We start from the raw sequence: 246,306 nt of genomic DNA, 5'->3' as shown, positions 1-246,306 counted from the left end.
ACTTTGCTGAAAGTGTTTAGCAAAATAGTTGCAAATAGTTTTCTGAAAAATTAGATAACACTTAAAATATGGCAAAAAAAATCTGTGGAAATATATTCTGATAGGCCTCAAGATATTGAAACATACGTGCAGATTCTCTACAAAGTAAAGAAAAAGAACGCAATCATATTATGATAGCTAACCATACCAATAATGGCATGTCACGTGATTTAATACAAACTTGTTACAAAGTAAAGAAATTTGTGGTTTGTCGATTATTTCTTTGCTGTGATAATACTTCTTGGCAATAATTCTATTTAGTTTTCCTTAAATGTTGCCACATTTGTAAGAAAAATGCATTTGGGCAGCACCCATTAAAAATTTGCCAAACAGATGTCTGCCATTGACTCTTGTTTGGTATCGTTTATTGGATTGGATGATTGAAGTCTGAAGAAACGAGACAAACCCACCATTTAACAATTTATTCATCTAACAAACAGAGCCCTCTGCAGCATGTTGAGGAACCATGCAGAGCCACAACAGCCTGGCATCACCTCCTCATGCTGGTCACACAGTCCTGTGGGATGGTGTCTTATTTTTCAACCGGCTTTTGTCACAAGTCAGCCAGTGTGGTTGTGTTGGTCACTCTGACACGAACAGCACGCCTATGCTGATCAAACAAGTGTTCAGTGGCCACTTCATTTTCAACTCCCAAATTCTGGTCGTGGTCTCTTATAAACCCCGCTTTGTGTGATGTGCATTATAATCTTGGAGGATAGAGTTCTCTAGAAATGTGGTATTGTCCACTGGTTGCAGAATCTTGTCATCACCATCATACAGTACTTGGCCTTCCATTTGGAAATGGTACCAGGGCTCACCTGCTGCAACTTAGCTTTGCAGATGACGCAAGCCCTAACCAGATCTGTCAAACATGGCCTGTTTGGAGCAGACAACAACTGACCGCTCTACCAGGGTCCAAGCTCGCATGTGCAAGAGTCAAAAGGAGAATAAGCTGTATGCCACTGACAAAGTGGCAAATTTTACATCAACTCCGCTGTTCAACCCACAAATGCATTTTCCTTATAAATTGGAAGCATTTAAGGAGAAATAAACAGGCTTTCCAGGGGTATCAGGATTTTTTGCCAAGATTGTTACAACAAAAGAATAATCGTGTGTATTGTTTTATATTATCAAACATGTAATGTCAGATGACTTGATGTGACATATTGATGAAAAAGCTCTTGTTTGTGCCTGATTTATCCACATATTAGTAACCTCATGTTTGTCTAAACAGCACGGAGATGACTGGCATATACAACCATACGATGTAGGATGTAATTAATTCCCAGGAATGGTGATTGGCTGTTTGCAGGAGCTTAAGTGTGCTAATCACATCTATGTACCACAGGGGCACTTTTTAAGCAGTGGGCTCTTAGCTTCATTGATCTCCACCAGCAGATACAGTAGCCCACATCAGTAATGGGAGGGAGTTCAAAGCCTTCTTGCTATAGAAGGCTCTGTCATATAGAGTCTGGAGGGGAGATATCTGCTGAATAGTCAGCTTCTTTAGAAAAAAAAAACAAAAAACGATGCTGTTTTACCCACTAAATGGATCAGACTGATCATATTGAACCAAACTACAGATTTAATATAATAACCCTGATGCCATGTTTAGCTTTTTATTCAGCTCTGGTCAGTCAGACCATCTGATCACAGCTATAGCAGGAACAGCTGGATGCTGTGCCTGAGCGCAAGGTCACCTGACAGAAATCCAAGACAGCACAAAAGCCTGTGGAAACAAGCTCCTCTTATCCACCTGCCTGAACTGTTTGCTCATACTCAGCCAAAAAATGTCAATCTTGCAAAAACATCTGGACAACTCAGACTGCAAGGAGTTATAGTTTGTATTTAGCATGCACTTTCTAAAATAATAATAATAAAATAAAGAAAAGGTACTTTCTATCACCTGATCTCACCGGTTAATCCTTACCAAATGATGATTATCAAACGCCTGCTGTTGACTGACTATTCTCCACCAACAGCCAGCAGGTTTGAACTAATGACACGCACCTCCCTGATTAAAGGAGCAATCACAGAGCAATCACAGAGGGCTTGTCATTTTTTAAGGCTTAGATCTATCTTTAGGTTTTATGGAGAGCAACGAAGTAAGTTGTAGGCTATTAAAAAAAAAGAAAAAAGGGAGAAAGACTGCAGCGGTGGAAGCTGTAGTTTCAGCTATGCACCGGTGTAACCTACTTACAATATCAGTGTCATTACCGCAGCCCGATCCTCCGTAAGACGGTGCAGCGGGACTCCCTTCTCCATCTCACCCATCCTCGAACCGAGATCCCCTCCTCCTTCACCACCTCCTCCAACACCAAGAGACTTTCCCCCCTCTGTATGTACTGTTATGAAGGCTTCTGCGGCAAAAGATACTCACCTCTAGCAGACATGCCCGGTAGGTAGAGTCTCTTCTTTCTTTGCCGAAATGAACGGGAGAAGATGGCCCGGTGCAGCTGTGCAGAAGGTTGACAGTGTGATATTTCTGATGCTTTAAGTTTGAGCCTGTCATTTATTGGGATTGAGCGCAGGGACACACATACAGCCTGCGATTTGGTGGACTAGACTAGAACGAGCGGTGAAGAGGCACTTTCCAGCGACAGGGCGTGTCCTGGATCAGGCAGCATCCCTTTTCCCCCCCTCTCTTATTTTCCAACAAGTTTGTGCCCATATTTGAACCTAATATCACGGAATTATTAAGGAATAAATTAAATCATGCTTGAAATTCCTTGCCTGCAGCTGCTGTCGGCTCACCTAAACGTTAAACCGGGTATAGCCTACTTTCTGCCGGGGATGACTGTGCTGTTCTGGACGTGAGTTGGTCTAAATCATAAAGTTGACAGGCACTCAGGAGATGTGACTGTTGTTTCCCCCCCTGTTTTCCCATTAATATGACTACTTCTCCGAGATATCTGGCAAACTCCTCCCTCACGTGACCTCCTAAACTTTACTCTTAAAGTGACACTTTAAGCAAGCATATAAACTCTGTCCTGCAGCGGAAAAAACGCCTAATTTCAGATGGGAAATCAGTGCATTATCAGGGAGAGTATTTATAGTTATTAATTAACACTTCACTTGAGCTTATCAGTGGCTAAACCTGTGCCACTGAATATATTAAGCGAACATGTTTAACTGAATGTTGATCTCGGTTTGTTATTGAATTTATTGGTTTATAACTCAATTAGTATGCCTTGATAGTTGTCAACCATCAGAAGGGCTTGTTTAGTGCTCTCACGCCCCCTGGTGGTTGTCTCCATAACAAGCGTTTGGCGAAGGAAGTGCCACCGTGTCCAAAGTGAGCCTACGTTAACTCTCTGTAGACGTCTTGTTTACAGTACCTGTGCCAGGCCTGTAAAGTCCTGTTGTCGACAACGTGCTACGTGTTTTATTGCTTACATTTTTTTCTTTCGTTACAAGGGTCATTGTATGAAACCTCCAATCTGGATCGAGGTAGTAGCAATAGGAAGAAGAAGATAGAGGAATTCTCTAGGTCTTCTCGAGAGAAACTAGTCCAGTCGAAGAACAAAATGTTCTCCAAATTTACGTCCATTCTCCAGCACGCTGTAGAAGCGGTAAGTTTTTAACCGATGTTGATTTTATTTGTTGCCTGGCTTTTGTGTTACGTCTTTCTTTTGTTTTCCAGACACCATATATCACTACGCCAAACAAGGCTATCGTAGCTAATTGTTAAGCTAACCAATTAGCTTCGGCTAACGTTAGCGCTCTGTGTTTTTGTTGTCAGTTTGCTCATTCTGGTTACCTATGAATGTGCCTGAGTATGTGCCATGACAAAGTACTAAGTAGCCTTTTTTGTAATTGCAGCATGTCATCTGTCTGCATATAGCTTGGTAAACTGAGCTTGATAGATGCCGAGTTAGCTTATAATACCATCGAGATGCTAAGCTAACATTGTAGCTAGCTATCCCGTTTCAAACAGCAGGCTCTCGTCTTCAGGAGTGGTGTCAGAATAATTGGGTAACCGTGTTTGATATTGCGCAAACGCCTTAACGTTAATACCAAAGGGAACATGTGTGAGTTGTCCTCCTCAGCAGTATTTAAGAACTCAGTATTAGCATGCTATCACGCCAGGCAGACAACTAGCTAGAAACCAGTAATAACGTGTCTCAGCTCTGTTTTCCAGCTGTTTGAAACCACGCACAATACAGGCAACTCAAAGTGAATAACTCTGACTTCAAATGTGGTCAGACTATCAATCCACTTCTAAATAGCACTTACTGAGTAAACGTCCAAAATCAACTTACAACTCTGGGACATACTGTTATATTTGTTTATGTATTTTAAGTAGATTTCAAATAGTAAAACTCTCATGTTACCTGACAACGAAATCGTTTACGCCATTATAAATGTTTTTGCAAACTGCTGGGCTTGAAATGCGATCACATCACAATCAAGGTGTCTTGTAGCTGCACATGAGAACCATTTAGCACGAGAATATGTTAATGTCTCTGTTTGAAAGTGAGTGATATATGTAGAAATGTAATTATAATCATTAGTCTCTAGATTATCATAAGCTCATCTTTTCAAAATTTCTTTTTCAGCTTGCCCCTTCGCTGCCATTACAGGAAGACTTTGTCTATCACTGGAAGGCCATTACACATTATTACATTGAGACTTCTGGTAAGGACTGTCTGAAACAATAAGTTAGAATCTATATCTTGACATCCACACAGATTCATGTAGTGATTTTTTTTGGGGGGGGGGGTAATCTTGTCACAAGTAGCTTTGTTTGGTTTTGCCTGATGTTCTTATGTTTGATGCTGTCATTTACTGCACCAATCTAATATCGGTGCGCATGTTAGAAGCTCCCCACTCTGTGAAAAGAAGATTAAATGGAAAAACTTTACTGTGCAGTCAAATGTAATATTGGCTGCCATCAAAATGAACTAATACTGTCCACACCCACTGTCCACAATTGATGATCAAACTTTCCTAATTATGTAGCGTGTCAGAAAGATGACTGACATATTTTATAAATGTAACTACAAATGTGTTATGTTGTTACTAGCTGTGCTTCTGTATGTGAACAAAAAATGTGAAAAACAAATGAAGCTGTTGCATGGACTGCTAAAGATTGGTAAGGCATTTTCCCCTCGTGTTTTTAATATTTTTCATATCTTTCTATGAATTTGCTTGTTAGATGACAAAGCGCCAGTTACAGACACCAACATCCCATCCCACCTGGAACAGATGCTGGACATCCTGACCCAGGAGGAAGCCGAAAGGGAGTCTGGAGAGACAGGACCCTGCATGGAGTATCTCTTACACCATAAGATCCTGGAGACTCTCTACACCTTGGGCAAGGCAGATGTAAGGCACTCATGCTTTTGCTGACTACATACAGGAAAGTAAACATACCATAAGGTTTTAGCTGTATCTAATAAGCCCCTTTTACACACACGCTCCTTTAATCTGATCTAAATGTGTCAGCTTTTTTATATTAATCATCGCCATTTGTCTTTTCGTTTCTCAGCATGACACAAGTCTGAGTCCATGCTGTCGTGTAAACAAATAGACACACAGAAGATTATGACTGTGTGTATGTCTCTCAAGTTACTCTGCTCACTGAAAGAGATTGTTGTGGAGAATGCTGTTAGCATTAACATGGGGTGGAGTGGGGGGGGGTTGGTATGAGAAAGCCGATGTAGCCTCCATCTCATTGTATTATGGCTGATTTACACTACCGCACTCAATCTTTGTGGAACCTACTACATACACAAGTGGCTCATGTCATAATGATGGCGCATTATGTATTAGTTACTTTGTATCCCATGTTTTATATGCAGTTGCTGTCGATAGAAACAAATACAATTCTCAGGCTTTTTTTCCTCTTCTAGGTTTAGGTCAGGGTTCTCTTGTTCTTTCCATAGATTTGTCCCTGAAGTTGTTCTGCTTGTTTGTAGAGTCCCTCACATCCATTTCAATAGTTTCAGAAATCTCCCTTCAGTAATTTGCTGACATTTGTGAGTCCTTATATTGACACTATAATTATTTTTGTTATAATGAGTTGATGATTGTAATTCTCTCACTGATAAATTAAAAAACTTCAGCGAGAAAGTAGCAGGAAATGTACAGGTGGAGTTGAAAGTACAGGCCAGTTAAAATAGTTGATGGCTGCGTTAGCACAGCATTTGGCTACATTTCTAGTGAGGTGGAGGTCGGGTTATGATGAAGGGTTTCAAAGGTGTTTGCTGTTACGAAATAGCTGTGGTAAAGATATGCTGCTAAACTATAAATATCCAGTTATTTTGGTTGTTCAATAGTCTGTTTGATTATTGTTCCTAAATATATGATAAGCAGTTTTTTTTCTCTTCACTTAAAAAAAAAAAAAATCTAAGCTTAAGGATTTTTTCACTTTCCAGCTCTAACGATTAGTCCATAAACATTGAAGAGTGCAAAGGACAATTTGAAAGGCTTTAGTTGCTGGAGGTGAACATAAAACTCCCGAAAATTGCAGAGCAAGTTTCATGTCCTTCATTCAGACTGACATGTTGTTGTTGTAAAATACAAATTTACAGTAAATCCTTACTGCCGTGAAGACAGTGTCAGTGACTGGTCAGATTAACAAGAAACAACTGTCACAATATAGACGCCCATTTAAGTAACCTGACTGTCAAAACTAGTGTGCAGCACATAAATAGGCCTGTTCTGTCAGTGTTGTGTCAACGTCTGAATGAAGCTGTGGGAAACAGTCAAGGTTAAAGCTTTCTGTGTCTGGATGTCATTATGCTGTCACTGTCACAGACTGATGGAGCCAGAATTGGTCTGTTTTCTGTGTGTGTAAATAGCAGTATTGTTGAATAACAAGGTTGTGATTTAAATTGCGAGCACTGGGTCTATGGAGGTTGGTGTAGGCTGACACTTTCTGTCACGAGTAGTAACAGTAAATACAAAAACTGTCACTGGCATCATAAAGTTCAATAAATGGTGTTTTCCCACCAGTGTCCTCCTGGAATGAAGCAGCAGGTGCTCACCTTCTACACAAAGCTGCTGGCACATATTCGACAGCCCCTCCTGCCACACATCAACGTCCACAGACCTGTACAGGTGAGAAGTGCTGCAGTCTGGATTTCCTAAAAATATTCTGCTAACTGACACATTATGTAACTTGCTTGGATCTTGTTTTGTGACTGTGACGTGACCCTGTCAGAAACTGATCCGTCTGTGCGGTGAGGTGCTTGCTGCTCCTACAGAAAATGAAGAGATCCAGTTCCTTTGTATAGTCTGTGCCAAACTGAAGCAGGACCCTTATCTCGTCAACTTCTTCTTAGAGGTAGGCTGCTAGGGCACCAGAGATCTGCACAATTGGGGAAATATTTCACAAGCAAATATTTTTATTTTTTAAGCACATCATTCAGAGAGTATGTCTTATCCTTGACGTTGTTTGTTAGAATAAGTCAAAGAGACCTGAGATAAAGAGCCCTGTGGCAACAGAAGGGGGGAAGGAAAACGCCTTGTCTCCAGACACTGGTCAGTCTCTGGCACAGGAACAAGCTGACCACCAAGATGAACCACAGGCTGCAGCTGCTGTCTCCACATCCAGTCCAACAAGTAACAATAACAGCAACAACTACAATCTGGTCACCTCCCTGCTCAACCTCACAAAGAGTCCTGTAAGTGTTCCCTGTATGAAGATGATTTATTTATGTATGTAAAGTCTTTCTCTTTTGAAGCTCTCAGTTTGAAATCATGAGCTGTGTCATATATTTTTCCTGTCCACAGGATGGCAGGATTGTGGTGAAGGCTTGTGAGGGCCTGATGCTGCTGGTCAGTTTACCAGAGCCTGCTGCTGCCAAGTGTTTGACTGAAAACACCGAGCTCTGTGAGCTTCTCACCGACAGGCTGGTCTCCTTTTATAAAGCCCTGCCACAGTCCATGGACCCCTTGGACATTGAGACTGTAGAGTCGGTCAACTGGGGGTAAATTTCTCAGTAAAACTTCATACTAAATAAAGTGACTCATAAATACTTATCTGCAGATCTGATTATTCCTGAAATAGTGTGCTCTGCTGAATGCTATTTTTAGTGGTTTTATTATTTGATTTATTTGAATCAGTCCTTTAATACCTGTATTTTTTCTTCTCCCTCCTTTAGTCTAGATGTATATAACCTGAAGGAGGATGCTGCTGTCTTCACAGGGAAGAGGGCTCTCATCTCCTTCTTGTCCTGGCTTGATTACTGTGATCAGCTCATCAAGGAAGCACAGAAGGTTCTTACCCAGTGCTGACTCACTGTATTTTGATGACTCATATCATGAACAGACAGAATAAAAGAGTCTTTCCAAGGAAGTTTTTTTTTTTTTTTTTTTTAATAAATTAAATACACAAAAGGCTGAACAACATTTTTTTGTCTTGTCTTCACTGTCTTGCAGTCAGCAGCTGCAGTGATGGCAAAAGCAGTGAGAGAAAGATTCTTTGTTTCTGTGATGGAACCACAGCTTATGCAGACGTGAGGCCCTCTTTGAAACATCAATCATCATGTTTGTGGTCCTGTCAGTGTGCTACAGGCGTTGTCATGACTGCTGCTGTGGGTTTGTGCATTCATGTAGGTCTGAGGTTGGCATCCTGACCTCGACAGCTCTGCTGAACAGAATCATAAGGCAGGTGACATCGGAGGCTCTGCTGCAGGAGATGGTTTACTTCCTGCTGGGAGAGGAGAGAGAACCCGAGACTTCAGCTACAATCGCTCAGAATCCACTTAGACACAGACTCATCGAGCACTGTGATCACCTGTCAGATGAGGTTATTATACTGCATGCATCTTTACCACTATTTATTTCTGCAAACCCAACTCATTCAGGCCTTAATATTACACTTTTTTTATACTGAATTGTAGCTAATATCTTTAAAAAGCATAAATGGCCATCTGCCTTTCAAGGACTCTGAGTTCCAGTGAAACATATGATTAACCCAAAGCCCATGAATTTTAATTAGTATTTGTAAGAGCCATTGTAGTCTTTTTCATCAAACAAAAGGCAGCTGAATCATCTGTTTGATTCTTCAGCAGTCGCTGCCTACTTTTCTGTTAGTGAGAAAACACTTAACTTTAGTTAACTTAACTAAACTAGCTTAACTGCTTTTGCACTCTTTGCACTTATTGAATGAGAAGAGCCTTACTCCTTTCTTTGTCCCACCTCAGATCAGCATCATGACCCTGCGGCTATTTGAGCAGTTAATCCAGAAGCCCAACCAGCACATCCTCCACAACTTGGTGCTGCGCAGCCTGGAGGAGAGGAATTACCTGGAGAATAAACCACAGGAAGAGCGGGAGCCGCTCGAAAATGGCCAGCCTCATGATGCTGTGTAAGGACCCCCCTATTGACCTTTAACCTCCCCTGAGCTGCTGGAAGTTGAAGATCCTCTGCACAAATGCAAAAATTTCGAAATAAAACCAATGCATGAAGTAGCTGTGTTTTCGAGATATCTTATTACTTCTCATGCATAATTAGTGTGTGTTTTAATTGGTCAAATTCCTCTGAGCCTTGATTATGTAGGCTCACAAAAATGCAACTCAGCTAATTATTTGCATAAATCAAGGTTGTGCGAGACTGAAACATAATGAGAAATAATTTGCATGTTTCTTCTTGTGCACAGTAATGAAAATCTCAATTAAGACGAACTCTCATGAGAGCTTCTTTCACTTGGTAATTGATTGTTTTTCATTCAGTAGCATTCAGTTGCTTGATGCATTAGTGTTATAATATATTTTCTCAAATAATCAATTTGAAGCCTTGAAGGACTTCAGTCTCACTGACAAATTATACAAAGCTCCAAGCTGCCACAGACACACAAAGGGCCATAAAATACTGTGATGCAAATGCACAGGGATCTGAGGCAAATCACTTTATGAATAAATGTTTTCTCGACAGAGATCTTGAGGAGGATCCACTGTTTGGTGATGACCTTTCTCCAGAGAGGAAGCTGTCTGGGTCTGACTGGCTCAGCACTTCTCCACCACAAAGTCCTGACCATTCAAAGTCTGAGGGGAAAACAGAAGTCCACAAGATCGTGAACAGGTGCGCAGTTTGTTCATGGTGATGCACCGTGCATCGCTCAGCTCAGCTCAGTTCTCACTGTTAAACTCTGTCACCTGCAGTTTCCTGTGTCTGGTCCCCGATGAGGCCAAGTCATCATATCACGTTGAAGGCACAGGATACGACACCTACCTCAGAGATGCACACAGACAGGTGAGAGTGCTGTAGGTTACTGTAAAGCTTGTGACACACTGGACAACAAATAGAGAAAAATCTGTCACAGTTCTCTCTGGGACTGTTTTGATCCCCTGACAGTGCTGCAGCAGCTCATTCTGTATTGCTGCTCATTATTTTTCTTCATTGTTATTCTCAGTTCAGGGACTATTGTGGCATCTGCCAGCGGTGGGATTGGAGGGGAAATCCAAAGCCTTTTGAGAAGTGTAACTTGGACATCCCGTTCTTTGAGGGCCACTTCCTTAAAGTTCTCTTCGACAGGATGGGTCGCATCCTAGATCAAGTGAGTGTAATCTGTACTGCAGTATTTTCATAATTCAGATCAAGTGCTTGCTGTAGTGTTGATATATGCATTAATTCCTTCTTACTCCTCCGTTCCAGTAAAGCAAGAGAAGGTTAAAAAAAAAAAAAAAGTTCAACTTTAGTTCTAATTAAATAAGTAGTGTAAAGCTGTCGAGTGAGATTCACACAAATTAAAATGAAACTAGTAGATTATTTAAACTGATTTAATGTTCCCACACTTCCAACAGTTATTAGATTTGCTGCAGTCAGAAAAAAATGAAACACTGCTGCTTGCAGTTTACTGTGAGTGATGCCTCTCATGTTGGGCTTACAGAGATTACAGAGATTTTCTATTTTGTTTGCTTAATAATGACCACTGAAAGCCAGAACTTTACGGTCATTGGCTACGTTCACACTGCAGGTCTTAATGCTCAATTCCGATTTTTTGATCAAATCCAATTTTTTTGTCTGCGTGTTCACACTACAAATAAAATGCGACAGCAAACGCGCTCTAGTGTGAACGCTCAAAGCGACCCGCATGCGCAAAAGAAGACTTCACACACAACGCGCTCTGTTTAGACCCAGAGCAAACAGTATTGTTTGACTGATGGCCCTTAATATAAAGACTTCGGACTTTACGTTTCCCAATTTTTGCTTTAAGTTATTTTGTTATTTACATAATAATGTAAATAACCTACCGTATTTCCCGGACTACAAAGCGCACCTGAATATTAGCCGCACAAGCTAAAATCAGGGGAAAATCCTGTTTTGTACATACATTAGCCGCACCTGACTAAAAGCCACAGGTGTTTCAATGTTGACTTATCATATGTAAGAGAATATGCACAAAGGGAATTGTCAGGAAAGAGATGGCTGTTTGGAGACACACCCCTTTTATTAATATTTTGAAAAACAAGTTATCGGTACATATTTGCATAACTTTTTAGGTATATGTACAAGTAGCGGTAATTACAAGTACGAAACATGTACTGTCCTTCATAAATGAGTAACAAATGTAGTACATAACAATAACCTACAGCACACCAGAAAAATAGATTCGGACTACCTTTTAGGCTCAAGAAAAGTCAGTCATTCACCACCATCTTTCTCTTCTTCCTGCGCACTAAAACCACCAAAGTCCTCTTCTCCAGTGTCGGATACAAACAGGCTCAGGGTGGCTTCGTCATCCACTCTCAGCTTCTCTCCTTCGTTGTCACTTTCAAAACCAAACAAATCCTCGTTGTCAGTGTCAGAGTCGAACACCCTCAGAAGGGCCGTGGTGTCCTCCTCTCCATCATGCAGCAGTCCAGCCCTTCGAAATCCGTTGGTGATCGTGGATGTTTTCACACTTTTCCACGCTGTCAGATTCCACCGGTGGAGTTGAGCATGACTTGCTTTTCGCAAGTTTATTGCCGCTCGTCATCCACGCCTCCGGCTGAACGTGTAGCGCTACTTTGAAGTTTGTTTTTCGCGCTACTTGTACGGCACTATGTTGCCTGGCGGATGGACATGTGACCAACATACCACTCTTGAACCCCGATACTGTGTGTCTGATCACATGCCCTTCCGCCAGGCAACGTAGTGCCGTACAACAGCGGAACAAACAAAACAAATCGTCTTACGATATCACAAAAATCATGGACAATCCATAGAAAAGCCGCACCTGACTAAAAGCCGCAGGGTTCAAAGCTTGTGCAAAAAGTAGCGGCTTATAGCCCGACAATTACGGTAATAATGATCCTTATTGCTGTTTTAGAGAGGAGCGGTGCTTCAAAGGATAGTTGCAGATTTCTGTCAGAATCTGCAGATTATGCAGTACAAATAAAATGTTCACGTTTCTCCAGCGTTGTCTTCCCAACAGTTTCACTGACATCTACACGGGATGGCCAGGAAGCGTTCGCGATGTCTTATCGGGCGCTTCTCCGGCGCTGATAATTGGCGTCTGTCTTGTGTCGGTGACGTAAAAGACGGATTTAATGCGACATGACCGTTCAAACAGCAGTCGCTTTCTAAAACATTGGATATGTATCGGATTCAGTACCACATACGAAAGTGACCCAGATCGGATTTGAAAATATCGGATTTGCGCCGTTCACACTGTCACACCATGATCGGATATGGGTCGCATAGGGTCAGAAAAATCGGATTTGATGCGCTTTCGCCTGCAGTGTGAACGTAGCCATTGTGAAGATGACTAATAAAGATTCAAAGGAAATATTCACTCTTTGGAACATGGGTTTGTTTCAAATCAACACGGCCCTTCTGCTCACCAGTGTCCAATTTACATAAAACTTTTAATAATATGAAATTGTAGCTTCACTTTAAATACTTTTCATGATATGTATTTTTGTTTATTTTCAAAAATGGTCTGTCGACCCACTTTGAGAAAAAATATTAAAGATAAAATCATGACAATTTCCTTGCCCTTTCTTACCATCAGAATTAATCAGAATCTGTAATCTGGCACAGATACATTAAAAAGATGTCAGATAATTGACTAGTAAAAATATGAAACAAAATCTTATATTTGAGTACACACCGATAAAAAAACTTCACAGTGCAAAAGACAACTAGTGAAAAATTCTCTGTGATATATAGTTGAATTTCACACTGTAAAATAAAGCGTGCACTTGACTTTCAACAGCAAATTCTGAGTTATAAAAATGAATAAAACGTGATTTTCATGCTGGGTTGAGCGAATATAACAAGCTGTACCACAGAAACAACAATAAAATAAATTCACATATCAAATACTTTTCAAGATTTAAAAGTTTACAGCATGTCGTATATATGTTCGGACCTAAAACTGTGACATTGTTGTTGCGAATCGGAGATGCTCAAGCAGAACATGAATGAACAGAATGACCCAAGTAGAGTTTAGATCGTATTTAGGAAATCAAAACTAAAAGCTGTCAGTCAGTCGGTTACGTAAATAAACTCACTTTGTGTTGTTTTCATGTTGTTACTTATTGTGAAGGAAAATTTTCAAAACTCTTGATCAGATCATTTTTATTTATTTCAATCTTCTTGCCTCTCTGTCCTCCAGCCCTATGATGTCAACCTGCAGGTGACTGCTGTGCTGTCCAAACTGTCTTTGTTGCCACACCCTCACTTGAATGAATACCTGCTGGACCCCTATATCAACCTGGCCCCTGGATGCAGGTCTCTGTTCTCTGTCATCGTCAGGGTAAGGTGCCCATCTTGATTGTGCTACAGCTGCAACTTGCAATCTTGTTGCCTTTTAAAATAGTTGACCAGGATGTGACTGCTCGAGTCATTTGTTGTCTTCAAAGGAATTTTGATGCACAAGACGGCGATTAGATGGACTCGGTCTGCTGTCACTTTGGGAATTAATGGGATTGAGTCGGGAATTACATGCAATCTGTTTGTGAAAATACGATGATTAACTGTGATTAATCTGTGAAAATATTTCTCAAATATTGACATAGTTGCTGCAAAATCACAAAGATGTTTGGCAAAATTGCTTTTATAAACATAACCAGTTGGAAACCAGTTCAGTCGAGTCCCCTATTGCAAGGATACATGTCTCAGATGAGAGGATTGTTGGCAACATGTTGTCAGTCTGTCTGGGAGTGACTGGACTCAGCTCGAGTCAGATTGTTTGGAGTCAGTTTGCCTCCCAGTAGTTGCCCTGTACAAAAAAAGTGGTCACTGCAGCTGCTTGGAGTTGGACCCCAAATGCAAAACGATTTCAGTGCAACCCCTGGGCAACTAGCAATGTTTCTGGTTGCAAGGAGGTAGCTGTCCTCTTTTCATTCTAGTGTGACTGATCCATTAGAGTGTAATTATCTTATCCATCATTGATAAGAGACACTTCGTTGCCCAGAGCTCAAAGCCCAACTTTAATTTGTGTGCTGGGAGATTTATTACTTTTCTTGATTGATTAGTGCTGCTGCGTGCCATTTTGAATCTGGCTTCATGGTAATCTTGCTCACCGTGCTTCTTACCGGCTACAACACCAACTCGTTTTATTGTGGGAATCAGTTCAAATCCATGAAATCTGAAGTGGAACACAATGTAAAAGTAGTTTTAGATAGTAGTAGATGTGATTCACTGCTGTTGCTCAAATTAGCTGCTGTGTTTTTGTAATTGCTCTGCATTCGTGTGTGTGTGTGTGTGTGTGTGTGTTAGGTGGTTGGAGATCTCATGTTGAGGATTCACCGTATCCCAGACTTCACACCCAAACTTTTGCTTGTGAGGAAGAGATTATTAGGCATGGAGCCAGAGGGCATCACGTATGTACTTCCACATGATTCTGGGTCGTATGTTCTGAGGTGACTTTCAGGGGATATTCTCACCTTTCTGTTTGCCCTCCCTTTAGTATCGACCACATGACCTTGCTGGAGGGGGTGATTGTGCTGGAGGAGTTCTGCAAAGAGTTGGCAGCCATCGCCTTCGTCAAATACCACGCAGCTGCCTCGTCCTCGCCGTAATCGTCCTGCTGTTCGTCCATCTGCCTCGACCGGGCAGACAGGTCAGGATGGAACTGGGCTATTGGAGGTGCCGTTGTACCGGTGGCACAGGGTCGGCAAAATATTACCACTAACTGTTCATCTCTGTCAGACTGTTAAAGCCCACACCGACGGGTGTCATCACTCCCCTTCCTCTGACCTCTCGGGCTTCACTATAAAATTGTCTCAGTCTTGTTTTTGAGCACAGACAGACACTGTCCAGCCAGCAGAGGAATAAGAGGAGGAGAGAGGTTGGGGTGCAGAGAAATGTTCACTGGACTCTTTTGAGCCTCTGCAATTTTTCTCACAGCCCCATCCTTCCATCTTTGTTTTTCACCAGCCAAAAGATGACAGCCCTGTAATTTACTACATCAAGGACGAAAGATGTTTGTGTATTTATTTTCTGTCCCATTACCACCCATCTGTAAATGTCATTGCCTTAGTGTGGACTCACACCTTTCAGTTAAAGAAAACTGTTTCCTTTTGAAACATTTTTTTTAATCTTTACCCCTCACATCGTTGTCTGTTTGAAGACAAGCAGAATCATCATGTGCGTATATGTACCTGTAGTTACATCTAAAGAGCTGTAGTGTTTGAAGATGCTGCGCTCGTGTTTTAAATGCCAAGTCATCATATTTATTTGTCTGCTTTCAGGTTGCCTTTTTTTAACTAATGTAAACAGTCTGTGTAATGACTGACTGAGAGGATCCTCTTTAGTGTTCATTTTCTTTCCTGTTTGTAAGTGCTTCGCTCTGAAAGCTCATCTGTAATCACCGTCATCCAAAGATATCACCATCCGTCGCTTTTTGTTAAATGAAAATGGTGAATTTGCAAATTCTGCCAATTTGCACATGGACCTTCATTGCACTTGTTACATTATAAGTTCATTGGTTTGTCGAGACGTCTTTGTGCAGACTGCGTATCCAGTGTTGGAATTTTCATACACCAGTGTTTGATATATTTTAAGACATGCTTGTTTTATTTGTGTTTGCACGCTTTCTCTATAATTATCGATTAATTTATTTGATCCATTCAAGGGAAAACGTGGCGAAACCAACCCTATTGATTTTATTTATCAGTCGTAAATAGGACTTGGGGCATGCAACACAATGTTTTTCTTCCTTTTGTTGGCTTATTACATTTAAAACTTTATTTTGGGTTGTTTGCATCTACAAGTTGTAAACAGTTGAACCACATTTGGATTTCAACTTTTCCTTTTTTTTGTCCAATGATTCCCAAGAACCACGGTAAATTAGATTGGAGGAAACCCTTTAAAAGGAGTCCAGTTTTCAGTTAGGAAACTGTTGGAGTAGTTGTAGGAGCTCTGAGCTCCTTCAAAGGTTATCATGACTTCCTACAATGTGTTGCGTTTACTTGCAGTGTTACTTTTATATCCAAATCTTGAATGGCAAGGAAATGTACTCGGTGCTGTGTATTGTTGGGGCGGATTATGTGCTCGTATGTTGTGCGGATCTCTCGGGACGTGAAATTAAGCGTCTCGGCTCACAGATCAATTATGAATTACAAAAAGGATTTGAATTAGTCTGTATCAATATGCTACTTAATGTAACTTTTGTTGCTTGTGTGTTCCCAGTGTGAATGTTTCCGTTCTATGGGATGGTCTTTGAGCACTGAGTTTGATTTAGTTGCGTAACTTTGCTGTGGAGAATCATTCATTGAAGCCATGACTCGCTGGTCTTGTTTTTGCACCCATTTCCTCCTGGCCCCACCTTGAAACCATCACTTAAGCTACATTATGCAATTGCTTGCAATGAATCAAATTTGCACATCGTCTTCATCAATGTTTTTAATATATATTTACACATCAAAAAGCTTTTTTTCTCTTTCTTTTAAATATTTTGTTGCGTGAACCAAAAAAAGAAAAGTCGAGGATGTCAGGAGAGTAACATTTCTATTTTAATTTTAAACTTTTGTTTTTGAACCTGTCAATTGTTCACACTTTTTTTTAAATCAACCATGTTTCCAACCTTTTTTGTATAGTTGTATATTGTAAGTGTACAATAGCAATAGATATACTAGCTGGTGTAAATGCATGCTTCTACATTATTTTTTAAAGGCAGTCCAGCCATCTGTGACGATTTCTCTGCTGTCAGCACTTTGGTCTTTGGAAATAAGACGCCTTACTTCACACTGTGGATTTCTGAGGGCTCCTGGAATCAGTGTGGAAGGGGGTTTCTGCTTCTTTGCAGTCTGTTGTAATCTTACTATGCTTCTCTTATGTTATGTGGGCTTGTTTTGGTTTGTGAAGATATACAGGACTCTGTGTAGTCAAAACTCTGATGCCAGTTAATTTCATGTCTTGTCATCTTAGACCAATCACTGTATCATGTTGATCACTGCTCATCTCTTAAATAGGAAGAGTGTTCTACTTCCGTCTCATTGGGGTTTCATTCTGTGATTGTGCGATGGCTAATTTAAACAGGAAAAGGTGCACGCTCGCGCCTCCCAATGCTTCAGAATACCGAGAAGCAATCACTGCAGTATTGTCAGAGGCATCGGTTCATTTATTCCTCATCAGCTGTCTTCATCACCGCTCTTATACACACAAAAGGTTTCATTCAGGACAATATGGTTTTGACATTCTCCGTCCCAATTAAAAAAAAAAAACTAAGTTCCTCAGCAGGAGATGTGGTCATTCTTTGAACAGTTCGTTGTGTTTCATCTTGTTTTATTACAAAAGTTCTGTACAATGAAACAAAAACACACAAAATAACCATTTTCTTTCAAACCACAAATTCTATCCCTTTCAAAGTAAGATTTCCAATGTGAGAACTGAATGCCCGCAACATGTAATTTTCCTATGCAAACAGCCCTGTAGGACGACATGAATAGAGCAGAGAAACCATCGGGTGTGAAAATGACCTCGCTTGCCAGCGAATAGCTGAACAGAAGTGGGCATGGGAACTTTAGCCTCTGTCAAATTCTCTTTGGCTTCAAGCCTGCCATGCTCAGTCGTCCGACTAATTCTGCAGAAATGAGTGAAAAATCTCACTCTCGGGGCACAGCAATGGATTGTATGACAGGTCCAAAGTCATGTGAGGTTGGAAATAAGTAAAGCTCCCTTTTTGCTGTGCATTGACTTTTTTTTTTTTTTTTTTTTTAAATCAGCCATGGAAGAGGAGAGGCACTATGGTGCAGAAAGAAGGCTCTCAGTCTAATGACTCTCATTCTTAATGATTGTTGAGGTACATACTGAGATTGCAGTCAAACAGGGTCTTACACTTCTAGCTGAAGGGAGTATAACATAAAGCACCTGAAGTCACTTTGCCAAATTAAGAGATCCTCATTCTTAGAAAAATAATTCTAGTCATCACTTGAGCAACAGTGCTGTGATTGTGTGCTGAAGAGCAATGCAACGTCTGTACAGTGAGATTACCTGCTCTTGTTAAAACCAGACTTTGGTGCCCGGTGCCTTGATGCAGCTTTATTAGCATCATTACAGTTAACAGATGCTAACCGGCACTCTGCTTTGACGAGTCAGTCTTTCAAATATGGTGGCATTACAAAAATAAGTGAACAATCTCTATCTAATGTCACTTAAATATTCCTTTATGTCTCTAGGCGTGAACACAAAATGTAAAAATAATTAAAAAAAATACAGATTTGTGACAAAGGAAACTTGTTTCCACTGGATTGTCATAGTTTAAATAACTTCTGCACTGGAAGTGCCAGGTTCGGCTTCATTTGGAAACCTCACATGTGAAACTGATGTAATACCAAATGGAAAATTTCCCAGCCCCACCCTCCCTCAAAAAAAAAAAGGATGTGGAGAGTAAATGAAAATGATGATGTACTTTGTGACCCAGCTACCCGGAGTCTGAAGGACAGTCCTACAAATATCACAAAAGGAAAAAAAAAAAAAAACGTCCAAAAAACATCCAGCTTTCTTTCTCCATCTTGTAGTGAAAACTCCCAACAGCGTGACAGTATATACCAGCAAATGATGGTACATTAAATTAATTTACACTGACATGTAAATAATTCTTTTTCTTTATCCAAATCAATTTCATGTACATACAAAAACCACTACGTTAAAAAAACAAAACAAAAAACAAAACAACTACATGCCGCTGCACAAAATTAACCAGGATAAAAATACAAATCATCAATTAAAAAAAAAAAAAAAAAAAAAAATATGTACATTTCCAAATCGATTTTATTTTTTAAGTCGATAAGCATCTCCCCGCCCATTTACAAACCTCAGATATGTGCGCACACACTGACACATGCTTGTGCACAAACTGCTCACACTGGAACATTCAGACAAACAAATGTCTCTTTGGCTGGTGTGAAGCTGTGGCACTTTGCTCTGTGTGTGTGTGTGTGTGTGTGTGTGTGTGTGTGTGTGTGTGTGTGTGTGTGTGTGTGTACACATGTAATTACATAATGTCAAAATAAAGAAAAAACCACACACACACGCGCAAAAATAACACCATCAAACGGCATAGAAAATAGGTTCCGATGATGGATTTAGCGCTATATCTCCTATGCATCATATATATATATATATATATTATATATATTCCAAAACATACTGTGTAAGGGCCTGCCACACATAGGCCCTTGATTGTGTGTGTGTGTGTGTGTGTGTGTGTGTGTGTGTGTGTGTGTGTGTGTGTGTGTGTGTGTGTGTGTGTGTATATATATATATATATATATATGTGTGTGTGTATGTATTATAAAGTCACATTCAGAAGTATGATGTGAACCCACAAAGGAAGGCATCAATAAATAGAGATGTCAGTCAGTGTGTGTGTCTCTGTGTGTGTGTCCCTGGGTCTGCAGTGTTAAACAGCTCCAGCCGTCTGTCAGTCACTCTTTGAGTTCTGTGCTGTTCACCACCTGGAGCTCCGTCAGGTTACTGCTGCTGCCGCTCGACTGCTGGCCAATCACCATCTGGAAGGCAACAGAGCGATGTCAGGAGACACTACATCAGACAGCCAGTCGCACGTCATCACATCACACAGCGCGCAGCGCAGATGGAGATCCCGCTAAAGTGCATGCCATTTATCACAGAGTGATGCTGCAACAGATGCTGATGTTTTCTCTGTTATGTGTGTAGGCTGCGGTCTTATCTATTAGGAGACGTTAGATCCAATTAAAGGACTATTTCACCTATTCCAGTTCAGTGGGGGGATTTTCCCATCTGCATATAGTATAAAATACAGATTAATTTGATATAAAATGACATCAATAAACTCCTAAATATTCAAGTTCTGGTTTCCATGCACTGACAAGGTGGTTTTGAGTCTATAGCATGTGTAGAAAACAAGTAAGACACTATGCCAGCTTTCATTCAAAAAACAAGGGCCACAAGGCTCTATCGAGCCTGTGGCCTCCTGAGTGCCAGTGCTCTGTTAGGATGCATTAGTGCGGTCACATGGCATGCTGGTTGCGTAGGGAATTTGAGAGTTTCACTTGTAAAATGCAGATCTTGCCGTACTGGGTGTAGCTGCACTGCTGAGACAGGGATCTGCACCGTGCCTGGAGGTGCTGTGAGGAACACCTGAGGGACACCACCTATGTGAAGAAAGAAAGAAAAAAAAAAAAAAAGGAAAAGACACATTGATTAGAATTTATTGATTACACTTTTTTAATTACAATGCAATCCACATGAGCCACTCAGGAAGCTGTGTGTGCTCGGAGCCTCACCTGTGTCTTGGGCTTGTGCGTGGGACACCTGCATTGCCGAGGTCCCCTGGGAGAAGGCGTTGAGCACAGCCAACCCGCCGTCTGCCAGCGTGGGCGTGGAGGCGTACATCACTGTGTGCGGGCTGGGGTACATCATGTGACCTGCCACAGACGTTGGCACTGATGAAGTGACAATGGTTGCTGGGAGACTTACTGTGGCTGCAAGAAGAGCCAGAAAGGGAGGGAAGCGTCATTCAATGGGTTAAGTGGTGTTTACGCACACTGGCCAGCAGATGGCACTTCATATCTATCCAAATTCAACTGCTAACTCCTACTCATGCAATGTAGAGTGGCAATATTACTCCGTCCTCTGGGAATCAACTCATCCAAACAAGAGGAGAGCAAAAACAAACAGTGCACACAGTAAGAACACAACATATTATGACCTTAAAGGATTTTCTTACTAAAAATTAACAATCAAAAACTCACAAAGGGATCCCATTTCCACTCGCCATCATGATGGGAATAATTATGTACACTGTAGTTTTAATGTTGTGGGACCAGTGTGCAGTTTTTGTTAAACTTTGGTTCACTAAGAAAATCTACAAACCCTGTTTGGAACACGTAAATCTGCCTGAAAGACACAAGTGTCTGTGTGGTTGGCCTACCAGTGGAGTTTGTAGAGGTGTGGGAGATCTCAGGGCTGCTGTCACTGTTGGAGGTGGGCTGGGTGTTAGGATGGACCTGGATAGCTTGGAGCTGCTGGGGTACCCCTGGGCCTGGAGAGACACAGCGGGCAAAAAGCTACTACGGTAAGTCATCAAACACCTCGCCCAGGCCCAGAAGGGCTGCAGTAGTGTGTTAGGGATGAGGGGTGCAGCAGTGAGGACAGCGAATGGTAGACGAGGTAGAAGTCATGCAAGCAGCATCTGCAAGCATTAGGTGCATGATTATAGAGCAGAAAAGGGAGTGTTAGCAGTGCTAGCAGCAGAAGGTTTATGAAGACATGATTAGCACAGGACACGCACAGTCGTGGCAGCATGCAGAGCATGTCACCTGTGAGGGAGACAGCAGCAGGGAAGCGGAAGACAGCCTGCTGTCCCTGCTGTGGCTGTGGGGTGACGGCCAGGGCCTGACCATGCTGCCCCTGGAGGGCCAAGGAGTGCTGTTGCAACTGACTCAGAGGAATGGTGGGGGTACCAGGAGGGAGAGGAGTGCCTGCTGCAGGGGTGCGCACACACACACACACACACACACACACACACACACACTCTAAGGTTAAGTCTAAATATGAAAGGATAATGCAGTTTGAGAAAGAGCTAATACGTTCATTTCGCATGGAGTTCACTGTCACTGTTAGTTGTTTACAACCTTCAGTTGCTCAACGTTTTGGCAGCACTTTAGGCTGGAAACACACTTTCTCTTTTTTTAACATTTACCAGGGCTTTAATCGATATGTTTTTTCAACGTTTAGAACACCGGCCTGATAACGTGACGGCAACCAAACAAACAGAATGAATGATTTTCTGTGAGTGAGTCTCATTTGCAAAGCGTGTTTTGTGAGTCTTTTAAACTGGATTTTTTAAATGTAGTTATTTCCTTGGACAATGCTTGATGCTCTTATGTTGGCGTGATAGCCTGACACCGATGGCATGGTGTGAATTGTGCCACCAGCGTGCACATAAGTGCACAAAACTTCTACACATTCCTACAAGGTCAAAATTCCACAGTGTGCTTTGGGTTAGCAAGTGACGCTTTTATAAAAGGTCACCGACTGAAAATAACGCAGAAGTTGAAATTTCAAAGATAGCCACGTGAGTAAACGACAAATCAGAGGTCACCTAGTTGTGTGGCGTTTACTTTCAGCACTCAAAGGTGTGTGTTCAAAAAGCTGTAAAACCTGAATCTGCAGGCGTGTGATAGGTCATGTGACGTAAACACTAACTAGGTGAAACTGTCCTTTTGTAAATCCTAAATCATCCACCTGCTGCACAACTTGTTCTCATCTTCCTCCATCCAAGTGAACTAATGGCAGCCATTTCATTTCTAGAACGTGACTCTGGAGCTACACCCTCACGTTTGGTCATATGCTCCACAGACAGTTGCTGGAGTAGGGTGGGGGCAGGCCCCTTCAAGCTGTCAGCTGAGGAGGCTTTAGTGTGGGAGGGTGTGTTGTTCCACCTGGCGCTGCTGCTATGTGCCAGACAGGTGGTGAGGAGGAGAGAGGGCGCGAGTGAGCGAGCGAGAGAGAAAGCAACAGAGGGTGCGGTGTGGGGGGGAGAGAGCGAGAGAGAGGGAGAGAGCGAGAGAGAGCGTAAAGGTTGCAGAGTAAGATGGTGAAAGAAGAAAAAAAAAACACATTTTTTTAAAAAGGCGGGAGGACAGAGGCACTGCCTGGCTGTCCTTCACACGTCAGTCAAGATAACAAATAGTCCCCATTAGGCCATCGTGTGTCTGCGCCGTCAGACGCTGTGGCGGAGCACAGACAGCAAAATCTCGTGAGTGACATTACTGTCAGTGCTAAGATAATACAACTCTGACGAGCGCTGGGCATGTTTGGCTTCACAGCTGTAGCGACACTACTGTGACAGAAGACAACATGGCAAAGACTGCCCCCACTGTCTAACAATCCTCAGAACTGTGAACAGAGCAAATAAATATTCCAAAGCATCCTATACAGAAGGAATCATTTTAAATATATTTTATTTAATTTTTAATATTTGTAATGCCTTGAGGGGCAACTGTGATCCTCTTGGAAGTGCCCCTATAGACCCGTATCTGAAAAGGGGAAGCGTAAGGAACAATTAAGGGAGAAATCATTTAGACACTCTGGAGGGGACCTCAGATCGGAGCCTGCAGCCCTAAAGTCCTCACCGACTTCCCTTGGGTTTTAAAGCGTCTGCCCTAAATGAAGGGTCACGTCTCGGTCGAGACCACTCTGTCTCCACAAAGTCTGCCTCACATCCTCATATATAATGTCAGCGCAAGCCACCGATCCTTCATTGAATATTCATGACTAATTATGGCCCTTGTTCATCAGCCCTCGCTGCCAGGTCTATTGTGTCCCTCTCACCTAATTATTCCTGTCCCCAAGTGACAATCAAAGGCAGGGCCACTCGCCAACAGACGTGGCTCCCCTGAATACTGGGGGCTTTGTAAAAACCCGAGTGTTGGCTATGAAGAGCTGTTGTGTGATGTAAACAGCCCAGAGAGAGAGAGAAGGGGGGGCACGAGCACTCTGAGATGACAGCTGAGGTCACGCCGCAGTGCCATTTTCATTCTAATCAGCTAATAAGCTAGACAGCACGATGACATTAACAAAACATGAAGGCCAGCAGGAGTGTCTCTTCCAAAGGATGAGGTCAAAACAAACAAATCATTAGGAGTATAAAAACTGAGCTGTGGATGATGAGGACGAGAAGCCCGGGTGGGTGTTTGCTCTCCAACGTACCGGGCATGAACGTGAAGCCACCGGGCAGCTGCATGACCCCCGTGGAGGCGCTGGCAGTCTTGAGGACGGTCCCGTTGGCACTGATGTTGCTGTTGGCCGAGACGGGGGCCAGGTAGTTGGTGATGGGAAACGAAGATCCGCTGCTCACCTGCATGGTGGTGGAGGTGGTGGGTACTGTGGACTGGGCGCTGCTGGCCGAGCCTGGCAGGGTCGCTACTGTGAACGTCGGCTTCAGGGTGTCCTGTGGGAAGAAACCAAAGGGTTTAGTTCGGCGTTCCCCGGCTCGTGTCAAAATTCTGAAAACATGTTCCGAACTGGAAATTTAGGACTTAATAAAGCCTCGAATTAAAAACTTCAGCTTAAATGAGTAACTGTTCAAGGTGGCGTTTTTGAGGCTAGCATTTCCAGCTCCAGAAACGCCAACAACTGCACACCTAAAACAACACAATTAATGGGGCTTTTCCTCCACGGGCAGCTGAGCACGAGGACGCTTGAAGGGAGAAGCCTTTAATTCTCGGAGCATTTCAGGGACCAATGGATGGCTGACATAAACCAAAGCAGGTTTTAACAATCACAGGGCAAATGGCATAAACAAGCTAAAGAAACAGCCTGGGACTCTTCTAATTGCATCCATATGTAAAACAGTAAGCAGCACAGGGAAGCATTTCTCTGCACGACGACACCGAGCCTTGCAAAGAGCAGCGAGATGGATTCTCAAGTCAGCTCCGAACGCAGGGATTTTATTATGGATGGCAACTTCAGACTAATTGGAAAAACATTTGAAACCCCATTAAAATGCAACTCCATAACCCCCGAGAGAGGAAAAAAAAAACAAAAACCTATTAAAATCATAACAGTGAGAGCGAGGAACATGACTGTGCATCCTCTTTTGTGCAACACCTGACTACTCGGCATCAGCCATTTATCATCTGCAGCCGTTTCTCCTGCAATTAACATCCAGCCCTACCTGATCTGCCTCCGCTTTTTAATTTTGTTGAGTTTCTATGACAACTAACTGACCGCGTAACACGACGGCTTTGCAAAAATAAAATAATACCTTTTTGAAAAAGGCACAGAAATAAGGCAGATGAGGCAAACTTGAGATGAAAGGAGGTGAGATGTAGCATCGCACCAAAGAGCTAATGCGAACATCCATTGAACCGCCGAGCAGGATGTGTTGGCGAGTGGGCTGCATGATAAGAGCAGAGTAGGCGTTAGGCCGAGACTATAAAGTACATCGAAACCCACCGTGCCCGTTTCTACACACTCGCACAAGCTCTTATTCACATGATACTAATGATCTCTAATAGCACAATGGGAGTAAGCCTACACATTAGAAGGCATTTAATAGTTGGCACGTCTATGTGGGTTCAGTGTTCTTTGAGGGCTTGAGTCCAGGTGATTGGATTCAATCAAAGAGAGCTGCATCCACATCCAACAGGGATCCTCGGACTCTTAACATTTCCACAGAGGATTTAAAAATAAAAATAAAAAAGGATTTTTAATTTCAAAAGCTAACCCTGATGTGGCCAACATCAGCTCCCTTTAGTCTGGTTAGAAGCAGTCATCATATATCACCCCGTCTGCTTTTTTCAGCTGCATACACAATGAAATATTACATGGATATAATACAATTACCATTAACTTGCTGCACTATTTGTCAGCTGCCTATGAACTCTGGAACTTGCCCCCTTCCCCCCCCCAATGTCATTTATACTGTCAGCAGTTTGAGGCCAGCCAACTTCCTGGTGATAAACGATTAAAATATTTGATGTTACAAGCTGGAAAAAAAAAAAAAAAAAATAATTCCACCTCACGTTAGAGCATATTTAGGTGATCGGTTATGTGGCTGGATCCTTCAAAGATGCAGAGTGAGTGAATAATAAATGTATAATGTCTGGAAAACACATCTGCCTGCAACATCACACCGGCTTACTATGAGGAAGCAAGTGAAGCAAGCGTACTGCATCTTATAGGGTTGAAATTCCAAAAAAAGAGTAAGTGTGCACCTGCTATTGATAAGAGGAAAATCATATAGAAGTAGGCGAAGCCTTCTTCTCTCAGTCCTATTGGCTTTTATATGTAACTGATAACGTGGGTGAGAGGTGGAGAAACCAGCATGCTACTGATAAGCCCTTCCAACCACACACTAGCCATGCAAACACATAAATGGAGCTACTGTAAGGACAAGCTTGCTGTCTTACGCCACACTGCAGTCTAATCAAATAGTAATATTTACAACAGTCTTTTAGCATGGCTCCGACTAATCATTAAACAAAGGCTTTTTTTTTTTTTAAAGCCTATAAACTCCTCTAAGTGTCGCAGTTAACGCAGAGTCTTCCAGACTTCACTCTCTTTAACTGTGGGGTTACAGATAGACAAGTCTGAGAAAAGCTGCTCCACTTACAAGAATCTACAAGTGCAAAACTTTGCACTGCTCTTAGTTAGCTGGTCCACTCAACTCCAGGCTCTGCTGAGGGGCTGTGACAGTTCAAGGTCCTTTACCTCTTTAGTTAAACAGCAGCTGGAAAGTCAGAGGGGGGAGGGCCTCGCAGCGCTGTTCTGCCCTTTCAACCAAAAAGGAAAACGAAATAAAGTCACACAACAACAGCCCGTCGCCCATTTGCTATACTATAACTGTCATTCATCAGCGAGTGATTGCTGACAGAGTGAGGCACAGCTGTCACCGCACCTTCCTTCTCCCAGCAGGCTTTACAATGAAACTAAACTAAACTAGACAAAGGGGGGTAACCGGGTCTGCACTGGTGCACGGGCCACAGGTATCACTGATGGCACAGAGGGAAAAAAGCAATGAGACCACAAGTAAAAATGGAGATATAAAGTATTTCATGAAAGAGCTTGAAGTGTAACTGTAGGGTTTTAGCTACAGTAGCAGTAGAAAGTGTGTGTGTGTGTGTGTGGGGGGGGGCAGACTGAGCAGAGTCAGACCTGTGTGTGAGGTTTGGGACAGGACAGGGGCAGAGTACAAACAGCTGAGGGCACAGACAGCTGGCGGGAAACCTGAGCACCTCTGAGGGGGAATTAACCCTTTCCGGCCCGCAGAGGCAGCAGGAGGCCACGTGTAAAGACGGCTGCCATCTGACACCAAGCAGCTCTCACCGTTCAGGTCGCAAAACACGACTCTGAAGCAGACAGATATGCCGCTCTGAAGAACGGCTCAGTTTTTCTTTTTTTTTTTAAACGTGTGTCTTCTGCTTCCTGTCCCTCCTGAGATCCAATAGGGAGCAGGGGTTTGGCATTCAGAGGGTCAAATAGAGCAATTAGCCTTTGTGCTAGTCAAACAGTCCAGCTGTAACCCCACTATCTCTGTGACCTACATAGCCAAGTTTGCTCTGACCTACTGGTTTGTTTGACCATCTCCGTGTGTCTCCTGTTCAACTGGCCCGTCTATAAACGGTGCTGGCTTTCATTTCACAGTCACGGCGGTGCATAGTAAACATAGGCCACGGTGGTGTAATGCATTCTTTCAGAACAGAAGCGAGAGCAGAGGATCATTCTTGTGATGTAGCCAACGCTTCAGCTCTGTCATTTCCTGCTTAAGCCTCGTTCATCTCCTCCTATCTCAGTACACGGTTACAAAATGATACAGCATATTAATAAGCATGAACTCCACCCCTTTTTACCATAACACACCAACAGTCTGTTTAGCAGATAACACTTAATATTGGCTCCGAATTAACTAGTCAGTAAGTTATTGTTATACTTTTATATTGTGTTGACTGCAGACGATATTAAGCGGCCGCCTTGGTTCAGATTACTGAGTGGATGGAAATCTCAGCAGGTACTTTTTCCTGCCCACTTACATCCTACCACATATACACAATTACCGAAATCTTAAATCATTACAATCGCTGTATGCGAGTTGAGAAAACACTCACAGTCATGGCTGCAACATCTGCATGAGTTCAAAGGGTAACGGTGAAAATAAAAAGGTACCAAGACTGTACCTTCAACTATTTGTTCTTATCCAACAAAATTCTCACTGGTGGTCAATCCCGACTGTGACTTTCATAGGGAGAGAAAGCTACATCAAGGTATGATCTGTTAGTTTTGGAAGAAATACCACAAGGAAAAAAAAAAAAAAAAAAAAAAAAAAAAAGTGCTTTTACAACTGTGACTTGCCCAAAACGGTGACTGATAGCTAATTAATGTTTACATTTACAATGAATATTACTTCAAATGGTAAGTGTTTAAGGCTTTATGTTTTAAGTCTCAGCATAACTATGGGTAAATTTTAATAGAAAGGGCACTAATAGAGGTCTCAAACTGCTCATTCATTAACAAGCACATCCATACTCTTCACTCTATGCTAAACTATCTTTCCCAACACACCCCACAAGGACTCTTTGACATGCAGACTGGAGGAGTCGGGGACGAACCTTGGTGTATTTAGGAGGTGGCCAGCCGCAGCCTCAAACCACTAACATCCATCAGTAGCAGCAGCCACACCAACCTGGATGTAAACTGCTCATCTAAATAAAAGTTGACTACAGTCGACCCTTTTATTTGTGGTTTTCAAATCAGCCTCACTATGGCTCAGAACACTAAAAACTAAACTAAACCTAACCAAAGCACGACCTTGTAAAACATCCAGCTTAGTATAATGAGGTACCCCAACGCAGCACATGAAGGCAAAATTTATAGTTGTGCAGTGGAGGGCTGAGCCCTCTCCAGTAAGAAATGAATCTTTGGGAGTCAGACTGCGCAGCCCTTAGTTTGCTATGCAATCTATTTTACAAGACAGGAACATCTTTTTCCCCAGCGATGGGGGGATCTCAAGTATTACACATCCTGGCCCTCCTCTATGCACGGTGAACATATGAGATGAGATAATAAAAAAAAAAGAAGAAGAACAGATCACACAAAATATGAGAGAGAAAAAAAAAAAAAAACGTTCGCACATCAAGAATATGTTCTTGTAGCTCTTTCATTTCTCTTAAATTTTCTGCATCCTCAAGGTTTGTGTACATGAGGAAAAAAAATTAAAATAAAAGCTTCCCAAAATTCGCAGGGCACCAAACAAGGAGCCGTTTTAAAGGCGGAGGAAATGAGAGAGTAATTAAAAAGGGAAGGACACAAATGATTCTCTATTCATGTGGGATTAATCATTCCAAATTGAAGGTGACAACTGGCAGGCTAGTCCAGTGTTGGTTGGAGAGCCCATTGTGCAGTTTAATGGTGGCTGGCCCTCGTCTAATCTCCCATTTGCTGGCTCCCATCTCCCAGTCTGTCACCCTGCCAGCAACATGGAATTTGCAGCTCCATTTGGGACTGCTAAAAAAGGCAAGGCAGCCCAAGTGGAGGAGGTGCAGCCAATGGCGGCTGACCTGTCCAGTTGCTTGCTGCAAACTTAAGGGGGAGGTGGAGGACGGGATTGCGAGGCGGGGGGTGGATGACATGGCTTTTGTTGCAACGTTGCTTTCCACCACCTCCAGCGCGATCGACGTGCTTCATACATGTTTACAGATGTGCGATTATAAGCTGTCAGATCTGTTCTTCTCCAGAGCTCGGGGCTGCCGGGGAAAACAAACACGCCGCCGCTCAGTCAGGACAAGTGAGCTCACTCTGGACGTTTTCTGGTCAGTGTTGCGTGGCAAAGTGAACTGTGATAATGAGCGCAGCAACAAATAAACTTCACAAGGAGCACAACAGCAGTGACACCAGCAACCAAAACCAAAGAGGAGGGAGGGGGGAGTGAGGGATGAAGTACGGGAGAAAAGGAGAAGGAAACAGTGCGGGTGGGAGGAGGGGGAAAACCAGAGCCGACTCTGATACTGAGAATTCGATGCCAAGATAGATCATCTAAGTAAGCATAAGTTGTGGGATTTGCTATCCCCTTCCAAAAATAACCCAAAAAGCATAAGAAACAAACATCTGCACTGTAGGGACGTAGTATTACTCATAAACTATCTCCAAAAAAAAATGCAAGAAATGCGCAAAAAGCAACAAATCTGCCCTCTGATGTGGTTTCATTTCTTATGTATTCCACCTTTTCCTCTTAACATGCCTCACTCAGACTCTACGTCACACATCACTCTCCCACAATTCCTTTCAAAAGTCCTGAGAGGACCGTCTTGAAGTTACTGCTGCTTTTATGTGTGCTGACAGAGCAATAACAACAAAAAAGCGAGGATTTTCCACAGTGAGTCGCACACTAATCTTAATGTCTTATCGTCTCAGGACTCCTTTCGGCTCGAATAAAAGCACTCTTAGGGGGAATGAACTGATCCTGCACTGGAAGACTGCTGAACGTAGAGCCAAAGCGACGCTTCAGGAAAGAAGTCTGTGCCGACTAATTTCGACCAATATCTAGGGGAAAAATGTGAGAACATTTCCACAGCAGCTGCTGTGTTTTACCACAAAGAAGAAATCAGAGGCAAAGACACATGACAGCCCAGCTAGTGACGGATCGGTCCAGTCAGATGGAAAGAAGACACTGCGCTGCGAGGCAGAAAGGAGCTGTCCATCATTTCATAAACAACTATTTGAAATGAAGAACTCCCCCCCCATCATGCCAATTTACTCGTGATGTTTTATGTTTAACAGTGACGTGTGGCTTTTTCAGGTTATAGCTTAATAACAATCTATCAGTGCACAGCTTGGTGAATAGACTCATTTGCTTTCTTGCATAGGAAATCAAATGGATAAGATCCCACTACCACAGTCTTTATATTTTACCCAGCATCGCAACGTTACCAGAACTGGTTTTACTTTGTGAAATGTGCAACATGCTTACATCTACATAGCAATTGATGGATGGACCTCCCTGAGCCTGGTTCTGCTGGAGGTTTCTTCCTGTTAAAAGCTAGTTCTTCCTTCTCACCCTCCCAAAGTGCGGCATCTTTGATCATTGGTGTTTTCTCTGTGTCGTTGTAAGGCCTTTACCTTACAATGTAAAGCGCACTGAGATGTCTGCTGTTGCGATTTGGTGTTATATAAATAAAGACAATTGAATTGAACTTTTCCTGCTGACCACTCAAAGTGTTTTAAGCTACAAGTCACACTTAATCTTTATTCTGTGTATCTGCCTCACATCCACGGTCAATTTAGAGCCACCAATTACACCCAGTATGCATGTCTTTGGACTCTGGGATGAGGTGAACACAGATACAGGAAGAACATGCAGACTCCAAAGCTGGGGTTCAAACCGAGAACCTGCTTACCTGCTTGTGACCCATCAGTGTTAAATGCTCCACTACCATGCCACTCAAATGTACTACAGACCAAATCATTTCTCCTTTAACTTCCTAGGACCTGGTGTCCACATATGTGGACGTCACATTTTGGGTTGTCTAACCCAAAATACAAAGTTTTGTTCTACAAGGGCCTTATATCCACTTACACGGACGTTATACTGCCACTGTTTTTCAAAATTTAAAGCGAATGTCCTCATATGTGGATTTCATTTTTCTCAAACAAAAATCAGGTAAAAAAATAAAAAAAAAAAAAAAAAATCAGGTAATTCTTTGTTTTTACATTCATCAGGTCCCAATCAGCCCAAACAGCAAAGAGAAATCAAAAATGCATGCCATGAAAGAGTTCACACGTACAAATAAATCAGAAATAAAGGCTTGTACTCTAAAAGACGATACTTGCTCCAAAACTAGGGAGACTTGAGCTTTTCCAATCCAAGGAATACTTTCAGGCATAAAATCTTCCTTTTCTCCAGTAGAGACAGAGCTACGCTAGCCATTTCCTTTGTTTTCCAGGCTTTTCGCTAATCTAAACTAAGCCGCTGTGTGCTTGCCTCGAGAGTGGTATTGAAAGACAATCAGTGAACTAGCTATTACACTGTTTCTTTTAAGCCCTATCAGTTTATTTTGTCATTTGATTTTATGAGCGATGCTAAAGGCACCAAATTACATCTACTTCAATCATCTAAGCTTTTCCTTTTTGCTTCTTCAAAAGGTTATCCGCTCCCCCACCAATCTTTGCAAAACCCGGATTGTTTAGACTACAGTGGAGTGTATTCATGACATACTATTCCTGATGAACAGCGTCCAGACTCGGCAGAAGTTCACGCTGCAAGCACACACATAAAACGATCCCTCGCATTCGAGGGATCAGATCCACCTGCTTGTCCTGTCCTAACCGCCTGACGAAATCTCGCCCACTGACGATTTCTGCTGCGTCCCACTGTACACAGGGGTTCACGAGGTCTCACGCTAGCCTCCCACACTCAAAACTGCAGTTGGGGGTGGTGGGTGGGGGTGGACGCTCAGAGGTCACAGTATCACAGCCAGTCACCCAAATAGCTGTCACATGAAATGGGACGAAAAATGTTTCCAATACACCCGCTCATATCTACTTCCAGAACCCACCCCCTACCCCCCCACTCCCTGCCCTCCATATCACTAAAATGAGAGGAGGTGGTGGTGCTGGTGGTGGAGGAGGGTGTGTGTGTGTGTGTGTGTGTGTGTGTTGGGGGGGGTGAATCACAGGACTCCAAAGACAGCTGCAGCTTATAAGGAATGTGAGGGGCCTCAGCCAAGAGTGCAGGCAGGGAAACCATACCATATATGGCAACAGAGGCAGAACTAATTTTTATCAATGAGCAGAGCGGGCATGAGAGTGGCTTAACATGCAAAGGTTGATCTCCCATCCCTGACGATGTATGGCATGTGTTAGTTAGCGCCTTGTGAAAACAGCATGCGGGCAAACAGTATGGAAGTGTGCGTCTTCAAAGGGGAATACTTAAGCTGGGTAAACAGTGGAGGGAATCCAGCACGTGATTGCACAAAGCTGACAACAGCCACCGATCAATTCAACGCTTCAAACCCTTAGATGTTTTAAAGTTCAATGACACAGAAAACAAACTTTTTCATTCAAACTTAAAATAATAATTGGGAGAAATTAAGTGAAAGGTTACCTGTTGTATTATTATTTATCATTTCTACAATGACGCAAGTTGTGAAAATGCGCAACATCCAAATATTTTAAGACTCACACGTTCTGTTAAACAACTCAAAGTGAATATCAGACGTCTCTGTCCCAAAAATCAAACGTAAACAGCAAAAGCCTCCATATAGCAGACCGCGTGTTTCTCGTCCAAACACAGCCCAGGCCTGCAGTGATTTATCTTCACGAGTGTTACGAGGTTTTCCTGGATGAGGGGTCAAAAAGGTAAAAGTGAAGACTGCTCTCTTTTTGGTGGAGCGGGGATAAATTCTGCACGTCTTATCCGGCTTTCCCTTCTGCACGAATGCTTTGAAGGACTACTGAAGACTTCTTGGTTTCACTGAAAAAACGATTTGGTGCCCAGAACCAAACCGCGAGCCCAAACCAGAAGCCTCACATGTTAACGGGCAAAAGTTCAAAACTGTGTTTACAATAGGACAAAGATTATTTTCCACAGCTGCTTGTGGGTTTGATTTATTTGTTCTCCTTGTGCGCTGGCCTTTTCTGGAGAGATTTCCCATTATATCCATTAGCGACTCTACTGTGCTTTTTGAGGGGTTTTGGGGTTTTTCTTTAATTTGCACTGAAATCCATGTCTCTATTAGAGAACAGACAGTGAGTCACAATGACTTTAGTACCTGAACGCAGGAGAGATGAGCTGTGGATACAGATACAGGAGTGAGCGCAAATTATTAATAGTTGACCTTTGCTCTTTTGAAACGAGACAGCGAGTCTTATTATTTATTAAATGTTTGTATTTTTTGTCTTGGCCAGCTGGAGGACCGGCCTGCAACCGCTTTCACTTTATGATACTCACCTTTGTGTCGCCCATGCTCTCCGACTCCGACACCTGGTAGGTGAGGTCAGTCTCCTCAAACCCGGTGGCGCTCATGCGCTGATCTGTGGACGGGTCGGAGCGCGGCGGAGAGTCTGGCGAGTTGAGGCATGTCTGGATCAAGGCTTTGCCCGTTTCACTGGTGATCATGGGCTGGAGTTTGCGAGTAGCAAAAGTGTACACGTGACCCGTTTCGCTGGCCACAAGTAGCAGAACCTGGGTTCCCGTCAGGGTGGAGAGTTCATAGGCCTGAGAAAGTGAGAAGAAGATGTGATTAACCGACCGAGAGAACGGGCCAAGAGTCGAGCTAGAAATCCAAACATCAAAAAAAAAAAAAAAAAAAAGAGCTAGTTCGCCAAATTAGGGCTTGGATTACCTTCACATCATGTGCAAATTAACCCTAAAAATGGAGGAGGGAATGAATCTGTGGGAAAACAGCCAAGAGAACACTAGAATCTATAAATACTTCTTTGGTGGACTCTGATGTATAGCACAAATGAAACTAAAATAACACAAGATAAGGCTTCCCAGAATAGAGAGTGTGATATAGTCGAGAGACTGATTGCAGGAAAGCGCAAGCTTGATAGACAGGGGGAATAGTAGTAACTGAGTCTTGACAGGAGGAATATTTTAAACACTCAGAGGTGGCTGCCTGCAAAACACGAGGTCTCCGTCGCACTCCGCCGGCTCGTCATTCATCGCACAGCTTGCAGACACTCGCATTAAAGCTCCCCAGAGCGAAGGGAGAAGCACACCGAGATTCAGCTCCATCCAACGCACACACACGACCGAGTGCACCCTGATGCTGCACTCGGTGTGAACTCCTGAGAAAGCCTTTATCTACATGAGTCATCAGTTATCTGGAGGATGCTCCTGGTGCTGCGAAGGCACAGTGCCGTTACCATCGCCTTGGCAAGCACAGCGTACCCAGAGCCGAGCTGACAGATGTGCCGTTGCAAGGTGGAGCGGAACACACTGTCAGACGCAGCAAAAAGGGGGAGGGGGAGGACATGAATCACATTCAAATTAAAGCGTTTTATTGAGCAGTTATAAAACCCATGTCGCTGTCCGAGTCTACTCCACCATAGTGTGCTCATTATGGACCGTATCTGTCCTGTCTTCACTATCTGACCACATAATCGGCTTTGTGCAGTAACATGACGACAGAGAACATAAAGGCTAATGATGACCAGCTGCAACTGCAGCGGCTCGCCGGCACGCTGCACTTCTTTAACCTGAACGATTCGACTCCGACTTAGTGCTGCCTGCAGAGGAGGGGTCCCTAACAACAGAGCTCGATGTTTGGCCAACATCCATGACAGAAAAGGAATAATTTATCAAGTTGAGAGTGCTATGTGGCAACACAAGCTACATAGTGCTTTAATAAGTTTCCTTGCTCTGCTGATTTTCACATAAATATTTATGACTGCAGGGCGTGTGTGTGGTGGTGCTGCTGGTGGCGGTGGTGTTCCTCTGACTGTAATTGGTTCTTATGCCACAAAATATGCCAGCCAGGTCTATTTATCAAATAACTGAGGGGAAAAAAAAAAAGAAAAGAAAAGACCCATCCACAAACAACTGAAAGTAAATGTAGTTTTAACCCACTCCCACCCAAAAAAGGGTTTTCAGGGTATGTCTTCTTAATGCAAGTCCCAAACTTAGTCTTAGGAGAAGTCAGCTGTGGGTTTAAATCCCTTGAAAGTCTTGGTTGGCCTTCCCTTCTCATGCAAAGGCGCATTCAGCAATTTTACAAAGATGGGCACAGTAAGGATCAATCGCTTAACTCAGCGGTCCCCAACCGTTTTTGCGCCACGGACCGGTTTATGTCCGACAATATTTTCACGGACCGGCCTTTAAGGTGTCGCGGACAAATACAACAAAATAAAACCAGTACCGGTACCAAAAAACAGAAGATTTATTCATAACACAAGGGGAAAGACCCAGGGAAACAGAGTTAACGATAAAAACGCTAAAGAGAAAAATTAAGATATAAACCGACAAAACCCCTGAAAACCATATATTTCACACCCAAGCCTCCACTCCTGCGGCCCGGTACCAAAAGACTCACGGACCGGCCCGGGGGTTGGGGACGCTGGCTTAACTTACATATACTAGTCAGGTACAACTTGCAAATACTAGGTTGAACCCTTCTGCCTTCAGAACCATCTTTGTGGAACTGTCCCATGATGTCAATCTCCCATTCCCCCACATCCCAAAGTGCTCTATTGGACTGAGATCTAGTGACTGTGGAGACCGTTTGAGTACAGTGAACTTATCGTGTTCAAGAAATCAGTAAGATGATCTGAGCTTTGTGACATGATGCATCATCCTGCTGGAAGCAGCCTAGAGAAGATGGTTACACAGCAGTCATAAGGAGATGGACATGGTCAAGTAGACTATGCTGTTTAATTGATGTTTAACAGTTGGTACTTGATCGCCCACACTATGGTGTTTGCACCATATTCCGATCTATTTGCATGTTGCAGAAGAACTCAAGACTCATCAGACCAAGCGAAATTTGTCTGATTTTAGTGAAGGCTCGGTTTCATGTTCTTAGCAGATAAGGTGGCACCAGTTGGGTCTTCTGCATCTGCTGCCATGTGATTGGCCGATTAGACATCTGGGTTTTAAGAGTAATTGAATAAGTGTACCTAATACAGTGGGCAGTCAGTTTATGTACAACAGCTATCTCAAGTGCTGAAAATAATATTTGTTCTAACTTTTCAGAGATATTCTGAGAAGGATTTGATGATTGTGTTACTAAATGTTTTATTTTATTTTCAGACCAAATATGCTACTTGAAGATAAGAAGCAGTGCTCTGTGAAATTGGCAGCCATCCTTTAATCCTCTAAACTTTAGTAGACTAAATTATTCATCGTGTAGCTGAAAAATCTAGGACTGACCCATACTGAAGTTCCAATTTGGCCAAAGCCAATGCCTCTCCTTTTTTGTATTTCACGCTACCATTAAAAAAAACCCCAAAACACTAAAATATTTAACACAACAGATGAATATCAGCCATTCAGCCAAGACTAAATGCAATCGTATGTCAATGTATTCCTGAGGAAAAATGAATAACTGCTAGATACACAGTAGTTTGCAGTCCTTCACCTTCTATGTCAAGAAATAAATAAAATACTAATAGAAAGTTCCTGAAACCTAACACTGTGCCTTAAAAGTCTCATAAAATCACCAAAGTTATAAGAAAAAGAAGCAGAAAAATGTATTCTTTACTCAATTTTATTTATATAGCACCAAATTGCAACAACAGTATTTTAAGGTAGAGACCCATTAATAACAGAAAACAAAAAAATCCCAAAAATCATATGAATCCCCTATGAGCAAGCGCTTTGGCGACAGTGGGAAGGAAAAACTCCCTTTTAACAGGAAGAAACCTCCAGTAAAACCAGGCTGAGGGAGGGGCGGCCATCTGCCACAACCAGCTGTGGGTGAGTGAATGAAAACGGGAAAAACACATGCTGTAGAAGAGAGCCGGAGATTAATAACAAATAATTAAATGCAGAGAGGTATTTAAAGACACAGTGAGTGAAAAAGGTGCTGGAAATCCCCCAGCAGCCTAGAACTATCACAGTGTAACTACTAAGGGAGGATTCAGGGTCACCTGATCCAACCCTAACTATATGCTTTATCAAAAAGGTATCAAAGTTTAAAGCCTAATCTTAAAACTAGAGACAGTGTCTGTCTCCTGAATCCAAACTGGAAGCTGGTTACACAGAAGAGGGGGCTGAAAGCTGAAGGCTCTGCCTCCCAGTCTAAGAACCACAAGAATCTAAGAACCACAAGTAAACCTGCAGTCTGAGAGGAAAGTGCTCCAATGGGGTGATACGGTACTATAATGTAGCTTGCCATCGCCAGTGTGTGAATGTGCGTGTGAATGGGTGAATGACTGAATGTAGTGTGAAGCGCTTTGGGGTCCTTAGGGACTAGAAAAGCGCTATACAAATGCAGGCCATTTACCATTTATAAGGTCACCGAGATAAGATGGGGCCTGATTATTCAAGAGCTTGTATGTGAGGAGAAAGATTTGAATTCAATTCTGGATTTAACAGGGACCCAATGAAGAGAAACCAATATAGGAGAAATAGGCTCTCTTTCTAGTTCCTATCAGTACTCTCACTGCAGCATTTTGGATCAACTGAAGGCTTTTGAGGGGCGGTAATGCCATCCAGAGAAAGCATCTGGGTAGAAACTGTGTTACTAAGATTTTTAGGGCAGAGTACAATAACCTCAGTTTTATCTGAATTTAGAAGCATAAAAAATTAGAGTCTTTAAAAGATTTCTGCAGTTTAACTAATTGGTGTGTGTTATCTGGCTTCATGGGTAGATAAAGCTGGGTGTCATCTGCATAGCAGTGAAAATGTATGCTACACCTTCTAATGATAGTGCCTAAGGGAAGCGTGTATAACGTAAACAGAATTGGTCCTAGCACGGACCCCTGTGGAACTCCATAATTAAACTTACTATGTGAAGAGGACTCTCCATTTACATGAACAAACTGGAGTCTATTAGATAGAAATTATTCAAACCACTGCAGCGCAGTACCTTTAATACCTACAGCGTGCTCTAATCGCTGTAATAAAATGTTATGATCAACAGCATCAAACTCTGTACTGAGGTCCTGGAGGACAAGCACAGAGATGAGTCCACTGCCAGAGGCCATAAGAAGATCATTCGTAACCTTCACTAAAGTGGTTTCTGTACTGTGATGAGCTCTGAAACCTGACTGAAACTTTTTAAATAAACCACTTCTCTGCAGATAAAAGGAAGTTTGGAGATTGGCTTGCAATTTGCTAAGGACGCCGAGTCAAGTGGTGGCTTTCTAAGTAACGGTTTAACTACCTGACGGCCTGTGGTACATAGCTGATAAATAAATAGGTTTATCCTTCCTTGAGCAGTCTTGCAGGAATTCTGTCTAGAAGACGTTGATGGTTTGGAGCAAATAATGTGTGTGACGCTGACAAGTTATGATTTCTCTAATGGTTACAATTTTATTTGTGAAGAAATTCATGAAGTCATTACTCAAAGGCACAAAAGCATTTTTTAAAAAATGTAATATTTCAATTAAATGACAAATCATTCTTTCATTAAACTCATCAAAGCAGGAAAAACTTTAGGTGTAAGTAATAGCATAATGAATATATGGACGCACTCCATTTAGCCGAGGCCATTCCACAGCACTGCACCTGAGCTGAGTCACACATAATGTTCTTCATACCACTTGTGCTGCTTTTCCCCACTATAGAAAGTCATATCATATATGCCACATATTAGTACTAATTGAGTAACCCTGAACCTCAAACTGACGTAATTATTTAACAGTGTGTGTTTACAAGGCTGCAAGCTGAGGCACACATAAGAAGAGAACAAACAGGCCTGTGCTACACTAACTGCATCCTTCAAAATGAAAGTGGGCTCATCCTAGACCAATCTATGAATCTTCCCACTCCACCCACCTGTCATTTTCTGTGATGGCTGGCATAGTGTGGGCAACCTTTTCAAAAAATAAGAAAAAAGAAAAAGAAAAAAAAGAAAAGAAAACCATCCCCACACTGTGTCAAATAGTGTTCATGTTGCCAAGAGCCTACATAAAGACACCTCAGTTTCCACGACAACAGTCTGGGATACATAAAAAGAGAGAAACACAGCAGAGCGCATGGTGCAGCCGAAGAAACACAGGGACAAGTTAAAGGAAAGAGGGGGGAAAAAAAAACTCCTGGACTCCAATAAAGCACCTCTTACAAGTGTTTATTTAAAGTCATGATGAAAAGTGGTCGAGTCCACATCACAATAACTGCTGGTGTTGTGGTCAACAGCTGACCCCAGCTCAAGTAATCCACTCTCCGTGACTCTATACCAAACGGTGGTGTTTTATTGTGGCATCAAATCATGTGGGTGAGCTGTGAATTTCCTCAGAAATGTTGCTTTAAGGAGACAGTAATGAGAGCAGTTATGACTGAGAAGCAAGGTTTGTCATCTTTAATGTCGCCTGCTTATGAGCAAGAGTCAACTGACAAAACTGGAAACCAGGACAAGTCATCAGTGAGACTTAGACGTCTGTGTAATGTACAGCACCATAATGCATGCACAGACAGACAGCACCCCACCACCACACAACCCAGGCTTCTCGCTTCTGTCTCAGTGTTCTTTGACCGTTCTTTGGTCTGTTTCCCTGGGGTTTAGTTAGCTGTTGGCACATACAGGCCGACTGCTGCTTACTGCCACATGGCTGCCGCCTGTAAGCAGTGACGGAGTGAACAGGCTGTGACTTGTGATGAGAACTACATCTAATAGTTGCAAGGATGTTTGTGAAGGTGTGTGCGGGTATGCATGCATGAATCAGTTTATACGTTTCTGTGTGTGATAGTTGGGATTGGGGGTGTCATAAATAGACCTGTCATTTGCTCTATTCTATTTAAAGCCCAGTGGCTGTCATGAATGTTCTGACTTCCTCACATCCACTGAGTCACTTCTGGACCACAATGGCTTTGTCTTTCATAAGAAATACACTGACACAAGACTGACATCAGGTCAGCAGCATGTAGGCTCACATGAAAAAAAAGAAAAACCCCAACCCAAAGTCTTTCTTGTGGTTATTGTAATAACAGATGCACACTGTCCCAGGGTGTTGTGATTTTTTTTTAAAAAGGTTATTAACAAGTGCACTTCCATGAATGACTGCAAAGCACCCTACAGTGTGACACCGCTGTACTTCCAGGCCAATCAACAGCTAAAAGAGACTCTCAAATCAAACGCTGGCGCAGCTGGATGGGATCCAGACGCATCACCTGACTCACCTTCTTCATTATGCCCGTCTTCCTCTTACTGAAAGTGGTGTACCGTCTCAGCTTGTTGTCAATAAATTCCATCTTTATCTTTACGCGTCCACGTGTCTTCTTGCCCGGCTTTGCCCCGGCGACCCCTCCGGGCACCATGCTGTAACCTCCGGGAGATACTCCTACCTCCTGCCCCGACACCGCAGCCTCCATCTCCCCTCTCTCCCGCTTCACCCCTCTCCTGCTGTCCCCAAGCGAACCCACGGGTTCGTCATCATCTCCGGAGTCCGAGTCGTTATCTGAGCCGCTGCACAGAGGCGCACTCTCCCGGTCCGGATCGAAGCGGGTTCCGTGAGGCAACATTACTCCTGGACTTAAGCCCACCATGCTGCTTTGAACGGAAGTCTGAAGAGGGTTTACACCGGTCCCGTTCCCCGGCCTCGCACCTCTCGGACCCCCTGGACCATTAGCTCCCAGCATCCCAATGGTATCTCTGTCCCCCTGTCGCCCTGCAGCACCGGTACTCTCGCTGACCCCGGGTAGAGCTTGCCCTGATCTGACAAGAACGGGACGAATCCCGCTGCCGACCAACCCCGAGCCGTGTCCTGTGGTACCCCTGCCTGAACCCGAGCCGTTTCCAGGTGGTGCCGATCCAACCTGGCTCGGTAACATTATATATTTACTGGAGCGAGTTTTTTAAACACCAGCCAAGAAAGCTGGATTCGGTTGCCTCGTAAATGACTGATAAAACGCATACACGTCCGGGCCAGGATATGTAAACAAACCCGACCAAATGATGGTTCAGAGACTCCAGGAAATTACCGAGACAAACTTTCGAAAGTGATGCTGCCCCCAAGACCCTTCAACCCCGGCTCAGTTTGCTTCACCCTCCTCCTCTATTTCCAAAACTCTGAGCACTTTCTCAAAAAGGAAAGCGCGAAGAGCGACCTCCATATTGCTGCGCCACGTCACCTAGTCCGCCATGTGAACCGAAAATAACTCTAGTGTCGATTTGCTCGCACACAAGTCGAAGTTTCTCTCAGATAATGTTACAGTATTTCTCTTTCCGCGTGTCACAAACGAACATAAACCTCAAAATTTAAGAAAGCAAAAGCGACAGCGGAGTAATACCTCAGCCGAGGAACTACTTCCCTCCTTATAAAGAGATACAATGTTTCCTTATTTGGTGCTGTCTCTCCTTATTTGGTGAGTCACAGCGTCGTGTACGGATTGGCTGAGGATTATCTGAGGAGTGCTGTCATTGGTCAGCGAAGCACACTAATTAGAATAAATACCAAAATGGTTGCGCTAACCGACAACGTCACCGTGGAGAAGTAAAAAGGCACCAACATAACAAAACATCCAACTTTTATTTTATTTATTTATTTTAATTACCCACAGGTTGTGGCGCCTATACCACACAGCAAACTCCCATTTTCCCGGAAGTTGAACTATATCATCTCCTTTTATCTGAAGCGCATGTGTGCGGCACTGTTACTGTAGATAATTCAGCAATATGAGATAATTTAAGGTGCCAGATTATCTCACATCGATTTGAACAGGTAATGTAACTGTAATAGGCAAGTTCCTTTGAGTATGAAGCCTGCTGCTTCCTACCAACTTTTTAATAACGCCACTGTAAAGCAAGGTGCAGTCACTGTCTGTTTACTTCATCTTGCTCACCTTTGCAACAGTTCCTGCCCACTTAGTAAAATGTGTTACCAGTGTCGTCATTGATGGCTTCCTCCTCTACAAGTGGACCTGACAGCAAAGAAAAAACACCTTAAACTGATGTCATTCATGATTAGGTTTTCTTTGAAACGTGTAATCCGTATTCATTTAAAAGAAAAAAAAAGGTATCAGAGGGAAATCAGTCAGAGGCACTTAGGTGCGCTGTTTGAAACGATGGAACAACCTCCACCCACCTGGTCTTACGGGCAAGTTAAAACAAACGCCAGAGTTTTGAGGCATTTGAAAATCACTGGCAGGATGCTCAGGGGATTTTTATTGCAAGTGAACTACAAAATCGAAAGTTCGGTGAAACGCAGATTTACTCGGAAAATTGTTATAACACCACCGCAGTGGAAAGACATTTATTGCGTTAACAGACTCATTTCTATTCAGTGTTGCTTCTCGGCATGTCACGCGCACCGAACGAGGCCCAAAAGTGACATGCGCACGGTGCTGTGTGCAGATCCATCACAGCCCCCCCCCCAATACACACACACACACACGCACGCACACGCACGCACACACAAATTGCACAGTGCTCAAAGTTAGGAGGAGACCCATAATGACTGAGGAAGTGCTAAAACTCACTATGCACATAGACCCATTGAGGAAACTTCTTTAAAAGCTAGTTATCACATTAAACTAAACAAATTATAATAGGGAAAAAATGTTTGGCAAGCCTTAAGGGTCAGCTTTAATCCTTACCTAACCGCACAGCGCCTTCTAGTGGCTACAACAGAGACTTTTTATTTGGATAAAGAAAAAAAACAGTACTGGATGTACTTTTACAAGGTCATAAGAGTGGTTTAACAAACTACAGCCCAACACTATAAAGTACAAATCCTTTTAGTCCTACTTCTAGCCCCCACCACCACCACACACACTTTAATTATGTGTGTGTAACTTGTAGAGACTTGCAAGAGATAAACAATCCACCTCATTTAAGATTTCATCACTTATTCTTAACCTCATATTTTGTTGTAACGCGGCTGCAAGAAGAGCGTGTCACACAACACTCTGGTATCAGTGAAGAAGCCACCAGCTCCATGATTTACAACATATTTTCACTTCAATACAAAAAACAAGGCATTTATTTCTCACCACTCCAACACCTTATTTGGGGGTGAACTTGTATACAGCTAAATTACCACATTTTCTTTTCAAATATTTGTTACAACCTCAGCATAAACACTGAGCTGAAAATATTAAGAAGTTAAAGTAACTGTCACAACAAACTGGGTAAAAACACTGTGAACCTTTATTGACAGCAGCATGTATGCTTTTGTATACATCTGTGATTACTGTGAACATGTGCTGAAGCAGATTTTAAAAAAAGAAAGAGGTCTAGTTGTGAGTGCCTAGCATTCATAAAAACAAAATATTACACTAAAACCAACGTATAAAAACAGGTTCATAAACAAAGGCCATCGCATATGATTAGATGATGTAAAAACAACAACAAACAAAAAGGGAAACGGTTAAGATAATCCTTCATTTACTAGGCACTTAAACGAGCACTGGTGACCTGCAGTCACTCTTTTGACCTCCTTTGTACTTTGTGTTAGCATACCCAGCCGGTTACCAGACTGAACGCACACCGAGATGGACCGTGAGAATGAATACATAGCATAAACTACCTCACAGAAGTACCTTTCTATTACAGTTAAAAAAAACAAAAAACAGGACCTTCATCATAAATAACCAGGCACCTGCATGTCCTTCTACACAACATGATATATATATTTATATATATATATATATATATATATATATATAAAAAAGGGATAATCTTTTAAGTGAAGTTAGTGCAAGGCTTCTAACATTATGTACACACTGCCTGGTGTGATGGTCCGCTTCGCAGCATTGCACAAAACAGGTGGACCAGGAGAGAAACTGTGATTGGACCTCTGGAGAGAATAAAGCAGGTCAAACGTGGCGGCGGGTTCAATTCCTGCAGCTGAGAGGACACGATGGTGTTCGTGTGGTAAAAATGAGTACTCCTACCCATCAGCAGTGACCTGTAAGCACCTCAAAGTTAACAGACAGAGCACACTTATAAAAATGTATAAAGCCCACACTGGCACGATCTCATCCGTTCAACATGTTCCTTGGCTATAAAACATGCTTCTTTGTTGTCATTGTTCCTGAAGTGTTACCGTAACACGGATTACTTGTTTTCCACAAACCTTCATGCAAAACCCCATTCCTTATCTGTCTGTAGGGACAACAGTTCAGTGCATGTACACACACACACTCACTCAAACACACAAAAGCAAACAATTTGGGGGATTGTACCCGGTGGAGAGAGAGCAGACACCTGAGGGGTCAGGGTGGCGGACTCGGGATGCAGCTCGATGTAATTGCGAGGGGAACAGACCAGTTTAAACGACCTCACTTGACACACTAGTAAAGTGGCTGATTATCTACAGAGGCTTCATCGCTCCACTGCAGTCCCACTGTGCCCCACCACAAGGAGTTAAGTGGTGACGTGACATTTCAGGCAAATCCTTTGCACTAATCAGAGCCAGCGAATGCACCATCATTCCTACAAACTTAGAGAGTGTGTGTGAGTGTGTGTGAAGGGGCAGAGGCACTGAGGTTGTGAGGCTCCGTGAAACGAAAACGGCCGCAGACGGGCGGGGTCACAGTGGAACCACAGGCGGAGGCTGGAGGTGGGGGAGGATCGTCCATACTGCGGTGAAGGCAAACTCCTGGCACTGCTCGCACGAAGCCATTCATACAAAGGTGAGTGCAGTTCCACTCATATAGCAAACAAGTCTAATCCACACTCAAAAAATTGTTGAAATGCATAAAAAATTAAAGTTTTTTTTTTTTTCTTTTTTCTTCCCCCTCAACCCTCTTCCCTGAAATGTGTGAGACTAAATAATCCAGCATTCCTGTCTGTATTTTAGGGGAAGGGGGGCGGGGCAGAGTTGGTAACAGTTCCTTTCTGCTGTGAGATGATTGGTCACTTCAGACTTTGCTGTCAGAGGGCAGCTCTCCCAGGGCGTGGACGATGTCGGTGAACGAGGGGCGCTCTTTGAGGCTCAGCGCCCAGCAGCGGACCATCAGCTTGTAGATTTTAGAGGGGCATCCGTCCGGAAGGGGTAGCTTCAGCTTTCCTGCCTGGAGACCTGCAGAAAAATGGGATGAGATGCCTTTTAAAGAGCGATTCCCTCTTCCTGGGGTAAAGACAGTAATGTGTTGCAGCGTCAAACTCACCTTCTAACACTTCGTCGTCGCTCAGTTTGGTGTATGGCATTTCCCCATGACTGAATACTTCCCACATCAACACTCCGAAGGCCCACACGTCCGACTTGGTGGAGAAGTCATCTTCAAACACAGACTCTGTTGGGAGCCAGCGCAGCGGGATCCACGCCTGCCTGTAGTGGTAGTACTCACTACACATGTGAACACCAGAGAAATAACAAAGGGATGGAAATATTAACCAGATGATTCTACTCAGAGGAGACTTTATTGTATGTTTTTGAACAGACCTGTTGTAAACGTCCTTGCTGAGGCTGAGTGACGACACTTTGACACGCCTCTGACTGCTGATCAGGCAGTTTCGGGCGGCGAGGTCTTTGTGAACGAAGCGGTGATTGGAAAGATGCTCCATGCCCTGAGCCACCTGAGTGCAGATGGAAACCTGGAGGGGGAAAAGGTAGAGAGACTTTGATAAGAACATAGAAGTTCAAAGTGAGCAAAGTTCAACAATTCCTCAATGGTTACTGTAACTTAACAGTGATGAGTTCAGAAGGTTAAAGGTCAAGCTACAATGGCCTGTTTCAGACAGGATGACCTACACGATACTGCAGCAGAGCCCAAAGACAAAAATACAGAGCTCTGTATAACAGTTTATTTCCGTTTCCGTTTATTTCAATGGCTTCTGGTGTGCAGAAGGCTGTTATACGTCACTCATGCTGCACAGATCACTGCTTACTTTGGTCTTGGTGCTGATAGGCTGACTCTTGACTTTGTCATCTTTGCTTTTGGAAATTCTCAGGAACTGCTTTAGATCTCCCTGGCATGAGAAAAGCAGACATAGAGAGCAGTGCGTCAGGTACAAAACAACATTTCTGCACTTCTTGTGCGTTTGTGCCTGTATGTGTGTTAGTGTGAGATTACCAGGTCATAGTACTCTAGGATCATGTAGTGAGGATCCGCCTCCCTGCAGAGGCCCAGCAGGCGGACGACGTTGGGGTGGCTTAGCTTGGCGAACATTTCTGCTTCCCGGCGGAAGTCGAGTTGGAGCTGCTCATCTCTGGTCTGCAGGCTCTTCACAAGAACCACCGTCTCCTCCTCGCCCTCTTCGATTCCCTTAGCTTTGGATAGCAGCACCTCCCCAAACTCCCCTTTTCCTGAGCAAACATTCACGTGACACACAGCAAAATGTGAGTGCAGAAGCGTAATACACTTTTTTCACAGAAAACAGAGATGCATAGACTACTCTACCTAAAGTCGTGATGGTCTGTAGGTTTGTCCGGGGAAAGTGGAGCTTATCGTTGTTGACGTGGCTGTGGCGTTTCTCTGTGGTTGCGATGGTACCCATGTTGGTGAGCGCCACCTCTTCCTGGATCTCAGCAGTGGTGTGGCCGTTCTGTTGGACTGCTCCGCCTGATGAACACAACAAATATTCTACTGGGTCAAAGGTCACAGACGTAGTACAAATATGAATAAATCTGATCGATTTAGAACATGTTTTATATAATATGTTAAAATGCATTGTATATACAGAATATAGAACGGAGGAAACAAACTGATACTTGTTGCTCTGCTCAAAACTTTTTTTTGCCTTTTTACATGTTAAGTGTAATCAATAAAATGAACACAGGGTGGCAGCAAAGATCTTGAAATAGCATACAGGATTATTGTGTAACTGTAACCACAACTTTATCAGCAATCATACCATTAAGGCACTCCATCTCGGGCTCCTCTCCATCCTGGCCCTTCTGCATTCTTTGGGCGTTGCGTCTCTTCTTGCAGTAGAACATGAGTCCCAGGACCACAATGATGTAGGCCACAGCCGCTCCCACCGACAGACCGATTGTTTGGATCATCTTGTAAGGAGCCTTTTCATCCTCTTCACTCGGGAAATGCACCGGTTTGTCTGTTTGGCACAGGTGAAAATTGGGGCTGACTAAAACGTGGCTAAGAAGTACACTGTGCATGGATTTAAGTCTCACACACAACAGACTGTGTTACCAGAATGCTAAATCTTTCACCACAGTGAAAGATGCAACACAGTTGATGGTAAAAGCATCAACTTTAGTGTAAACACGAACGTAAACGTTTCATAGAACAGGATTTTAAAAATAAGATTGGAACAAGCGGATGATAGAAAAGGTATTTGTGGTGAATTTTAACACAGTTAAAACCACAAACCGACTTACAAACGTACATACGGTCCTTCCATTTATCTGAGCTGCCCTGTTACAGTCAATTACTTGTCTTTTACAAGGCGCGACAAACATCTAAATTTAATTGTCTCCAAAACAAAAAGGCAAAGCTGTAATACCATCCTGCTACTTTGGGAGAAAATGAGGTGATGTGGGACACGAGTGCTAGTGTGTGACTGTAATTTTCAGCTTTAGTCGGCACACAAGGAGCCACAGAGTGCGAAGCTTTATTAGATCCAGCGTCTGCCCGATCCCATCACCTCGGTGACAGCCGTGGCGTCAGAGACGCGCCTGTGGTTATTAACCTGTCCGCACGGATGACAGACAGAGGCTGAAGGTTTAATTAAAGCCTTCACCCTACACTTGTGATTCTGTGCCCATTTGCTCCTGATAAAGCAAAGCCTGTGTATGCAAGTATGTACGAGTGTGCCAAACTCACCCACTACATACAGCTGAGCCACGCGGTCTTTGATGCTGCAGCTGTTTCCGGCCACACAGGTATATTTGCCGGTGTCATCCGTAGTCACGTCCCTGATCACTAGGGAGCCATTGGGCATCGTTTGGAACCTGGAAGAAGGAGCGAGACAGAAAAAACACAGAGGTCTCAGTGTCCAATCTGAATCTGATTTTATATCTGCATCATTAAAAATCATCTGATTTAAAGATAATGGCTATAATTTGTGCAATTCAGGGTCAAGAAATGCAGTGCTTTCAGAATACATTAATATATTTAGCTAACATTACCAAATTAGACCATCAGGGCTATGATTGGCCCAGCACAGGAAAGTGGGGAAAGCGTGTTTAAATAATAGCTTTATTTGCTCTGGCACGTTCTGACGGAGCAAATGAAACGTGAACTCTCATACTCGTTTGTTTCCAAGGTTATAATTCTATGTTAGCACAAGCTAAATCCACAACGAATGTGTGGAGATGGAGCTTTAATCAGTCGTGTCAACTGTGTAATCCTAATCCACGAAGGCTGAGCTGTGGAGAAGACAAATGTGTTTCGTTTACCTTCTGTTATTACTGATGTCCAGCGGCTTGTCTTTACCCACCCAGTGGATGTGAGGCTTGGGATCGCCCGTGGCCTGACAGTGCAGGATCGCAGTGTGACCCTGGTACACCGTCGTGTTGTCTGGTTCCACCTTGAAGCGAACGTGCACTGTTTGTGCACAAAAAGCACACACACAAACACGCACAGAAACAAACAAATCATATTAATACAACAGTTTAACCACATCTGGGGCGACAGCACCTCTTTTACAGCTTGTGCTGATTGTGGTCACTGTCCTCCCAGATAATCTACAACCCAAACGCAATTCATTAACCAGACTGTAAAAAGGCCACCAACTACACAATAAAATGCTGCTGTGTTTGAAACTTAATGGCAATGATCAGTGACCGCCTTGCTATAAAACCACCCTCACATGCACCAAGACCACAAGTCCTCCTGATGTGGGGCTGATGACTAATACAGTAGCGTGGACCCTTTCTTTCACTACTCCCTGCTTCCATGACGATGAGACAGTGGTTTACCGGCTACGGTGAGGGTCACAAAGGCCCGGATCTCCCCCTGGAGGCTGTTGGAGGCGATGCAGGTGTAGTTGCCAGCGTCGCTTCGAGTGACTTTGGTGAAACGGAGCTGGCCGTTTTTCTGCTTGACGTGAGGCGGCAGCTCTCCTCCATCTGCAGGGGGAGCCAGAGAGACACACGGGGACAAGAGCTGGTCTGGTTATCCATGTGGGATTTAAGTGGTTAATTAGACTATTATGGCTACTGCAGATGGAGGAGGGAAGTGATCTGTGGTGATAAATCGCCCTCACGTTGTGTTTATTCTACACAAGTTGCTACATATTCTTGCGGAAATGACATTTGTCATCATAAGCATTGAAGAATTAATGCCTGCTAAAGGGTTCTGGGTGAAATATTGCTCAACAGCCATTCCTCATCAGATCTGAAGCTAGATCTGAATCAGTGGCAGCAGACCTGTTTTGGACCAGCGGATGGTGGGGGGTTCTCTTCCTTTAGCCGAGCACTGGATGGGGATCTCTTTGTCCAATTCCAAGCACTGGGAAGGCTGCGGGGTTGGGGTGAACTTTAGTTTCTCTGAAACACAAGTAAAAGCACAGCACACATCACACACGGATGACACTAAGCTGACGCAAATCATGTTCAGACATATTTGGGAAAATGTGTCAACAGGCACGACGAGCACACAGATCTGATGAGCGTAAAAGCTGAGATCTATCAGAGGTTGAGATCATATAAAACTGTGGCATGTCACACCTTTTATGAGATCAGATAGGAATTGATCATGGAGATACCACGTTACAAATGGAGGCTAAGCTAAAGCTGCTGTGTGTGAGTCATATTTTACATCTCTGTGGGTGTCCTGCAGGGTCCACAGATCCACAACACAGTTATAGAAAACCACGCACACAAGCCCACAGCCATGACCACATCGCATTTATTTTTCATCTCAGCGCCGTATTGCTCATCATTCCCTCGCTCATTACACATCATCTTTATCTCCGGGAAATATCTTCAAATAGATTCGGAGCAAACAAAGGATAATCCACCGTACATACTGATCAGCTAAGTGATTCCCACGCATCTTACCGAGCACAGCGACCTTAGCATATCCCATCAGCTGTCCACCCAGAGTTTTGGTTTGACAGCTGTACACATGCGCATCATAGACCTCCACATTGTTGATCCTGAGGGTCCCGTTAGGGAATATCTTAAACCGGATGTCCTGGTGAGACAAAAAAAAAGACAAAAAGTTTTAGTAAAACTGTGAGGGCACAAACAGACCAGCTTTCTTCTGTATGTCGTTAAAAGAAAAAGACAGTGAGGAAAGTGAAAACCTACCTCGGGCTGAATGATGTTGCTGCTGCGGAACCAGGTGACCTCAGGTTGGAGGTTGGCTTGAGCGTGACAGTGGAGGTAACCGGGTTTACCTTCTTCTAAATGGCTGTCCTTAGGCATGTCCACCCACACTGGGGGAGCTGTGGACAAAGAGACAACTCTTCAGCTACATATCGCTGCCCTGAAGGAATATCCAATGTGTCAATCACCTAGGCTCACTGAACAGACAAAATACACATTAGCTTCTGTTAGAGGACCCAATGCTCCCAGCATTAATAAACCTACTGTAGGATACATCTGGGATTCTGGATGTATCCTACTAACATTAGCAAGCTTGTGCTCTGCCCTCTCACTTCATGCTCTACGCATCATGCTTCTTAGCTCTCAAGATCCCATCTTCCTTTTAAATGCCTGCAACACCACAGTTACAATCTAAACTTTGATCATCTCCGTGTATACATACAAACGACAAACAACCACTTTAAAAGTACTTTCTGTACTTAGTTAAAGTGAATTTAGGGTGCATTTAAAGTGGTCTTTGTAGGACTTACTGGCCACAGTGAAGGTGACCTCCTGTATCCTGCGTCCAGCCTTATTCTCGGCCACGCAGGTGTAGGTGCCCGAATCTCCCTTCTCCGTGGGACTGAAGACCAGATATTTCCCATCTTGGTGTACTCGGCCCTCTGTGGGCACCCGCTGACCTTCTCTCTCCCACCACACCACTGGCGGAGGTTTGCCACGTGGGGCGTTGCATTCTACCTGCTGCAGGGTGTTCACTGTGAAAACCTTCGACGCCCGGGGCACCATGTCTTCTATTTCTGTAGCGGGAACCAGAGAGAGCGAGCAAATGTTACGAACTGACTTAGCAATTCAAATGCTGACGCTGATTTATTAGAGGACCGCTAATAATCATCAACCTGTGCTTTAACCTTCTACGAGCCTAAGATCTAAATCAATTAATGAGAAGAAAACACATTTCTCAGCAGATGAAAGAGAAGCAGAGCTGCGAGAAGAGGGAGGGCACTGAAATGAATGAGGCGGAGCCACGATGGGACCGACTGTTTCAACTTGTCCCTAAACACTGAATTCTACTGTGACACAATCCCCTATAATGCCTGCAGGGATTAGCATCAGATTAAGTGAATTAAGGTATTTAAATGGAGCTGTGGTTCACTGGGTTAAAACTGCAGATACAGTTGTACCTTGTTAATCCAAAACCCTTGGGGGGAGAAAAGGGGCTGCTGGAGAGGGGAAGGAAAAAAAAAAGTGCCCGGGACATTGAAATGCAAAGAAATTTTAGCCCTGAGCTTATTCAAAATATTTGACGTGCGTGCACTTGCATTTCAAAAAGCTGGCTGATTAGTAAGATGAGAAGATACTACAGTCATCTTGTTGTAGTTTCAACCTCAATGAGCTGTTTTAAAGTTGTTTCAAGAGGTTATCTGGGAAGACGCGGCGCAAGGAAAGAGCCGGCTTTGTTAGTGCATGCACAATATTAAAACAGCTTCACTGTGTTTGGACTTGTATATAATTTGGTTCCCCTTCCTTTTAACTACTTCTTCTTTTGCACCACCAAAGACTTTTATTTGTTGTAGTCTTAAAATGTCATTTTCACATTACACTGATTTATAACACTTTAGAAACAGTCATCTCATGCAAGGAAAGCTGCAGCGTGTTTTAATGACGTTCGGCATTTCACAACCTCCTAATTACACTGCTCATTACCCTGGTTGAGTCACACTGATGAGTTATCTAATGTAACATCTACTGCTTGAGTAAAGCGAGTGCCAGGTGCTGTTCACTTTGGAGGAAATTTGATGGGTTAAAAAAGCTTGGAAAACAGCTGGACGCTAAGGGGAAACAATATGAAGGGGAAGCAGCAAAATGCTTCTGTACGGCGCGTGGTAGTGGATGCAGCTGGGCCGGATGTCAATACAGGAATGTGATTATCATCGGAGAGATCTGGGCACTAAGTGAAAGCGGCAGAAGAAGGAGGAGAGAGGGAGGGAGGGAGGGAGGGGGGATTAGAGCAGGAGAGATGGAGGGCAGTGTTCATATGTAGCCCGTTCCACTCAGATTATAGGATAACAGGGGTTTCTAATTGTTTACGCTCGAGTTTTGTATGTGTGTACGTGTTTGACGTACCAGCTATGAGGAGGGAGGCCTCCAGCGTAACCTGTGATCCTCTGAGGCCGCGACCGACACATCTGTAGGTCCCCGTGTTCCTGGGCTTGACCTGGGTGATCAGCAGCGTCCCGTTGGATAGAAGGAAGACTCTGTAGAAGAAGAGAAAGAAACAATCTCTCTCAATCACTGATCCACAAACAACATTTCGCACATTCTTCGCAGAGAAAAGCACAGCAGAGAGAAGATTTCTGCACAAATACAGCCAACGAACCTCAAATCTTTCTCAGTCTGCATCTGCAAACCTTTCTTAGAGGTTTCGCTTTGACCTGCAAGTCAACTGCCCGAAAATTTGGACTTTCCATTCTAATTTGGCCCAATTCAGTAAACCCAAGCCATCTGCTGCTCTAAATCTGTAGAGGTAAATGCTAAGAATCTGTCCACGGAAAACAAAGAAACAAATGTGTCCTACATTTTGAGTTAATTAAAAAGAAAAAAAATCTCGTGCTTCAGGAGGCCTGTCCTGACAGCTGGCCCCTGGAGTCTGTCAGGCCGATGGGAGTATCAGTGTCAGTGATGGACAGAATGAGGAGTAATTAAAGGCAGACCTTAAGCCAGCTTCGGGGATGACAGAAAAGGAGCTGAGCATCCGGCACAGCAAAAACAGAAGATCCCAAGTCACTGCAGAGCTCATGGGAAAAACAAATACTCGGAGAGGAAAAAGGAAAGCCACTGCAGAATGATCTGCATTCCCTCAGAAGAGTTTTCCAAAAGCGGGGATTCATATAAGAATATCTAGTTCCACAGTGGATTCCCTCAGGAAAAGTGAGATTTCTGTGTCATCCCTTCTTCTTTGTTTAGGAGAAAGAGGGAAATGAGCTTTGGGAGCTGGTGTACATTTCCACCTGAGAGACGGAGAACTAGTCTGTGGAAACAGGCCAAAATAACTAGAAAACAAAATGAGCAAAGAGCGATTTTTAAAGGCAATCACGAGTATGGTTTCACACGTTTGACCCGTGGGGCAGAAACTGGCTGCAAAAAAATAGCCTTAAGCTCCAGATGGTGTGTGTGTGTGTGTTTTTTTTCTTGGTTTCACACATTTGGAAAAACAGTCTACACTAGTTATTCATTCATTCGCTAGGGGAGGTTATCTAAACAGCCTAAGTGCAGACACAGATGATATCACTGCAGAGAGCTGCGTAACTTAGGGACTATAATCAGCCCAGATCAATAAACTAAATCACACAAAACACCAGGCTGCTGTGGAATAACCTAGCCACAAAGAGGTTAGGCTTCCATGCTTATTACTGAGTCCTCATCACTTCCTAGGTGACCAAACCTGCCTCTGACAGGCTCATTACACAAATGACTAACTATTGATATTGGAGTCATTCACCCTGCCTAGCTCAACGAGCACAGTAATCACTTCAAAATAGAAAAGCAGGATTGTACTCTACGTGCGGAACGGGCTCATGTATAAGCATGAGGCGCTATGAAAGCTGGCATGATATATAGAAATTTATTATGAAGTCCTATTTATAAAGACGGGGGATATGCTGGTAATCTGAGTGTAGCTCGAGGGTCTTTTCCTCTCAGAGCGTGGACACTGGAGACCTGCAGACTTCTCTGATAGGTTACAGAGAATGGGTTTGTTCCAGTGATGTGCAGACTGAAGGAAAAAAACTTTACCGTGCTTTTTTCCCAGTAATAACATTCCTCAATGTGCAATTTATCTTGAGCTTTGTGTTGAAACAGCACATAGAGAGGCAAGAGCCCGATGCTGGGGTTCCACCTCATCGGGCTCATAGGAATACCAATGGCTGCACACTCAGATACACAGGAATCATGCTTATATGATGGTAAGGAGAAGGAAGAGGGGTGAAAAGGGGGTGGATGCAAGATGGAAGAGGAGGAATCGTAGTTAGGACGTACAGCGCTGAGCAAAAGTCTTGAGCCACATCTAATTTCTTTATATTTTACTAGAAAAGATATATAATAAGTAGAGTGGTTTAGTTAAACATACATAAGCATAAATGGAAATAAGGTATATAAGGCAAAAACAGTCCAATTTATCAAATTATCAGTCACTGTTTGGTGTGACCACCTTTATTCTTCAACAGGTCTGGGCTCTCGGGAGGCCAATCCATGACTGATAGTGTTCCAGTGCGTGTTCTTCTATCCAGGTGTGCTTTTACTGCATTGGCAGTGTGTTGGGAATCATGCTGCAAAGCCTGTACTCTCTTGTTCAGGCTTTCTTTCACCACATTTTACAGATGGCTGTAGGCACTCACGACAGCCACACTTCCACTGAGGCCATTTCTGATGAGGCGTCAGTAAACAGTAGATGGATCAACAGAAGGGCCAGATGCATTTCTCAAGTCCTGCACATGCCTGTCACTTCTTTCCTCCTTCTGTCCAGTTTCCTCAAATTTGTAAGAACACACATCAAACTGTGCTGAGATATGATTCACTTTGTTGGTGTGGAAACACTATTTTATCCCTGATACTGTCATCATTTTTTTTCTTTGCTCGGTTATCTCATATATAAACACTACACTGGTTCATCCCTGGAATTAGGTGTATTTTGTGTGCTTGAATGATTCATATGAGAGTGTTAAGTGGCTTAAGAAACAAACCTTCCTTTGAAAATGGCCATGGACAAGGGGAAAAAAGTCAAATAGGAGCCAATGTCGAAAGAAAAATTAAAGTCTGGAGAACTATTGCTCAAGATCACTTTAATAAATTATACCAAGGTCTTGCTCCTTGAAGGAAAAATAATAAAGAAATGAAAAGTGACTCACTACTTTTACACAATATTGTATGATGAGAAACAACAAAGTGACACAGAGGGAAAGATTTAGCACTCAACATACCTGGACTTGTTTGCCAGCAGCTCGTTTTCGTGGTACCACTCCAACGTGGGCGCCGGCTCTGCAGTGAACTGGCAGTGGAACACAGCCTCCCCGTTCCTCACTACCACCTGGTCCTCAGGAGTGACCACCGGCCGCGGGAAGCTCTTATCTGTTAGAGAGGTAGAACATCTGTATGATTACAGGCAACGGACCATCAAGTTCCATCTGCGTGGACGCTCGTGCATCACACCAAACTACTCCGGCTTTATTAAAAGCTGCCAACAGCAGCAGGAGGCTGGTGAGCCAGCAGTGTTCAGGTGGCAGTGTGTCAACACCACAGGAGCCCCTAGGACAGACTTAATGAGGTCAGAAAACAGAACCGGCAGCTTCCCTGCCTTTTCTCTCTCTCTCTCTTTTTTTTTTTTTTGCTCTTACAGATCGTAGAATCACACATAAGAGATAATCCTTTTCTTTTCTGCAATTCTCCATAAACTAGTTATTCCTGGAAAACAGGGTTAGAAACAGCTCCACAGGAAAGAAGAAAAACTCAGTGATTGATTTAATATTAGGGGTGCAACGATACACAAAATTCACGGTTCGGTTCGGTTCGATACTTTGATGTCACGGTTCGATATTTTTTCGATACAAAAAAAATGTCCATGCCTTTTTAATTTGTCATTTATTAAAATTATAAATATATATTTTAACTCAAAAGTACAGTTTTTAAATTTAATGTTGCTGAAACAAAAGTAATTTAAAAAAATAAATATATCTCAGGGCTCTCAAAATTTCAAAATCCCTGGTAGCCCTTCGGGCAGGGACTCTTCAGTTTTTGGTAGCCCAAAATAAATGTAAGTAGCCCGAATAAAAAAAGAGAGCAATTTTTTGATTGATGTTTTGTTTCCTGTTTAGTTTCCTTTACAATATTATACATTAAAGTATAATATTGTAAAGGAAACAGAACATTAATCAAAAAATTGTTGAAAAACAAATTACAACATTGTATAAAAATTACAATCATCAACTCAAATACTTGGTTCTAATTGAACAGAAATTTCTATGAACTTGTAAGAACTGTGTAGGACATGAATCAGTCTGTGTCAGATCCTGAATTTGAAATTTCCACTGAAGTCACGGGTAAGAGACAAGTGGAACCAAGATCTAGGCCATTTGCTTTTTGAAGTTTGCAAAGACTGCTAAATTTTGCCAGTGCTAGTTCACTCTTTGCAACATAGTACGCTGTTCTAAACAGATTTTTCAGGTTTATTTTTAGTATGTTATTTGCAATTGGTGTTTGTTCTGGGAAAGATATTGCAGATGAGCAATAATGCATTTCTTGCATTTCTCATGGCTTCTAATGGGGGCCTTTCTTAAAATGACTGGTCCCAGTAACAAAGGCGCTTGTCGACTCAGAAATCGAGAGAAAACCAACAACACACCCGGCAGAACATCATGTTATTTACGCGGGTGCACATAAGTGGTCCGCATGTGCGCATTCGCTGTCAAAATAAAAGACGCGCACCAGATAAGAAGTTGCAACGCGCGTTTGCGTCCATATAAAAAGCACTGTTTTTGTCCGCTAGAGTGGGATTTTCACGGCACATCCCGCACCACATCTCTGTGCGTTCATCATTTGTTTGAAGCCAGCTCACCTCCTGCAACCACTTTTCCGAGAATACGCGCTTCTTTTGTGGTTCGGACTCCTTCTCACATTTCTTTGGAGGTAGAGGAACACCAAAGTAATTGCTTAAAGGAGCTTCTTCGACATCTTTAAGAGTTTTAAACAAATGTCTGTCTGTCACTGTCTGTCTGTCCTCCAGAAAATCTTATGTACGCAAACACGCGTTGCAACTTCATATCTTGTGCGCGTGTTTTTTATTTTGACAGCAATGCACACCTGCGGACCACTTATGTGCAGCCCCGGTTATATAGCTCGTCATATTGCAGCCACAGAAATTCTTTTGTCCATGAAACCATAAAGCTGCACTTTCTTTTTGCCTTATAGTCTGATTTGTCATAACTTTTCCGTTTTGTGGTAAGCTTTTCTTTGGCTGTCACTTCTTCACCCTGACCCGTCTTATTTGGCTCAGCAGAACTAAAATATATATCCTGCTGCTTTACACACACACACACACACACACACACACACACACACACACACACACACACACACACACACACACACACACTAACGCTCAGCGATTCTCTGCGCGATCAACCTCTCATATGTTTAAGCTGCTGCGGGAGATTTCACTTGTCATGTTTGCATAGTAAGCTAACGATTGATAAGACGATGTCAGAGGAATTGGTGCGCAAATTATCATCACTCACCAATCAGTGCTGTCGCTCTCTAGCGATTTTGCAAGCCCTGTATCTGATTGAGGAATCACTCATCTTTGGAAAAGAGAGTTTATTACAGAGAAAAGGCTCTTTCCAAAATAAAAGCTATACTATAAGCTTCTTCTGGGCTATATTCTCAGCAGCATATTGTAGCGGGTCAGGGCTGTTCGGGGTTCTGTTTGTACAGTTATGTTTTGTTTATGTTGCCATAGTGACGGGTGACGCCCTCTCGCTGCGACGGTGTGTCCTTCCGGGGTCAGAGGGCGCCCTGTGTGTTGTTGTTGTTGCTGTGCGGTTGCCGCGCTGAGCAGTTAGCTAGCGGCAGTGTTCTTCTGCAGATGTCAATAAACGGCTGTGCTCCCTGGCTAGCTCACGGGAAGCAAGACCAAACGACACATCCGTCTCCTCGTTGTCTGAGCTCGCCACATTGGTGTCAGAAGTGGGATGATGGTGGCACCCCATGTTCTGACCCGAGTGACTTTTCCCCCGCCGGTCGTGACCGACCGGTGCGCCAAAAGAAGGTACCTGGACATTTGCAAAGTGGAAGCAAAAAACAAGCGCAAATTCAAACGCGATTTCAATATGTCGCATATTGACAGTGGCTCACCGATGCCAATGACATAATTACCCAGCTACATTTCCGAAAGAATGCAAAAGCATTGACATATATTTTTCCTTCCTACAATACCCGACGGGCAGGGCAGAGATAGATTTTGGTAGTACGACTGGAAAAATCGCTAGCCCCGGGACGTCGGGCTAGCGATTTTGCAAGCCCTGTGTTACATGCATGGCCCTTTAAGGATGAAGCCTGATGGGAAATGTATTCGGGATGTGTGTAGCGGGACTGCCTGGTGTGTGTGTGAAGAGAGAGAGCGGAGAAGGGGAAAAAGTAACGGTTAGCTACAGAAGAGACGAAAAGAAAATAAATAAAAGGAATATAATAACTCCCTCGACAGCCAGAGTTGTGTCGGCGATGCTCGCTGTGAGTAAACTGTTTCAGCCCACTGTACGCGGTGTTCGTGCCTTAGAGAAGAAATAAAGTTCGGTGAAGCAGTTTCCTACGCCTCCTTCGATCTTTTTGCTAGCGGAGTTGACCTGTATAGTAAGCTGTTGCCGGCTACGAGTCAGTTACGGAACCTTCAAGTAACTGCCAGAGGTTTCCTTACTACGGTTCGGGGCCGCGGATCTGGCGCGGTAACACCTGTATCTGATTGAGGAATCACTCATCTTTGGAAAAGAGAGTTTATTACAGAGAAATGGCTCTTTCCAAAATAAAAGCTATACTATACGCTTCTTCTGGGTTATATTCTCAGCAGCATATTGTAGCGGGTCAGGGCTGTTCGGGGTTCTGTTTGTACAGTTATGTTTTGTTTATGTTGCCATAGTGACGGGTGACGCCCTCTCGCTGCGACGGTGTGTCCTTCCGGGGTCAGAGGGCGCCTTGTGTGTTGTTGTTGTTGTTGCTGTGCGGTTGCCGCGCTGAGCAGTTAGCTAGCGGCAGTGTTCTTCTGCAGATGTCAATAAACGGCTGTGCTCCCTGGCTAGCTCACGGGAAGCAAGACCAAACGACACCTCCGTCTCCTCGTTGTCTGAGCTCGCCACATTGGTGTCAGAAGTGGGATGATGGTGGCACCCCATGTTCTGACCCGAGTGACCCCGGCCGGTGCGCCAAAAGAAGGCACCTGGACATTTGCAGGACTTTGTGTGGGGTAATGGGGTCGTCGGGGACGACTGACCCCTTAGGTGGGGGCTATGTAGCGGGTCAGGACTGTTCGGGGTTCTGTTTGTACAGTTATGTTTTGTTTATGTTGCCATAGTGACGGGTGACGCCTTCTCGCTGAGACGGTGTGTCCTTCCGGGGTCAGAGGGCGCTCTGTGTGTTGTTGTTGCTGTGCGGTTGATGCGCTGAGCAGTTAGCTAGCGGCAGTGTTCTTCTGCAGATGTCAATAAACGGCTGTGCTCCCTGGCTAGCTCACGGGAAGCAAGACCAAATGATACCTCCGTCTCCTCCTTGTCTGAGCTCGCCACAATATTAAACATATCAGGTCCCCATAAGGAGAATCATGTGCTAACGGCTGTCTAAATGACTCGGGTAAAGTTTGTAGCATGCATGCTTGTTGTTTTTGTCTGCTTCCACTTGTCTTTGTACTAGGATGATGTCGGCGTAAATGTGCAGTCATATTCCTTGTGTTCCCACTAGTGCTGTCAGCGTTAATCTCGTTGAAATGACGTTAACGCCACAACACGGCAAATCTCCATTAACGAGCTACCCCTGCGTGGGGCTAGACGGCCAACACATTAACGAGCTAACTGCGCTAACACACTAGTTCCCACCCATGTAATTGAGCATTGCGTGGCACATCCGACATACTGTTTTACTTTAGTCCATGACGCGCTTACCTTCAGGGTCATACGTCACATGAAAACCAAAATAATTCCAAACGCCAGATGTGAATGAGGGTGGGGGAGGTTCAATTTGCCATGTTGCAAGGGGAGCTTAACTTCTGTCTCGCTAGCTTGCCCTGCGCTCTTCCTTCTGACGATGCTGTCTGTGTTGAACGCTCAGTGGATCTGCGCTCGACAGTGCAGCCTAGGCGGAGTAGTCGAACGCAGATTCACTGAGCGCTCAACACAGACAGCATCGTCAGAAGGAAAGTTGATAAAATAAATTACAAATTTTGTATTGTTCGATACATATGCGTACCGAACCGAAAGCACTGTATCGAACGGTTCAATATCGATACGAGTATCGTTGCACCCCTATTTAATATGTAATGTAAAACTGGGGTTTGCAGATTTTGCACTGAGTTTTAAATGACCTGAAAAATGCTTCAGCTGCTGCATTTTTCCTTATGTTCACTTTCATTTGGCCCTTTCTACCAGCCACAAGCAGACCTCTCAGTGTTAGCCAACACTGCTCAGACCTGCCAAAACTTCAGATTAAGTCTAGTACAACCTAAAGGAGGAGTAATAGCTACACAGATTTTACTAAATTGTTACACTCCGGATGCAAAGCAGAAGGACGTCGAGTTAACGCACACGCACTAGGAAGAGATCGGGAAAACACGTGAGTATCAGCAGAGCTGCTGAAGGAATGGTGCCAGTAGCAGTTATAGGACATTACGAGTGGTTTGAGTGAAGATAAAGAAAGGCGTGCATTCAGAGCACACCTGGCCCACCCAGGACGTCAACGGGAAGCCTCAGCCTACGATCTGAGAGCGTGCACTGAAAACCAGTTTAAATCTGTCAGCCTTTTCCTTAAGGTTAAGCCCTATAGAAGAGCAGAGGGTGGTGACACCGTAACCTGAAACTGAACAATTATCCTTTCTTTCTCAACCCAGGTGCTAATCCGATGTCTCTGTGTTGCAGGTGGCTATGTGAAGCGGAACAGGGCGTCAGGTTTCTAATGCTGATTGGGTGCTGTGCTGCAAACCTTATACACGGGGGAGAAACAGAGCAAACAACACGACGAGAGCTTGTAGGAAAGAACCTACCTGTAGAATAAACTGTAGCAGAGGTAGTTGTTGTTAGACACATGGAGGAGACCCTGATGCTGAGGGAGCTGCTGTTATTGTTCTTTTAAGGCACGTTACAATATTGTTCTGTATGTGTGGGTGGTGTGGGAGGAAGTCGCTAACAGACTTAAAGGTAATCACATTACACGCACTGTAACTTTTTTCTGCTTCCTGCTTTCTCTCACCACTAATGCTCTTTAACCACACACACCTGGTCGTCTCCATTTCCAGGTGCGGAAATGTGGGAAACTCACTACATCCTGAAAACCTTTGATTAGTGACCTACAATCAATTAGTGGATCGAGTAGCACACCTGACAGCAAAGTAAAATCAATATGGTATCATCTTACAGCCCTAATGTTTCTCTATAATATATCATATGTCAGTTTTATATTCTTGCAGATCTGATATTTGTTGCACAAGGTCACACACACACACCTATAATGTTAAGAGTGTAGTTGGTGTTACTGCAGACGTGCCCAGCTGCATTTTTGGCGCAGCAGTAGTACAGGCCATTATCATCCGGACTGGCATTCTTGAAGGTGAGCGTCCTCTCTTTATTGTTGATCTGATGAGTTTTCTCCGTCAGCTTCACACCGTCCTTGAACCACTGGCATGTCGGCCTGAGAAGCAGCAGGATGAGGAAGAGAAAGAGGAAGAGAAATCGTTCTGAATACCGTCTCATAAACCTGAATTTTGATCTTGAAGTGGGAGGAGACTCACCGGGGATGTCCATCAATATCACAGCGCAACGTGACCAGCGAAGAGTTCTCCATCTCCCTGTCAGAGACGGGTTCCTTCAAAATCACACCTCCGCTCTCCAACCCTGCAGTGATAGAAGAGGCAGAAAAATCCCGTAAGTGATGGAAGGGAGCACAAGAGGACAGGGGGAACAGCTGAGGAGAGGGACAGGAGGAAAAATTGAGTTAAGTGGTCGTCCTGTCCTCATGCGACACATGACGACGCTAATGAGTGCAGCAGGGACGAGGGGAACATCGCTGCGACAGCACTATGACTCCACATCTACCACATTAGTGGGTCAGCTTACATCAGCATACCACAGTCCTGGACTCACCACAGTAATTCAAGTCCTTGAGGCGCTTTTCAAATGAAAAGTTCATTAACTGCTAATAGCGACACTCTGCTGTCAGAGCGGCCCATGAAATAAGGCAGCAGTGAACATGTTGTGACAAAGCACCTGCTAGTTATAATTTTAGAAATCCTTCAATTGTGCGCCCATCAAAAAAAAAAAACAGTTCTTCAAAACTAATTATGTGTGTTTACATTATTGCATCAAGGGAGAAATGAATGCCACAACAACGCGATGAAAGACAAGAAGGCTGATCGCTTGCGTCTCGGTGATAGATGAACAAAAGAACAAAGGAAGAAAAACAGATTGTGGGAAAGTGATCCGCATTAGTCCCATACATGGAAGCAAGCTTTTGCAGGCAGAAACAAAGAGCACATTAAGGATTTCGCCCAGTACACATGTGCAGATAGTGTGTCAAACCTGACATCAACAAAGCTTTCCTTCATCCTGCTCAAGTCCAAGATTCTTCAACATGTTCAGGTTGCCGAGACAGATAAAAAGTTGTTACATAGAAAGACAAAAGCTAGCTAGTGACAGCTTAGATTTAGCTGCAGTACCATCTTAGCACACCTTGCTGGAATTCCCCTTCTCCCACTGTTGACTACACAAACACTTGGTGTTTACACTGAATGAGAACAAGGGCTAATTGTTATTTACGTGACAGTATAAAGGCTGAGGTATGATGTGCAGAGACTGTGTAAACACTGCGGTTAGTGGGTGAACTCACTGAGAGAGCATGTTTGTTTCGGTTGCCCCCGATTTCTACACGAGTCCGTGGGGGTTTTGTGTATGTGTGCTGTGCGTGTATTAGTGTAAGACAACCCACTAACGCTGCGCCATTCCTATGGCCCTTGGCTGAACAGTGCTGCTGCAGTGTGGATCATGTATGAAATATGCATGGTATGAGCCCACCTGAGAGAGCGATGGAGAGGGAGGGAGGGAGGACGCAGCACCCCTGTGAGGTCACAAGGGGCGCTAGAGGGAAAACTGTCACAATGAATTACTCAGGAACTGGCAGTGCTGTGCAGCCTGAGGGGATCATGGGAAACCATCTCTACAGCAACAGGGCTTCCATTCTCCTTCCTTATATCCCATCTGAGCCGTGCACTGCTCATTACCTCCCTCCTACCACAGACGGCCAACAACAGTGTGTGTGTGTGGAAGCATAGCTCAGCAGTGGAGCAAGTATGTGCGTGTGTTTATACATCTGTTTGTACATGCAATGGTGTATGCGAAACACAGCTGACGATGCTCTGCCTGCGAGCCTGAGTGCATGTGTGCAAGTGTCCTCAAATATCTGACAGTTCAGCAGATGCAAATTAGTTGTGTGTCTCATTCAAGGCCATTCCAGGCAATAGCTCCACTAACTCGAGGAGGAGGAGGCAATGAAGGGCAACTGCGCTATCGAGGCCTAAGGCCCGACGCTCAGACCTGTTATTAGCGAACTGAAAGCAAAAAGCGACCCACAAAACCAGACGGGGAGACGATGAATCACTGAAGACGAGGGCGTAAGAAAAAGTTTGACGGAATAACAAGTCTTATTAGCGAGGGTGAGTACGAGTGGCAGTCAGATTAAACGTCATCTGCAAACGAAGCATTGTATCGACTCGGCCGGAGGAACAGGAGAGTGGGTTCAGTATCAGGGAGGGTGTCATCTGAATTCATGTATCAGATGCTCATTTGCATGTTCAGGAATAAAACAGCGAGCAGCACGAGAAATACCAGACGCGCTGTTTGGCTAATCAGAGCCTTCAACAGAGATTTGCAAACAACAGCAGACAACACACTCTGCCTTGTGTATCTAAAGTTTCTACCAGTCCTGACCTATTTTCTTCTGTGGCACGTTAAAACCGATTCTGGCTATCCACTTAATTTTCAGTTTGACCTGGATTTTCTTTCTTTCTTTTTAAACCAGCCTCACGTTCTTACCACTCACAGCTCCATTCACAGCTCAGGTTTCTCCAGCTGTCCGCTCGACAAACAGAAGGCACTCTTTCATAACCTATTAGTGGCAAATGCTTCCCCATAATCCCTCTCAGAATGCATGACTAAGTGTTGGAGCGGGCCTGGAAGCTAACGGCATAATTAGGAGCCTATAATTATTATGTTGGAGGCAGAACAGGAAGCGCTATCAACACGGGGATGATAACGGATGAACGTGAGGATATCATCAAGACAGATGATCGGACAGCTCGTTCAGTCATCGCTCTGAAAAGCAGCTGAATGCGTGTCCGTCTCTTTCACTCAGTGAGCTGATTCGTTGCCATAGAGAAGGGTTTCTGCAAAACGGCTGGGGATTTCATTTGATTGACAAAACCATATGGGGATGAAGATAACCAAAACATATGGCATAGTGTCCTCGTATTGTAAACATCGCTATAAAACCAAAAAACCCCAAAAAACAGTGGTGTGGCAGATTCCAGGGGAAAATTGTTAACTGAGCCAGCTCGGTGTTAGACGAGGTGTCAGATTTTATCAGCTGTGGCTGACAGGGGTCAGCAGGCCAGGCTGCAAACTGCAGGGGAGAGATGCTGCTGCAGCGACAAGACAGAGACAGGAGGAAGGAGGAGGAAAAATGAGACGCTGACACAGGAGCAAAGTCACTCTACAGGAGAGAAGCTGACGGATGGAGCCCGGGTCATTAAACATGAAGAGCTGCGTTTTGTCAGCTCACAAAAGACAGCAAGAAAAAAAAAAAAAAAAAAAAACATCCTTCTGTAGGAACTGTGAGAAACGAAATGGGGAAAACTAGAGCTGTACTCATGGTCTGTACAGACTCTTTAAAAATGTGTCTGCTGAACAAATGTGGGTTAAGGACACATGCTGTGTGACTAAGCCAAGACGGCGTGCGCATGCCTACTCATGCGCGAGTGACTGAATAGGGAGGAAAATGTGTTTCTACTCAATCTTCTCCTCATTGCTGCGTGCTGCTGTATGACACTGACATCCAAAAACACCGTCTGTGTGTGTCTTCTGAAAGCCGTGCCTCCAGGAGCAACAAGCATGCTGACGAAAGCGACGCCTGAGCCCGGTCTCGCCATGGAGACCCAGTGACCGGGCGGGACAAAAGGGTGAAGGGGGCGCGGGGGGGGGGCTAAAACCTCTATTGGTGAAAACAAGAGGGGGGATAATTACTCTGAATAATTCTCAGCTGGCAGGACTTGCCCACCCACCATTGAAAGGAAAAATAAATTAACCCTCTCTCGTCAGTGGGGGAGGGGCGGACGAATGAACTCCAGAAATGTCCCTGATACAGTACATATGGAAAACCCCACCACCACCACCCCCTACAGTCCACATTCACTACCAAGCACGCAAAGTAGCGTACACATGAGTGAGTGCACGGTCAAGATTAATGCCAGAAGACGTCTACTCTAAAGCTGCACGAGCTTGACCGCTTGTTAAAACTATATATGAGTGGAAATATGACAACAGCCACCATAGCGTGGTCTGATCCACTTAAAGTGAGCCGGACAGCCAAACCGCAGATAATGATGCAGAGGTAAACGTGTTGATACGCACACACAGACGTAGCATCCGAAAGTGGTTAGGGATGATTTACTATTGCAGTTTGAGCATCTGGTTGAGAAAAGTGTGCACTAAGCTCTTAAATAACATTGTTTCTTGTTTGTAGATGTTTGTTATCTGAAGCTATGCCTGAGGAATCCACTTATGTGATTTCTTATCAAGCTGACTCAGGCTATTACCATTTTTACAGGAATGGTAATGTGCGGTGCATTAATAACTTCATAACCAGCATCTCAGCTGTGTGCCGGTTTCTTAGGTTGTCTGTAAAAAGTGCCTAATATGATGCTCCAACATAAACCACTGAGAGTCCATTCATTCATTGTCATCCATGCATCAAATAGAGTGAACGGGGACACCATGGACAGGTCGCCTATCTGTCACAGGGCCAACACACAGAGATAATCACGCACACGCTCTCATTCACACCTACGGTCAATTTAAAAATCACCAAATAACTTAGCCAAATGCATGTGTTTGGACTCTAGGAGGAAGCCAGAGTGCCCGCAGAGAAACCACACAGACGCGGGTGAACATGCAAACCCGACACAGAAAAGGCCCAGACTGGATTCAAACCCAAGACCTCCTTGCTGTGAGGCAACAGTGCCGCAGACACCGCTGTGTCTCTAGTTTTTATTGACTTGTGCAAGCTCGTGGGGCGATCGTGGCTCAAGAGTTGGGAGTTCGCCTTGTAATCGGAAGGTTGCTGGTTTGAGCCCCGGCTTGGACAGTCTCGGTCGTTGTGTCCTTGGGCGAGACACTTCACCCATTGCCTACTGGTGGTGGTCAGAGGGCCTGGTGGCGCCAGTGTCCGGCAGCCTCGCCTCTGTCAGTGCGCCCCAGGGTGGCTGTGGCTACAATGTAGCTTGCCATCACCAGTGTGTGAATGTGTGTGTAAATGGGTGGATGACTGGATATGTAAAGCGCTTTGGGGTCCTTAGGGACTAGTAAAGCGCTATACAAATACAGGCCATTTACCATTTACCATTGACTGAACAGCGCCCCCAGTGGCAGTCAACAACAGAAAGTCTCTTATAATGACTCCTGTAACATTCTTAACTTTACATCAAAATCACATGTTTACAGACTGGTACCAACAAAGTCTGTGCCCCAATTTTTGTGAGCTAAATTCAGGTCTTTAATTGGTCCGTTGCTCAGCACTCTATGGCAGTTTAGATGTAGCTTGCTAACTTAGCTTGGTGGCATTAGCAGACAACTTAGCAGCCAGTTCTCGCATCCAAACGTACGCACAGACTTCTAGAAAAATCTATTTACAAAAGCAAACTGATGTTTATTACGATCGATGTGTGTCATGAACCGGGACCAGACTGTGCAGCGTCAGCGCTCACGTCAAAGAACGGGCACATTTGTGTGAGCCCGACTGCTACCTACACCGATCAAAAAGGTACGACCACTCTTATATAAACATTTCCACGGTTAAATGAGTTCAGCCTATTTATATTGCATGCCCTTCCTTTCAAGAAAACTATGCCTTGCTTTTCCAGTGCGTGGGAATGTTAATGGCTTGGCAGATAATGCAGTTTATTCTGCTCTGGAGAACTGGTGCTTCATGTCTAACTTGTTTCTTTTCTATTAAGTCTGTGGGAGTAAGTCGGTTGAGCTTCATTCACACACTAGATCATGTTCAATTGCAACACATGTGAGCGGTTCCCGTCAGATCGGACAGGGTTTGGGAAAAACCGATGGGCCTCTTTGGTCTTTTGGCTACAACTGCAAGCACTCAGAGAGAGACGGTGCTCGACATCACACGCCTCAAATATCCACTTGTGGAGACACATCATAGAGAGGGAGTTAAACCGCTGCTCTCTCCCTCCATCCGTCTCTCAGTTTACAACTAGGAGGTCTGGACACTCATCTGTTCTTGTAATCACCCTTTGAACAAGCACCATCACAGCAAAGACAAACCTCCAGGCTGAATGTAGCAAGAGAGGGGAACATATTCCAGATGGAATCATTTTTCGCCCGCTTTGCCTGCTTTTTTTTTTCCTTTCCCTCCTTCTACCATCACTGAAAACTCTGTTTGTATGACACAAAGGCTTTACAGTAACAACTGGTACCTGAGGGCCTCTGACGAGACCCAAACAAGGTTGTTATTTATCCCAAACAGAGCTGTGCAGAATTTCCCGGCTTCCTCTGCTCTGAAACTTAAGCGGGTCACTGAGGTTTGGTTATGAAGCTAAATAACAAAATTAAGACACTAGCGTGCTTCCCCTTAATTTGACAACGCATTTAGAAGGTGAAGATGTGAAAAGCATGACACAAATAAAAAAAACTGGAGCAGACAGACCTGTGCTAATCTAAACCGAAATAATTATACTGCTTTAAGGTGAACTAGACTGTTCAGTAATTTCCTGACAAAAAGCCCTTTGAGAGTATATGGGAAAGAGAGTGTTACACAACGGAGAGGAAAGACAAGCAACAAAAAAACACATGCTTGGTGGCGCACATATCCAGTTTCCTATAGAGAGAAGAAGCCACGAAGAATAAGGCAACAAGGTGGAAACATTCCTTCAGCTTACACTACCCCGTCATCTTATACTGCAACTTTTGTTTGGCTTTTTTGATCCAGAAACTGGATGCACACCCTTGTTGCCATTATGAAACCCTGTCAGTTGGTAATTTTCACTTAAGAGGGTTGTTTTATTTCCTCGGTCAAAGGAAGGGAAAATGGCCTGAAACTCAACACTCACACTTGATATTGAAGGAGGCGTTGTTGGAGTGGAGCGCTTCTCCTGTGGCCGTGTTTTCCGCAACGCACTCAAAGTTTCCTGCGTCCAGCCGCCGATCCACGGCGCTGAATTTGAGGTTGCTGCCCTCCTGGAAGCGCCTCTCGCTGTTCTCCAGGGGCTGGCCGTTGTGAAGCCAGCTGTATCTGATGTCGGTCGGATCGCTGACCTCGCAGCGCAGCATGGCGCTGCGGCCGTGCAAGGCATCCTGGGATTTGGGCTCCTTGGTGAACTGAATGGCAGCGGCCTGGATGGACAGAACTGGAAAGGAGGAGAAAAGGGAGAAAGAGGGGAAAGTCAGATTAGAATGGGGCTGCTGTTAACGTTTTACTGCTTTTTCCGTTCATTAAGTGTATGCCATAGCAACCACTTAGCCCTGTGGAGGAATGTGATGTTTAGACAATAATGGCTAGCTGTGAATTATTTTCTCGTAAAATCATCAGCCTCTGCGCCGGGGGAAAATACCTTCCCTGTTAGATAGACTGATGTGAGTGGGTGCTCTGACACTCAAACATCACACGCCCACGGTCACATGCTGTCATCGGCTCAGGAAGACGTGTCTCTTAAATTAGACGTGACGTGCTTCGCACACAAAGACACAGCCTCACGTACACTTGAATCTTTTATTGTCCCTCGTGGTGCCGCGGACAAGATTTGTGTGTGAGACATGTTTTATGCTCTACTAATCCACGTCTCAGAAGATTATCGGTCCGTTCAGTTTTGTTTCGTGCTCTCAGTTAAACGTGAAAGTACCGTTGTAGCACAAATCACAAAAGTCTCTGCCAAACAGACGGAGGAAACAGAAGACAAAGCCGACCCACTGTTTGTATACTGTTGTGAAGCATATGTGAAATTTGGATTCATCACTTCATAAGACCTGTTTGCCTCTGATTTTTAGTCCATTTTTTTGTAATTCATCATACAACAGGCTATTCAGTGGTTTCTTCACAGCCACCCTCCCACTGACGCCATTCCTGATGTGGCTGCAGTCAACAGTAGATGGACCAACACTAAAGGGCCAGACTGATGTCTCATGTCCTGAAACAACATTACTTCCAGATGCTGTTCATCTGCTGCAGATATCTGTAGGTCACCCACTTTCCTGAAATTATTTCTTCAAATTAAGTGTTTTTGTAACATCCAGTTAGTAACAAAATGCCTAAAGATACAAACATTTGTTTAGATCTGCTACAGCTTCTTGTGTCCTCTGCTTGTCCAGCTTCCTCAAATTTTTTTTAAGGACATACTGCACACCGTTGTTGACATATGCAGACTTTTCAGCCAATAGTTGACCAGCATTTGTCACAGATTAAACCCAAAAAAGAAAGATTAAGTGTTTTTGTAACTGCTGCTAGTAACAAAGTGCCTAAAAATGTTTTTTGCTAAGTTGATTGTTATGTATTATGTGTAGACAAAAGACTTTTTGACAGTACAGTTGGTCAAGTTAAAACGAACACACTGATAATACATAATATTTTATGACTTTATACAGATTCAGATCACGAAACTTGTGTCCCACCGCTGGTAGTTTCTACCCTCATTTAAATACAGTCATGCATATCCTTACCAGACTATTGTGTCTACCTCAGAGTACCAACATCATGGGAAGTATTTTTTTCCTCTCATTCAATTCAGTTTTGTTTATACTGTAAATCTCGGTTCACTAATATGTTTTTTATGACAAACTACACTCTTTATTGTTGGCAAGTGTAAACATACAGATGACATTATCAGAGTGCACCTGATTTAAACTCAGCAGCTGCCTACTAGTTTGAACAACCACCATAATGAAACACTTATCAATAGCCATCTGCAAAGGTTGTCGAGGCAGGCCCTCATGAGCCCCGTATAACACAATGTTATCCTGCCTGCCTGGGGTTTGTTATGATAAGTAACGGTCCACCACCAGAGTCGATTAACCATACCTACACCTGTGTGACGGCGTGTGTGTCTGCCTGTGTCTGGCAAGAAAAAAAAAAGGGAGATCTTTCAATAAAGTTAAATCAAGGAAGATGTTGATAATGAGCCAATGAAATGCTCCCATCTTTGACCCTCTAACATGCCACCGCTCCTGTCCTGCAGGTGGTTAGCGCTGACAGGCGGGAAAAGACACAGCGAGTTAGAAAGGATGGTCAAACAAGACTTCCATTCTGGTGAGCCCGCAGTAAGGTTCAGGTTCAGTGTAAATCAGATTGCCTTATATCACCACAAATATTACTTACTACAGGCAGCATTTCAAAGAAAACAGTGTGTCAGCTTAAGTCATGGACTTTTATTTGCATCAGCAAGACCGAAATCAGAAAATTCCATTTAAATGTTACATGAAAGGTGGGCAAATAGCCTTCAATTGCTAGGAAGGTTGTGCAAAGCACGCTGGAAAATAAACTTGTCTCTCCAAGGCTCAAGCGTGCCGACTCTGACAAGGTCACGGCACTGCAGAAGATCAGAGAAAAGATTACTCGTAGAAATGCTAAGCAACAGCTCTCAACACTGACATCAAATAAATTGAAGCAGTACTTCTTTAAAATCCAGAGAAAAACAACTGAATATTTGAGACCATCGTATAAACCTTTTCGGTCGCCAGTAAAACCTCGGCTCTGGCTACACCTTTATCAGCTGGTTGAAATAGCTAAGAATGGAGGGCTCAATGACTGTATGCTTTCATTTTGTCATTTTTCATTTGAATAGACTCTTGTTTTTTTATTCTTCTTTGGGGAATCTATTTTTATATAGACGACTTCATCGGTTCTAGCAAAGACACCAATGGCCCGATGACTGGCTTTTACTTTATCTCGAATCAAACCTCGAATCATTCCTCCATGACCAGCTTCTGCATAATTTTCACTCAGTTTTTGATATATGATCACATCTACTTTTCAGTTTTTTCCTCGTGACTTCGTGCCAGACATAATAATCAAAAGAAGTCACGCTCTTATACTATTATTCAGGCAAAAAAATATTATTGAGCAAAAATACTTTTATTGTATTTCTTTCAGCTTCTGAAATGTATGATTTCTTCTTTTTCACTGATTAACAATTAATAATATTTTGACATAGTTAATAAATCATTTCCCACAGCCTCTGAAACGAGCTCTACCATGAAGGTTCCCCATGATTTATTGCACAAAGGGTTGTAACAACTCCTCGTCTGTATAAGCAAATGGTCTCCAGCAATTCTCCTGTGGGACTGAGAATTTGTTCCATCTGTGCAAAACTGGGATAAAAGGTAGCAGATGGGCTGGAAACACCAGCGAAGTCATCCTCGCCATCCACCTCAGACAATCTATGCTCGCAGACAGCCTTCCGCCTCCGTGCCAAGCCTACAGCTGGGGTGCGAGGTAGCATGCCAGCTTCCATCACACCGAACCTCCTCTGCGCAGCAATGTTACGAGCTTTGGCGGAGGCACGCGGTTGATGGTTTCATTTGAGATGCTCGCTGACAAACAGCGCGAGTTTGTGAGTTTAGAACCACGCAGACGCAAAGGGAACGACTTCCGGAAAAAGTCCCGGCAGATGCGGCGCAGACAGATAAGGCGTTTTCACATTCCACGGAGTGACAGACGTGAGTGTGAGGTGGGTAGAGTGAGGCGCGCGAGTCTGCCAAGTTTACTGTACTGAACAAACAGAAGGTGCCGTGACCTACATCTATCAAGCGCGCTCCAATCCTGCTTCTCTAAACTGGCGCAGAAGAGCAGACTTCAAGGGCACACGTGCACAAACAGTATAAACACAGTCATGCACACAAAGCATCACAACTGCCATCCCTGTTCTTGTCTTTTACCTTCACTTTACTCACTCAGGAACCCAAATTTCACTGAAGTTGTATCAGTCTGGCCAGATCGACACAGATAATTTAGGTCACGCTTTTCAGCGAGTCACAAGAGGGCTGCAGAAAAGAGGAATGCTTGGATATTCGCTGTGTGGCATTTGGGATAGATAAGCAGGGTAAATGCTATCCAAACTCAGACTGAGGGCCCTTCAAAGACAGAGCAGTTGAAAGGGAGAGTTGCAGATAAAAGGCAAAGAGAGTGAGACTGAGGAACACAGGACGGGACTGTTCTTATGACAAAAAACATTCAACACAAAGAATGCTGCGACTAGCAATGTGCCATCAGAAGGAGTGAGAAGGAACGTCACACGGTGGCAAACCTGCAAGTAAACAACGCACCACTGTCTTTTGGTCAAGATGCAATTAGCAAAGTTTTAACAAACCAATATATCCATTAATGACGCATTAGTGTGTTATTTTGGTTTAGACCGCTCGTTTGAACAAAAAACTACATTTTATACTCAAGTTTTCATTTTAAAACTTGCTCATCAATAAAAGTTCTTTTCACTCACGAACTCTGTTGAATTTCTGAAAAATAGTTTGGGATATGTTTCCCAAAATTTGTGCAATTTCTGCACAAACAAGCCGGGATGTTTTCAACGAAATTCTTTCTCATATGAATCACACAGAAGGAAACGGTCCGCTTCACACATGTTCGCCTTACTGGAAACGCTCTGTGTGCTTCAGCTGAAGGAGCTGCCTGATCAGCAGCACACGTGACATTCACTCACAAACACTGGATGAATATTTGGTGCTCTGTCATCACATCGAGATCACACGTGTCACGCATTTGCGTTGCCATATGACTGGAAAACCTCGGAGTTCAGGAGCTGCAGTGTATGAGTGAAACAAATTCTGCGTGTCCTGACATATGAGAAGCGTAAACAGTGTTGAAAAACTGATACCTAAAGTTTCTACTATTCAAATACTTTTTTTTAAGCTAGAAAGCCATTAAAACAGTGAAATGTCTTTCAGCCCGCATCCACAAAAAAACGCCTCGGCTTCGATACCGATCAGCAGCCCAAAAAACTTGCAGCGCTGTTAATATTTCACGTCAATCACAGCACATGGGTGTTTTTGACACATTTCAAAACAATTCCTCAGAATTCAACTGACGTATCTGGAAATAAGTCGGACGAGACAGAAACTGGGTTAAAGATATAGCAGGAAACTGCTGAGAGGGTGAAATATCTGCACACGGGGATTCGCCTCTTCAGCTCACTGCACTGCCGACCCCATTAAGCCTGGCACGGCTGTCATGGCTGTCAGGTGGGAGTCGCCTTTAAGTCAGCCTGACAGCCAGAACCCACCATAATAGGTTCATCTGAAACTCACCGCCTCCTTTCTTTCTGTCTCTCCCAACTTTGTTTGCTGGCACTCACAGGCAGGGCTGGCCGAGCCGATTCAGTTTTCAAGAACAGATGCAAGATGCAGACGGAGGATGTGTGGGCAAAATCAGTGTTCTAATAACACAATCTAATGAATACAAACAAGATTTCACATTTCTGCATTTAAAAAGAAAAATGAATTCTTTGAGAAAAGCAGCATCAGAGATGTTATCAGTGAAAAAACCTGCGATGAGCACTGTGTGTTTCCACCAGGCCATCACACACACCACAATGTTATCTCTGAAAGTTTCCCCAAACATGCCTCTGCAGGGTGACGACATCCAAGGATGACACACGAGCCCGAGGCTCCATGAGGTTAAAGAGAGACACACAGAGGAGCCACAAATACGTGGCACCAGACACACACCCACTGTGGGAGCTCGAATAGCCCCATATGTGTGCGGTTTAGCAGCTTCTCAGTGGACCGTGTCAAAGCGAGACAGCTGCGCTGAAATGTTTGCAAATGACAGGACAGCAGAACAAGGAGCCTTGGAGTCGCAGAAATGAGTGCTGCTGACGGAGCGTGAGACAGTGATTGGAGCGTTTGACATTAGACATTAATCTCAATCCTTAAAGTGACACGCATATCGCAGAGTCTCAAACATTCAACTGCAGCTGATACGCTGTATCCAAGCAAAACACTGATAAATATTTAAGACGTTAAAGGTTCTGTAATTCAGCCTGTTTGCTATTAAAATATACAGTGAGGTGAATATGTCCTCAGAAATGTCAAAAAATTAAAAAGGTAAACAAAGGTGATCAGCAGGTGATGAATTATTTAGTATTTAAAGTATTTTAATTATGCTTTTCTTTCCAAACCTTATTTATGTGCACTCATTTCTTTTAAACACAGCGTGGGAGTCCCAGATGTTTCTGACTCTCCTCTGCTCTTTCTTTCACCACGTTTGAAATGAAATAAATGGTGCCATGTTTGTGTCTGTTTGTGCATTTGGCTACGCAGAGCGAAGGAGTGTGGGCACGCATGTGTGCAGTCTTCAAATAAATAAATCAAATGTGTGCGCAGCCTGACGGTGACACTGAATGTTTAAGAACTGGCCTGAACAGGCAAAGGAGTGACAGCAGAGTTCAGCATGAAAAAACCTCAAAAGATAAAAAAAAAGGCACTCAAGAAAAGCACAGTCAAAGGCTGCCGCTGACAGTTTACAAAGCTTTTAAGACTCAGATTCACTTTACTTTATAGAATTTAGTACATATAGTATGACTTCTTCTGGAGGCTAAAAGCTGTGCATGAGCTCTGCTATGGTAGTCTCTTAGGTTTCAAGCAGGGGACTGAGGCAGAGAAGGGCTGTGTACATAAATAAACTTTATTTGTAATCACATGTATAATAATAATAGGTTTTTTTGTAGGTTGACAGAGGCTTTGGTCAAATAATAAAACTGGACACACACAAATGCATTAGAGCTTCAAAGTTGGGTTGCCATGGCAATAATTGTGGTCTAAATATTGAAAAGAAAAAAACCTCCTGTGATTATAATTTTTTGCAATATTTGAGCATCCTTTGCAGAGAGCAGAGCACCAGGTGTGCCCAATGCTCGCACTTTTTTACACTACAAGTAACTAATTTAAAGCGCCACTTGGTAACAAAGAGTCCATAACCCATGAAAACGGCACTATCTAACGTGATCACTCCATTTTCATTACTCCATCCTCTCCCAAATCGCAATATCTACATAACCCAATTACGGATAAGACCTGCAAGACTGCTGATAACATCAGCCCTCCCAGCTCAAGCAGCACACGCCGACAACAAACAGTGAAACTTCAAAAGAGTACACCAAAAAAAAGGGGGGGGAAAATAAAAATAAGACTCCGTCTGATTAATAATTCATGACTCCAAAAGTTCACATAAGATCTGAAAGTAGGTTTAACATCTTATTCAGTCAATGTCAGTCAGGAGGTAAGACAAGCAGCACTGCAACAAGCACAGACTGGAAAAAGATGTCATCAATTTTTCAGGATGCAAAAGATGGCACGCTGATGCAACTACTCCCTCTTTAAAAGCATCCACTTTAGTAGGTTCAGTCCCCGCAGCCCTGCCATGGCTGCACGAGTAAATATGGCGATGCTCCACACGGGGTGTCGGGCCTGTGGTCATTTTTACAGGACAAAAAAAAGCAGAATCAAAATCAGAGGTGGATGACTGTCCTCATCTTCAAGCTGGGGTTATGAATACAAACCTACAGCAATCCATTAAACCAGCCAGACATGCATGCCAGCAGTGGGGAGAGGACCATACCTTATTTGCTCTGAAATTTAGCAGCTGCTGCAGATTCCTACTGCTTCACTGGAGTGATAAACTAACAAGATTAGCTTTCCTATTAGGCTGTATGTCAAACAGAGCAAAGGAAGAAGATGTTCCTCACTGTTATGAGAAGAAAGACAGATGCAGAGTGTGGCAAACACAAAACAGAAACCTGCACACAGTATCTGGAAAGAGCCTCTGGGCTTGAACCTAAACACCGTTTAAATGGCACCAAGTGATAAAAGTCGACTTTTCCTGAGCATAAGCAAAATACTTGGGAGAAAAATCTGATCTTTAAGAAAGGTGACCTCATTAATGACTGGCATGCTGGGATCACACATGCTGATAACCATCTATCAGAGTCCAGGCAAGTGTGTTTTTACAAGCTGTAGTAAAACCTCAGATGGAAAAGTGTGATAGCTTCATCCTCGGTTGGGTGGACCGAGATGTCAGAACGATCAAATGGAAAGGAGAATAAGTGGCAAAGTCATGGGAAGCTCTGACGCCCACTGACAGAACTTTCAATGCCCGTCAACAAATTACTAGATTTGTGTGTATGTGTGTGTGGGTGTGTTTTTCAGTTTTCCACTGGCTGCCTGACTTAAAACCGGCTGGCAGAAGATCTTCACTAAAAACTGACTTTATGGTTTAATAAGTGCTGTGGAAAAAAGGGAAGAGAGAGCACGAAACAGGTAAGGGAGGGTGATTAATATCTTGTGACTTATATCGTGACAGTTTAAATTCCCAGTACGTCTCAAGTCATGCATCGCAGGGTTGGAAAATGTTGATCACGGACAAATATCGGCGTTTGTTTGCGGTGATCCAGGAAATTTCAGCTTCAGTGATTTCTTGGCCAATATTTTAACATTTCTGTCTGTCAGCAACAGTTTTGTCTTCTCCAGCGTGAACGACGCAGAGCGATCACCCGTACACGGAACAGAAACGCCGCCAAACCAAGAGGTCAGGTTGCCTTTTTGAACTCGACAGGAGTGAAGATAAACAAGATCGAGTCAGACCAGGTACGACTTCCCTGTCAGCTCACTGAAACGCGAGTGACAGATATGCACGCTTAACTGGGTGTAAATGTCCCGGATTTATTTAATGCAGAAAAATCCAGAAACGAGCACACAAAAAAGGTCAACAGGCACAAGAAATATATTCAAGATCTGCTGTGAAGTGACAAAAAACATCTGATTAACTGGACCCTGCAGATAAAGCCGATTTAAATACAAGTTAAGCAGTTTACTTTTCCATAATGTTTCTCTCAACGTGAACACAAACCTCAGAGTGATCACGTTTTCTTAAATGATATCGGAGCCTCTTAAAAGGCAGCTTTCAGTGTTCAACCCCAGTCATTACAGAGGCTCCCAAACTCCATCAAGTCAAGATGAATCAAAGTAATACAAAAGGATAACACCCTGCTGACTCTTTCCATTAAATCCACAAAACTGACCCCAGGTAGTGTTTTATTCTCTGCGAGGTGCACATCAGCACAGCGCTTTCCTGCGTTTATTCATCTCCTTTAATTGAAAACCATCTTCAAGCAGCCAAGCCAGCCTGCCCTTTTACCGGTGACACTCATATGCACGCGCGCTACCTAAATTCAATCGCTGCCGTTATTGTACCGGGTAATTGCCCTGTGGAAAGGGTCTCTCTCTGCAAAGGGGCTTGCTCGTGTGCAAAGAGAGGGCTCATTATAAGAAACCTCGCTGAGATCCCTATCGGTTCGTGTGTGTTTCACTCCATCTCGTCGCTGACGGCAGGGAGCGAGCACGGCACCAACTACACACAGAACCCCCCCCTCCTCCCCAACTTATTACCAGGCAACACTGGCATGGCAACCGGGATGCAACCTCGCCAGGTAGACTTGGTTCACTCCTTCCATTATATAAAAAAAAAGAGAAAGAGGAAAAAAAAGAAGCTTCTGAACTGATTCCCATTTTGAAAACTCTCAAATATTTTTTCACCAAATTATTCCAGATGACAGAAATTAATTTGTCTTAGAGAAAAAAAGAGGGCTTGACAGAAGTATGTCACCTCTCCTATGCAGCAATGAAAAGCTCTCTCATCACTTCTAACGAGCTGCTGCTTGCCAACACAGCTCGCTCTTTCAAATGAAGTACTCCATATGGTATCCATGACAGGAGAGACAAAAAACAACACTCAAATGGCAGTGTGAACAGGAGAGAGGGGGGTGCATGAGCCATAAATCTCTTAATAAGCACACTGGGAGGCGGTCAGCAGCATCAAAGTGTTGGCTATGCCCCACCCAAACATTACTCCAACAGTGTTTTAATAGGCCACACAGCATCACTGCCTCATTATAGTCATACCAGGAGGCCTGAAGCACAATTCAGACTGGGACGGAGGATGCGGACTAGTTTGGGGCATCATGCGGAGCTCCATTTGCAAAAAGAAACCCAATCATGGTTTAAGTAGGAAAAATTATCTGTGTCTGTGCAAAAATCTTGAGCCAGACCTCATTTTGTTATATTTTGCTTCCAAGCAGCCCAATTCTCCCCTGGAAGTGGAATTGGTTCTGTTTGTTTGTCTATCTGTTAGCAGTCTAGCCTCCAAGATACCATTTTAAATTTCGTGTGATAGTAGATACCAATAACAGCTCGAGCTGATTTCATTTTGGTAAAAGTCAGGTCACGATCACGGTCACACCGAATGTGAAAAATCAATAAAAATGTTATATTACCCACATTTTTTTTTTGATGGATCATTTTCAAACTTCCCAATAATATACTAGGGACATGCAAGTATCGAGGTTGGCTTTGACCTTTATTGCTAGTGCCCAACGTTGCAACCACTTATACATAAAATACAAACACACAAAGAAGTATACCTGAATTTACAAGCCATTTTAAAACAAGCCACATGTAACAGATGTTATCATGATTGAAACAGTGTTGGATCATCTTGACAGGACACAAGAAAATGCAACTAACATTCAAAAACCTTTAGGAAGCCTTAAACTATTCCTGAAGACTACTTTAATTATAAGAAAGCTGTGCAAAAAGTTCAGGCTGTGTTGAAGGTCATAACAACTCTATTTTTGCCTCACACGCTTATTTACTGCCCTTATTATTATTTTCCTAGCAAAACATAAAGAAATGATGGCTAGCTTTGCACAGCACTGCATATTCAGTACAGTTTAGTTCTAGGACTAAAACAAAGTGTTGGAATTCAAAGGCCTGACTTCTTCCCACTCCACTGCTGAGGTTATTTAAGTATTACCACAGTATAACGTTGTAAAGCGATTCCTCGTTATCATAGGATGTGTAAACAGCCGCAGACTGAGACTGATCGGTTTGCTTTATGGCAGATGCAGCTCCAGTATGCAAAGAAGCCTTTCAAAGATGATGTGTGCCACGTCGCTCATCGCCCCCCTCGACTTCATCCCTCGACACCCGGCTTCATAACTGTCATGCTGCATCTAAAATAGAGACATCTGAGCACAGCCAGCTCTCACCAATTTTCAACACCCACTCATAAAAGGCGGGCTGTTGAAACACAGGCGGCCTAATGCATCTCTGCGTAACCCACACGTTACCGAGGACAGAGCGCGAGCCAGCAGAGACGGAGGGGAAGAAAAGAACGAGCTGTGATAAGATTTTAAACAATCTGTCTGCAACGCCCACATGATGACGACGGGGAAAAACCTTTCAGACAGTTCACAGATCTCGTCGTGACCATGAAAGCGACCTTGGGGGTTATTACCCATGGTGCACAGCGACCTGGAGCCACAGCAGTCCCCTGCAGCTGTGCTCTTAGGAGACAGAAAATATGGGAGCAATTATTAGATTAAGATGGATTAGGCTTTGCTCAGGTAAAGTAGGTTGGGCCATTTTTGTCTCTTTGGTCCTGAAAAACGCGGCGGTAATCCAGTAAGAACACTTTTAAAAGAAAACTTGAAACGGGCTGGAATTTTTCTACTTTACTTTAAGTACAGAAACACAACAAAAGGCTCTCCACGCGAGCATGTGAAAGCCTACCGCTAACGGTTTACGCAATAAGTGCTCAAACTATCCTGCAGGGGTCATGGGCAACATCACCACAGAGTTATCAAGCGAAACACAAAGCAACGGTAATGTGAAACATCTGGGGTCACCGTCAATATTTTTCCTGAAGTATGAGCCAAAGATGGAAGATTAAGTCACAGCTGAACAGAGGAGCTCGGCACTTTGCAGCCAGGCTAAACACGCAGGTCTGATAGACGTTGCAGACAAAAAGAGCCTGCTGTTTAGGTGGGAGTTTGAGAACTGAAGCTGGCTTCATGGTTAAATCTGGCTCTGCAGGCCTGTGGATGCTGCAGAGTGATGTGACAGATAGGAGATAAAACAGAGTTTGAAGAAGTGGGATGCTCTTTCCAAGTCTCCGTCTTCTGAAATGTGATCTGTGATGAAGGATAACCTCGGCGGATTAAAAACAGAGAAGAGGGGAAAGAAAAAATAAAAATACCCCGACTATACAGGCCAAAGCCAAACATGCAGACTTGGTGCAGAAATCTTATATAGTGCAGGAACAACACAATATGTCTCCAGATTGACAGGAGCTGCTTTTCACATCAGCCGTAATAAACGATGGCTCCCCTTGCTGGCTCCAGCAGCAGATGGGCGCTGAGTTCTCGACTGCCTGTGCCAGCCCCGTCCTCTGCAGGCGGCTCTGGCTGATGCCTGCACCTCGGCTATGTCCAGACATCAGTGCCAGCCAGGAATGTGGTGGTGGCGCTCTTCGGTACGCTGGCAGACGCCCCAGCGCCGATGAGAGCGAGCTGAGATAAGAAGGCTTTCATGCTAAAAAAAGAGAAGATGAGGGCCTGAACGCTTGTTTTCCATCAATCTGCTGACAGTGTATATTATGGCTGGAGTCTTTGGGGACTTTTGGCTTCATAAAGGCGAGAGCACAGAGTCTGCTATAGTCATTACTCTATCTCGCTTCGAGGAGGACCGGAGATTGTGTGAGGATATAACCCAGTCCCCTTGACGATTGACGATTTCATTCTAGGTCAATTCAATTTCAGATTCCGCTACGACGTCCAACTGCTAATATGCTAAGCATGACAATTAAAATAAAAAAATAAAAAAGGTTTGAAATTAGATTCTTCTGTCATGGCAGCCTCAGTTACATGATCTAATGAGGGGAACTGCAGAGACGAAATGAAGGAACTCTTAATGATAGATGGATGAATGAGCATGCCCAGTTTTAAGAGTCGGATTCTTCCAGTCGCTCAATGAGGCTCCAGAGGACAATAACTACTCCATTAAACCTCCGTTTCTCTCCTGTTTTGTTTTGCTGTCTCTCTCCATCACACTATTACAGCACATTTGCCACTGACCTTCAGAACTGTATTTTAAAAGCTTCCTGGATACTTCTGGAAAAAGGCTATCTGTATTATCCTCGTGGGTTTTTTGGTTCTAGCACGTGGACTCACATGCCTGAGTGAAGCAGAGAGAGGAAAGAGTGTGTGTCTACCTTTCTTATTTCATTCACAAAAACAGATTTAGGACATGGATGGCCCATGGGCTTCTCTGGATCTTCCTTTCTTTGCTTTCCTTCACACACACACAGAGATGTTGATGCTGGCAGGAGGGAATCAAACAAACCTGGCAACTAGGCTGTTTCCAGCTAGTTGCCAGTCAGCTTCTGTGGTGTAGGTTTCCTGGCAGAGCTTGGCTGGCGCTCCAGAGCGGGATTAGTGCAGTCACCACAAATTAATTAGCCACAACCTTCCTGGACAGACGTCTACTGTAAGTACAGTAACTGGCGTTTCTCGTGCTGTAAGAAAAGCCTCTGTGACTCTGGACCACATGGGTGCGAGAAGGTGCTTTTTTAGAAATATGTTGACTCAGCAAACACTACAGCAGGAACTTTTAATGGAAGTCTTTACGAGTGCGCAAAGATGCTTTCGCTTTATTTTCAACACTGATCCCAGAAGTATTTCTACAAATCCAAAATTGTAAATGCTGACGTGCACGAGATAACACCGCTAATCTGAACTTAATCTAATTTTTTCAGACTAACAATTTCAAAAATCTCAAAAATACCCCATAACAACAGATCGCTGCAATACAACAACGACTAACGTAGTTATGCATAAGCAGTAACAACAACAAAAACACAGTGTTTTCACCTTCCTCTGCCTCACTAATTGAAACCACGCAACCGGGACAGAGAGGAAAGAAGTCGAGCTAAAAGCACACACAGTAAACAAGGAACTAATGGTACACTTAATGAGAACGTGTGTCATCTTAATAAAATCTGACATCAAAAGAATCCCATTACGAGTTGCAAAGAGCTCGTGAGTGTGTTGTTCCAGCATTGATCCCAGTGTTCTTCATGCATCTGCAGCCTAAATTATAATAATTAGGTTGTATAATCTTTTAATTAAGCAAGCCACTCTGTGACATCATGTTTGGATGCTGGCAGGCGGTCTGCTTGCACCGCCACGAAGAGGAGGAGTGCAGGGGGGTTAGAAAAACCCACTGGTGCACTAAATCTTTGTTTCTTACGACTGCTCAGGCTTTTTTTCTTCTACACACACGATGAGACCATCTTAAGTCTGGACGCAAACGACATTTTACTGCAGATCACACCTGGTCACAGAATCCATTTCAACTGTGGCTTAGAGAGCATTTGTTTATAAGGTGCTGTGCTAAAGAAAATACATCACCAGTTCACCAGTACTCCACTTCATGGCTGGTGCAAACATTCAGTTGTTTATTTAACAATTCAAATTGGAGTTTATCTTATAATACAGACAAAAAGAATTCAGATTGGGACAAGGAAGCAGATTTTTATCTACCTTCAAAGAACGATCACATAATAAGTTATGCGAGACTGAATGCATCACCAGTGCACATCTTTGTATGCAGCGAGTTTAAGAAAAACATTCAGAGAGGCTCTTTTGTTAGGTTTCATATACAGTGGAGAGCCTCTAAAGGACACTCAGCTATAAGTGCCACTTTCAAATCTCCTGTGACGACTTTGTAGGAGCCGTGACATTTGCAATGACTCTGATTATTTGAATAACAGAGGAATGGGGCAGGATCCAGCAGACCCCCAGCGAGGCTCGCTTTGAATTTAAAGGCAATGTCAACGTTTTCATTTGCATAGACAGCATTTCAATACAGACGGCAGAAGAAATGTGAGCGACAAAAGCAAACGGTTAACGTGTCCTTCACTGCCAGACAGTTTGAATGAATTTCCAGCGTAGCAGGTCTTTGTATAATCTATGTACCATTTAGCTGAAATCATTAACAGACACTCAGGTGTGTGCTGCTCATGATGTAAACACCGAGGAGAGCAGCACATGAATCAAACCGAAGAATAAATTACTGCAATTTTCCAAAAATACAGCGAATCCTGGATACGAGCGCTCTAGATGTCTTGTCGCCCAGCACGGTAGCTTTATTCAAGCACTTACAGCCACCATTAGTACGGAGCGTCACACAGCCGCTAACTGACTGTGTTACTTGGCAACACAAGCCACTTGTCATGTTTCCTCCCACTCAGGTTGAGCTGAACACAGTTCAGGTGATTATGTTATTTCAGCGAACAACTCAACAGCTCAGCACTCGCCCTTCACACCTCTGTGTTAAGAAAAAGAACAGCTCTGTGTTCCCACTGCTGGCACGCAAAAAATAAGGCGCTGTGTATCAACCAAAACCAGATCACTCTAGGCTCACTGCCTCGTACGCACTGCAGATTAAGGGTGCGGGGACAGGAAATGAAATGTTTAATCTCTCGGCGTCGCGGCTGTGTGCAGTGTTTGTCCAGGTACCGCACCTGTTGATAGGCATCTAGACACGGCGATCTTTAAGCAAAGATCTAAGATATGACAGGAAGTCAGACTTCCTTTGGGATAAGCGTGACCGATAAGCGGCAACACAAAGACACAAAGGGCCTCAGACGACGGAGCCGATTGGACCAACGTACGACCTCTCAGCTCAAACAGCTTAAAAGGCGCCATTCTGTCAGCAAAGGGTTTATAGAAAGCTATCAACAAACTGAGAGACCTTTTAAAAAAAAAAAAAAAAAAAAAAAAAACGTACAAACAACAGACAAGGTTTCCATCTGTCTGCTGCAGAGGTGCAGGACTCCCTTAAGAAGCCCTCGGAGCAGAATTGAGAACTGCAGCTGGCATCCATCACTACATCTGTTCTACAAATGTTAATGTTGAGTGAGTGTACTGACACTGGCGGAAAAAAAGATTGATCGAGACAGGAAGTGAGGGAGCCAAAGCTCTGGAGAGAGAGCGAGAAAGAAGAATCGACCTCAAGAGAAACAGACAAAACAAAAATGGAAGTGTTTGCCTTTAAGCTTTTCCAGTCTGCCTGTTGGGTCGTGGTTAGGACGCTGGCGGTTTTCTGGGATGATTCAGGGTAGCGCCCCGGGGATCAAATGGACAGCGTGCTCTCAGCTAGATGTACAGTTTCTCCTCAAGGCTCAAGTCTGATGAGGATACCAGTGTGTGGAGTTACAGACCGAGATCCCGACCGGCCAACGCGAGTTCCTTCCAGGCTCAGCAGGGATTCACAACTCCGTTTTCAGACGAGAGCGAAGAAAAATCATCTGAGTCACTCGCTATAAATACATCACATTTGCTTTTTCATTTTCCAAATCTGAAAGTAGTCTGTCGCTGCCAGCTATCAGTTGATGCTTTTAAGGGCAGAATTAAATTCCCACAGTAATCTGTGTCCTGTGTTTTACTCAGTTGAAAAATTTATACAGTTAATGTGAAATATGCGAGAGCTCCGAATCTAAAAGCATTAGTGCCTGCTTTTAATGGTATTAGTGAAGGATTTGTGCTGAGCTTAATTTAGATATCTAATGGTTTATGCAGCCACTTTACTTAAGTAAGAATATCCTAATAATATGTGAGGGAAGCCCTGTAGTCTAATGTCTCCGACAAGACATCTAATCCACAGCTCTCTCTCCTCTCATAATGGAGAGACGTGTTTGCCTCCTGAGTACAGGAAGCACTCCTCTCTATATCATTTCCCGTATATTAAAGAGACAGAATTTGCTCACAAATCCTACTACACAAAAAGAAAATGAGGAAATTGCAAGAGCTGCTGAAATATATCACGTAGGAAGGTGGAGGGTGGAGAAGCTGGAGGGGGGGGGGGGGGGGGGGGGGGGGGGGTTCTCTAAAACCACAACAAAACTGTGAAAGTCATCAAGGTCAGCATGGAGCACTTTATTGGTTTTTACATTTTTATTAAAACATGAAAATAAAGACTCAGGTCCATTAACTTGAAACATAAAAGTTAACTTTCCCACCACTTATGGAATGAGTGTGTTGTGGAGTCTTTAGTAGACACACACACTCACACAGACACACAAAGATAACATACTGGTTTCTTCTTGCCCTAAATGTAAACAGCATTAGAAACCAGTCAGGCCTGACTGCCACAATGGCCTCCCTCCGAGTGAACTGTCACTCACACTCTGGGGAAAGACACCTCGCTGCAGGAGGTGGCGCGACCCCCTGAGACTTAACGAAATGACACCTTCAGAGAGACACACACACACACACACACACACACACACTGGAGTAAGTCGCAGACACAATTATATGCTAAAAGGCCCCTAATTGGCCTGCTTGGCTGTGTGTGAATACTAACTGGGTGCGGGGCAGCAGCTGTTGTTATAGGCACTTCTCTCAAAGGTGAAGAAGGGCGGAAGAGAAGAGGAAGAGGAAGGGAGAGAGTTTGTGTGTGAGAGGAATAAAGAATCTGGTGTCACGCTGCGCTGTCTCCCGTGCCGACAGCCAATTACCTGTGTGAGAAGCCGGAGCCCTCCCTTGTCTTTCTGTCAGAGCTCGTCTCGTCTTTAAGCGCGATTGGACAATGCCGCTTCCTGTCTGCGTTCTCCTGACTTCCTGGGAGACCACGGTCAAACTGCTATCCCATAATCGTTGCCACATCAGTGCATTTGGATCATTTTGTTTCCTTGGCCTCTTTAGTCTGTTTTCATTGCCTTTTACAGAGGAGACAGTTTGTACTATAGTGGAGTTTTGAGTTTCTCCACATACAGACTGAGCTGGGCGAACTGCCCAGATATATTATCGGCCACCTACAGTGGGGCAAAAAAGTATTTAGTCAGCCACCGATTGTGCAAGTTCCCCCACCTAAAATGATGACAGAGGTCAGTAATTTGCACCAGAGGTACACTTCAACTGTGAGAGACAGAATGTGAAAAAAAAAATCCATGAATCCACATGGTAGGATTTGTAAAGAATTTATTCGTAAATCAGGGTGGAAAATAAGTATTTGGTCAATAACAAAAATACAACTCAATACTTTGTAACATAACCTTTGTTGGCAATAACAGAGGTCAAACGTTTACTATAGGTCTTTACCAGGTTTGCACACACAGTAGCTGGTATTTTGGCCCATTCCTCCATGCAGATCTTCTCGAGAGCAGTGATGTTTTGGGGCTGTCGCCGAGCAACACGGACTTTCAACTCCCGCCACAGATTTTCTATGGGGTTGAGGTCTGGAGACTGGCTAGGCCACTCCAGGACTTTCAAATGCTTCTTACGGAGCCACTCCTTTGTTGCCCGGGCGGTGTGTTTTGGATCATTGTCATGTTGGAAGAGCCTCGTTTCATCTTCAAAGTTCTCACTGATGGAAGGAGGTTTTGGCTCAAAATCTCACGATACATGGCCCCATTCATTCTGTCCTTAACACGGATCAGTCGTCCTGTCCCCTTGGCAGACAAACAGCCCCATAGCATGATGTTTCCACCCCCATGCTTCACAGTAGGTATGGTGTTCTTGGGATGCAACTCAGTATTCTTCTTCCTCCAAACACGACCAGTTGAGTTTATACCAAAAAGTTCTACTTTGGTTTCATCTGACCACATGACATTCTCCCAATCCTCTGCTGTATCATCCATGTGCTCTCTGGCAAACTTCAGACGGGCCTGGACATGCACTGGCTTCAGCAGCGGAACACGTCTGGCACTGCGGGATTTGATTCCCTGCCGTTGTAGTGTGTTACTGATGGTGACCTTTGTTACTTTGGCCCCAGCTCTCTGCAGGTCATTCACCAGGTCCCCCCGTGTGGTTCTGGGATCTTTGCTCACCGTTCTCATGATCATTTTGACCCCACGGGATGAGATCTTGCGTGGAGCCCCAGATCGAGGGAGATTATCAGTGGTCTTGTATGTCTTCCATTTTCTGATGATTGCTCCCACAGTTGATTTTTTCACACCAAGCTGCTTGCCTATTGTAGATTCACTCTTCCCAGTCTGGTGCAGGTCTACAATACTTTTCCTGGTGTCCTTCGAAAGCTCTTTGGTCTTGGCCATGGCGGAGTTTGGAGTCTAACTGTTTGAGGCTGTGGACAGGTGTCTTTCATACAGATGATGAGTTCAAACAGGTGCCATTCATACAGGTAACGAGTGGGGGACAGAAAAGCTTCTTACAGAAGACGTTACAGGTCTGTGAGAGCCAGAGATTTTCCTTGTTTGAGGTGACCAAATACTTATTTTCCACCCTAATTTACGAATAAATTCTTTACAAATCCTACCATGTGAATTCATGGATTTTTTTTTCACATTCTGTCTCTCACAGTTGAAGTGTACCTCTGGTGTAAATTACTGACCTCTGTCATCATTTTAAGTGGGGGAACTTGCACAATCGGTGGCTGACTAAATACTTTTTTGCCCCACTGTAAGTGCATTCTGACCCCTTTTTAACAGCGACAGTCTGACATCATGGAAGAGGAAAAGTGCCCTGTCCATGTGTAATATAGGTTTGAATGGTTTTCCTGACCAGAACACATGCAGTTAGTGTGGTTCAATTAATTGGCGATTCTAAATTGGTCATAGGTGTGAACGCAAATGGTTGTCTGTCTTTCCGTAATAGCCAGGGTGTACCCCATCTCTCGCCCTATGATAGCTGGGATGGGGTCCACCACCTGGAGTTGGGACTCTGACGAGGATAAGCGGAAGAGAACGGATGAATGATTTTCCTCACTTAATCGTAAAAACATGTTGCAAACTTTCTGGGTTTTTCCAAGAATCACCCTCACTAACTTCACATTCACATCTAGTCTTTTTGTTCTGGAAGCAGGTCTTAAATATGAGAGAAATCACATCCAAGGCAGAAAGAGTTAAGCTACACTGCACAGTGCAAAGAAAAACAGCTCTTTTTAATGATTAGACATGTAGCTGCTACTTTGATATTAGGGGAAGAAAAGCTAGAAATAAGACTCTTTACAAGTCTTATTAGCAGAGGTGCTAACTGATGAATAACAAATCAACAACTTCTGAGCAAAGACACAAACAATGATTTGAGTTAGCTGAAGGGAAGATCACAGATAGAACAGACTGTCAGAAAGTGTCTTCAGAAAGCCCAGAATCAAAACCAAGGACAGATTCACCCCCAGCATCAATACAGACGCTTCATTTGCATATAAAATGTTGCTGCCTCTCATGTCTGTAATTGCTTTGTTTCGCAATGACAAGTGACTTGTTATTGTGTCATCTTATTTACCCAGTTGAGAATATTTTGGCATATAAACCTACTAGGTTGAGTCATTTGCAGAAATTTTTTTTTTTAAGTTGAATGTTTCGTTTTTATTTTCTTAATTCTTTCTTTTTACTTGCTACATTTTTAGGCATGTTCTTCCTCTTTATGTACGGTAAAGTGGGGGAGAGTCAGGAAATATGAGGGAAGAGAATAAATGAAGAACATGCAGGGCGTCCAGCTGAGGACTTACTGCTCAGGGCACTGGCACTCATGTTTTATGCACTTATCCACTGAGTCACCCTGAGATTAGTTATTGTTTTGTTTTTTTAATCCAGTTTTCTTTAGTCAACATCAACTCTGTAAGTCCAGCGACACTGCCTAAAATCAACAGACTGTATACATAAGATTTACAGGTCTTAAAGCCTGAACCATGAAATAAGTGCCAGAAAACTTTAATTTTTGAGTGTTTACTGAACCTTCCTACAAAAAAGAGAAAAAAAAAGAAGGGGGAATTAAATATCAATTTGCATAATTGAGTTTTACCCAACTTCAAAGAAGGAAAACAGGAAAGGCTACTCAGCCGTCAGATCTGCAGCTGTCTGTGTCCATATCAGAGTATAATCCAGGCTTAAAGGGAAACCCATCTATCAGATTCCTGTTATCTAATAAACACTTTAACACTAGCTTCATCTCTTACTGAATTCATCATGTTGTTCATTTGGTAAATTATGGTTAGCATTACAGTTAAATAGGAGATTAAAATATGTGGGTATACTTTAAGGCGGGGTTACCTTGCAATTGGCAAGTTGTTACCATGTAAACACGTTGTTTGTATTCCTTAATCACCCCAAGTTCAGCCAAGTCGCTCAGCTCAAGGCTTCAAATTAGGCCTTCACTAACCACTGGGTGACATTATGATGGCTGAGTCCATCTTTTATTCCCAATCACATGACACACATCTAATTAGGGTTTTAATCAGCCTAATCATTAACTCATTATATGAAAAAACTCATGATGGACAAACTCATATAATTTGCAAGTAAACAAAGTCGGTACTTCTATTCAAGAGTATGGGAATCCTACTGATCCAAGTTCTGCTGGGAAGCAATCAGCTGGCCATTTCCCATGACCACAAAGTCAATGTGTTTGGGTTGCAGTGCAAAGGAAAAGTAGTGGAAATATAGGAATATATTTAAGCTTACCTTTGATGGAAATGCCAACATCAGTCATGTCCAAGCAGACATAAGGAGAGAAGGAAAGAAAACAAGAATGTTAACCATGGGCTCAATGTCAACACAGACTTAACGGCACAATAAAGAGGTGGTTTCAGCCTGCTCGCTTCTACTTTCTCCTCTTGATTTATTTTGTTCGTTTTTGAGGCAACCAGAATATTTTGTGTGTTTTTCAGGCGCTCTCCTGGTATAGCATGTGGCGTACCGTAGTCTCGCCCCTTTCTTTGTCATTGTACCTCTATCAAAAGTACAAAAATATAAAAGCATTGTACAGAAACACTGTTATAACAGCGTGAAGCCTCCTGGCACAGAAGCCCCCTGAGCGCCTAAATGGAAAGCAGGACAAAATAAATCAATCCAGGTGTAAACATAAAGCTATCTATTCATCCTTCATCCATTTCCTACAAAACTGAATGGCTGCAATGGATTCACGGTTGATCTTTGCTGGCGGCATAAACCTCGGCAGTAACAACAGGAGTGGGCTGAACCAGAGGGCTTCTGGGTAATGCTTTCAAGGGGTGGTTGATGGGAGGAGGGGGGGGGTGGGGGGTGTTTCAGGTCAACACATCTTCCTCTCTTGAGTTCTCTCAGCCTCAAAGGAACAATCTATAAAAAGGTGCACTGACTACATACTGAAAGCCCCCACAAGCACTGAAACATAAATCCATTTTTTTTCCTCTTCACTGGCTCCGTCTCCACATTTATATTCTCCCCACTGTTTTGGGTTCATCTTGGCTCAGTGTGAACACCACAGGAAGATGGAAAAAGAAAAAAGCAAAAGCTACATAACAGATAGCAGATCCAAAAAAGTGAGACATGCATGGATATCCATTTTGAAGACTCTTTAAGACCAGACCTTTTGCCACCATGGGAGACCCCATGCCCCTCTGCTCACCCTGTGAACACATTGCTTTATTGCCTGTAAAATAGACACAGTGGCCTATTTATAAGAGGATTAAGTAAAGAAAGACAGACAGCAGGAGGGGTTTTTTGGTCTCTGCCAGCACTCACAGCCTGAGGGGAGGACCTGTTACAGGGACAATGCAGCACATGTATGCAGCCTTACGTGACCTTGGATGAAGTCTGGGTAGAGTTCGTTGAAGGCGGTGTACAGTGAACCGCACTGTCCCCAGTTCAACTCTGGTCCCACTCCCCCCGTCTTTACGCATCTTCAAAGAAAGGATGTCTATTACATCTCAGCCAGCTTTTCAAAGGTGAAAAGGAAACTCTTGCTCTCGAGCATCATCACCAGCTGGCTCGCTCCCCACCCCTTGCATCAGTAGCCCAGAGAGCAGCTCTGCCTCTTTTCACATCAATGATGACCGCTGCCTCCAGACCTAGTGATTTAATGATTTTTCTCAGGCTTCAGAGGCTGGGTGAGCTTCAGTAACTAAGCCCTGCCCTGGCCTTTTAAATTGCCTGCTGCTACCAAAATGATCTTTCCCAGCAGAAAAACAGCCATGCTTTACCAGCAAATGCCAAACAATAATGGATCAAATTACACAGTAAACACAGGAGCATGTACATGCTTAAATTCAGCTCTCACCTCAGATTGATCCATCTTTCCATCTGGGCTAACCCCAGAAGCCAGCCTACAGGGGCTAATACAGCCCCAGTCTAGTTCTCAGGTGTCAGTCCTATTGAAATAAAGCCAGGCGGGACGGGCCACCGCCTCCTTTCATAATCTGAAACAGATCCAGGACCAGTGGGACAGCAGGGGAGGAGAACAAAACCACCAGGATAGGGATCGTTCAACCCTTGTAGACTTGTACACACAGCCTGTTTGTTTTTATTCTTCATTTCGATGGCATGTATTGATCCGCAGCCCCGTGCAGCTGAAGGTCTTGTCTAACAGAGACCCAGACATGCCCTTGCAATGGGTTGAGAGCTTTTGACAAGGATGGGATGTGAGCGGCATTACCAAGAGATGGAAAAGATCCTCCTACCGGCGAACCACCGGTGATAAATGTCCACATAAATACATCATATATGTAGATTCTGCAAGAAAAGACTAGAAGGAGGTGGTGGTTTGTGTGTGGTAGAAATAAAGGTGAACAATGCGTAGCACTCAAAACATCCCTCATTTATCTGTGTGTGCGTGTGTGTCAAATTGCATCTTTCAACAGGCGTTTCTATGGCAACTGTGGAGAAGACGCCTCGCCGGAGGTCAAAGGTCAATTAAGGTTAATACATTTTTGCTGAGAAAAATCAATAATCTTTCCATCTTCAACGAGCCACCCTACTAGCATGCTTTCACTTGAAAGGGAGTGTTGATATTCAAATATCCACCAGTGACTGATTTCTTTGGCTGCTGTATTTTGTTGCTTCAATAAAATACAGCAGCATTCCCCAGAAGCCCTCTGGTTCAGCATACTGACTTTCGCTTCAGTGCGCATTTCCCAAATTTCCTTAAAATATGTGCATAATACAATGCTGCTTTCCTAATACTTCCCCAAATTCCCTGTACTACAGACATTGTAAACGATAGCAGAAAAGGGCAGCTTCTTTTTTTACACTGTTAGCCCTCAATCTCCTCTGGGGCATCACCACTTCTTTACCCATTTTATGACAACAGCACTAAAGGACAATCTAACCATGTTCGGTGACCTAAATAAGCCCACAGTCGAAGCGATGCCCACAGGCGTTTCACATATGAGAAATCTACGGCGGTATCGACTGTATGCAGGTTAAGTGTTCACCCACACGGGCATGCCCCATCCAGACGCACTTCTTTAAGGGTTAAAATGCTATTGTGTCAGTGAGGGCCAACAGTAAGACTCCTAGATGCCACATGAATGCTAAGGACGCTTTTAAACAAAGCCGCAGAGCTAAACTGACCTAAAGCCCCGGGCCGAGCAGCCAGCGGCCGACCAGCTCAGTGGGCGACCTGTATGCAAGGCGTATTAAACCGCCAGCGCTCAACAGCACATCAAGAAAAATCACAACAGGCACAAATATTTCTGCACGCCCTGCAGCACAATCCACCAACATCATGAGATACTATACAGCTAATTCAGGCAAATGACATTTACTGAGGAGTTATTTAGATGCTATCGGTGGCTTGGGTCTTTGTGCTTAGGGGATTAGCGCCACCGTGCCCAGCGCTGAAAGGCGTCTTTGTGGCTGTAGTCTTTAGCGGGATGGGAGAGGGGCTCAGATGCCTGCGTGGAGGGTGTCAGTTATCAGGGATCCTGCCATGCCTTGCTAATCTCTGGCCCTGCAGAGTTCCTGAACCCCAGCCAGCGTGTCCAACGCCAGCCTCTAGAGTTCCCTCAGACCAGGGGGACAATGATAGGTATTCACAGGGAGAGGCACCGGACCGTCAAGCTCCTCTCCTTGAGTGAGCAGCATAAGAGCAGGAAGACGGCTCAGGCTGTGGCAAGAGAGGTCTAAAGAACCACTTTGGCCGCCATAAGCATTCAATAGAGACACGCTTCCGACATATATATTGGCACCGTGCAGCCACACAAGCACAAATCCCAGCCAGGCAACAAAGCCACAATGTACATCCTTCAGTTAACTGCCTTCAGTCGTTTCCAGCATGGTATTTTTTCAACATTTCAGCCAAAAAAAACCAAACAAAAAACAAGGTAGTCATCTGTTTTTAGTGAGTTAGATTAACCTACTGGTGTCTGTTCTGTTTACATTTTCACAGTTTGCCTCTTTGCTAAGGTGATTAATGTTACAGTAAAAAATAAATAAATTATGCAGCGTTTTATTATCCCGATTTCTAAAAATCTGGAGAGAATTATTCATTTTTCCCACTTCATCTTTTTTAAAGTCATTTTATTTCTCAAAAGCAACGCTTCAGCCAAACAGCAGGGAGCTCTCTACAGAAAAAGTCAAAATCCCAACTTTATTCCAAACACATTAAAAGCTTAATCAGTCTTCTGTCTACAGTATCTATCCAAAAGTAATATAAAATTCCTGCAGGGTATACCAGCTAATGAAAAAGTAGGTCAGAGGACTACAGTGCCATATGTTCCCAAAAGATCAGCACTGTTCACACTCCTAAACTCTTGTCTGTTGTCTCTGATGTTTTAATTAAATGTAGATGAGCAGGAGGAAGAAAAAGATATGCAACACTGCAGCAATTTTCGTTCCGGGGGTCCCGGAGCTTTAGGAGTTTGAATAGTTGGAAGGGGGTGAAAAAAATAAAAAATAAAGGATTGCGTGGGTGCAGGAGGAGGTTGATAGAAGAGGGAGTAAAGGGAGGGGGGAGAAAAATAAGGGAGCAGTGGATTAGTGAAACTAAATGAAGAGATGATTCAGTGAAAAGTTGGAATTAATTTGCGGTTGTCAGTTTCTCTTTCACAGTGTAGTGTTCAGGGTATGGGGCGTCTTCCCCCACCTCTCCTTGGATCCCACCGCTTCCTCCACATGCCTTGGCCCAGCGCAGCTTGGCTCCCCTTCAGCCCTGCATGGCCTCCTTTCCACTCCACTGGGAAGCAGACATGCAGAGGACTGTCGTAAATGCTTGGCTGCAAGACTTCACAGACCGCAGTCTCATCTCCTCCTCCTTAGCTCTCCATTGTTCTCTTAACCTGGTTTTACTGTCTGGCGTGATGTGCCGAGACCCCCCTGGTACCAGCTCAATCCTGGTTCAGCACACACCATCTACTTCTTTCAAAGCTGTAAAGAGCTGGGCAGATTTTGGTCCGGGCTTCGTTACAGTAAGCCAAGTCCCTGCAGGCATATATCCAATCATTTCAACAGTTCTCTGGCTTCAAAAAAAGAGCTATAAGAATTCAGGCAGAAGATCAAGCAGTGCACTGCAACAACTGGCCTGTAAAGTGAGTTCAGACTCTGTGCTAACTGCTCCGAGGTGAAATACTGTAGAGCAAACATACAGCCCACGGCCAAAACAGACTTAACTAAGGGATCACAAAGCAGATTGGTCTTGACAGCTCTGAAGAACTGGAGGTCTCTTTCACTAAGCAAAGGGACGCGACACGCTCAGGCAATCAGGGACATCAAGTCTGTGGCGTCCCAACAACAATCCCAAGACCCCCACCCTCTCTCTCTTTCTCTCTCGCTCTCACACACACCTCTCATTTTGGCACTGCAGTGGAATGTAGCTGCTAACGGCTCGGTCCCATCCCGGTGCTCACTGAGAAGCTCAATACAATGTCTCTTTTCAAAGGAGAAGCTCAGATAAAAGCAGGCAACTTAATTGCCTTGGCTACAATAGAAACCTCCCTGTAAGGCTGTCCCATTTCCCCTGGCAATTAGGATTCACTCCCCCCCCAGGTACTTGTGAACGAGCCGTGGGGGCCGACTCTCCTGCGACTGAGCCGTGGCACGAGGACAAGATTCCACCTGTCGTCTGCTAGTTGTCTACAGGGCGTTAGGACATGATGGATTGTTTCCCTGGTACTTACACTACTTGGATACAACAGGAAGTAAAGGAGGCCAATATTAGTAAGAAAAACAGCTTTGGCAACCTATCCAAAGATAATACCATTAGGGAAGTACATATACAAATAATTAAGCAATGTGGAATGTTCCCTATAGATTTATTAACACATGCACTGTGACTGCAGGTTTCTGGATAATATCAGACAAATGCAAGAACAACAAGATTACTGGATGTAAAAATTATTTGCCATCTGATACCAGCTTGTTTATCTGAGATTTCTGGCACTCTTTCAGAAGACCGAGTGGCTGTAAACCAAGGGCATCTTGTGCCTTTGCCTCTGACTGAACAATGAACCGCTTATGAGCAATAATTATATGGTGAAGACGCTGGTTAGCCAGCTACAGCGGTAAGGCCTCAACGGTGGAGTTTTTCACTATGATTAAAGCAGAATAATTAGCTCTAATGACTTCCTGCTTCACACACACCATCTCCTGCAGGTCATGCTTGCAGAGAACGAACAATGTTTTTGCTTTTTCCCGGGATTCCGTGTCAGCAGCGACATGATGAAGACGCCGAGGAGCGTGAGATGACCGCACTCCTAAACATGCGTGTGTGAAATGTGCACGCTTGAACACAGGAATGACACACAGACGCAGGAACACAGAGGAGCTGTTTGTCAGATTAAACTAAGAAGGAACTGAGTGACAAAACCACCTATTATAGGCTCATTTGTATGTACATCACAGCCTCTCTTTGTATCGGAGTAAGATGTGTTGAGGCGCGCTTCTCGGCTCCTCAATGAGAGAGTGACAGGCTTGCAAAAACCCAGCTACCCCAACCCCCAGCCCTAAAAAACCCCAGTAAAAAACCCCGCCTTGAATGAGATCTCTGCAGTGGTTCCGCTAAAATCCGTTCGACATTAGTATGGGCAGCCACTCATTTAGAGTGGGACGGCCAACATACATGACAGAAACAAAACAGCGCAGAGGAAACGAGGCTGGCGAGCACTAATGAAATGGTTCAATTAAACAGCACTCCAGAAACCGCCGTCGGTTTGAGTACACACGTAAGATTGTGCGAATAAATTAAAGCTGTAATTACAAAATCAGATCATACGTTCTTATCACCGGTACTGATTAATGAGGGAAAATGTGCTGATAGTTCATTTAAATCCTTATGTATGATGATGTTCTGCTCACTCACGAATTGCATGTGTGTGTGTTGCTATGTGAACCATGTGGATTAGTAGGGATTATTATGCAGCAGCCCATTATTAATGGTCCCACTCTAGTTTAAATCGCACCGCCCTTTAGCCACATTCGCTCTGGAGCCCCTTTTCAACTCCTTCAGTCTGTTGAAAACAATGAGACCGACTTATAAGCCCAAATCCAAAAATATTGGGATGCTGTGTAAAATATGAATACAAACAGAATGCAAATCTCATAAACCATCTCATATTTTATTCCAGAGAAGATGGTGATTTCTGAATCATGCTGCTTCTATGGATCATAGAGCCTTGACCTGCAGTCGTGGGTGGCGCAGCAAACTGTGTTCGCAGGCAATCATTTGTGGAAGTGTTTCCGGAGCCCACGCAGTGATTTCCATGACAGAGTGGTCACTGTTTTCAGTGCAGCACCGTCTGAGGGTCTGAACATCGTGGATATCAAATATTGTTCCTCACGCACAGAGATTTCTCCGCCTTCTCCGACTCTTCTGATAACGTTATGAAATGTAGATGATGAGATATTCTTTCCAAACTGCTTGCAATTTTACATTGAGGAACATTATTCTGAAAATTTTTCCACAATCTGCAACAGCTTTTTGCAAATTGGTGAGCCTCTGTACTTCTCTGGAACTTTGCCTCTCTTGTTCTGTTTTTCTTTACATTTTATGCAACGTTCTGACATTTTTGAATCTAGGATTGCATAGAAAAATGTATCATGACTTCCATTATATTTTGGACAGCTAACCCATGTGATGCAACACTGGTAAATCTCTGACTTCCCCCCCCCTTTACTTGTAGTTTTCTCAGAAATATCTTAACACTTATTCGATTGATGGATAGCATTTGGTGCAACGTTACATGTAGCACAAAATCATCAGGTCACAATCACAGTGCAATCATTAAACTGTGTCTGAGAGGAGTTTTTGGACTGACAGGAACATTCACACTGAGGTAATGTATGAGGTAATATATGTATTTCTGCAAAGGGAATGTGGAAAACAATTACGATGGATCCAAAACAGACAGAACTGAAAGGAAAATATTTTTAGGGTGCTCAGGATCTCAGGCTGGAACAAAAGTTAACATTTAACAAGACAGCAGCCCAAAAACAGTGCCTCTGAAAATCTTTGTGAAAGTCCCAGAATAGATCCAAACCTGGTCACCACACAGCACATGGGAAAGACTTAATAACGGCTTTCAACTGACGCTCCCCACAATTCTGCCAAGAAGGACGAGAAAAACCTCCAAAAAAAAAAAAAAAAAAAAAAAAAAAGGTGTGCCAAGCTCGTAGGATCACTTCCAAGAAATCTCAAGGTTACATTGCTGCAAAACGAGCTTTAACCAAGTGGAAGGACTTTATACTTAATAAACTTTACAAATTATTCTTCTTGCATTTTTATTATGGAGTGCTTTTTTCCTATGGGGGGGGGGGGCAGATTTTACAGCGAGTCTGAAAAAAAACTTTAAAAAATGCTGCTGAAAACTTTGGCTTAGCTCTAGATATCAGTCTCTTTATTCTTCTTCCAGTGAAGAAAGCCCACACTTCCTTTGCATGCATAGCTAAACCCAATAACCTTGCATATTTTCCTATAGGAAGTTTATAATTCAGAGTGGTGATATGCCTGCAACATGCTGTTCTGTTAGTGAGTAAATCCCATTTACTCACTAAAAGCTCTGATGAGTCAAGGACGGTCCACTTTGGCTAAACTCTCTCTTGGATCTTGTTGGCTGATCAAAGTCTTCTACTAGCTGAGACTGTAATCTTCTAACCTCACAGCTAATATTAATAGGCCCAGGAAACCACACTCCCACTGGCAAGAATCTCAGACAAACAATGCCTCTATCTCCCACAGCTCCCCCAGATCTCCCAGCTGTATCAGCCACAGGTTAAGTGTTTCATTCTGTCTGTGTTTTAATGGCGCGCTGGGGGGTAAACATTCACAGTGACCAAAAAACAAGTCATGGCTTCAGAAAAGGCATTTAAATGAAAATCACCGAATCCTGTGAGTCACACCTCTGTTAAGCTTACATGCATTTCCAAAGACGGATCTAACACCTACGTGTCATGCATTTAGCACATGAAAGCCCGCTGCGAGAACAAACAAATGCTATTCCGTGCATGTATGTGCATGCATGTATGTGCATGCATGGATCACAAAAGGCTTGAGTCCAGGCACTCTTGACACTTGGTAATGAGCCCACACAATCTCCTTACCAGTCATCTGCATCCATCAGTGACACACAGGGGGCGGATTAGATGGACTGCATCCATCACCTGACAATGCACGCTATTCCTACAGGCTTTATTCCAAGGAAACCAGATCTGGAGCACTCAGTTTCCCTCCTCTGTGTGTACATATGTGAGTGTTTTCTGGGCAGTTGTGAGCATAGGAACTAGAAAATTAGATCTGTGACCCATGAAAAGGGACGCTGTGTACCCAGCCTGTCGCTGCCAAAAAAATAAATGAAAAAAAAAAAATCCCTATTTCAAATTGTTACTTGGCATAGCAACCATCACCTGCATGCAAGAACATCACATGTATAGTCACCGTGCACAAAAAGCTGCACAGGATGAGCCAAGACAGGGATCGGGCAAATCGCAGATCTCAAGACACGAAAGGTCAGCCTTTCCCTGCCCGAATTATTCATTTAAACCCACAGAGAGACATCCGCAAAAGACTGATTCTGTTACAAATGTCTGCTTCAACACATCTCCTGCAAGGACCAAGTGGTCCATAATAACTGCCAGTTCTAATGGACGACTTGGCCTCTGCACATTAGGTATTTAAAAGAGGCAAGAGCACTTTTTTTTCTTTTTTTTTTTTTTACTGAGTGACAGATGAAGCTCCTAAGCCCCTGGAATTTCCAGTTCTTCCAAATGGTGTAGCTGTGTGAAAGAAGAAAGGAAAACTGTTCCCAGCTCTATAATCTGTGTCATGTCATTTGATTAGTTAAATTTTTTAAAGGGGATTTCTAAAACAGAATGGGGGGAAAAAAAAAGTTTTAAAAAGTCATAAATTCAAGCAAAGCCTGGCAAGTTTAAGCTCAGCAGCTGTTACAGTGTACATCTCAATTATAGCATGAAAATTTCCCACATTAGGACTCTGGATGCTGTTGATTGTTGAAGGAGAAAAGAAAATGTTATACATTATTAAATTTGGAGCTAGCCAGGTGGTTTTACAGCCTGTGGATGCATTAAAGAGTAGTTTACACTTTATTGCAGCTTGGTAATGTTCGGGGTTTGAGCACAGGACACCGAAACAGCTCTTCATGCTGAAATGCACCGATTAGGATATCTTTGACCTGGGCTCTAATTAAACGGTAATCCCCTTTAACAGACAGCAACAGCTACTCAAATCTTTTTCATCCCTCCATGTCACCCCGAGGCATCCCCCTGTAACATAAATCTCGCTCTCCACCCGTCGCTCTAAGCTGCTGAAAGTCGCAGCCCCCGAGAAGCTGGCACTGGCTGCAGAGAGGCAGCTCGCATTTCAAGACAAAGCTCAATCCTCTGTCAGAAAGGAGACACTTTCCAAAGCAGCCCTGCCATTTATCAATCTGGAACCTGTTTTTCTGCCCGTTTCCCCGACTCACACCTCCACGCTGAAAAGCTGCCCAGGAAAGCTGCCTTTCGCCAGGGAGAGACTAACACGTTGCCAGGAATCACGCTCAAACCGAGCTTCTCCACTGGCTGTGCGTGACTGGACAGCGAGTGGACCCCGCCTAAATTCACCTCTGCCTCATTTCCCTCGGCCCTGAGAATGATGTGTTTTATTTTAACGTGATGAAAAGAAAAAGAAAGAAAAAAATCAATTAAACTTCGCAAAGGTATGCAAGGTGACACGGCCTCTGTTTGAGTTTCACACAAACAGAAAGAGATAGGGTCAAGGTGGGCTGACAGCGTTTGCGTCAGCGCGGCGTTCGTTCTGTAAAGTTTGAATAAACTACAATTTCTGTAGAGACTTTTGCCCCCCGGCACAAAGAGCCCAAGAATTTACATCCTGAGAGTTATCAACACTCCAACAGTCCGGCTTTTGTCCGAGTACACGCACGATTAAAAGCAGCTGAGGCCGTTTTACAGAATAGTGACACTGTGTCAGAATTTAAAATCTTGTTAAACACACAACAGGGATGCAGCTTGTTGCAATGGGGTTTCCTGTGTGAAATAACAAGGTGGGGAAGAGGCGAAAAAAAATCAGATAATGATCTTGTAAGGAGCAGATTTGCCTCGTTTTAAAGGTCAGAGGTCATCCTATACTACACAGACTCCGACTCTGGCTTACATGTCAGTTATAGTTTGCCGTGGCTTACAGCTGAGCGTCAGGATAATGGTTTTCTCCCGTGCTGTAACAAAGACAAACTAAACTCTGAGGCACACCCAGCCTCCCTGCGTGACTTTCATTAAAAACAGCTTTCTGCCACTTGTGGATTACAACAAGGAAAATATCCGAGCTTTGCAACTCAATATTCTGAATGTATTCTATTACAAGAACCCGCCTCTTTCCTGAGGCTAAGAAAATGTAAACCTCTTGCAACATCAGTGTTTTGTTGAACGGACAAATTACAAAGAAAACACTTGACATTAAGGGAGGGAGGGAAAAAAAACCTACAGGCTGGCTGAAAGGTATGTGCGATGTTTTGTTGATTTTGCATGAAGCCATGATTCCATCTGGATTAGCAGAGCTTTCTTGGATTGAGGCCAAAAACAAACAAATCAAAAAGAGAAGATCAGCACGCTGGAGATCAGTCTCCTCAAATACCTTCAGTCAGCTTGTTTTCACATTCACGCGGCCACCTGCTCGCTGCTCCGTGCGCTAAACGAGTTAAGAGAAAATGGCATTGCGAGCAATTTGCTGTCGTTTCCGGTCTGAAGACTGGAGCACAGTCAAAGGTGGTGTTGTTGTCTTTGACGTTAAACTGCAGATGAAAAACGTCTGATAAGACTGTGTGCTGCGAGGATGGAAATCACATGAAAACTCCAAGCGCGAGCTAAGAGCAGATGTCTGTGAAGGCCGATGTTCACCTTCGCTGGCTCCTTTCAATGTGGAGGAGTAGCAGCTCCGCTCTGAGTCCCTCCCAAATGATTGAGCTTGAGGGTGGAAGGCAGGTTAGCCTCCCGCACCCTGGTGACCCTGAACTGGATAAATGGAAGAAAATGGTTTGGATGGATCCATCCAAACCCAGAGGTCTGATCTGCTGAGACACCAACTCTTAAAGACAAAAGCTAAAGCTGCTGAGTTTGGTAGTGTATCCTGTTAGCTTTAGTTCCTCTTAACTATTTTTACACATGAATGGAATAAAGAACCAAATCTAACAGTTGACACCTGTTTTACTTGTTCATCTGACTCCCCATATGTCCACTTATTAAGTTCGGCTAAATCATTCACCACTGTAACTTCACCTGCGCATGCCAGGTTTCAAAAAAACCATGGAGGTGCACGGCAAGCTCAAACAGAACCCAAGTGCAGCACTGATGACATTTGTGACTGCCGACAGCTCAAACTGCCAGTGAACAGAGCTAAAAGGACACTTAAATCACAAAGTGGAAAAATCAGCAACTGTTTCATGTTCATTCACTGAAGCGTCCTCATATTCCACCATGACATCCTAAAAAAGGCCCCTGTTTATTAAACGAGTAGTGTGCGCTGGCACCAACTCTAACAAGATCTTTAAAAAAATAATTACCAAAATAAGAAGCATATGGTTTCACATTCAATTACTGCCATTTTCTCTCCAGCTCTCATTTTAAAAGAACCACTTGTTCTCCACTAAACAACATCTTGAGGCATCATCTCACCACAGCCCATAGCGACCTCAGGAACTAGCCACCTTAAAGCAGACCTCATTCGTAAAAACAGACCTTAAAGAGACATCAGACGCACCACAAGATCCTGTGAAACGTAGAGCTTGTGGGCATAGAGCAGAAAAAAATGACTAAAGTCTGACTCACAGCGAGGACAGTCAATCCACTGAGCTCCCTGTAAAAACGGCAATAAATCACAACTGCATTTTAGTGTCCAATCCTATTCAAAGTGTCGACTTACAAATACTTAAATAAAACTGAAACGTGGGATTAGTAACAGATGACTTCCTATGAATGAAAATCTGTTTTTTAACCCACATGTGCTTTAAAACTACTCAATCCTGCGTCTGAAAAGCCGAAGCAAGACCCTGCATGCAAGTCCTACATGAGCGCAGAGTTATAGCGCGCCAACCTGCAATGTGTGGCGATGTCCTCTTTTTACTTACAACAAGTAAACTCATGCAGCCTCTTGTAATGAACAAATTAGTGCTGTGATTTTATGACGCTGTAACCGCAGAGCAACATGATATCATGGCGACACTAAACATGAAGCTTCTCGTCTTGTACGGTTGAGTTTTCCCCCCTCTTGTAAGTTTCAACAGAGAAAAAGGCAGTGAAAACACCTCGAAGGGGGCGAATTTTACAGCCTGTACTTAACAAATTTAATTGTGAGCACAGAAACGCGGGCCCTATCTCTGTCGCATCGCATGACCGCGGAGAAAATCAGATCAGGATCACAGGACGAAGCTGGAGAGTGCCAAGATACGATCGCCTCGGCGGAGTGAGTGACTTCTTTTGTTTACTCGGACCCACAAACACAGTTCTTCATGGGACTGATTAGGTTAGTTCCCTTTACAGTTCCGTGTTTTTGGGACAGTCCTTGATCCGAGCAAGAACAATCGCTCCCCTATCGTTAGCTCACAGCTGCGCTGACCAGTTGCTCTGCATTTCCTCTGCAGCCCGCCTACCCAAAGAGCGCCCGCTGAAATGTGATGTTTCAGGAAGCCATTTGTAAAACAAAGTGAATCTGGAGCAAGCGGATCCCCCGGTGTGTGACCCCGACCTTTAATCATTCATTACACTTTTTTTAAAACTTCCAGAGTGCCACTCGGGAGCTCCCACTTCCATCTGTGGTGGTTTAAAACCTGCAGCTCTTCCTCACTCTGAAGCTGGTTAATGCTCATTAGAGTCCATCTGGATTGAAACCTGAGCAGGTCTTTAGGGGTGCGACCTCAGCTTCTCCCTGACCCTCCACCTTCTCGTGGCCTGATATCCTCCGGCTGGCCAGATTGCCCACACTCCTGCCACAAATTAAAGTCTTCATTAGGACATTTACAGGAGCGCGGTAAAACACTGTCTGAATTTATGGCCTAACGACTAACAGCTTTCACTATGATTCACAGTGATTTCCATGCGTGGCATGAAAAGGAGGAGGCGGCGGCTTTGCTTTGTGGCTGTCTGGTTTTGAAGTGTCAGTTAAAAGGCTCCACTTGTTATTTCAGAGGCGGGAAAAAACTATATCCAGATTTACATCAAAATCAGTGCTTTATCCAGCTCTCCACGATGTATTTTTGCACAAAATGAGACATATTTAACCCTTTTGGCTTATGCAACTGTTTGTCAATGTGTTCCCACTAGGCGTAAAAATAAAACCCAAGCCTGCTGGGGGTTTCTGCTACCTTCTCTAAACATTTGTGTACAAGGCTGGACTTAAAATAAGTAACCTGAGTGTGGGTTTGTAGATGTGTGTGTTTACTGAAATAAACAGGGCGCGCAGACCAGCGGTTCTGAGAGACTTAGGCCCCATCGTATGGCTTCAATCCACTCAGCATATTCTCTGAACCTCTCTTAACGTTTCCTTGCTCTTGGGGAACTCGCTCATGTTTAATGCCTTTTGAAAAGGCGCAGAGTTTTAGGAAGAGTTACAATGCCAGAAAAAAGATCAAACAAAGGATGTGAGGTGGAGAAAAAAGCTGCAGGACATCCAGCTCTCCCTCTCTCTCCTAAGAAATGAGAAACATTTGTGTGTCTATGAATAGCAGTGCTTGTTTAATTCATGACTAGCTTCGTTTTTTTCTGCAAGGTGCAGCGTAGTTTGGCCCCGGCAGGCTGAAAATCTGAAGCCTTGATTGTCTAATGAGTGAAGCTGATGTAAAGATAGCTGAGGTTTCATCAGGATACAGTGCGTTTGCCGCGCTTTAACATTTGAAGGAATCGATTTAAAGCGCAACAGTCTGTCAAACCCGACTATTTAAGTGGAAAGGTGTGCCAGCTTCCCCTTGAGGTGTTGTATAAATCACCATGAGGGAGCTGCGATTGCAACATCCCAACAACACTATGTGAAAAGGAGCACACAAACGGAAAATACTACATCTCTGTTTTTTCCACTTTGAAAGATTTCGGCGGGGGCGTTTCTGATCGTTCTGCGAGACACCTACAGTACGAACATGACATTTATTGAAAGCACGCCACGGGATTTCTCGCCGTTTTTACATCAAGAGCGTGAGACATGGTTGCAGAGCCGGGCCGGTTTCTATCCCTTGACAGCATGCTGCCGTCCGTGAGAATGTTCAAAGAGCCTGAGCGAGGGATAGCAAAGGAGGTTCACCCAGGGCTCGTGTGTCATCTGACCTCATTTCTGAGATGGACCCGGGAGGTTGCAGGGAAGGCAGAGGTGTAGCTTTCACTACAACCTTTTCTTTTGCTTCCTGCAAAATGACAGGAGAAGAGGAGGGAGGGGGGATGTGTGCACACAATGGCAGAGTAAGATGTCTGCCTGGAAACCATCCATGGGGAGATGAAAGAGCACCGGTGAAGTCATGGTGCAAAAACGCAACGGGCAGAAATACGCGGCTCCATCTCTGAATAACGAGTGAGAGGAGCATTCGATTACAAAGACAGAGAGAGCAGGAGAAAGCAAAGGGCGCATAATGCTACAACGCAGATTGGATGATATGTCAGCGCATGCACAGCATTCATCATCTGGGCTGGACATTATTAAAAGGTGCAAGGACTGCTGCAAAGGTCTAAAAGATTATTTGAGAACACATCATTTCAGTGCAACAAGAAAAAAAGAGCAAAGTGGGTGTCCAGTTTGAAAACTGCAAGTCTGAACTAGGCTCCTCCGCCGACCTGCTTCAACACAAACAAAGCTCTTGATGTAAACATACAGATAAATATTCGCAGGTGCACAAGCGACATGAATGCGGTGATGTAAAACACACACTTAAACAAAAAGTCTATTGTCTGTGTTTACATAGTTTAAAAATTCCAGTGGCAGTGGAAACCCCACAGCACACGGTCCCCATCTGCACCACAGGAAGTCAACAGCCAAACAGCCGCTGGCCTTCTCCTGTCACCACGGCTCCTGGCCAGACCCGTAGGGAGATTGCAGTCTTCGCCCGCCACCCTGACAACACACGCACGCTCAGGCTACACCAAAGCCACACAGTGCTCAGCGAGGAAAGAGAGGACCTTGGTCCTTTGTCTGGGTCCTAACCTGGATGAGGACACAGAGCAAAGGTGAAAGCTGCAGCAGGGGACAGAGAGGACTCTGCGGAGATCCTCATCCGCTCTGACGCAACACCAGGAGGAAGCAACCACAACAAAACATCTATTTCCTCTGCTATCTGGCACAAACCCGGGACCATTGTCAATTGTCAGACACAACATGGGCATTTCTGTCTATCCTCACCTCTACAGATAAGGACAGGAAACACTGTCCTGCGCTCCATAATCGGCCAGGTTGTGTCGGCTGGCTGCACCTGCACAGAGCAGCCTATTGTAGTGGTGTGTATAATGTTTGTCCTCTGTAGGGATTGAGTGGTGTGGGGTTTTTCAGGGCAAATACAGATATTGTTGACTGAGGCTGGTAATAACAATGTCTAGATTTCCATTTTCATTTCACCCACAGACAGCTGACAAACAGGGAACAAAGGAATAGTTGGTGCCAAAATATTTAGTGCATACTTTCTACTAGAACATAACAGCACTGTTTTGCAGGTGTTCATGAAGAACTAGGTGGTTTTGACCTTCTTTAATAACCAAATAAATAAAAGGTGGGAGTCACCAGACACCACATGGTACAATGTTATCACAACACTTCACTCATAATACGATATTATTGGGGGGTTTTATCCAAGAGGACAAAGTTATCTTCAATTCTTGGTTTTTTTGGTGCAAAATAAGATTGTCATGCATACAACACTGTCACTCGCACTGCTGTCAGTCTGCGATTAAATGGGCACATAATGGTACATTGCAGATTGGATGATTTGTTAGTGCATGCACAGCATTCATCGTGTGGGCTTGGCATTATTAAAAGGTGCAAGGACTGCTGCAAAGGTCTGCCATCAGTCTGCGATTAAATGGGGTCAAGTCGGAAATTACATGCTGGTAATTAGATCCATTTCTAATAATAGAGCAATGAACTGTTATAAATCATCAAAAACTGTACATCTGCTGCTGTCTGCATACACAGAAATTCACATTTAACAGAAACAAGCTTCCTGCCCTGTAAAATATAACCAAAACACAACCAGCTGGCAGCCAGTTGACTCGAGTCCCTTCGAGTTGTGTTCATTGACAAACGTTGGCAGTCTGTGTGCATTTATAAACTAGACTTCGATTATTTAAAACAGCATCAAAAATCTCTGAGGGTGACTGTAGTCAGTCCAAGTCAGACTGCAACTGTCTGCGGAGAGGTTGGTTTTTACCAGGCCAGCTGCGCGGTCCAATTTCTACTCCTGTGGCTCAGTCTTAGCTCGCACTGAATTAGCTTCGCTTTGTCAAGCTAAGCTAATTAAGAAAGTGTGTCCAGTAATGCTGCACTGATTTTTTTTTTTCCCCCGCCCCTACAAATGATAACTTTAATCCTCTTTTTTCACAGAGATGCATTGACTGCCCATCCAGGGTCAATGCTCAGCGCCCTAGCTGGCACTCTGCCTGACTGAGCGGTCAAGTCTCACGCACCTTCTCATCTTCTCATATCTCACGATTGTGAGACGCTAGCAATGTCACAGTCCGTGCACACTAACACCCACATGCCAGCATGCTGTTAAAAGACACAAAGTTTGTAATAAGTGCAAGTATTCAAGGAGGGAACTGCCACAAAAACATTCAGGACAACAAATCTAATCATTCACTTAAAACAGCACCAACCAGCTGAATATGCTCAGTTTGAGGAAGATAAAACGTGAAAGTGGCTGTAGCTAAGGAGAGCCAGAGCTCAGAGACAGACAAAGGCCAGCAGGCCCTGCTATCTTCCCTTGATAAGCCCAAAACAATGAGGAAAACTTTCGAATTCATGGCCCTACAGAGAAGCTGTTCTCTGTAGTTGGGGGAAAGAAGCTTAAGAAACCAGATTAAATTACATCAGACCAAAGCAGCAATTTTTAAATCGAACTATTTATACATATATAGCATAACGGTGGGTGCACAGTAACAAACCACTGAGAGAAGACCCTGTAACCTCCTGCAGTTTTGGGGGAAATTGCAAAGTTTAATATTGTCTTTCATCATGAAAATGAAATTAATTGAAGAAATGTTGATTTTACATTGATGTATGTACAGTTATAAGTCCAAAAAAGAAAATAATAGTGACATTTTGTCAAAGCCAGTAATGTTTTGTAGTATTATAGAGAAAAATGAGATTTCAAACCATTTATTTTGGGCTGTGAAATTATAACGGAGCATAAGGGGTACTGTGTTTTTTCAGTACTTACTACCTGTTAAAAAAGGTTTCTGATGCAACTATTAAGTGTAGATAACCGAGAAGAGATGGACTGAAGTAATTTATGTTGGAAAGCTTTTATGAATTTTTGGTGTATTTGGGAGTAGGGATGAAGAGATTCTGTATACTTCTTATTTTCTCTTAATGCAGCACAATTCCTAAAAGAAAAAAGGGGATACTGGGATCAAATTTGCCCCTGAGGAATTTTATTCTTGGCAGTGGAAAAAACAGCTTTAGACTGGTGAAAAATAGGCATCCAGGGAAACCCAGAATTGTTTTTAATTCATTGAAAACACAAGAATTTTTCATTAAATATACAGTACGACAACAAGACAGAATTAAATTTTAATTAAACTTCAAGAGCTGACCCATTCATCACAAAGTCTGCTCAGTAAAAGCTAGAATAGTGAGGAAGGAAGGAGGGAGTGTAGACTAACAGGAAGGATGTTTCTGCAGCAGATGCTCCAGACTGGTGAAAACAAGTCAGAAAACAAGCGAACCGACTGAATTTTCCGCTCCTGACATGACACCTCGCTGCTGGACAGCCTGGAGGTGTTTTGGTCAGGAGGACATGAGCCAGCGCCCCGAAACAGAGTGAGGAACCAGACGCCTTTGAATCAATACAGACAATTTGTTTGGACAAAAAAAACAACATCCCCAAAGCAGCTGTCTGAATAAAACACAGCTGCACGCTCATTTCAGCTGAGGAAACATCGAACAAAGGCATAGTTTTACAGGGAGGGGGAAAAAACCATCATGCTGCAAACCTACTCAGTTATTCTGACTGTGCTGTGCCATCCCTCTGTCGGAGTCGATTTTTAAAAAAAGCACTGAAGTCTGGCTTAACGTAGACTCGGAGGGAGGTTCAGATAGAGGACAGCAGAAAGGAGGACGGGGGTTTAAAGGGATTTCAGCATTTGGTATAGTTTGTGCGACTGGAAGGAAGAAAAGTGAAAAGGGGCAGAGGAGGGTGAAACGGTACAGCAGCAGTAGCAGCGGAGCAGGAACAAGATGAAGCTGGGGATGCCGTGGAGGTTGTTTAACATAATTAAAAACCACAAAATAACTACGCTTGTTGTGTAATGAGCTTCTCTCACTAGCGGTGACAATTACTGTCTGCTAACACAGAACAATGCGGGCCATAATGTGCAAATGCTGCCTGAGCGTGCACGGCTGCAGGAGGGGATGTACGGCTGTAATTATGCACGCCTGCGTACCGAGACTCCGGTCAGCAGAGGTTTCACTGGCCGATTATGTCGCCATTAAATAAATCTAGTGAACGACCGCCTTCGCTGTAAGGGTCTGATTACGGGGCAAATCCCACGCAAATGAACAAAAGTTAATCGAGTGTGTGCAATCCTGAAAAAGAGGCCTTAACAGAGTAAAGATTAAATCTAATTCGAAGTATTTTCACGCTGTTAAGAAGCCCATAGTGTCATACCCACTGAGCACGGCAAAGCAGTGCAAAGAGCAGAGGTTTAATCCTGGTTAAAAGCGTCAACTGCAAGAGGGCAAATGAATGAATTACTCACAGGGCCTGTGGGGTGGGGGGGGAGCTTTCTTACACTTCTGACTAAAAGTCACCTTTCTTTTGAACACTAGCTAGACTTTATGAGCAAATACAAACCAATTCGTTTCATACTAACACGAGACAAACCTAAAGAGGTCAATTACTAAGAAAGAGTTTGTTGCAAAGTTAAACCATAAGCAAATATATTAAGCAGAACTTTGGCTGGAGGTAGAAGATGCAAACAAAGGCAACGACCAGTTAGTTTTTCCGCTATCCATTGCGATATTTAAACCAGCTACAGATGGACAGTAATAAACACACAGAAATGAGCAGCTGGATTTTTCTTCGCCCTACGCCACAGACTGAAGTCCGCCTGCCAGAAATGTAAATACGAGTCGCGGCAACAAAGACCTCAGTCGGCTTGATTGGTCCACTTGGTAAGCATATTAAATGCGATGCCTCCTTTAATCAAAATAGTCATGTGTAATGGGCTGTAATTGCATCTGGCTTGCACGATGCTAATGCAAGCCATCATCCTGCTAATGTAGCCACATGTGTCTCTCTTGCTCCCGTAGCGCTGTGACTGCTCAGTATCGATTAGCTTCAGTGAGATCAGCTCAGTTTCAGTCGCCACTGTTTTGCAAAGAAACTCGAACCGGTTGCATTAAAAACCTCAGTGTGTAACAGTAAAGCACTGAATGACAACGAGAGGAAAAGGAGTCGAAACTAAGACAAAAACAAAGTCAGAGACGAAAATAAGAGCAAAGCTGGAGCTAACTGTGACAGATGCATGGTAATATAATCTAAATGTCTTCAGCTCTCAAAGACTCAATTAACAAGGACTGCCCTGGTGCTCAGGAGTACCAGCTGTCCCTGTTTGTCACTTTAGGTCAATAACTCTTACAGTTAATTGTAAACACGTCTGCACACACACACAAATCTCTAAGTGAGACATCCCCAACTTTGTCCCCATATTTCTTTCAGTACGATATTAAAGAAAACGCTTTTGAGAAACACCGCTGTGTTGAGATATTCTTCTACTCTTGACAGCTTCGGAGAACATGAGCGGTACTCTGGTTTGCATCTCAAATGTATGAGCGCGGATTCAAAGGAACCGGGGAGCTCTAAAACATTCACAGCCACCCTGCGCCAAGAGCTGATAAAGCCACCAGCTTCACTCATACATTATGCTGGCTACATCAGTAAATCCCAGCTGCTCAGCTTTAGTCAGGTACCGGGTCCAGGAGGTTAACACTGTACAGGCTGCCATGGAGACAGACGTGGCCCTCCTGGAAGCCACGGCAGGAAGATGAAAAGGCAACAGCAGGAACACAGCCAAAAATAGCAGGAGGAGGCTGGACGATACGAGAAATTAGGATAGAAACAAAAATATGCAATCTACTCAAAGAAAAGAAAGTCTTCAGAAACAACAACTGGTCTGCCTGCAGGGTCAGTCGGAGCCAGCTGGAGATCTGAAGATCAAACATCGCTAACGGCCTTTCTCAATAAACACCAGTGGCCTTGTCAACCTGTTTAAATCCGCTGCCGTGCCAAAGAGGAGCTGAGGGGTGACTGAGAGCCCAGTGTCACTCTGCCTGTGGCCTATCGCTATGATGAGTTCATTCAGCCTCAGGACGCAAAGAGTTAATGGCTGCTGGGATTATGCAATGGCGCCCCAGACGCCTTTTCTCCTCTCCTGCCCTCCTTTTTCTTCCCCAACTCCCCTTCAAACGGGGCACAAGCCAAATTAGGCATTCCTGCACGTTTCAATCAGATGCATTTGAATGCGACGTTAGCTCCGCGCATGCTTTGGCACCAATGCGAGAACAAAACAGGGGTTTTGTTTCACTCCGAAGCCTCCCCTCGCCAGGGCCTCGCACCTGCCCTGCAGGGGGAAAAGTTGTAAGAATTTACAACCGTCTGAGCGGGTTACAGCTGCAGTGTGTCAGGCTAGTAAAAACACATGTATTTCATCATTTAAGGTAAATGTGATACTACAGGTTATCACTAAAAGCAGAAGGGTGATTTCAGCCACGGCAGATTAGACAGGGTGGAGGTGAAGGATGGCAAGAAGATGTCACGCACGTCATCTGATAAGAGAATAATAATGTCACATTAGTGAGACATCAAGTGAACGAGGGAAGAAAACCTGATCTGATTTATTAGATTAGTTAGTTCACGCTTTCTCCTTTTCACCAGACCTGGGAAAAGGATCAGGAGATAAGATAATATACAACACCCCAACGTAAACACCCTCAATGCAATCTCAGGCAGGCCTCATGTGGGCCAAACCTTCAACAAAAAAACAAAAGACCCTGCACATTTTTACTTTTATAAGGTGGATTTTCCAGACTCTGTCACAACAGTGATTACTTTCCCTTTCACTGCAGCGACTGTAAGACAAACGGCACAAAGTTAGCGTTCTTGTTAGAAAGTAACTCTCCGGGAATGCGTGAAGGCATTCGACCGGCTGTGAAAGCTCATTCCAGATGACGCCTAATTATCATAAAAGATGGGAAAAAAAGTGTAGCTGAGTAGGTGCGTGTGTGCTTGTCCTTTTCAAACTCAAACATTTTCCACCTTAAATCTTAAAAACCTCTAATTTAGATCCAATCCTCTAAAATAAGACATTTTAACAAGTGTTGCTTTGGCTAATCAGACTTACCAGTAGAGCCCAAACAGATGTCTGCTGGTTACACAAATAAAAGAAGTCAAAATGAGATTCATTTATTACAGGATCTATAACAAGTCAATGGCGACCAATGAAAATAACTCAATTATCCAAAGACTTGCAGTTTATTTTCTGTCTATTGATTGTTAATTGGTGACTAATCACTCATCACTGCTTTTTAGGTGTGTATATATATAAATAAACTAACAAAAAAACCCCATCTGATTGGAAGATTTCACCACTTGAGCTCTGATAAATTTGCCAACTGGGTAGGCAAGTAATTGAAAACGCTATAGTTTCTGTGCATAACACAAAATAAGTAAAGGGGGGGTTAACCGCTAGTCCAGTCCAGACAGGAGACAGAGCCGTAGAGACACCGAGTCGATAAACAAGAGCGATCCTTCCACATGAGACGGTCGAGCACAAGAAGCAACAAACCAACTGCAACAGGAAACAAGGAAAAGGAGACGGGAGAGCTACAAGGGTTGATTCCAATCACGACCACAGGGCCTTGCAGCAGGAGCCAGCGCAACCACACGCATGCACAACATCACAGAGACATGCACGCAGCACTCAGTGGGTCATTACAGAAACAACAGGGGCTGCAAAGAGCAGTGGTCAGTAGAAAGAAAATAAACCTGCACATATCAGCAGGTAAGCTTCCTTAGGCGCACATACCAAACATTAAATGTCAGCGCCTGGAAAATAGTAGTCAACACTACATCTTATAAGCCATCACATCCATCTTTCTTTCTTTACTCTCCCTCTGGGGCTGGTGAGAGTGTTGTTTTTGGCAACCACTGATCCATAACTTCAAAATGACTCCAAACAACTCATTTAGCTGGCAGGAAAACTAAAACGAAAAAGAGCTTATTCCCCATAAGAAAAATAACATAAAAAAGAAGGCTTTTATTGACACAAGAGAGACCATGTGCAGAGGCATCACAGTGACATGCGTTTGCCAGCTGACAAATCTTCGACAGTGCTGTGTGCCTCCAGTTCCCAGCATCCTTAAAGCTGGCACACCTAGATCGATTTCGGGGTCGCTGGAAGGACGGAAAACCGAGATGATGAAGACGCATCAATTTAAAAATGACATGGACCCCAGTGGGCTGCCATGAATGTAGCCTCTGCAAGAGTGCAAGAAGATCCTCCCCCCTGGGAAAAAAGCCTTCCATAATGGGAGTGAATGCAAGCCGGCTTAAGAAAACAGGGGACCGTGGAGTTCAAAAGGCTTCACCTAAACCTGAATAAACACGGCTGATAAACGACCAGAAATAAGAGCCACCGAAGACGCTGAGAAATCCTCCCCCCTTGTTCACACAACCAGTGCTACCAGTTAAAGTCTCCCATATGCACAAACGCGCCGAGACCCCGATCTGTACAGACAAAATCCGCGGAAGACATTTTGATACGAGAGCGTAGATAAACACAGGTGTTACTCATTATATTCATTAAGGCCCGGTAGCTAAATACAGCAGAGCTTTCATTACTTTCATTGCACGCCTTTGTTTACCTACTCTTTAAAGGTCTAAACGGCTGCTGGGACATTCCTCTCCTCTTTGCTTTGTATCGCTGGTCTATGCTCTAGCAGGAATGGTTTGTGCCATTTCACTGCTTCCAAGGGGTTTTATCAAGTCTGCTTATGGGTCCATTTGCGTATCAATACTTCAGCTGCTCCCTTTCCCCCCTCCCACTCACAGAAAACTGATCGGGAATCATCGAGGCTTCTCAGTGTCAACACAACTGTTTAATTAACAGTAGAAACTGAAAATAGTAGGAAAAAAAAGGTGCGAGTGTGACTCAGATGAGCAAAAGCTTCACTGTTGTGACACGCCAGCATTTATAACACTTACAGGCATATGAATGTCACAGATTGGACCTGTTCTTGATTCTTGTTCTTATTGACTAACCGGTAAACTGGCTGGGGCTGCATTGTGGCCAATATTAACACGAGGTATTGATAACTGATAACCATCAGCTTATATTGAGAGTATATTGCTCAATAAATAACATAAACTGGAGAAGAGAAACCCGGATCGTTTGTCTTTGTCACTGGGGTATTTGGGAGATTCTCAAAAATCAATTACGATAAAAAGGAGATGAACAAATATTTGTGTTTTCTGTGTTTATTTTGCTTTTGCTGATATTTATTTCTGACAGAGTAAAAAAAAAAAGAACATTTTTTGAGTGTTTAATCTTTTCATCATATCTTACCTAACTGCAAAACTGAAGGCACACAGATAAAGGTTAGCCATGGACACTGGGAAGTTTCAACGGGCTGATCAACAGAGTGTGAACAAGTAAATAAATAACTACACATAATACATTTTAGGGAACTCTGTGTATTTTAAGTGTGACTGAAAGAAATATCAGTATGGGTCTTAAAAATCCTAAATCGGGGGATCGGACTAAACAAGGCAACCCAGAGACCAAAAGAAAGTCAGTGCCATTCAACGACAACGGGCCAAATTACCACTGGCAACGCAACTTAATGTTTTCTAAACTTCAAGGAGAGCGACTGTAGCACTTTTGTGTAGGCGTGACTGATACTGTTAATAGAGATGACAGAAAGCAGGGTAATGACATTACATTAGAAGGCCACCTAAACGAACTCTGAAACACCCATCAGCTACAAAATGAGGCATGAGGAGTTTTTTATTACTGAAAAGAAAATTTACCATCAGATCATTAAATAAGTGGAATAATATAACACGTGTAGAAAGGCTGCTGTTAGGTGATGCATTGCACAGCACAGATGTTCATCGGTCTTTCTCAATATCATCTTGTGATGAAATTTCAAAATGCATGAAGACAATCATACTGCGGTCTGTACTGCAATCCAATCAAATATATATATATGGGTTTTTTATTTTTTTTTCCACAGTCAATGGCTCAGTTTCAACACAGTTATTAGAAACAGCTGTGCACGCCTCTGATAGTAAACAGACAAATTCCAAATTCAACACAATGCACTTCTGTCTTTGTTTAGTCTACATCCCTCCATCCCCTCTGACTTTAAGCATTCGGAGAATCCGCCTTGTGTGCAGCCAAACAGCCTTCAACCCCAGCAGGGCTAATAAGAGGCAAGCGTATGGATTTTAAAATAGAGCAACAGCAGGTGGGTACGCCAGCGAGGCATCCTCACAGCCACTGGTCGACTTTCCAGGATAGGAGAGCTTTGGGATAATACTGACATCTTGCATCCTTCTACTTGAAACCTTCTTCCCCTTTTTGAGAGATGAACAGATCCAGTGCCGTGCTCTGTGGTTTGCGCAGTGTAGCAACAGCGTTTTGTTTTATAGCAGATTCTGAAAAGCCGGAGAGAACATCCACACAGTAAACAAAGTCTAAACTCAGAAGTGATTCCCAAGAAGAAGCTGGACAGGATGTGCATTAATCATCACAAAATGATGATTATTAGCGTGATAGAGTGATTTTCTCCAGCTGCCCGAGACAGAGAGAGGGAGAAAGATCAAAGACGAGGGCCTGACAAGAGCCGCTCCTCTGCAACCAGCCCAGTCATTTTTTCACATAAATCTTTCAGGACGGGGAGAGAAACAAAGAGGCAAAGATGATGAAAAATACACCATAGATGAGCAGATAAGAGAGATGCTGCATTAACGTTATGGACATTGACTGGATGAGTGGCTTTCATGTACTCCAGAGGGCTGCCACGTCACGTCGGCTACAAATAGAAACCAGATCAACAGAGGAGCAGAGAGCCGAGCAAAGAGTTATGACTGCAAAGTCAAAATAAAGACAGATCTCAGTAAATATTTGGCCACAGGAACATGGAGTGTTTGGTGCGGACGGCTTCATGTGGGGAGTAAAGATCTCTGTGGCGCTTTCACCCATTCAGAGGCCCCCTTTTTAAAAAAAAAAAAAATACAAAAATAGGGCATTCCTAAGGTTGGGTTAAAAAAGCACGGCTGTCGTGAAGGTACCTGGCTTGGCTCTATTCATTCATTTTATAAACACAAACCCACTGCCTTGCTTGCCTCCGTCTCCCCTGCTGCTGCCTGCACACAGAGGACACATTCATCCCCCAAAGCGGGCACCATGAGGAGACTGGAAAAGAGGGGGCAGGGAGGGACGCAGGGAGGGAGGGGGGTGGGCACCAGACACACTTCAACTTCAAGGAATTTTTCAGCCACTTTTGACCATCACTGCGGCGCCGACAGAGCGAGCAAAAGCCCAATCTGTGCAGATCAGATAAAACTTGATTCAGTTTTGACAGGAGGAACACCGAGTCTCTGATCCCGATCCCCCGGCAGGATAGCAGCATTCCTCTGCACAAACTCGGGAAGGATCTTCTTGCGGCTTTCTTCTCGCTCTGCGGCTGAGGTTATGGACTCCGGAGAGGCTTCACGCCGTGGGAGGCCACGGAGAAGGATCGTGACTATCTTTTTTTTACCCCACTTTTTGTAGCTCCTCTCCACCGTCACCCATGATGCAGCGTGCCAAAGCTGAGAGGCAGCTCAAACACCCAAAACAGAGTTATGAATATGATAATCAAGGAATGGCGTATCCAGTGTGTTGTGTGAGGTTTGAAGTATACTCAAGGGAACACATAATGACATGGCAGGGCTGCTTCAGTGATAGATTACAACCAGCTATCATCCCATCATTCCCCTCTGCTGCTGCAGATGAGAAATTTAATCACTGTGTAATTACAGTGATATGCAAACAGAAGAGCTGCAGCATTGTGAGAAAAAGAAAGTGTTTAACATTTTCAAACCTTTCAATTTAAAAGCATTTTTACTCTTCATCCCCCCCCCCCGCACTCTAACTTCCCTGAAGTTTTCTCTCAGTCCTGGAACAAACTGCCTTTTTAACTCATAAAATCAAGTCTCCCCCCCCCTTAAAAAAAAACGGGCTCAGTGGGGGAGGGGTACCCCCCTTTTCCTCACTGACCACCGCTCCCTGCCCAACAAAATTAACTTCTTTAAATTTCCACTACGTACAACAAAGACTTTCCTTGCATGAATGAAAAAGTCATCAAGCATCACCTTTACTCTCTGTAGCAGCCCTTCTTTGCACGGAGTTCCAACAGTGCACCAACTTCAACCAGCTACATAAGTAGTCACAAAAGCATGGAGGTCCATGTTGGCTCCACCAGCACTTATTTATGTTTTTAAACTCCTTCTTCTGGAGTTACAGTATCTGGATGCTCTGGAGTAAATAAAACCCATATGTGCTCTGCTCGTAGTAGGAGTGTAGAGGAGCTTGTTACCAACCTTGGAGGCAGATAAAGCCCACAGCATACATCATATCCACCGGCATTCTCCTCCTGGTAGTCGCAGCGGGGGTTCTCCAGCCTTCCCCCCGCCGGGTCTCGCTCCCTCCTCGTTGATCCATGACCGTCCCGGTGCTCGGCGGCTTCCCGGGTTGCTGTTCTCCGGCGGCTACGGGAGAGCCGCAGCGCGAAACACAGGAGCAGGGGGGTGAGCGTCAAAGAGATCCGTGCGTCACCGTGTGCTTACAGGTAAACCAACACCGCTGCCTGCGCGGCTCCTCCCGGGAAAAGCGAGACGGCCTGCTCACCTGGTTGTTCCGGAGACTAGCGAGAGCACAACAGAAACATGTGGGGCGGACGCTTCGGGTTTCAGGCTGCTCACACAAAACGAGTGAACGAGTTCAGACTGAGATGCCCCGCCGAAAGTTTGAAGCGAAGTTTAAACTTCCAGGTGGCTCGCAGGGGGAGGGCTGCTGTGAATTTAGGCTGCGGTGGTTCATTACAGCCCGGTCTGTGTTGCCCGCCGTGTGCCCGCTCTTAGAGCCGCTGGACCACCTCGCTCTCCAACAAGAGGGAGTTTCTCTCCGCCGTGTTTCCAAGTTGGCTTCCTCCCACTCGCCTGGGTGATTTTTTTTACTCCAGAGTTAAGTGGGCGGAAACAACATACGATAGTTCCTGTCGGAATTTTCAAAATAAATGTAACAACAAGGACGACTTTAAATACCCAGTTTTCCACAATTTCTCATTTGTATATTTTAACCTTTAATTCGTGTATTTTAATTTAGTTTATCAGTCTTTTCATGCTGGGTGAGGCCAGTAATAGTCCAATAGATCATTATTATTATTATTACTATTACTACTACTACTACTACTAAATTTATTATTTATTAACTTTACTCGTGTTTTTAAACAATTACGTGTTCAATATTATCGAGACACTGTTTTCTATGCCATTGATGCTGTTAAGTAACCGGCATGGAAAAACAAATGTATATTATTTTGAAATTAAACTTCCCGTATCACTCTGGTTACTTCACGCGTTATTCCATCTTTTTCCTCGGGTGCAGCTTCCGGTGGCCGTGCCTGATGTGGGATAAGGAATACAACACCGCGACCCTCTGGTTCAACCTGAGCACTGTTACCTTATACAGAAACCTTACATATCACTCAAATAATTCAGATTTTTATTCAAATGTTTTATATTTTCAATATCTTAAAGTTGTTTTTATGCAGGAGATTTACAAATTGAACATAACTGGTCCAAAAGAAACACATGTCAGATTTTTTTCACTCTGTAATTCCTGCACGCTTTTACGTGTTTGCAGATTACTAACCTAATTAATGTTGTACTATCTCTCAGTTCGGTGTTATGCATACAAAAAGCATCGATTCACAACAACAGTCGTCTTTATAGCTTAAAGTAAAGACTCTACAATACTGAGGGGACCTCACAGACCTCAGCAGGAATGCATGTCCCTGTTAACACCTTCTGAGAGTTCACATCACTCTGACCACGAGGTGACGGCCCCTTGCTGGCGCCACCGTTGGGGATATGTGTGGGCCCAGAGCCACGTTGCTGGTCCACTTGGCCCACGGATGACTGTGGCTGACAGAAACACTTTAGAGGATTAATAGAGGGTTAGTAAAACCTTTTCAAGGGGGCAGATATAGAAAACAAGTTCATTCACAAAATGAATTCCTGAGGGAGGAAAGAGAGGCAGTAGTCCCACTCTTATTTGAAGTGTCTGAGGGCATGGTGTCAGCTCCCATGCAATAATTAACTCTGCTGCTAGTCACTTACCTCTTAGAAACAGGAAAAAAGGGAATCCGGCAGCTCTCAGCAGAACCCAAAACCACGAGTATGGGTTCATATAAAGCTCCACATTAAAGTTCTGACATCCTGAGAGATTAGCAGCGAGCAGACAAACCCCCTCCACGCTGATTTGTACCAGGTGGGAGGAGGAAAACTCAGAAGTCTCGCATCTTAGTAAGACATCTATGTTCCCCGAGTTCCCACACTCACACTGGAGTCTGACGTTGTAAGATCTCGCTTGGTGGAACAGCGTAAGTGGATAAGACGAAGATATTCAAGCGAATTCAATTCTGAGTAGAAAATGGTTTTATTTCTTTTATCAAGATCAGACACCAACTGGGGTCGTTTTAAGTATCAGATCAAAACAGACGCGTGTGCAACTGTCCCCTTAAATGAAACGCGCTTTCTACTTGTTGAAATTTGAGCACTTGATCATATTCTATCCTTTATATTTATTACATAGAATGAAATGAAAACAAAGGCAAAATAAGGGAATTAGAAAAAAAAAAGACATTCCAGTTGTTTTTGAGTAGCGACACTAAAAACACAATCAAACAACACACTCAAATCACACATCCCCAATCACAGCATTACAGAAAGATGTGCTCAGAGTTGGCAACTCAAACCTGCAGAGTGGACTAACATACACCAGTCAAGTCCTGCATGGCACCACTGTTCAGGATGAACAGTTCAGTCCTGATTGGTTTACTTTTTCACACATATATATGTACATACACAAGTTGTTGTTGTTTTTTTTAAGGAGTGCTTTCCATGGTTTACACGATTACACCTGTGTCTTTCTCTGCAACGCATGAGATCAGCTGTAGTGGTTAAAGCAGCAGCTATAATTTCAGTTACAGTCACGTCAGTAGAATAAACATCTTCACCCTGTTTCCCAAAGTTTGAAGCTACACCCCTAACATCGCAATAAATCTCAACGGGCAAATCATTAAAAGGAAAACGTTGCATGACGTCATTTCAAACCCAAAACCTTTTCATCTTTATCTACCGTCGAAGGCAAAAATAAATCTACAGTCTACAAAGTATCTTTTATTTACATGTAAGAAAAACTTAATCTTAACTAAAAATCGGTTATTACTGTCAAAAGGTGGCATTTATGGCGAGAGGCGAACTCAAAGTGCAGAGTCAGTGATTATGAATTAAGGGCAGAGATGAGGTACGGCAGGTTTTCTTGGCCACAATTAGGAGGCACCAAGGCAACAAGACATTAGGACTACGACGAGGGAAATGCAGAAATGTGGCAACGGGAAAAATATCAGACTGGTTACGTAGGTATTCATCCTGATGAGTGGGAATCTAAGAGGATCTTTGGGTCAGGCGTGTGGACAAAATGCGTGCTGGACTCGACACTGTCCGACGGTTCTGTTGCCGAAGGCCAAAGGGAGGAAGAGGAGGGGGAGTAGTGTCTTTGGATGGGTGAACAGAACCGCCTGCTGCTCAGTTTCCAGAGTAGAGATCCACAGTGCTGGAGCTGAGCCCACGGCTCTCCCTGAAATTACTGCCCCCTCGATTCTGGCAAGGAAACAACACAGGTTCAAGTGGAGCATTCAAAAATAAATAAATACAACAACAAAATGCAAATCTTTACAAAAACTGATCATCACCTGGAACGTTTCATCGCTGGATTTGTTCAGATAGTTCAAGGAAGAGGCTCGCTTCATACTGATGGACAAAGAAAACAAAGATTAGGCATTTGTTTCTTTGAGAGGAGAGCACACACACAAAACCAGGCCTGACCACGTTTGGGGAGTAAATGTCCAATGAAGTGTGACCTGCTAATTAAATTCAGTGGAGAGAAATTGCACTAAGAACATATGTTGAAAGGTTTAATGTGGCTTATCATGTAAAAGGCTCTGTGGTGTCATTAAGACTAGAAAAGCCCTCTGAGAACTTGTAGCAGTACATTTCTTTGGAATTATTTATAACGTAAAACATCCATCACAAGAGAGGATTGCTTGAGTTATTACTTGGTGCTGCGAGGTTCAGGGGGTACGTTGCCCTGCAGTTTCTTCACCAGCATCTCGCTGCTGCGACGCAAAACATCCCTGAGCTTCCCCAGAGAGCCACTGCGATAGAGGGTTCCACTGCCATCCTGCAGACACACACAGATGCTCATTAGCTCATCCACACTCCCCGCTGCAAACATGCCTGTTCTTATCATTAACCAGTAATCATCAATTATCAAGATGCATGTTTGTGTTTCGCTTGAGTCGTGTAGCACATCACGACGCGTTCTAATCGGCTGCTCCCAGCCAAACGACGTGTTCGTGGTGCCTCACACAATTAAATTAGGTGTCACGGAGCTGGAAACATCTACCCAGAATCAGTCAACTTCCATTTACATGCAAGTCTTTATAGCTTGATCCAAAGGTTGTGCTGAGTGCCATAGATAGATAGATAGATAGATAGATAGATAGATTTAACACATGGCACATCTTCATTGAGACAATTAGCTTTTGCTGCTTTTCTTGACACCTCATATTCTCACTGTGCACTTATTACTTCACTCCCACACAGAGATCTGTCGTATCGTTGCTGGTTTGATTCATAAGGAAAACAAACATTAAACTTCATGTTGGAAGGAAATCGGCAACCTTGCAGTCTGATAAATTGAATAATCTGAAGTTCATTTTCAGCAGAAAGAAAGCAGAGATTGATTTTAAGAAGATATGTAACCATGGTTACACGAGTGGAGTAGATATGCAGTTTTAGGTTCCTGGGACTCGGTAACACAGCAAACATCTGATGATCTTCATACACAAACTGTGACACACTTCTACATAAGCCCAATAGAAACCAGCGTAACCAGTTTAATTTGTCATATTTGCCTTAAACGAATAGCTTTATTTGTAAGATTTACTTAAATATGACATGCTAATAAAAATCCAGATGTTCTATTCAGACAAATTTTAAAATGACCTTAAAGTTAATTGCAATAATCCATCCATTCATTCATTTGTTAGATTCTCCTGTGCGTGTGTGTCTAAGTGTAATAGCAACCAACTTGTAAAGTGTCTGTTTTAATTTCTAATCAGCAAATACAACATGTACTTGTCTTGCTTTCCCAGTGTGTCCTTTTCTCCTTGAGGCGACTGCTGTTGTGATTTGGTGCAATATAAATAAAACGGAACTTTTTCTATAAAGTGGCTGTCACACTGCACTACTACAGGAGTACCAGCAGAGGGAGCTGTGTGTACAGATGCGATTTCTGTTGCTTGTTTGACTCAGCACATGACATTAAAACCTCAAAGCAGGCGTGTGTGTGTCTGTTTGCATCAGAAGCAGAGAAAAGACAGACTTCACAAATGGAAAAACTTTATTTGAGAATACCAACAAGTGTCGATGCAATAACCTTCACAATGCAGAATGGTAATTATAATGCAATCCTACTTACTAAGTGCGTTATAGACTTTTCCATTTATGTTCTTTAGGAAACTGAAAGTCACACTACATATGTCGAGAACAGACAGTTCAATAAATAAGCATTCCACTAACACAACAATATTGCCATAATTATGTGATGGACACAGTCTTTTATTATTTATTTATTTATTTTGTTCATAGTTGCATTAGAAGTATAGGAGTTCGCATGGGAAGGAATGAAGAATCAAGGCGAGTAGCATGATGAAAAGCCATATAGTGAATGCACTTGTCAACTATTAATACAGCCTACTATTACACTTCCAAGATGTTAAATCATTTACATTCAGTTAGTTAAACATCTGAAATAATGTTGATCTTGAGGAAACACTCGCACTGTACTCCTGGTGTCTAAAAACATGATTCACCGACTGTTTACTTGCAAACAACTGTGTGAGAAAAAGTCCATTAAACTCTGTGTTCAAAATACAGCATCCATAGCCAGAGTGGGCGCTGCGACTGTACCACCAAACATACACATGAATACACACTACAACTACTGTAGGACCCAGGTTTCTGTTGATTTACGATGCTATCCTCTACTGCTACACCAACAGATCAAGGCAATTGTGGGCATTTATGCCCATTTATTAAACTATATAGAGATCACTCAGGTGGCCAGTGTTTGTGCTAGTAGGTCTCTGCTATTGTGTGGGCTTCACAGCGTCAGCCAATGTTGCCAATTCCCTTTGTAAATGCACGTGACTGTAGAGCCTTTGCTAAAGCTTGAAACAGTCACACTGAAGCGAGTAAGCAGAAGCTGAAAATAAATTACCATGGCGACACAACAGCTTGCTGTGATCTGGCTAATCTGCCGTCACGTTTTGGCCTCCATCCTGTTCCGGTCCCGTCACAGCGGGCAACGCAATGTTGACATACTACTGCCTTTATATTGAGCCACATAATAAAGTATTTAGAAAATGTAAACAATTTCATACAAAATAAACCAAAACAAATTAATAGCAAATATATCTATAAACACACAAAAGAAACAACCCCAAAACAAAATTGGCAACACTCCCTTTACTCTTCCCGCTGACTGTCAACGTGTCAAACTATACAGTACCATTCATTTTAAAACTTGTTAAGCATTTGATCGCAGGCGTTAGTTCAAACTGTCAAATACACACTGGCAAAAAACCCAAAAAGATACAATTATGGCTAAATACAGGCACCGGGTTGGATGCTAGCTTTGATGTTAGCTGTCATTTGTAGTGCTCAAGACAAACAAATTTGGAGTGAGAACAATGCAGAGTAACCGTGGAAATTCATTATCTGTAGCGCTTTATCTGGTTATGTGCTGGAGTGATGTCTGGAGCTATTCTGCCTTGTTTCAATAAATGGCTGCTCCTCTTATGAGCCAATAAATAAATCTGCTGTGCCCCTGTGGTAAAGACACACGGGTCTGAATAGAGGAAAAATGTGCGAGTTACTTCCTCACGTGGAAAGATTACACACAATGACTTTCTTTTTTTTTTTTGTCTTTTTTGTGACAGAAAGAGTTGAAGTTCCGACATGGGGAAGGGGTGACGCAGGTTAGTGAGAGGGAAGGACAGGGAGAGAGAAAGTAAGGAGGAGAAAACAGAGCAGAGGTGAGAAGACCAAACGTCCCAGCAGCTGTCAGTTGAACAGGGGAGAGAGGTGACAACCAGGAGGGGGGCTTTCTGAGTCTCTGCCGCAGGAGAGGGGGGAGCATCAGGAATGGCAGAGGAGCTGTTGGACAGAGAAGGCCAGAGGGAATGACAACACACATCCTTTTGCTATTGTGTTGGGGAAGGAGAGAAGGATGGAGGAATAGTCTTGATGGCTTAGGCCTGATAAAAGAGAGAGAAACAGACAAAAAGAAAAAGAAAAAAAAAGAAGGCACACATTGTAAGATTAAGAGCTCTGGGTTGGGCTTCCTACTCTAGACATCTACGCTTTGATAAATTACCCATGACTTGCACTAGATTCAGTAACTTCCTGCAGATTGGAGGCTGATTATTCTTTTTCTAAACCCTAATTTAGTAAACTGTAAATGATACGGGAGCATCAGGCTCTGATTCTCTCTGAAAGATTACATCTGTCTTAGATGCTACACTAGCAGGTAAGCGAAGCAGTAGGTGCTGGCTGCAGTCACCGTGACTCAGCTGTTTCTCTTTCCTCTTGGGGTACCAGAAAGGCTGAACTTGGCACACAGTGCCCAGCCGGTGACTGTGCACTGCAGACGTGAGACATCTGCAAGCAGCAGCACTGAAATGGGAATACTTCGATAACTATCACACTGATGGTGGGACATGAATAAACCTAAGTAGTATACATTTCACAGAAGCTGAATCTAACACACGATCCTCCACCTACGTCCTCACCTGACTGACAAACTAATCTATTCTACTCATCGAGTACCTAAATACCAACCCACCCAAGCTTATTGTGTGTAGAGGGGGAGAGTACAATCCACTGAATGAGAAGAGCAAATTTGACTGACAGGCTGATTGGTTGTCATGGCAAGAGGAATCGACATGGAAGCACGTTATTGACAAACACAAGGGGGGGAGGGGGGATGAAAAAAAAAAAAAAAAAGTCAGAAGGTGAAATCTGGAAAACATGCAGCTAAAAAGGCAGCATATTAAAGCAGACCACTTACAGACACACAGGAAGTGGAATCATGCATTTTTTTTTTTTTTTTTTTTTTTTAAACAAGAGCCACACATACACGTCAGTAATTAACCTGTACACAAGCACAAACGCGCTGACAAGCTGTCGTCTCATGGTTATTTCCTAGACAAGCGCCACTTTAATAGCAAAACAGGAAGTGCTTTTTGAGACATCTGAAGCATGTAAACAACTTCCACAACGTTAATGACACAGCAGACTGAGTGCAGAAGAAAGAGGAGATGAGACTTTAAGCAAAGGTGAGTGACAGCTCTGTGAACCACATCACCACGCGGCAAGACACAAGTAGACTCTTTCCTACACTAATCTCTGAAAGACAATAACCATTTTAAGCTGTGTAAAATGAATGGATGGATGGAATTTGTTATAAATAAAAACAAAACTTGCTTAGTCAAAAAGCAGAAGTTAACATGACTAGAAAATAGTCAGAAAAAGCATGAGAATGTCATGAATATATTTTCTGTTTGAACTGAGTCAGTTTAACTCCTGCTGCTATAGCTACACGCTGGCTAATGAAATGCAGACACACGCACACGCACACGCACACGCACACACACACGGCAATTCTCTGGATGCCAGGCCATGTTTCAAAGACAGACAGGTGCACGCTCAGATGCAGACACACATGCCGTTAACATTTGCTGCAGTGCGCTGTGAAGCAGTGTGGAGTAGCCGTGTTACGCTTATGAACATGTGCAGAGCAGCAGACATCAGGTTAAAGAAAAGACACTTCTCAACCAAGTGAAAACACACTGAACACATGACGTGCGTTAGTGTGTGTTGTTAAGGGGAGGGGAGGCCCAGCGGGCTGGCATTGCTGCATGCATGTTTGGACTGGGTTGGCGCAGCGGAGGGCGTGGCTGCACTTAAGTGAGGGGTGAGGCACAGGCTCAGATGAGGCATCCCTGCCAACGCTCTCATGCCTTGTGCAAGTCTCATTATTTGGGGGTGAACTGTGCCCCAGCAACAGCGGTGCCAATTTGACTGCATAGAGCGCCATGTTTTATAGCTTATTTTCTCACTGTAAAAGGCCAAAAGTGCAGCTAACAGCCAGAGTGAACATTACAATAAGGCAGCAGGATGAACTCTTACATATCAGCCACTCTGATTACTGAGCAGAGGGACAAGCAGAGGCACGAGCACCGATGATATCAGGAACCTTGTCAGTTGTGCTTAATGGCAGAAACATGACACATCCTATTAGAGATGTAGACAGGCTATATCTCTGAGCATATGAATGTTTAATGTGTTGCCAGGGTGCCACAGTCTAAACCTGTGCCTCATAGTTACTGCTTCACTTGTGCAAAAGCATCGCCAGAAAAACAGCCTTTATTAAAAAAAGTTAACATGGAGTCCAAAACTGAGTTTTGATGCTGTCAAAATAAAGAGGGTGCAGCATGCCAAGACACTCAATCAGCGTTACACTTTGAACTTGCAGCTAAATCTCATGGTGGTATATTCACAGGGAGATGGTGGACTGGTACAGGTATAGCTCACTGGGTGGAGCCAAAATCGAGAACAGGCTTTTGAGTGGATAATCCACTAAATCAAAATAAAGTGTGCTTCAATGTGATGACTCGCATAATTACAAGGTCATCCAGGTGATTTTGTAAAGTCTGGACTCATTGAGGGCTTCCTGACTGGCTCTGAGCCAGCGGAGTCGCTGTCCTCACTGCACTAACCTAACAGAAAGGAATCCTCTCGGCTCTCCTTTTAAACACATAACACGTCTTTGTCCTTTATTCTGAGCGTCCTGTACCAGTACACCCTCTCTGTGATATTACCAACACAGCCTCGTTTTTCCAGAGAGGCCAGCGGACACGTTGACTCAACCATAGTGGATTTGTACTCACCCCGTTCCACTCCACGCCCATACTCACTTCCTCGCCGGTCTCAGAGCCGCTCTCATACTTAACGCTGGCGAGACTGTCCCTGCTCTTCCGCCTGTCGCCCTCTGTATCTTTCAGGATCTCCACCACACGTGTCTGGTGGATTGGGTCGATGCCCTGATGGGTGCAACACACAGATGCAAGAAAAAAAAGAAACAAAAACAAAACAAAAACAGTCAGAAGTAGCACTGATGTAGCCGTCAGCATGTCAATATTGGCAGGAGTGCAAAGTTAAATGGAGGAATTAAACGTGATTTCATGTTTCCTTTCCCCTATTAATGCTTTCAAAGCACTGGGACACGTTTTAAATGACTGTGAGATGGGAGTGATGTTAGGGGAGAGAAGTGGAGGCTCTAGTTAGAGACAAATCAACTTACTGTGTTGCTCTGGATCCATAGCAATGTAGGGAAAGGGAAAGAAATATCATGAGATTCACTGTGCTAACATGGGGAACATATTACTATTTTCACGTAGAAAACTATGCTGACCTGCTTGCGAGACCTCGCAGCGCACTCTTCCAGGGTCTCAGCAGCTTCTAGCTTGCCCTGGCGGCGGTACAGAGCCCCCAGGTTCCTCAAGGTGGTGTTTACTGTAGGGCTGGATGCACAGACAAGTTTCGTTATTTGAATCTGAACAAAGCAAATAAAGTTACATAAGTTACACAAGTCTAAAAATAATAATAAAAAAAAAAAAAAAAGCTTCCGATACAAGTTAGTGACATACAAAGCAAATTAAATAATTAATTTCTGCCTTTGTCACGTGACCATGTTGTAAAAAACACTCTTATCAGTCTCCGCCTCACCTATTGACTTTGCAGGCCTTGTACCAGCCTCCGTACTCTCCGTATGGAGTATTGTCTCTGTGCCTGCCCTGGAAGTAAATAAGAGAGAAGAGGAAGAAAAACGTGAAGGGGTGTGGTTCAAATGAATGAGCAATATTGTGTTTATGTTTAACTATCATTTAACTTCCGGGGATTAGTTCAAGGATTGCATTTCTATTATAACGAAGTGGCATGCTTTCCTCATTTCTCAGCCTTGTGTTAGAAAAGCTGTTTGAAACAAGTTTTGTTTGTTTAGCTTTTGCTCAAATTCACGCGAGGACGGTTACAGAGAGCCGCTCACCTTGCTCTCCTCCCTTTCCTCGGCGTGCATCCAGATGGGCTTGTTGTCAGCTGCAGACAGACAGGAGAGATGGTGTATGCATTGGGATTTTAAATAATTAGCCTCATGCCTGGAAAAGTGAAATCAGCTACGTGTGGTGGAAGAGTGAACGTGTGTCGCTTTGGCTAAAGAGTGAATCTGGAAACATGTGACTGAGCCATTTCAGAAGGAGGCAGAGCTGCGAAGGGGTAAAGGAATTATTAAGTATTCAAGTGCTGTACCGCCACCAGTGGGTCGAAAATGAATGTGGGTTCAACGGGTTATTCCAGTTACTACCATAATGGATTTTATAACATTTCTGAGGCTTCATATTTTTCCAAGTATTCACCAGAATCCATCTAAGATTTTAGACTGATGGCACAGTAGATCTGACCAAGCATTAAAAAAAGTCAAGCACTATTTTAACTATTTAAGCCAACAGAAATGAGACTTAACAGGAAGTGAGGTCATGACTCTGAGGAAAGTCTAGCACCCATCTTGCTGACACCCTGGGACAGTTACTTATACCTCTGTGCATGTGCGAGCACATCAAATATTGGGCTGATTCGGGTTTCCAGGTCAGGTGGTGTAAAGAAGGGAATTTATTTATGACATTTTGTTTGCAAACTTGCAACTCATTTAAAAGATCATTACTGGTTTAGGCAAACATCTGCACCTGCTTGATGTGCTGGTGGTTTAGTAATAGAGTACGAGTGTAACAGCTTTAATAAATTTACTGCAGATTCGTCCCCAAACAAATTACAGACAGTACAAAAGCACCATTAAAATTGTTTTTAATGGTGTAGAGAGGAAGACGATACTACTGTTGAGGTAATAAAGACAAAGAAGATAAAACATGATTATTGCATAAAGTGCTGCCACCTTAAGAAGAATGAATATTTATGGTTAACTGTTGCTGCTTCAAGTTGCGTCACCTTAACCTTCAAAGCACTTTAGTATTAAAAAAGAAAAGAAAAAAAAAATCTTACAATATTATCAAGGTAAGTGACACACAAAGAATAAACCTCTCTGAAAAAGTTGGATGTCAGAGCGCTGCTTTGTGCCAAGTGACTTTTATTCCTTTTTCAAAGCAGTCAGTCTAATCCATGGAGGAAAGCCAACAAAAAAAGCTTACTTTAAACCAAAAGAGAAGAAAATTGCATGAGTTCATCTTTCAAAGCAAACTCTTTATTTCTTCAGAAAGATCGAGTCCTCTGAATGGTGAAGCTTGGTACCGTGCTTAGACACAAGTCCACTTTTTAACCACCTGTCCATCACTGCTCGCTGGTGTGGCACAAACAGTGGATGGATAAGAAAAGTGAAAAACAACAACAAAATAATGCTGAATTACTGAGCTGCAGTTCTCCTGAGATCATTTTATAGTCATTCACTGGTAAGAATAAAAATTCTCATTTGTACTAATATAATTAAACATTCACTGCTATACATGCACGCTCCAGCAGCCATTACATGACCTTACCATCAACAGATCCAAATTCTTTCTCATGAGCACGAGTCAGGATCTCTTTGTAGAGAATCTCAGCCTCCTTGTATTTCCCCTGTTTGAGAAAGCAGGATGCCTGAAGAACAAAGAGGTAAAAGGGGATTTTAGTGTTGAACCAAACGGGCTTACTGGCTCAGATTTTGCCTCCCTCGCTGTACATAAATTCTCTCCATCATCAGTGAGGCAGTGCGAACATAAGTGAAAAGGAAAGCCTTGAAGATGCAGCAGAACAGCAGATAAAAGACTACTAACCTTGTGCTCTTTAAGCAATGCTAAGTGACACGAAACAGTTCTTTAAACACCTTTTGAGGTGACAAATCTTATGCTGCAAGAGTAAATTGATTGCCAACTTTTATAAAAATCTTGTGTTGAAGTAAGTCGTGCCCTTTTGGAAGAAAAAGGGAGGGAAAAAAAACAAAAAAACAAAAACAAAAAAAAAAACAACAGTTGAGTTTAAAAGACATTTCAAGTGGAATCTTTGCAGGCTGGCACCAATATACAAGCTCAACACCTCCGCAGAGACCAAGGCTGACAGAACAAATGATCGAGTCTGTTGGCAACCAAAGAAAACTCTGCCTGCGTTTACCTCGTTACACTCACAGCTCAACAGAGACTGCAGTTCTTATCAACGAGTACAGCATTAGAAGTGAAAGGTTTGAAAGAAAGACGAGAAAAAAGGACCATGCGAGTGGATTTCCTGTCAACTTCTCGCTCACCAGGTTGTTCTTGGTTTTGGCCACATTTGGATCATCTGGGCCCAGCCTGGACTCGTAGATCTCCAGGGCACGACAGTAGTAATATTCCACCTCCTCATATTTGCCCTGATTCTGACACAGCAGGGCCAGGTTGTTCAGCTGTTTGGCCACATCTGGGTGGTCCTTCCCCAGGACCTGATGGATATCAGAAAAGTATATGTTCAGGTTGTCTTTCTGCCTCAGTGCATCTCTCCTTTCTATAGCTCCAAATCCTGTTGCTGCTTTCACCAGGCAGCACGTCAGCCTGCTGCAGGCACTCAGGAGATCTAATAAAAGGCTGGCCGATCAATAGCGAAGCTACAGAATAGAGCTTTCGGGCAAAGAGAGACTCTTTGTACCATGCTGAGCTCGGTAGTTTTGTCATGTCTCCTATCCATCTCCTTCCTCGCTCCCCCAACGCCTGCTATCCATTTTCAGCTGCGCTCTCAATTAAACCCTAATTCCCTGCTGACAAAGGAATGGCCCCCAGTGGAAACTTCACAGACAATTTAAGAAAATCATTTGCTCTTTTTCCTATTTATAGTAGCTGGTATTACACTAGCTTTGACTGACATTTTGGAAATGTTACCACTGTTAATTACTTTATAACAATGGGCTAATTATTCACTGGTTTAGCCTTGAGATGAGACCTCGATAGCAGTGCCCTGCTGGTGCAATCCAGGGATATGGCCTACCTTTTCTCTGATCTCTAGAGCTCTCTTACACAGAGGCTCGGCCTCCTTGTACTTCCCTCTCTTTCCATACAGCACGGCCAAGTTATTCAGGGTTGCAGCAACCTGGAAAAAATAAAAACCAGAATGACTGTACTGGCAGGTTAGATTTCAAAATTCACTGTTTTCAAGGAATTATCATAGTCTGAAAATGTATGCTGTTCAGTGTTCTCAGAAAAACCTAGATAGTAACTGCCTTGTGACAAACTGCAAAGGCCACAGTGCAGCAGAGCTTTACAGGCTTCCTTTAGGCTTTGTGGGGAGTTTTAGTGCTTCGGTGTTAGTAGTCTTACACATCTGTGCACAAAAAGGAAACAGTGTCTCTTAACGTTTCCCTTTTGGTTGCTGTATTAAAACTGCAAGGATTCAATGGTTAATGCTGGATGTACAGGCAGACACTGAACACTGATCTCTTCAAGCCCACAGGCACATGGTCAGAAATCCATACTTTAATAGTCGGAAAAATCTATACAGGCTGATTTAATAGGACAGTAAAAAGAATATTGCCTTCCTATTGAGTCTTTGGGAGTTATGAACAAACAAAAGATAACTAATCTGATCTGTCTAAACATGGATGAGTCCATATGAAGATATGGTAGCCATGGCAACCGTGAAGTCTTACAGCAGGATGGTCCTTGCCCAGGGTTTTCTCACGGATGGATAGAGCATCGTTGAGCAGATGGGCTGCCTCTTTGTATTTATTCTGATCCCTGTGCAAAGGAGAAACAGAGAACACCATGTGTAGCTCAACAAATAAAACAGGATACACAGCAATGAAAAGCCAAACACAGTATGTTTTCTGACCTATACACCAAAGCCAAGATATTGAGCATGGTGGCCACATCAGGGTGATCATGCCCCGAGGTCTTCTCCAGGTCCTCCAAAGCTTGCTTGCACAGGGGCACGGCCACCTCGTACCTGCCCTGAGAGGCATACTGGATGACCAGGTTGTGCAAGGTTCTCAGACGTGCTGGGATCTCATAGCCTCCCTGCTGGGCTGCGACCACGGCTGCACTGTTATGTTGGTGCTGCACTGTGGGGGAGAAAGGAAACGTGCAAAGTCAAAAGGTCAGATTGGCTCTAGTGAGTAGAAAACTGTAACACACACCACTGTCCTGGAATAAGGCAGCCAGGTTATTTTACACCGAGATCATGCATGACACAATTTATTCAATATTATCCCGACAGCAAACCAAGAAAGACAGCTCTCTCTTATTCAGATAATCAGATCAGTCATTGTTGCTGTTTGTTCTTACTTCCTTGTCCGTGCTCCTCCTCATCATTGGGGAAGAGGTCATCCAGGGAGTCCTTTGGTGTTTCTCTGTCTTTCTCCTCCTGCTGAGAGGATGAAAAACCTGCCAGTCAGACTCTCTAACAAACAGGTATAATTCAAGAGTTGCCTTTATCAGACATGTGAAATGTTTGTTAACGTCTAACAGGGAGAGATGAGGCAAGCCTGTTATTTAGAAAAGTGAAGATTTCATTTACCATCATCCTTAATAATACATCACAAAGAGTAAATTTCAAAGATGAACAAAACAAATTATTTTAACAAATACAAAAATGGTAATAATCATCATCATCATCATCATCATCATAAACAATTAGGATGGGAACATTTAACAGACTATTCAAGAATTATTTCCCCTTGAAAGGATAAATGAGATTTTAAGGACAAACTGCACTCATCCATGTTCACTAAAAGATTTCTTTAATGTGGAAAATGGATGACAAAAACTTTCCGGCTCTGGCTGGATGGGCCCCTGCTGAGCTAAGCAGTTAGAGGCTGTAATAGCCTGCATCCACTATCTGTGACTAACAATATGGTAAGAAAATAGAGAGATTTATCCTTGACACCAGATCAATGAGGACCACACCAGAATGGCTCATTCCAGGAAGGAATGCAAAGTTTTCTTGTTTTAATGAAAACTGTGAGTTCTTTTCCTTGCGGCCAATTATGCTGACAGTCTCGTGTCCTTCAGAGTTATATCAGCAACTACAAGAAAAACTAAAGTCTTTTTCCATTTCCCTTCTTATGCTAAATCCAACTTGAATCTATTTAGCTGAAAATGTTCCAGTTAAGAACATAAATAAGGACGAATATATTTCCTACATGCCTCTTGAAATACAGACCATATACACACAAAAATCAGTTCTCTTCAATGTACCAATCTAATCCCACATTAAGGCCTATAATCTTTGTATAATCATTACTTACAGTGGGTGAGACATCTTCATCGTATTTTTTGAGCTGGTTCATGAACTCCAGGTGCTTCTTCTCCTCTTCCAGCTGGGCCACGCTCTGTTCACTCTTCTGCAGCTTCTGCTGGGTGTTGGCCAGCTCATCCCGCAACCACTGGTTCTCCTGGCAAAGCCTCCTCACCTGTGCGCGCAGCTTCTGCTTTTCCGACTCCACCGCGTTCAAGTGGTTGGACAGGGCCATCATCACCTGGGATAGAGACAACATTGAAGAGCAGCGATATTTATCAAGGACAAAATGTTACGGTGACAGGGCGGCAGAGTATAAACTGGGTCTGAATTTCAGTGAATCATGATCACAGCACAGGCTCAGTATAGAATGAGGAAGCTGTGAGGAAGCAGGAACAACCAAAGAAGATAATAAAACAAATCTACCACTTTAGAAACCCTTCTGTTTGTCTGACAACACACAAATTTTTCTTTCACTCATCATCAGCGTGGTCAAACTGAATCTCCTCTTTAGGTTCAAACATACAATTCTGTAAATCCTTGTAACTTCTCAGTCATACCTGTGCTTCTCCCAAGCCCAATTCAATCATCTCCACTGACTTGCGGAGAAGATTGGACTTCTCGTGCACCAGGTTGGCCTCTTCATCCTTCTTTAGGCACTTGATGGTCTCCAGGAGGCTGTGAAGGATGGAGTTATGCTCGTTCTTCAGGGCCTCGAGACCCTGGATCACGAGCTTTGTGTTCGAGATGATCTCCTCCTGAGAAAGCTTCTCCAGCTTCTCTTCCCGTGGGTACACCATGGTGGACATCTTTTTAGCTCAGGGAAACCTGTAAAAGATTGGAGGAAAAGCCTGAGACACTGTAGGAAAATTCCAGCAGCAGCTGTAACAATTTCATAATGATGTGTCAAACATACAGCTGTGCTTGCTTAACACAGAACAGAACCTAAGAGCACAGCTGATTTGGCTCAGCTCACTGCAAATGTCAAAACACGTCTCAGTACCGTTCCTCTCTTTAACCAAATGCATCTTTAGTTTTTAATGATCATTTACACAATTAGCACTTAAGGCATTCTCTGATTATGTATGTGCCTAATTCTGACAGATGCTACTCTGCTAATAAGATCACAACCTCATCCTGCAGCAAGGTGATGGCCATAAAAGGGGAAATGAATGCATGTTTATTGCTACAGCTCAGATTAGAGATTCAAATTTCATAAGAGAAGTACGTCAGCAGTTGTATAAGCACACAAATTGAGCACAAACAGAAAGAAAGAAGGGTGGCTACATAAAACATACATATATATATATATTATATGGCCTAGCTGAGAGCCATGGGACACATCATGCTGATGGAGCGACTGCTGGGACTTGGCACCTATAATAAGCTCAGGCTGGGAGCAGGGCTGCAGCTCGCTGTGTAACACAGGGCACACAGATGCTGCAGTATGGTTTCTCTCTGGTGCCAGCACCCAAACAGAGGCCAGCCATGCTTGGTGCATGATTCACTTGCGACTGAAGGAGAGAATGATGTAGCAAAAGCTTCAGCAGCACAGCAGCTGGCCAACTCGACAGCTTTTAAAAAACACCTCTGCGAGTTAGTAATGTGATGGTCGTTTTTAGAAATGTCAGCCCTCGGGCGAGTCCATGGAACACTTTACCTAAATCACATAAAGATAACTTATGACTCAATGAGCCACATCACTACTGGCTACATCATGCAAATGTCAGTGCAAAACGCAGCCCTGCCCTTCCAGCTGGGGTGCAGCCAGTGTTGGAACTACTGCATTCTGCGTTTTAACAGCACTGAGGAGAAATAGTTAAGGAAAAAAGGGAGCTTGCAGTAACAAAAACACCAGCTGAGAGCCATCAGCCTTAAAAAATAAATAAATAAAAATACACCATTAGTGAGCCACTCCCTTCTTTACCACTTCCAATTGTCTTTTAAAGCAGCAGAGAAAATTAACAGACTAAAAACAGGCCCAAAGAGCTGCAGTGAAGAGCTCTTTATTTTGCACTGTGAAAACAGGAAGCATGATGGCGGGGGCGTATTTGGCTTAATTCAGGCACAACCATTAATGAGTTATCAAGATAGTTGCTGATTAATTTCTCTTGGTGGACTAACTGCTGCTTTCTTATGTCCTTAAACCTCCTGTAAAGATGACTTTATCTGCTTGCATATTCTCAGAGGACTTTGACTCAGCTTTAAATCAAACATGGTAAACAAACCCAGCTGGTTTACAGCTAGTTTTGGGCAATCATGTCCCTCCTGTGCATGTCACATCATGTAACCGCAGCTGGGCTCTGTCATGAGGGTGTTATTCATTATACTAATATGTACCACGCCGAACAGCCAGCCAGGGGCCAGCTGCTGTACTTGCCTAGTGGACAACTGAATGCCAATGAGCCTGTGGAAAGCAACAAAATAAGCAACTGCTGGGGTCTGCGGCTGGGCAGGACAGCAGCAGGGGCCAATAAGAGATGGGTGACCTAACACTATTTTATATGTTATGGGGGGGGACACAGAATGGTCTTAATTCTCCCCACCACCCATTTTTCTCTAATTAAAACCTTTGCTATCCTCATGAATCCGACAGATTAAATTAATTTGCGAATTCAAAACATACAAAAAAAAAAAAAAAAAAAAAAAAAAAAAGAAAAATTTTCTGTTTTGTGACAAATTTATCTCTAGGGAGAGAAATGACTGAACTCTCTGCACAGCCCAGGTAAAGCATGAAGCCATTTGTTTAAGCTGTTAAAACACTTCAACAATGGTATTTAGCAATGCTGAGCTTATTAGCTATGGTACCACGAGGGGAGCACGCTCGACTTCATATATAACCACCCCTCTATACTTATTCTAATCGGGGAGCAGTACAATGGAAAATTCAAAGAGACAGCCAACCTCTTAAGAGAAGCCCCCCTTTCTATCCCAAACTGACTGAACTCTGATTAAAAGTACAAAAGCAATCCTACAGAAATATTAACCCTGTAGTGTTGTATTTGGTGCTGGCTTAGAACTGCTTTCACAATATACATTATATAATTATATAATACATTATATAATATGCATTATAAAATCTAATAATAAGCCGTTAGAAGATAAGGGTTTTAGAAGGCGAAAGCAAACATGACAGCGAACAGAAAAGACTCAAAAGAAAACAAAAGAAAAACCCTCACTCAGTTCCATGAAACTCAAATGCCAAAAACAAATCAACTAGAACTTCTATTTGCACGATCAACAGAGATGCCAAAGGACTGAGGCTTCATTAAAGTCAAACCAAATATTGCAGAGACCCTTACTTTGCATCAAGGTGTGTCAGACAGCTTTATATTTTTCATCTGTGCCTGCAGTCATTTGAAAGTCTGGCTGTGAGACGCCTCACTCCTGCGAGCACGATAAGAAATGTTTTCTTTGAAAGATCAACACTGCTCGCAGATCAAACAGCTTATTACCCTGTAGAGCTCCTCCGACTCAGCTGTTTAACACCTGTATGGATGAAAGCCGGGTCTACAAGAGAAGTGCTTTCATGTGAGCCAGCATCTTTACTTTTAATAAAGCACTCCAATTAGGGAGTTTCTTTCCTCAGACGGCTCGAGTTAATATTTCCCCAAGTGTTTAAAGAGGTATATGAGAAGTCCAGCAGTCCTGTTGTTCTCTGCCCCTGGATTAATCTTTAACATTTACTTTGTTTTATGAGATCATGTGGGAGGGAAATAGCTGATATCATCAAATGGAAACACAAAAATGCAGTATGCTAGCAAAATAAATGAAAGACAACACATCTAGTTTATGACCTCTTATACCAACAAAAAGGCCAACGGTGCTTTTACGTGCCCTCGTGATGCACACGTTACCGTGCGCAGCAGTATACATTCACTCGATGCAGGCTTCAATACAAGTGACCTCATCATTGGGTTCAAGAATGATGAGGGTCAAGTATGACCGAAGGTTCTCCAGCTTGAGTCAGGTTGCTAGAAAATGCATACCAGGAAAGCATTTTGAACAAAACTGCCAGCCCACAGCTACATGACCTGCCATTTCAATAAGCACACGACACGCATTGCTTTAACAGACGTTCATCTCGCTCCATGGTAAAGCAGATGGAGTTTTTAAGGAAATGTAGCTTTACAAAAACTGAGGTGGAATATATAGAGGAATAATAGAGCGACGCACGACAAAGTCATTAAACAAAGCGACAAATAGCTGCTAAAGGCTAAAAGCCATTCATCATATTTTCTGCTGCTACAGCTTGTACCAGAAAACAAACCTGGGTTTCAGAAGCAGAGCAGAACCTCACAGTTTGGCACGGGGAAAAGCTGGTGAAATAATGTCCTCCTCCTTGAGGAAAAGCGCTACACACCAGCAAACGGCATCATAAACCTGCCCTCCTAATCCAAAGAGAGATCCTTTGTTTTGTTTTTTAAAACAAACAAACACAAAATAACACAATAAACGTTCAGTGTGAAAATGAAGCGAATGGAAATGAAGCTGGACAGTAATGAGAGTGACGAATGCTAATTTTGGTGAGGATGAGGACGAGGAGCTGCCTGCGGGATGATGTGACCTTCCCCAGTGCTTCGTCAGAACAACCAGCATCAGCTTGGGTGCACGTCGGGAGACGGGCCCGCCCACAGAGGGACAAAAACAGAGGAGTGCAGAGGAGCAGGTCAGATGGGGGAGGGAGTTCTCCCGATCTAGAGCCTGCTCCTCTCCTCTATACTCATCACACACAAAGGAAGAGACCTAATGAGGCACAACAGAACAGCCTCAGTGACACAGGCTCAAAATGGTCTGGCATCCTAGGAGCTCTTATATCAATACTGAGCTTATTTACATATAATACTCATCATGGCACTAAGAACGAAATGCCTCACATACTGTTTACCTTCAGCACGTCAGAAAATATTTACACTGCCATGATACGTCACTCACACAGTCGCCCGAGCGATGTTCATAGGCTGACTCGTGCAGCAGGGGTGTGCAGTTGAGCACTGGATGGTTTGAATACTATGATTAAAGAAAATCATAATTCACAAACTCCAGGATCTCAACAGATGTGATGTGTGGACTTTAAACTGTGACTCACACCAGTTACACTCATATGTACAGACGCAGCCTAAAAATAATCTGAAAAATATAAACAGAATAGGCATGATTTAGCTCTTGTTACCCAACTTGGACCGGGAAGACAAGTTAGATGAGTCATTCTTGAAGAAGGCTCAAAGGTCATACAACTGCAATTACAGCACTTCCCACTACGAGGCCAGTATGAGAGCAGGGAACAATGTATTGAATGTAATACAATTTAAACAGAGGTTGGCGTACTCCATATTGACTGGCTCATTCCCCTCCAACCGGTGGAAATCTGGGCCTCGTGCCTTCATCCAGAAGCTACAGCCTTCATTCGTCTCCATCTCCCGGGATGCCTTAAGATTCACATTATTACTTTACTTCTCGGCCAACACCATCCTCACTCCGTCTCTTTTCTTCTAACCCATCTATCATCACTACCGTCACTTGTGAAGGTAGTGCTTTCCCCCCCACTGAGATCACAACAGTGGATTAATGCAATAACAACTGGCATAAATGTGGACGCTCTGCTACCAACTTTAATTTCGTATTCATTTTGTTTTGTCTGTGAGGCAGGGTTAAAAACTCTCATCTTAAGATAATAATCTAGTCTTCTTTAAAATTGTCTGTGTTTAGTTGTAAACAATCCTACTAGCCTACCCTTTTTGAGAAAGGGTGTGATGCATACTGGGAGAGGAAATGGGGGAAAACGGCAGAGAGGAGTCAGCAACTTCCTAGCCAAGCCAGTGGGAGAAACCAAAGCCATCTCCCAAGGGGACGCCTTTCCTGTCCACTTGGTGAAGTTTGACACCACCGGATTAATAATCCTTATTTCCTGCACAATAAAACAGCAATCCAACACAGTGTCGGTATCACTGTGAGAGACACAAAGGAGAGCCAGCCAACCCAGAGGGTGTGGCAGGGCCTGGAAACAACCAGCAGGGAGGTGCCACTGACTGTCCTCAGTCATCCATCACTACACAAAACCAGCAGCTGGAGGGCTGCTTCCCACTAATGGCTGTCTGACAAATGAATATGCCTGCGTATTGCTAGGAAAAAAGAAGAGATGTTCACTTCAGCATCGTACCATGCCGAGGAGTATTATTCAGGAAAATCAGACACCTGTGACGAGATCGCAGTTCCCCACAAACAAGCCGAGACGATAATGACGGGAAACAGCTGAAAACAGAGGCGCCATCCTAAAGTCGTGGAGGTTACATGTTAATAGCACTGCACTGCCGCTAATGTGGACAGAAAGCTCTGTGTACATTTTGACATCACTTCAAAGCGCAAAACACACCAGGTAATCTGACGCTTTTCTAGAATAACACAATTTCATATAGCTTTAGCCATCCATGACATTTTCTTCTTTCACCTACCAATTTCGTTATGATCTCTAGGGTCACACTTGAATTTTGATGGGTTTACCGTGGGTTTTTTAATGATCGAAGACTCTTTAGTTTTGAAAGCTCTTACTGCCCGATCTGTGTAGAGCTCCCCTCAGCGCCCAGCTAGCTCTCAGCTAGCCAGCGATAGCGTCACCACTCCCCGGCTAAATGTCGCAAGTTCATCCTGTTCAAAGCGCAGAGCTGCTCATTTCTATACGCAGCATCTAAAATCCATGCTCCCGAAGCACACAACCACACACAAGCTCACACAACACTAAAGTTTCACGGAGGAAATACAGCTTTTCACTTACCGAGAGCTGGGACTGACGGCTAGCTCAGCCCCTTTAAATCCAAAATGTCTCCGACACGGCAGCTACCCAGAAGCCTCTGCGGCTGGCCAGACCGAGAGTGACGTCATGCTTACTTTTCGTCACTTTTCGTTTATCTATCTAATACATAACAAGATAGGGTCACCCATATAACCCCAGAACAACAAATGGACATAAGTGTGGCTTGTTCGGCTTAATTTTTTACTTACAAAGAAATCCCAGTACGCTATGAAAGCCCATAAATGACTCTACAGCAGAATTCAAATGAGGATGTAGCGCCACCTGGTGGATATGAGCATTTAAACTGTAGCAGTTTGGAAACATTTTCTAGTATATTTTTGGTCAGATGATGAAGCTGAAAATATGAATTTGTTGAGGAAAAAGACACACAGACAGACAAATAGGTCTCTTTCAATCACAGTATGAAGGATATTGAACACTAGATAGAAATATGTGCGTTGTCAGGCTGGATGAACAGTTCATTTCCCAAGCTTTTATAATAGAATAGAATAGAGGAATAGAATAGAATAGCCCTTTATTGTCATTGTACATGTACAACAAAATTGTGTTTGCTCCACACCAACTATGTTGGAATTAAATATAATTGGCAGACAGCAAGAATAAGTAGCATACAGGAGATATACATTCAAGAGGGATATATACAAGCAATAGAAAGGCACACATTGGAGAAAAAGTTGCAAAGTGCTTGGAGGTAGTGCAAAGAAAAAGACTTGGCCTGAATAGAGTCCGTGTGTCTGTGAGTGCCCTGAGTGATTAGGGTTACTCAGTGTTAGTGAGTCTGGAGGTGTGGGACCTGACTGACCTGAGGCGTCGACCAGAGGGCAGTGGGTCAAACTGTACGTGGTGCACAGGGTCACCTATGATGGTCCTGGTTTTTCTGAGACAGGAGGATCTGGTGATGGGCTCCAGGGGTGGCAGAGGGCAGCCAGTGATTTTTTTTGGGGCGGTTTTAATGACCCTTCCTGTTCTCAGTAGGGCCCCTGCGTACCAAACACCCAGGCATTGGAGAGCACACTCTCCACTGAAGAACAGTGGAAGGCCAGCAGCAGCACCAATGCCCTTCTTTACCAGGGTGTTGGTGTTGTGGGTCCAGGTGAGATTGGTGGAGAGGTGGGTGCCCAGAAACCTGAAGCTGGAGACAGATTCTACCCATTCTCCAGGGGGGAGTGGACCTGTCTGTGCCTCCTGAAGTCCATTATGAGTTCTTTTGTTTTAAGGATGTTAAGCATCAGGTTATTTTCTGAGCATCAGTGGTACAAGTTCTCTACCTCTGCCTTGTGCGCTGTCTCATCTCCATTAGAAAGGGTAGTGTCATTGGCATACTTGATGATGACGTTGGTTGGTTGGGTTGGTGTACAGGACTGAGAACCCAGCACAGCAGGCATCTGGTGCATAGTGACAGAAGGGGGTAGGGTGGGGGCCAAGTGGGACTGACTGAGGCCAGTTGGTTAGGTAAGGCTTCTGACACCAATGCCAGCTGACATTGTTTGCACTTCTTTGTTGTTCAGAATCTTATTTGTATTGTTAGTTCTTGCTTTAATTTTTTTTTTTTTACTTTATTCTGTTTTTATTTTTGTTTATTAGGTGCTTTAAAAAATAAACTTAAAGGCAAGGAATGTCTACTCCATTTTCTCCAGATACAGAGAAATGTATTAATCAAAACTTTGCATATTTGTCATATGGTTTGATATTTGTATGAAGGCAAGCCTGCCCTCTAGAGGCGGAGTTTAATCTAGCTGTCCTTAATGCAAGCTTTTAAATAAGAGAAGCTACAAATGCAACAAAGGGTCAGCTTTAACTTTTAGAAATAGTTACTCGCTGTAACTGTAAAATAACAATTGGTACAAAGGGGACCCTCCGACTATCTGTTAAAAAGACTTTGAAGGGGAGTTGGGGGCATACGTCTAGTGATGGTGAGATGAAGCCTCATGATGAGCTGAAGCTTTCCACCCAATTGGTCGACTCATGGTTCGAAGCATTGTGATGATTCATTTGCTCTACTGCGCCATCAAGTGGACAATTCAAGTGAAGCGGGCTCTGTGATTATAATGATGTGTAAACCTCTAAACTGAATAAATAAATTGTTTTCATGGTTATTTATCCCGAATATTGTCTCAGTATGTGTGATACAAAAGAGAAAGTGGAAACTATCAGGGCAGAGTTTTGGTATGATTGTGTAACTGTTAGCCTCAGACAGTCAGTCAATAGTATAATCATAGATCAGTACATTTGCATATTTTTATAACTATAAAAAGAAAGCTGACACTTTCGAGACTTTATCTAATGTGTAAGCATCACAGCTTACCTGCCTTACCAGCCTTTGTGTCAACATAGCTGAGGCTAAAACAGAAAAACGATTTTATAAAAATATTCAGCAGTACAGGGAGTGCAGAATTATTAGGCAAATGAGTATTTTGTCCACATCATCCTCTTCATGCATGTTGTCTTACTCCAAGCTGTATAGGCTCGAAAGCCTACTACCAGTTAAGCATATTAGGTGATGTGCAACTCTGTAATGAGAAGGGGTGTGGTCTAATGACATCAACACCCTATATCAGGTGTGCATTAGGCAACGTCCTTTCCTTTGGCAAAATGGGTCAAAAGAAGGACTTGACAGGCTCAGAAAAGTCAAAAATAGTGAGATATCTTGCAGAGGGATGCAGCAGTCTCAAAACTGCAAAGCTTCTGAAGCGTGATCATCGAACAATCAAGCGTTTCATTCAAAATAGTCAACAGGGTCTGATGCTGCTGAATTGAAGCAGAGCAAATTACAGAGGTTTTACTAGAGACGCACCTAAGCGTTTTGCAATTTTGCACAATGTTAAAAAGTTTCAATTATTTTAGTAGCCTATTGAACGGCAGAAATTAGGTTTTCTTTTCGGAAGTATTTAAAATGGAAAAAACAGCGGCTGACAACAAACAAGCGAATAATGCAGAAAACAGATTTTTAGACGGGAAACTGTTCTTGAAGTATACTGTGTGTGTGTGTGTGTGTGTGTGTGTGTGTGTGTGTGTGAGTGAGAGAGAGAGAGAGAGATGTGCATGAAGTGTGATTTTATCCTGGTGAAAGCAAAACAGCAAAAGTAAGAGGAAATTCATGACGATGTTTATGTGAAGCGTAGTTTGGATCTCCTTTTTCTGCTGGTTCGGTCAATATATTGTTTGAAGAGAAATAAAACCTGCAGCTTCAGAATCAGCGCAAAAAAGGCGTAAACACGAAGCACGGACCCGCCGACGGATTAGAATCAGTGAGCTGTCGGCTTTCAGCCCCGACCGTGTCCATGCTGTCTGGTGAGAAAGGCGACATCTCACTGATTCTGATGCGTCAGCGGGTCCGTGCTTCGTGTTTATGTCTTTGTGCAGAATCGGTGTACCTGCTCTCATTTACTGTTTCAGTTGTTTGGTGGTGGTTGAAATGTAGTAATATTTATATTAAAAATCGATTCAGGATTTTAATGAATCGATATCACGTTATCCAAGCTAGAATCGATTTTAATCGATAATCAAAACCCGCTCCTCACTGCATACATAATCAAAGCAAGCCTCGATACTTGCTTCACAAAAACGCCCCCGACTACCCACTTGCGCCTAAAATGAAAGAAACACACTTCAGAATCATATCCGGCATTTATCCAGTTGGAGAATTCCTGCATAAAAGGTTTAATTTTGAGGCCGACTCTTGTGCTTTCTGTTCTTCCGATTCAGAAACACTAGAGCATCTATTTTTCCACTTGTCAGTATGTTAATGCTTTTTGGTTTGAAATACACTGTTGGGTTTCACTCAGAATTTCCAATGTACCTGCCTTCACATCTAAGGATATTCTTTACTTTATGGACAATCTGGATTCTGAAATCTCAGATGTTGTCAATTTTGTAATAGTGCTATGTAAGTTTTTTATTCATTTATGTAAGTGGAAGAATGCCTCTCCTACCGTCTTCTTGAATTACTTTTGTCAATATTTTAAGTCACTTAAGCTTATTTCAAATATGAACAAAAAAACTGCTGTACTATACTGTAAAATCACAAAATACTTGCTATTCTAATTTTCCTGCCTGTGTCAAAAGGTCTATGTTCCTTATTACTTTACCCTAGAAACTTTTATTTTCTCCCTGTAAAGTTATGATGACTTGCTTCACCATCTTTATAATGTAAATTGTTACAATTCTGTTTCCTTGACTTGTTTTGTATATGAAAATTTGTTTCAATAAAAAAAAAAAAAAAAAAACGCCCCCGAGATTACCCGACACATTCGACGCTTCGACAGACAGGACACATCAATACATACGTCATCACTGCGCGACATCGCGTGCAGGACTGCGAAGGACGCAGAAGAGACGCTCGGGATGAAATAAGTTAAAATATAAAGGTTAGTCGAATGCTACGGTTAGATTCGGTAATATCACACACTTGACCCCAGACTAGGGGTTGAATAAGATCTGTTCATTAAAACCGAAAAGAAACGTTACTGAGCTGATGGAGCTGTCTTTGTAGAGAGACGCTAAGCTAGCGGTGGTTCACGTTTGCTTGTCATTTGGTAACTGAAGATATGCTAAGCAGAGCTGAGGCACATATGCAACCACCGATAAAAGTCAGGCGTAGTTTTGAACTATCGATTATGTGACCGATTTGTGTCAGCTACAGTCGGGGCCGAAAGCAGGAGAAATGTTAGCACTTACTTGATTTTAAACACAGTGTCTCCCTTCACCAGTCTGCAGGTCCTTGTTGTGATGGCGCTGTCGTGTCTAACTCGAGCCCTGCGCTCCCTGACTCTCTCCCAGCCCGCATTGGTCTCCTCTCAGGTAAAAACGCCTCCTGTCTTGGTCCTGTCAGCCATATTTAGACAGTAAACATGACATCAGGAACAATCTGAGCGGCTCTTTTTGGCGTTGACAGGCAGCTGCATGGAGTAAGCTGGGAGCTCAGGTGCCCAGTAGTGCGGTGATCCAGTGCAGAGGCTTCCTCACCACAGCCTCTCTGGAGCAGAACAGGGTCAGATGGAAGCAGAGGGAGAAGTACACCATCAGGCCTATCGGAATGAAAAAGACAGGAGGCAGAGATCACACAGGTAAAGTGCAGTGGTAAAAAAAATAGCTGTATGTTCACAGGATGTTTTTGAGATACAGCCACACAGGGGTTTGTTTCTCCTCTCCATAATGAACCAGGGATCTTTCCCTTGTTTTGCGAATATATAAAGCACTACACTATGTAGCCACTGTGTTTAAAACACAAAGATGCCACTGAAGTCAGAGTTTATGGTGGCATTTAAATGCTGATGTACAGCTTTTAAATGCTGCACATCTTCTAGTTTATCAATGAGGACAGAGAAAGCTTTTTATGGTGAAATGGCCCCTTAATGCCTGCTCCCTCTATACCCAGACATCGGTGGATGCAGGGGGTTCACGCTTAGAGTGGAGTGAAAGTCACGTGAATTCAGACTGAGGTCACACTGCAAAAAAAAAGAAAAGAAAATCACATTTGAGTCAGTGCCTGTAGTGTGAATGCACCAAAGAGACTTGTCTTCAAAAGAACAGATTAGATTCAACAATTTTTTTTATTTTTTGTAGCAGTCTGCTACAGGAAAGGTTTTGTTACATTTTGTAAAACACATTTTAATAGAAACCTGCCTGGTGCTATAGTTAAAGTATGAAATTGTGCTCAAGGTAAAAGTTTGAACTCCTGTGTAGCCTCAGAATTCAAGGCTTGTGGCTTTCTTTCAAGCGTTTGCCGCCCTACTTCCTTCTACAGGAAGAATACGTACACATGGCATTGGCGGTGGTCATAAACAAAGATACCGGTGGGTAGACTTCCATCGTCTACGGTATGAAGCCAACAGAGAGGGCCAGCCTTTTGAGGAGAAGGTTGTTGAAGTGCGATACGACCCGTGCAGGTGAGACCACTTACTGCCCGGAGTCTAATGTGTACGCTCAAAGTACTGAAAACACTAAGCCGGGTTTGTCTGCGTGCAGGTCTGCTGATATCGCCCTGGTAGCTGGAGGTGAGCGAAAAAGATGGATCATTGCAACAGAGAACATGCAGGCTGGAGACATCATTAAAACATCTGGGGTTATTGGACGCATGGCAGGTACAGGATCCAAGTTTTTCAGTTGGAGGTTTGTCGGCCTTCGTAACCTGTATGTCTAATGAGAATTGTTTAATTTTGCAGTTTCGGCCAATGAGGGAGATGCTTACCCGCTGGGGGCTCTTCCTGTGGGGACGCTGGTGAACAACCTGGAGTTACGACCTGGGAAGGGATCAGAGTATATCCGGGCTGCAGGTAACCTACTGTACTGTATCCCTCACTATGTAAGCTGCTGGAAGGCGAGGTTGCTCAGAAAAGCTACTAAAGTGAACGCTGCGTTTCATTTGGTTTTCAGGCACGAGCGGCGTTTTGCTTCGTAAAGTAAATGGAACGGCAATCGTTCAGCTTCCTTCAAAGCAGCAGGTTCAGGTGAGGTCAGCTGAAATAGGATTACAGCCGCTCTTAAAGACACGTTCAGTTTGGCTAAATGCTGTCTCGTAAACACACACAGGTGCTGGAGACTTGCATGGTCACAGTGGGACGCATCTCCAACGTCGACCACAATAAACGGATCATCGGCAAAGCCGGGCGCAATCGTTGGCTGGGCATCCGCCCTTCCAGCGGCTTGTGGCAGAGGAAGGGAGGCTGGGCAGGGCGCAAGATTAAACCGCTGCCTCCGATGAAGGTCTACATCAACCTGCCCTCAGTCTCAGCGAGCTAACACGGCACATGTTGGACATGTTTAGCGGATTGTAGATTTTTTTTTTTTCTTTGATCCCTTGGGATGAAATCTAACGTTGTTCTGAGAAATAAATCTAAATAAAGACGAGCCGTTTGTACAGAAGATTAAAAATTTTTATTAAACACAACTGCTTGTGAGAGCATGGAAAGAAACAATATAAAAATCCAAAACATATTTACATCTATAGTAAAACATGCAGAAGTAACCCATATTTTTATTTTTTTTAAGATTTTTTTTTTAGTGGTAAATTTAAAAATACTGTCATGTCATTTAAAATAGGGTTTGTGCAAAGACACTGGGTGGCATTTCAAGTAACCGGAGCAATGAGATGGCATGATGTAACTTTAGTTAGACCAGGAATAAAAGGATCAACGCTGATGATGCGTTCTTTTGTTTGCGGTGCTAAATCACGGTGGCAAAGTGAGCATGCCTGCTCATTGATCCAGCCTTGTTTAATGCCCCCATGCTACCTCTGGATTTTGGGCTAAAAAAAAAAAAAAAGTCTTGAGGTTACATACATTGAAATACACTTGTTATTTAGTATATGAAAAGCTAACCCGCATGACAAATTCCCCTCACATAACTCTGCCGTTGTTAATACTTAATGCTGAAATATTTAAGGTTCGGTTTGAGCTCCTGACTTGAAAGAGGGTGAACTCTTCAAAAAGCAGGAGACGGAATAACTTGACTGTACAAGTCACAGGCAGACACGTGCGGTGGAAGCTGTAAAACAGACCTCAACATTTAGTGGCAAAAAGGTTACGTAACAAATGAGCCATGATGGGGTTTTCAGACCAAACATGGCAGTTAAAGCCATCAATGTAACACATCATCCCTATGGTTAAAAAAGAAATCAAGAGCCTTCTCCTGACTACAGGTAGTGGTTTAAATTCCAAAAGTAACACCTAACACTTTACCTTGAGAACCAAAGTATGTCCCAATTTGAGCTACAATGTGTGTAAACCCATATGAAAGTGCATCAGGGAAATGTATATGAGGAAAACATACCTAATAGTGTTTGCATTGTACTTCATAGTTATGAGTTCTGGAAATATATTTGGCATTTATGTCAAGAAATAAAGGTATACTATTTGTGCTTTCAATTTAGTGGAAGAGGGAGGGGAGTTTGTGATTCACAATAGTATATCTTGTACATGTTTATATACAATACTAAAAAAAAAAAAAAGCCAGCCTATCAAAGCTTGTTAAGTCTTCACTTTATAAAAAGCAACAACCTCATAGAGAAGGCCCTTTGTCCAAAGGTTTCCTATTGCAAAAGTTTCACGTAACACTACTCAGGAAGTACCATCGAACATAGAGCACACCTACACAGACACACGGGGGGGCAGTGACTTGGACGTCAGGCAAGACTCCATACACTTGTAATCATATTTCCAAAGCGAGTCAGCACTTGGCTGTCCCCTCCCTCCGAGTCAGACGGACTCATTTGTAATATTCCCTCCATAGCCTTATGCAATGCTGAACCCTTTCAGTAACGTGCACATCCAACCACAGTGAAGCTGCAGATTACACAATTGTAATCGCCTAGAAATGTTTAGATTTGGCTAAATGTGGAGCGCTAACTGGTGAATTTGTCTCAGAAATCTTAATACTGATCTCCGCAGGGACCACAAACACATCACATATACAATTTGAGTTTTCACGTTGACATACTATGAAGTTAGGCCTGGCCAAGATACTCCTGCGACTGGACTGTTAAAAAAAATGAAAGGACTCGACTTTGGCACATCACTGCACAGTCTAGTTTTTGCTAAGTTACTGCAGGTCTGTGACAGATCTGCTCAGGTAAAGCTGAACACAGGGGCGACCACGTTTAACCACAGAAATGCTGAAATTCCACCTGGAAGGTCAAATTATGTAAAGGCGGAAAGTATAAAAAAACAGCACAACAGCTCATGCAATCGCAACTAAATTTGGCATTTCAGCTGTGGGGAAATAAGTAGTTACCCTGCTTCTAAGTGGCTGTTACTGTACAGTTTGCATGTACACCAACAGCAAAGGGAAAACATCTGCATTAATAATAATGAACTGATCTGATATTCTGCTTACACGTAACAAATGTGTCATAGCTACATTCATTATAGCTACCTTCAAATACATTGCTCGACTTGGTTTTTTTTTTTTTGACCTGCTTTAGGTATACAGTGTGCTTCAAAGCAACGAGGCAAAGAACATTCTGTTCCTTCCTATAAAAGCTTTACCTTTCTGAGAAAGTAAAGGGACGAGTAAGAAAACTGAGCAGTGAGTTAAAAGGATTCCATCTAGATTCACAGCAATATTCCAACTTTCAACAACGAAACACAAACACGGTCTCCAACAACCTCACGCACGCCACTGCACATCACCATCACACTCCTCCATTGTCTATAGAGTAACAATAAATGTAGGATTTCACAGAAATAATAAAATGTTAACAAAAACAAAGTGCAAACACAGCTGCCATTATCGAAATGTGGCAAATTGTCAAAAAACCTCAAAATACCTCCGAGGCGGTAGCGCAAATATTACAAATTAGTACTTGTTCTGTTTTGTAGTGTGTAAAAAAAGAAAAAAGAAAAGAAAAGAAAACAACAGCAACACCCAACAACATCAAAAACATCAACATGAAATTTTGTCTTGAACGTGTGAGTCTGTGAGTCAGTAAGATTTCCACAGGAAAACTATTACTGCCGGGAGGAACGAGGAGGATGTCGGTTTTTCTTCTAACTTTCTGCAGCCTCTCGCTGAGTCGGGTAGAGCCGAGAGATTCTGGTGGCGGCCGGGGTCACACGGGCTTTGTGTAACCGAAGATTCCCACCGGGAAGTGTTTGACATGCGTTGGCCACTGGGCAGCGAGCTGGAAAAACTTGACGTCATTCCACTCCACTCCGTCAATAGTTACTAAGGGCAGAAAAGACAGAGCTAAATGCACGAGAAAAACATGATGGCTACGCTGTATTATGAACACAAGGTGGCAGTGGAGCTCCAACAGTGGAGGCTCTCAGCTCTCACCTCTCAGCATCGTGTGCTGGTGCTTGGCTGTGCAGATCAACCTGCTGATACCATCAATCACTTGGCTCTTAGAGTCCAGCTCTTTTTCCTTCGGCTTCTTGCTGAGAAAAATCACTGGGAAGGGAGAAAGAAGCAAAGTCATATACAAAAGAGCTAAAAAAATACTTTAATAATGAGAAATCCACAAAGTTTGGTTTCACAGGTCATGGAGGATGCTGCTGCATTACTTGCACAGAGCCTGCTGGGAGAAGCCTCATAAACTGCCTCAAGCAATGTCGCCTGAGTCAGCATCAGAGAGCGCTGAACACTACAACATTTGGACCTCTGTAGCCTGCTTCACATCTCTGCTGGAAACCACAAACTTGATTTGACATCAGCTCCTCCTGGTACAACACACCCAAATAAAGCTACGTTCAGCTGCTCCCTTATTTCCCAAGAGTTCGCCACAGTGGATGTGTCCACATGTTTCACTTGGCATAAATTTCAGTCCAGATGCCCTTCTTGACAAAACCCTCCCATTTATCTGGGCTTGTGACCCCCTGAGGCTGATTTGTGTTTCCTCCTTGAACCGCCAATCTTTTTGTGTACAGCACATGTGACTCTGACTCATTATAATTGTATTTTCAGTAATCAAGGCTATAATTTGGAGAAAGAAATAGAAAATGTGGAATAAATGAGGTAATCTATCTGGTTCTGCCTGCTTTGGTTTTTTTTTACTGTTCATTGTAACTACAACAAGAGAGTGGAGACTAAAATTTCAAAGAGTGGAGAAAAATAAGCAAATAAAACCAAAAATACAAATTTGAAAAAGATTTTTTAGTAACTTCTATGTGCTACTCCTCCAAGTGTACCTTTTTTGTTCTTCTCCTTAGTAACAACAGTCATAGCCATGCTGGGTGGAGGAGTGAGTTCTCCGCCGCAGGGAAGGCGGCTGACTTGTAGTGAACGGAAGTTACTCTTCAGGGTGTTCTTCAGTCCTATGTCTCTCTTCTCGCCCTCTTTCTTCTTCTCTGGGCCTTGCCATGTCCAGTAGTCCACTTGCAGCCCCATCACCTCACTGCCCGAACATGGAGAGCTACAAAAGGAAACAAACATGGCTTTGCTTTGGTTTGTTTGTGGTTTGTTCATTTCCACATCCGTTTACCCTGAAAGCTACAGTGATGTGGGCAATTATGAGTAGTTGTTTTAATAAGAGACGTGGGCTTTTCATACCCAGCTCCAGACAGGGTGGTGGACACAGAGGGGGACTGTGGGGGCGTGCCCCCGATCTCCTTTCCATACGGACCGGCCGATGGAGGCGTCGGGGAGGACAAGATGCTTGTGTTGCCTCCCATGGCATCATCTGAGTCCACTGCAGATTTAGGGGGAAAAAAATCACTGTAAGTGAAAACTGTACCTAAAAAATATTTAATGCTTTCCAGATTATGCCAACTCTTCCTATAACTGAATTAAGTAGGAAAATAGTGCTTCTCTCTTTATTTTCCTGGTCAGTATCCTGTGAGTAAAATCCCAATGACACTAAACTGATAACACATCTTTAAAAATGTGCTTTTCTTACCTGAGGTCGAGAGGCTTTGTTCCACAATCCCAACTTTCACTACCTGTAAGAAAAATAAGAGCCAGTGTTAAAGAAAATATTCAATATAGAATGAATTTAAAAAAAAAGTGCAGGACATGTTTGCATGGTAAACAAATGTGTTTCTTACCCCAATAAATGGCACAAATTTCTGACAGGAGTCCTCATCAGGGCTGTGAAAAAGAGCGAGAACAAAAAGAATCTGTGAGTTTGACCAACGGTGGGTCTGAAACACTTTCAACACTCCAGAGGTGCACATGAACACTCAATGGTCCTGGAGGGCAGATGGCTGTGGCATGGCCTGCACCATGTCCCATCACAGCGGAAATGGCACATGACTGGCTTGGGTGGAATGGGATCATCTCGGGGAGTCACGATACAATGAGATGAATGAGAGGACCTGCTCCTTACAACCAGAAGAAGACGGGGAGGTGGGGTCTCTCTTGTCAACCAGGACGATAACAACAAGTGTCTGCTTTTAAATACACGACTGTTTTGGATCTGTCCAGTAACTGTGTGGCTGCTTTATGTCCAAGATTACATGCCTATCCAAACAAAGAAAAAACAGGATGACAGTCAACATCCCGTAAAGTTTGAGGCACGCTCAGGCCCACGATCAGAGTGCAAACGGTTAGCACCATAGTTCTGCAAGTGTCCAACAGTGACACTTTTAAAACAAGTCACTGATTCTTCCTTAGTCTTTAATGAGCTCACAAAAATAGTCTGCTGCAACATCAAACAACACAAGAAGCACTGCTGGTACCCACTCCCATACGCATATGCAGGACAACACTTCCCAAACATTTTAATGCCTTGCTTCATTACACAGAATTCCAGTAACATTATCGCACAACTACATCAGGACTGAACTGCACCACCTCTTTACTGTGTGTCAGGTCATTCACAAGATCCTAATAAAAAACATCTTATAAAATATGGACATGCTAAATCTACTTGCACTATTAAAGCTTGAGTGTGTCAACTCGTAATACCCACGTATTATTTCTAAAAAACATCTGCCCGACAGAAAGCAACTCGACTGTAAGCACAACATTCAGGTATCTGAGCAGCACTGTGAGCTGTAACAAACTTCCAAAAATAACAATTACAAAATAATCTTAACTGTCAAGCTTTTGCATACAGGCTTTGCTTTACTCTGTTGTGCACACAAAACGCATTTGTCAGTAGTTAGTATCATTCATGCAATTCAGAACACTAGCAGTGTTATTAAGAGTTCAGTTTTAGTTTTTCGAATGGGAATGTAATTTAACTTATACTGTTTTGTCTCTGTTCACATCATCAGCATTTTTGGTACATTTAATAGATTTTAAAAGATAATCTGAAAATGTTGTGAAACAGTGTTTAGGTGACAAAACAGCTGATCTTGTGACTGATATGGAGTTCTTTTGGCCCTGCAGTAACAGTTGCATCTTTAATAAAACAAGGAGCGGTTTTAAGTGTGGCATCATATATACATATATACTGTTAGATATTGTAAGTCAGCAAACCATCCACGCTGTGAATATTTATTTTAAGGTTGTTAGGCAAATCGTCACAGCAACAACACGGAGGACAAAGTAAGAATCAAAGTCATACCAAACCAAAGACACACGCTGGGACAGAGTGCCAAGTGAAGTTACAGTGAGTATCGAAAGTGAAAAGGGAAATGTTAAGACACAGCAAGAGGAGCTCAAGCCAAATGGAGAAGGGAAAATAGGGAAGGGGGGGAAACGAAACACGAGTTGAATTAGATACCTGATGTAAAAATCAAAATACAAACTTCTTTTCCTTGAATGCAAATCAAAAAGGGGGGAAAGGGGAGGAGAAGGAATGCAACAGCGTTAAAACTGTGTTGTATTTAGTACCTTCTGACCAATAGGAAGCCACTCTCACAAAGAAGGGGGAAGGGTTTGGTCAAATCTCAGAAAGAAAACAAGCAAATGCACAGAGAAATGCAGTGGACTGTCTCTGTCTGCAGATGTGACTGTGAGACACCTAGACTGGACTTTTTAAACATTTTTATCAAATCATACAAAACCTACAAGTCCTGCTTTCATTCAAGTCAAAATAAACAGAAGTGAGTTTAGTGTGGAAACTGAGCTGACGCTCGCTTTGTGTGTTTAATGCATGTTCTTGCAGCTGCATGCTTACATGCACATTCATCTAATTATGTTCCTCATGCAGTTTTAGCTGATATTCACTACAAGTGCTAGTTTATGATGGGCTGTCATTGCAACATTAGTTCAATGATTCATTTTTTTGGAAACATAGAAGAAAATTAACATCAGAACTACCAGTTACGAATAACTGCAACACAGACTTGCTTAGAGCACAAAAAAAAGCACAGATGCATGCTCAAATACAGAAAACATTGGATGAATAAGCCACAACTTCAATAAGCACGGTCACTTTACCTCTTCTGCTTGTAGGTGAGCATGGCTTCTGAGATGGGAAACTGGTGGGACACGTTGGCACCGGCCAGATACTGAATGATTCGTCCTGCTACATCTATGTTATCTTCAGGGAGCAAAGAGATAGATTGTTAACAACAAGCCTCTCCTGTTTTATGTCTTGCTAACAAGCTGACATTTGATGCAAATGGTAATTTTCACATAGAGCGGTGTGCTAGGGGACTGTGCATTCATCATTCACATTCCACTGAATTAAGGAGATGGGGGCTGCTGAGTGTAAAATGTCATTAAAATGTGGGTGAAGTCGACTGTGTGACACACGGGATAAATTATATGTCAAACAAAATGCATGTGGGGGTCGCTCGTATCCTGGGGCGCAATTTTTTTTGGCAACTTGAAATATAGACTTGAGTTTTAATCAATTCATTTTGACCTGTAGCTTCTCGGCACTTAATCGACTGAGAACACTCAAAGTCGGTCCTATTACAAACTGCCTTCAGTGTCGGGATCACACCTTATGTTAAGAATAAAAGACCTCTGCTCTAGATCTTTTTTGTTTTTTGGTTCAACCCAACTGCTTTGAGATGATTTAACACCATGTGTAACATTGTGACTCTTGCACCTTTGGGGATTAAAGGGAGGGAATTAATAGGTGAGGATGGGTGAAGATTATCAGGCATGTTTGGGCAGAACAAGTGATAATGGAGGAGTTGGATTGGAATAGAGGCTTAAGCATGGATTTATGTGAGCCATTTTATGTAACATTCTCACATAGTGAGAGTGTAAAAAAAATATATTCAAGGCTTAAAGTTAACAAGAAAATCCTAAAATAAACATCAAACACGCAAATGTCTTCGATTTGGCTGCCTGGATTAATCCTACGGATTCCTACTTTATTGTTTCAGACTAATTAGCTACAACTGGCACACAGCTGGGAGGTTTAAAGCTAAAATCGTTGGAGATGTTGGAAAAAGTTGAAACTAACAAACCCAAAAAGGTTATGATGATGTGCCTTTTCAAAAACAACAACCTCTGTTTTTAATATTACAATGTGTTAGAAGCTTCGGGGGAAAAATGAGAATAAGACTTCTGACAGTCTGGCAGTCTTCTTAATCAGCAGCAGACAGTTTAAAGGAAGACGGAATAATGCCATGATCTCAAACAGGATGTAGCTGTCTTTTGCAATTGGAAGAAATCTCTTTCTCCAATTCATCAGCCCCTGACCTCTGCTCCCACCCAATTTCTTTCCCTTTCAAGTTGGCTGCACATAAGAAATGCAGACACCAGAGCTGCGTGTCCTACCTGAGGCGGGCCGTTCTGTCCTGCAGAACAGCTCCCTCCACGCAGTGTCCATAAAGATGCTGTTGAAACCGGCTGTCAAAAGAAGCCACGTGCTTTGCCAGGGGATGAGAGCCTGTGGAGAGGATTTTTATATATAAAACAAATGCTAAAAGTACAGAATATGCCTGTATGGATTTCGTATAAATCAATGAATTACCAATGGGGATCACCAGGAAGCGTATGTAACTCAGCCAGTCAGGAGTCTTGTTGGCTAGCTGCTCCACAAAAAACCTCAGGATGGTACTGAGGTAACTCTGGTCGCCTGCCACCGCCACCTTCATCGTCGGTGGTGTCTGTGCATTACAGTTACAGCTGCAAGGGATAAAAAATGGAGACAACGGATGAGTAATTAAGAGGAAGACTAAGATCCAACTTCTTAGAAATATGGGTCAGAGCATGAGTGTGAGAGAAGTGACAGAAGTCTGAAGCAGAGATTTATTTCTCAATAAGATCCGTCTGGTTTAAAACCGGTCTTACCTTTTTGGGAAGCCAAAATACGTCATAGGCTATAATTTATTAGGTACTTGCGAGTATCTACAAGCCTTTCTAGAGCAAATGGCGCAACATTTTTTAGATCCTACTCCTACAATAATAAACCAAAGACCAATTCCATCTTTAAGTTAAACGACAAAAAAAAGAAAGAAGAATAAATTCAGTTTAGCCAGGAAAAATTCATCAAAAGAGTCTTAAACCCGCAAATAATTTCAAGTTTCACGAAGCTCTTTCTAAAGCAGCAATCAAACCCTAAAAGTACTTAAATGCTGTAACATATAATGGATCATCTTAAAGAATTTCTAGGTAATGTCAAGAGAGATTAAAGCAGAAGAGAATGTTGATACATTTGGTATTAAAAAGACAAGAAAGTTGTGTTTACTCCAAGTGACAACATCTCAGAAAACAATCATTCTGTTAGCGGTGGCACAGCACTGAGCAAGCACGTTAACATCAGCGACATGCGCGGCTCTGCGTGACGTTGCCCCAGCTGGAGTAAATGCGTTGACTGAGGAGCAGGTGTCTAAAGCGCTAAAAAGTTGCAGTTCAGCTGAATAAGGGAGAAAAACATGTTTGACAGAAGCAGTACAGCACACCGAGAGAGCCTCGTCTCCCACTGACATGACATCCTGAGGAGATGACAGCCGAGCAGGTGGATCCAGGAAACGGAGAAGGCAGCTGAACTTAAGCTTTTCATGAGGAAACGGCCGTATTTTGATAGAATGGGTTCACGTACAGTGAGCGCTTTAGCAGCATGAGCAATACCATCCTGGAATTATCTAGTGAGTAGCCATCAAACACATATAGTTCGGTGAAGATTGGCTCAAGATAATGAGATAAAAACAAATAAATAAACAATAAAAATCACGCCATCTGATGGGCTGTGTCATTCAGCCAATGCGTGTGTATGTATGCATGTATGTGACTCACAATCTCTGGATGCGAGTAACGATGGTGTTGAAGGCAGCCTGAACATCTGCAGCAGAGCAGGTTGACACAATGGGCTGGCTCTGTTCATGGAGCAACTCGGCTACATACTGCACAGAAACACACATGAGAGGGACACGATGAGTTAATGGATATACCAGAGGCAGGGTTGGAAAAAAGAAAAAAAATGCTACTCGGAAGCACACACACATTTTTTTTGTATTTTCCTCTTTTTGCAACACTGTAATGTGTGCATGGGTAAAAATAAGCCCTGTTCTGCATGATCCGTGTGGTTCTATCGCATGTATGAACAAATGAAGGTAAAGGAATTCATGATTCAATGCTACTTATAGAAAAACAGACCTGTCCTTGCCACTCTGTAGTGTTGATGAGAATGATGCTCTCTGGTAAGCGTTCGTCAGAGATGAGAATCTGGTTTAGTTGGTCATAGACGGACTTCCTCGGAACCTTTGACACAAATTAGGAGCGCAAAGTATGACAATGACACAAGTCAGCACATTTCCACTGGACTGAAAAAAAAAAGTGTAAAGAACAGAGTCTGATGCTCGATCCTGGATGCGTTGTCTACCTGCGCTATGAGTCTTGAGTCTGGGGAGCACTCAGACTCCATGCTGCTGGTCCTGTCGCTTTGGGCCTTGGAATTCTGCCTGTCTTTCATGGAGGTGCTGCGAGGTCGTCTCTGCAGCTTGTTTTCCACTTTACTGAGGCGACAACAAGCGAAGAATAAAATATATGACAGTCAGGAAGAAAAAAAAGAACCTAATGATCCGGTTTATAAGAAAAGCAAATTAACAATTAAAGCAGACACACATTAGATCTATACTGAATGCTTATTCCCAGATGTAGTCATCAGCACTTTACCTGGGAGACATGTGGTTTTGGGACTCAGTCTTGCAGAGCTTGCCAACGGAGCAGGGCACCCGTTCAATGTTAACATCCCAGCTGCTCACCTCCCCAGGCCCTGGCCCGCTGTCGTCAGTCTCTGGCTCCTGAACCAAAAGGGGGGGAGCAAAGATGAGCCAAGAGGGCTGTAAGAGGACAACGCTAATGTTTATCAAACACAGGCACTGCAGGTTTGCAAATGTTCAAGACAATCAATTTGAGAGAGAAAATCTAACTCAGTCATACCACAAGATTAGTGGAAAACAAAAAATAAAGTGCAAATAACACAAGTGCATTTAACGTCACGTCTTTTTCAACATTTCAAAACTGTATAAAACAATATGACAGTTCATTTCTATTAACAACGAATATTAGCTGGAGTCATGCATTAATAATAAATTAACCAGGGCTCCATGATCCCAGGCCTATGGAAAATAACAGCTAATTTGTCTCTTCTGTAAGTTACAGTTAAAATACTTAAAAGACTGAAAAACAAGACCAAAAAAAAAAAAAATCCAGAAGAAAGATGCAAAAGTACGTTTCAACCTGCAGGGCTGAGTCCAGCCATTTGTCACATTACAATTTGGTTGAAACAGAGCTTTTTCCCAGCAGCCGTTGCAACGTGAAGAGAGCAGGTAAGCATGTGTTGCTAATTAAAGCTTTGTTTATCAACTGTTTCATGTCAAATCGGCTGCTGTCAGAAAAAAGCTCCATATGCACTCCATGGGCCAATGAGCTTCCCAGCAACTGTCTCCTGGCAACCAAAATTTTCACCTAACGTTTTATTTGTGTGTCTACAGTAACGCTTTTCTATGTGTCTGCATAGTAAAGCACACAATTAGAAAGTACTTCAAAGTTTGGATCAAACCACACATTAAAGGTGAGTGTCAAAATGTCCAACATACAGTCAAACATATCATTCCTGCATACACACTTCCATATGCACATTAAAAGATCAAGACCTTTAAAAATGAATATTTCCGATTTTGAATTTTTCTTTTTTAAACACTCGCAGGTATTGCATGGCATCTCCAATTCAAACGGCATCAGTTTCTCTTTCTGTGGTTTTGTGTGTAGCCCTCCTGCTGCCAAGACGAGAGTTGAAAGAACAGAGGTGGAGAGTGAGGAGGTAGAAAGATACTGGCTTGGTGAATAACTGAGCTCATTTTTTTGAGGTTTGAGATAATGGTGTAAGCCGACCATGACATACGAGATAAAAAAGTCATGGTCTCTTAGCAGGTGGCTGGGGAAACACTGCTCCTGCAGCTTAGATATTCAGTTTGAACTCACTCAGTGGATTGGGGTGGTGAGTGGCTCAGAGGGGCGGCTGGAGCTCGATGAACAAGGTTAGACCGACCCGACAGCACAAGAACAAAAACAAACACAAACACCCCTCTTTCCATCCTCATCAGTCAAGATTTATCCAGCATGAAGCTGCCTTGCCTGCTCTGCTGATCCATAATGGATGACTATGCTGTTTAGTTTGCATGCCCTCGCACGCTCCCTCCCCTCTTTTCTTTTTCCCGGAAAACAACTAAGACCCATGGGAGCAAAAGGGCACTCAAGTGGAGAGGGTAGGGGGTTGGAAAAGAAAAATGTGAGAAAGGGATGCTCAAGGGTATTAAGTAAAAAAAAAAGAAGGAAAGAAAGAAAGAAAGAAGGGGGATAAAAAAAACAAAACAAAAAAAATGTATGACTGTTCCAAAAACATACCCCAATGGTTGTGTCTGTGACGCTGTCATCCTGATATCGCCCCCCTTGTACTTTACATCTGTCCACAGTGAGAAAGTCTCCACTCTGGGGGGTAAAACACACATGCCAACACATTAGATCATTTTAACCATGAAGCTCACCTTTCTGGTGAAAATAAAAGCTCCAAATGGAAGTGCTCATGTCATAATTAATGAAATGCAAGATTTGTAACCGACCAGTTTCACAGGGTAAGTATATATAAATACCTCACCTATAGTGCCTGTACATTTCACTACTGCTTGGTGTAATATATATAAACCCCAGAAGTGCAAGAGGCACATTCCTGTTTTTAATTCTCGTCTTGTTTGAACGGCTCTTGTAAAGTGTGATTTATTTAAATATTAAATTAAATAGTTTACATTCTGGCAGCAAGACATGTTTATGCAGTTCGACTAGAATGTAGTAGCCTGAATTGCTCTGGGCCATTTTATTACACGCCAAAATGGATTCCCTGATATTTATAAACACCTCTCGCTCTCTCGCCATCACACTCAACGTGTCTCTCTTGTTGTTCAGATGGGCCATAAATTTCTGAGTAGGAGTTCAGGATTGCTCCATCCAATCTTCTCTCTGAGCAATGGGAGCATATTTGTGTGCAGTGATGGTGGTGAAAAGGTCATTATGTGTCAGACCCTATAAATTCTGAAGGACAGCAGGACCCAGTCCTTTTCTGCCAGGGTCCACATGGCGGACATGCTAAGAATATCTTCTCTCTAGTATCCTTGGGAATCCCTGAACCACAATATGAACAGAGGGCTGCCAGGAATTTAAACACTGGGGCAATACAGGGGAAAGTCTTTTACGTAACACTGTTTATAAGGACGTCTAAAATAACTGCGAGGCAGAACTTTATAGATAAACAGTGCAACTCAAAGGCAAAGGGGTCTGTTCATAGAGTTCGTGCTAATCAACTCACAGGGCATGACATCTCTCTCTGCTGACTTTTTTGGCTGTGGATGCTTCCAATTTCCGTCTGCGAGCTGGAGTGAGACATCCCTTCAAAAAACGGCCTAGAAGCAGGAGTAAATATTTGAATTAGACAAGAACAAACAGTTTAAGTAGGGGAAGCCTTCGGATTGATCGAAACGTTAGCTTTAAGATGTAGTAAAATGGGCATCAAAGTAAGAAAAAAACATTTTTGAACTAATAAAACAAAATTCATATTGCTCTTGTCCATACTACAGGTGTCAAACAATTACAGTGTAGTTTAGAAAACTATGAACCTTCAAAGCTACGTGCAGTCAATAGTCCGAAAGCCCAAAGCATATTTATAAATCAATAACATGTAAATTGTCAATCTGTTGATGTCAAACCGTCCCTGTAAACATCGACTATATAAATATATAAAAAAATTGATGTAGCTTCCAGTTCACAGTTCAAGCCTCACCCCTTTGTTCTTCATTACAGCCTGCAGAGGGCAACTTCTCCGGTTACCAAAAGGCATCCAATTGCATACAAGTCAAATGGGAAACAATGCTACTTCTCACTTTATTTCTGAACTCAAGCACTTCCCTTATGAGTTTATGGTCTTGGATGTAGCTTAAAGGCTTATTTTATACAGCATAAATACTAAAGCAGCATATGACTTAGGATGTGGCAGGTCAGTACCACCTGAGCGAGCAGTACTCTCATGTTCCCAGCCAAATCCTTGGAGATGGTGAACATATCTGTTCATAAATAGGGATGATCTCCATGACTGGGCATCATAAAGGACACTGCAGCAGGACAATGACCCTAAACACTGCAGTAAATCTACAACAGAACAGCTTCAAACAAAATCTGCTTTTCAGAGTGACCCATTCAGAGCTACTGAAACTACTACTACGTGGAATGACCTAGAGAGAGTCACTCATCCTAGAAATATATTACTGAACTGAAAACGGGTTGCAGAAGAAGAATGATTAAAATGCTGTGCTGGTCTGACCTACAGACACAAAGTATCTGTCATGGTTACTGCTGCTAAAGGTGAAGAATAAGTTCAAGATCAAATCACAGTATAAAAATGAATGGGCGCTTTTTCCCGACAATGTATATGCGTACTTTTCGATCATTATTTAACATTCGTAATTTTAAAATGTAACAGTTCACCCTATAACCACATACAAACTTTCAACTATAAACATTTTATCTGGAAAAAAAATATGAAAGACAGACATACTTGAGTTTGGGCTTAGGAGTGCTCAGGACACTCTCATTGTCCTCCATCTCTGGCCCACTGTCACTCTGATTATACACCTCTAGACTGTCATAGAGTAAGTCCAGATCCTCCTCAACCTCCTGTGTCTGGTCTACTGGGTCAGAGTCCAGGACCTGCCACACAGGATAGACACATCATCAGTATCCTGTAATCAAGGATTTGTAATTATGGCCATGGATTAAATAAGGGCAGGGTGTTACTGGGCGCTGTGCATAAACTAATCACTTTCACAGCTGGAGTAATGGAGCTTCAAGAATGAATGAGAATAGTGAAAGCTGTAAAACAAAAATCTGTATGTAATATATACACAGTCCTGCCTTAGTTCAAAGAAGAGCTAATAAAAAGTGAGCGTTAGCGAAGTGCTAAGATGCTGAGCCTTGCTCTACCAGCTGCACAGTGGAGATGTATATCATAGGAACTACGCATAGCCAGGCTTGTGGACTAATCAGGTGATTAATGCCACTCCATAAGTGCAGGAGCTGGCAGGGAGCAGACAAACACAGTCTGTCCCCTCTCCTCCTCCCGGCTATGTATTTATAGAGCCGCAGCCACAAGAAGGAGATTAGCGACAGGGAACGTGATAAAAGATCATCGGGCCACCTGGAGCTTCCAGAACCATCCAACACCCCCCCCCCACACACACACACACACACACTGGCAAAAATGCTGGTGAAAGCAGCACTAGGTTGAATATCTCAGACAGAACTTTTTAGATCTCGATCACATATAAACGAATCCCCATTCAGTCTGAAAACCCACATAACTTGTTTTTATGAATAGGATTTTTCGAAACATGCTCGCTGATATAGTTATTGGATTGCTTGCAACACAAGGAGGAAGAAAGATGAGAAACAAGGCATGTTCCAGGTTTTCCCTATAGATTTCTTACAGTTCAAGGATAATATTTTCATCCAAAGGGCTTAACACAGATTATGCACTAATGGACATGTAGGGGTTGCTGCATACAATTTGTCAATGTCCTGCTGATGACCTGATTACAAGGCATTATGCTGAGAGACATTTATTCATAACAAGAGCGCAAATCTAAATAATACATTTTGTATTGCATTAAGTAGTAAAAAATAAGATGGTTAATGGATTCCAGATATAAATCGCTGCTAATGGAAATGTGCATCTGTGAGGAGAAATGTAATGCAGCGTAATGATGCTTGTAACCCTGTTGTGGCAGTGATTTCTCTACTGGTGACTGCCCTCTAGTCAGGAGCACATTAGCAGTGATGTAACAGAATGCTGCTTAGACAGTCAATACTGAGATTATTCCGTCCTGCCTCGAGGGTAATTTACTAAATGCAAGTTTCACAGCTGACCTCCAGAAGATTTCATAAGAGAAGGACAGAAATTCCTGGGGGCACAGCGAGGAGGATGCTGTATCCCTCATTTGCTTTGACATTGAACATGTTCTTATGAGGTCTCAGTTCAAACAAATGCAATTACCTTTTTTTTTTGTAACTCACCTCATCGGTCACCTTGAACCTCTTCAGCAAGGCCACAAATTTCTGCTTAAAGTTAGGTTGCTGCAACAGAAAAACAGAAAAAAAACCCCACATGCAGTTACAAGAGAAGGATTAACAGAATAGAAGGATACCAAGTCACAGTTAAATAAGCATGATAGCTCCACTCCAGGTAACTGTTCACTGGATTACATATTCAAAGCTGTTCTATGTAAAGGCCATTTTAGCCACTTCACTGAGTTCATTTACACGTCTGTCCACATTGTCTTAATGGCCTGAACAAGGAACACAGTGTGTGCTTTCCCTTAAAAGCTTGTAGAGAAGCAAACACAGGTTTTAAGCTATTCACAAAGTGACTGCTGAGCATGGAAAACTGCATACAGTGGAAAAGAAAGCTACTAACCCTAGTCATGGAAGTGGTTCGGATCATTTTCCTGCGGGCCTTCTTGGGCTTCCTGACCTCATCGTCTTCATCGTAAAGATCCTGAAATAGAGAAATTATTAAAATCAATTTCTCTTATATTTTTATAAACAAAGAAAAAAACCCTCTCTACTTCCTGAATAACATTTGATGTAGACTTCTTTTGTTTATATGGGAGATTTTATTTCTTGGTGTATGTACTATACATTTGTCTGGATCTAAACATTCTCTGGCACGAACCTGGCCGTGAACTGCGTCATCACTGGCTTCTTGCTCTGACGAATAGCTGTCGTCATCGTCCTCAGAATAGTTATCCATATCTGGGGAGCGGTCTGAGGTAGCCCAACCACACACACACACACACACACACACACACAAACACATTGAGATATAAGTCTAGAGGAATATATCTAGGCTAACATTAGCAGCATTACACCAAAAAGGTTAAAATTTAAAGTTTTGAAAAGACACATCTTTTCTAAAAGTTTAAAAGACAGAGATACAAAGTGTGAAACAATAATCCAAGATGACTGCAATATCTAATAAAACAATGGTTCTGGTTCTAAAAATTGTTCTGGTCAGGAATTTATTCAGTGAAACCTCCTAAACTTAATGTTTAACATGGTTTTCTTCACTAAATATTCTTCTTACCCTGCCAGTGCAAAGCACAATGTCTTACACATACCAAACTGCATAATACTAATAAGATGTAAATCAGGCTGTTATTAAATGTTTAGTCCATTTTTCACACATGTCAGGGTGAGGCCAAAGGCAGTTTTACATTTTGTGCGGGGAAGGTTTTTCAATTTTCTGCCTAATGTTCTTCTGTTTGTTAATAGTAGACTGTTTCGGCTACAGGACAAGAATAATGGGCAAAATATATGAGAATACAAAAATGCACGGAAAAGCTCTTTTTGTTTAGTTTTCAGGTCTAATGGTTAATAAATTCTGTGCCATCTGAACTGGACATCATTTTAAAGAGGCAGTTTGTTAAAGAGGCAAATCAGGTGATGGAATATCTTTACTTTTTATTTTTTTGGTAAATGTTAATGCAGACTTCCTTTTGCCCGTCAAACATCCTGTTCTGCGTTCCTAGGTGGGATGGATGCTATTAAAGATCACTGCAGAGGAGAGAAAGGCAAACATCTTTTCTTCCCTCAGAGTGACACCAGTTTAATACTTGGTGCATGAGCTCATCTGTTATGTTAGAGCGGCCTCCCTAATAACATCCAGAACAGCGACGGATCAGCACAGCGGGATAAAAGCACGGAGTCCGAATAGGGCCCAGTATTTCTCCTCAGTCCAGAATTAGAGTTGTGTAAGGTAATAGGCCCTACATCTGTTCAACTCTCAAATCAACATTACAACCATAGCTGAAGAGAATAACATATCCTTGGCCACAGCACAGCCTGGGATTAATAGAGTTTATTCTGTCCTCAGTTGGGAAATAGGAGCCATGTGGAAGGAGGGAAGAAAGAGGCCTGAGTAGGGTGAGCTGGCTAAAATTACAAGCAGAACTTGGCTGGGCAGCATGGGTGCAGGCCTGTCTAACAGACCCAACACAGGCAGGTGAGAGATTGCTGTGCCCACCTGAGGTTTTGGTCTTGCGGCCAGCCTGGCCGCTACCATCCTCGTGGTCGATGGGCTGGCTGGAAAGAGAGTACACGCTGATCTCCGCCACACGCACTGGCGCCTCCTTTACGTTGCTATGGAGACCCAGAATCTGTCCTCCGTCTGTTGGGTGTTGCATCACCTGGACATAGTTCAACATTGAGGCCAGGAATAAGTTTTTAGAATCCATTCAAATGACAGGCTGAAAATTGAGGTATAAACCCCCACTTTAGTCCTTTTTTATCCCTCACTGAAAAGTTCCTTATACCTTTCTTTTTTAAACGTTTTTGCTGAGACTTCATGACTTCGATACTTGCTATGTATATCAATCTTTTGGAGCTACGCTGGAGCAGGAGGGATCAAATATTGAAAATACAAACATTTTTCGCAGCAGACAATCAGGATGGAAGAATTTGTCTCTTTACAGAGCAGATAACAATCCCACAGAGATCAAAATGGCTTCTGCCACACTGCTTTACACCAACTGACTACAAGCAGACAGCTATGCTACCTCTAAATAAATCTTCATTAGCACAAAAACTGAATGTCTAAAGGAGCCAAGCCAATTTGTGCATATCACCCAGACAAACAGAATAACACAGTTTACATAAACTGTTTTGAATCAGATGAGAAGGAATGAGCTTTCGTTCCGAGCTCCATCTGTGGGGTGCTTTCAATATTTCACTTGATGAATTGCTGTACAGAGAGTGGGCTCATTTTGCTCAAACGCTGACAGGGGTGCACTTTGAATGTTCCATTCAAAGTCCAATAAGCGACTTCCTCCTACACAATGCTTCGATAGTTTCAGAATGAGGGCACAAGAGGGTTTACGCCACAGCAGATGACAACGTAATTACCCAACAGCATCCAATAATGGCCTATCTAGCTTTATTCATAGAGGTCTGGGAGTTGCTTCATCGCAGCAAGCACCAACAGCACAACAGCTGAGTGGTATTTTAAAATACAATAATGCATTAGTCTGTCCATCAATTGCCGTCCTGGGGCTCCTGCTGGAAAATAACTTTGGAGAGGCACATCAGCAGCTGTAATGAGAACTGTCACCTTTTTCTTTCTACAGATAAATGTAGAACTCAATAATTATGTCTAAACCTAATGGCAGTCTTGAAGACGCCCCCCCCCCACCACCACCAAAAAACCCAAACCAAAACAAAACAAAACAAACAAACACCCCAACCATGGAGCACACTTGGCTTTGTACAGTTTTGAGGGGATGACAGTTATTGATCAGTGATCTTTGCTTGTTTGCAGAGAGTGAATACAGTGGAACGACTGCAGCAGAGTTTCAACGTCTGATATCAACACTGATAACAGAAAAACAAATACGGCCGTTTTGAAAGTCAAATATAGCAGTTTGATGGCCGAAGATACGTGCAGGATCCAGCTGAGCTCTGTACTCACATTAAAGGACTGCAATCAAGACAAAAAAAATATTCCACTTCAAACAAACATCCAGCTCTCACTCAGGTGTTTCTGCACAGCATGCCTGACTGCACTGTTTTTATACAAGTGCATATGAAGGCAGATCCAGATGGTTCATAATCTCATACGGCAATATGTGTGATGACTGAGTCATCTGAGAAAAAAAAAAACACGCATCACAGGAGGGCCTCTCTCTCTGGCAACCAAGACATGATAAACAGAAGCAAATAGCCATGTCAATCACTGTGAAAGAAGAATGCCATCGCAGGCTCCAAGCAAAATGAAATGTTCCTCAAGAACAGCTTACAATGAAACAAAAGTAAGTGAGTGAAATAGCTGCCTTAGTTAAGGCATTGTGCAGTACCTCTGCCATATTGATAACTCCCACAGCCAAAGTCTTGTAGCCCAGGATGGTTCGGTTCTTGTAACGTTTCCTCCTCTGGAGCATAATCTGCAGCCTATTGGCATCCCGCTTCAGAAAATGGGGGTACTGAAAATAAGAAAAATCAAGTAAGACAAGAAAAATAATAAATTCATTATGTCCTGTAAAACGTAAGAGCTTTTGCTGCTTACTTATAAAATAAAACAGTTCTGACTGTTTTTACTTCCAGGCAGTATTTTATCCTGATCTGACAAATGTTTAGATGCCCCACACACAACTGCCATCAAACGCAGTATATACTGTGGAAACAGGCATATTATTAAAGTCATCAGATACATCTGGTATTTTACCAACCACTGTGCTCCTTGGACTGCCATTGAAGAATTTAAATTTTCACAACTAGAGCCCATAAATGCATTTATGAGAAAAATGCGTCACTTTTTTCTCAACCTTTTAGGATGTACTCGCCTCCCTCGGAAGTCACACTGTCCCAGATCTTTACATGTCATCTCCATCTTACCAGCATCAAGCCTTCACTCAACATCACTGTAATTTCACCCAGTTCTTACTCTTCTGAACTTGTGCATTTTTATCTTTTATACAACTTTATAAAACTCGTTCACTTAATTTTTTCACCTTTATAAATTGCATTCTACTATTGCAGTCTACAAATGCCTTAAAAATGTCAACGAGAACAACACAGGAGATGCTGCACAACTTCGATCTATAAATGGGGTAGACAACAGATTCCACACGCTCTTGCTCCTCAAGTAACCGCCATATTTGTGTGAGAATTCACAGTATAATGTCAGAGCGCTTGCCTGCAGTGAGAATGTGAGCTCCAGATCTGTCTCCATCAGTCCACTGGGTGGGAGGACATACTCGTTTGATCTCAGAAGACGCTTAGAACCCTGTAGGAGACAAAGCAAAGCAAAATGTCACAAAAATGCTAGACAAAAACTCATCACACCCAGGGACTTCCAGGAGTGACTTACTCTTACTTGAAAACACCATAAGCCTGTTCTAAAAATAAAAATGACAGTGTTTGCTGTTGAAACTGGGAACTGTTACACTCCCAAGCCCTCTTGCGGCGCGACTGTCTGTTCTGTGTTGCGGGGGATCCTTTCCGGAGCTGAGAGAAATTGGTGGAAATTTGAAACACCTGGTCAGTGTTCGGCACAGCTATTTAAACACTGCTTTCCTGTGGACATGTGCTGGGGGCTTTGCCTCGCAGCCCTTCTTCATTGCTTAAAACCACAGCTAGAGTTACAGTCGTGGCCGGTGAGACGATCACGACCGGGATGTTCCAATGTGACACTGGGAAGGACTAGTGGTCCAATCCCGGCTCAAAAAATATCAGATAATGCTGACAACAGACTGATCAAAACCATTCAATTAGTTTTTTGTTTGCAGCCACACATTAGAAGCAGCGCACAAGTTCCTAGCAGGAGAGCTAACAGCATGTAGGAGGCAACAGCTTTTCTTTATTTGTTTGCACAGTTTATGATCAACAGCAGTTATGTGAGTTGATAAAAGCTCTGTTGATGACGGCGACGTCTTTTCTGTCTGTTTTGCTGTCAGTGTTTAACTTGTTTGGAAGGCTTTGTTTTTTCTGTAACATGACATGTCCTCAACTTGACTGTTGCTTTACAGCTACACTATATAAGTAATGCACATGTGAAGTCGTGCACCCACAGTGAAACTGCGAGGATACAGAATTGGAACTAGTAAGACCATAAATGGCGCAATGAACCGAAATGAGACTTCTGCAAATAAATTAGGTGAAGGACCACAGTGTTTTATTTTAACACTGGTATTGGACAGGTACTTGGTACTGGCAGATATCCAATACCAAGGCTGAAAGCGCTTGTTTGCTTTTCATCAGGGCAAACAAATAACAGTTAAAAAAAAGAAAAGAATCACAGACATGAAATCATTAGATGCTACTTGGTTGATAAATTGACTAAAAATCCTTGACACAAAAATCAATGAAGTAAAAAAACATAAAAAAAATCCCAACAAATCACATATTTTGTGTTTTTTCTTAACCGGTTATCAATGCAGACAACAGTGAGTGAGTGTGCATACCCTATTTTAGTACCAGCCTCCTTCACATTCACACATTTATGCAGATTCGCGCCTTGTGGTAGCCTAGTACAAACAGTCCTCAACTCCTTTGCTTCTACTAGGATAAGTTAAATAGCTTGTGCTAATATATTTAAAACAGTAACTCTCTAATCAAAAGCCTGCTATACTCAACATATTGGAAACAGCTGTGAGCATTCTTAATCATACTTTGAGTGCGATCTCTAGTTCACGCAGAACTAAGAGCATAACACTAAGAAAGTTATTAGTATAAATACATTCACACAGCTATTGTATTACACTTTTTTACTTCCACTGATATTCAAGCTACTACTCAAAACCAAAATTAGCTTCATTACCTAATGCTTTCTATTCTTGTAGAGAATTGTCTGTTAAGCCGGTTGAGAAAGTCTCATCACCTAAGCTAATACTGGGTTCTGGCACAATGATATGGTGACCTAACATTCTCGGGGGATTTAAATGGCACAGGCTGAACGCCGCCTCTTCCCTAAGTGTAACTGTAAAGACAGCAACACACAGCGTGTCCTCAGATGACCTGTCTCAGCCCTCAGCAGTTCCTTAGATTTCTGTGATATGCCTTGGATTAAAGCCTCTCGTGTTTCTTGCCAAATTACAGATTTCCACAACTAAGCGTCTTTTTTTCCCTCTTATAAACTTAAAAGTGGGAACTAAAGTGTGATTATGAGGAAATAAATAGCATGCCAAGCCTTTGGCTCCTGATGTTTTGCCAGAGTAGCAGTGCTGTGTCATCCCATTGACAGCTACAAAAATGTCATGAACACTCAAAGCTTAGTTCAGGTATGTGCTCTATCTGATGATAGAATTAAATAAGACTTGGTGAGCAGTATGGAGTAGTGAGGATATCCAGTGTCTCTCTTAATACCCAGGAGAGAAACTCATGGAATAGTCCCACGCAGTGGGTACGACATTGGATCTGACTGTTGCAAGAGCTGCCAAATCATGTAACGGATACCAAATAAAATAGTTGAATGTGTGCTGAGGAATCATCACAAGACACCAGAGGGGTCACTTTACACTGCAATATACTTCAGATGAGATGGCTTGTAAAATCTTGTTCTAAGTGATAATGCGTGGATCTGTCTGTATGTCCTTGTGATTAAGTTGCTTCCTTTTCAAGACATTCTTTGGCAAATTGTACAAATTAAGCTAAACCAGACCTAGCTTTGTCACAGATTCTATTTGCAGCTTTTAAGCATAAAACTTATAGGCACTGTAGACGCTGAAGTAGTTTGCAGCTGATTGTAAAGCAAGTGAAATGACAATTAGCACCTCCGGATCTGATACCACTGCCCTTAGTTACAAAAGGGTGGAATGCCTGCCATATGTTGGGAAAGAGTAGTTGCCTCAAGTCAAGTAGTAAAAGTAATTCACGAGTTTTGTTCACAAGTGGGAAAGAATAGAGTAAGAGACTGACAGAGGGATCTGCAGGTGCTGTAACAGTGAAGATAGAGCTGAGCCTAAAACTCACAGTTTAACAGATGAACTATGGAAACATCCTCTCACATAGTCACAACCTGTTAGTAGTGAGAAAGTACCAAGGTTTTCGTACAAGCAGCAGTAACTAGGTTTCTACAAAGAACCTACTTTGACTGTTTCCCTGGCAACCCAGGAAAAAAAAAGAGTAATTAGATGATCGGACTGTTCGTTCATCGTTTTAAAGTTTTAGCAATATAATGGTGCAGATATGTATCACCACAACACACACATGCATACACACATATATTGCATTATACACACTTAAAGCCTTTTGCTATGTTTCTAGTACTGAGCAATCATGTGAAAATAAAGGGTAATAAACTATTTTTCTATGACACAATGTGGGATGGCAGTAGGAAAATCACTTATGTAAGTGTTTAACATATTTAATATGACATTGCCCCGGGGTACAAGAACTCTTTTTCTTTTTTTAGCTTTATAAAATAATTGTTAAGCACTCCACTGTGTCCCCATCCAGAACTGGTTTAAGTACTTCTATGTCTTTAAAACTCAATGCAGCAAGAACACAATGCAATGTTCTAGCTTAACTCACAAAAGGCGATAGAGAACAATGTGCATTTAAAAAGCAGAAGGTGAGACACAAAACTTTAAAGGACTGAGGGTTTAAGGATGTTAACCGTTGCTGACTCTTAACAATCATTCATTTCTTTTTCTATCTAACCTAATGGCACGATATGCTCCAGAGAGGAACGTGCTGCCAGTGCCTCGACAGTACCTGCAGCTTTTGTTAAGTATGGATATATTTATATAAAACATTAAGGTCAAATCTCTGTCCAAGTCTGACCTTGTCACTAACTTGAGCTCTACAAAGAGGCCTTATATGCACCCTCATGCTTACTGGCTAGTACAATGAATCAAGGCACAAAAGCAGAACACTCTAAAACTGCATGACATGCATTAACAATACAGAGCCTTGGCAAGGAAAGCTTGTACTGAATGTCCTTTGGCCCTCCCTTTCTCTCATCCTCGCTCCCCTGCTGCACACTTTGACTGTCTTTCTGGGGCCAGATGGGCTATGTTACAGACCTTCTCCCAAGCTTTACAAGCCTGTGAAAACAAGTTCAACTATACACAGTCTCAAGGTTTCCTTTTTAAACATTTTCAATTCCCTTAATTGGACCCCCACCCCCCATCCCTTTTTTTGTTGCAGTAATGAGAAGGATTAAGGGTAGGGATGAGAGCTCAATGTGAAATTGTATTAAATAGATTTTAAAGGTTTTGAGGCCAACACAGTGTAAGTCAAACATGCACAAACACATAACTGGATCATATCTAAGTATACTGCAAATGGAAGTGCTTTGGACAACAACTTGCACTAAAATGAGAATTGAATGATGTTCTCCTATCATAATCCAGATGACACTGAGGCCTGCCCACAGCCTCAGTCAATTGTACACAGAAAAGACAGGAAAAAATTTGGGATCATGGAGTACATACGTAGAAGCAACATATGGAAAAATATGTATTACACGTAGCTACTTGAAAAGAGCCAGAAAAAATAAAAAAACAACTTTTTGCAGACTAAAATGCAACGTCATCATTCTTTCTGCTTCAGTTTAAGCAGACGATCCAAATGATTAGTCTTCACATGAGCTCTGTGCGTGCATGCAGACCACTTAACCTAATGAGGCCCAGAGAAAGAATAGAGAAGGCCACGGACCATGCTGCAGAGACAACCCGATGACATGCAGTAATGAAGCTTTGTCATTTACTGACTGAAAACAAAGCCGTTCCTTTCCTCTGTCATCCTCCCCGACTGTCTCTTTTATCCCCTCAATGTCTCTGTTCTCTCTAACCAAACCTGCTAGAAATTGCATTTAATGCTCCAGTTCCAGAGCCATCGTGAACAGAGCTTCGCTCTGCTGTCCTCCGGGCAGCTCAGCAGAAATGGAGAGATTTCACGCTCTGGAGACGGTGTAGCTCATGGATCAAGCCACATGTGGTTGCTTTCTTTCTCCTTCAGGATGACAGTAAAGAGAGGATGATTTGTTCCTTCTAGAACAGAATTGTCCAGTCCAGTACTACATAGACAAATTTTCAATTAAATATATATATATTAAAAAAAAAAGGGGGGGGGGGGGGGGGTACTTTTGAGAGTGGGATTTAAAAAAAAAAAAAAAAAAAAAAAAAGGTCAAATAACGAAGAGTGGATTTTTTTTAAATAATGTGTCTTATATATATTAAAAAAATAAATAAATAAATATATAAATATATATATATATATATATATATATATATATGTATATATATACACACACATACATATATATATATATATATATATATATTGATATATTATATATTACACACATACATACATACATACATACATATAATATATATATATGTGTGTGTGTATGTATGTATGTATATATATATATATATATATAAAAAATCATACATTTAACTGGAAATAGTAAAAAAAAAAACATGACAGTACAACTTTGTACTTTAATCTCCATGTAAACCCAGGCTTCATCATGTTAAGTGAGGTCTCTGTTGACGCAATTTGGTCTAAAAACCAAACAAACTCTTGTTCATATTCATATATTTTAGGGGTCGTTGTTTTGACAGAGAATTAATTTGTTTAAAAAAAACTGTCCAAAACACTCAGCTTTTTTAAACCTGACATTAAAATCACACACAAAGTAACCTCCATACAATATATTGAACGGAAATGTTGAATAACACCGAGATTAGGCGAGGCGTGCATGCACAAGCAATCAATGAAAGATACACAATCCGTCTTAAGGTGCTAATGCTACTGCTTAGCATGGTAATGCAAGTCTGCCATTTAAGGAACCTGAGAGCACGTGACTCACCACAGCTTCCTGTTCACCTAGGGAGGTTTTTTCTTTTTAATCAACCAGCAGGATTACCAGCTTGTCTTCTCAGTGTCTAGGCTTTGCAATTACATTCAACAGCATAAAGTAAAGAGGAAGCAGAGAAGCACAGACTCCAGATGGTGACACACCGCGATCTTACAACTGAGCCTGTTATTCCAATCACACTAGGGAGATTAACCCACCCACCTGTATTTTGACAGCTATAGACAGAGAGTTCAGCTCTTTATCCAGTTCTTTGAGGACGACCAGCTTTTTCAGTGTGAGGGTGCAAAGCCTGTGGAAAAGAAAACAACAGAGGTTGAGAAAAAGGCCCGAGTAAAGGCACAAGTACAGGAGCACCTTCATTACTTGATGAGGAATCTCAGTGTTCAAGGCTACTTCTATTCAGCTTTGTGTCCCCTTAGGGAAAAATCTATGGCCTTTTTGTAAACAGATGATACACAAAAGTGCTGCTGATTTACAATTCATACTGTCTGGTTAATGGGTGAATTCCTTCTAAAAGATGGCATAGCACAGATGCTTTGACAAGCCACAAAGCAGTAAAGTACCATTAGTGAAGCCTGCAAATGCTGTTTGAGCATGATAATACACATTAAAATGCTGAGCACAGAGGCTTATGGGATTCACTGCCGTGTTTATGATTAAATAAGATGAGGAAAAATTTGTTTTTTTAAGTGGGAGCTGTTAAGCTGTGGATGGGTGAAATACAACGAAGCAATCGAACACAGTAACACATAATGTTTAATCAGGAAAAAAAAAAACCCCACACAAACCCACACAAACACACACAAAGAAAATGCACACAAACACACACACAAAATTCCTTTCCTCTTTCACGGCTATACAACTATTTCACAATTCTGCTTCCTTTCACCCACACCAGCTCCTCCCCCCCAAGGAAACTTCCCTCTGCAGTGAGATACTCCACAAAAAAGTCAACAACTCTTAGGCCAAGTTTACTAAACTTCCTCCTGACCCACTTTTCCCACCAGCCCTGTTGGATTAAATTGTGATCAGCTTGAGCCAGAGATGCAGACAAGAAAGAAAAACAAATCAATCACTCAATTTTTTTTTTTCAAGAGCCACTTTGCTATACTCACTTCATCCAGGCACTTCCTGCTAGACGACTATGATTCACAAAGACTCATACTGTTCAGTACAAAGAAAAATGCGGTGTTGCAGATGACAAAAATGGAGTGGTTGTTTATTATTCCATGCAGGAGGATGACGAACACCGTTTGTTTTTCTTTGTTTTTGTGTCTTTACTGTTGCTAAAGGCTCAAAGATAGCTTTAACAATTAAAATAACAGTTTAAAATAAGATTTTAAGAAAAAATTGTATAATAACACTATAATTTATTATACGGCTTCAAATGAGATAAAGACCACTGAATTCCAAGGGAGGTTTTTCCAAGTGTCCCAAAATATTTATACACATTCAATTATGAATTAAAAAATATATCTGAACAGGTCAGGAACTTAGTGTTCCTGTGATGACTCTCTCTAGGCCCACTTAGTGATGACAGTCCACTTGGCTACATAAAGTACCTCATCTGCCTTGGAATAACAGTTGCAAATCTATTTGAGGTTGGAGTAATTAAATGTTAAATCTTCTAGGTAATGCACGGATTCAGCTTGCCTTCCTGTGAGGATGACTCATCAGTCGGCCATAGCTCTCTGTCAGGACACAAGGAGAGAGAGAGAGACTGAAAGTAGGGCTGATGGTTTAACAACATCTCTATCCCATCACAGCTATCTCTCCTCGCACACACTCATTCTCCAGACTCTGATTCACATGTAATCAAAACAGCTTCAGGCGCTGAAGGGGGTCACCTAGGGTACTGGGAATTTTTTTATTATTATTATTATTATTAGAAGTGTTATCACCACTCCTGCCTGCCAGTGTGTTGTGTTGTAAGTGAAACTCATGGCCATCTGTTGTGGCCTGGTGCCAGGCTGGCCCTGTGCTCCTACATAGAGCCAGTTTACTTTGCCACTCAAACTGTGATTTCAGTGAAAAACCAGGTGTAGCACAAAAACACTAATCAGTGTGGTAAAATAAGTAGTACACAATGATTCAAGGACATTTTAACTAGTTTCAGAAAAGATTGTGACAGTGTGTGATTTAACAGAGGGGGGGGGGCTGCTATTTGTGTGTGGTCTCCCTTCCACTTAGTAGACACTGGCACACGCTCAAGATAAAAATAGGGGCTTGCAGGAGCCCTTCACAAGTTGCATTAATCCTCCCTTTTTTCTCTTTCCCAACATTCCCACATTCCCAGAGAGACCCTGGGGTGGAATCATAGCACGCCTGTCTGTGCCAAATGGGACCAAAGCAAAACAGTGTTATCAATCCATAAGGAAAGGCAGGGTGAGTGCAGGATTTATAAAACAGTCTCCAATTCAATAGTTCTGTGAACAGGCAGTGGAAAGGAAAGATAAGTGACATATTTTCTGTTTCCCAGTTGATAAGAGTCCATGAAATTCCTTTCAATTTCAATGCTTGTGCTGGTTCAGCCAATAAACTGCCTGCTAAGCTTTTCTGATTAAGTTATCATTGTGATACACTGAGTTTATTTATGTTAGAATCCTGGTTATAAGGTCTTTACAGGCTGAGTTTGAGATGGGATTACAGCCTACAAAATGACTGGAAGGTTGAATCGACACCTGCTCAGACAGTTATTTGATAAAAGTTGAATGTTAGGAAAGGATTTATACATTTGTCGTGTATCTACCATAGCAGTGACCTTCACTGGTAGACTAATGAGCCCTGTCACATCACACAAACTGCTCTGAAACAGCTAAAGAAACACAAGAATAAACTCACGGTTTTGACCTGGCATTCAAACTCCATACATCACACTCTGATCAACTGTCCTTGCATCACCTACAGTACATTTTTACCTTCAACAGAGAAGAGTGGACTAAGAATGCTAAGTTCAAATAGTGCTATGCGTAAAGACTGTACAAATCCTAGCAGGACGCTTAAGTTCACCAATGACTTCCTTTCAAATGGCACGTCAAAAATGATGTCACAACTGCTGGAGCGTGGTGGCTTTGGTATAATTTTGGCTGCTTCAGCCCGGCTGGTATGTCATCACTCAGCTGCATGAGTAATGCTTCTCCATCTAAGTCCATTAGCACGCCCAAGTCACTCACTGCACCATTACTAACTGTTAACCTTTTCTGCCTCTAAAGTAGAGCAAGGTCATTAGATTGCATAGCCATTTCCGCCTTTTAGATCAAGCAGACGTTCAGATATCATCAAGGAAATCAAAACTATGGAGGTGGCAAATGTTTCCATTTGTGTTAAGCAAGTAAAACTATCCAGACAAGCAAGGAACTGTTCAGACAAGCAGAGGAAAGATAAAGGATTTGCATGGAAATCTCTGTAGCTGAAATAGCAAACACAACAAACCTTGCCAACTATAAACACAACCTCATTTCTCTGGTAGTTTATTGCCAGTCATCAATTTTTTCTGGTCTAACCATGGAACTAAAACTGTATTACTGCAATGAGAAAAATCAATATAATCAACACTTCTTATGAGACAGATGGAAGCTGTGAACTGGCAGAAAAAAAATGTACCTTATAGATCAAATGTTTCTCTTTGCTGTATTTGGTTTTAGGTTTAACCAATCTTTTCTAATTTTCCTCGGATGCAAAATAAACTGTGAAGTTGCTGTTGTAAAAGACGGTCTGTCTGTAGCTACACTTGAATCCTTTCACTTTTATCTGTGTTGGACAAACAAAACAACTTATCAGGCAGTCCACTCAAACAGTTGTGGCCAAATATTTGGTTCCAGATAAGAGCCCTGTGATTGTGGGTTGTGGAAGGGTTTACATATCATCTTATCTTTTCTCTCTGCTAATAACAAATAAAGGTACAGAAGTAAAAGACACATTTGAAGTTTTAAAAGTTCAGTTTTGTATAAGAATAATCCTTTCACCCTGTCCCAGAATAAGGAAATAACAACAGAATTTGCAGAGTCATAGTCAAGCCAATCCATCTCTACCTCTAAAGACTGAATATTTCGGTTCACCCCTTATCAAAGAGATGTATGAACATCAGAGGAAAATCAATTTTGAGAGGTGGATTAAAAGGTGGACAGCAAAGTAGCAGTCAGTCAAACACATATTCTGCACCGCTAATAATTCTTTTTGTTATCTACTCTCTGCAGCCAGGCTGGCTTTCTTTCAGGAGGAGGCCTGACACAGGTTCCTCTGGAGTCAGCTCTTTGAGTTTGACACTTTAGTAAAATTATATGACTGTGTGGAGACTGCTTATGTCACATACACTCTATATTTCACTGACTTCAAAAGCTATTTAAAAAAAGAAACTAAAACTCAAGACTGGAACCCCACGGACCTTAGCTTCCCATCACAAGACTGGAAATGGACATGCACCTTATGATTGGTCAGTAATCTGATTCCTCATTTCGATCATTCTTAGAATTCTGCGTAGACTTAATTCATTCCAAAGTCTCCTCTCTTTTTGCAAGAATCTCAGTAAAGGTAGCTGTTGTTCAGCATTCATTAGCTTAAACTCAAACACAATCTGTTCAACTCGCCGATTTAGAGTGCAAGTCATCAAAGGATAAATGTTACTAAACTTAAGTCATCAGTCAATTAAAGATAAGCTACAGGAATGATTGAGTATGCCGTCTTAGAAAGAAAAACTGAATCACTCAAAATCAAAAAAACAAAAACTGGAATTAGTGCATGTCTAATGGAAATCTTGGGGCTGAAAGTATTTATTATTGCCACTGTATGCAGTTCCACTGTTAGGCTGACAACAATCAGCTTACTACAGAAAAATACATCATCACAACATCAGTTAAGTGTATTTCTGGCGTGAACGGGCATTCATTCTGTCTACATCAACATCTTTGAAAACTGGTTGCCCAACATGTACTGCCCCTTAGTAGTACATGCAGTTACTATCACCAAACTATTCCTGGATATCTGTATTTGCATGTCACAGGTGATAAGAACACTTCTAAATTTCAGAGCCTATAAAGAGCCAGCAGCTAAAGTAATCAAAATTCCAAGAAAAATAAAAGCCCTATTTTGATAACGGTGCTTGCGCAGGATGACTCTAGCTGGGTTCTCAGCTTCTTCACGTTTTTCCAATGCACATTCGTATCAGTTGAAATGACAAACACCCGTAGCTCTTCAATGCTTTCTAATTTGGACAGTTTTTTTTAACAGTGACCAAAAAAAGAAGAAGATGTAAACATATACAGGACCATCAAAAGGTTTATTGTGCAAATATAGACATGCTTCTTTACACAAATGAATGTGCAAATGTGCATGGTGCTAAAAGGGAGGCAAACAAAACCTCTGAATTTAACTATATGCTGCCTAAACAAAAACACACTTTTGTAATTCATCCTGTAATCCCTTGGTCAGCATTCTAGTTGATGTTTTGCCAGTTCCATGCCCTCGGATCACTGCACAGCAATTGTCAGTGGCACAAAGCAGAGGGAAGTGGTAGATGGAGGATGAGTGATGTAACAGAGCGCTCAATGAAAAAAAACAGTCTATGGTGGATATGCGCTGGGGGGCTTCCAGATAAGTGGGGGGAAAAATGCTTTTAGTGGTTTTAACGTATTATTTTACGTATTCTCTGCTGAGATGTAAATGCAGTTGCATTCATTCTAATAAAGCACCGCTGAGCATAATGCAGTGCATGAAATTCTTAAGAAGGCTGCATATGGTACCAGCTTATACATGGGGGACTGACAAAAAGCAAAATTCTCTGCAGTCCATGTCCCTGAAGAGAAAAGCTACAGCACTGCGTTCCTCAACAACACTATTATTTTTTCACATCTGGTTGCATAACTTAACCCAAATAAAAGTTACGCTAGTATAAAAGCTACTTCTACTTAATATTTCATTCACTTACAGCAAAAAACAAGGAAAAGTCTATTCATCAGAGGGCTCGCTTATGGAACTCCTGAGTTTGTCTGGGCCACAAACCAATTATGTTCTCTGTCTTTTTAATATTTTATTCATCATCTTTCAATCAAACTGCAACGAAAGTGAAAAGGCACAAAACAAAGCCCTGCATTCGCTGATCTAAACTCCAACACACCCACTTAAAAGTTCTGTTTCACATTTGTTAAAGTTTAGACAAATATGACAAAGCAATAGAGGCTGCAAAGCAGTGGCAAACTTAAGTGTGATACGACATTTGAACGTTGCTAGAGTATTTTTTAAATACAAATATAAATTATGATTGATGAGGACTAATACATGAGACCAAATATATCAGTTAAAACAAGTTCAAAAAGTAGAATGTGCCATGAGAGCTTAGCCTGCACTTAGGCTTGCATGCAAAAGCTATTTTAGCCCCCAAATATCTAGTTGTTTGTGCCAGATGGCCATATGCTGGTTGGGCTTTAATTCCCTGAATGAAATCTTCTGATGGTCACAGTGACAGAGCAGGAAAAGGCTTTGACCAGACAAAGGGAACAAGAGAAGCAATTAATCTGGTAAAACCTGATTTCTGTAGTATTTGTGTGAGGAAAAACACACATGGCCATAACAATATAAAATTGGAAGCAAACATATCTTTGATAAGACTGTCTCTTCGTAGAGTGGTGTGTATGGTGCCAAAGAGGTTTTAAAGCTGCAGTCATAGACTTTGGGGGACCGTGCTGTCTGTCCATTTTTATACCAGCACATTGCTGAATGTCAAAAGGCCAGAACTGAGTCAGACATTACAGAGATGGCAGCTTATCCCTTAACAGAGGGGTGTACTACAAAGCGAGATTAATGACTTAGTGAGCTATGTCAAGATTAAAGTCAGGAGTTTTCTGTGTCACAAAAGCAGCTCTCTTTACCTGGCTAAGTTATGCAGAACATATATCTTTTTTTTTTTATCCACAACATGTTATAAGTGAATTATAGATTTTTTTCCTGCTGGATGGATGGATGGCTGTTAAGCCGTCCCTTTCTAAAACCACTGCGAGAAGTGCAAACTGTTTTTGTTGCACTGTCACAGGAATATGCATGTATACAAATGGTGATGCAGACAATGTATTGATCAAATTACACTTGACTCTAATCGGCTGCTAAGTATCTTTTACACCCCTGGAACTACTACTAGAACGTAGAGCACACACCATGAATACTGCCTCATTAACACTAATTTTAATTTGATCTGCCAACCAACTGAAGTGCTTCCCACATCTTTTATTAGGCGCTGCGACAGTAATATATAATCTTTAAATGTATCCAGTTTAACGCTTCAGACTTCTAATGTGCAGCTGTCACTGTAGAAATAAAGAACAGCACCAAGAGTCCACTCAGCCATAATATAATTAACTTGAATTTAAATGTTTATTTTACCACCCGGTGTCATAAATCCCAAGATAAACACTTTTCTGCAGAATTAATCTCATCTTATTTCTAACAGTGTTGCGTTATATTATGTTAAAGATCTTGATAGAATTTTAATCACACGTTTATCATCATCACCATCATCTGCTCAACTGAACATCCCTGATTGGAGCTTGGTGCACTCACAGGGATCGTTTTTCATGTAAGAAGACTCATATAATCTGTGAAACTCCTTTTTTGTGAGTGTGCAAAGGCCTTTGTCAAGCCAGCTAACACAAAGTAATTCTGGCTGTCTTGACCTTCAGAGTATACCCCTCTGAGGTTACTTCACTAAGTCTGATAGAATCCATACAATGCAATCAAATGCTCAAATCTTTTCAATATCAAATACTTGAGCTTGCAGAGAACAAGTCAACTCCTGTTGTGATTAAATCTACTGCCCAGTTTTTATGGTAGTAAAACACATAACAGCCATAAGTCTGAAAACTAAAACAACTCAATCTTTCTATGAACTGTTCATTAATGTATTTCGGAAACTGTTAACATAACATGAAGCCAACGTTCAACTCTGAAGCAAGGTCCGCTCAGTTGTGATGCATACTCCACTATAGGAAGTGCTGATAGCATTGCAACTGTTGATTCACAGGCACTGACTCTATATGCACGATTTAAGGAATTTGCAAGAAATTCGCTAAAGGACACAAATCAACTTTTCTGCATTTAATTTTATAAATAAAAATAGCAAACCTAAACTTATCAGTAACATCAGCTGACTATGTTTATCAAGCTCCAAGTGAAACATCAAAGACTTGTCGAACAGGGTGCTGTCTTTGGTTTCTCTCTTCTCCGGCTGCACGCTCCGTTTATTTCAACAAATCATATTTTGACAAACTATGGCTAAGTGCACAGTTTCCTTGGATTTTTGGAGGAACACGGCCACTGGGAAAACCCCAAGAGACAGGAAATACGTCTTTAAAAAAATCTTACACAGATTCAAACCACAAACAGTGTACAGGTTATAATTAATACTGTGCAAAATAGAAATATTGCCATTTAGGAAGCATTCATATTCAATACATAGTTTAAGTCACTGCTGAATTGAACATTTACTTTCTAAAGCCAGTTGATGCATGACTTTCCATTGGTTTCATCAGTCAGGTATGAAAGCACCCTGGCAGATGTGATTAAAAAAAACACAAAGGTAGGGGAGGGATTGGTCATAACACTCTGTAATTAGGTCTTTATGAAGTTCTTGGTCATGAGGCTACCCTGAGCAGTGGTACAATATGACTGCGGGATTAATTTTAGGTAATTTTTACAAGTGAGTGGTACACTGCAGCTCAGTGCTAGATTTTATTTCAGTTTGGTGAGTTAGGCCTTCAGTTCTTTACCTCAAATACTCAGATGAAAAAAGATTTATGTCTGAGAAGTGTGAATCAGAGGTTTAAGCAGTATGTGCTTGTTGTGAGGACGTTCTGGTAAACTCCTCTGAAAATGATGGGTAGCAAGTTTATATTCCTGGCTGATATAAATATGGGTTAAAGGGAAAACCATCGTTAGAGGCAAGTCAAAAAATGCAAAGCTTGCTGTTAAATGACAACAGGAAATGCATGCTTACATCTAACCTGGCCCTATATTTTACCACGCAGTAAACCAACTGAGAAAGCACTTTTCCCAGTTGTACTTGAAATCTACCAAATTACCAAACTGGTCCTTAACTGGGTTAACACAACCCAGTAACATGATTTGTGAGTCAGCAAGTAAGAATCCTTGAAACAAAAGCTTTCAGTTGCAGACACTCCCACTGGGATCTTTCAGGCTACTTTCTTATTCAACTCTCCAGCCTCTTTAATACTAATTAAAAATACAACTCCATGTTGCAGTCACACCTCAGTGATCTGACAGTAATTTTCAGGAGCTCAGTAAATAGTTGTCATCCTTTGTTGTGTTTCTGCAGTGGTAAACAGCTCTTTTGTCTCTGCCCTGAACACATATTGGTGAGGTCAGCAACCCGATGTTTGTAGAGGAAATGCAAGACATGACAAGACCAAACATGGCATGACTACAGGCAATATCAGATCCAAAGATACCAGATCATCATCATCACATACAGCACATCACAAAAGAATATAACAAGGAAGATAGTATCTTGCTAGCATGCAGATGATACTGATGATAGATTATTTTAATAAAAGTGTTTATAAGTTCCTGTCTGCTGTATTCAGTAGCTTCCATGTGACTCTTCATTCACTACTCCAATAGATACGGGTGAATGGTAACTGCCACTGACAATGTTGTGGCTAAATTTTAAAATCCTATTAAAGGTGAATAGTATTCCTGCTAGAAATATTCTTTTGCAAGTGTTCTATTGGTTTGATCAAAAGCTTAGTAGCGAAGCCTTCTTCCACTCTTTCTGTCCAGCCTAGTGACCAGGAAAATTCAAGTTTTTGATTTTTAAAGAAGAAACAAAATATTGAAAAAACTCAATGGAGGATTTAAATTAAAAAAAAAGAAGGCAGGGCACACACAGGGCTAACATTAGGTCAGTTTCCTCTAAATCTGGGACCGTTATTTGGTGCCAGAGATAGTTTGATAATTGTAAAACACAATATTACTGGATATCATTTTATTCATTATATAAGTATCACTTTCTGATGCTAGAGTGGATCAGTGAACGTACACAAGGCTCCATAAGGTTTCTGTACCCCTCCAATTTGTCATGACTGCTACTATACTAACAAGGACACCAAGTGAGCATGTGCCCTCAAAGGCAAATAGAAAGTAGTATAAGGATGACAATGGATTCCTGGTGACTAAAGCAGTCCATGTGCACATCCACAAAGAAGTATAATGCAAATCTTATTGTATCGTCATACATACTAAGAAATGTTTGGAATGGCATTAAACAGCATGAATATATTAAAATGTACACAGCCTGTAGGAGACTGGATTTATAGCATGCTGAGCTTATATAAGCCTTTTTAAAAAAACAACAATGATTCATCTTTAAAAGCCATGATGAATGGGCTGCATTGTGAAAAGATGAAAGTGCAATGAAAGGGCTGGCAAGGGAAAGCCAGCCAGACCGCTGCGTTGACCCCGAGAGCTTTGACACATCCATTGCTCCACGTCAGAATAGACCCCAGCTGAGTTTTCACGATATTGTACAGTAAATCTGAAGTCCTTAGTCCTGTTTAATGCAGTCTGACAATCTACCACCTTTAATATGAATATGAATAAGCAGAATCAATTTTCAAAGCTGTAAAACCTAGCCAGCAAAGATGTATATGGCTGCTCCTATCTCCAATGTAAGGACACGGCATTGAAACTGAGTGAACTTGATGATATCTTTCAGTTACATTTAAGCATTGCTGACATTTCATCTAAAGGATCAGTGCAGCTTTCCTATACATATTTAATACTGACATATGGTGCCTCTGCTGAGCATCAGACAGGATTAGGTCTGCCCTTTAATTCTTGCATCCACCACACCGAATCTGTCTGCTCTCATTAATGATCTGGGAATTTAGAAACACCCTCAGCTTCCTAAGAAAAGAAACAAGAAGAAATCGACTTTATTCAGGTTCTACAAATGATTCGCGTCTGTATTGAGCTCTATGGTAACTGAACCAGATATGGCAGTATGATAAATCAAGTGTAGAAAATATTGCCTGACGAAGCAAGGTTTGCCTGTTGTCATTGCTAATGATGCTAGAAGGACTTCAGCTGACAAAAACACCCTTCCAAACCTGCACTGACTCGTACCATTTTCTGCAAAGTGGACAAGACTTTCAAGAAAGAAAAATGATCAGGACACTGAACTGGGAATTGTGCAAACAACTATACAACGGTCAGCATCAGCAAATAGTTCACTTTCCCCCCTAAAGTGATTAAAAACCTGACACAACCCCACCCCCCATTTTATACATCCAAATGACTAATGGACTAACTGTATCCGTGCTCCAGCTTCTTCAGAGATTCTGCACACAGATCATGTTTTTCCTTTTTATCAGTTCAGCAGTAATTTTAACACCAGTGATAGCAAGGTGAGTAAAAATAGAGAGGTGAGGCCAATTAGGCTGACGCTGTTTGCTGCCAAGTAACAAGCACAGTCATTTTTCCATTACCACAGATAAGCATGTGAACGCAGTATGATAAATGCCCATTTTTATACCGTGAATCGTTAATTAATGCAGTTTGTGAGATGAAGATGGGAGATGTTGGATCTATGTTAACGATCCATCTTTTTAACATTAATCTTAGACTATGTAATACAAAATTCTCATGTGCAATGCTTTGCGGCACCTAGATTTAAAACAGTAACATCCAATTTTTTGTCCTTAACCAAGTAAGTATTCATATTTAATTTAATTTCACCTCAGTGCAGATCTAACTTAATTCTTTGTTAAAATAAAGCTGCTTGAATTTAATGCACAGAAAAAGAGAAGGTGGCACAACTGCAGTGTGGGTCAACTGATCAAAGACGCATGGACAGAAACTGGAATCCAGACAGTTCAGACTCCTTAATCTGTGATTAGACAAGCAAGCAAGCAGGGCATCCAACTCCATGTTATCGGAGATTTCTCACTCCAGGGACTGTTATGTCCTCATCCAGACAGAAAAGGCAAAGATGCTGATTCTTTTCTGGGGCTGTTAGCCAAAACAAGGAAAAAAGTCTTCTATTTATGAGACTCAGTAAGATGAAAGAAATGTTCTTTGAGTATGGCTGACAGTTAAGGTAAAGTGATTTGACTAAGGATAAATATAACTGCACTGCCAGTCTGTGTTTGTTTACAAGAGAAGACTCTGCTAGAAATGTAGTACAGGATTTCAGACTGCCATGATGACAAATCTTCATGTTTTAAAACGGTCTGTCATGTTTTCTCATTCATCAACATCATAAATGTTTTGTGTCTGAAATAATGGTGTCTGTGTTGCTGCTGGCATATACAGCTCAGGAAATGCCTCACTGGGAGAGGTGGGAAATAAACAGTGCAAGAACAAGAGAGAAAATATGAGTTGAGAGACGCTGTCCCCAGTGTGCTTATTTTGACAGGATCCTCCCTGTATCAGAGGACACTTTCCTCGCCTCGCTTGCTGGCTCAGGAAGCTGGATCTCTTCACTAGCAGAGACCCCAGTATCCGCCCACAGAAGAATCTGGCCTCGCTCCCATACTGAGGTCCACGCAGGGGGAAACAAACCTTTCTTCCCTTTGTGAGACATTCAACATGAGCATTCAGTGCATGCCTGATCACCATAAAGCTCAGGGCCAATTCAGCAAAACTTTTCAATAGAGTGGACAATCCACAGCTCAAATCCTGGCTCCGTTCCAGAGAGCAGGTTGTTAGTCAACAACGGAAGGGAGAAGGGTACTGAAACCAGACTGAAGGAGGCTGATTTCAGTTGCACCAGCAGCTCTCTAGTTGCCAGGAATGTGGAATGTTTCCCAAGGAAATTCCTCCTCCTCCAGGAAAGCAGGGAAGGAAACCAAGAGAATTTTGACACATATCAAGCAGTGGGAGTAAGCACGAAAAAGAGGGGCGTGAAGGTGCTGATTGGTCTTCTGTCAGCAAAGTGTGTGAACAGCATGGACAGCATGGAGCCAAGTTGAAATCTTATTTGAAGACATGATAAAACAAAAGGGAACTAGTTTAACTATTAATGTGACTAAAATATGAAACATGTCTTAAAAGAAAGCCACATTATGGATTCTTATTTCTCTAACAAGAAAAATAAAAACGTCACGATCCAGTTACATTTGCAATATTGTCACTTTCAGTATCTGCTTTAAAAATGGAGCTGTCATCCCTCTAAATGCACCTTTGTTCTGAGTTGTTTATATTTTGCATGGGCATCTTGCCAAGTATCATGCCATGAAGTCAAATGTTGCTTCTGTAACAGAGCATTAACAACATGCTCTTTGGGGATGATTCCTCAGCCTAAAAGCTTGCTTCATTTACATCATTCAAAATACCATATCAAATATGAACATTTAGCATCAGGTGTCAAACAACGATTGTAAACATGGTGCAAACAGATGTGGCGACTGTGTCACAATCCTGAAGGGCACTGGAGGCGGCTGATGTATATGATTCCAAAAGGAAGCAGAGGATTAAGCAGACAGTGTGTGTGCAGCATGAGATTACTAGCTCCTCTTTTCCTGTTATGAAATCAGATTACAGCAGCTCCCCTGCTAAGAGAAACAATACCCATGCCTTGAGATGAAACACTTATTGAGGAGGTGAAAGGGTGAATTTAGATCATATTATCTGACAGTCAGGCGTTCTTTACTTGTACCCAGATTTAATGGTCTCAGCAAAGGGTTAATCACTGAATTTACAGAAAACTGGAAAATAAATCTAAGAGATTAAGGCCATGGATGATACTAGAAACTGCACGCTAACAGTTATGCATGAGGGATATTTTTACATATCCCTTATGCATCACAGCATAAAGGCATAAGGGATAAGTAAAAAATGTCTTGCTGATGGCTTCATCTCTGCTGACCCAGAACAAATATGACACAATAACGTTGCTCTACTTGAGCCCGGGTTTGTTTTCGTTTATCATCTATATCTGCCATACACAACACAAATCTGTTTGATACACTACAGATTGAGGCAGAAGATACAAACATCTGACCAGAGTCTGCAAAGTACACTCAATTACTATCAAGATAAGGCTCTGCCGCTCATGAGAGAGTAAAGCCATCTTGGGACTCACATGAATCACACAGACAGAAAGAAGGACGCACTACTCGGCAGAGATAAACATCAGACGGGAAGAGGAAGACGTTTTTTCGTAGCTTGCGAGCTAACTGAGATGTATTCACTTCTCTGAGTCCAGAGAAATGTAATAGAGGGATCTTTATACACAGAGGATTTAAAAAAGAAAATCAAGGGCACGCCAACATTTTCAGATCTACAAAACATTTTCCATTTAGCAACCCAAAGAGGATGATGTTTACTCTGAAAGCAGACAAATTGTCAGCTTGAAAGTAAGTTAGTTATAGCTTCATAATGCACCTAAAGCTTTGGACACAATGGAGGTTGGAGAGCTTTTATGGACACATTAGCACGCTGCTTGTTCGTGTGTAGAGATGATGTTGCAACAGATTTGAGCTAGGTGCCACTTTTCAAATAATGTCTGGGCTTGGTTTAGTCTCAGGTAGTATATTTTCAGCTCTTTTAGGGTTTTATCAGTACAGATGTTTATGAAAAAGTCCTCTATTTTGAACTTGGCAAGAAGCCAATGCTCTCATCCTGCTGAAAATTCTTTATCAAAATAAGATAAACACAGGACCATATTTTGACCGTCGCATTAGTGCCATTCCTGCAAATACCACATCATTACCTCAACAAATTCTTGCCTGTAGACAGCTCAGCTGGATTTTTGAACAGGCCACTAAACTTCTTTAGTTCTGCTGTGTAACCGCAGCTACACCTGTCTCTTTATTATTCTCGTATGCTTAAATAAAGGGGAAAGGATTGGTAAAAATAAAACCACTCTACCAAAACTGTTAGGGTCAAAACAGCTAAGAAAGCACATCATCCACCATGCAGAGCACTGACTAAATTATTTTTAAATCTACTCTAGTACAAAAATACCCCAGTTTTTTAAAAGCTTAGTTTTACATGCATAACTTTATATTCAGCACAATTTCCCAAAATATCAATGAGACACTTAAATGTGTCCAGTAAGCAGGCTACATGAAGATGAATAATGTGGGTATTATGTCCCTCAGCTGTCTTTGGTAAATCTGCAACATCACCAAAGCAGTTGTCTATTCTTTTAAGAGGGGAAAACAGGTGAGACTTCTGCACTTCCCCCCTCCACTGATTTTTGCAATAATTATAAAAACAAGAAAAACAAGGAAAAAAATTATCAGCTTATGAGAAATAACCTGCAATATAAACAGCACGCTGTATTTCACTGGAGGGTGGCAGACTGGCAGGCATGGCAATGCTGGAATCAAAACAATGCTTCTCTAACTATTCCAACAGGCCTGTTAAGGATGGAGCTATCACAACACTACGTCCAACAGGTAGGAGCCAGAATACTGTATGGTGCACTGCAATAAAACTCTATTTGCATTTGGATATACCCAGAATTTAACAAGCACAAGATTCTAAAATATGAATTTTGTTTCATCCAGCTCCACAGTTAGAAACCATAAATCTGTGCTAATATAATAGCATATAAAGCTAACAACATGTTTTCCATTCTGACAAAAACATCCTTTCCTGAGCATGGCTTTCAATGGAGCTGAAGGGCTTAGGATTATTTACCATGTTGTAATTATTAGAAAACAACAGCTGTGTGTGATGTTTTGGAGTACCACAATAAAAAACACTCAGCTGGTAACAGCCCCGTGGCCTCATCTGAAACCGTGCCACTTAGCTGGACACCCACATTTGCTAAAGGCCAGCTGAAGAGCAAACAGCTGCACACAACATGGCCCAGCCCCTGAAAGAATGCCAAGGCAGAATCCCCAAAACAAGCCTTGGGTTGGGCTTCATACAGGACTTTTCACACTAGCTTACAATAAACGGTCAGAAAGCACATAAGGCAGAATAGCCTGTGAGCACTATACCTCAAAGCCACCGCATATAACAATAATTACAATAAGGCTTTTCAGGCTGAATAAATAATTGTGTCATGAATTAATACGCCTAATAAGTTCTTCTCCATACATATCAGATCTAACAAAGTATCCCATTCATCAACAAGAAAGCTGTGGGTCGAGTAACAGTGTACCTTCACTGTAATACTCATTAATAATTCATTGTGATCCTCACCCATATTCATCTCGGATACAGTGCTTTGTACATCATCCACTTCAGAGAACAGTGTAATGACAGACGTGGGAAATCAATGTACATAGTATGGCGTGTTGTATGAATGCACGACATGCTGTTTTCTGCAATCCAGTCTTAAAACTTAACAGATACAACTATCCAAAATAATCTCATGCATTAGTCACTGTGCAGCATTTGCTGTGGCCTGTCCAGCAACTAAATAAATAGTGAAATCACATTTTCAGAAACAGGACTACAATGAAAAAGGGCAGGGAGCTGTATAATCTGAAAGCAGTGCTGTCACTTCAAAGACGATTCATTCTCATTCAAGCTGGCTTTAAATCGTTTGAACCATCACAGCCAAACAGAACAATATTCAACATTCACACAGGGATCTGAAAGATCAGGAATTTTCCCACATGCAATGATTCCGTTCGTACATACATGCTCATGCAGGCACTATAGAGACACAGGCACATATACACACATACGGCACATTGACTGTAGAGGAAACCCTCCCCTCCAAGCCCACTTCTATCCCAGTGAGTGGAGCAGATCTAGGTCAAAGCTGATTAATGTGCCCACAGCTCCCGAGAGGTTTCTGGTCAGGTGGCAGCAATGCCTGCTCACTGCTGAAGAATACTAACGCAAAGTGTCGCAGAAGATAACTGATAACGCAACAGGAAAACAATAACATTAAACAATCAAAAGTATTTAATTTCTTGTCATATCCGCTGTTTCGTCATTACTGTGAGTCGCTTTGTTTGTGATTGTTTATTGCTGTCTATGACGGGGTAGTCGACTCCGATCTATAGAGACGTAATCACAACACAACCCACAGCATAAGAACTTAAAAATTCTGGGAATTTCAAATCGCCAGGCAGCTGCAGAACTGCTCGTTTGGTCAGGCAGCTCATGACACATAGGGCTGCAAAAGGATAAAAAGGATGTCTGTTGCTTATGAGACGAACGGCATCCATGCCACTGTATTTATAGATAGTTATGCCGCTATTGGGTGGCAAGCATTCCTTATACCTAATCAACTACAGGCCTATCCGGACATTTATTATGTGCAAAGCTTCATCACCATAAAAAGAACATAAAGGAAAACTAGTAGAATCCGTCTAACAGATGAACTGGTTAGCTGAACTTTTGTTAGCCAGTTATAACGGTCGAAATACATTAAAAACACCGAGTGTTAATAAATTATTACAGGCTTGTTAATTCGTCTAAGCTATTAAGATACAATTGGAAATTTTAACATTGGTACTTTTGGCCCACTGCACCTTAACGTGGCAAAACAAATGTGCATTTAGCACAAAACATTATAGTAACTTCAAAACATTTGCTAGGTAGCTTTAGCATTAGCCACCTTGCTAGTTAGCTTGACAGTTAGCTCCCCAACAGTGTTTTGGAAATGTGAGGCAACTCGTCCGTCCTGCCTAACGTTCCACTCAGCGAGGGCGTTGTTAAAGCAAACGTTAGCAAAAGATTTATTCAACGTTATGGAGGCTTGCAAACATTGTGATTTGTGGTATTTTCACGCTAACATGCCAATGTTAACGTTACCTCGGGACGCAGCTTGGAGATGATCGGTCTATCTCCCAAGTCGCAAAAAGGTTCATGGGCACAGGCATGCTGCCGGAGCCCGAGCCTAGGACCACAGCCCCGGCCAACGCTCCGGTCGGGAGGCTCGTCGGCGCTGGTCCACCACCGCCACCGCTGCTCGGGTTCAGGAAAGCGGCACGGACGCCCCCTCTCTCTACAGCCGCCGCCATCATCACCACCACTGCTTGGGGAGCAGCCCTAGCTAAGTGTCGGACGAACGCGGGAGCCGCTGAACTCCGTTGCTACCTGCTCCTGCTCCTCCACACTGACTCCCAGCTGCTCCCCACTGACTGGAGATGCTGATAGTCGGGGCGGGGCCTGTTACCACTGATAGAGCACGTCGCTGCGTCCAGGGTGGGACATGCTTACTATTAAACTGAAATTTAGCATACACACGATAGATACATTAAAAAAAAATACACGTCATAAAAATACTAATCTATCTCTGGCCTTGTTTTAGGTGAAATTTAATTAGTATTTCCATTTAGCTGGGTAAAAGTGCTGGCCTACTTTAAAAGTTCAGCCTGGACTTTTTAGTCTTTTTATCCTTTCATTTAATCCAGTTCTTTACTGTCCTTTATTTATCTATTCTTTTACATTTTCAAAAAAAAGTGCAAATAATGAGTTAAAATAAAGATCAAAATAAACATTCAGCTAGGTAATAGCCTTTTACCTCATTTAATATCTACGGAATCTTAACTAAGCAGGTGACAGCCTAAATACCACCAAAACTGATTAGGTTTGTTTTTTATTTTTATTTTCATGTGAATGTGTTTAAATTGTTTACTAATATCAAAGCACTGCGCGTCAATGACACAAACCAAATCTTTTCAGTTATCTTCAGTACTCAAATTTTAATTCAAAATCTGCCCACTTTCAGGTGCACATTTTTTCCTCCTCAAATAACTGTTGAAATGTTATTCAAGATTTATCATCAGTCTTTACCGTGAGTCAGTTATTGCATAATAACACCTGGTACATGATACCCGATTCAGTTATTGTTCTCATAAGGCAGTTGTTGGGAAACGCATTGAGTGTAACTGTGACTAAAGACTGTAGAAACCTGACTTGACATAACATGCTCAGGAGGGTTGGGTAACGAGTGTGACAGCCTGTTTAAAGCACCGGGAAAACACACACACACACACACGCACACACACACACACACACACACACACACACACACACACACACACACACACACACACACACACACCATTTGTCAAACCTTTCTCTATTTTGAAATATTCTGTGGTCTTTTGTAATATTAACACGTCATTCTGGATTTCCTGATCGATCATTGCTGGCGTATTCACCTTGGCTTTAATTACTTTTCATAGAGCTTTTTTCCAGTCTTTCACTACAACAATGAGCCACTGTCAGAGCTCGCACAGATAAACAAATGTGAAATTTTTTAATGAAAGAACTTCTTCTTTATTGCCTGCAAACCTAACCTTATCACACCTGACAGTAGAAACATCTGTGACTGAGGGTAGCAAACATAAAACAGTGTCAAATATGTTATGGTTCACATGTCAAAATCCTGATCAATTACAATAAAACAGTGTAGAATTAATCTTCCACCCTAAGGCAGTGTGCGTATAGAAATCTGAATAAAAAGAAGGAAAACTAGTAAGCTATTTAGTATAAAAAATGCATTCCTGAATGAGTGCATCGCCACCTAGTGTTTGAAAATAGCTCTACATCCAGCAAAAATCTGGACACTTTAAAAAGCTATGGTTGCAAGTTGAAATTCACCCAATAGATGGCGCACTTTCTGCATTTATGGATCAATATTACAAGAAAGCTGCGCCTTTTTCTCCTCTTCTTCTTTTTGTCTCGCTCTCTCGATTGAACCTCCTCCTCCTATAAGTGTGAGTGGGTGGATGCATATATTCTGACACTGTGACACTGCTGATGTTTCCACAACACGACAGTCTGACACTTTATTACCAAGCCTCTCACCTTTATTGAGTTACAGCAACAAGAATTACAATACTCAGCCATTAGACTGTCACATAAACACCTGCTCAGTGACAGCCGTACGGCCTCAAAATTAAAGAAATTGTTCCGCTTTTAATATCAGGAGAACAACTATCTGGGAAAGGAGAGATCCTGCAGTGCACTGACAGCTGACAGGCTTTACCAAAGACAGGAAAGTGAACATAGCAATGCACCTCTCTGACGTCACCACTATACTGTAGGCAGTGAACAACGTGTTGTCTCTTAGGTAACACTGATTTATTCCTTGAATAAAAACCACACATCTTTCATAATTCCAGAGTGATAAAAAGCAAAGGCATGTTTCCAAGCACATCTTTATTTTTAGGTGTGTGAGCTATTGTTCTAGACTTGTGACATTGTTTGCGTACCACCTCCACACCATCAAAGTCAGGCATTTTTAATGAACAAGCCTTTCATTAGAAGCTAAAAACAGCACTCGCCTCAATCACTGCGCAGGCTCCAGTTACACATGTTCCAGCTTAAATTTAGAACTTCAAGGGCATCAGTCTTTTTTTTCTTTTCTTCCTAGTGTTTGCAAAAACTTGTAAAGTTATTAAGACTTGTAGGAAACTTTGTATCTCTCTCCAAGAAATGGGAGCCAGCAGTTTGTTTTGTTGTTGTTGCTGTTTTTCTGTCTAATGAATAGGAGGTTAATAGGAAGTAAGCTAAATATCTGCAACAATCTCACTGCAGTTTGGCTATACAATGCAAATGAATCAAATCTGATAATGTGGCTATTGTTCCAGAAGAGAGAGAGAGAGAGAGAATATATTAGCACTGTCAATCTGTTCACAAGTGGGTGCCTGTATGCAGCAAAATTTGGACCATATTGGTGCATTAATTAGAAGTGTTTAGGGCCCGCTGAGGGGCATAGAATAAATTCTTGCCAGCCATATGCTGACCCCCGAGGTGCGCAGTGGCGTGGTGCTGCGGAAGAGTATGGATACTCTTTTGCAGCACAACATACTGCGTGGGAGCAGCATGATACCTGCAGCAAAGAGTGTTTATTTGAGTTTGTGCCTCTGGAGGCAGAGTCAGCATCTGCCTTCCTACACACTTTATAGTTTGTGCATATAAAGATGTTAAGTGGACACAATCAAAAGAGACAGATGAAAAGAGCTCCATCTTTTCTAATTTTAATTGCACATTTCAGAGGTGTTTTGTTCCGTTTAAAAACAGAAAGGATCTTAAAAAAAGGTTGGTTTTAACCGAGTTTGCTATCTGTGCTTTCATTGAAGTGCTCGGTGTAAAGGTCTGCAGAGGAAAAAAGGGTTAACTTTCTGCTCTATCAAAGCCAGCCCATTTAACATTAGTTTAGAGGGGGTCTCGTTCATCAGGGAAGCCGTGCACAGCGTTACTGTGATGGTTCTCATTTCACACACATATTACAGCCGGCTCCGGTGTCGGCTCGCAGTGATTGGTCTTTGGTGAGTAGTCGGGCCCAATTTAAAGACCTTGTCTATTTGTAATCTGCTGAAAACATTATCGCATGGCCTGACACAGTGTATAGAGCAGATAAAGCCAAAGTGTATCTCTTTCGTCTTCATGAGCTCTCTGTACACCTCTCGCTACTAATAACACTTCAAAACACTAACAGCTGCAGATAAGCTGCTGATCTAATTAAGGTTTTGCAATCCCAGCACATTAACGATATTATTTTCTTGGATTACATCCTCTGTTCAAGCACAATTGACGTACAATTTCCAGAATTTTTGATTGATCTCAGGTATTATCACGAATCCTGTGCTTGGTTTGAGTTTGTGTGCTGCAAGCATCTGTAAGGGGGATGAAACTGAAGCCCATCGAGTCTGAAAACAAATGAGAAAATATGACTGAAATCTGTCAACAGCAAGAAAAAAACACACACACAAAAAAAAATCCCTAAAAAACTAAACTAAAGCACCAGAGGAATTTAAACTTGAGTGGCAAAGCTCATTTAAATCAACATTTCCAAAAATCCACTTTGAATCTATTTCCCATCTTTTTTTTTCCTTATGAAGATAGGAGTTATTTAGTCTTAGCAGGTAAAACGCAAGGTGATACAGCTGAATGGCTGTTGAACGTCCTTATAGCGTTAGCAGCATACTATAGCATACTATAGCATACTATAGTATGCTTCTTTGAAAACCAGCTGCCTGACTGCATGTGATGTGAATACCTCTCTGTAGGAGTTAGCAGTATCACGCTATTCATGGTACTTATTTGGACTAGTCTTATGACTGAGTGTAACCCAGTAGAGCAGGTATGTGACTGACTGATTATCCTTCAAAGGAGCCTCAAATGAATGTTTCATCTTTAACATTATTATCTACATTTCACCCTTCTAATTTCCCATATGCTCCCAAGATCTTTGTTGCTGTGCCTTGTCTTTGACTTATGATCTTTGCTTAGGGATCAGCGACAAGAAGGAGGAAAGTAGCCTCTACATTTATTAAGAAAAGAAGCATTTTTCCTTTTTTACAGTGTTAGAGCCTCAAACCAGATTTGCATAAATCCAGAGCGATGTGGGAGTCAGACTGGAACATAACAATTGACAAACACCTCTTTTGTCTTCACTTTCTTCTATGTGCTTTAGGTGTGGTATAGATATCGATTTCTTTGTACACTGTACCTGGCTCTGTATAAAAGTGGCCCCTTCTGGTATGACCTCTGAATTATATTGAGTATATCACAGGAATCGCTGTTTCTTTAGATCCTGAATTGAGTTTACTGGGAAACTTGGTCAGTCGATCTGTGAACAAACACCAAGTAAAATTTATAGAGGTCACCTTATACGTAGCTAGGAAACGTATTGCAACAACATTAAAATCTGCCTCCCCTCTCGGTATGTACCATTATATACAGTAAAAGCTGTATCGGTACATTAGCCAAGATTTAAAGATGTGACCTTGGGTGATGCCAATTTTTTTTCCCTTTTTTTTACTGTGTTTTTGCCCCATTATTGTAAAACAGCTTCAAAATAATATGTATATATGTATATATATATAAAAAAAAGATGGATATCCAGTAATGAAACCACTATTGTAGATGCTTTTTTGAGGGGTTACGCATCCTCATCCTCGGAAAAGAGAACATGTCATCAAATTTACAAAACAGATCTTTGGAACGTCTCAAATACTCTCAAAAAATGTATTTTAATTTCAGTTGTGAATAAACTGCAACCCAGCGAAAAAAGGGATAGATTCAATACTTCATATTGCCACTTATCACTGAAAAGAAAATCCCATTTGGAGGTTATGAGTGAAATGAGATTCTTTAACACAAGCCCTTCATCATCTTACAAATAAACCAAGGCAAGAATGCATCTGTGAATAGAGGTTCCTAACAACTCGGTACATTTATTGTGTATTTGCACATGAATAACAGAGACATTCCCATTCCATCTAGCCAAGATGCATTTGTGCTGGTTGTTTATGGAAACCCTCCTTACGCAGGGCGCATTAACATTTCGAGTGGAATAAAGTCATTTTTTTTCTCCATTTTTTTCCTTCAGAGTGATAACAGTGTACTTAAGAAACAGAGTTATAGTAGGAGATGATAAACGAAGAGAGCTGGCCGAGGGGAAAATGAAAACGTGATCTTGCTGGATCTTACTAATATGCAAATAAGGGGAGACATCATGTGTCGGCTTTAAATCTCATTTCAAAACTCGCAGTACATGAAGTCTCTCAGTGGTTACCAGTGTAGCTTCACTGAATACACAAGCAGACCCCCCCCCCTCCCAACACATATTGTGTTTCCACTGTGGACAATAGAGCCTAAAAAGATAAGAAAGCAGAGAGCTACAAAATCCATTTGCATCAATATCGGCTGCATAGACAAGCAGGCAAGACAAAAAGCCCTGTAGGAGTGCTTAAGACCTGCAGCATCTCACGTGAGGGCCTTGAAGGTCTGAAGCCAGGTAGCCTTACAAAGGGCAACTCTGGACAATGGCCAACACATGGGGAAATGTTCTGCAGCCATTAAGATTACCATTTAAGTGGAAGCAGGAAATGCACCTGCCATCTCGCTCTCCTTCCTCCTTTCTTCTTAATATGCTCAGATGGGAACCTTTGTTGAAAGGAACCATTTTGCATTTATATTTCCCAGGGTAAAACAAGAGGCACAGGGGGAAACTCCCGGCTTGTCGACGTGTTCCTCGCAGAGAAAACATTTCCTAACGAGTCCTTTTAAGCTTCGCTTGATTATTTTTCTGCATTTGAATCGTAGCTGGAATTGCTAGCGCGTGTTTTCCATGTTTTTAACCCAGATATCTAAAATGGCAGCCCCGGGGTACATTTGATTGCTCTTCCTTGGTCCTTTGAACTTGCACTGCAATCACACCCCCCCCCCCCACCCCCCCAAAAAAACCAAACAAACTTCATCTATTTTTTACTGTTAAATAAAAAAGGTATCTGCCTATCACAACACTCCCTGAAGCCATCTGATGAGAAGAAGCAAACCCTGAAAAAAACAAGTCCTGAAATGCTTTATGCAAACTGCGATGCTAACAGAGGCTATACCGCTCCCTCTGTCCAACATGCGGTTAACACAGCCAGTGTTGTTTATATGTGTGTGTTTTTGTGTCTTTGCACATTGTTTATCGTGCCCATCCAAAGATAGACTTCAATTCAAAAAGCTGAGCTGTCAAGATTCATCTAAGATCAATTTCTGTGCAGTATGACTATTTTCTGTGATGGCAGACAGAGTTTCTTTGTGATGCTGGGATGGCAACTTACTCAGAATAAATGTATTTTTCTTGCACATTCCCCCCGAGAACAGCAGCATTTCAATTGTAGTTGTTTAAAGTATGCATTCCGAACTACACACTTCAATGGCCTGTCTGATATGTCTAAAAAAGAGCAACTGCATGGAAACCTTATTTCAAAAGTACAGCGAAAGATTTAAGACATAAAATCCTTGAAAATACAACTGCAGCTTATTTTGAGAAAGAAAAATAAGGAAGGGGATTTTCTAACTACTCAAGACAACAACTGGGCAGCTTTGAGCCCCTACTTATTTACTGTTGGACAGGATGACAGATGAGGTCCGGAAGGAATTTGCAGATGACACTGTGATCTAAAATGAGGGCAGAAGAGAGCCTGGAGAGGTGGAGGTATGCTCTGCAGAGAAAAGGCATAAATGTAAGTAGATAAAACAGGATACATGTGTGTGAATGAGAGGGACCAAGGTGAAAAGGTGAACATGCAGAGGATAAGAGGTAGTGAAAGTGGATAAGCTTAAATGCACCCAAAGAAGGGGGCAGTAAAAAGGAGAGGTGAAGAAGAGCATGCATGCAAGGTGGTGTGGGTTGAGGCAAGAGTGAAAGGGAAGATTTACAAGACAGCAATGAGTCCTGCTAAGATGCATGGTTTGGACACGCTGTTATTGACAAAGAGACAGGAAACTAAGCTGGAGGCGGCAGAGCTGAAGATGGGGAATGACTAGGATGGACGAGATTAGAAACAAGTACATCAGAGGGACAGCTCAGGTTGAGCAGTTTGGAGACAAACCAAGAGACGCAAGGTTCAGATGGCTTAGATATGCGGAGAGGAGGGGTAGTGGATATTCTGAAGATAGAGCCAGGGAGGGGGGAAAGAAGAAGACCAGAGTGGAGATTTATGGATGTAGTGAAGGAGGACATGCAGAGGGTTGGTGCGAGATGAAAGGAAGCTAGAAACAGGATGAGGTGGATACAGATGATCCACTGTGATAGAAGAAGAAGAAGCTAAGTACCAGCAGACATTTACTTTGCTTTGTACAAATCACAAATCATCAGAGAGACTTGGGTTCAGTCCTCAGTTACGAGTGCCTTGTTCATGTCTTTGTAGGTCAGAGAACTCACGCTTTAACATTTTAGCAACAGAGAGGACGATAACCAGTATTGGTCAAGTTACTTGAAAAAAGTAATCAGTAACTAATTACTGATTACTTCCCCCAAAAAGTAATCCCGTTACTTTACTGATTACTTATTTTCAAAAGTAATTAATTACCTAGTTACTTAGTTACTTTTTAAAAACACGATTTACAACCTGAATAGGTGATAAAGCGATAGATCTTTCAGCCCAATTCTACTTTTTCTGCATAATCCATCATACAAAATGTAATCAAATGGAAAAGTCTCTTTTTTTTAAACTTGTTTTATCTGTTTTAATCTTTTAACTTTATGCATCAAGCAAAAATTTAATTATATGCAACATTCTCTGACTTGAATAAATTAGTTTAACATTTAAACCTATTTTCTACACATTCCAGCACATAAAATAAAATATTTTTTGTGTTTACACTCACTCTTTCAAATAGATGCAAGTAAAACACAGCAGAAAATAAATAAAGTCAAAGACTCAGCACCTGTAAAGCAGGACTGAGGGTAGGCGGAGGTTTACCCTGGTGCAGGTGTGCCGCGGTCAGTTGAAGAATCCGCGAGTTTCTCTGTGAGTTTCCCATTACGTCGTTGAGCACTCGGTGCTTGCTTGGAAGTTTAGGGTTTTTTTTCGCTGTAAAAAGAAGTTTTCTTCCCACGCAGGATGGACGCTACTGTTTTTGTCACTTTTTATGGAATCAAACTCAAAGTAAGGTCAGTACTTCCACGCTTTAAACGCTGCACGCTTATACTCTCTCCCACAATCGATATATGATCCATTGTTGATCTGCACACAGCTGTTGTCACCAACGGCGCACTCGCTTACATCACTGTCATGAGACATTCTTGCAAAAAAATCACGGTTTTAGTAACGCAGTAACGCAGCGTTCCTACGGGAAAGTAACGGTAATCTAATTACCGATTTTGCAATAGTAATCCCTTACTTTACTCGTTACTTGAAAAAAGTAATCAGATTACAGTAACGCGTTACAAGTAACGCGTTACTGCCCATCTCTGACGATAACTAACACTGCTGTGTTATTAAATGAATAGTTGATCATGTGTCCATTCTTACTGAACTGTGGAGAAAGGATGGATGGGCACAAGAAGAAAATATCTGTGATTAAGCCTGATGAGATGCTGTAAATATGATCCCTTTATCCAAGCTGCCAGTAATGAAATAAAAGTGCCACTGTTTCCGAGAGAATATGTTGGTCCTTGTTACCAGATAAAGCTGTTATTGCACTGCTTGTCCTTGCTTCACGTTGTCCTTCAGCAGGCACTGAGCTGTGACAGGAAGCATGCAGTACCTTCTGAATGTCAGCAGGCCATGCTTTGACCTCACTGTTGCCCTAACCTGTCACTGACGTCTCTCACCGCTCTGCCTGTGGACGGGTTAAGGCAACATGGAAAAACTAGGATATCTGAATTTCACAGACAGAGCAGAACAGAAATGGGGAAGGGATCACTTTGCAAACACTACCCCGAGGGCCACAACGGAAAAACAGTACTTGCTTTATCTTGTCGGCGAGCCTTAAATGTCGGGAGCATTTTCCCTGACCCCTGTCAAAACTAAACGCCGTCAAAGTGAAGCTGTGCTTCGGTGTGTGACCTGTAAGCCTCCACATTAGATCCAGGGAAAATAAAAGCACATGTTTAAATAAGAGTTATGTTTTAGGGTGTGTGCCATAGAAAACTGGAAATAAACGGCAGAAATATCTCGTAGCTGTCAAAGTAGACAGTAAAATGGACCACACAGCCAAAGCAATGCTTTTACTTGACATTGCACATTATATGTTATTGCTGTTGGTTCAATCCACACAAAGTTTTATTGAGTGTTTCTTGTTCTGGAACTATTTCTTGGCTGTGCACAAAGACTTCCTGGAGTGGTCGACTCCCCTGGCAACCCTCACAGTAATGACAGGTCCTTGGTATTTTGAAGCATCGACTCAACCCCGGTGAAATACAATACAGACATAATGCTAAGAGAGTATAGGTGGTCAATACATATATGGTGCCCAAAGCTAATTTTTGCCCACGCTTGAGTAGAATTCTAAAGCAACCCTGCACTTCATGCACATGCCTTCATGCATCACATTAAGTGGATTTTTTTTTCTATTTTTCTACAACATGAATAAGATTTTAAGACAGCATATGTTGCTATTGTGGAATTGATAAGAAAAAGTCTGGTTTTCTTTGTGTATGTTGTTTAATCTGGAAGTCACATGCACTGACACATATTGTGACAGGAAGTTGAACAGTGCAAAAACCTGAAAAGGGAGGAACCAAACAAATCAAAGAACCCTATCTGTCAGAAACCACAGCTTAGGTAGCTTCTCAGTGGGATGTTTGACCTAGATATGAAAACAGAATATCTGAAGCAGCAGGGTATGTCAAGCACGAGTCCCAGGCATTTATTATTTAATCATATTCTGTTAATCCTGCACATAACTGAACTGAAAACTCCTCAGCAGTACAATTTTGAGTGGGTTGTGTCATGGTCCTGGTTGGCCCAGTATTCTTAGTTTTCGTGTGTTTTGTATTTTTTCCTTATTTATGCCTTGGTTCCTAGGTTGTTCTGTTAAGATGTTCCTTATTTGATTACCCCCTGTGTGCCCCTCTATGTATCTGTGAGCCCTCGTTTCCCCTCCTTGTGTTTTATTCCATGTTTTCCCCAGCCCGTTATGTCTGTGCTCTCCCCGTGCTCTCTCTCCTCCTGTCTGAACCTCTGTGTACTTCCTGTTTTACTTTGACAGTCTCTCGTCAGTATGCGTCATGTTGTCTTCACTCCTGCCCTGTCTCATTATGATTATCTGTGTCAGCTGTGTTCCCCGTGTGCTCCCACTCCCTTTGTTAACCCTCTGTGCATTTATGTCCGCGACTCCCTCAGTTCAGTGTCGTGTTCTCCCTCACGACTGTGCGCCCCTCCGTGTGGTTCCTCGTGAGTCAGTTCCTTTATGACTTCCCAGTTTAGTTTCATATTATTTTGTATCGCCTTAACTTCTGTCAGCAATAAAGCTGTATTTTGAGTTGAGTTTGCGTTTGGGTCCTCATCCTGCCTGCACACAGCCTAATCATGACAGGTTGTGTATTTGTTCATAGAGACACCCACGAAATTCATCACATGGTACAATGGAGCTGCAAGGTTGCTGCCTTTCCAGCTGGAGGCTAGATTCTTCTCCCATCAAGGGTAACCGTTCTCGTCTTGATTTATTTTGTGCTGACTTGGTTAGCTCTGACAAATAAAAAGCTCACAATACGGAACAAAACTTTCGCAAAGTTCACCTTCAAGAATGTTTTTCTTGTGACAGAGTTTTTACTGTGTGCACCTACACTGCTGCTTAAAATGACTTCAACTTCAGGTTCTTGCTGAAGGCAGTGTATAAATAAGGCAAGCAAGTACAGAGTTGGGAGCTGTGAAAGAAAGAAAGCTATTTCAGATTCTCACAAAATGTTGAATGGACTCATCAGAATGTATTTTTTAAGGCAGAGTTATATTTTTTTAACCAAAACATACAGAGGAAAGGGTGTCAAAGTAGCAACGAGGAGGTGAGGTTTTGGTTTCCAGATTTGCTTTGAGATACGTCAGCTCCGGTTTGAAGTAGCGTCTTGGTTCGCCAGCCGTTTGAAATGACCGAAAATGACCTGAACGCTCACATTAAACGAGCCTTATTAATTTTCAGAAGTTCTGGGTTGGAGAGGATTAGGAGTTTGTTTATGTGTGGCTGTGCAGATGATTACTAGGATGGCTTTTACTGGCGATGCTGAGGGATTAGAAAAGAATAAACTCAAATGTAAAATGGTCTGTTATCTCATGCCAGGGAGGAGTGTGGGGACCAGATGTTATCTTTATGTGGGTAATGGGTTATCACATCTTGGGTCACAGCTTACAGATTTATTGTCCTTCTCTCTCCCTCTTAGATATTACGGAAGTTTTCATTATCTCTTCCACACACTGTCACCTCAGTGACTCAGCTTCTTCCTCAGCCCAATGCGTAGTCACAAAGCAGCTTAGTTCCCGTCACCTCATTTACCCTCTCACACCAATCTTCATAACTCCTTATCACCATAAACATATCACTGAATTCCAGCAATGACTTTCCGGTTATTAACTTTCATACTGCAGTTCTAAAGCTGATGGGAAGATGGGGAATTTATCTGGCCATACTTTGAGGATAAGAAATGGTTAATGGTTGTTTGGCTTTATCTCCTAAGTGGGAGATTCTGAATGGTTTGACAGATGCACCTATCAAATAATATAATGGGTAGTGAGTCAAATGTCGGATAAAGCAACAAAGCTGCAAAAACAAACTAAAGGCTTTATTCAGTTTGGTACATTTAGCTGGTATTCGCCCAAAATGCCATTTAACCACGCTGTCACATAAGAAAGCAAATATCTGACAAATGCGTGCAACCATTAACACCTTAAATCCCCCAATTATTTAATCAATACAGGCTTCATCAGAGCTGACGACTTGGATAATTCTCAGAGCTGGTGTCGTCTTCTTTTTCGTCCTTGCTCTGAGACTTATCCAAGCCACCAGGGGAACAACAAGGGAATAAACTGGGATTAGACTTCTGTATATCCTGGGAGCTGTCGCATAATGCACAAATGTAAATGGGGTCATGTCAAATAAGTAGAGAGCCTGATATTTCTAGTTGGGTAATCATCCCAAAGCGGAAGTCCAAAAATATGGAGCTTTCTGAAAAAGACAGTCCTATATATAGCAGATATTAATTCTTTGATAGCTCCAAGATTTCTGCTGACATGTATTCTATGATTTCAACAGAACTAAGTGTCTGCAGTCATGCTAGCAGCCCTGTGAGGCTGTGCTAAGGCACATAAAAGATAGACGCAACCACTGTGACTGCAGCCATTACTTTGTGACCTTTTGATCTGCACTAGAGCCTGGATGATAAGGGATTTTTGAGACTAATATGGTAATGATATTTGGTGTTTTTAAAGCACAACATTCCCATATATAAGCACATATCTCAAACATTTGTTATACATAGTTGTGTCTTTACTTGCTTTTCCTCTGCTTGATTCTACTCAGATCAGCTAGCTGTTGTGTGGTGCCAGCAAGGAAGCTGCAGAGTTCCCTCTGTTGGAGAAACAATGCAAATCAACATTCATGGCTGTGTTTCTCACCTGTTTGCGTTGACTGTTTTCATTTTCATTCATCGGCCATTATAAATGAAGATACCAAAGATAGCTAAATAGCTAATATCTATACAGATAATATCAGTTGGCCAATAAATAATTTGGGCTAGTTTGCACCAGTGGTTTATTTGAAATCAATCAAATTAATCAAATCAGACACGACAATATTTGGAGAAAGAGCGTAGAGCTAGCATGCTAGTTTGGTTAGCAAGTTGCATTAATAATTAAAATTATTAAATAAATTAAAGCTGAAAGTTGTTAATCACATAGTGGATATTCTAATGGCCGCCAGTACTACCCCTCATCCTTCTAGTAGACACACTTAAGGTGTGAATTTTCTTGAAATATCACAGTCACAAGATTTAAAGAAAACTTGACCTTTGATCTCCTTCAGAGGTCGATACCACTAAGATTCTAAATAATCCAAGATTGTTAATAGATACGCTTATAGCACCAATTTGAAAATCCTAGGTGATATCTTCTCGAGTTATCTTATTCAAGAAGATTTTTAGAAAACTCGACCTTTTCACTGGTATTTAAACTTTTCTGAGATTTTTAGTAGATACATCTATGGCCTTCTACGTTGCCTTCTACGTTGCCTTCTATGTTGCGTTATTGTGTTCACAAACCTGGGTGCCTGTGCCGCCTGCTGGTGGGGTTTAATTTTTTCTACCAGGCTGTGAAGACGTTTATTTCTGCTGTAAAGTTTCAGGGTGGACGTCCGTGGTGATTTAGCTGCTTTAAAAACTGTCCTCCAATGGCCTGTGAAGGAAATGCTGCTGTTTGGCACTTTTGTGCTGCCTTCAATTCAGCCCCACAGGCTGCCTTTTGCTCAGACACGACAACGCTTTGATAATGATCCGGTGTACTGAGAATCTCTTTTGACTATGAAAAGTCAGAGCATCACCAAAAACCTGTGTGATTCGTTCTCCAAGGACCATGAACCACACAAAGTGAAATGCCAGTGCAGAATTGCCTGGGTATTCATTCAATCTCTAAGTTGTTCAGATATTTCATTCCGTAAATGAATAGATGGAAAAGAAGAAATAAATAAATAAAAGCCAATGATTTGTCCCTGCATGCATCACTTCTATTTAGAACAATTTGCTGTGTCATTTTTGTCAATACAGAAAGTTGAAAACTAAGACGTAAGAGGTGCTGAAGATAAAAACTTTTCTGTTCTTTTGTTCGAGCCAAATATGGCAAAACAAAAGAACCCTGTGAATGAAAGCACCAGATTATAGGAATTAAAGTGAAGTGTAGCAGAAGTAACAACAGTTTATAGAGAGCTGTGTGAAATACACAGAGGCCCACACGCTATACTAGTGTTTTATTATTGCATGTCTGCTGTTCAAACGGTTTCAGAGCAGATCACAAATACATTTTTATCCAGTAAAAATGTTGGAAGACCTCAAATTACATAATTTAAGAAAGCAAAAACCCCCCAAAAACAAACAAAAGACAGCAACAAAGAACTAGTGTTGTACTGTTGCCCCTCTCTGCGTGTGTGTGTGTGTGAATGAGATCAAATACACAGTACCTTTCCATAGGATCTAACAAACCAACACACCATCCCCTATTGAGCCCCATACTGCACACACCCATCTGCCAGCACTCCAGCAGAACCTTTCTATCATCTATTATTGAAGAGAAAGCCTCAAACCTGCGGAGCAGCCACTGGCTGATTGAACTCCTTTGTGTGAACTTGAGGCCAAATGTCTGTCACTGAGACTGCATTTGCATTTATTTTATATGAAGGTTTGTAATTAGAGCAGTTTCTTAAAGGTTGAAAAGTTTTTTGTGAGGTTATGTGAGCTTCAACTTAGAAATGCAGAAAGACTTTTTCTCAAGATGGTCATAAATAGTGATGTCTTCTACCAGTGCTTCACCAATGCTGTGACTCACCAGCAACTTCATTAGCTTCACCTTGCTAGTATGGGGTTGGACTTCCCTTATGCCTTCAGAACTGCATTCATTCTTCATGGCATAAACAAGGTGCTGGAGACACTGATAGCTTCACATTGTTACTGTAAATTTGCCATCATAGGCATCCATGATGGGAGTCTCTGGATCCACCACAACCTAAAGGTCCTCTATTGGATTGAGATTTGTTGTAGAGCAGTGGTCCCCAACCCCCGGGCCATGGCCTGGTACCAGTCCGTGAGTCGTTTGGTACCGGGCCGCGAGAGTTGAGACTCCGATGTGAAATGTATGGTTTTCAGGGGTTTTATCGTTATTTTTTTTAATCGTTTTTATATTTAACTCAGTTTCCCTGGGTCTTTTCCTTTGTGTTATGAATAAATCTCCTGTTTTTTTTTTTTTTGTACCATTACTGGTTTTATTTTGTTGTATTTATCCACGACACCTTAAAGGCTGATCCGTGAAAATTTTGTCGGACATAAACAGCTCCTTTGCGACATGGCACATTATCCTGCACGAAGCAACTATCAGAAGATGGGTATGTCATGGTTATAAAGGGATGTACATGGTCAGCAACAATATTCAGGCAGGCTGTGGTGTTTAAAAGATGCTCAGTTGGTACTAAGGAGACAAAAGCGTCCCATGGAAAAAAAAAAAACCCCCACATCAGTACAACACAGCCAGAGAAAACCATTGATATAAGACAGGACTGATCTATGCTTTCATGTTGTTTATGCCAAATTCTCACATCAAGACTCATCAGATCATGTAATGTTTTTTCCAATCTTCTATAGTCCAATAGTGGTGAGCTCCTGTGAACTGTAACTTCAGCAGGTTTTCTTGACCACATGCCTAAATGCACTGAGTTGCTGCCCCCTTATTGGCTGATTATGTATTTGCCTTAAGTAACAGCTGAACAGGTGTACCTAGTAAAGTGGCTGGTGAGTATACTTGTCAAGAGTATTTGTCCACAAATCAGAAGTACGGATCCAATAAAAACAAAGTGACTGACTCTACAGTCGGGACTGGGTTACTGAGGAGGCAAATTGGGGAGCTACCCTGCGGCCCATGATCCTCAGGGCTGCCTGAGGCTCAGTTCACCATGTGGCAATTAGACTGTAATTTTGAAATTTCTGAGGTCCCTTTTGTGTAGACCTCCCATTGACTATAAAGCCTTGTTTTAAATCCCCAGTTATTTCAGTTTATACCTAATTAGGTTTGTGCTAAAAAGGTCAGTGTGAAAATTTTACACATGAAGTATCACTTAGCCTGTGAAAAGGGTTTTTACTTTTCTGTAAAGGCAATCATTTACTTTTCAGGCCTTTTGGGCAATTTATATATACTGTATATAAGATCAATATGATCAAAAGATGTTTTGCAGAGAAAAATGATCGTATTCTTTTGCACAACTGTTCAACAGTCTCCAACATTAGTTTGCTGGAATTTTTAACCTCTCCTTCATACAAATTTTCATCGGCTGAATGGTATTTGAGGATTTTCTTGTCCTGCCTGTGCATCATGTAGTCGAACAACTCTATATTTGATTTGTCCATCTGAGGACATTATTCAAACATTTTGGGCTGCTTATACGTATTTGGCAAATTTTCATTTCGCTCTAATGTTCAGTTTTCACGTGCCACCTTCTTTGGAGGCTTCAAACCTGTGCTCTCTCGTTCTGATCGTAGACATATAGACTCTGACAGAAACAGGAGTAAGAGTTACCTGCGGATCCAGGGTTGAACGTGTGGGTTTCTTCTCACATCAAACATTTTGCTCTTGGGCTGAATTTGCTGGGGCTGAACAATCTGTAGTCATTTGGAATCTAATGCAAGATTTTTCTGTCAGTACAAAGATTCGTTTAAAAAAAAAAAACCAACCTTCCCAGCCGTACAGCCATACTGTAGAGAGCTCTTGAAATCTTGGCAATATAACACCGCACGCCTCCACTGAAAGGAAAGGAGCGGACACGCGAAAGCTTTAATTAAAACAGGGTTCATCTGTCACTGCCTAATTGCTGGCACAGAATCTGCAACTTCTGACTCAAATTTATGGCTTGACGTTGTGATTAATCTAATGCAGTTGCTTTGTCTGTTTGAATGTTTCGCTCATTTGTTTACTTATTTATGAAAATGACTACACAGTGTCAGTCTAATGTGTCATTTAGAAAATTAACTTTATCCTATGGCTTGGTTTTTAAAGAGGATCGAGTATTTGCTTGCTCATATATGCTGAAAAGGCAAACAAACACCATGAGAAATGCTTTTAAATGCTTTTTTATGATTATTGTAAATTCAAAAGGGCATACCTCAAACTACCGTTGGCCCACGATTACAACAATTCAGCCCATCTTTACTTTCAAAGTGTAATCCCAACAGAAATGAAAGACCTCACGGTGCAGGTGAAGCAAACGTGTGCAACACTGGCAGAATTCTCAGTGCTGACATTTCTGAGAGTCCAAATTGAGTGGCAGTGGGGCTGCTGAAAATCCAAAATGTTTCAGCAAAGAGAAACATCTTGGTAAAAGATAAACAGACCATGCAGCACAGTGACTTTCGGAGCACACAGCCTTGTGTGTGTGTCAGTCTTTGCATGTCCCTCACACAGGCATAGTAACAAGCTTAGCAAAGCTTGTCCCTGTTTGCAGAGCTCAAACCACGGCCTCGTGTGCATATTTTCCCCTTAAAGGGCCTAGCATGTATAACAGAGTGTGTAAGTTTTGCCACATGCTATGCTATAGCTCCTGTTTCTCCAAACTTTTAAAAAAAAAATCTTTTTCATTTTATCGTTGTCCACATGGAGTCAGATAAGTTCGGATTTTCAAAGGCGGTGACAAAACCTCCATATACAGGATCAATACAAATGGCCTGTTATTAGATGTGACTGGAGTGGGTTGTTTGGGGACTTTTCAGCAATTGGATAACTCCCCCTACAGAACTCAGTAATCGATTTGAAATCACCACGCAGCAGATGCATTGAATTCTCCAGCTATTTCTCATTCCACTCTATGATGCCATACTGTGCTGCTGTGACCGGCCCTCGCAGAGGGAGTCTTAGTTCCACCCTTCAGGCCAAAGATATGAACTTGCTGCTCAGAAACAAAGTAAATCTGCTTTGCCTCCGCAGCTTTAGCAGGCTGAATCTGCACATGTGATCCTTACAGTCCTATGGATATTATGTATTTGGCTTCCAGCTGTCTATGTGTGATCTTATCTCGCATTTGCAGTGCATATCTTTTCTTGTCCCAGCGAGGCAGGTGTTTTGGTTTTCCATTTGTTGTCTCATTCCTAGGAATTCAGTGCACTGGAGCTGCATATTAAGGAGCGCAATCAGACTCTGCACACGCTCATAACCTGAGTGTCATGAGGACAGATGACGGCTCACACTATACCGGCTCTCAGTGTAATGGCTGCTACACTATTACATATCATAACACCTATTCCACTTTGGAAAGGGAAGCGATGACGGGGTTAGAGAAACTGGAATGTCCTTGTTTGCTTTTGCTGAAAATGTGCACAATATGGAGCATTCAGCGTGACGACCTTGCACCTTTTGATGCACTTTTTAAAGGTCATTAAAAAAAAAAAAACCCACTCAAGCTAAGAAGGTTAATCTGGCTACGTACGCTCTCAAAAATATAGCTGTGCTGTGCACCCTTAACAAAATTAATACATTTAATTTAAAGCTGGACAGTAAGAGTATTCTAATATCAAAGGAGTTTTCTTGAGCTCACTTTAATATTAAATGCATTTACCATCATAAAGGAAGCCTCTGAGATGAGATGAGAAAAAATGCTTGACCTACTGTGTGTATTTGTACTATGTGATAGTTTAATGATATCAGGGCTTTTGCTGCTCTGTTTATAAGATAAAACCAGCTGAATATTAATAAGTAGAAATTGCTGTTTACATTAATACAAAAAAATCAGTGCAAACAGCAAATTGATACGTGAACTACAGAGCACCGTTGGGCAGGTTTCTGCTCAGGGGCGTCTAATACATAATCCTTCCTAACACGTAAGATTATGATACTCATAATCAACAAGCTAAAATCCAGAATAAACTAGTGTAACTGATCTTCTTTATCTCAAAGCGTCATCAAGCTCTGTGTGAATAAACAAGCTTGATCTCATAAATGAAAGCAGCAAAGTCGGACTTTTTTACTTTAATCAGATCAGTGGAAAAAAATGACGATCAGTGCATTTTCTGCTATAGATTCACACAATGAATTTGCATGAACTGCAGTCCAGTGGGATATTGCGTCATTGATCTGCATCTCTTTTTAACTGTTTGCCCCTTGAAAGCTTACTTGGAGAAACCCTTGAAGCCAGTAAGGGCGGTCTCTGCCTATGTAGCTACCCTCGGAAATACCCCGAAACTATTCTAATGGTGGTCAAAATGTCGCTAACGGTACAGAGGAGGTCGTCGAGTGTCATCACTGCGGGTGGAAGAGTTAAAGCGCAGCCTCTTTACACAAGCTCAAAGCTGTGTTACTGCTAATGCAGTAAACTCCACGTTTTCAACACCTGCTGCATCACATCAAAAGGTATGGAGAGTCCTCAGTTGTGAAGAAGCCACAGGAAACACAGTGTTTGTCTGTGAGGTAGGCGCCGACTGGGATCATACAGATTGTAGAAACAGCTATAGCAGCTCTCTCGCTTTGTCACCGTCGAGGCTTGCCACAAGTTCTAAACAATTGTTTCTTCACGCCTCCCCCCCCCGCTGACTTCGAGAGATATTTGTGAATGCTCTGATTACTAAATGTACATAAATAATATTTTGCTTTTGATGACAGTTTTTTTTTTTTTTTTGCCTGTTTTTTCCACCGGCTGGTTCTTCAGGCACTGCAGATTTTATTTTTCAGTGCATTCTTGTGACTTGTTGTCGTTTCTGACCTGCCATAACAACATCATCTCTGTTTTCAGGTGCCTCTTAATTTATAAATGAAGCCCCAAGTAAGAATATGGATCATAAGATTAGGACTACAAATGAAAAGCAGATGCTTTGTTGCTCTTTCAATGTCAGAAGGGCTTGGATAATGGAAGGGGAGAGACTTTATTTAATGTAGAGCACTTTATTCCTGACTTTTTTCCCCCAAGATCTGCAAAAAGTAGAGATGTATGACAAAAATAGTATACGCTAAATATTTAAAAGAGCCCTTTCCCCTGGCTCCACTGTATTTTGGAACAGGCTGTGAGGGTGAATCAGCTGTATATGCACTCATCTGCATTCATCATGCAAGCAAGTTAATTGAAAATGGGAATGAATTAGTCATAGTAAAACGAATAACATGTATGAATTGTATTTTTGTATGCTGTAGTAAACTGTGATCTTCAGGGTTTTTTTAATCCCTTCATGGCTGCTGCTGAGCTCCATATATATTCATCCATCCATCAGTCTTCTTCACTGTAAAAAAAAAAAAGTACACTTTAATTCATTTCTTATTTAAGTTTTAATGTATGAGGAATTAATAAATACGTAAATATTTATATGAATATCATATGTTAATAAAATCAAATACATAAAAAATCATTTGGTTCTCAGCAAGTCTTAAAATGAAGTGAATTCTACCTAATAACAACAAAACATGGCACTCTACACTGTGTAAATATCTGTTTAATTAAAAACTATGTGCACCCTTACTGCTTTCACAGCTATTAATAGGGTAAGTAACAGCCAGGCGCTCCTAATTAAATCCCTGATTATCAGTGTGAGTGTGAGCACCTCTATAAAAGCAGAAGTTTTGGCAGTTTGCTGGTCTGCAGCGTTCTGGTGTGTGGAAGCTCAAAGCCTAATAGACAAGACATCTGCCATGAAATCAGAGAGAAGCAACCGGTGCTGCCCATCAACCTGGGAAGGGTTATAAGGCCATTTCCAAACAATTTGAAGTCCATCATTCTTCAGTGAGAAAGATTTTTCACAAGTGGAAAACATTCAAGACAGCTGCCAATCTTCCCAGGAGTGGACATCCCAGCAAATTCCCCCCAAGGTCAGACTGTGCAATGCTAAAACAATGCTGCAAAAACCCAGGGAGATCCATCTCAAACTCTATAGGCCTTATTTAGCATGTTAAATATTAGATCCTGTGACAATTAGAAAAAGGCTGAAAAAGTAAGGCTTGGTTAGAAGGTTCTGAGGACATAGCCTCTTGTCTCAACTTAGGTTTGCAAATAATATCCGCTTGACACATAAGAACAAGGTGGAGATGTTTGGTTGCAATAAACAAAATAAAACACCACATATCAGCACAAATAATTCATATCAGCTGTCAGCACAGTGGTGGAGGGGTGATAATTTGGGCTTGTTTCACAGCCAAAGGACCTGGATACCTTGCAGTCATTAATCATAGAACAATGATCCCAAGCACAGCAGCATAACATAACGGCTGAAAAAGAAAAGAACCAAGGCGTTAGACTGGCCCAATTAAATTCCAGACCTTAATCTCACTGAGATGCTGTGATGGGACCTTAAGAGAGCTGTGCATAAATGAACGCCTGCAAACCTCAACGTTGATCTGAGAGACTGATGAAGTCACCGTTACTTCATGTTATTGCTGCCGAAGGTGGTTCTACAAACTACTGAATCATTGCATGGAAATATAGACTGCTTCTGGATTTTTACTTAGTTTTTCTTAAATAAGTAATAAAACCATCATGTGTAGTTGTCCATCTGCGGTTGTATTAATTTGATTTTTAGTCCTAATAGCAACCAAATTATTATTTTTTATCATATCCTGATGCATATGTGAAAATTAGCACTGAAAGACGTACTTTTTACCAACTATATATGTTGCTCACAATTGAGTGAAATGTAGGAATGAAATAATCACATGCACTCAAATGGATTTATCTTATGTGAATGCAATAAAGTTTAGGAACTTGTCTCCCATGTGGCTTTTTTCTGGGTGTATATGTAAACAGACACCTGTCATACATTTAATGACACACCACATTAAAAGCTATGTAGACTGAGCTTCATGAATACATGCACACAACAGCTGATAACATCACTGATGCCATGTTTTGCTGGTGTTTTTATAATACAACAAAATAAATCACTTAACTCCTGAACCATCTGTCACTATCTGTCATTTTGCCTGCTGGTTTTAGAAAAACAGCGCGTCCTGAATGAATATGAGACAATCAGTGGCAGCTGTCATTTGTAATCAAAGCAGGCTACAGCAGCATCCACCGCTAATGCAAAAATGTTTTTTTTTGTTAACTTGTTTCCCAAGCCAACGGCCAACATTTCCAAACTTCAAAGAAATGCTTTCACGCCCACATTCTACTGCGAATCAAATAAGAGATAGAATATAATTGCAGCACATGAATAATTCAGTTGTGGGGTTTATGATAAGACACAATTCTTATCAGGGCTTTCCCTCAAGGTCCTGCAGACTGCTTTCCCCATTTTGTATGGCTGGCTGCTTGTGCAAAGTTCTGAGGTCTCTATCTTCTCGCTCCCCTGCTTGTTCTGATGCTCGCCAGGAGAACAAAGTCAGCAGAATTCACACTGACTGACTGACACCGAGTCACTGCCAACATACAGGCGGCTCACTCTGCAACAATGTGGCTCAGTAGATTAAGACTTCAAAACAGACACCCTTCAAAACACACAATACGCAAGGAGACGGGTTTTGCGTTAATTATTCAAATGTAACGTCTCTCTACCCTTAATAAGCCATGTTTACAGTGATGAGGAGAGCGAGGCAGGAGGTGGAGAGAGCGCAAACAGAGAAGGCGAGGTGGAAACAGTTTGTGATTTGGTGATGCTGTTTGGAATAATCTGTATAGCCGCATTGTTAGCAAGAGCGGAGCGAACAATAGGCACCATCCGTGAAAGACATAATAACAGCCTAGAGTTGCTTCTTTCTTTTTTGTTTTTGAACACGTCTGTCCGGAAAATGGGGATCAGTGAAATCTTTAGCACTTTAAAGCACAACAAGAGTTCTCCCCCGTGTGTGCAGTTTTCCAAAGTGTTGTGCCTGTAAAGCGTTTTTTCCCCCTTCCTCCACTTAATCTATTGTTGAGAAGCTTATACTACAGGGTTTAACAATGACCTCAACAAACTCTTCTCTTTCCCTGGCACTCTGCGACTACTTGGGAGTTTTACCATACTTTGCAGCTTATTTTTACTTCAGAGCTGTCTATCCTGGGCTCATATCAAAGGGATATAGTTTCTTAACTGCTGTCTGATTTTCTCAAAAGAAGAAAAAAAGAATCCCCCTACTATTCTCTGCACCAAAAAGTCACCTCCAGATATATCTCATACACATCACAAAAAGAAAAGAAAAACTGAGGTGTATTTCATAAAGGAGGAAAAGAGGGATGTGCTATCGTTAACTCACGTATGTCGATCTTGAATTGATAGATGAGACAGGTCTTCAAATTTAACGTTCAGTGCTTTCTCCTGATATACCAAATCCATCCCTGTCATCTGAAAGTTTGCATTCACCCTGCGATGATGGCCCATGGCTTCAAGGCACTCAGAAGAGATCATAGACAAAGCGGAGTCAAAGCTGGGTATTAAACGGACTCGGAATCCATTTCACTTTTGGCACTGCCTGCCAGACAACTTTGTTCTGATATAGAGAGGTGACCTCGGCTCTTAAGTGCCTGCGATGACTGCGGGGGTCAGCGCTTTTAGAAGTCTTTCTCAGATGTTGCAGGGACCTTTAAGGACATCTATTTTATGTGCAAGAAAGGATTCTTTTGGCCACTTTCCCACATGCACGTCTTCGTAGTAACTCACTACAATGGACTGACTGATGGATGAATCCAGTAGGAGTGGGGCCTGTCTACGCTCTGTGATACCTAATTTGTTAGGTATTTTGATAGAAATCACCACAAGGTTCTGAAATATTACATTATTTTTATTCTATGCAGAACTGCCAGTTACAGAAAAATAGTAATGACTTCATGTCCCTCGGCTGATTCCTCTTGACAATCTCTGACTTCCTTCTTTTTTGAATCATTGAAGGAACTTGGGCATTTTAAAAAATGTCATCTTTGTCAGTCAGTAACTTAAAATCTATATAGATACATATTTTATAATGGTTTTTAATAATTCTGTAATGCTTCAGTGAGAGGTTCATTTCCTGAGTAAAATGTTAATTGATAGAAAAAGACAAAAATACTTTATTTATGATCTGACATATGATATTAATCTTGAGTTCAAAGGATAATCAAGTCCAGAAACTCCACAGTAAAGGTACTTTTGGGTTAAGTAAAAATGGAAAGCGTTACCATGCTAAAATTTAGTTATCACATTACAGTTAATTGAGATTATTGTAAGTTATGGTTAATCACCCATCTAATGTTTTACCCTGCTCACTTGTGCTACATTCAGCGGGCTTCTCGTTGCGTGGAAGGAGCAGAAAAGTAGTCAAACCTTACAACTTTTAAGTTGATATGGACTTTACATTCATTTTTATTGCACAAAAGGACGAAGAGCTAAAGGTGACGCACAGATCTTGCCCAGGCTAGAAACACCTCTCCAGTAACAGGAAATTGAATCTTTGCGAGCATCTGCAGAGACAGCATCCTAACACAAAGCTAGTAGCAAAGAACCGCAGACAAAGCAGGACGGGAAAGCTGCTGCTGAGCCCCAAACCAAAGGCTCATTTTCAGCAGGTAAAAAAAAAAAGGGGGAGAAAGCATTCGTTGGATTGGAGCTATGATTTCCACTGTTAATAATTTGTGAGTTTTCAACTTTAAAATTTAAACACTAAAAGATCTTGTATATGTCTGCATTGGGATAGAGATTTGTGTGAGGGCTTGGAACAGGCTGTATTGTGGTGTAACAGAAAAGTAATATAACAAACAGTGTATTGAATTACTTTTTGGAAGGATTAAATTACATAGAGCATTACTTTTATAAAATGTAATGAGTAATTAGCTATTATTTCAGTAATAATCCCAACATTGGATAAGGCTAGGGAACACACTGTACTCTTACCTTTATCTTAATGAGTAAAAAAAAGAACCACCTGATTAAGGTCCTTGAGAAAAGTAAACCAAATCTAAGGAAATCTATAAATGAATGTTATTGTTATATGATATTATTGCACTTAAACTGTGTGTGTGAGAGAGAGAAAATGTAAGAAATTGTTTGCTCTGCTTACGACCTCCTGGTTTGCCAGGATAGATTCACTGACAATAAAAGTGGTACTGCAGTTTATCTGGCGATAACTTTTTAAGTAGACCAAGATTTAGACTCCCCTCAAACATCATCAGACCAGGACTCACTCCTGCTTATGGTCACCAGAACAGACAGTTCAGGAAGGGTTTTCACACATTCCAGGGCACATCAATTCCTGCTGGAGCAACATGTCAAACTGTTAGTTTTGGCCCCAGGGGCGCTCTTGTGCTGTACAGGCTGTCCCACGCCATCAGACAGTTTCAGGCTGCTGTCAGACTCTATATGTTATTCTCATGCTTCTCCTGCCCAAGGCCATAGAGCCAAACGCCTGTGTTTGCTTTTAGCACTTCAAGGTCCTTTGGATCCTCACTAAAAGTGAGAAACTTGAATCTCAAAGTGTTGACCTATAGAGGTCCCTAGATATGCATTCGAAAGCACCTCCTGCCTACACTGTGTAACTCCATGACAGGCCCACTCTGTGGTATTCTGGGCTAGAGACCTTGACAGAAAAGGGCTTAATCTCCCATGACATTCTAGCTTTCATTCTGGCCCAGGTGCTGTACTCTTCACCTGACCCCTTTTACACAGAAGGCTTTAATCCTAAACTTTTCTCTTACTGACTTTACAAAGGCACAAGTCACATTGGAGACATATTTTTTAGTGTTGGGGTAAAGAAGTTCTGTAGAAAGCATACAAAAGCATACAAAATGCAAACCTTACAAAACATGTAGTCTGTATGGATTTTCTCAGGGATTAGATCATTAGAAATTATTATCATGACCACAAAACACTCATTATTTGTCAGTAAATATGGTAGGTTCTCAATATATAATAGGAATACCTTAAGTCATTAACGTGCTTGCTGAGAATTTTCTTTATATAAGATCTTTATTAATGTCATTGAACTCTGTTGGATTCAGCTTCTTCATGCCTCTATAGTGAAATGACATTGAGATAGGCTTCTTCAAAGACCTGATAGGCAGCTCAAAGCAGCATATTTATTTGCTGCGGTAACGTTTAAACATGAGAAAATGTGTATTTCTTTGTCAAGGCCAAATGTCTCAAGTGAGAAGACTCAAGGAATTGCAGCAAGACACGACTAAAAGGAATATTTGAACGATGAAAAAAAGAAAACAGAGGCCAGATGATAAAAAAAAACTGTTTACTTGGTGAAAACGGTGCAACAAAGCACGAGAAGGAACCTTACACAAAAGACAACAGACGACAGAGATGCTAAAAAATATCAAACTCAGCTGAAAATCAGACAAAGACCTGAAAAACACTTTTCTCTCTTTATTGTTTCTTTAACCCAACATCAAACAGTCTCACATTCCTTCAAGCCAAATTTTAACTTCTTTTTGGGACAATTTTTATATTGATTTTACGACAAAGAAAATAGCAAAACGTAACTCCAACCCTTGTAAACTTTCTCACTGGATAACAGCGCTCGATTTGTATGTGCAAACTAAACAGTGCTCACATTGAATTCGGTCACACAGCGCCTTTGGACTAACAAAAAAGAAAAGGATCCAAGTGTGTACAGCTGACAGGATAGCTTATTGAAAACAAAACAACAACCAAAAAACAATAACATTTAATCCAACTTTCAACAAAACTGAGTTATTTCTAGTTCTAGTTCCACAGCATCTTTAGATGAAACCATTTCATGAAGAAATATAATAAAAACACAGTTAAAAAACCCCAACTAATGGCTACTGATGGTACAATAAAAGACTCAAATCAATAGAGGACCACTTCTTGGCGGGAATCCAACACTTAACCACATCACTTGGCTCAAATTGCTCTGACACAAAAAATTATGAGTGGACAGCAGTCTAAAGAGAAACTTAAGGTCACATCCTATAAACAGAGTATTGGCTTGCACAGAAGAGTGCTTAAACCCGCGGACTTGGGCAGATAACATAACTGGGTGTCCAGCTTAAGAGGCTACAGAGGCTTTTTAAATGCACAAATAATTAATACACAAGGGTTAATGATTATGATGCAAAAGCTGGCATTTATTTGACTCTCACACATAGTAAACCTCTTGAAACACACACACTCACACACAGGAAAGGGGAAAGCTTCAAAACGATTTTACACATGGTGTGAATTGTAAGTCTTGTATTTGGTCTGCAGGGAGCTGTATGACAAACTGCGTGACAACTATTAGCATTTAAGGTGGCAACCACACAAATCACCACTGTTGAACACAGTGGAAACGGATGAGCTCGCTGCATGTTAATGGAAGCTCGGCGGAGGATAAATAATTTAAGACAGCATTACATAATGAATGAACTTCCTTCAAATGAGCATTGTTGAACGGCGGTGGGTTGAAGGAGGATAAGAAGCAGAAAGGCTCAGTGAGAGTTTGACAGTACAGGGGACCCAAGAGACTGCTGTGGCCAAGTGTGCCCAGGGCCTAGAACTGCAGCCATGAGATCAGAAGGAAAAGTCTCTCACATGAAGGAGGGACTGACATGAGAAAAAGGGAGGAAGAGGAAGAGGAGAGTGACTATGGGGAGAAAAGGGAAAGAAACAAAAAGAGGTGTTTAGCTGGGATCTATCTGTCTGGTAGCCGGTTGATTTTTTTCACCTTGATTAACACAGGAAATTAACAGGGGATGTGTGCAAAGCCTTGAGGCAGAAGAGCCCCTCAGAGACCAGACAGCGTGCCTGAAAATTGAACTAGGCCTCAGGTAAAATGATGATAAAAGAAAAAAATGATGGAAAAAGCTTGCTACATAGCATGTGCAGTTGAATAATTTATTGAAATGTTGCTCCACGTGGGTTGATTTCTTTTATGGTACATATCTGAAACTAACATGAGCATGTACAGTAATCGGATCACAGATTACATCACCGTTATCTTACAAGGTGCAGTATGTGGCAAATCTGTAAAACCAGGTAAGAGTAGTGATGACAAAAGCATTCCCACTGGCTCTGGTTTATGACATTCTCTGACATAATATAGTTGCTATGCAGCTGCTAATTAAAGTTATAACTTTGCTTTCATATGCTGACACAGATATTTTAACTACATACTATTTTAAGTTACACTTAGTAGTTTTTGAGGTTATTTAAAAGAAAAAAGAATATTGCACTCTTAAATATACATTGTGTAATTGCATCGTCCAACAGATTGATGCATTTTCATAAATTTAAAATTACTCAATTTAAAATTCATAGGAGCAGGCACTGGAAGCCACCGTCTTGAACACAGTGACTGAGGTGGTCGTTCAGCCTTGTCATGTCTGGATAAAGACCAGCCACATACTTTGTACGCTCTATAAGCTACTTTTAATTTGAAGATCTTGAAGATCAAATTGCTCTTTAGATATGACCAGTTAACATTTATACTAGTACTGTGAGCGTTAATCTACAGGGTGGGCCATTTATATGGATACACCATAATAACATGGGAATGGTTGGTGATATTAAAGTCCTGTTTGTGGCACATTAGTATATGTGAGGGGGCAAACTCCTCAAGATGGGTGGTGACCATGGTGGCCATTTAGAAGTCGGCCATCTTGGATACAACTTTTGTTTTTTTAATCGGAAGAGGGCCATGTGACACATCACACTTATTGGTAATGTCACAAGAAAAACAATGGTGTGCTTGGTTTTAACATAACTTTATTCTTTCGTGAGTTATTTACAAGTTTCTCTTTGTTCACAGCCATTGACATGTCGAAGAGGTTAACACGTGAGGAGCGGATCAAAATTGTTTTGATATCTGGTGAACGCAGTAACCGGGTCATTGCAGCAGATTTCAATGCAAGACACCCTACGAGACCACCCATCTCCCATGCTACAGTTAGCAAACTGCTTGCTAAGTTTCGTGAAACTGGTTCAGTGTTGGATTTGCCAAAATGTGGACGCAAGAAAACTGTCACTAATGAAGAAACATCAGTGGCTGTCCTAGCTTCATTCAGCAAGAGCCCACAGCGTAGCACTCGCCACATGTCACTGGAGAGTGGCATCAGTCGAACATCCCTTCGGCTCACCCCTCATCTGGGACTCTCCTCAGCTCTTTCTGGGACAGTGGTGTGGCTGCCCCTCTGTTGGTCTTCCTTGGTCTCTTGTGTTCTGAGGGCCTCTGGATGTCTGGAGTTTTGATCTCCTCCATACCTGCTTCATGCCCTGGAGGGCGGGGCTGTGGCTCCCCACACCCTCTAGCAGATCATTACATGAAGGAACCTTTTAAATACAAGCGCGCTCATGCTCACAGGTGTACACACGGGTGCTCACACACACAAACTACACCCTTTTTGGCTCCTACCTCAAAGCACACTGTGCACTGTTGATCTTACACAATAATGTTTAACATTTAGTATTTACTGTTACATTCCCATAGATCATCGTGATGTTGTTTATTATGTTGCTCTTTTTTTTTCTTCTGCTTGTTTTCTCTTTTTTCTTTCTCAACAGGTGATCCAGGTGATTGATATATGTATTTTTTGTCTGCTTATTTTGTTGTTTTTTGTTTTTTGCCCTTTATCCCCGTCCCTCTTCCCCGCTGTTTTTCTTTCCCTTTCTTTCTCCCCTTTCTTTTCCCCAGTCAAGTCTGTCCCGTATTTAACAAGTGAAAATAAAATAAAATAAACAATAAAAGGTGACTCAAATAGACCATTACGGCAAGGCTGGGATGGTCCATTTGGTAAAGTAAATCCATTGGGCATCTTTCTTTGCCTTTAGACAATAATTCTGATGGCAAAAGAGCCAAACGGGACAGGCAAGAGAAAAACAAAACAAAACAAAAAAAAAAAACATCCCTTCGGCGGATATTAGCTATTCACAAACGGCACCCTTACAAACTCCAGCTACTGCAGCATCTCAACGAGGATGACCCAGATCGGCGCACAGAATTTGCAGAATGGGCAAAACAAAAATTGGAACAGGACCCTCAGTTCATGCAGAAGATTTTGTTCAGTGATGAGGCAAACTTTATTGTGAATGGTGAAGTTAACAAACAAAACCACCGCTATTGGTCTGACACTAACCCACATTGGATGGATCCCTCCAAGACTGTTGGAACAAAAAAGTGATGGTTTGGTGTGGTATATGGGGTACAACGATAGTGGGTCTATTCTTCATCAGTGGAAACCTCAAGGCCACTGGATATTTGAAATTGCTACATGATGATGTGTTTCCCTCTTTATGCACTGAAGCTGGCACGTTCCCTGAGTTTTTCCAGCAAGATGGTGCACCACCACATTATGGGTGCCAGGTCCGAGCATTCCTAGATGAACAGTTTCCTGGAAAGTGGATTGGTCGTCGTGGGCCAGTTGAATCGCCCCCAAGGTCTCCCGATCTGACCCCCTTAGACTTTTATCTTTGGGGTCATCTGAAGGCAATTGTCTATGGTGTGAAGAAAAAAGATGTGCAGCACCTGAAACTACAGATACTGGACGCCTGTGCTGGCATTTCTCCTGCGGTGTTGCTATCAGTGTGTGAAGAGTGGGAGAAGAGGGTTGCATTGACAATCCAACACAATGGGCAGCACATTGAACACATTTTATAAGTGGTCAGAAACTTGTAAATAACTCATGAAAGAATAAAGTTACGTTGAAACCAAGCACACCATTGTTTTTCTTGTGACATTACCAATAAGTTTGATGTGTCACATGGCCCTCTTCCTATTGAAAAAACAAAAGTTGTATCCAAGATGGCCGACTTCTAAATGGCCACCATGGTCACCACCCATCTTGAGGAGTTTGCCCCCTCACATATACTAATGTGCCACAAACAAGACTTTAATATCACCAACCATTCCCATGTTATTACGGTGTATCCATATAAATGGCCCACACTGTAGTTTAAATGACGTTAATGCCATTACTGCATTAGGGAGTTAGCGTGGATCGCCCTGTGCGTGGGGCTGGATGGTACTAACGCATTGACGGGTTATTTTAGGTCATTTTAACGAGATTAACGCTGACAGCACTAATTTATACATGTATATTTTCATCATCTCTTTCTTATTATGACTCTTCATCTGGCTCCTCCATCACTGCTCTTGCTCCTTCCACATTTCCATCATATACTCTTCCTCAAGCCTCACCTCCTGAAGTCAGAACTTTAAAACAGCGGTCCCCAACCTTTTTTGCGCCACAGACCGGTTTATGCCCGACATTATTTTCATGGACCGGCCTTTAAGGTGTCGCGGATAAATACAACAAAATAAAACTAGTACCGGTACCGAAAAAAAGAAAATTTATTCATAACACACTTGAAAAGACCCAGGAAAACCGAGTAAACGATAAAAACGATAACAAAATAACGCTGAAAACCGATAAAAACCCTGAAAACTATACATTTCACACCTGAGCCTCAACTCTCGCGGCCCGGTACCAAACGACTCACGGACCGGTACCGGTCCGAGGCCCGGGGGTTGGGGACCGCTGCTTTAAAACATGAAAACATGTATTGTTGCATTGACTTATTGTAAGCAGATTAGACACGTGACTCTCCCATCTGACATCTGGAGAGCTGACAACGAACAACAACAACAGCTGGTTATAAGCGAACATTATGAGAGCTTATGTTAGACCCAAGTGTCCTAAAAATCTAACTTTCCCTCTGAGAAACAGTCTGATTACATTCTTCATTATATGAGAGTTTATTTTCAACATGTTTGAGTCAAACAGTGATAGATCCACTCCAAAGAAAGTTTCACTGACGCCAAAAACAGAAGCGCTTACCGACAGAAAAGTTCCAGATATCTTCAAAAACTCAGCTTAGTATCGCGGTCATTGGACAGAAGTGAGTTTCGCTGACTCATCGACTAGTATCAGCTTCTTTCACAAAGTTTTACAGCTTCCTCTAGAATAAATAGGCATGGACACCCATCTGAGGCAAAGCTGTAGACGGCCAGTAAAGCCAGCTGTGGGCTTTACGAGACACAGGCTAAATTTAATGTTTTCATCCTCTGTTGGCTTAATAAAGCATGTTTGTCCTAAAGCCAGGATTATGCTAGTATCTAGTTGTAAGATTTTACGTAGTGTACCTTTAAAACATACCTTTACAAAGGATTTAGATGGGTAAAAATAGGATGCATCAGCATGTGAACATCCAGATGGTCACTTGCAGTTATTTTTCAGTGCAAACTGTGTTAAGACTGTGTAATTAAAGTAGAGGATCCAAAGCATGCCTGAAGTTTGGTTTCTGTGGCTGATGTGATTGCTGCATACTAAGCCCTGAGAACCTTGACGAGGTGAGCCCGGGCCATTCATCCGGGCATGGTATGCATGTAGCGTAATTGCTAATTGCGCTCAAGCACAGAACTCTGTGAAAATTGCTGTATTAAGTAATTAACAAATCTATAAGGCATGGGTGAGAACAGCATGTCACTACCCCCAACCCCCCCCCCCCTCCAATTAAGCCTCTAAATGCATAAAATCATGAACCTTATGCCCTGCAAGAGCACTTTTCAAAAGTGTGAGTGTGTGTACGTGTGTGTGAGTGTGTGTGCAAGAGAGGAGTCGAGATGCTGAGAGAAATTGAAGTGTACTTGGGCGCAGAATGTTAAACGCAGTGTGAGTGCAAGAGGAGGATTGCACAGGAGGGACAATCATGCAAGGCATGCAAGGCAACCAAGCCTAGTGTGAGTACACCCTCAACCCAACCTAATAAGTGCATATGAACTGCTGCAGTGGAGTCGTTTCATCTGGTGTAGTTCTTTAATCTGTGTTTGTAATTTTATGCAAAGAAGTTGACGATATAACTAAGTTAGAGAGAGAGATCATTCAACAAATCACATGAGCTGCTGCCATAAACTGCGGTTAGCTTTCAATGCTAAAAGATTCATCTTTGAATCATCTTCAACATTTTTTTATAGTGAATCTTTTTCATTTCATGGTCACTCAGAATTTACTGTCGCTGGCTAAAGCGTGATACTTCAATCAATTGTCATATACTGTGTGTAGTAGCATCTCATCAGACCAGCTGTTTGAAGGTTTATTTCAGTGCAGAACCTTCTTGTGTACAGACTTATTTAACACCCAAATTCTAAACTGGGCATCTCTCCACTGTAACTTCACACATTCAACTTTGATGTTATTAATCAAACGGTATGAAAGTGTGGTATGGCTGAAAAGTAAGCCACCTATTTTACTGCAAGGGGGGAGATCTCATTGTCTCCCTGTGATGAGCTGAGCCTCTTCAATGTCATTTCAACACATCTGTGTTAGCTGCTCCATCATATCCACTAACACTAACAAAGCTAGAATCAACTAACTGATATCAGCGCAACTAAATCATTTTATTTAACAATGGGATTCATGCTAAATATCAATCAATATCAATACTGAGGACCTGTCCAGGGTAAACACCTCTTTGGTTAAGAAAATCAACATACTACATTTAGTAGTATGGGAGGGGCCGTGCTAACACCTGCTGCTCTCTGGCAGCACCACCATGCTCTCCCTTGTTTTAAATGCACTTTAGAACAACACGCAGCAACACTACACATGAGCGGGAGGAGGGAGGTATGGGGTCTTCACACACCCCCGTTCTCTACTAGCCATCGGGGCGGGGGGGCTGGGAGGAGATATTGGCTGTCCGATTGGCCTCCCTGCTGCTGCGGAGCCTGGGACGGTCTGCTTGCCTCCACCCCGGGGGGAAGGGTAACATCTCTTGGGTCTGGGTTCTGGACCCGGGGTATAGAGTATGTTTGGGGAGTGTGATTGTGTGTACTTGTCCATTTATGTCAATCCTTACGTTGGGTGAGTGCTGAGTGTTTGTATATGTGGGCATGAGGGTGGGAATGCATGTTTGTGTCTGTGTGTGCCTGTTTGTCTGTGTCTATATGTCAGGTCGGGTCTTAGACTCCACCTCTCTGGGAACTCCCAGGCCCTCCAAGGCCTATCTCACCTCACCACACTCCCTGCCGGTGACTGATGCCCTCAGGGGTTGGTGCATTGGTGGTTCTTGGTGTCCGGGGCTGGGCGCTCAGGTATGTACCAGCTCACTCCCGGTGGCTACTTGGCGGGGCCTGGCGCCTGTTGTTCGGTCAGGCCTCCTCCGGGGTGCGGGGGGCCCTCGGGCCTCCGGCCTCTTGGCCTCCGGCCTCTGGGCCTGCGGCTCGGTTAACTCTGGCACAGCTGGCTGCCCCCTCTAGCTTCTGCTCGGTGGCTACTGGGTGATGCCTCGTCTGGGGATCCTCAGCCCTTCCCATGAGGGTGGCACGGATGCCCCTCCGGTGGTCCTCCTTGGGGTCTCGCACTCTGGGGCCTCTGGATGTCTGGGGCCTTGATCTCCTCCATGCCTGCTTCATGCCCTGGGGGACGGGGCTATGGCTCTCTACATCCTCTTGCAGACCATTACATGTGGAAACCATTTGAATACAAGCGCGCTGATCCACACATGTGTGCACACGGGTGTTCACTGTTCGTAGACTTAAATTACACCTTTCTTGGCTACTACTTCAAAGCACATTGTGCGCTGTCTGTCCTGCGTGCTGCACAACAACATTGAATATTTAGTATTTACTGCTGTTTACACTTAGCTAGATTAATGCGATGGTGTTGTGTTTAGTATGTTGCTTTGGTTTTTTTGCTTGTTTTCTATTCTTTCTCTCTCAACAGGTGATCCAGGAGATTTTATTTTATTTTTTTTTATTTTATTTTTTTCCCCTTTCTCACTGTCCCTCTCCCCTTCTGTTTTTCTTTTCCTTCCTCTTTCTTTCTCCCTTTCCTATCCCTCACTCATGTCTGTCCCGTCTGTAACAACTGAAAATAAAACAAAATAAATAATAAAAACAAAGGTTGATCAAATGGACCAATACGGCAATGCCACGACGATCCATTTGGCAAAATAAATCCATTGGGTATCCTTGTCGGTCTTCAGACAACAATTCTGACGGCTAGAGAACCAAATGGGACAGGCAAAAAAAAAAAAAAAAAGAAAAAAAAAAAGAAAAGAAAGAAAATCAACATACTACATTTAGACTAAAAGTTCTGTTTTCCATCTAGCATTCGATTTAGACATGTACTGGATTTGCAAATGGAGATCGTGTTACATTTAAGCATACCAGCTAGCTTCAATAGCATGCTTAATGCAGGGAGAAATATTTTTGTTTTTATGCTATTTATATATTGTTTGTGTGTTTTGTATGGTCTTAATTTTCCTTGATGTTTTTGCATGCTTTTATTGTGAAGTCTGCTGCTTACCGTGACGCCTCACATTTTGTGTAACTGTCAGGGAGGGCATCTTATAGTCATCCTATAGGAGGGACAGTGGCCTCACTGAAGAATGAAAAACAGAGGGGACGACACTATAAATTCTAAAAAGACTTTTAAGGATCAAATCCAAAAGTTGAGCAAAATGTATTTATTTTTATTTTGATAAAACTAAAACTGGACAACTTTTTTTTTTTTTTTTTTTAAATTGACAAGTGGATCGTTTAAATAGTCTGTGGCCTCCAAGTTTATTGACCCATAGAACCAACTGGCATTTCCTTCACTGTGGTCGTTCCCACTGTGAGCAGGTTCTTAAAATGGGGACCACCGACTGCATATAGGTCTGTGGCTCTCTTTGCCATAACACACCCCTGCTGCAGACTTCTTTGTGCTCCATTTGCCCCGTGCTGCAACTGCTGCTGCTTGTTATGCAACTTTGCCAGGCACTCACCGAACTGCAAAACATCTCCATATAATTCCAGTCACACTTTATTATTTCTATCCATAATGTCTGCTCCACTCTCACTCGTGCTCTCTCTCTCCCTCCTCTCTCTCTCTCTCTTGTCACTTTTCCATTGTCCCCATACAGTTTTCCCACCTCCCAGGAATACTAATGTTTCCAGCTTTAGTGAGAGTCTCTCTGGCTGGTAATCATGGGTCTATCATGGGAGCGGACTGAGCAGTTATTACTTGTTTAGTCCCTTAACTGAGGAATCAGGGAGAGGAGATTTAAAATTCTGAACAATTTTCCAATAAGAGCATGTGACAGAAATATTATAAGCATACAAAATATGTAAGAACACTAAAACCTCATAATAAATAAATAAATAAAAACATGCCAAATGGGAAACTGGTTCCACTGGAGGACACTATTGGCAGCTTTCCTGTCTAACCAAATCAAGATGGAGTGTCATAGTTTTTTCTTCTTCCATCTGGTTGAGGAAAATCTTCTTAATCATGCTAGCACCGTTTACATTCTGACCACTGAGAAATGATGATATTATCTGTCACCATCTCCAGTTGGCATCCTTGTTTCCTGTTTTTAATTCCTAGTTAATGTATTTAAATTTGAGTTTCTCCTGAGACTTTCTGTCCTCGTGATGGAAAATATATTTATTTTTGAAATTGCTTTATTCGTTTATTTTGAGATTGATTCCTAGCAATATTATTAAGTCCCCGCCATCCATGTATGTGTATATGTCGCTTTTTATCGATAAATTTAGTTTTGCGTTATGTTATACTTCTGGTCTTGTCTGTTAATGTCAGTAGTCTTGTTTCCATGCTAGTGACCCTCTGCGTCCCTTGTTGTTGCTAATATTCATCCCTGTATATGTCTCCTTTGGTTTGTTCATTTCTTTCTTTGAAGGTTAGTTTTCTCTTGTGTCCTGTTCTTCACCGATTCTTTATATATACGGTCATGCGAAAAAAGTTTCACAGAACCATAGTGTGAAAAACTAAGCATGACCCATGATTTACTTGTAGAAGCACATTTGCAGAAAGGACTTGAAGTAATGTTTTTGTCTCTGAGTTTATCAGTCTTTCACATTGTTGTTGAGCGATTTTGGCCCACTCTTCTTTGCAGCGTTGCTATACTTCATTTGTTTACACATACACTGCACTCTTAAGGTCCCAGCATTTCCATCAAGTTGAGGTCTGGACTGTGACTGAGCCATTGAACACCTTTATTCTTTAATTTTAGCCGTTTTGTTTTGCTGCTGTGTTTGGCATCAGTGTCCTCTTTCATGATCCAATTCAACGCGATATCACGGCAAAACGTGTTGTGGACACGCCGGTCCACCATGTCCATTTCACACTTTGCCTTTCCACATGCAGAAGCTGCACTACCAGATATATCCAAATATATTTGAACCAAGAAGTTGCTGGTGACCAAGCAACTTGAAGCAATATGAAGTACGTTCCAGGGTCTTTCTACGCCAGAAATAAAATTGCTCCCTCTGCTGGTACTGCAGCTTACTGCAACTTACTGCAATTTCTAAATCTGTGTCTATTTCACACTTTGCCATGATACTGAGTCCAATTTCAGCTAAGCTTTAACTGTCAGACAGTCGGTCTTACATTTGACTCCAGAATAATTTGGTATAGCGAGGACTTCATGGCTCAGGCCCTGTGGCTGAAAACAAGCCCAAATCATCACCCAGCCACCACCGTGCATGACATTTGGTATGAGGAGTCTGTGCTGACATTATGTAGCTTTTCTGTAATATGGGACTGTGTATTAGGGGCAAACGTCTCCACTTTGGTCTTGTTTGCCTAAAGGACGTTTTTCCAGAAATCCTGTGGTTTGTTCAGATGCAACGTGGCAAACCTAATCTGTGCCAGCATGTTCTTAGAGTAAAGGTAACTTTCCCCTCCTTTCCAAAAAGCTATACTTGCTCAGTTATTTTGTAAATGTACTGTTGAATGTTAGCATTTAACAGGCCTGTAGAGTCTGAGACGAGTCTGAGATGTAGCTCCTGGGCTTTTTGCAGTTTTTCTAAGCCTTGCATGGTCTGACCTTGGGGTGAATTTGTCACCATTTGTCATCATTGTTAAATCTGTTACATATAAAACCATTAGTATTTGTAGTATTAAAGGATTTGTATCATGTATGCATTGACGCATATTAGTGCAAATCTTTTTTACCTGTTAACAAGATGACGCTTACAGCTACAGATTTTCTTCTGGATTAAAAAATGAAATTGATGTTTCCCCTTTTTAATACATTCTTTTGAATAAATTACTACAAAATGGTTTCATGCATTTAAACATGCTGATACTCAGCAGCAATACTCATTGTTCGACGAATTATGGAAACAAAAGGAATCATACCTGTCTGCCTAACAGCAAAATGGCTCATGAGGCAGTCTCAACCTTCAACTTTGTTAATAAGAACAAGTCCCACAATGTGCAACTTTAGGAGTAAGAACCTTGAGATCTTTTCCTGCAGTTACTGACAGGATATTCAGAAATAATGCTGATGTTGAATAGTTTGGCATCAGTACTGACCGGAACTTTTACAGACAAGCACAGCTGAGGTGTGATTTCTACAAAGCATGCCGGTGGAATATAAAACATGACGAACCTGACTCGTGAGACACAAACTACCGAGAAGAGTGTTTATTACACAAGAATAATAGTGAAATCAGGTCAGAATAATTGTCAGAGCCTAGAGGAAGGAGCGGTTCCAGTTTGTCAGGTTGTTTGTCTTTTCTCTGATTGTGTTTCTTTCATCATCCTGTCTGTTCTTAATGGGCTTGATACTTGAAAACAACCTGTCCCTGTGGATTTTGCTGCGTGTGATTCTAATATTTAAATTTTGCATCAACTTCATATTTTTTCTCTTTCGGCAGACTGCTCTTCTGCTTAATGGATTTGTTTTATGTCCCTTTTTAATGTGCAGAGTCTTGCTGATGCTGCAGCTTCCAAGAAAAGCCTTCCAAAGAGGTGAAATAAAAGACTGCTTTATGCTCCCATTGCTATCCCACAATCTCTAATATACTTAATGTTACTCCTAAAAGATTTTTTGATTTTAGTAGTATCCAAAAGAAACCTCTTTTCCTCTCTTAAATGCATCTTTGCCTGTTGTAGTCTGCAGTCTTCTTCTTCTTCTTTTTTATTTAGAAGCCAAGCTGCTTAGCAGAAGAATAAGATCAGTTTCTTAGCCTCCAAATCCATAAATGCCTTTTTTATATTTGGTTACACGTTTTGTTTTAATGCAATCAAATGGATGAATGAACCTTCAACAGCCAGTGGAATATGAGCGATCTCACTGGAGCACCACAAAATGTGTTATAATTTCCCAGCGTTAATGCCGTCACAATGAAGTATTTAAAGTGCACGCCTGTGGTTAAGTTGTCAACAAGTGGTTATTTCGTAGCCCACGGTGTCCAGAGTTATCCTCGTATTGATGCTTGTTGTACAGATAATGCAGGACGAGTACTTTTTCTCTCCACAGTCAAATTACCGTGCCAGTGCTTAGTAGTGCATAAATTCCTAATGAGAAGCAAAGCAAACTTGTGCAATGTTTAGTGGAGCATTATTGCTGCAGAACGGAAGAGGTCTGAGAACAACCAAACAAGACATAAAATGTCATCATTCAATTCATTCCCCGGGGAAGCTAAACCAGAAAAGCAAAACCACAGAAACCATTTCAAAAGCCAGTCATGCCGCTCCTCTGAATGCTCCCTGAAATTCCCCCTAAAGGGGAATGTCAGAGTTCTGCTCCAAAAGCACGTTTCTAATGAACTATAATTACCTTTCAAACCTCTTCTTCATCTCATTTCAGGTGTGGCTTACAATTTCTTTCATTATACCCTCACATTTTCATTCAGCATGTTATATGTAATTTACTCTGACCTCTGCTCTACAGAACAACCTTCAGCTTCCACATACAACCATTAATCCTCTAATTTCTCCATGCCAAGTTCACTGTGTGCAGCCATGTATGGAGCCAGTGGGGAGTGGTGGAAAAATGAATATCCACCAACAGTTTTTTTTCCTTTTAAAACCTGACATTATGGGACCTTATGGATTTCTTTGTATTTTTGCTGGAACCACTGAGTACATAGAGGCCTTTGTGGTCATTTCTCCCAGACAATGACTCTTTCTGGGCTAATTTTCTTTTTCTACAAAGTCTAGCACATGAAGTCAAAATGATTACTAGCCGTACCTTTGACCTTGACTCTTTGCTTTTTATGCCATTACCTCTGGAACAGTGTCTTCTGCCAGAAAGTAAAGGTGATTGGATTTAATGCATCCTCATCAAAACTGTCTCAGTCAGTTCATGTTAGTAAAATCACTTAATTAAATGTTTCTTTCTGTTTAAAGCATCGTTCTCATTATTTTGGGTCTCACATTTTCTGTTTTTTTTTTTTCAAGCCACTTGACATTTACCTATGACTAACTCAACCATAAAAAACACCTAACTCAAATGATGAATTAGTGCTGTGTCTACACAAAACAGAGACAGTTTTAAATTGTATCTTTACCTTTGGCACTTTGTTACCATAAAAATGTGATTTGTTCTTATTTCTTTAGTTGATTCTATAAAAATAGACAACACAAATAGACATAAAACAGTATTTTTGCATCAGCAGGGTTATTCCCAAAGAGCTATTAGGTGAACATTTAGCATATCTCGGCATTGTGTGCAGCAAAATCTGAGGAAACTGGGTAAGTGAAGGATAAAAGAAGAAGGAGATGAGCAAAAAACAACTACACCAATTGAACAGTATCTGAAAGTCATATCCTTAAGAAATATGAAAACAATCCAGGGAAGACCTGACATGGGACCTTTGAGATGCTTCTCCATCTACTGCTTTCCAAAGCCTCATTAGAGGTAGTCTCAGTTGAAGAGTGACTGCCATGAAGCCATTCTGGAGGAAGAGAATGCCAAATTACACCAGAACAACAGAAAACAAGTGATTAACTAAATTTGAAATCTTTCGTTTCATCTCATTTCAATACTGTAAAAACAAACCTGGCTAAAAAACCACCATCAATCATAGATTGGCCTCCCTAGAGCCCAGACATCAACATTATTGAAGCAGAGTGGGATCATCTTAGAAGAGTTTGAAAGAAACATCCAAAGAAGAGCTTTGAATGTCCTTCCACAAGCTTCCATGTGTCATTACACGTTTCAATAAATTCCCCAGAAATGGGTTTATAAAAGAATAATAACAAAGAAGTCTAAGAAATCATAGCGTTAGTTGCCTTTTGGAGGAAATTCCTGCCTTGTTTGACTTCCTGTAGTGTTGTCACTGTTTTTGATTAAAAAAGATATGAGCCTACTAATAAGAAAAATGACAAATGCCTTTGGGCATGCTCTTTAAATATGCTGTTTTCTCTTGCTTCAGCTTTATATGATAACCTAATTCTGCATGCATGTGGTGGGAATGTAATTATATGCAATATTCTCCTGTTTTGTTTGACAGCAGTTATTTTCTTACTTGGAGTTGTACATATTTGGTTGCTTTTTTCAGCACTTGGAGTTGGAGTTGGGAACATAATATAGGTTCATGCTCATTCTGTCTTCAAACTTAGCTTACAGACATTTGCCATTACTGGTATGAAGCTACGTTTTCTAACAGTGCCCCACAATGTTTCCCTAAGATACAGGAAGGTTTTGGTGTATGGTGGATAACACATAGAGTCACATGGCTTGAGGAGCCGTGGAGTATTGATCTTCAGGGAGTGTGGAGAATCAGTCTGACGTGCCTGCGAGCCGCACTGTGGGAAAATCAAATGATATTGTTCTGCACATCCCTCTGCTTCACTGGGAGCACAGAGAGGAGTTTGTCTGCAGTTCTTTAGCCGTGCCCTGCGCCTGCTGTGGCACATTGACTGTTTCCTGCAACAACGTGTAGGATAGTCACAATACACAAGTGCTGTGATTGGCAGTTTGATTCCCAGCCTGAGCGATTAGCTGCGTGCAGTTGCGGACTGCATAAATATGTAAAGCCTCACAAACTGAGAATCAATAGAACAATTATGAGACTCTTCCGCCGCATAAACGCTGTTTGCAGTGCGTCAGCTCTTTCAAACAGAGAGAGCCTTTCACAAAAAGGCTAGATGTCACTTCATTCCCACTGATTCTTTGATAAAATTTCAAAAACAAAACACTAATAAGCTCTTGCCCAGTGGGGGATGAGAGTGACTTATTGACAAACACATTACTCAGAAAGAGTAGCTGATCGTGTCAAATGTTCCTCACATGAGAAGATCGTGTAGTAATTTCTTTTTGGATTATAACAAAGAGTGCAAAAATGTGTTTCATAGGAAAATTAGGAACATTTCATAGGTCAAAGTGATTTTCAGGCCAACAGATTTGCAATAACTCACTTCCACATTACAAAGCAGGACAAGAAGAAATAAATCCAACGTCTTCCACCTTCTTAAAAAATGAGCACACGAAAAATGCAGACCCGGTTTCTCAGAGATCCAGACTAATTACACCTGTCCCCCCAGAACACGGCACTCTCTTCAAAACACAAATCAGATGTGTTTGTCAGATACGAAGCCAGGAAGGCCTCCGAGATCATTCAGCAGCCGAAAGCGGAGAAGGCGGTAAATATTTCTCTGTCTGTCAGACAGCTACACATTCATTCTTTTAGGCCACATTACAGGTGCGACAAGCAACTTTTAAAATTAAAGCTGACAGTCTGTATTGAGTAAATATACAGTATGTCCCCGTGTGCCAAAACATAAATCCCAAGTCTCTCTTTACTGTTTTTCACGGTGCTCTCTGTGGGAATCCGAGCTAAGAAGCCACATGAATATCAGAATTGCTTCACTTCCCGCAGATCAGCGGTGTTCACAGACAATCCCCGTGGTGCCTTGTTTGATGGCACTTACCTCAGCCTCAGGCTAGATGCATTCATAAGAGAGAGCTTGTCAAAATGAGTGGCACTTGGTAAGGCGGGACATTGACCGGCAGAGAGGGCGGCGGGGCACTGAAGAGCTGCCTCAAGGTGAAAAGATGCTTCTTTAAACTTGTTAAAGCAACAATAACAACAATACAGGACGTAACTCGTTAACGTTCAGTGATGTAAATGATCTTTTGTTGATTATCTGCAGTGGGAGCTCGGCAGATGAAGTAGTAGCTGCTGCTTATTAAAGATGAAGTCACTGAGATTTAATGCGGCTGGAGCTCTAATTAAGTCATGAAGATGTGGCATTTATCGAGCGCACAATGCAGTGAAGGAACAAATAGGCCACAAAGGGAGGTAGAGACACTGCTGCCGGTGGCTTTAATGCGTTGGTTAATGAGTGTGTTTCTCTGGGTGGTCAAAAGAGGACCAAGGTGCGAGCCCCTGTGCACCGCGATATCCAGCAGATGCCTCCGCGATGACAGCTGGTGAGGTAAATGGTCCAGAGTGCAAACATTCAAGGTAATTATGGCATAATTATCCAGCATCACTGCCATATGGAAACCAACTGAGTGTCATACATCTTACTTTCATCCCGATATGGCTCAGTTGTTCATACATCAGGGGGTGGCATCTTCACCGACAGTTTGATGTAGCTGCGATCGGCAAAAAACAGCAGAACCTCTCTCTGTGAAATTTATTTGGTGTAAAATCGTCCAGAAAAATGTGCAGAAAGTTGGGACCGTGTGTTGGTGGCAGTCTTAGGACTGGCACTGTGCTTCATGCCTGAATAGATGAGTCAGTTATGCTAAACAGACAGCTCCCAGAAGGACAAATTATTCATGTGAGCCTTAAGTTTTGTCGCAGTGGGAGGACACAGGATGTACGGTCATGCTGACAGCAGATTTGTGGCTTCATCAACAGGACGCGGCGGTGAGGTACTGCAGCTAAAAAGAACTACAGACCTTCTGTGTTATGTTAACAAACAGTCTTTAATTACTTTTGACACTCTCAATCACAAACCACACCAATGAGTGTTCTCTGCAATTAATCAGCTATTCCCCTTGAACTTTTAACTGCTCTTTCGGTGACCCAAGTCTCTCCCAGGTCCTTTTCTCATGTTTACTAATGAATTTCATTTTTCCCACATCAAAAGTTGGCATAATGAACACACCGCATCAGTGCTGTGATTCATTTTTCACACTTCTAGCAACAAAACCTCCTGTGAGAACAGCTGTAGATGTAACCCCTATCATTGATCTCGGAAGGCGTAGCTCGCTGCGTTTTTGATGTTCCCGTGGTCTCTCCATGCTGCTGAAACGCCTCACCCCCCAATCCCCCCGCCCGCGGGCCCGAGGGATCACCTGCTTCACTGAGAGACCCAACGCATAATCGCTTATCTACACTTGTCATGCTAGTGCTGCTACCTTTGCAGCTATTTGTCTTTAGATCTCCTTGGATATCAGTTATTTGACTGCACTTTTTCACGCTTGCACAAACAAGGCGCATTCACGTTGGTGTGCCGCCTCACACGTTCATTTGCATTTACCGCACGCTGCAAATGCAAACACACTCGCTTAAAAATGTAACACCCCTTAAGGCCTGGATCTGTGTGTGAAAACACACATCCTGCATTAGGTGGATGAAAAAGATATGAGGTAGAAGCGATGCTTTCTCGACATGAGGGTTTGGGTCTGACTCTTTAAAAAAGGTGATCTAAGGTTGTGCTTACGAGAACTGCAAACATCTGGATATCATTATAACTGTCAAATATAAATGATTAACAAGATTATATTATTGTATAAATATTAAATAACTTAATCAAAATAAACTGGAGCCAATTTATTCACAAGGTGTTGCAACAGCAGGCAGCTCCACATATTTGATCTGTCAGATTTTTATGCTGGATGCCCTTCCTGTTTCCGTCTGGGATCAACCTGAAGGATCTTTTTGCCCGTATCAACCACCGTGGAGTCATTAGCAAAATAGCTGACAGTAACTCACTAATACTAAAAATATAATTCAACCTGTCTTTTTTAAGTGTTTCAAAATCAGGTTACTAACTTATTGCAGTTTAAATTAAGCAGCCACTTCACGCTGTCACACAGTGGGTGCGCCAAATAATTTCTGCCTTAAATAAAAGGCATTTCATTCATGAACAGACATTCTTAACTCATCATAATAATACATACACAATCTGCTTTCCTCTTAAAAATTATTCAAATCTACCAGCTTCAAGGAGAGCGGGGGATGGCTGTTTACAACTAAAGTTCTTCTTAAGTTTTTATTATTATTATTATTTTTTAAACCTCTTACTCATTACTCAGATTTGTAAACCTGGCTTGCAAATGTTTAATATAGTGTCTACAAATAGAGCATTTTGCATTCAGAATTCAAAATATTGTAAAAAATTGTGTCTTTAAAATACCTTTTATTGAAAATGAGTATTTAAAATACAGAAAGAAATAACTCTGTATTTTACAGTCACTGGGAGGTCACTGCTGAAAACGCTGGCTGGAAACATATTTTTGAAAGGTTTACTGGAAGGGGGAAAGTGTGGTAGGAAAACGTGCACAACCAGCCTTGACTGGAAGACCTAACTTGAGAGCGCTTCACAAGTAGAGGACTGAGGCATTAAGAGCTACCACCCACAGACATCTCCAGGAAGGAGGCTGACAGACTCATTCTTAGTATCACTCAGCCACTCCTGAACCAGACAAAGCTTCAGAAGCTTCTAACCTGGGGCTGAAGAGATAAAGACTTGGACTGTTTCTCGGTGGTCCAGAGTCTGCTTTGCAGATGAAAGTAAGCTTTGCGATTCAGCTTAGTTTATTTTTTACATAGGGACGAAAACCAGGCAACACGTCACAGCATTTACAGCCTAAGCTAGTTTCCAAACTACTCTGTGTTTAATAAGGCTGTGTTTTTAATATGTTTTAATGCTTTGTATTTTATTCTATTTAATCTCAACAAGCCCTTAAAAACAGTCAGTGATCACTGTTGGCCTCTCTCGGTTTTTATTACCACTAATCATTTTAAAGCTCAGTTTTTAAAACCTTACAATGTAACTACAGCCCAGCCCGTGCAGCAGTATATGAATGACTAACCTCGTATTGGATGGATTATCTCAGTTGTTCTCCTGAAGTTTGGTCCCTTTACAGCATCCTGCCATGCACTTGCATTTGTCCCTAACTATTGGGAACCCTCACGTTAACTTTAATCGAGTGGAACAGCTTCACTGTTTATATTATGCTAGCATAGCTGTGTCGCTAGCGATCACGTAGCACATCACCAGCTAGCCAAACTTCAGTAACCCTACAAACGTCACTGTTGTTTAGTTTTCCGTCTTCATTTATGTTGGAAGTGATAGCAAAGCTGTATGTTTGAATTAGTTTCAGAAATCCCTCAGTCATCACACGGTATTATATTTAGATGGAAAGTAGCGAGCTAACGCCCTGCTAACTTCTAACTCTGTTAAATTTCATAAATTCGGTTTTCATGGATGGCTGGATGTTAAACTTAATTGCTACACCTGGTAGAGCATTTTATTACAGATGAAAGAATTTTTTTAACTCTCAGTGATGCATAATGACATCAGACTTAAAGACCAGATTGGTTATATGGCGGGAATGTGGGGAAAGGTTGTGTGAATGCTAAATTGGTTATTTTTCTTTTATGCTGTCATGCTTTAGCTATGAGTGTGTGATTTGTATTGCGTATATGTTGAATGAATAAATGGCAGTGAGAAATAAATGAACTCCGGCCTGAGGTAGACCCTAACTTTGGTCTCCTCTCTATTAATCCACAGTTTTTCTCATAATAATTTCCCCTAGGTCTGGCGCTGGTAACAGACTGCTCCAGTAAGATGGGAAATGTTGTTTGTCTAACCAAAAAATTGAGCCGTATTTAAATTACTTACAGTATAATTTGTCTCTTTTTCTTTGTTTCCTGCTAACACCTCTTATGTTAGAGTGCCTACCTTTAAGTATTTGTAGTTAAATATAATAAGATTGTAGTTTAAAATAAAATACATTGACATTCCATTTAGTAACAGGGGGATGAAGCCCTTATACGCACACTATGATTACATTTGAAAATCAAGGTCCGAGTGTGGAAGAAGAGTGGAGAGACACGATATCACCTGCCCACAGTGCCAAAACTACCACCGAATAGTTGGATAGCCATGTTATTACTGTGCTTGATTGGCCAGCCATCTCACCTGACCTGTACTCCACAGAGAATCAAAGGGGGTCAAGAGGAAGATGCGAAACCCCGACACCAAAATACAGATGAGCTGAGAGCCGGTACCAAAGCAACCTGTGTCTCAAAAACACCGGACCAGAGCCTCAAGCTGATTGTTGACACGCTGCACTGATGCAGTAACCTGAAGTAAACAGGGGTCAACTAAGTACTGAGTATTCTGAAGATGCACATTCGTGTATTGTAAATCCTTTCAATGCATTTTAGGAGATACTTAATAATGTGAGATGCTGGGTTTTCTCTGATTTTAATGAGCTACATATAAGCCATAATCATCAAAATCAAAACAAATAGTTCACTTTACGTGTAACAAATACAGAATGTATAACCTTTTTGAATTAAATCTGAAAACCATTACATTATGTCTTTGAGATGCAGTACTGGATTTACTTTCCAAAGGTTATGCTCTGTTTAGGAATCTAATCACATTTCCAGATATTCTCTACAAGGGAAGGGCGGAGCTGATAGGACACATTTGTTACAAAGGCTGGAAACAACCTTGACAAATGTCAGAAATTAAAACCATATTTCAACATAATTTATGCTTCAGGAAGTCTACAAATTAAATCCTCAGTTGACCTGAGCAAACATCTGTCAAATATAGTAAAAGAGCTGATACAGTGGGAACACCTTGCACAAGCAAAATGAAGTCATCGCAGCCAGCCTGACTGTAGGCAACGCTGGTGTTTGGTTGGGACCGTGACAGCACTGCTTTGGTTGGTGAAATTGCATTGTGAAACCTTGAGGTGAGCATTTTCACCGCATTTACTTCTGAAATTATATGTAAAGAGCGAGGATTGGATGTGACTGAGAAAAACTGCACGCTCATATGGTAGCGACTTATTCACCACAAGGCAGGCCCATCCTACAGAACATCCTGCTTTATCCTCCACTTTTGCAATTTGAGACCTGGGAGCCGTGTCTGTGTTTGATGTACAACCCATGGTTGCAAATCATAATAGGAAGACAAGATCATATTAATTGTTTATTTGATAATTTTTAAGGATTCTTGGTGTTTTACTGAACATTTACGATCTAATCTTATTCCCCTCTTGCAAGCCTAAATTAGCAGTTTGTTTTTAATTGTTTAATTCTGATGAAAACACACATAATTTGCAGGTGTTTACTCGGGAAGTACGTGTACTGCATGCATAGGAAAAAAAAAATAGCTTTTCCGTTCTTTACTGGCCGGCACTACAAATGGGCTGTCTCACTCATAAACAGGCATATTAAATCTGTAGTCGGCAGCAGGCTGATCCAAATGGAAAATGTTTGGAATGAAAAATAATTTCACCAACCACTCATGACCGTCTCTTCCTCCCGCAAAGCTTTGATATATTGTACCGAGCATCTGACATATGAAAAAGGAATCACTCTGTGTTCTCTGAAGCTTTCTTCCTCTGCTTTATCACAAGTGCACTGGAAGATGCCAGACTAGATTGATAACTGCTCATAAAGGATGGAGCCCAAAACAGCCACATAACTTGTTCACCGAGGGAGCCCTGGGAGGACGCTATCTGATGAGTGAAAGAAAGGGGACAAGCTGAGCAACAGAGTGAGTGCAGATAGATCTGGGATGCTGCGGGGTTACTGATGTGCTGAGAAGAAAAAAACACAAACCCCCCAAAACAGGAGGAAGCCTGTTAGGACAAGCTTTAGTGCTCGTCTCCATCTCCTTTAAACTAATCAGTCATAACGACACTTTCAGCCAATTCACTCTGGCTCATAGGATGCTATCACATGTCTGGAAAAAAAAGGCATAGCTACTGAAGCTAAAAATTAGTACATGAATAGAAAGCGAGCTGTGTGATTTGGATCTTGGGCTTCCTCTCTGGGAAAGGCGTCTCTCTTAATATAGAAAGACCCTTGATCTTAAACTGGTAATAATTAAGCAATTAATTCTCATGCTACTCAACTTTAATTCTGAAATGGATATTATATTAAATTCTGGGAGGGAAAATCATTTAATCGAAGGGAACTAGTTGGCTGTCAGGAAGGTGTGGGATCAATCACAGCTTTATAGGAACTGAACTAGAGACGGGAACATTGATCTTGCACCGTTGTGTGAATTAGACTGTAGAGCACAAAAAAAGGGCATCCATTATGTTCGCTTCCTTTCTAATGAGCAGTATCACCGTCTGGATCTTCCACCTGTGACAGTATTGGCATCTGATCACTGTTTTATTAGCTGGGGAAAGCAAACTATTCCACTCAGGAAACTCAGTGAAACAGATTTTAAGTTATTGATTTTTTTCTTAATACGTAGGGGAAGTGGAACAATGGGAAAACATATATCATACTGACATATTATTTGCCTGTTTCCTGGGGATGTAAAGTGTTATGGAACCTGGTTTTATTCCCAGGGCTTTAAGTTGCTTTGCAGCTTTTGGATTCGTAGTTTTTCACTGTGTTTCCTGGATGCTCTCACTGCCTTCCTGGTGCTCTACATTCTTTTTATTGTTGATTTCTTCAGGATATTGTGAGTCTCAGCTCCTGTTTATTTATTGTCACTTTTTTGAGCACTCATAGTTTTATAGTTTTTTTATTGTAGTATTTTTGAGTCTCTTGGTGTTGCTACTTTTCAGTTTCTCGGGGTTTGTGGTATCTTCTGTTCAGGTTTACACTGTGTTTGTAGTACATTTTACTTTGAAGGTTTCTTGTCTTGTGACCATCAAGGTGGTTCCCTGGTAACTTATGGTGTGTAACCTGCTCTGGAGCAGATTCGATTCTAGATTAGAGATCACCATGTATGAAATCATAACTGACCAATCAATGCTCCAGAAAATCAATTCCTAGAAGATTTCTCAGAGTAGGAGGATCATAAATATACAAATAAATATAGATTCTTAGATGCCTCTTTATTCCTTGATTTTTCTCCCTCTGTTGATAGCAAACAATTTACAACATTTCTATTGCTTATTGCTTATTTAAGCATTAATATATGTTCCTGAAACAGGACACCTGCACTGTAAATGCAGACCTCATATCAAATTTGAATGTTTGATTTCTTTTTTAAAATGTTTCATCTTTACTCTCAAACCCTGAAAGAGCAAAAATTCAAACTTCTGTGAGTTACGTTCAGAGTTTGGGTTTAAAGCATCATGTTTTCATTGATCCTTTTATTTACAGCATGTTTTAAGTGTATCATAGATTCTGTGCTGAGGGAATATATTTTCTATGTGCATGGAGTTAAGCTGTACATTACTAAAACCACTGAATGAAGCACAAACTGCGCCTCATTCTGCTGCTAAGTTTGTGTTACACTGCTGGAACTGCAGCCACACCAAGAATACTTATCCGATCAATAAAGTTGATTTTATTTTGCTCTACCGACAAAATAAAGCGATTTCCATCTCTCCTTTATTGGGCCATGGGCCTGTAACCTTTGCTGTTTAAAAGGATCACTTTGAAAGTTTCTGAGCTCTAATGTGCAGCCGTCACCTTACAAATAAACAACAGCACAGAGAGTGCACTCACCAATAAAATAATTAACTGGAATTAAAGTGTTTATTTTACTGCTCCGTGGGAAAAATCAGCAGATTAATGATTTTCTGCAGCTTTAATCTCTTGTCCTTTTTGCAACAGTGCTTTTTAATGTTCTTTAGAGATTTTTCGCCACCATTTTATCATCATCTAATAATGTTGGTGATTGGAGTATGTGGCCCTCACAGGGATCATTTTCTGAGGACAGAGTCAAATGATGCACTAAATGCTCCTTTTAGATTGGTCAGATGAATTTGCAGGAGAAACTCTGGGTTAAATTAGCGAGATGATAAGCAACTTCCTGTGAATGCTTAATCAGATTTACCACTGTTGGGGTAAATTAATCCAGATAACTGAAAGCTACTCTGGGTAAGATGCACTCTCTTCATAGTACACAACGCTGTTGGTCTCTCCCTCATCAGCCCTCTGTGTATCTTCTTTATCATAGTTTCTGTTGATGTCCTGTCATGCTACTCCCTCCTGTGTTTTTGCTTCTCTGTCTATTTAACTTTTTGGACTTTGTTACTTCTAGACTCTATCCCTTGTTGTTGTTGTGAATAAGCCGCGCCTTTGGGTTCTCTCTACATTCAACCCTGACAGTAAAAGATCTGAAGCTGAGATCTGAATCGCAGTATGAATGTCAACAGTCTTGTGTTGTCTCCCAATGTTGCAATACTCCCCCCACCCACTGTGGGAAGAAAGGTTGCTCCTGTTTAAGATGGATTTCCTGAATCAAACGCCCTGCTGATGTTATCCCTGGTTTTGTCTAATCTCCACATCACCCTTACCAGATAAAATTGGTACTAATAAAATTGTGTATGAGCAAGACTGTGGGCTTGGAGGATCGTTAAACCCCTTCCATTTTATTGAACTCATGATCTGAACTACTAGTTACAAGTCTAATTCAAAGATACTTATTTTAAGTTCCTATTTGGAGTGAAAATAGACAAAAAAACCCAGAATGATTTAGGACTTAGCAGCCTTTTCATTGACAAGTCGCTGCCACAGGAGGATGTAGCGTCGCCAGTTTCTCGATGAGATCCATCACTGGCTTGTGAAGATGCAGAATTCAGGCTTCAAATTGGGACTAACCAATTGCTGACATCATCCCTTGTACATGGTTCTTCTGGACACCTGAAAAAGATGTCCTTAGCTCTTACGTTAGTCCTTCTGTTATAACACTCTGCTGTTGTCCTCATGAGATCTCTATGAACAGTAATCATTACATTTTTTACTGTAAACTTTGTTATTGTTTTGATCAGATTGAAAAAAGGGTCACTTGCACAACCAAAATGCTGATAATGTTGCCTTTTCCTTTATCAGCTGGCAAATGTGTCGTTTTTTTAAATTCATTTGGATCAGCAGTCAAACTACCTCCACGGGAATTAATCAAAACCTTCTCGGAGGAGACAAGAGTCAATGAATCAGTCACTCTGGTCCTTCCAAGCACACAAGGACACACAAGGACATCTCCAATTCTTTCACTGGAGAGCAGTTCACTGTTCTGCATGCAGTGATAAACGTGAGACTGTGCTTTTGCTGTGAATGGAGAAATGACTGAGAGTCTTTTTTTTGGAGTTGCTTTCTTTATGTCGCTGCTTGTTAGCAGAATATGTTTGGAATGTTGATTTCATTATGTCCAAATAATGTTTTTCACATGAAACACATTATTTCTCCCTTTTACTCCTCTGTACTGTTGGCACTGTGGCTCATACCTTTTAGATTAGTTACTTGCATTGTCTCCAGTCAAAGATACGAGGCTTTTCTCCGCACTTCGGCTGTGAAGCCGCATGAGATTTTTAAGATATTTCGCAATACCACTGACAGCTCTGGCACTGACGGCACAAGACTTTTTTGATTGCAATTCTTTTATCATTCAGTTGGTATTTTACACCATATTGCTACTGGAAGTTATGTGATGCTTTTGAGTTCTTATCAAAACAGGACATGGTAATGTTTAATAACTGGCTCTTTTGTGGTTTGGCTGCTAACAAGTCTCAGGGGCTTAAAGTGGCTGGAAGATTGTTGATGAGCAGGCAGAAATCACCTCTCTACAGGACAATGGAATTTGACAGAGGCCGCCTGTGACAGCTTTGATAACTCAAGGCTTGTGGTGATTGCCCAGGTGTGTCGAGGTAAGAAAGCAACTTGACTAGGAAGCAGTATTATTTCATTCTTGACTTTCATTTTGACCTTTTTTTTTGTGCCAAAAGGCATACCTATTCTAATTAAAAATCTCTCTCTCTTATTTATTTATTTATTTATTTTACTCAATCTTTAGGTGCATGTCCTAGTAAAATAGTAATGGCTGTATTAATATAGCTCGCTAGTACAAAGAGTTGCTCCTTGTGATGAAATTCTAAGACAATTCTTAGAAGTATGAAGTTATTTGGCAATTTTCTCTTTCATATCAGACTAAATCAGAGATATTATAATAGAGAAATGAATCCTGAATTGAGAACTACAGAAGCAAGGGTGATGGTAGAATATACCTTCTAGGGATAAAAGTGTTTTTTAAAAACTAATTTTGCAACAATGTCAGAGTTTCCTTAATTTCTTTGGCCTTTTTCAGCATTATTTTTGATAGAAACAGTGAAAAAAGGATAGGAAAGCAGGGGCAGACATGCGGCAAAGGGTTAGACTTGAACGCGGGCCGGCCACTCTCAGCCATATGGCATGCGGTCGCTAGCTCAAAGCACTGAGCTAAACCAGCAAGCCACACTTTCCTTATTTTCTAAAAATTCAGTTTGATATTAATTTAGAGTTAGTTAAGTACATTTAGATAGCGCTTCAAAATAACTGGCCTAAAAAACTCCCAGAGGCATTTCATTATGGCTGCCCAGTGGCAAGACTTCCTTCTACAGGCCAAAGGTGAAACTCTGTTAAGGAATTTTAAGAGAATTTCGTGGATATTGCAGGAAAACAAAGAAATGGCAGAATCATTCTCTGATGCTGAATGACAGCGAGTTAATGAGACACAACGGATTAGCTCGTGCACAGATAATGTTTGCAGTTGATCCCATTAGACATGAGCTCAAATCTCCTGCCCAGTGTAACAGCACCAGAAATGAGATACAAGGTATCTGTCTACTGGAGAAACGCAGCGGTGCAGCAGAGTGATCACATGATACTCTGACACGGCTCGTCTCATCAGGAAAGGTAACAAAAGCTAAGCCAAGTATCAAGTACCGAAAAGATCACATATGAGGAAGAACATCTATCTACAAATGAATATCCGGTCATCTTTTAAAATATTTCCAATTGACTTCCAATTGATTGGACAGATATGTTCATTACATATAATTAGTAATCATTATGTCATATGTGTGCCTGTGGTTTTGCTCTGGGTGCTCTGTTTCCCTCCCACAGTCCAAAAATGTGTACGCCAGGTTAACTGGTGACAGTGTCATGGACAGGAAACTGGTCCAGGATGTACCTTGCCTCTTGACTAATGGCAACTGTGACTAACCTAAGACATAAATGCAAATTATCTTATGTAATAGCCTTTTACACTGCGCTTCCTGTTGATTTAAACAGACGGCGGGTCTGGGCCCAGCGCTGGAAAATAGCTGCTGGGCAGGATGACTGTGTCTGCATTGGCTTACTTCTCACCCCTTACCCACCCCTGTTGCTTGTGACATGCTTCATGATGTTGTGATGTGAACATTTATGTGCTCTTTGTGCAGAGGAGTTTTTCTGTTTTCTGTTCTCATGCTGTCCTCCCATAGGAGCCCAGCATGAGTAGAGGTCTCTTCCCCACTCTTAGTGTGTTATAACAATGTCCTCCTCTGCAGCTAGCTGATTGACCAACAACAAGGCAAGCACGGGTACCCCACAGTCCAGTTGCAACACATATTTTTGACACTGTCCCTGAAGGGCAGTCCAAAGCTGTCAGGGGACTGCCAACAAACTACCATCGCTGGGCCGTAATTTCTCTTTGAGCAGGAAAGATACGCTGGCGTACTGCACAGCCTCGCTTTTATGGACATCTGAGTTGTTGTCCATAAAAGCAAGGCTGTGTTAACAAGCATTGCACTGTTCATGCATTAATTACACTGCAGTTTGTGGTGTCCTTTCAAGCAATAAAATAAGTTAAGTTGTGCTGCAGACAAAACTCTACAGCACTCCATGTGATTTCTCTTTCATTAACATCACTTGGGCTACAATCCAAAGTATTCTCAAACAACAGATGATTTCGAGGGATAAGCTCTTCACCTTTGATTTTTGTTGAGTAACTGTGTCTTTTTATGTAGTGTTAGATCCAGACTAGTTCATGAAATTTTAGGCTGCGTGGTGCCTGGAACAGCTGAGACTGATTCATGCAAGCATGTGGTCAGGAGCATGATCTGAGGAGCTTGATTTGCTTTTACTTTGTTCAAACGGCATACTCCACTATTTAAAACAGAATCTTAGATCGTGATCATTTAATTGTGCAAAGCCAAATTCACGATTAAGACTAAAATTTGATTAAATGGGCAACCCTGTCACAGGCTCGTGAAA

General features: G+C 42.2%; 5 protein-coding genes, 1 long non-coding RNA gene and 1 pseudogene across 20 annotated transcripts; 3 read left to right on the top strand and 4 right to left on the bottom strand.

Moving 5' to 3' along the window:
* Positions 1-3,566: 3,566 nt before the first annotated feature.
* Positions 3,567-17,660, top strand: fhip2a (FHF complex subunit HOOK interacting protein 2). Its single transcript, XM_040034431.1, has 17 exons — positions 3,567-3,611; positions 4,599-4,677; positions 5,198-5,367; positions 7,000-7,104; positions 7,208-7,330; positions 7,449-7,670; positions 7,780-7,976; positions 8,151-8,265; positions 8,428-8,504; positions 8,605-8,797; positions 9,195-9,358; positions 9,925-10,071; positions 10,152-10,242; positions 10,403-10,546; positions 13,592-13,732; positions 14,698-14,801; positions 14,888-17,660. The coding sequence occupies exons 1-17, from the start codon at positions 3,567-3,569 to the stop codon at positions 14,997-14,999; spliced, it is 2,229 nt and encodes a 742-aa protein (XP_039890365.1). The 3' UTR covers positions 15,000-17,660.
* Positions 17,661-18,118: 458 nt separating this feature from the next.
* On the bottom strand, positions 18,119-41,818 carry srfb (serum response factor b). Of its 5 annotated transcripts, XR_005696205.1 has the most exons (9): positions 40,691-41,813; positions 33,857-34,123; positions 24,121-24,361; positions 21,726-21,890; positions 21,338-21,448; positions 20,691-20,888; positions 20,482-20,558; positions 19,800-19,934; positions 18,119-19,677 (listed from the first exon to the last, which is right to left on the bottom strand). XR_005696205.1 is itself a non-coding variant. In XM_040034447.1 (8 exons), exons 1-8 carry the CDS (start codon positions 41,339-41,341, stop codon positions 19,851-19,853), a joined length of 1,737 nt encoding a protein of 578 aa, XP_039890381.1. In that variant the 5' UTR covers positions 41,342-41,818; the 3' UTR covers positions 19,685-19,850. The 5 variants fall into 5 exon arrangements, 4 of the variants coding, with proteins under 4 accessions (XP_039890381.1, XP_039890380.1, XP_039890379.1 ...); XM_040034447.1 differs by lacking the exon at positions 18,119-19,677 and having other exon boundaries at positions 19,685-19,934; positions 20,691-20,831; positions 40,691-41,818; XM_040034446.1 differs by lacking the exon at positions 18,119-19,677 and having other exon boundaries at positions 19,685-19,934; positions 20,457-20,558; positions 40,691-41,816.
* A 1,818-nt stretch (positions 41,819-43,636) lies between these two features.
* Positions 43,637-118,235, bottom strand: ptk7b (protein tyrosine kinase 7b). Its single transcript, XM_040034420.1, has 20 exons — positions 117,603-118,235; positions 68,825-69,121; positions 62,222-62,324; positions 61,937-62,121; positions 55,665-55,812; positions 52,813-52,943; positions 51,219-51,485; positions 50,671-50,807; positions 50,419-50,554; positions 49,786-49,905; positions 49,336-49,485; positions 48,814-48,961; positions 48,239-48,366; positions 47,310-47,510; positions 46,856-47,017; positions 46,529-46,761; positions 46,344-46,424; positions 45,898-46,049; positions 45,623-45,801; positions 43,637-45,534 (listed from the first exon to the last, which is right to left on the bottom strand). Exons 1-20 carry the CDS (start codon positions 117,721-117,723, stop codon positions 45,374-45,376), a joined length of 3,240 nt encoding a protein of 1,079 aa, XP_039890354.1. The 5' UTR covers positions 117,724-118,235; the 3' UTR covers positions 43,637-45,373.
* A 1,467-nt stretch (positions 118,236-119,702) lies between these two features.
* Positions 119,703-140,596, bottom strand: klc1b (kinesin light chain 1b). 11 transcript variants are annotated; one of them, XM_040034433.1, is made up of 17 exons: positions 140,488-140,596; positions 134,276-134,543; positions 133,726-133,956; positions 132,764-132,845; positions 132,312-132,540; positions 132,130-132,217; positions 131,472-131,573; positions 130,759-130,932; positions 130,019-130,118; positions 128,521-128,570; positions 128,202-128,269; positions 127,888-127,996; positions 127,777-127,785; positions 127,364-127,516; positions 121,403-121,527; positions 121,040-121,097; positions 119,703-120,947 (listed from the first exon to the last, which is right to left on the bottom strand). In XM_040034433.1, exons 2-17 carry the CDS (start codon positions 134,522-134,524, stop codon positions 120,873-120,875), a joined length of 1,902 nt encoding a protein of 633 aa, XP_039890367.1. In that variant the 5' UTR covers positions 134,525-134,543; positions 140,488-140,596; the 3' UTR covers positions 119,703-120,872. The 11 variants fall into 11 exon arrangements, with proteins under 11 accessions (XP_039890367.1, XP_039890374.1, XP_039890371.1 ...); XM_040034440.1 differs by having other exon boundaries at positions 127,391-127,516; XM_040034437.1 differs by having other exon boundaries at positions 132,764-132,842.
* A 4,192-nt stretch (positions 140,597-144,788) lies between these two features.
* Positions 144,789-147,798, top strand: mrpl2 (mitochondrial ribosomal protein L2). The gene is made up of 8 exons (XM_040034459.1): positions 144,789-144,893; positions 145,236-145,326; positions 145,421-145,592; positions 146,273-146,414; positions 146,494-146,609; positions 146,691-146,801; positions 146,902-146,975; positions 147,058-147,798. Exons 2-8 carry the CDS (start codon positions 145,255-145,257, stop codon positions 147,265-147,267), a joined length of 897 nt encoding a protein of 298 aa, XP_039890393.1. The 5' UTR covers positions 144,789-144,893; positions 145,236-145,254; the 3' UTR covers positions 147,268-147,798.
* On the bottom strand, positions 147,507-191,745 carry LOC120735212 (annotated as a pseudogene).
* A 10,297-nt stretch (positions 191,746-202,042) lies between these two features.
* Positions 202,043-205,526, top strand: LOC120735141. Its single transcript, XR_005696194.1, has 3 exons — positions 202,043-202,485; positions 204,086-204,236; positions 204,353-205,526. It is a non-coding gene; the product is annotated as an uncharacterized LOC120735141 (long non-coding RNA).
* The last annotated feature ends 40,780 nt before the right edge of the window (positions 205,527-246,306 follow it).

Source organism: Simochromis diagramma, unplaced genomic scaffold (assembly GCF_900408965.1).
Source record: "Simochromis diagramma unplaced genomic scaffold, fSimDia1.1 OVJJ01000481.1, whole genome shotgun sequence".
In the NCBI taxonomy this organism is placed as follows: Eukaryota; Metazoa; Chordata; class Actinopteri; order Cichliformes; family Cichlidae; genus Simochromis; species Simochromis diagramma.
Note: the sequence above shows the minus strand (reverse complement) of the source record. Positions and strands in the feature narration are given on the sequence as shown.

Coding starts and splice junctions, on each gene's coding strand:
- ptk7b (XM_040034420.1), bottom strand. CDS start 117,723: ATGGATCAACGAGGAGGGAGCGAGACCCGGCGGGGGGAAGGCTGGAGA. Junction 69,122..117,602: donor GGGCTTTATCTGCCTCCAAG/GTTGGTAACAAG, acceptor CCTCCTTTCCAG/TTCTGTCCATCCAGGCCGCT. Junction 62,122..62,221: donor GATATTGATGGACATCCCCG/GTGAGTCTCCTC, acceptor GCTGCTTCTCAG/GCCGACATGCCAGTGGTTCA.
- fhip2a (XM_040034431.1), top strand. CDS start 3,567: ATGTTCTCCAAATTTACGTCCATTCTCCAGCACGCTGTAGAAGCG. Junction 5,368..6,999: donor ACACCTTGGGCAAGGCAGAT/GTAAGGCACTCA, acceptor TTTTCCCACCAG/TGTCCTCCTGGAATGAAGCA. Junction 10,243..10,402: donor TCAGAGATGCACACAGACAG/GTGAGAGTGCTG, acceptor TGTTATTCTCAG/TTCAGGGACTATTGTGGCAT.
- mrpl2 (XM_040034459.1), top strand. CDS start 145,255: ATGGCGCTGTCGTGTCTAACTCGAGCCCTGCGCTCCCTGACTCTCTCC. Junction 146,415..146,493: donor GTGCGATACGACCCGTGCAG/GTGAGACCACTT, acceptor GTCTGCGTGCAG/GTCTGCTGATATCGCCCTGG. Junction 146,610..146,690: donor GGTTATTGGACGCATGGCAG/GTACAGGATCCA, acceptor TTAATTTTGCAG/TTTCGGCCAATGAGGGAGAT.
- srfb (XM_040034445.1), bottom strand. CDS start 41,341: ATGTTACCGAGCCAGGTTGGATCGGCACCACCTGGAAACGGCTCGGGT. Junction 34,124..40,690: donor AGACGGGCATAATGAAGAAG/GTGAGTCAGGTG, acceptor TCACTTTCTCAG/GCCTATGAACTCTCCACCCT. Junction 21,891..24,120: donor TGGCTTCACGTTCATGCCCG/GTACGTTGGAGA, acceptor GCACCCCTGCAG/CAGGCACTCCTCTCCCTCCT.
- klc1b (XM_040034433.1), bottom strand. CDS start 134,524: ATGTCCACCATGGTGTACCCACGGGAAGAGAAGCTGGAGAAGCTTTCT. Junction 128,571..130,018: donor AGAATTTGGATCTGTTGATG/GTAAGGTCATGT, acceptor GTCTGTCTGCAG/CTGACAACAAGCCCATCTGG. Junction 127,997..128,201: donor AAGGCCTGCAAAGTCAATAG/GTGAGGCGGAGA, acceptor CTGTGCATCCAG/CCCTACAGTAAACACCACCT.